The 288,358-nt window shown below is 44.7% G+C and overlaps 2 protein-coding genes and 1 long non-coding RNA gene across 5 annotated transcripts; 1 reads left to right on the forward strand and 2 right to left on the reverse strand.

Annotated features, from left to right (window-relative positions):
- Nucleotides 1-26,807: 26,807 nt before the first annotated feature.
- slc5a9 (solute carrier family 5 member 9) lies at nucleotides 26,808-87,318 on the reverse strand. Of its 2 annotated transcripts, XM_067990252.1 has the most exons (15): nucleotides 87,162-87,318; nucleotides 86,201-86,272; nucleotides 85,346-85,450; nucleotides 77,743-77,907; nucleotides 72,944-73,049; nucleotides 66,770-66,850; nucleotides 45,304-45,509; nucleotides 43,064-43,199; nucleotides 42,520-42,627; nucleotides 42,202-42,297; nucleotides 39,656-39,806; nucleotides 35,245-35,413; nucleotides 33,856-34,071; nucleotides 31,486-31,636; nucleotides 26,808-30,359 (listed from the first exon to the last, which is right to left on the reverse strand). In XM_067990252.1, the coding sequence occupies exons 1-15, from the start codon at nucleotides 87,234-87,236 to the stop codon at nucleotides 30,154-30,156; spliced, it is 2,043 nt and encodes a 680-aa protein (XP_067846353.1). In that variant the 5' UTR covers nucleotides 87,237-87,318; the 3' UTR covers nucleotides 26,808-30,153. The 2 variants fall into 2 exon arrangements, with proteins under 2 accessions (XP_067846353.1, XP_067846354.1); XM_067990253.1 differs by lacking the exon at nucleotides 42,202-42,297 and having other exon boundaries at nucleotides 87,162-87,314.
- A 4,484-nt stretch (nucleotides 87,319-91,802) lies between these two features.
- Nucleotides 91,803-102,230, reverse strand: mrpl55 (mitochondrial ribosomal protein L55). Of its 2 annotated transcripts, none has more exons than XM_067990255.1 (3): nucleotides 102,048-102,230; nucleotides 94,916-95,107; nucleotides 91,803-92,087 (listed from the first exon to the last, which is right to left on the reverse strand). In XM_067990255.1, exons 1-3 carry the CDS (start codon nucleotides 102,213-102,215, stop codon nucleotides 91,941-91,943), a joined length of 507 nt encoding a protein of 168 aa, XP_067846356.1. In that variant the 5' UTR covers nucleotides 102,216-102,230; the 3' UTR covers nucleotides 91,803-91,940. The 2 variants fall into 2 exon arrangements, with proteins under 2 accessions (XP_067846356.1, XP_067846355.1); XM_067990254.1 differs by having other exon boundaries at nucleotides 94,916-95,117; nucleotides 102,048-102,223.
- Nucleotides 102,105-228,260, forward strand: LOC137325313 (uncharacterized). Its single transcript, XR_010963862.1, has 4 exons — nucleotides 102,105-102,227; nucleotides 124,694-124,837; nucleotides 221,604-221,646; nucleotides 227,608-228,260. It is a non-coding gene; the product is annotated as an uncharacterized lncRNA (long non-coding RNA).
- Nucleotides 228,261-288,358: the final 60,098 nt, after the last annotated feature.

Genomic DNA, 288,358 nt, shown 5'->3' on the forward strand with positions numbered 1-288,358 from the left:
ATAACGTCTCCCCACCTCCTTTTCCTTTTTGCCTGTCCTTCCTAAATATTGAATACTCTTGGATATTCAGCTCCCAGCTTGATCACCCTGCAGCCATGTCTCCGTAATCGCAATTATATTGTATCCGTTTACATCTATTTGCGCTGTTAATTCGTCTACCTTATTACGAATGCTTCGTGCATTCGGATACAGTGCCCTTTGATTTGTCTTTTTCACATTTTTAGATATCTTAACATTTTTTTGTACTTTGGCCCTATTTGTCTTATTACCATTTTTTGTTACCCGGACTGTATTTGTTAATGCACTCTTTTGTTTGTACGCTCTGTCCCTTCCTTACACAATCTGGTTATTCTTACCCCAATCACTTTCTTGCACTGCTTCCTTGCCTTTTCTCTTTAGCATTCTAGATTTCTCTCCACCGGTACCCTCCCCCGCCTTTTTTAATTGAAAGCCTAGCTACCTCCCTAGTTATTCGATTCGCTAGAACTCTAGTCCCAGCATGGTTCGGGTGTAGTCTGTCCCAACGGAACACCTCTCTCTTTCCCCAGTACTGGTGCCAGTGCCTCACAAATCGAAACCCATTTCTCCCACACCAATCTTTGAGCCACGCATTCATCTCCCTGATCCTATTGACCCTATGCCCATTTGCTCATGGCTCAGGTAATAATCCAGAGATTATTATCTTTGTAGTTCTGCTTTTTAATTTAGTCCCTAGCTGCTCATACTCTCTCAGCAGAACCTTTTTCTTAGTTCTACCTATGTCGTTGGTACCTATGTGGACCACCACAACTGGATCCTCCCCTTCCCACTCTAACTTCTTCTCCAGCCCGGAGGAGATGTCCTTAACCCTGGCACCGGGTAGGCAACATAGCCTTCAGGACTCATGCTCCTGGCTGCAGAGAACAGTGTCTATCCCGGTGTATTCTAATGAGATTGGCAGGAAATTTGAGCGTAACTTGACATCAGTAGACTGGGCTTGGGAACGGGCACATTTTCGGGTCTAACTTCTGGGTTGCGTTCATGGAGGAAATTCTAGGCCATTATGTTTTATAACATAGGGTCATTGCGCTATGTTTAGTAATGGGATGATTGTGTTATGTTTAAAAACTGGGTGATTGCAGGAATGTTTAATGACATAGGGTGATTGCACTATGTTTTCATAACAGAAGGTGATTTTGCTATTTTAATAAGAGGGATTGCATAATGTTTAATAACATAGGGTAATTGCACTATGTTTAATAATAGGATGATTGCACTATGTTTGATAACAGAGGGAGATTGCATTATGTTTTAATAATGGAGGGTGATTCCTGCTGTGTTTAATTACAGGGTGATTGCACTATGTTTAATAATGGTGATTTCACTATGATTAATAACAGAGCTTGATTGCATTATGTTTAATAACAGGGTGAGCATTCTGTTTAATAACAAAGGGTGATTACACTATATTTAATAACATGGTAATCATTATGTTTAATAATGGATTGAGCACAATGTTTAATAACAGAAGGTGATTGTGACATGTTTTAATAATAGAGAACGACACAGTGATTTAATGCATTTAAGGTGCAGTCTCATCCTAAGATATTGGCCTGCCTAGCCTGAATTCACTGGAATAGTACAGATGATTTCTCACTAATATTTAAATGTTTTAGCAGTTAAAAAGTGCAGCATTCACAGATGGTTAACCTGACAAGTTTTAACAATGTAGTCTCTCTGCAATAATTCCTTACTAAAATCTCATCATTTCCAGTCTTGTGAACATAAAGGGAGAGATTTTTAACTTTTTCCCATAACAGGCAAGAAGTCGGAGGTCTGACCTTGCCACCCACCCAAAGCCAGCTAAAGAAGGCCCAAATCATTTTCATGTAAGGGCTTCATCCGAGTGCTCAATGAGCGCTGGCAGGCAGCTTGCCACACCGAGAGGCCAAAAATTCAGCAGCTCCGTGAGTGAATCAAGCCAGGTTGTCGGTACCAAAAAGGGGCGAGTTGTCCCGGAGGAGCCTACCCAATGGGCTGCAGTATTTTTGTGGGGCCAAGCAGTGGCCTAAACTGCTCTTTAGGCCACTCATCACTTGATACCAAATGGCGGAGTATGCGTGGTGCACGCTCCACCTGTTTGTACCTGAAAATTGCAATGAGGTCCTACAATCAGCCCAGAACTCTGTTGCATTTATAAGCAGCCTCCTGCCTGTTTTGGGAGGGCGTACTGTGCATTCATTTACAAGTTTGCTTAAAATCAGTCAGATGTTAGGTGTCCAAGACGCCACATTTGTGCACCCCCGATTTTCCACTGTCATCCACCAGTTTTTCAGGCAAGCAACAAGTAGTTGAAAATCACCCCCAAGGTTTTTTTTAATAAAATAAAATCTCCAAGGCAAAGTATTTAGGGCATGAAAATAGTTATTTTTACAGTGTATATGAATTGCTGTAAAAATTATATTTTTTATAAAGTTCTATTTATCAAGACACCATGAGTATACAACAGCAGGCAAACTACTGTTGATCATTTGTTTTCTTTATACTCCAAGCAGTTAGTAATAAGATTACTGTTTATCGCAACTAATAAACCAAATTCTAGGTGAAATGCTGTAGATTTCCTAATTAATAAGTTATTTCGGTATGCACATGATTAATTCAAGCTCTGTGGTCTAACAGGCAATCCTGTTCCTTAGCTGAATGACACATGATATAATGGGCTGGATTCTTCTCTGTAATTGGACTGGAGAGCAGCAGAGAATCTAGGAAAATGCTGGCAGTGACGCCGACCACCAACTCACCATCTAACCTGTATTTCACTCCCTGCCAGGACTACCACAGGCTTTTCCTTCCTAGCCCACTGCTTGTAATTGGAAGCAGGGGCAGGGCCCAGGTCTCCCGGTAGAGTTCCCTCCCATCCGCCTGCATTACCGCTGCTTCACTGGGCCACAATGGGGAAGGTGTCAGTAGGCCCTGAGAAGCAACGGTAACAGCCCTGAATTGTTCCTATAGAGGGAAAGAGCTTTTGTAGCAGTCTCCTTTCCTGCCATTCCGCCATAAACACTTAAGGCCCCATTCTCAGCCGAGGCATTAACTGGGACAACTAATCGATACTCAGGGCGCTTCTGCCCCCTTAACGACACACCAACTATTCCGATGCTGCAGTGGCAATCCTGCTGCAGCACTGCTATGATTCTGCAACCTTGCAGCAGCAGTGGGAATTATTTCTAGGGGCCCTGCATCCTCAATGATGTCTGACCTAGGAAATTAGGTTGGGATTCCGGCAGTGTTGGTGACAAGCGGAAGTTCCACCCAGCTGGAGCACACCGATGCTAGAAGCAGAATCCTGGCCAATAAATCTAAAATTGAAGCGCATTCGTTACAAGTGATATGCAATAAAAAAAAACACAATTACATTTTTAGTTCCACTATTTAGTAAACCATATCTAAGTTTGCAGGTATAATGCAGTTTTACATCCGCTCAAAGTGGTTTTCAGGGCACATTGGCACAGATGTGGCAATATAACTCAGGTGTCAGATTCAGATTTGATGCCTGATTGTATTGAAGCCAAGCAGTGTGAGACCTCCACTAGGAAACCATCTCACAACCAGTTTGCAGCAGCTGCAGTATAACTCCAGCCTGGTGCAAAGCTGCACTTAAAAGTGGTTCAATGTACAACCTGTTTTGTTTGTCTAGAATGTCTTAATGTTATGAGAGATTGAATGGTCCTATTTGTTCTCAGTCAATATTAAAAATTCCTGTCCCTCAGAGCTCATTTGTGCCTGATCTGTGACATTGACTGATGTACAATTAGTAGCATAACTCTAGTCTGCTGACTGCTGACATTTCAGAGATACCAATCTAATAACTACAGTATAATTGCAGCTTTGTATCTTCATTAACGTGGTGACAATAATTCACTTTTAAATGTATTTGTACAATTTTTATGCAACTTCAAGCTGATTTTGTTTAATGTAATTAAAGTGATTTGTTGTTGTATTATTTGCTGTCTATTTTGTTTTGTAAGACAACACTTTTATAATTTTTTTAATAAAAGTAAAAATGTGTCAGGAAATGGAGCTTAAATTTACAAGCAGTGAGTATGATATGATTTAATAGAAGTGTGCAGGTGATATCATTTATTATTACTATTAACTTTAGTTATGGACCTAATTTTCTCTGAATTTAATTATTATTTGGTTGTGTGTTCATTAAAATATGTTTTGTATAGCACAGATCCACTATTATGTCATGATGCAATTGTGCACTTAATGGCCTCCGCCTCCTAACTCCCTAACTAACAGCATAGTGGGAGTATCTTCACCACATGGACTGCAGCGGTTCAAGAAGAAAGCCCACCATTATTTTCTCAAAAGCAACTAGAGATGGGCAATAAATGCCGGCCTTACCAGTGACACCTACATATCGAGATTGAATAAAATCAATTCTCCCGTTAGTCTTTTCTGTTCCAGTGAAAATAGTGGCTGTGTCTGAAGACTTTCTTCACATTAGCGGATTTTCCCTTTACTGTCACTACGAAAGGTTTGTTAATCCTTCAACGATAACTATCACGTGATCCAAGCCCGAGTAGTTATAAAATAGCAAGCTTTAATGGATTCACTCACAACAATATTGTAGTTATAATACAACTGTCTTCAGATTACATTAAATGACAAGCAATCAATACAACCTGGTTTCCCGTGAATTCAGAATGATCAGACCTGACCTCCACGGACTGCCTGTGGCAATGGACTTCCGACCGTCCCCTCTCGAGAGCTCTAACTTTTGGGAGGGAGCACGCCCTATCTTTATACTATTCATCTGCGTTGTTCTTCACATAAGCATCTCTGTGCTTATCTCCTTGTTGTAAAACATCCCACTGTGCTTGACTCTGTCAAAAACAACCAAGCATGGCCATACTATGTTAGTATGGCTACCTTATCCCTTATCTCTGCTGCATAAGCAGTTTGTTCCACCTCGGCCTTGCTTGGCACCTGCAATGTCTACTGTTTATGTAGCCTTTCACTGTTATCAAGTCTTGATACGTGGTTTCTTAGCAACCATCTGGTAAGAACTGTTTCTTGACTTTTACTTGTTTTTCACCATTCTAATGCCTCAGCATTCTTTCAATGACCTCTTGGGTTTCTGTAAGTTACCTTTCTCACAGAGATGCTGAACTTCGCCCCCCTTTAACATCTGCCCTCTTGCTAAGCGAGCCAATACTGTCTATGCTTGTTTCAAACCATATTCTTACACTTCATAACTATAGTTTCTCATCCCTGACAACATCTTGTTGAATCTACACTGTATACTCTCTCTAGCCTCCATAATAAAACAAACTCTGACAGTGCGCAGAGCTTTAGTACAATGTGGGAGCCACATTGATCAGCATCACCTGACATTGGTGCATCGAAACATCACGAGGAAGCATTGCCTGTGGTTTCCTAGATCAATGAACCTAGCCTGGCTGATCTCCAGCAGTGCATAGTGAATGCATCATATCAAAGAATGAAGAAGACACCACAAGGTAGATAATCTTTTGTTGAGAAGTTGCATTCCTTTGAAATAAGTAATTGATCTTTGAAAAGAAGTACCAAAAATGAAACTCTTAAGTTTATGCAATATTCTATGACCACTTCTGTTTTTACTAAAATGTTTCTAAAAGGCTCTGTAAACTTACCTTTTGAATGGTGAATGGAATCTTTTTTTGTTTTCTTTGTTTTAAAGATCTGACAACATAAATTAATACCAGCATCAGAATTCTTATTAAGTCCATGGATATAATCTTGAATGTCACTGTAGATAAGCTCACAGAATTACTCAAGAAAGGTTTTGTAAATTTAAATGCTATAAAAGTAACTGCTGGAAAATATCAAATTTTTAATGCCTCCGAAAATGTTAATTCAATCTTTTGTTCTAATCAGATACACTCATTCATTATAATTGGAAAATGAAAGTCATGGAGAAAAAATTATGCAAAGTGTGGATGATCAAGAAAATATGAGCTTAAAAAAAAAACTGGTTAAAATATATTATACTATCAAAGTAAAACAAAGGTTTAAATTGTGCAAATGCACACTAATATATTCCAGATGTGTTGTGAGTTTGACCAGCAATTTTACAGCATGCTAGATGCAGTACTGTATCAAGAGATCAGGGGGTCAAAATTATCACTACGTGTGACTTTATCACTGGGACCAACACAACTTTTTGTTTTACGGTAATCGCAATTCTGTTTGTCCTATGTGGGATTTGAATAAATGTGTTCCTTAGATCTCGTTACACCCCGTTACTACCAACACTGGATTAATGCTGACACAATTAGCCTATTCCAGGTAAAACCCAATTACATGAGTTTCTTCCAGAGCTGTCTTGAATCCTGTTTCCTTGGTGAGTTTTTCTAGTTAGAGATCCACACCTGTTTTTGAATTCCATTGTAGTGCTCTCACAGTTCAATAGTCTCTCAATATTCATTTATTATTCCTCCTTCAAGCATTACCACCAAAAACAGATTAACTGGTCATTCATGTCACAGCTGTTTGTGGGATTCTGTTATGTGCAATATGGCTGCTATATTTCCCTACATGACAGTTACTACATTTTATAGGAATTGATTGCATGTGAAGTTTTTTGAGAGACATGATAAAGTCCTATATAAATGCACATTTTATTTGTTCTCTTGCATTTGGGTTGCAATTGTGAGCTCCAGTGTGTACTGTGTAGCCTTCAATATATAGCTCACCTATGTGATTCCCAGACAAGTATTTCAGCAGTAATAAAAACAGAAAATGCTGGAGAAGCTTCACATGGTGCTTCACAGGAGCGCTATCCAACCAAAATTTGGTGTGTATATATAAATGATTTAGACCTAAATTAAGGGGCGTGATTAAGAAGTTTGCAGATGATACAAAAATTGGCTATGTGATTGCTAATGAGGAGTAAAGCTGTAGACTGCAGGAAGATATTAATGGACTGGTTAGGTGGGCAGAAAAGTGGCAAATGGAATTCAATCCTGAGAAGTGTGAGGTAATGCATTTGGGGAGGGCAAACAAGGCAAGGGAATACACAATAAATGGGAGGATACTGAGAGGTGCAGAGGAACAGAGGGACCTTGAAATGCATGTCCACTGATCCCTGAAGGTAGCAGTTAAGGTGGTTAAAAAGGCATAAGGGATATTTTCCTTTATTAGCCAAGGCATGGAATATAAGAGCAGGGAGGTTATGCTAGAACTGTATAAAACAGTAGTTAGACCACAGCTTGAGTACTGTGTATAGTTCTGGTCAACACATTACAGGAAAGGTGTGATTGCACTAGAGAGTGTACAGAGGAGATTTATGAGGATGAAGCCAGGACTGGAGAATTTTTTTTTATTTGTTCATGGGATGTGGGTGTCCTATCCAGGGACCATAAAGATACTGTGAACCTTGCATGCAAGGCCATAAAGGTTCTGTGATGGTGCAGGCGGTGTTGTTCCCATGTGCCTGCTGCCCTTGTCCTTCTAGGTGGTAGAGGTCACGGGTTTGGAAGGTGCTGTCGAAGAAGTCTTGGCGAGTTGCTGCCGTGCATCCTGTAGATGTTACACACTGCAGCCATGGTGCGCCAGTGGTGAAGGGAGTGAATGTTTAGGGTGGTGGATGGGGTGCCAATCAAGCAGGTTGCTTTGTCCTGGATGGGGTCAAGCTTCTTGAGTGTTGTTGGAGCTGCACTCACCCAGGCAAGTGGAGAGCATTCCATCACACTCCTGATTTGGGCCTTGTAGATGGTGGAAAGGCTTTGGGGAGTCAAGAGGTGAGTCACTCGCTGCAGAATACCCAGCCTCTGACCTGCTCTTATAGCCACAGTATTTATGTGGCTGATCCAGTTGAGTTTCTGGTCAATGATGACCCCCAGGATGTTGATGGTGGGGGAATCGGCGATGGTAATGCTGTTGAATGTCATGGAGAGGTGGTTAGACTCTCTCTTGTTGGAGATGGTCATTGCCTGGCACTTGTCTGGCGTGAATGTTACTTGCCACTTATCAGCCCAAGCCTGGATGTTGTCCAGGTCTTGCTGCATGCGGGCAAGGACTGCTTCATTATCTGAGGGAACAGCTATGAGGGAAGATTGGAATTCTTTGGAACAGAGGGGTGATTTAATCGAGGTGTATAAAATTATGAGGGTGCTTGGGGTCTGGAACTTACTGCCTGAGTGGGTGGTAGAGGCAGAAACCCTCAACTCATTTAAAAAGTACTTGGATGTGTACTTGAAGTGCCGTAACCTACAGGGCTACTGACCAAGTGCTGGAAATTGGGATTAAGATGGAAAGGTCATCTTTGGCTGGCATGGACACAATGGGCCGAATGGCCTCCTTTTATGCCATAACTTTGTATGATTCTACATAAGGAGATATTAGGACAGGTGATCAAAGAGGTAGGTTTTAAGGAGCGTCTTAAAAGGAGGAGACAGAGGTAGTGAGGCGGAGAGGTTTAGGGAGGAAATTGCAGAGCTTAGGGCCTAGGCAGATGAAGGCATGGCCGCCAATGATGGAGCGATTAAAATTGGGGATGCGCAAGAGGCAAGAATCGGAGGAGTGCAGAGATCTCGGAGGGTTGTAGAGCTGGAGGAGGTTACAGAGATAGGGAGGGGTGAGGCCATGGTGTGATTTGAAAACAAGGATAGGAATTTTAAAATCGAGGTGCTCCCAGAGCAGGAGCCAATGTAGATCAGCGAGCACAGGGGCAATGGGAGAATGGGACTTGGTTCGAGTTAGGATACGGGCAGCAGAGTTTTCGATGAGCTCAAATTTTCGAAGGGTGGAAGATGGGAGGCCAGCCAGGAGAGCATTTGAATAGTCAAGTCTAGAGGTAACAAAGCCACGGACGAGGGTTTCAGCAGCAGATGAGCTGAGGCAAGGGTGGAGACGGGCGATGTTACAGAGGTGGAAGTAGGCAGTCTTGGTGATGGAGCAGATACGTGGTCGGAAGCTCATCTCAGGGTCAAATAGGACGTCAAGGTTGCGAATGGTCTGGTTCAGCCTCGGACAGTAGCCAGGGAGAGCGATGGAGTCATAGTCCTGTAACTGATGAGAAAATATCTGAAGGCAGACAAAGATGAGTACTATTAAATGAATGACATAGGTTTCTGAAGTCCTGCAGAGAATGGTGGTTCTTTTCTAGCATGCTGTTTATTACAGGGCCACGCTGTAATAAAAAGTAATGCCAGACCTGCATGCATGGAGGTGAATGATGTCTCACCTGTGGCTCAAACCAGAAATTTGCTGGGCTGTGCGAGGTTGTCAAAATAAGGGAAATGCCTAGTGTTTATAGTGCTGGACCAGCAATCCAGAGGTTGAGAGTTCAAATCTCATCATAGCAAAATGAGAGATTGAATTTAATGAATCTGGTAATCACTAAAAGATAACCATGAAAGCTACTGCTTTGTCATAAAAAGTGTGCTGACATGTGATTTGCCTTTACTATGTTACCTTATCTGAACTGCACTGTTCCTAAACAGAGGAGAAATGCACTGCACTTTGCCAACTGTTTTATTTTTAAAACAGTTGGCAAACTCTCAACCTCTGGATTGCTGGTCCAGCACTATAAACACTAGGCATTTCCCTTATTTTGACAACCTCGCACAGCCCAGCAAATTTCTGGTTTGAGCCACAGGTGAGACATCATTCACCTCCATGCATGCAGGTCTGGCATTATTTTTAAATGCACAGGAATGCTTAAGTTGTTCCTGGGCACTGTAATGTTGTTACATCAATGTGTCGAGTCTATGGAGCAGTAAATGTGACAAGCACAAGGTACCTGAATGCTCATATCGACACACTTCCATAAGTTGGTTAGTGGCCCGGGCGGCATGCATCTCTCGAATTCCTCTTTCCAATATATGTTCCTTTTGTATTTGTTTACAAGAGAAGACTGACATAACAAGAGGCAATGCATGCAGACAAGAATGGGTTCACTAAAGCAGCAAACTTGACTCATTATGAGGAAAGGACCATGGGGATTCCTGGCGTGCAGTCAATAAAGGGAGTGACGAATGGTGTGGTTGGAGACCTCCTTTGAGCTCATGGCTAGCATCCTTTGCCTTTCATTCTTTATACTCTTATTCACTCAGCATCACACACAGGCACACATGCCAGCAATTCAGTATAACACACTGCACCATCTTGCCATGTGAAGCTATGGTCAAGGGTGTCTTACAATAAGCATCATAAAATACATTTTCTTCTGCTCCTCTCTGTGGTCAAGAGGAGGAGGTGGCCAAGCCAATGTACAGCCTCAACTGTGCACCTCATGGAATCCTTCGTCAGCCACATCTACAGTGCTAAGCACCATCACTGATATATACACTGCAGGAGGGATCACTTGGTGAAGAACAAAGCATAAGCAAGAAGGATTAAGAAGAGGCAGAACTGCAGGAGACATAACCTGTTGTCTAGAGGACCAGCTCAAGGGATTCAGACCTGACAGTGTTTGCCAACAAATGTACTTTGTTAGTTCAACATCAGCACCTTGTGGGCTCCTTTGAGAGTGTACCAAGCAGTCTGTAAAGTTTGGGGTGTAAATTGTAGAGTCAGCAACGTGCATCTGTGCAATGCCCATGACCAATTTGCTGAAAACCATGGTAAAAAGAGGCCACTCAACAGCCCTCTGCAGTGAAGCTCCCATTAGCCATGTTCTACAATTACTACAATTGTACAGAGCTTTGGTGAGACCTCACCTGGAGTACTGCATACAGTTTTGGTCTCCTTATCTAAGGAAGGATATATTTGCCTTAGAGGCAGTGCAACAAAAGGTTCACGAGATTGATTCCTGGGATGAGAAGGTTTTCCTATGAGGAGAGATTGAGTTTAGAGTCTCTGGAGTTTAGAAGAATGAGAGGCGATCTCATTGAAACATATAAGATTCTGAGGGGGCTTGACAAGGTAGATGCTGAGAGGTTGTTTCCCCGGCTGGAGAGTCTAGAACTAGAGGGCATAGATGCAGGATAAGCAGCCGGCCATTTAAGACTGAGATGAGGAGGAATTTCTTCACTCAGAGGGAGTGAATCTTTGGAATTCTCTACCCCAGAAGGCCGTGGATGCTGAGTCATTAAGTATATTCAAGGCTGAGATAGATAGATTTTTGACTCTAGGGGAATCAAGGGATATAGGGATCGGGCAGGAAAGTGAAATTGTGGTGGAAGATTAGCCATGATCTGATGGAATAGCGGAGCAGGCTCGAGGGGCCCTGTGGTCTACTCCTGCTCCTATTTCTTATGTTCTTACCTGAGGCTATATAGATCTTGACCTCCAATCAACAGTAGTCTGTCTTGTCTGGATTCACCATGTTGGGTAATCAGATTGAGACCACCATAATGCGCAGCATCAGCAACTTAATTGTTGCACAGCCCTCGGTGCTGAGGGAGTGCCCAGCAGCAGAGTCATGGCAAGAGCTGGCATGGATCAGGGAGCTGTCTCTCAGGCTGAAACCACATCTGTTCCTCCTAGCCACCTCACTCAAATGACTACAGATGTGTTCCCAAGCATACAGGCAGCCATTGATCAATCCCTGTGCACATTGAGTTGCTGGGCGATCCACTGAACCAGCACAAGGAGGGACTGGGCCATCTGCAGCCCGAGTGGCAGCCACAGACACCGAGCAGCCAACCATCTTACTTTCTTCTCCACTAAGGGAACACATAGAAGGAGCAAATGTTTAGGAAGTAGAAGATACATACCACACTTTCACGAAGAAACACTGGGGCAAAAGACAACTGCACCTCAGAATATAAAAGTGAATTAAAATGGGCTTGACTAATGAGTCGTGGCCATAATGTATGACTGGGCCCAATGGAAGTGATGCTTTATTTGACAAGGTTATTGGGCAAATGTAGAGATGTCTATTAAGCACTGGAGGTAGAAGTCACTTAAGTAAACTTTTAGTCTGTTAGAACTTGCCTAATGACTGAGCTGTTCTTTACACAGGTAGGTGTTCTGACGTGTGCCCATTTTCCTCTTCTTCCTCTGCTTTCTGCTTTTCTTCCTCTGCCTGGTTGTTGGCAATACCCTTTTGCAGGGCCAAATTGTACAGGACACAGCAGGATCCAAACCTTGGCTAGGGTGTACTGAAGCACCTCCTCTGTGTACTGCAGGCCTTTCCAGGCACCTGAATTGTTGCTCAAGTAATTGTGTAAAGGGCGGAGAGGGGGAAGAATTTCTGAAGTGAGTTCAGGAGAACTTTCCAGATCATTATGTTTCCAGCCCAGCGAGGAGAGAGTGGTGTGCCACAGGGCTCAGTGTTGGGTCCCCTGCTGTTTGTGGTACATATTAATGATTTGGACTTGAATGTTGGGGGTTATGATTGGCAAATTTGCAGACGATACAAAAATTGGCCGTGTAGTTGATAGTGAAGAGGATAGCTGTAGACTCCAAGAAGATATCAATGGGTTGGTGGAGTGGGCAGAAAAGTGGCAAATGGAGTTCAACCTGAAGAAGTGTGAGGTAATGCACTTAGGGAGGGCAAACAGTAAAAGGGAATATGCAGTAAACGGGAATATATTGAGAGGGGTAGAGGAAGTGAGAGAACTTTGAGTGCATGTGCACAGGTCCCTGAAGGTGGCAGTACAGGTAGATAAGGTTGTGAAGAAGGCATACGGAATGCTCTCCGTTATTCGCCAAGGTATAGAATACAAAAGCAGGGATGTAATGATGGAACTGTGTAAAACGCTGCTAAGGCCACAGCTGGAGTATTGTGCGCAGATCTGGTCACCACATTACAGGAAGGACGTGATTGCTCTGGAGAGAGTGCAGAGAAGATTTACAAGAATGTTTCCAGGGCTTGAAAATTGCAGCTACGAGGAGAGATTGGATAGGCTGGGGTTGTTTTCCTTGGAGCAGAGGAGGCTGAGGGGTGACTTGATTGAGGTGTACAAAATTATGAGGGGCCCAGATAGAATAGACAGGAAGTACCTGTTTCCCCAACGGAGAGTTCAAGAACTAGAGGAAATAGATTTAAGCTGATTGGCGGAAGGATTAGAGGGGACATGAGGAAAAACTTTTTTACCCAGAGGTTGGTGAGTGTATGGAATTCACTGCCCGAATTGGTGGTAGCGGCAGGGACTCTCAACTCTTTTAAAAAGTACCTGGACCTGCACCTAAAGTGCTGTAAGCTGCAGGGCTGCGGACCGGGTGCTGGAAGGTGGGATTAGAATGGGCATCTGGTTGTTCTTCGAGCCGGCGCGGACATGATGGGCCGAATGGCCCCCTTCTGTGCTGTATCTTTTCAATGGTTCTATGGTTGTAGAGGCACAAGGTAATTTACCACAAAGGTAATAATCTCTGGCACCAGTACTGGGGAAAGAGAGAGCTGTTCCGTTGGGATGGACTACACCTGAACCACGTGGGACCAGAATTCTAGTGAATCGAGTAACTAGGGAGGTAGGTAGGGATTTAAACTAAATAAGATGGGGGGAGGGTCCCGGTGGAGAGAAATCTAGAATGCTAAAGAGAAAAGACAGAAGCAGTGCAGGAAAGTGACTGGGGTAAGGATAACCAGATTGTGTCAGGAAGGGACAGAGCGTGCAAACAAAAAGATGCACTAACAAATAGGGTCCGGGTAAGAAAAAATGGTAATAAGACAAATAGGGCCAAAGTACAAAAAAATGTTGAAATGTCTAAAAATGTTAAAAAGACAAATCTAAAGGCACTGTATCTGATGCAGTAATCATGGGTGGCTTAATCTACACATAGACTGGCCAAACCAAATTAGCAATAATACTGTGGAGGATGAATTCCTGGAGTGTGTGTGAGATTGTTTTTTTAGACCAGTACGTTGAGGAGCCAAGTAGGCAACAGGCTATTCTACATTAGTTAATTAATAATCTTGTTGTGCGGGGTCGTTTAGGGAAGAGTGACAGTAGCATGATAGAATTCTTCATTAAGATGGAAAGTGAAGTAGTCCAATCTGAAACTAGGGTCTTAAATCTAAAGAAAAGAAAACTACGAAGGTATGAGGAGTGAGTTGGCTATGATAGATTGGGGAGCTTCATTAAAAGGCATGACAGTGGATAGGCAATGGCTAGCATTTAAAGAACGAATGCATGAATTGCAACAGTTATACATTCCTTTCTGGTACAAAAACACAAAAGGAAAAGCGGCCCAACCATGGCGAACAAAAGAAATTAAAGATAGTATTAGATCCAAAGAGGAGTCATATAAAGTTGCCAGAAAAAGTAGCAAGCCTGAGGATTGGGAGCAGTTTAGAATTCAGCAAAAAAGGACCAAGAGATTGAATAAGAGGAGAAAAACAGAGTATGAGAGTAAACTTGCAAGGAACATAAAAGCGGACTGTAAAAGCTTCTACAATTATGTAAAAAGAAAAAGATTAGTGAAGACAAATGCAGGTCCCTTACAGTCAGAAACGGGAGAATTTATAATGGGGAACAGGGAAATGGCAGAGCAATTAAATACATACTTTGGTTCTGTCTTCATGGAAGAGGACACAAATAACTTCCCAGAAATGCTAGGGAACCAAGGGTCTAGTGAGAAAGAGGAATTAAAGGAAATTAGTATTACTAAAAAATAGTGCTGGAGAAATTAATGGGACTGAAAGCTGATAAATCCCAGGGCCTGATAACCTGCATCCCAGAGTACTAAAAGAGGTAGCCATGGAAATAGTGGATGCATTGGTTCTTCCAAAATTCTATAGATTATGGAACAGTTCCTGCAGATTGGGGGGTGGCAAATGTAACCCCACTATTTAAAAAAGGAGGCAGAGAGAAATCAGGGGACAACAGACCGGTGAGCCTAACATCAGTAGTAGGGAAAATGCTAGTTTATTATAAAGGATGTGATAACAGAACACTTATAAAATATACACAGGATTAGACAAAGTCAGCATGGATTTATGAAAGGAAAATCTTATTTGACAAATCTTCTGGAATTTTTTGAGGCTGTAACTCGTAGAATAGATAAGGGAGAACCAGTGGATATGGTGTATTTGGATTTTCAGAAGGCCTTTGATAAAGTCCCACATAAGAGGTTAGTGTGCAAAATTAAAGCACATAGGATTGGGGGTAATATACTGGCATTGATTGAAAATTGGTTAACAGACAGGTAACAGAGAGTCGGAATAAATGGGTCTTTTTCGGGGTGGTAGGCGGTGACTAGTGGGGTATTACAGGGGTCAGTGCTTGGGCCCCAGCTAGTCACAATATATATCAAATATTTGAATGAGAGAACCAAATGTAATATTTCCAAGTTTGCTGATGACACAAAACTAGGTGGGATTGTGAGTTGTGAGGAGGGTGCAAAGAGGTTTCAAGGTGATTTAGACAAGTTGAGTGAGTGGGCAAATACATGGCAGATGCAGTATAACATGGATAAATGTGAAGTTATCCACTTCAGAAGGAAAAACAGAAAGGCAGAGTATTATTTAAATGGTGATAGATGATGACAAAGGGACCTGGGTGTCCTTGTACACCAGTCACCTGAAAGCAAACATGCAGGTGCAGCAAGCAGTTAGGAAGGCAAATGGTACGTTGGCCTTCATTGCAAGAGGATTTGAGTACAGGAGCAAGAATGTCTTACTGCAGTTATACAGGGCCTTGGTGAGACCACACCTGGAGTATTGTGTGCAGTTTTGGTCTCCTTACCTAAGAAAGGATATACTTGCCATCGAGGAAGTGCAGTGAAGGTTGACCAGGCTGATTCCTGGGATGGCAGGGCTGTCGTACGAGAAGAGATTGGGTCGACTAGGCCTGTATTTACTAGAGTTTAGAAGAATGAGGGGCTCTCATTGAAACGTATAAAATTCTGACAGGGCTAGACAGATTGGATGCAGGGAGGATGTTTCCCCTGGCTGGGGGGTCTAGAACGAGGAGTCACAGTCTCAGGATACAGGGTAGGACATTTAGGACCGAGATGAGGAGAAATGGCTTCACTCAGAGGTGGTCAACCTGTGGAATTCTCTACCACAGAAGGCTGTGGAGGCCAAGTCACTGAATATATTTAAGAAGGAGATAGATAGATTTCTAGACACAAAAGGCATCAAGGGGTATGGGGAGAGAGCAGGAATTTGGTATTGAGATAGAGGATCATCCATGATCATATTGAATGGCGGAGCAGGCTTGAAGGGCCGAATGGCCTACTCCTGCTATTATTTTCAACGTTTCTATGTTTCTATTGCTGGATCTGGTTCTGGGGAATGAGGTGGGTCAAGTGGAGCAAGTGTCAGTGGGGGAACATTTAGAGAACAGTGATCATAGTATCAAAAGGTTTAGATTAGCTATGGAAAAGGACAAGGAGCAATCCAGAGTAAAAATACTTAATTGGAGGAGGGCCAATTTCAGCGGGTTGAGAACAGATCTGGCCTGGGAAAATTGGAATCAAAGATTGGCAGGCAAAACTGTAATCAAACACTGGACTGCCTTTAAAGAGGAGATGGTTCAGTTACAGTCCACGTACATTCCCATGACGGGGAAAGGTAGGGCAACCAACGCCAGAGCTCTCTGGATGACGAAAGAGATAGAAAATAAGATGAAGCAGAAAAAGGGGGCATATGCCAGATGTCAGGTTGATAACACAAGTGAGAACCAGGCTTAATATCGAAAGTTCAGAGGGGAAGTGAAAAAGGAAATAAGAGGGGCAAAGAGAGAGTATGAGAATAGATTGGCAACCAACATAAAAGGAGTCCAAAAGTCTTCTATCGGCATATAAATAGTAAACGGGTAGTAAGAGGAGGGGTGGGGCTGATTAGGGACCAAAATGGAGACCTACTCATGGAGGCAGAGGGCATGGCTGAGGTACTAAATGAGTTTTTTTTATTTGTTCATGGGATGTGGGTGTCGCTGGCAAGGCCAGCATTTATTGCCCATCCCTAATTGCCCTTGAGAAGGTGGCGATGAGTCGCCTTCTTGAATCTATGCAGTCTGTGTGGTGAAGGTTCCCCCACAGTGCTGTTAGGTAGGGAATTCCAGGATTTTGACCCAGCGACGATGAAGGAGCGGCGATATATTTCCAAGTCAGGATGGTATCTGACTTGGAGGGGAACGTGACGGTAGTGTTGTTCCCATGTGCCTGCTGCCCTTGTCCTTCTAGGTGGTAGAGGTCTTGGGTTTGGCAGGTGCTGTTGAAGAAGTCTTGGCGAGTTGCTGCAGTGCATCCTGTAGATGGCACACACTGCAGTCACGGTGCACCAGTGGTGAAGGGAGTGAATGTTTAGGGTGGTGGATGGGGTGCCAAACAAGCAGGCTGCTTTGTCCTGGATGGTGTTGAGCTTCTTGAGTGTTGTTGGAGCTGCACTCATGCAGGCAAGTGGAGAGTATTCCATCGCACTCCTGACTTGTGCCTTGTAGATGGTGGAAAGGCTTTGGGGAGTCAGGAGGTGAGTCACACGCCACAGAATACCCAGCCTCTGACCTGCTCTTGTAGCCACAGTATTTATATGGCTGGTCCATTTGAGTTTCTGGTCAATGGTGACCCCCAGGATGTTGATGTTGGGGTTTCGGCGATGGTAATTCTGTTGAATGTCAAGGGGAGGTGGTTAGACTCTCTTTTGTTGGAGATGGTCATTGCCTGGCACTTGTCTGGCGCGACTGTTACTTGCCACTTATCAGCCCAAGCCTGGATGTTGCCCAGGTCTTGCTGCGGGCATGGACAGCGAATGGAACTGAACACTGTGCAATCATCAGTGAACATTCCCATTTCTGACCTTATGATGGAGGGAAGGTCATTGATGAAGCAGCTGAAGATAGTTGGGCCTAGGACACTGCCCTACGGAACTCCTGCAGCAATGTCCTGGGGCTGAAATGATTGGCCACCAACAACCACAACCATCTTCTTTTGTCCTAGGTATGACTCCAGTCACTGGAGAGTTTTCCCCCTGATTCCCATTGACTTCAGTTTCACTGGGGCTCCTTGGTGCCACACTCGCTCAAATGCTGCCTTGATGTCAAGGGCAGTCACTCTCACCTCACCTCTGGAATTCAGCTCTTTTGTCCATGTTTGGACCAAGGCTGTAATGAGGTCTGGAGCCGAGTGGTCCTGGAGGAACCAAAACTGAGCTTCAGTGAGCAGGTTATTGGTGAGTAAGTGCCGTTTGTTAGCACTGTCGATGACACCTTCCATCACTTTGCTGATGATTGAGAGTAGACTGATGGGGCGGTAATTGGCCGGATTGGATTTGTCCTTTTTGTGGACAGGACATACCTGGGCAATTGTCCATATTGTCAGGTAGATGCCAGTGTTGTAGCTATACTGGAACAGCTTGGCTAGAAGCACAGTTAGTTCAGGAGCACAAGTCTTCAGTACTACAGCCAGGATGTTGTCGGGGCCCATAACCTTTGCTGTATCCAGTGCATTCAGCCGTTTCTTGATATCGTGGAGTGAATCGAATTGGCTGAAGACTGGCTTCTGTGATTGTGGGGATATTGGGTGGAGGCCATGATGGTTCATCCACTCGGCACTTCTTGCTGAAGATGTTTGCAAACGTTTCAGCCTTGTCTTTTGCACTCAAGTGCTGGACTCTGCCATCGTTGAGGATGGGATGTTCTCGGAGCCTCCTCCTTCCGTCTGTCTTTACCCAGGATAAAGATGCTGCCAAAGTCACAGTAAATGAGGAGGTAGTTGTGATACCGGATGAGCTAAAAATTGATGAAGAGGAGGTACTAGAACGTCTGGCTGTACTTAAAGTAGCTCAGTCACTCGGTCTGGACAGGATGCATCCTATTGCTGAGGGAAGTAAGGGTGGAAGTTGTGGGTATGTTGGCCATAATCTTCCAATCCTCCTTATTTATGGAGCTGGTGCCAGAGGACTGGAGAATTGCAAATGTTCCACCCTTGTTCAAAAAATGGTGTTAGGATAAACCCAGCAACTATAGGCCAGTCAGTTTAACCTCGATGATAGGGAAGCTTTTAGAAACAATAATCCGGGACAAAATTAACAATCACTTGGACAAGTGTGGATTAAATAAGGAAAGCCAGCTTGGATTTGTTAAAGGCAAATCGTGTTTAACTAACCTGATTAAATTTTTTGATGAGGTAACAGAGGGTTGATGAGGGCAATGCAATTGATGTGGTGTATATGGACTTTCAAAAGGCGTTTGATAAAGTGCCACATAATAGGCTTGTCAGCAAAGTTGAAGCTCATGGAATAAAAGGGGCAGTGGCAGCATGGATACAAAATTGGCTAAGTGACAGGGAACAGTGAGTAGTGGTGAAAGGTTGTTTTTCGGACTGGAGGAACATATACAGTGGAGTTCCCCAGGGGTTGGTACTAGGACCACTGCTTTTCTTGATATATATTAATGCCTTGGACTTGGGTGTACAGGACATAATTTCAAAATTTGCAGATGACACAAAACTTGCAAGTGTAGTGAACAGTGAGGAGGATAGTGATAGACTTCAAGAGGACATAGACAGGCTGGTGGGATGGATGGACAGGTGTCACATGAAATTTAACGCAGAGAAGTGCGAAGTGATACATTTTGGTCGGAAGAACGAGGTGAGGCAATATTAACTAAAGGGTACAATTCTAAAGGGAGTGCAGGACTAGAGAGACCTGGAGGTAAATGCACATAGTTTGTTGAAGGTGGCAGAGCAGGCTGAGAAAGCACTTTAAAAAAGCGCATGGGATCCTGGGCTTTATAAATAGAGGCATAGAGTGCAAGAGCAAGGAAGATATGATGAACTTTTATAAAACACTGGTTTGGCCACAACTGGAGTATTGTGTCCAATTCTGGGCACTGCACTTTAGGAAGGATGTGAAGGCCTTGGAGAGGGTGCAGAAAAGATTTACTAGAATGGTTCCAGGGATAAGGGACTTCAGTTGTGTGGATAGATTGGAGGAGCTGGGGTTGTTCTCCTTGCAGCAGAGAGGGTTGTGAGGAGATTTGAGAGAGGTGTTCAAAATCATGAGAGGTCTAGTCAGAGTTAAATAGAGAAAAACTGTTCCCAATGATGGAAGGGTTGAGAACCAGAGGAGTCAGATTTAAGGTGATTGGCAAAAGAACCAAAGGCGACATGAGGAAAAACTTTTTGACACAGTGAGTGGTTATAATCTGGAATACACTGCCTGAAAAGGTGGTGGAGGCAGATTCAATCTTGGCTTTCAAAAGGGAATTGAATAAGTACTTGAACGAAAAAAAATTGCTGAGCTACAGGGAAAGGGCGGGGAGTGGGACTAGCTGGATTGCTCTTGAAGAGAGCTGGCACGGTCTCGACGGGCTGAATAGCCTCCTTCTGTGCTGTAACTGTTCTATGATTCTATGATGCCGATGGTGTGCTTGAATAAAATATTAGTAAAGCATGTGCTGCATTGTATCTCTGATCAGAACCTGTCCTTCAGTTACACAGTCGTGTCCTGAACCAGGGCTGCAGTGCATATCCTTGGACTTCCAATAGCCACCCCTGCAATGTTCATGCTCCTTGAGTTAGTGTTGGCACTGTTGTTTTTTTTCATTCGTTCATGGGATGTGGGTGTCACTGGCAAGGCCAGCATTTATTGTCCATCCCTAATTGCCCAGGAGAAGATGGTGGTGAGCCGCCTTCTTGAACCGCTGCAGTACGTGTGGTGAAGGTTCTCCCACAGTGCTGTTAGGCAGGGAGTTCCAGGATTTTGACCCAGCGATGATGAAGAAACGGCGATATATTTCCAAGTCTGGATGGTGTGTGGCTTGGAGGGGAATGTGCAGGTGGTGTTGTTCCCATGTGCCGGATGCCCTTGTCCTTTCAGGTGGTAGAGGCCGTGGGTTTGGGAGATGCTGTCGAAGAAGCCTTGGCGAGTTTCTGCAGTGCATCCTGTGGATGGTACATACTGCAGCCACGGTGCGCCGGTGGTGAAGGGAGTGTATGTTTAGTGTGGTGGATGGGGTGCCAATCAAGCGGGCTGCTTTGTCCTGGTTGGTGTTGAGCTTCTTGAGTGTTGTTGGAGCTGCACTCATGCAGGCAAGTATTCCATCACACTCCTGACTTGTGCCTTGTAGATGGTAGGAAGGCTTTGGGAAGCCAGGAGGTGAGTCACTCGCCGCAGAATACCCAGCCTCTGACCTGCTCTTGTAGCCACAGTAATTACGTGGCTGGTCCAGTTATGTTTCTGGTCAATGGTGACTCCCAGGATGTTGATGGTGGGGGATTCGGCGATGGTAATGCCGTTGAATGTCAAGGGGAGGTGGTTAGACTCTTTCTTGTTGGAGATGGTCATTGCCTGGCACTTGTCTGGTGTGAATATTACTTGCCACTTATCAGCCCAAGCCTGGATATTGTCCAGGTCTTGCTGCATGAGGGCATGGACTGCTTCATTATCTGAGGGGTTGCGAATGGAACTGAACACTGTGCAATCATCAGCGAACATCCCATTTCTGACCTTATGATGGAGGGGAGGTCATTGATGAAGCAGCTGAAGATAGTTGGGCCTAGAGCACTGCCCTGAGGAACTCCTGCAGCAATGTCCTGGGGCTAAGATGATTGGCCTCCAACAACCACGACCATCTTCCTTTGTGCTAGGTATGACTCCAGCCACTGGAGAGATTTCCCCCTGATTCCCATTGACTTCAATTTTACTAGGGCTCCTTGGTGCCACACGGTCAAATGCTGCCTTGATGTCAAGGGCAGTCATTCTCACCTCACCTCTGGAATTCAGCTCTTTTGTCCATGTTTGGACCAAGGCTGTAATGAGGTCTGTAGCCGAGTGGTCCTGGCGGAACCCAAACACTGACCATCGGTGAGCAGGTTATTGGTGAGTGTCACTTGATAGCACTGTCGACGACACCTTCCACCACTTTGCTTATGATTAAGAGTAGACTCATGGGGCAATAATTGGCCGGATTGGATTTGTCCTGCTTTTTGTGGACAGGACATACCTGGGCAATTTTCCACATTGTCGGGTAGATGCCAGTGTTGTAGCTGCACTGGAACAGCTTGGCTAGAGGCGCGGCTAGTTCTGGAGCACAAGTCTTCAGCATTACAGCCGGGATGTTGTCGGAGCCCATAGCCTTTGCTGTATCCAGTGCACTCAGCCGTTTCTTGAGTGAATCGAATTGGCTGAAGACTGGCTTCTGTGATGGTGGGGATATCGGGAGGAGGCCAAGATGGATCATCCACTTGGCACTTCTGGCTGAAGATGGTTGCAAACGCTTCAGCCTTGTCTTTTGTACTCACGTGCTGGACTCCGCCATAATTGAGGATGGGGATGTTTAAAGAGCCTCCTCCTCCTGTTAGTTGTTTAATTGTCCACCTCCATTCACGACTGGATGTGGCAGGACTGCAGAGCTTTGATCTGATCCGTTAGTTGTGAAATCGCTTAGCTCTGTCTATAGCATGTTGCTTCCGCTGTTTAGCATGCATGTCGCCCTGAGTTGTAGCTTCACCAGGTTGTCACCTCATTTTTAGGTACGCTTGGTGCTGCTCCTGGCATGCTCTTCTGCACTCCTCATTGAACCATGGTTGATCCCCTGGCTTGTTGGTAATGGTAGAGTGAGGAATATGCCGGGCCATGAGGTCACAGATTGTGCTGGAATACAATTCTACTGCTGCTGATGGCCCACAGTGCCTCATGGATGCCCAGTTTTGAGCTGCTAGATCTGTTCTGAATCTATCCCATTTAGCACGGTGATAGTGCCACACAACATGTTGGATGGTGTCCTCAGTGCGAAGACGGGACTTCATCTTCATGAGGACAATGCGGTGGTCACTCCTACCAATACTGTTATGGATAGATGCATCTACGACAGGTAGATTGGTGAGGACGAGGTCAAGTAGGTTTTTCCCTCGTGTTGGTTCGCTCACCACCTGCCACAGGCCCAATCTGGCAGCTATGTCCTTCAGGACTCGGCCAGCTCGGTCAGTCATGGTGCTACTGAGCCACTCTTGGCGATGGACATTGAAGTCCCCAACCCAGAGTACATTCTGTGCCCTTGCTGCCCTCAGTGCTTCCTCCAAGTGGTGCTCAACATGGAGGAGGACTGATTCATCAGCTGAGGGAGGGCGGTAGGTGGTAATCAGCAGGAGGTTTCCTTGCCCATGTTTGACCTGATGCCATGAGATTTCATGGGGTCCGGAGTCAATATTGAGGACTCCCAGAGCCACTCCCTTCTGACTGTATATCACTGTACCGCCACCTCTGGTGGGTCTGTCCTGCCGGTGGGACAGGACATACCCAGGGATGGTAATGGAAGAGTTTGGGACGTTGGCTGAAAGGTATGATTCTGTGAATATGGCTATGTCAGTATTCTGTGAGTATGGCTATGTCGTTTGCCATAGGATAAAGGAATTATCGGAAGTTCCAGAATAATGGGCATTTATGCACATAATTCTGTTTCCATGTTCACCGACCTACTGGATGTTCATGGAGTGGCTCCCCTTTCTGTTTATAAATGAGGGTGGAGGTGCGTATTGCCATTTTAGTACCAGCAATTAACTCCCTGCACTCTGGGGAATCCTGCCACAAGTCAAATGGAGTGTTTTTTCCTGCTTTTGGCTCCTTTCCAAAAAGAAACTGATGAATTCACTGGCAAACAATGAATTGGTGAACTGCCTGATACAAATGTACACTTGAAGTTGGGCGATATGACAAAGATCACCTGCAGTTGGAAGGAGCCTGCCACATAACAATTCAAAGCAGCTGTGACCTTCACAACCACTGTCAGAACCATCCCTCTCCTGGAAGTGGTTCCCAAGTCTAGTTGCAGGATGTGCACAATTCTACAGGAATCTTATGCCTGAAATTTCCTCCATTTACACATATAAAGGGGTTTTCTGATGCACATCTGGCAAAGTTACAGGGGCAGAGGGATGTCTTGGCCTGAGTCCACATGTAGGTGTCTTCAGACATGTCCAGGTATAATAGCCTCGCCCTGTACAGTGTGCTCTTTTCAATGGATGGAGTTCTGCTCAAAATTGATTTCCCAGACTCCTGAATCCCTGTACCGCCAGAAAGTTTGCTGCTTTCTGCCTGCTCCTTATTGTTGCTGATATGCCTCTGCTGGTATACTGGATCCGTTGGTGTGCATTGCTAATAACCAAGGCTACTACTCACCTCTGCAGGACCTCTGGATCAACCTAATGCTGGATCATGGTCGATTCTCCACGCCTCCTTGGCTCTCCATTTTCCACCTCTGGCAGTGCGCCCACTGATACTCTACCCCTCAAACAGCTCCTGGCTTCACTCATTCTCCACACCTGTCTCCGAATCTGAACATTAGTTTGTCGGTGCTCCAAGTTGAATCCACCTTATCTACAAGTCAACTTTATCCCACCACGAGACCTCTAACTTTAACTTTGGACTCTCTCCTATTGTTTCCTCTCTATTCTCCGTTTACTATCAGGACATATCTATGATAATCTTTGTCATGCCTATGTAAGCTGAATGTCCTCTGTCCATTCACGTGCGCATTTTAGTTACCACTCCGTACCTGAGCACAATACTTCTATCTCCATTTTTCTTTCTCTTTTCTTTACCGCTCTTGGGTCCTTTTCTCCTGTCTCCTCCCCTTCTGTCACCCAGTCATGCCACCTTTCATTTCTCCCCTCTCAAGTACTTTGCCCCCTCAATGCTTACTCCAACCTATCATTACTCCTTTGCCTTCTTACTCTCCTGCCGGCGTCCCAGACTTGAATCTCTGTGGATAAGCCCAGTGCTACCTACTGTGCCTCTTTTGGCATTTTGCGAAGGACCCACTGAAGCACCCATCACTGCCTCCATACAAGCAGCAAAACAATCGGCCCCATCCTCCTCTCTCGCTGACCTTCACAGCCAGCATGCCCAGTGGGGCAAATCTCACCAACCTCCTTCCTATCTTGCTCATTCTACCTACCACTACCCAATTGGACTCTGCCAGCAGATTAATAATCAACGACCAGAACGTCCGTTCACTCACAATCAAGGCCCTTATTATCCATGGCCTTCATGTGGATGTTTGCATTGACATTATGGGGTAGACTTGTCCCCCGAGCATTGTTTGTGTGCCCAGCTGGCGGAGCATGCCCACCAGTCACCCGATAATCTAGACAGGAGGCCCGGTCCATTTTAAAGGCCGGATCTCATTAGCAAAGGGTCAGCAAACTGTGGGTGAAAAATGGGCGGTCCGGAACAGGTCATCGGTTCCAGGCCACCGCAATGTTGGGCGGCCCAGCTAACCTCCAGGGGGATGAATGTAGGTGCGGGGGAGGTGGCGGGGGAGTCTGTTCTCGGCCGGTGGATGTGGAGGGACCCAGTGTGGTAACGGCGCAGGTTGTTGTTGAGTAGCCTGGAGGAGCATTCCATCGTTACCACCCTCGTCAAAAAACCCATCCATGACCCCTCTCTCCTTGTAAACTATCGCCACATTTCCAACCTTCCTTTCCTTTCCAAAGTCCTTCGTGTTGTCAAATCCATTAACGGAAATATTATTTCCTACTTAGTAACATATAATTTGTATGTTCCTCATAATATTTACCTGCAAATTAGTTGCTTGTTCAATATTAATGTACAAATCCCAATTTTTAAGTTTTCAAGAGTGTGATCTTTAATTATAAATCAGTTACATATGGTGGGTCACTAATAAAATTCAACTGTGTACATGTTTCATGAAGAAAAATTATCCATGCATTCAGTAGTCGGCCCTCTCGGTGGAAAAAATGTGTTACTTATAGTCATCCAACTGGTAGTGAAACTCTGTAGATGCCATATGTAAGGCACTTGAGCAAACGTTTTGCAGACGCAATTTACTCCATAGTTGCTTCCATCTGAAACTTGTCAATGTCAGCATGTCTTTCAGGTCATGCTTCTCACTAAAGCTTAGCAGACAACCTTTTTAAGATACTTACTAAGAAGCATAGTTGAGCAAGTTTCTGTAAGGCCAGCAAATGCTTTTGTTTGCTATCATTCTATGCTCTGTTCTTAGTAGTTGAAGAAATCAGTCTTATTAGCAAACCTGTTTAAGCATAGCCTATGAGTTAATTCAGAGATGCAGCATGTTTGGGTGATGAGGGTTATTGCCTTCTATGCTTCTCCTGCTTAAAAAACAATCAGGAATGATGCATGCCAGAGCCCAGAGGAGGGAAAATGGAAAGCTCTAGGTAACCACACAGCAGATGTTAGTGTGCTGACAAAACTGTTTCCAATTAGTTTTGCAGTGCAGCATGAAAGCTCAATTTACACCATTAAGGCTTTCTTTTTGTTCTGCACTTAAACAAACTTTAAAAAAACAAGGTAACTTCATGTGTAACATTTTGTCCAATTTGCCTTTGATCTGCAATAGTATTAATAATAATAAAAAAATGTTAAATACATGCTTGATTTGTTAAAATTTACAAAATGGCATTTTAATTGTCTTCATTAGTCAATTAGTCCATTCGTCAGAGCTGTGTCATTTTCTTCAGACATAGGATACCTGCACGGTTTCAGTGCAACACTGCTGGTTACCCCACCAGTGATGATGCTTTTTTATGAGGAGGCCATTTGGTCCGTCTTCATTCGTGCAGCATCTAATTGGTTCTTAAATTATTCCAGACTTTCGCCAACACTATCGGGAAGTCCATTTTATATTAGGGAAAGTAGACTCTATCAGTTTTCCACTAAGTTTGTGAAACAGCTATCAATATTCAACTGCTGCTCTTGTAAACCCCAAGCTTGCAGCACTGTTAGAGGAGTGCTGAACCCGCTACAATAACAGGCTATGGATATAAAATATGCATATACCAGCCAGCCTGTGGACTGGTGCTTGCCAAGTAATTGCAATAAATTGTTTTGCAGTTGAAAGTTGTACTATATTCCCATAACAGTTCTGCGCTATTGTAGTTTGTAATCGTAATAGGTAACTAAAGTTTAGATATTACACTAAATGAACTTTTAAAAAATAAAATAGCTTTAAAATGTAATACATATTTAATTGTATTTATTCAGAACTTTTTACATCAGTCTAAATTATCAATTCAACATTTTTAAAAAAGCTGGAAACTATTTTAGCTATAAGGTTTCAGCATTGACTCAGTGATAGTACTCTCACCTCTGAGTCAAAAGGTCTTGGGTTCAAGCCTCACTCCAGGACTCAACCACATAAGCTCAACTGAAGGAGTGCAGCACTTTTGGAGTTGCTATCACTTACACATAGGATACCCATTGGGAATCGAGTGTTACCAACCCAGGCCAAATCTTGATCACAAGTACCCCCAGAAGATACATTGCATTATACATTTACCATAATACACCTACTTTTGGTCATAAGATATGATGTAACGGTGCCAACATGTGTTATCTCGTTGTCCGAAAACTGACTCAAATCAGATTTGTCCAATTCTGCAATATCTTACTTGACTACTTTTGGTGCGAAACTGTTAGCCATGAGACCCCATCTCTTATCTCTTACTGAAAGTTACTGCCTTTGAGCTTCTCCCCGTACTTTTCCATTATACTTAGACTGGTCTGTACCATGCTAAACTTGACAATTTTGATTTGTATAGTGCTAATGTCATGTGATATAAGTTTCATTTAAGATTCTATTATCTAAACCCAAATCTACAGGAATACAGTAATTACATCTACCCCAACTTCATTTGATTCTGCTATTGTACTTTATCTTCCTCAAGCTGTCTGTTTTTCACAGAGCTGTCTCAGACTTGAAGGTCGGCCTCAATCACCCTGTCCGCATACGGCACTTTCTCACTCTCTCTCCCTCACTGTAGCTCCCCATACTAATTCACCCATGATGCTCTTATATAACATGAATCAAAACAAAATCTCTTTCAGGCCATTTAGGTAAAAATTCCAAAATGTCACACTGAAATATAACTGATTTGTAGCCTTTCCAACTATTGTTTACGTAATTCTCATTGCTGATCAATGGTTCTATTTGGCAATTTTCCCTTTCATTTAATCTGTGAAAGTACCATTTTAATCTTTTTTTCAGTCAAATGCCCTTATCCTTGAATGTTTTTTCCTTTAACATTGGAGCTAATCATATTGTTTCCACTGTTTTCTAAATATTCCCCTACTTTTAGGTTGCCTCCTCTGATTTATTATAAACAACCAGGTTAAGCAGTTAATACAATATCTGGCGAAGTAATGGTGGCGGAGTGGCAACAGCTCTGAGGAAATTCCTGCCCTAAATCTATTAGGAATTTTTCATTTATTGATTTTGTTCATGCAATAAAACTGCAAAATATAATGCAAGGATTATACCTGAATTTCGATTAAGACATTTCAGGAACATTAAGGGAAATGCATTTTTGAAACTCAATTTGGCATTTATGAATAGTCCTATAAAACTGCTTATTGTACTATCTCACTTAAGTGATGTACACCCTCTGAAGCTGGTTCCATCCTCTGGATGATGCTGGACTGTTAGATTCATAAGAACCATAGCAGTTTTTACAATGCAAGTACTTTTACTACTGTGGGAATACTATGGAAAGTTAAACACCATAATGTATTAATAGTTGGCAAATATGAATGCGAGTCCCTAATGCAGCTCAGCTCCTGCTAACCACTGACTCAGCAACACTCGAGATGAATTTGTGCTGATGGAAGGGGTGTGCATTGCTGATCCAAGTGATGCATCAGATTCCATTAAAATTTACAGCAAAGCTATTCATGAATTTAGCTTGCTTAGCTTTGTTTTGGCCACAATAAGTTTATCTTATTGATCACATCATGATAGCGATCAATAAAATAATTACTAACCAGACTCCATTACATTTCTATTTGTAATAAGTTTACTTTATTAATCACAACCTGACTCATGAAGATAATAATGAAATAATATTATTGCTGGCCAAACATCCAGTTAGGAAATTCTTTGAAAACCATTAGTTAAAAAAAAGAATGGGCAGTTGCATTTATTACTGTTATACACAACTGGAATAAATCAATTGTGGGGCTAGGGTGAGTACTTAAAAAGATTGCACAAATGAAAGTGTACTAAAGGTGAAAGTATTACTCACAAAACCTTTCAAAGATTTCACATTTAAAGGAAAGTCACTTGGTGAATAAGGTCACTTGGAAGGCATCTGTTTCTTTGCCATTCTTTAAGAATGTGTCGACAAGATGCTGTTTAATCATATTAGAAGATATCTGGTTTGAGATTCCACTTGACATAACTTGCTACCTAAATCAAACTGAAAGCCCGCTAGACCATTTTAGAAGATCTTCCCTGGGTGAGAGTCTTTTAAGTCTGGATTTTCCTTCACAAAACTACTCCAGCATCATAGTGTACACATACTTTGGCTAACAAATATCAATTTTACTAATTGCAAAAAGTCACGTATACTCCTTGTACTTACCTTCTTACTAATGTGTGTTCCTAATCTCTTACTTCTATGTGGTTCTCCCTGAGTGGCAAAAGGTTCAAAAGAGGGTGGGTGAGACATTTCCATTAAATTCTCCGAAGAATCAATGATATTGCTGGCCCTGATGGACCAGCTTCTGGCTGTACCTAACTTGCACTTGTAAACATTGCTGTCACTGGCATAAAGGTCGCTCATATGTTGACATCAGAGGGGGCCAGAAGGATGGTACATCAGTGTCACTATTCTGAGAGACAGTGACATCCACTACCACTCCTTGCAGCCTACTGCTGCTGGGCATGGCTCAGGTGGCATGAGATTAAACTAAATAGTCCCAAATAAGTCCTGAAATCCCTAAGCTGTTAAATGTCTCTTGCTAGGAATCTATCATAGCAGTTGTAACTGCCACTCTGAACCTCAGAATCTCCTGACGCCTTGTTGCTGCAGGCATGTCCTGGACTGCCACACTCTCCAAGGTGTTCTGCAAGGCCTAATGAACTTCTTGCAGGATCATGGACTCCTGCAACGTATCCACATCTCCACCACATGCAACAACCTACATTCTGTTGGTTCTTCTGTTTTCTTTCTTTAGTAAATATTATTTCACAACTCAAACATTTTTTTGAACGAAATGGATGAAACTAAATTTGAAATTTAGCAAAATGAAAATATGTTTCTGCTCCAGAGGGTAAGTATTACTTTAATTGAGCTACTCCTGACATTACAGTAGCTTTATTATTGCAATGTTAGTGTTTATTTCAGCAATGTGTCAGCTGAAAACTTACAAAACTATCTGGAACAGTGAGACGACAGTTAACTGCACCTATCAGTAATACAAGTGTTAACACGTATATAAGTGTTGGTATAACCTATTGTTACAAATATACATACAAACAATGAGATACAAAACAAATCCTGCAATAACTTGGATCCCAAGAGCTCTTCTTATCCAAAGTATCCCCAGCAGAAGACATTAATTGCCAACAGGATTAAAGCATTTATGTTGCACACATTTTGCCACAAAGGGTCCTCTTCAATGCTGGTTAACCTTTTCTGTATGACGTCCTTTTCTTCTTCTGTGAGTTCAGGTTTCTGCTGTACAGACAGGCCACAGAGACAAAAACATGTTTTCTTCCACCAGGAAAGTTCCACTGTTTCAACAGAAGTAAGCACAGCAAAATTAAATGGAATAAACAGCTTCAACTGCGATAAACAAGCAACGCTGGAGTTACATTTCTCAAAAGGAATGCAATGAAGAATGACCACATTTTTGGGGGGGTCAACAATAATCTTGCTGGAAAAATAATGGTGTGTTAACGACACATGCTGTTATTAATGCACAAATCAGCCAGCAAATTCAGGGGATTAAGTGATGCACCGTGAGTTGCGAATCTCCAGAAATTGCTGGTCAATTTACACCACTCCGTCGTTTGCTTCGCACAAATAGCATCTTGCCCTTAGCCTCCCTATTTTTAAGAACTTGCCGGATTTGCACATTAATTGCCCATTAAACTCGCTGCAGAAAGTTAGGACTGGACCTTAAAGCGTAAGTACCTTTTTAACGATGTGATAATTGTCAATGCAATGCCAATCGACCTCTCTGGCCCAGAATGGGAACAATTTAAACTGTTCAATCTCATTCCTGCACGTAGTAAATTGTTGTTAGAGATTTTAAAAATGTCAAATTTTAAATTTAATTTTTTTGGGACTTTTCCTTTCTATCTCTTTTTCTCTATTAATCTCATCTTTCTTTCCCTCTGTTTATTTCCCTTTCTGAACCTGATTTGACTCTAATTCACCTACTCTAATTAACCCTGCTTCTCTGTCGTTCCTCTGTTTCTTTCACAATCCTTAAATCTCACTGGTTAAGGAGATACACTCTTGTCCCACTGTTCACCAAGGTCCCAGATGCCCCATTGCCCTTGCATTATCAACTCATACTTTCAGCGAGTTACCTCGCAATATTTTACGGCGCAGTCTTTTATTCCCTACTTCCTGTAACAGTCGACAATATTCCTTACTGTTTTCCATTTTTCAACCTTTATACTTTTTGATCCAGACCTCCTTCCCTCTTCTCAGTCGCTTCCTTTTGCTATAGCGAATTTCCTGGCTGACAAGCAGATGACTTCAATGGCAGATCACTGACATTTGCAGATCATTTAGCAGAGGATACACGTCCTCTTTGGATTGGAATCACTGGACGAACCACTACTACCATAGCCAATAGCTAGCATGTGACACTACCATCAATATCGGCCCATTTCAGAAACTCATCACCTGTTTCTTGTAGTCCATCACTCTCCGTAATAGATAGCGTTTCACCATTACTCTCGACAGATTTGGCAACTGTCTTTGGCTGGCTCCTGGAATCATCCATGTCACTCTTAGAAGCTTTGCTGTGTCTAGTCCACCATGTTAATCGCATCAGCTTTGGAAATATAAAATAATACAATCATTTACTCTCTGAACTACACAGACTTCAATAAACTATTCATGCACTGTTTCTTTTTTGTTGTCAACATTATACAATAGTAAAAAGACTGATTCACTTGTGTGCTGGAATTTAATTGGCGAAATACTGGCCACATATGATGCTGTAAAATAAAGAAACCGTTTTGTCCCTGGGTTAGATGAGGGGATAAAAGAAAGAGTACAGCTGTTTGCAGCAGCAGAGCCTATGTAAATAAAATCTTAAAAAGTAAATTTCTGCGGCTCTGCCCCACTTACAATTCACTCATAGGTGAAATCTTGTGTTTTGGATTTATGATGGTTACAGCCTGTACACAACTTGAGTGGAGGTAGAATATATGGGTACCCTGCAAACATGTGTAAAGCAAACAGAGTTTTTGCAGCCAAAACAATTAAACTCAACTCCCTGTTTGCCAACATGTAATGATATTTTTATTCATATTTGTCTCAGAACCAGTAACATAAATTGTACCTTGTCTACGTGGAGCCCAGAGAGAGCACAACCTAAATAACTTGAAGCATACCCCACAAATATTCAGAATGTTGCCAGACAACCAACATATATGATTCATGGGAGACTGATGTTTTTGAATAAAAACTGATGTTTCATTGTTTTTGTATTCTATTCCTCTAGAAATAAACCCCAGGACTTTGTTTGCACTTTATATGGCCTTATCAACTTGTGTTGTTACTTGTAGCGATTTGTACATCTATATTCCCAGATCTCTTTGCTCCTCTACCCCATTTAGTTTTTTACCTTCCGAGGAATATATAGCCTCCTTATTCCTCCCATGAAATTGAACTACCTCACACTTCGCCATATTGAATTTCATTTGCCATTTATCCGCCCACTCTGCAAGCCTGTTTATGTCTTCCTGTATTTTGGTGCAGTCTTCCATATTAGTAGCTATTCCCTCAATTTTAGTATTATCTGTAAATTTCGACACCATACCTCCAGTTTCTGAGTCCAAATCATTTATGTATATGGTGAATAACAGTGGTCCAAGCACGGATCACTGCAGACACTCCTTCCCACTTTCTGCCAGTCCGAGAAACTTCCCTTAACTGCCACCCTCTGTTTTCTATTTTGTAGCCAAGTTTCAATCTATTCTCCTACCTGGCCCCTGACTCCACATGTCCTGACCTTTGTCATGAGTCTCTTATGTGGCACCTTATTGAAGCCCTTCTGAAAGTCCATGTATACCACATCCACTCCATTGCCCTTGTCTACTCTTTCTGTTATTTCAAAACATTCAATAAGATTGGTTAAACATGGTGCTCCTTTTAGAAATCCATGCTGACTAAATTTTATTATATTCTCCATCTTGAGATGTTTTGTTAGCTCATCTTTTAGCAAAGACAGTATCTATCGTACTACTGACATTAAGCTAGTTAGTCTATAGTTCCCTGGATTAGTTCTTTACATATGGAGCAATTCCTGCTGTGGAATACAGAAATTGTTCCATATATAAAGAACAAAGAAAAATGGAGCATTACAGTCATGGAGTTAAAGAGCTATTTTAGCTCCATGATTTTAGATATATACATATATTGCTTCTGTTCTGTGCAGCGGCTAAAGTCTGATTTTAAAACATATTTAACATCTTTTGGTTTTGATATCAAATCAAATCCCATCCTCATTTCACAGTGGAATGGATTGACTCAAGTCAGCTCCATGAATCCTTTTCTTCATAGCCGCTGAGATAATTATGCCATAAATCTCTGCTAGTACCATTGAGGCATAGGTAATCCTGATCATCGTGTTATCTATCACATATGTAGAACAAATTTGTTTCCTTCTAATAGAGAAATTTAAGTGTAGGCTCATAATGCTGGACACCAAGGTTAAAAAGTGTAGTAGAGGAGATCAGTCAAAAGTAGTGTTTAGCTGATGCCAGAGTTTGGTTTTAAAAGCGGGCAGACAGGAGGTAGGAAGACTACAAACTAAGAATGAAATTACAAGGTTAGTTCATGTTTTTATTGGCTGCATGTATTGCATAAATAGATTTTATGAACAACAAATCCAGATTCCTTTAAAGAAAAACCTTAAGAGAGTTCTAGGTAAGAGCGATGAATACTTTTCCAGTAGTAGAAAAGCCAATTTTACATACAGACACCAAAAAAATCAGATGCAGTTTCTTCAAAGGGTTGATAAAATGCTGAATGCCTGTTACTTACATTTTCTTCCTGGATTGCTGGAGTTGTTAGGCTGACGACAGTGATAACAATTGCACTTATTCCACATAGGATCAAAGCAAAGTAAAGGTAATGCACGTCCTTGAGGAGGGCAGGCCTTTTATCCTCTTCACCACATGATGGCACTTCATAAACAAACTCCATGATCATTCGAACAGCACCCACAGCCAGCCCTACTATCAGGCCCCAGAAAGCACCCTGTGACATAATAAAAAAAGGTCCCAATGATGTCCCCGTGCTTTTACTACATATCAGTTCCCAACAAAAGACAATTCATAATCCAGGTATAACACTTACAGCCCTTCAGGGGAGTAACTTAGAACACTCTACAGTGCAGAAATGTATTTCTTTATATGAGTTTATATCAGATAACCGTGTCATATTCTTTTATACTAGGAATGCAGCTGTATACAATCTGCCGTTTTTGATGGTACTAATCTTTCACTTTAGTTACAAATAGAAATTTTCCTGTTTTGCAGGCCAGAATGGGCTTTAAGTCAATGACCCTGAAATTTGCTATACTCACGTTTTCCCTTTTCAATGCTATCAGCACTAATATTGTCAATCCACTGTGTCACTGACGATATCAAGATATGCCAGATATTTAATCCTTTGGATAATTCTGTGGGAGAAAGCCTACTGCTGACTTAGGTCTGCATGTGTTAGACTGTGTCATAGGTAAACAATGGTAAAACCTATGCTTCTAACTAGCCACAAGAGTCTTTTAGCTGATCTGTATGTAATCTAGCTGTATTTTAGGTCATATGTTTTTTAGATACCGTTCTGCCTACTTGGAAACTGACAGCACATAAAAGAGAAATTGGATGAAGTATCCATAATCTCAACTGGTGTGATGATGGAGCCACCACACTTAGGCTCAATGTCCCCAGGCTAGAGAGGGAAAAAGCAGCCAGGGTCTTGATCACTTTTCAGTGACACCTATTGGAAAATATGTACTTGTAGAAGTTGATTAAAAACAGGATTGGGCTTGACAATAATACCCCCACATCAAATATCCTTCCAATAATGTCTATACTTGTATATGAAGAATAGCCACTTGGCTGTACTACTGATGGGCTGCCAGAGCCCATGGGATTGTATCCCAGCAAGTGGGGTGGAGAACAATGCTGATTTGAAACTATTCTAAGTACAGTACTTTTCTGCTGAATGAAAAGTGCCCCTTCAGCAGCATGGATTATTTTTGAGTGAATCAAATACACAGAATCTTTTGTAAAACACTTTGCATTTATATATTTTGAAAGACATCATCCAGAAAGATTTGAGGCTATCTTCAGCATATTTTCAACATTAATGGGGTATTAAATGACAGTAATCAGAATTGTAACAGCTCTCACTGGTACTGGTTCTTACCGGCTCATTGACTCTCTTCCAGAATACTGCCATAATGAAAAGCATGGTGATTGGCGGTGCTAGGTAACTGGTAATAGACTGAATGTAGTCAAAGAGCTGGCCACTGTTAGCGGTCTGGATAATAGGGATCCACACTATACTGATGGCAACTAGGAAAATAATAAATATCCTGCCAAAAGAAAAAAATTAATGCACAAGCATGAGAAAAGAAATCATTAAAATGCCCTTATTTCCAACTGCTGGGGAGGATAACTATGATAAATAATGAGAAACAACATTTAAGCTCATTGTCTGCAAAGGTCAGGGGTTGCATAAGATAACTGTAAGCTCTCAGTGTTGATTCTTATCTGTCCACCAACCACCTTCTTTAATTATAGACACTTTCCAGTAATGACAAAAGCATTCAGGAGATCTTTCCATTATTACAAGCAAACAGGCCAGTGGAGTAAATCAGTTAATTAATAAGGGTGCTCCTCATTCCTGCAGTTATGGAGTTTTTGAAAACTACAAGACCTTTATAACTGACTGGACATATGCCTTTCCTTTTGCACAAATAATTCTCCATAAATTCCTAAACAATCGTATTAACCAGAGTGCGAGAGATGTACAACAACAACTTCCATTTATATATACCTTTAAAGTAAAAAAAAATCTCAAGGCACTTCACAGAATAAGTATATGGAAAATGGACTGAATTTAAATTCAGTTAAAATAAATAAATCTGGAATAGAAAGCTGGTATCATTAAAGTGACCATGATGCTGTTGGATTGTCATAAAAACCCAATTGGTTCATTAATGTCCTTTAGGGAAGGAAACCTGCTGTTGGGAGCAGCACCAGGCATACCTGAAAATGAGGTGCCAACCTGGTGAAGCTACAACACAGGACTACAGGCAGAAACAGTGGAAGCCGTATGCTATAGACAGAGGTAAGCATATGTCTGAGCATGCGACTAATAACTGCTATAAATTAGAACAACATCACAAGGTGTGCTTCAGATGTCTCTGAGTGTGTGTCCTCAGAATATTCTATATTTACAGAAGCTACTTGCATGAACTGCATGTGCGTAAACCAGAAGAAGAAAATTAATCTACAAATACATGTGAGTAACTTAGTGTAGAAATGGACAAAAGTTATAAAATAAGTATGAGACGAAGAGTAAACGTAAGGTGCATGTATAAACAATGAAAAATGTACTTTACTTTTCAGGCAGATGCTCACTGGATGTATTCAATTTCCTCCCTGACACTCTCCCCACCACACACACACACACACCTACCTAAGTCTAAGCAACAGAAAGTTTCATTCTATGGCCAAGTTATGCTGAAGTTTGCTTTGTTTCTGCCTGCAATGTGGTATTTGAAACACATCAATATAAAAGCTGCAATATAACCAAGGGGCTGAATTTCATCTCGCTACTGCCCTGTTCACGCTAAAAAATGCGGCGGTAGCGAGGTGCAAATGGGAAAAATAAAACTTATTGCCAACTTCCCACCTTCTTCGCGCCTGTTGCAATTTTGGAGGAGCCTTGAAGTAGACGCCCAGCACTCCCACCTGAAACAGGTGAGCCTCATTAATATATTTAAATCGGAGTTCTTTATAGCATTAAAAGACATCTCAATCCATCAGCAACCTTTACCAAGGCTGAATGGGCAAAGGATTTAGAAGTGGATCTGGATGTCCTCGTACATGAAACACAAAAAGTCAACATACAGGTGCAGCAGGTAATCCGGAAGGCAAACGGAATATTGGCCTTTATTTCTAGGGGGATGGAGTAAAAGCAGGAAGTCATGCTACAACTGTACAGGGTGCTGGTGAGACCACATCTGGAGTACTGCGTACAGTTCTGGTGCCCTTATTTAAGGAAGGACATACTTGCATTGGAGACAGTTCAGAGAAGATTCACTAGATTCCAGGTATGGAAGGGTTGTCTTATGAGGAAAGATTGAACAGGTTGGGTCTATACTCATTAGAGTTTAGAAGAATGAGAGGAGATCTTATTGAAACATTCATGATTCTGAGGGGACTCAATAGGGTAGATGCTGAGAGGATGTTACCCCTCATGAGGGAATCTAAAACTAGGGGCATAGTCTCAGAATAAGGGGTCGCCCGTTTAAGACGGAAATGAGGAGGAATTTCTTCTCTCAGAGGGTCATGAATCTTTGGAATTCTTTACCCCAAAAAGGTGTGGAGGCTGAGTCATTGAATACATTCAAGGCTGAGTTAGACAAATTTTTGATCAGCAAGGGAGTCAAAGGATATGGGGAAAAGGTGGGAAAGTGGAGTTGTGGTAAAAATCTGATCAGCCATTATCTCATTGAATGGCGGAGCAGGCTCGAGGGGCTGAATGGCCTACTCCTGCTCCTATCTCTTATGGTCTTATGGTCTAAGTGGCAGGTCAGGTTGAAGGGTAAGGGATCTGTAAGTGCAGGCATGAGTCTGCAGACAAGTGACGGTACAGCCCAACACTTGGCCTTCTCTTTGATAGCTCTTGCATCAGATGCTTGCAAGGAGTATTTGCACCTGTAGCACTCTATGGCACCATCCCATAGGTCAGCACTGCAGCATGCCTGTGAGAAACTGAAGCCAAGTTTTAGAGCAAGCTCTATGCTGTATGGTCACCGCTGGTGACCTTGCAGCAGATGGTGGAGCTCAGCATTTTCCCCTCTGCTGATCTGGACACTGACAAGACAGGTTATCACAGTCATTTCCAGGTGGCTTTTCCAGAGCCCACATCTTGATAGGTACAGCCAAACAAGCAACGCTAGCTCCTGATCACCCTGACAGGCCTTCTTTCATGCAATACCATGTAAAGCATGTGATTGGGATGCTTCTTAAGAACCTTCCAGCACAAGGATTAGACAGGCATTTACGTCTCATTGTGATGCCTGCTAGCACAGCTGTTATTGGAAAGAGGAGCCTCTACCAAAAAGTTTGCCAAAGTGAGGTTCATTAACCTCTCTGCAGATGTTGGGGCGGAAGTGAAGACAGAAGAGAAGAGAGCAACCCTCTGGCAGCAAGATACAAAATTGGCTAAGGGACAGAAAACAGTGGTGAACGGTTGATTGGAGGGAAGTATACAGTGGTGTTCCCCAGGGGTCAGTATTAGGACCACTGCTCTTTTTGATATATATTAATTACCTGGACTTGGGTATGGATGGTATAAATTCTAAGTTTGCAGATGATACAAAACTCGGAAATGTAGTAAACAATGTGGAGGATAGTAACAAACTTCAGGAGGACATAGACTGGGGAAATGGGCAGACACACGGCAGATGAAATTTAATGCAGAGAAGTATGAAGTGATACATTTTGGTAGGACGAATGAGGAGAGGCAATATAAACTAAATGGTACAATTTTAAAGGGGGTGCAGGAACAGAGAGACCTGGAGGTGCATATACACAAATCTTTGAAGGTGGCAGGACAAGTTGAGAAGGCTGTTAAAAAGCATATGGGATCCTGGGCTTTATTAATAGAGGCATTGAGTTCAAAAGCAAGGAAGTTATGCTAAATCTTTATAAAACACTGGTTAGGCCTCAGCTGGAATATTGTGTTCAAATCTGGGCACCACACTTTAGGAAGAGGGTGCAGAAGAGATTTACGAGAATGGTATCAAGGATGAGGGACTTCAGTAATGTGGAAAGATTGGAGAAGCTGGGGTTGTTCTCCTTAGAACAGGGAAGGTTAAGGGGAGATTTGATAGAGGTGTTCAAAATCATGAATGATTTTGATAGAGTAAATAAGGAGAAACTGTTTCCAGTGGCAGAAGGGTCGGTAAAAAAGAGGACACAGATTTAAGGTGATCAGCAAAAGAACCAGAGGCGACAAGAGGAAACATTTTTTTATGCAATGAGTTGTAATGATCTGGAATGTACTGCCTGAAAGGGTGGTAGAAGCAGATTCAATAATAGTATTCAAAGGGGAATTAGATAAATACTTGAAGGGAAAAATTTTACAGGACTATGGGGAAAGAGCAGAGGAATGGAACTAATTGGATAGCTCTTTCGAAGAGCTGGCACAGGCACGATGGCTGAATGACCTCCTCCTGTGCTGTATTTACTATGATACTATGAAGACCTCCCTGGCATGCTTCTGCTGGAAATGAAAATCAGATGGTTTCTATAATGGGCAACCGATCCGCAATGTCAGTTTTACGCCTGGGTGGCAAGTTCAGTGTCCATCATACCTCTGGGGCCCTTCCACACAAGCCCTTTTGAATATGGTAATGAAGCTCCCACTGGCACACATGATGGATGGGCCTCCGGCGGTGCGGTAAGTTGGTGATTTTTTTTATTTCTTTAATTTCATTCCACCTTCGTCACACTACCAAAAAATGGGGCGGAAGGGAAATGAAAATCGCCCCCTGTAAACTCTGTTTTTTGTTATCAGTCCTGTTGAAATGTGAAAGTACCTGCCAACAATCATCAGCTCCTGTTCGGTGGCGTTTCTGCGGATTCGCTGCCAGATATCCATGGTGAAGAGTGTGCTGCTGCTGTTAAAGATTGAGGTGAGTGAACTCATTAAAGCAGCCATCAGTACTGCTATCATCAGCCCCCTCAGGCCTGGTTCAAAATAAACAAAGAAAATAAAAGCAATCATATTTAAGATAGTCTCTTTGCTGGGGTGGGGTGGTGGTGGTGGTGGTGGGGTGGGGTGCTGGTGGGGTGGGGTGGGGGGGCAGTGAGGTGGGGTGGGGGGGTGGGGTGGGGTGGGGTGGTGGTGGGTTGGGGTGATGGTGATGGTGGTGGTGGGGGGGTGGTGAGGTGGGGTGGGGTGGTGGTGGTGGTGGGGTGGGGTGGTGGGGGGTGATGGTGGAGGGGGGGCGGTGGGGTGGGGTGGTGGTGGTGGAGGGGGGGCGGTGGGGTGGGGTGGTGGTGGTGGAGGGGGGGCAGTGGGGTGGGGTGGTGGTGGTGGGGGGGGCGGTGGGGTGGGGTGGTGGTGGTGGGGGCACGGTGGGGTAGGGTGGTGTTGGTGGAGGGGGGGCGATGGGGTGGGGTTGTGGTGGGGGCGTGGTGGGGTGGGGTGGTGTTGGTGGAGGGGGGGCGGTGGGGTGGGGTGATGGTGGTGGGGGCACGGTGGGGTGGGGTGGTGTTGGTGGGGGGGTGCGGTGGGGTGGGGTGGTGTTGGTGGAGGGGGGGTCAGTGGGGTGGGGTGGTGGTGGTGGAGGGGGGGGTGGTGGGGTGGGGTGGTGGTGGTGGAGGGGGGGGCGGTGGGGTGGTGTGGTGGTGGTGGTGGGTGGGGTGGTGGTGGTGGTGAGGGTGCGGTGGGGTGGTGGTGGTGGGTGGGGTGGTGGTGGTGGGTGGGGTGGTGGTGGTGGGTGGGGTGGTGGGGTGGGGTGGTGGTGGTGGGGGTGGTGGTGGAGGGGGTGGTGGTGGTGGGGGTGGTGGTGGTGGGGGTGGTGGTGGTGGTGGGGGTGGTGGTGGGTGGGGTGGTGGGGTGGGGTGGTGGTGGTGGAGGGGGGGTCAGTGGGGTGGGGTGATGGTGGTGGAGGGGGGGGCGGTGGGGTGGGGTGGTGGTGGTGGAGGGGGGGGCGGTGGGGTGGTGTGGTGGTGGTGGTGGGTGGGGTGGTGGTGGTGGTGAGGGTGCGGTGGGGTGTTGGTGGTGGGTGGGGTGGTGGTGGTGGGGGTGGTGGTGGTGGTGGGGGTGGTGGTGGGTGGGGTGGTGGTGGGTGGGGTGGTGGTGTGGGGTGGTGGTGGAGGGGGTGGTGGTGGTGGGTGGGGTGGTGGTGGTGGGGGTGGTGGTGGGTGGGGTGGTGGTGGAGGGGGTGGTGGTGGTGGGTGGGGTGGTGGTGGGGGTGGTGGTGGGTGGGGTGGTGGTGTGGGGTGGTGGTGGAGGGGGTGGTGGTGGGGTGGTGGTGGAGAGGCAGCCAACATCCAGAAATTCTGGCTCGAAACCCAGAAATCCCTATAATGTAAATTTCTATCCTCGCCCAAATTTGGAGCAGCATTCCCAAATTTTAGAATATCCTCCCAACCTAAAACTTTTGGGTCAAAGGCTGATTTTTGGAGTTACAGGATTTGGGGCATAAAGCAAATGTTTCTCAGTTCTCAGGGAGATTAACATGTCATTGTATTTTGATGGTACATAGTGACAAAACAATCAAACATGTATCAGACTGAAATCTATTTCAAGTGCACAAATAATAATACTAAAAATGGATATATGAGGTTATTTGGATAGGAATGATACTGTGTATAGTAAAATAAAAGGGGAAATTTTAACTCCTAGGCAGAAAGCCAATTGGGCGATTTTAACGGCTGGGCCTGATTGACATCCCGCTGGCCAATTGCCATTCGGAATGGGCAGAAAGAGACAGCTGGCCGGCTGCAGGCAGTTGAAGATCGGACAGCCCACAGGCGGACCGCTGGCCCTCAGGTCAGTCGCAGGGTTTCATGAGTGGGAGGAGGGGAGCCCGGGCAGCGGGGCCTAGACTTTCTTTGTTTTATCTGGAGCAATCCTGCTCCTCCTGGTCCCTCTTCTTCCTGCAAACCAGCTTTCACTGAATGGGGCGTCCTGCTCAGTTGGCAGTTAAAATGCCGTCAGGGGACCCCGATTGGCAGAAATATATGACGCCCCTGTCTGAGTCAGGTGGGCACCTCAGACGCCCAAAAAAACAGCAGTGTTGAAATGGCTGCAGGGTGCAATGGAGGGGAAATGGTCCAGCTCCATTGTAACTCCCGCTCTGCCCCATTTCCACAGGGCGAGGGGAGTTAAAACTACCCCTAATGAATCTCTGATTTTGGTCATTGGTCCCTGATATTTAGAGCCTTGATTTTTAAGATTGTAGGTGGTAGAAAATTAATTAATCCTTTTGAGATTTCCCAAAAATCGAAATAAAAAGGAAAACTTCCCATTGGAATGCAGTGATTTCATAAGTTCTATACCCATGAAAAGGACCTGAATGGCGGCTGGGCAGCTCACTGCACAGAGAAAAAGGAAAGGCAAATCACACTGTACCACCGATCTCACAGTGAGTTACAAAGTCACATTGGCCTGAGAATGGTTTGCCTGATCTCTGCTGGAAAATTGGTACCTCGCTTGCATGGTGAGTAACTAGAAGGTAGAAGAAAATAACCTTTAGAAATGTGATATGAAATAAATTAACTATGAGACTGTTTCGTAATAATATCTGACTGTTTCAACCAGCCTTCTTGTGGATAGGCCCAGCATGAGATAATATACACCAAGCAGTAGATAAGGGAAAAAAGAATAGTCTCATTGCTAATAAATATACATTTCTCAAGCTAATAGATAAGAATAAATGCACAGTCTCACCTATAGGCATAAGTTCCACTATCAATTTGGGGTATGCAATGTTTGAACATCCTACTCTGGATCCACAGACTGACTGACAGACATCAGGATCCACACAGCCCACCTGATCTGGAAATGTTAAATTTAAATTTATACCAAAGAAAATAAAGTCAGTAATTACACAATTCAGGTAAATGCATTCTTTAACTCTTAAAACAAATTACAACATAAATGCAACCCTCAACCCTATTTGTGTTGTGAGTTTGTCACAGATATCCACAGCTGTGCTATTTTCAGAGCGCTTACTGATTATTCCCTGTTATTTCATCTTGAAAGCATACAAGAATTTTCTATCTAATATGGATCAAATTAAAACACTGTTACTCGTCCCTCTATCACTTTGCTAATACAGATTGACAACATAGACATCACGAGAACAACATTTTAATCTTTACTTGATCTTTCTATGCAAACTAAGGGTTATAGGCTGAAATTGTTTGAATGATGGTTTCAAAGCAAAGCCTCATGTTCCTTTTAAACACATTCACACCAATTTTGTACATACCTGGATACAGTGCTCTACTAATCATACCCGGCCAAACAACAAAGAACATGGGCAACATCTTCAGGTAACCTCCCAAAATTGATCCTCCTTTAGCATGAGAAAGATTTTTTGCTGAAAGGGACCTCTGTACTATTACCTATTTAAAAGAGACAACTGCAAATAAATGAAATCATTTCGAAGGCTGTCTTATAATTATCATCTCATTTGAGTCCATTAACAACAACAACAACTTGCATTTATATGGTGGGGGTAATTTTCAACTGCCAGCCACCCGATTCTTGTCTGAAAAATGGGCGGCCAGCAACTGAAGATCGGGGGCACCTTGGCTCCCTCTTGGATGTCCAAGGTCCACATGATGCAACTTTCAGGCGGGCCTGAAATAAAGCTTTTCAACTATCTCAATTCACTAATGTAAAAAAAACGTTAGATATCTAAGTGAGTTAGATTTCATATGTCATTTGACATTTTCTACACAATTGATTGTGCCTCCGTGAACCAACTTGGAACATATATTCTATGTTAAAGATGCCAAGGGCTATTTTCAAAGTTGGTGGAGCAGCCACTTCGCCCGCCTGTTCATACTGGCGTATGGCCTGAGCCATTTTGAGGCCCAGTCCTCATTAGCATGCCATAGCGAGCTGTGGGCACCTAGGTGGCATCCCGCTGCAGCTCACCAATTCTGCGAGGGCAGGAAATCGGTCGGCTCCAATGCTGAGCTGGTTGACAGGTTGGGTCTAGGAAGATCGGTGTGATCCCCGGGAGGCCTTAAACTGGCCAGCATTGGGTTGGAGTTTTTTGGGGGGCCCAGGAGGAGCGTACCTGCTGTTACAGCCCAGGTGAGCAGCCTGTCCTCCTGAAGCAGGTGGGAGGATGCTTAAATATGTAAATCAGGGGCCATCGCTGGTTGTAGGACCCCAATTGCAATTTTCAAGTAAATAAGAGCGAAGTTTGTGCTGTGCACGCTATGTCCATTTGTACCAGCAGGTATGCTGCTCCTGGGCCCCCCAAAAAACTCCAGCCCACTGCTGGCCCGTTCAAGGCCTCCCCAGGGATCACACCCCGCTTCTCAGACCCAAACTGTCGATCAGCACAGCGTGGGAGCCGGACGATTTCCTGCCCTCGCAAAATTGGCAAGCTACAGAGTGGTGCTCGCCATGGCATGTTAATGAGGACTGGGCCTCAAAATGGCTCAGGTCACACACCTGCATGAACAGACAGACGAAGTGGCTGTTCCACCGACTTCGCGCCCAACTTCAAAATAGCCCCCGGCATCTTTAACGTAGAATATATATCCCAAAGCCCTTCACGGAGGCACAATCGATTGTGTAGGGAATGTCAAATGTCATATGAAATCTTTCTCCCTTATAAAAATCCTTATAAATGCAGTTTTTTTTTACATTAGTCAATTGAGATAGTTAAAAAACATTATTTCTATGATAGTTTGCTGTGTCTGCTTTCAGCCCTGCAATTACACTGTGGAATACTAACATACAAACTCTTAATGGATTTGTTTGAAATTTCTCTTTCTGTTGTTGTTGGAGGCATTAAGCCATTTATTTTAAATGGGTCAGCATTTCTACTAAGATAACAGAGAGAAAAATTTCAGATGCATGAAGTAAGCATTTGCAAGTTAGCATCCCGCAGCTTAATTTCAGTGTCAGTAGGCTAGCAATTACTGTTGGTAATAATAGTGGGCAATGCTTAACATGTCTAATGTATGCTTGTTAAAATACCAGAGAAATGTAATACAAATTCATTCAGTGTTCATCTGCTATTCTCACCAACAATAATTTCTAGCCTAATTAGAATATTGTGGGACAAACAGGAAAATCTGAGCTCGCCATCAATGGTGGCTTTGGTTCAGTTGAACAGTTTTATGAAGATCAATGCAATGCCAGAATCCTTTGTTTAGTACGTGCTCCCACTCTACAACTAACACCCGTGTCCGTTCAAACTTAGGGAAGTCCTTATGCTCCCAGAGACATAAGGGAACTCCTTGTCTGGGTGTTATGAATGGGTATGAGTGTCTATAACAAAGGAAAAATAAAAGGTGGTTAGCAAAATGAGAGAAGAAAAGAAAATTGTTTTAAAGAGTCCATTAAGAAAAATCACATAATCAACATTCTACAATAATTGCCAGGTATCCAACTACATGGAGGTCAAATCATTTCAAGTATACAATTGTTATCACAGTCAGATGCTAATTTTCCATTTGATGTCTTCAGGCTGATGTGGTTTACCTGATCAGTGCACCAACACCATGTGGCAAGCACTGTAAGACCAAAAATGAGTCCAGGCCAAGGAATGTCACCACTGATTGGATCTCGAAACATGTGGAAAGCATCAGCACGTGGAATGTGACATGAAGTGTTTGCCACAGTGACGTTGGGAATTGCTTGGAAATACTTCTCCTCCAACCCTGAGTACCAACCAACTTTGTTAAAACCTGAATTCAAAAAGATTCACATTTTACTTCCACATGCCATGAGGACTTTTATAATTCATTCAGAATTTTCACCAGAAAAGTACATTAAAGTTACAGTAAAAGAGAATGATACTTTCAATTCTTAATATTGGTAATATATTTTACATCATGAACTACAGCAGTAACAATTCTGGAAACGTATCAATTCTCTTATAACTTGCTGTGTCAGCCTTCAGGACTATGACATAATAGTCCTGAAATTATGCTTCTTTCCCTTTAGTCATTTCAAAAATTTAAGTTTACAGGGTTTTAAGAAATGGCGTCATCATGTTGTGGAGTTTTCAAGATGGCTAAATTCTTTGAACAGTCAGAAATAACCTGTACTAAAAAAGTCCCCAGTATTGGCAGGTGAGTTAAATTGGCAGTGTAGCAGATACAAACTGCTGCATTAAGTGTAACAAATGTTGGATTAGTCAGCTGGTAGCACTCTCACCTGAGTCAGAAGGTGATGGGTTCAAACTTCTTTCCTGCTCTTGAGCAAATAACCTAGACTGACAATTCAGTGCAGTACTCAGGGCATACTGCATTGTTGAAGGTGCTGTCTTTCAGATGATATATTAAACCAAGGCCTGGGTGTCTGATCTGCGTGTTCAGATGGATGTAACAGATCCCATGGTACCACTTGAAAGGAAAGGAGTTCTGTTGCCTTTAGTTAACATGTCTTTCACATCCAACAAGCTGATTAACTTGTTATTCATGTCAATGGAAGTTTATGGGATTTTACTGTGTATAAATTGGCTGCTTTGTTTGCCCATGTGTGTCAGGAATTAATTTGTTGTGAGGAACGTTGGGATATCTACACAAGATGTGCTTTCTATTATTAAGTTTTGCAAAGTATTTTTCAATTTTAAAAACTTGGATGAGATGCAATCAATGACACCCGATGCATGATTGAACATGTCACTATATAGGTATTTGTTTCTGAAGGTAATGTGTCTTTACGCTTCACCTATTGAAACTTCCCTTTAATTTTCACCTGACCAGACACTATCCGTTGAATAAATCCCTTTAACTTTATTCACTTTATGACAAAAATTGAGTAAACTTCAAGTAAAGTTGAGAAGATAATCAATTTGTATTAAACAAATCTTTAATTTGTTCAGTAATATTGGTGAGCTTTTGTTCACCCTAGATTTTTTTCTTGCCAGTTTTTCCCTTTCTTCTCCTCTTCTGAAAATATTGACAGTTCCAGACAAGAGTTCCCCTCCAGTACCTGATCCACGTAGCCATTATATGTGTGTAAACCGTAACAGTGAGAGTTGGTAGGACAAGTCTGATTGTGTCCCCATCCGAGAACCATATGTGCACATTTCCAGTAAGGATAGCTAGATAGCATTAGGCAGGAACCATGAGTGACTTTCTCTTCCCTAACCTGGGGAACTGAGGCCAACATTCTATGTTGGGTGAGCTGACTGAGAGGCAAGAGAGAGTGAATGTGAAAAGGCGAAATTCTGTGCAGTTAATGCTGTTCTATAATTTTTTGCATGGACCCATATAGGGTAGATTTTTAAAAATTGCGTAACTGGAGGTCAGCGGGTCACATAGGATTTTCCAGTGGGGCCCCTCAGACCTTCACAAACTAATACTCAATGTATAGCCTGCACTTGGATCATGAACTTATAAAATCTACCCTATATAGTTAGGCAGTGCATTAAAAGGAAACTACTGTCTTTAAAAATTGTTTGATGAAACTTGCTTTATTTAGGGAAGGAGGAGAAGAACCGGACGACCTGTGTGTTATTTTCATCCCAGTGACATTGAATGCAAGTAATGCAATTGGACAGGATTAGCGTCATTACAGCATGTGTCAGTAAACAATCAGAAAGGATCTGACAAGCATTTTTAATGAGGATTATGTCCCTTTAATATTGAATTGTTAACGTCATCTTTAAGGATTGATGATACTAAAATGACCGCAAGTTTCAGAGAACACCATTGATTAATTGTTGACACATTCTCTCCTTAATCTAAGTGGTTATTCACCACAGATTTACATATGTTTCCACCTCACTTTATGAATAGTTGGGAGAGGGGGTTGAATTTCCTCAGAGCTTCTCCTGCTCCATCGCTGTTTAACGGTTTACCTGCACAAATGGCAGTAGCGCGAGTAAACCTCCGAGGAAATTCATCCCCAGAATGTGCCAATACTTAAAACAAAAGTACTTCCTTTGCAGCTGAAAGCATTGACTTATTTCTATTGATATTGTCCATCCCATGATACTGCTGGGGATGAAGGACTGTGGGAAACACTGAAGTCTGATGTGTCACAGAATCTAATGAAATCTCCATTCAAAATTGAAATTTCAAAGCAGAGGCAGTACTAGACGTACACAATGACCGGTCAGTATTACAGTACCAAGACTGCAGAGGTATATTAGTGATGCAGCTACACTCCTGTTCTTTGCCAAGCTATTTTCATAGCCGCCTATTTATATTTTCAGTTGGTCCCTGCAGGATGTAGCCCCACATACTACATAAAGAAGCCGTGCAGTATTTTGAAACCGAGAGATGGTGGTGGGGGAGGGGGGAGCATTGCAGCCTTTAAACACCTTGAAAATCACTTTGGATGTCATCTGCTCACTGATTTCTGTAGATTCTGAACAGAAACTCTTTGTAAGACCAGTATGTCTGCCCATGCACATATTATAGGGTTCCCTGGGAGGGAGTCTCCTGGAATGGGCAATTGGTCTCCTGAGCGCTGCTGCAGGGTAGTCGGGAGAAATGGTCCTTGTGTGCGCAGTGCCCTAGTTGTCGTGGTTTGCAACCAAACCGCGTTGTCCCCACTATTTGGAAACACCACTTCATTGCCGGTTGTGAGGATGGCGGCATCCGGGCCAATTATTATTGCTTGGAAACTCCGTAATCCTGAGAGAGCAACACACACTGGGGGAGGGAGAGAGATCACAAATTGAGGGGGGGAGAGAGAGAGAGAGCGAGCGAGCGAGCAACACAAACTGGGGGAGGGAGAGAGATCACAAATTGAGGGGGGGAGAGAGAGAGAGAGCAACACAAACTGGGGGAGGGAGAGAGATCACAAATTGGTGGGGGGAGAGAGAGAGAGAGAGAGAGCGAGCGAGCAACACAAACTGGGGGAGGGAGAGAGAACAACACAAACTGGGGGAGGGAGAGAGAGCAATACAAACTGGGGGAGAGAGCAAGCAACACAAACTGGGAGAGAGAGCAAGCAACACAAACTGGGAGAGGGAGGGAGAGAGAGCAACACAAACTGGGGGAGAGAGCAAGCAACACAAACTGGGAGAGGGAGGGAGAGAGAGCAACACAAACTGGGGGAGAGAGCAAGCAACACAAACTGGGAGAGGGAGGGAGAGAGAGCAACACAAACTGGTGGAGAGAGGGAGAGAGAGCAACACAAACTGGGAGAAGGAGGGAGAGAGAGCAATACAAACTGGGAGAGGGAGGGAGGGAGAGAGAGTGAGCAACACAAATTGGGGGAGGGGAGGAGAAAGAGCGAGCAACACAAATTGGGGGAGGGAAGGAGAGAGAGCGAGCAACATAAACTGGGTAGAGAGAGAGAAAGCAACGCAAACTGGGGGAGGGAGGGAGAGGGAGAACAACACAAACTGAGGGAGAGAGAAACAAACTGGGGGAGGGAGAGTTCATGTCAGTCTGTGATGTGCACTGTTGTATAATCTGTTTTATTACTTGAGTCAGGCAGCTTTGGTACTGCTCCCTGAGGACTGAGTCTTACCTCCCTAAAGCTGGACTTCAGCGGTGGGGTGTGGGAGTCAGTTAATTGAATTAGGTTTGATTTTGGTTTTATTTATTATTTTTATAACTTGCTGTGTTTGTAAAAAGTCATAAAATGGTACAAAAACTTTAGTTAGAAATTACTTATGGCGATCATGTTTTTGTTGAATCAATGATATTTACTTGGTGTTTCTCGTTGCGTTCGATACTGTAGAAACATCACAGAAGTACTTTTTATTTAAACATTACTTATCCTTAAATCTTTCTATTGTTTGGTGTTCTTTGATTTATAAATTATGTTACTCATCTTACTGTAAAACAAAAAGTCAATTATTTTATTCTGGTCTTGGTGATACTTAGATACTCAACTAAGGTAAATGCAATAACATTTGCAAAACAGTGGGCAAATGACACATGATCAAATGTAATGTGAGTAAGCATCACACGAATGGTGTCACGTGATCAAATGTCATGTGAGTATATGCCACATGATAAAATTTCCAGGCTACATCAAACCAGAGTTGGCAACTCTAACATAATGTGACCAACTGATACAGGTCACAGTACCCACCTTGCTTTGGAATTGTATGTTTAAACATACATGACATCTGGTTCATTGAACCCATGGCTCCAGGCCCTCCCCCACACCTCACAGACCCAAAAGACATTCTTGAAACAAGAAAGTTTCTGTTGGGCATGCAAAACAATTCCAGCTGGAAGGGCCCCTATAAGCTGTTGGATACCATTCAATCTTGCAGTAACGTGCAATGGCGATTCCAATTACTGCCATTCATAGCACTGAGAGCTCAACTTCAATATGTAAATTAGTCTGATCCCAAAAACTGCAGCCGAGTCGGTCGATTTCTTGGGCGGGGTCAAATTGTGTTTCCACCATTATTCCACTTGAGATTTTACCCAAGGTGTAAATCTAGGTCACTGGGTACTTTCAGCATTTTCAGTTTTTATTTTGTACGAAAACATGATTGATTAACAATTTAGACATGGTTTCCTTAATGTAAATGATTATTTCACAAATTTACATAAATTTTCCACATCACTCACTTAATCAATGGTTGAATTATTCATACCAATACTTAAAGCAAATAGTGCTGCTGTAAAAATTACAAAATTGACATAATCCCACTGCATGGGATCTTCATGTTCCCCTGAGCCAATGTCCATAATCCCAATAGTGATTAATAATGTATTTAATGCATTGATAACACACAAAAAAGCAAATAATAACGCAGTTTAATCAAAGTTCTGTAAATACAGGACCTGATGAGTACGTTTTGTCAATGGACTAATTTTTTAAAAATTCATATTTTATTGATTTTAATTTCACAGATGGACAAGGGAGAGGGATGGAGTCGATGGCTAGGGAACGGAGTTTGTGGCAGAGACCAAAGACAATGGCTTCAGTCTTCCCGATATTTAGTGGGAGGAAATTTTTGCTCATCCAAATGTCTGGATGTCGGACAAGCAGTGTGACAGATGAGAGGCAGAGGAGGGGCCGATAGGGGTGGTGTGAGGTAGAGCTGGGTGTCGTCGGCATACATGTGGAACTTGACGTTGGAGGTAATTTTAACCCCCAAGAACGGGTGGGTTGGGAGCAGGTGGGCAGTAAAAATAGTTGATTTTTGGAGCGGGACCGTGGCCCGGCTCCAACACGCCAACTTCCGGGTTTAACCCAGGCGTGTTTGGATGCACACGCGCAACAGAAACCCAGAAGTCCCGTCCCCACGTAAAGCTGACGGGCCGATACTTAAAAGGGCAATGTACATCAATGCAATAGTTAAGGCACTTAATTCTTTGTGTATTAGAAATGTCAAACAAATTTAACCTTACCTGTTCGGGTTTCCCATCGCTTCTGATTCATATCAGGTGAAAGCAGGCGAGAAGGGCCGGATCCATGAGATGAGTGCCTTTATTGCACTGCTTGTGGGCCAGCAGGAGCAGCAGTGCTTCATCCAGGCCCAACAAGCTCACCTCGCGTGATCGGCCAACTCCCCCACCCCCAATGTGGGACTCCTCCCCCCATGGTGGTATCCCCTCCCCATGGTGGAAGCCCTCGCCCCTGATGCTGGACCTCTCCTCAATGCTGAACCCTCCCCCAATGGTGACCCTCCCAATCTTCTCCAAGGCCCACCTGATGTTGTGCAGCTCCCCCAACCTCTCTCCACCCCTCGGATTTCTTCCACAGCCCATTATCTCTCTCTCCCTCCCTCCCCCCTCTCCAATTTACGGCTCCTTTCCCGCCCCCCCCCCCCCCCGCCCCGACAAGCAGCCAGCTTGTCAATCTGGCCGCCTGGCGCGTGGGAAACCCGGAAGCTCAAATACTTACCTTCAATTGAATTGTGATTGCAGATTGCGATGCACTCATTTGCCTTCCGCGTTCCCCATGCAGATATTGATGCACAGGCTGGGTTCTCGGCTCCAAGCTAAAATCATGCCCGTTGTGTTTTCGGATGATGTCGGCAAGGGGCAGTATGTAGATGAGAACTAGGAGAATTGCCAAGGATAGATCCTTGGGGGACTCCAGAGGTAATGGTGTGGGAGCAGGAAGAGAAGCCATTGCAGGTGATTCTCTGGCTACGACTGGATAGATAAGAATGAACCAGGCAAGCGCAGTCCCATCCAGCTGGACAACGGAGGAGAGGCTTTGGAGGAGGATGGTGTGGTCAACCATGTCAAAGGCTGCAGACAGGTCGATAAGGATGAGGAGGGATAAAGGCGCTATATAAATGCAAAAATGCAAGTTGTTGCTTTGTTGTTTTATATTCTTCCTTTTCAAAAATTGTCCAGTTCCATTTTAAATGATGTTATAGTCACTGCCTCAGGTATGTTTCATGTTATTTTTGTGGGACCGGAAGGAACAAGAGCTCTACAATACCAGCCTTTGCCACTCTGACTTTCTGTCCCCCCCTGAGATTGAACGCCCCTCCCCCACAGACCTACCTTCTTGTGGCCTGGAGGCCGGCCGATGAGCTGACTCGGGTGTTCAATTCCTGCCTGCAGCCGCTGGCCTAATGCAAATGAGGCCCGGCCCTCATAATGGACTGAGCTTCATGCTGGGACTATTGGGCAGCTGGCACACTCCGCTAGCCAGCCGCCCAAAATCCCTCGGAGTGGAATCTACCTCCATCTGCCTTAATTTTCATAACGTGTCCCTTCGATGGCATCTTATTAAAAGCCTTCTAAAAATCCATATATATATACATATATACATATATATATATGGATTTTTAGAAGGCTATATATATATATATATAGCATCCACCACATTCCGCTTTATCATTAAACTCTGAGACTTCCTCAGAAATTCAATTAAATTAAGCAAATACAATTTGCCCATTACAAATCCTTGATTAGTCTATGCCTTTCTAATTCACTAATTTAATCCCATATTATGGGCGCGATCCACAACTGAGATAAAACTAATTAGCTAGATTCAGGAGCCTAGTGATTATGATACTCAACTAGTAACCTAGTGGTCACAGGTTCAAATCCCAACTTGTAAAATTGAACTCGATAAACCTGGCAATTTGTGGGTACCACCAGGAAATGACTGTGGAATCTGCTAGATTGTTTTTCACTAATGTCATTCAGGGAACAGAACCTACCACCCCTACCCTGTCTGGCCTATATATGACTCCAGTTCTGCACTGCATCATTCACTCTAATGCCCTCAGGACAACTAAGGATGGGCAATAAATACAGCATTGCCCACATCCCAAGAATGAATTAATAAAGCTAATTGGCCATAAATTCCTGCCTTATGCTTTTCCAGCTTCTAATACTTCCCACCCAGTAGTACTTTGACTTTGATATCATTATGATTTTATACCTCTGAAAGGAGAATGCTTAATGTGGAACTGATTTAGGATCAACTGTTAATTCCTGAAAGTCCAATGAGTTTCGATAGCCCCCGTGAGTTATAATGCATTCTGTAAATCCCTAGAATGCTACAAACAATGGGCACCATGTATCAGTATCTCTCCCAATAATGATAGAGATCATAAACATCTCTTTGTATTATGTAACAGCAATATATATGTAAACTCTTTCGACTATGGACTTGAGCCTCTGTTTGTTTGGTGGTATAAGGTCATACTCCATTTAATTAAGAGGGAAACTGCTGTCACTAGGAGTTTTAAATTGAATGTCAATTAAATGAGGTGATAGTAGCAGATGAGATGCTGGAACCTGCTGTCCAGAAGGCTAGCTTGCATCCCACGTGGGGGTTTGGACCTCATGGGATTTGTTTTTAAAAGAAGGAAGCATTCTGAGCATCATGCATTGCTCGAATCATTGGCAGCCATGCCAGGCAATGTGCTCAATTGAAGGAGAGACTAGGCGGGTGACCAAAAACTTGGTCAAAGAGGTAGGTTTTAGGGGAGGGGTCTTAAAGGAGGAGAGGGAAGTGCAGAGAGATTTAGGGAGAGAATTGGGACCTAGGCTGCTGAAAGCGCAGTCACCAATGGCAGGGTGAAGGGAGGACAGGAGACAAAAGAGGCTGGAGTCAGAGGAATGAACAGTATGGTTGGGGAGGCCTTTGTAAGGCTGGAGAAGGTTACATGGATAGGGAAGGGCAAGGCCACAGAAGGATTTAAACACAAGGGTGAGAATTTTAAATTTGAGGTGTTATGAGACTGTGAGCCAATATATGTCAGCGAAGACAGTATTGTTTTGAAGGATGGAGGATTGGAGGCTGGACAGTAGAGCATTGCAGTAAACAAGTTTAGAGGTGACAAAGGCATGAATGAGGTTATCAGCTGGGCTGAGACAGGGATGGAGGCGAACAATGTTTTATAAGAATGGGGAGATGAAGCAGCACCATGCTGGTGTGAATGTAATGACTTTATTGAGGTCTTATTTACATACATCCACTGGCACTTCCTAAGGCACTGAAAAATTTGATCATGAAATGCATGCAGCATTAAATGAGCAGAGATCCAGTGTAACAGACTTCCACCCCTTTTTCTGATTGGTTGCACCCACCTCATGTCCGATTATCAGGCGTCACCAATCAGAAAAGAGTGACTCTTCAATTCCTCTCTCATCTATAAGGACCTCACTTGGAAAACAGAAAGGGTTAACTCTGCAGGGAAATGCAGTGAGCATTTCAATGTGCACAATTAATTGAAGGAGACATTGTTTGGCTTCAAGGAGCCTGTCACATTTGTTTTCATGTGCATTTTAAAATAAAAACCAATAACAATGCCGAAAAACTCTTGAAGAACATGTCCATATTATGGTGAGCTGAGAGAAGACTGTTCTCTGTAACTGTACTACTGAATGAAGAAATCAGTGACTACGCTCTCCCCCTGTGGAATCTCCATAAAACTACAGAAATTTATTCCTGCCAGTCAGACACACAAGACAACCCAATGAAACATCTTGCTGTTAACTTAAAACTGTGATTTAACTGTCTAAACTGGATGGCTAACAAAAAGATTACTCTTTCTTTAAAATATTCATTTTCCACATCATAAATGACATAGGACAAACAAATAACCGTGAGCCCCCCTCTTGAAGTAAAATAAAAAAACAATAGACACAGAATTGGTCCTGTCAATGTAAGTCTAGCACCAAGACTGTAATACAACTGAAAGGCAGCTCATACCACATTTGACATTAGTAAGGTGTCAAGAATCTTTAATTCCAATTGAGGGGATTGCCACTGGCACAAGACCATAATACAGGGAAAGGACAGTCAAAAGAATGGAAAGAGAAAGAAAACATTGTCAAAAAACACAGAGGAAGGAGTGGGGCTGTGACACCTCCCAACTGAGTGGAAGAGAAAATCAGAAAGGACAGTCACACCTGGGTAGTCTCTGGCACTCCCTGGCATTGATGAGGGGGAAACATTGGCAAAGACCTGTGAGCAGATCATGCACCTGCTTCCTTGGCTGCAGACACCATACAGCTGCAGATAAATAAAAATACTAAAATAAAACAGAAATTTACACAGAAACTCTGATAAAAAAATAAAAACGGGGAAATGAAAATTTAAAAATCTAAGCACCCCTCCATCCTGAACACACAAGGTAGCTTCAAAAATTTGCTGCATTAGTGCATTGACCTGGTGAGCTACAAATACTAACTGTAATCCTTATAGGTATGAATTTCTTTCTGCTTTAAAATTCAAAATGAGAAGCTGAGAGTGCATCAGTTCCCGAATGTATTGTTGCACTAAATCGTACAGATTACAAGGTCCCCAGTTCGATTGGCAGTCTGTGCTGAGTTTGGTAACTAGTGACGCCCGCTTGACAGTCGATGTCTGTGCAGACTTAGCTGTGATCCCTTATTCCTACCCCATCACTGAATAACCCACTGACATTTTGGGCCTGATTTTAGCAGGCCTGCGGGTTTCCGGCGGGTTTGGTTTCGGGAGCGTGGTCAACGCGCCCGGTGAAATTAGTGGGTTGCCCGCGCGATCGTGGCAGGCAACACACTAATGGGATTCAATTACCTGCTCCTCCGGGCTCCGCGCTGCTGGTCTGCGCGTCGGGCGGGCTGCGTATGCGCAGTACGATCTGTCAGCTGGAGGCTCTCTAGCTAAAGGGGCAGTCCTCCACTGACAGATGCTGCAACCAATGGAACAAATTACAGCATGGAGCAGCCCAGGGGGAAGGCTGCTCCCAGGAGGACGGCGTGGACTGCGAGGCTGCTGGGGCTGGTCATGCTTTTCGTCCTCCGAGGATGTCAACGCACCACCCATCTGGCAGGTGTTGGTCTGAGGGGTTGTGCAGGGTAGGTAGGTGGTTCCTCGCAATGGGGCTGCGGTTTCACGTCGGTCTGTCCTCTGGCTTGGCGGGGGGTGGTGAAGGGCAGGGGGTGCCCTACGTGACGCGGTGGCCTCCTGCGTGGGTGAGGGCTCTCCCACCCGCTGTGGAGTGCACCTTGGCAGCTGCCACAGGCTGCTGGCTGGAACACGACCGGTTGAAGGGAGACTGTTTCCCCCAGTGTGTGAAACTCACTGCCTTGAAGCTAAAATCCCACACTTCCTGTTTTGACAGCTGCTTCAGCTCATTTAATGACCACAACGAGCAAGGTAAGTACACTCAAGTGGAACCCCGCTGGCTTTAATTGCCTGCGGGATTCCCACCAGCGGGGCTTGCGCACGCAGCCCCGCACGTCAGCGCGGCACCCGGAAGTGGCCGGGATCTCGGCGCGATCCGGTCACGTGACTGGATATCGGGATTTTCGGGGCCCCCCCGCTGGAAACCCACAGGAAACCCGACGCTAAAATCGAGCCCTTTAGGTCCACAATTTTGTCCGCTATCCTACACAAAATCAGGCAGGATAAAGGCAAGGAAATCTGGAGGTGAGGCCTACCGTCAAATTCCTCCCTGACCTCAATTCAACTCCCTCTGCCTCCGTTGGAACAGTTGCTGCCCACCCCTTCTCCGCCTGTCACAAGTAAATACTGGCGAGGAGACAGCACCCAGCAAGCGCCCTATTTTCCTGCTAATTGCCGCTGTCTCTGCTGATCTCGGATTATCAGGTACACGGCGGCAGTAGTCCCTAGGGTAGCGGTGGTAAGTACCCGAAGGCACACCTTGTAGTGGCCTGTCAGAATCATAGAATCTTACAGCATAGAAGGAGGCCATCGTGTATATGCCGGCTTTTTGAAAGAAATATCCAATTAGCCCACACATTTGCTCTTTCCCCATAGCCCTGCAAATTTTAGACTATTTAGGTGTCCAAAGCCTAAAATAAATTTCCTGTCTTTTTCTTCATGGCCGCCTCTTCAAGTCGCTGCAGCACCGCCAGAATTTTCCATCTTGGGGGCGATGGGCTCCTTCTTGGTAGTGGGGATCCTGCCTGCATGACAAATGAGCCTCGACCCAGGAAAATAGATTGGGGTTACAGTAGGGTCACGGCAGCAGGTGGAAATCCCGACCCACCGCTACCCTGCCAGCAAGAGCAGAATCCAGCCCTCACTCCAGGCTGAAACATAAGGAATGGCCGTTCGGAGGATTTATTGGAAAGTGGTTGTTCCAGGTGGAATCGAACACCGACAAGTGGCAACAATTTCAGAAGGAGGGAAGAGAATTGGAGTGGAAAAAAAACTTAAGACCACTTATGCTTCATATTCCATTCATCAACCTTAGATACCACAGCTGCTGTGCTTCTGCCCTCCAGTGGAATCAGCTGCATGCTTCAATATGGTATCCTCAGAGAACCAATTGACTGGTTTGGAATCCTAGTATGTTCTTTTGAGAAGATGCACAAAGGAAACTTACAACACAGTATTTCTGACCTTGACCTATTTTCAAACAAACTGATACAATGGGGCCGATTTTCGGATGGCCGAGCGGGTGCATTGGGGGCGGGGGGGCTCCTAAAATGGTAGAAACCCGGAGCGGGTTCGGAGCCTGGCTCCAACCCGCTGACTTCCGGGTTCCCCAGAGATGCATTCGAGTGGGCGCACAGCTCCCGAATGCGGGACTCCCACCGGCAACTAAAGCCGGCGGGATGCTGCTTCAGATAGTTAGTCAGATAGTTGAGGTACTTGAGAGACCTCATTGAATGGAGATTTTGGCAGGGGTGCAATTTCGAAGGATCCTCAGCATGTTTCCCGTGCTGAGAGAAACACTCCCTGTTGGAGCAGACGTATTTCAGCCAGCAGCCAGTGGGAGATGCAAAGGATTATTTGACAGGTGGGGGGGGGAAACCTCATTTATTGCAGCAGAGCACTCTGTCACTTCAAAGTTTTGGCTGCAACACCTTTGTCTTTCCACTCAAAATTATTAATTTATACCCTAAACTCTGCTGTGTACTTTGCGGACCCCTTCAAACTCACACCGTCAGGATGGGGGGGGCGCCATAGCTGTATTCATCACTTTATCCGAGGACGAGTAACATCACCAGCCTCGCCAGGCACGCCGTCCACCTCCGCCATGTGGAGCTCCACAACACAGTGCTGAGCCACAGGCACCTGCACAAAATAGTCGTGCAACTACACATACACCCACTGTAGGGTGACCCAATGTGTGGCATCAAGTGTGGGTGTTCATGGTGAACCTCATGAAAGGGACTTACTACACAAGCCAGTCAAGAATGGCCAAGACGTGGTAGTAATGGTGACAATAATAATATTTAATGTGCCATTAACAAGAATCAAATATAAATAAAAAACATGACAAACCGTCAAACACCCTTGTGCATCCCCTTTGTGCTCACAAAAACTTCGCCTTACGTTTATGAGTACTCCTACGTGGTGCCTCCCCTGTGGTTGCAGCAAAGGTAATGGCAGTTGCTCTTATTCATGCCCTGACTGATTAGATGCTTTGGGTCTACGCCCTCTGAGTTTCGGTGCCCGTGAGGGCCCCTCCAAAGACTGCTCCCCCTGCACCTGTGCAGGGGCAGACTCGGCCACGTGGAGAGGAGGCAGCATTGCGGGTACTGGTTGAGAGGGGGGCAATGGGTGAGATGTGGGAGCGCTTTGAGTGGTGTCCCCACTTCCATGTCCCCTTTCGCCATCTTCCCTCCCCTGGGCCAGGCCCACACCACTCCAACACTCTGCTGAACGACAGTTTGGAGGACATGTGTGAAGCCTTGTAAGGCCAGTGCCAGAGTATCTGCCTGCCTATTTAAGGCGGCAGAATGTTGCTCACCCTGAGTCCGAAGGGCCGTTGTCAGGATCTCAATGGACTCATTGGTGAGCCGTGCTTGAAGCTCGATGGAGGCTAGCCTTCCCTCCAATGCAAACATTCCCGCACTTACCCGCGACACTATCTCAGAGATGCCCTCACGTCCCTGTGACAGTATCTCAGAGATTCCCTCCTGTACCTGTGCCACCATTCCACTCATGCAGGAGTTGGACTCCTCCACCCTCTGTGCGATTGTGGAGAGTGCGCGTGGCACTTGTTCCAGCACCTCACAAATGTGCTGCTGCCCCTCGATCATTCTCCTTTTAAAGGATGGCCCCCAGGGTTCAGCATCTGTGTCCAACTGAGCAAAGCCTGGAGAAGAGTGCTCCCACCAACGCAGACTCTCCACAGCTGCCCCTGCCACCAGTGTCTGCTCTTGTTTACATGTGTGTGGTGACTCACCATGTGCGATCCCGACTAAGTGAGGACGGGGACCCACCAAGGTGTGTATATCTGCACTGGTGGATGGCTCGCTCAGATGTGACGGTACCCACTCAGAGGCTGGCAGGTCCTCTGAGGAATTGCCCTCCGCCATCACAGCGGCCACTGAAGGCCCTGTAAGAGAACAGAAGGCAATATCAAGCATGATGACAGATGTTGAGGTGCTGAAGATGGCATGGCACGTGAACATCGATTGCTATTGTGAGTGCTGAATGTTAGTTCTGTCACCAGCCATTTGTCGGCTGGCAGTCTCGGCGTCCCCGACGGACAGGCACTCGAGGGTGCAGCTCTGTTCCAGAGCCTCCTGCTCTGCGTCTGTGAGGACGACCAGATGTTGCGGCCCCCCTCCGGTCTTCACCCTCTCCCGTGCATTTTGGGCTCTCCTCTCCTATAAGGGGAGAAAGTAGAGAGGCATGAGTGAGTGATGGTGACGTGGCCAAATGCTAAATGCATTGGTTTGGGTAAGGCTGACCATGAAAGAGATGCATCGGAGGGTGAGTACGAGACAGAGCCATGACATTGTATGAGGATTCGGTTGAGTGGTAGTGGTGGGATGAGTACTGGGGAGGTGAGGAAGTGCAGGTAAGTTGAGGAAGAGGTTTGAGTGGGTGTGAGGAGTGATGTGATAGAGTAGTGTTGGAAGTGCAGAAGGAGATGGGGGGTGGGGTCTGTGATGTGGAAGACGGAGTGTAGGAGAATGAGTAAGTGTACTCACTTTGGCTGACCAAGTTAGGTCATTGAAGCGCTTCCTGCACTGGATCCATGTGTGGGAGACATTGCTGCTGCTGGTGACCTCCTCTGCCACCTCGAGCCAGGCCTTCTTGGTGGCAGAGGCAGGCCGCTTCCTCCCGTCCGCTGGGTAGAAAATACCCCTCCTCCTCCTCACCCCATCCAGTAGGACCTGGAGTGAGGCATCAGTAAATCTGGGAGCAGCCTTTCCCCTGGGCTGCTCCATTCTATAATCTTGGGTGTTTGCTCCAGGAGCAGCCATTGGAAGACTGCCCCTTTAAATAGGGCTCCTCCAGTTGACAGCCTGTGATGCTGGTGCGCAGTCCGCCCGCTCCGCAGGTTGACGACGGGAAACCCGAAATCCGCGTGGGGAACGGATGGATTTTACTGGGTGGGTTACCCATGCGTCCATTCGCCCCCCCCCCACCATCCCGCCTCCCTGGTAATATCAGGGCCAATGTGTGGTATCAGCACTTCTGTGGTACTTCAAATAATTATGGAAAAGAAGTGCAGGTTGCACAGTTTAGATAATTGGCTTTCCTGAAGTCACTATATTTAGTTCATGTTTAGCAGCTGATATCTTCTGCCTAAATTTGTTACTTAAATAAAAGACCTCTCAATTTACAATTTGCAGGGTTTGTAATGAAACCCCTGATGGTTATATGTCCTACATTATTGGTTTACCCAGCCATTACCTCTGTGAGACAGGATCTGAACTGAATATTCTCACACTGCTAAATAAACACAAACTCCATGGGGCTCGATTTTACCAGCGGGTTCCAGGTGCGTTCCCGGCGGGGGGGGCGTCGAAAATCGCGATATCCAGGTGCGTCACCGGATCGCGCCTCGATCCCGGCCACTTCCGGGTTCCACGCTGACGTGCGGGGCTGCGTGCGCAGGCCCCGCTGGTGGGAATCCCGCAGGTAATTAAAGCCAGCGGGATGCCACTTGAGTGTATTTACCTTGCTTGTTGAGGTCATTAAATGACCTGATTCAGCTGTCTTAATAGGAAGTGTGGGATTTTACCTTCAACCGAGACTGTTTCACACACTGGGGGAAACAGTCTCACTCCAACCGGACGTGTTGCAGCCAGCAGCCTGTGGCAGCTGCCAAGGTGCACTCCACAGGGTGGGGGAGACCCTTCATCAACGCAGGAGGCCACTCCATCACATAGGGCAACGCCTGCCCTCCACCACCCCCCTCCAAGCCAGAGGGAACCCCGACGTGGAACCGCAGCCCCAGTGCGAGGAAACACCTACCTACCGTGCACAACCCCTCAGACCAATACCTGCCAGATGGGGGCCGCTTCGACATCCTCGGAGGACGAACAGCATCACCAGCTCCAGCAGCCTCGCAGTCCACGCCGTCCGCCTCATCGACGTGGAGCCCCCCAACACGTTGCTGCGGCACACCCACCTGCACAGCAGGAGGGAGGGCAACCGCAGAGAGAGCGGCGTCGCAGGGGGCACTACCCGCCGCACAGGGTCTACAGACCGAGGCTCAGCTTCATGGACCTCTCCGAGGAGCAGTGCATACGGAGGGTCAGAGTCACTCGCCAGGTAGTCGCCGACATCCGCAGCCTCCTTAATGACGAGCTGCTCCCGGATGGACCAAGCAGCATCTTCTTACCCGTCGCCGTCAAAGTCACCACTGCCCTCAACTTCTTCGCCTCCGGGGTCTCTCAGTCGTCTGCACACAAGTGCATAAGGCAGGTCACCGATGGGCTGTTCCGCAGGGCCTCGACCTACATCAACTTCGCCATGGATGAGCGCAGCCAGATGGAGAGGGCGGTGGGATTCCATGATGTGGCTGGCTTCCCACGGGTGCAGGGTGTAATCGATTGCACCCACATAGCAATACGGGCACCTCCACATGAGCCAGGGCTGTTCATCAACAGGAAAGGGTATCACTCCATGAACGCCCAGCGCATTTGTGACCACCGCCAGAGATTCCTACACGTGTGCGCCAGATACCCTGGCAGCTGCCACGATGCCTTCGTCCTCAGGGAGTCCACCGTCCCGCCCCTCTTCCACGCACCCAACACCGGCAACGGCTGGCTCCTCGGCGACAAGGGATATCCCCTGCACACGTGGCTTATGACACCTCTGAGGAACCCCATTACCGAGCCGCATTGTCGATATAATGACAGCCACATTGCTACCAGGTCTACAATTGAGCAGGCCATAGGGCTGCTCAAGATCCGCTTCAGGTGCCTTGATCGTTCCGGGGGAGCGCACCAATACACGCCACTCCGAGTGGGACGAATTATAGTTGTCTACTGTGCCCTGCACAACATGGCACTACAGAGAGGGGTGCCGCTGGAGGAGGCCCCATGCACACCCGCCACCCACATTGAGGACGACAATGAGGAGGAGGAGGAGGGGGAGGAGGAAGAGGAGAAGTACGAGCGAGAGGAGGAGGAACGACCCATGGCCCGAACACCGGCTCACCTTCGTGCTCGTCAGGCCAGGGAGGCACTCATATGCCAACGGTTCTCCTAACATCACACTGTGTGAGGCGTTCACAAGTCATAACGTGCGCAGACGAGGGTCCATACAGGCTCCCTCCACAGAAGAGTGGTGCCTGTACACCTGCACCCACTGTATTATGCCCAATGGGTGGGACGGGGTGGTCGTCGTGATGATGAGGCACACGGAAGGGACGTATTGCACAAGCTGCAGAATTATGGACAAGAGGTGGCAGCATTGGTGAGAAAAAGTGACTTTATTTCGTGTTGCCATTCAAAGACTGGAAATAAAAAGATAACAAATAGACAAACACCCTGGTGCAATCCCTGTGTGCTCACGAAACTTTGGGTTCTCGTTTCCTGGTACCCCTACGTGGTGCTACCCCTGTGGCTCCAGCAGAGGTGGTGGCAGGTTGCTCCTGTTCATGCCCTGACCTGGTAGATGCTTTGGGCCGACGCCCCCTGTGTTTCGGTGCCCGTGAGGGCACCTCCACAGCCTTCCAGGCTGCAACCGGGGACATCCCCGGTGTCTCTCAGTCGTCTGCGCAGATGAGCCCTGCAAATACATCGACACCCACTCTGCAGTGACACACTGGGTGGCATCAGTGGTGGGTCCTCATAGGGATACCCAGGAGCGGGCATTATTGCACAAACTGGACAGGATTCGCGAAGACATGGCACTAGTGGAGCCAATATAATGTGTGATGTGAGTTGTTATTTAATTCAATAGAAGTACGAACCATGACAGACCCTCAAACACCCTTGTGCATCCCCTTCATGCTCACGACACGTTTGCCTTACGCTGCCTACTGCACATATGTGATGCATGCCCTGTGGCTGCAGCACAGGTGGTGGCAGGTTGAGTGAGGCTGGCCGTGAGAGAGATGCACGAGAGGGTGAGTATGGGATAGAGCCATGAGATTGTATGAGGATTGGGTTGAGTGGTAGTGGCGGGGTGAGTACTCGCGAGGTGAGTAGGTGCAGGTAAGATGAGGATGATGTTTGAGTGGGTATGAAGGGTGATGTGACAGAGTAGTGTTGGCAGTGCCGAAGGAGATGTGGGGTGGGGGCAGTGATGTGGCAGGCGGAGTGTAGAGGAAAGACTACGTGTTCTCACTGTGGCTGACCTACTTAGGTCATTGGTGTGCCTCCTGCACTGTATGCAGGTGGGCGATATGTTGGTGGCGCAGCTCACCCCCTCTGCCACCTCGGGCCAGTCCTTCTTGGTGGCAGAGGCAGGCCGCTTCCTCCCGCCCGCCGGGGGGAAGATCTCTGTCCTCCCCCCTCCTCCTCACCCCATCTAATGATACCTGGGGTGAGGCATCATTAAACTTGGAGCAGTCTTCCCCCTGGCCTGCTCCATGCTGTAATTTTTACTTTTTGTGGCAGCATCTGTCAGTGGAGGACTGCCCCTTTAAATAGAGCACCTCCAGCTGCCAGATCTTACTGCGCATGCGCAGCCCGCCCGACGCGCAGATCAGCAGCGCGGAACCCGGAGGAGCAGGTAAGTGGATCCAATTAGTGGATTGCCTGCTGCGATCGCGCGGGCAACCCACTGATTTCACCGGGCGCGTTTGGAACGTGCCCGCAGGCCTACCCGCCGGGAACCCGCACCCCTGGTAAAATCGGGCCCCATGTCATTACCAGAAGAAATGACATTCATCAGAGAATCATAGAATTATAGAAAGTTGCAGCACAAAAGGAGGCCATTCAGCCTACTGTGTCCATTCCGGCCAAAAAAGAGCAATCCAGCTTAATCCCACTTTTCAACACTTGGTCCATAGTCCTATAGCTTACGGCACTTCAAGTGCACATCCAAGTACTTTTAAATGAGTTGAGGGTTTCTGCCTCTACCACCCTTTCAGGCAGTGAGTTTCAGACCCCTATCACCCTCTGGGTGAAAAATTTCTCCTCAGCTCCCCTCTCATCCTTCTACCAATTACTTTGAATCTGTGCCTCCTGATCACTGACCACTCTGCTAAGGGAAATAGGTCCTTCCTATCCACACTATCTAGGCCCCTCATAATTTTATACACTCAATTAAATCACCCCTCAGCCTCCTCTGTTCCAATAAAAACAGCCCCAGCATATCCAATCTTTCCTCATGGCTAAAATTCTTCAGTCCTGGCAACATCCTTGTAAATCTCCTCTGTACCCTCTCTAGTGCAATCACATCTTTCCTGTAATGTAGTGACCAGAACTGTTTGCAGCACTCAAGCTGTGGCCTAACCAATGTTTTTACAGTTCTAGCATAACCTCCCTGCTCTTATATTCCATGCCTCGGCTAATAAAGGAAAGTATCCCGTATGTCTTTTTAACCACTTTATCTACTTGTCCTGCTACCTTCAGGGATCTGGGGACATGCACTCCAAGGTCCCTCTGTTCCTCTACACCTCTCAGTATCTTCTCATTTATTGTGTATTCCCTTGCCTTGTTTGCCCTCCCCGAATGCATTACCCTACACTTCTCCGGATTGAATTCCATTTGCAACTTTTCTGCCCACCTGACCAGTCCATTGATATCTTCCTGCAGTCTACAGCTTTCCTGCTCACTATCAACCACATGGCCAATTTTTGTATCATCTGCAAACTTCTTAATCACGCCCCTTACATTTAGGTCCAAATCATTAATATATAGCACAAAAAGCAAGGGACCTGGTATTGAGCCCTGCGGAACCCCACTGGAAACAGCCTTCCACTCACAAAAACAACCATCGACCATTACCCTTTGCTTCCTGCCACTGAGCCAATTTTGGATCCAACTTACCACTTTCCCTTGGACCCCATGGGCTTTTACTTTTCTGACCGGTCTGCCATGTGGGACCTTGTCAAAAGCCTTGCTAAAATCCTTTAAATTCTAAAATCCATTACTGGCACTTTAAAGGATTAAGAAGCCAAATAAGGAGTTAAGGTATATCTTCTGAGAATTTATTTCAGGGGGCTGCCAACTGAGCGAAAGAAGTACCTTTAGTTATCAATAATAATTACAGTGATAATGAATTATGTATAGAATCCTTATTGGCTAGAATAAGGCAACATGTATTTACTAGTAAATTAATAATGAAAGAAAAGTATATTAGAGCACACTCTGCATTTGAATATTTACTAGATGATCTCTCATGGTGTTGCTCATAGCAAGTCATATTCTCTTTCTTATCTGTCTTTGTCATCTTCACGTTTTTCTCTCCTCTTCTGCTTCTCTGTCCATTTGCTTTGTCTTTTGATTCTCACTCCTCTTTTCCACTATTCTTTCTATCTTCTTCTGCTTCCCTCCCTCTCATCTATCCTTTCAGGTGAGAGATGGATGGATGGTGATGGGAAAGGTAACAGTTGCTGGTGGTGGCTACGGGGTGCTGAGGAGGAATCTGGCCATTGCTACAGGCTGGCAAGTTACCGGTGCCTTTTGGGCCACAGGTCATTGGGTGGGGGAGGGATCTAGGTGACAGTATGCATTTTTTGGTGGCAAATGACAGGGGCCAGTTGGGGAGGGCTTTATTCAGAGGTGGGAGACGGGAGTCATGATGTCATGGATGGTAAGGGACTTGTTCACGAGTGAGCGGACATTCTGAAGGGAAACGAGTAGAGGGCAGATTGTTGATCTGCCAGGAGAGGACGGGGGCACAATGGTGGATGGGGTGAGTGTGATGAGAAGGAGGTTGGTAAGATTAACCCTCAGTGGACATACTGAGCAGGAAGGTTAGCGAGAGAACAAGATGGAGTAGTTGAGATTATTGCTCTTAAGGAGACTCTGATGGGTGCCATGATGGGCCCATCGCAGAATGCTGAGTGAGGCACAGAGGATAGCTATGGGTTTGTGCAGTAGAGACAGCATCGTGGATTTGGAAGTGTAATAACAATGTTAGGGACATAGGAGTTGAAGATAAATGGCAACATATGACCGAGACACTTGAATACCAGATTAGATTTTCAATGTGATACAGGAAAATATACTGATACAATGCATATAAAAGTATTTCTGTGATTTATTCATTTCAGAAAATGCAGTCTGAAGCTATTGAGACTCTGTTTATATTAAAAGCTTATTAATGTTCAGCTTGAAGCCATCATATTCCAACTAACAGATCAGTGGTAGCTGTGTGGGCTTCAAAGTCAGTACACTGAATCTGCTCTCCATTATGGACTCATCATCTCCATAATACTTTAACTTATGTGTACAATTTTTACATGAAGGTTTGTTCATACTGAAAGACTCACCTATGAACATAAGGATGAGAGCTCCTGCCACCATAATCACAGTCTGAAGGGCATCTGTGTAAATCACTGCGGACAAACCACCTGCCAGTGGGAAGGCAAAAATAGCCATTTACTGATTTTCCAAGCAAATAATCTTAGACTGTACATAATAAATCTGATATAAATGTGGTCATGCTACTCCCTGAAGCTTTTAGATGAATTTAAATGAAGATAAATCTTTCTGAACACTGAGCCTGTGGAGCTGAGTGCCAGAAATTATACTTGTCATACTTTAGTTTTGAACTTGTTTTAATACATTTATGACTGGAAATTTTTTAAGGACCTACCAAGGCTCCACTGCAGTAGAGATATATCTGGACACATTTCCGATTCAAAAGAGAGTAAATGGGTACATGTTTGGGAGCAAGGTTTGAGCCAGTTCTGTACATAGGCCTAAATAAAGGAAGGGGGGTTAAGAACTCAGGATTTTTAAACACTCCTTAACTGTTATGTTCCTTACTAGCAGGGAATTTGAAATATTAATCTATTGGACTTCAGGTCTTATATGTATATATGTCTATTTAAGATAAACTACAGTATTTTTTTTGTTTTATTTTTTCATCTTCTTTAGATCTTCCTGTGCCAAGGACCAACTGGAAGATAATTTACTGCTGGCCTTTGCCAATACTGCTGCTGAACATGACCAGATCTGTATTCAGCCTCTGACGAGTATGCAGGTGGTATGACTAATCAGATCTCTGAAAGGTTAATTGTTATATTGATGAACGTCAGCTGATAATGTAAGTGTAAATTCTGGGGGGTGGGTGGGGAATGAGTACCCTTTGTTTAATGAAACGTGGGTAGCATTTTGCTTTATTTAATTTATTTACCGGCTTTTTTCTGAGTGGTACAGTATGTTGGAGCTCCAGTGTACTGTGACACTGAGTGCCACAACACGGGTTTGATTCTGAAAGTTCTGACATGACAGCATTCTAATCTCTGCTGCAGTATTAGGAAAAGCACTGAGCAAGGCACTTCTTTATGGAGCGGGAGGAAAGACTGGAGGGTAAGTCATCCTGAACTATTGTCAGGTACCATCCAGAGGCAATTTACAGGGCAGCATAGATAAGGGTTTGCGAGCACCCCTTTTGTCTAAGTATAACGTTGACAGAAGAAGGAAGCAAAAAATTATAAATAACCTTAAAAAAAAATCTATTTTTGTTCTCTTCTTTGGCTCTGTGTAATTTCCAAGCTGTGTGGGAGGAAATATACTCCCAGGCCTCTATCTATACCTTTCAATAGTTGGCTGATTGAGAATTGCCTCAGGGTGACTCATCTATTTATTTTTTTCTCATAAATGCACTGGCTTCCCTTGGTTCTTTCTCCTAATGACCTGTTTAATCTGCAAGTCAACATGTGGCTCAAATTCACATCCAACTCCTGTAGTGTTCTGTGTATCAGTGTATCAACCCACTGTACCACATTGATAAAAGGCAGAAAACAGATCACAAAATTCAAGGTAGAACAAGCTGTAATGTTGACGATATAGGAAAAAAATTATACTTGCATCTAGAGTCTTATTATGATACTTAATCTGGCTCTTGAATTCCCATATATAAACCAACTCAAATTGAAAATATCCAGGCATGGTTTAGACATCAGCAGAAATGCAATATAATATTAGTTGAAGTACCATTTAACTCGTAGCTACTTCAAGGATATCAAGAACTGAGCTGAACACAATTTGGCATTTGCCTAACACCTTTATTTATTTTACTACATCTACACAGATAATACAATTGTCTAGGTGAACATCATTAATGGTATAATAATTTGGTGTCAAAGTTCCAACAGCAAATCATTGGGCTCCATTTTAGCACCCGCTATTGGGGCCTCCGAAAATCGGGGAATCCCGGAGCGGGTCGGGAGCCCGGCTCCAACCCGCCCACTTCCAGGTTCCCCACTGATGCGCCAACGTGCGCGTGCAGCCCCCGCATGTGGGACTCCCGCAGGCAATTAAAGCCGGCGGGATGCCACTTGAGAGTATTTACCTTGCTATTTCAGGTCATTAACAGACCTGATTATGGGAATATGTGAGGAGGGGTGGGATTTTAGAAACAACTGGGACTGTTTCCCATACCGGGGGAAACACTCCCAGTTGAAATGGACGTGTTGCAGCTGTCAGCCTGTGGCAGCTGCAAAGGTCCATTTGACAGGGGGGGGACCCTCACTCATTGCAGGAGGCCACTCTGTCACTTGGGACAAAGTTTGGCCTCCACCACCCTCCTCCTGACAATCAAATTCACCAACTTGCACACTTACTCCGGGGTCCAGAGACATGTACCTACTTTGCGGATCCCCTCAGATGTACATCTTCCAGATGGGGGCCGCCGTAGCTGCAGTCATGACCTCCTCGGAGGGCGAACAGCATCACCAGCCTCGCCGGCCACGCCGTCCACCTCTGACACGTGGAGCTCCACAACACAGTGCTGTGACACATCCACCTGCACAGCAGGAGGGAGGGCAACCGCAGAGAGAGATGTGTCGCAGGGGGCACAGACCGAGGCTCGGCTTCCTGGACCTCTCTAAGCAGCAGTGCACACGGAGGCTCAGAGTCACTCGACATGTAGTCGTGGACATCTGCAGCCTCCTTCATGCCGAGCTGCTCCCGGCTGGCCCGAGCACCATCTTCTTACCTGTCGCTGTCAAAGTCACCACTGCTCTCAACAACTTCTCCTCCGCATCCTTCCAGAGTGCCACTGGGGACATCGCCGATGTCTCTCAGTCGTCTGCACAAAAGAGCCCTGCAAATACACCTACACCCACTTTGCAGTGACACAATGGGTGGCGTCAGGTGTGGGTCTTCATAGTGATCCTCAGGAAAGGGCATTATTGCACAACCCAGACAAGATTCGCAAAGACGTGGCAGTAGTGGTGCCAATATAATATGTGATGTGAGTTGGTCAGAAATCAATAGAAGTAAAAACCATGACAAACCCTCAAACACCCTTGTGCATCCCCTTCATGCACACGACACGTTTGCCTTACACTTCCTACTGTACATATGTGATGCATGCCCTGTGGCTGCAGCACAGGTAGTGGCAGGTTGAGTGCGGCTGACCGTGAAAGAGATGCATGAGAGGTTGAGTATGAGATAGAGCCATGAGATTGTATGAGGATTGGGTTGAGTGGTAGTGGCGGGATGAGTACTGGCGAGGTGAGTAAGTGCAGGTAAGATGAAGATGAGGTTTGAGTGGGTGTGAGGGGTGATGTGATAGAGTAGTGTTGGCAGTGCAGAAGGAGATGTGGGGTGGGGGCGGTGATGTGGCAGACGGAGTGTAGGGGAATGAGTAAGTGTACTTACTTTGGCTGACCTACTTAGGTCATTGCAGCACCTCCTGCACTGTATGCAGGTGGGCGATATGTTGGTGGTGCAGGTGACCTCCTCTGCCGCCTCGAGCCAGGCCTTCCTGGTGGCAGAGGCAGGCCGCTTCCTCCCCCTGATCTCTGTCCTCCCCCTCCTCCTCACCCCATCTAATGATACCTGGAGTGAGGCATCATTAAACCTGGGAGCAGCCTTCCCCCTAAGCTGCTCCATGCTGTAATTTTTCCTATTTCTTGCAGCATCAGTCAGTGGAGGACTGCCCCTTTAAATAGAGCTCCTCCAGCTGACAGACCTTACTGTGCATGCGCAGTCCGCCCGATGCGCAGCTCAGCAGTGGGGCACCCGGAAGACCAGGTAAGTGGATCCAATTACGCTGCGATCGCGCGTGGAGCATACTGATTTCGCCGGGTGCGTTACCCACGCGCCCAATAGACCCCCGCCTCGAACCCGCAGCCCTGGCAATATCGAGCCCATTATGTAAGTTCAACTTAATATAATATAACTCAGTTTAGAATTGCAGTATTACATCCTTAACACCTGGCAATAGCTCAAAATGGGCAATAGTGAATCGGCAGCCCGTTTTACACCTCGCCCATTTTCATTTTCTATTCCATTGACTTCCCGAGGAAATTCCTGGCGTTTATTTCTTATGATTCAACTAATTTTATAGTTCTTTTTTTTAAACATTCTTCACACTTTCCCAAACCTTCTAAAAAGTTTCTACAATGTTCTAAAATCATCTTGTCCAAACTTCTCTACAATTTTCCTTCTGCTCTTGTCTTCTTTAACTTTTGTTCAATCGTCCTACTTCTAGGGTGAAAAACTTCTCCTTTAAATATCTTCCCTTATCAAAATTATAGCATTGTATCAGAAGATTGACCAATTAACCACTACAAACATATGCGCACTTAATTAAAAGTTAATAAAATATCTATTATTCTTAAAGTCATCTTATTGGGTATTACCAGTCATTACTGACAATAGGCAACAAAGGATCCTGTGCCTGACTTTATCCTTTGTTACCAGTATCTCTTTAGAGTCAACAGATTAATAGTAAGATTCCAATTAAAATGGCACACCATCTGTTGTCCAACTACCTTATCTCTGCAAGTGCTTTGCATCTGCACTTAATTAAAAGTTAACAGGGTACATTTTATTGTTTCCTTGTTTTGTTACATTAAACAAATGACATAAGTGCAGGTTTTTACTGATAAATTATCCTAAACCCCACTATTGCTGACTATGAGAAGAGAATAAATGCCCCTTTGACTGATTTGTATCACTTTGCCCATCTTTGTGCAAGGTTCAAATAAAGTTCAAGCATCAGCTTCCCTTATGGTACCAAAATCACATAAGAGAACTGAACTGTATAGTCATTAGTCACTTCTCTTGCATTAGTATTTTGAGTCTATTTTGAGTTATTTTCAGGTACAGCTAGAAGGAGACATATTGGATGGGTTCTACCACGTGGAACCTCATACACTGTTAAGATGGAACCTCATACACTGTTAAGATGGAACCTCATACACTGTTAAGATGGAACCTCATACACTGTTAAGATGGAACCTCATACACTGTTAAGATGTGTTTTTTTTCATGGGAAAAGGTCCTTTTGAACTAGTTCTACAAATTGACTGACTTGGCTTTCAGCTGCTGACAGGATCCTTAAATACCTGCCAGCTCCATGAGTGTGCTTCCCGTCAATTGATGAAGAGCAAACACCACAAGCATACAGTAGCAATTTAAAGACCATGACAATGGAGAGAGAACAGGAGACATTTCTATCTCTATTATTTTCAATAGATGCTATTTTTCTAGGAACACGTTATAAGAATTGAAATAAACTACCAATCCTCCATGATTAACTTCTTTAAAGAAAAGTAAATAAAAATTTGACTAGAATACTAGTTCAATGAAGTGACACTTGGAAGATCTTTTCCAACAGATGACTGTTTCAAACTAAAGAAGGATTTATTTACCATTCTTCAAGCAGCCATCCATTATTGGGATCAGTGGTTTGATTTCACAGGCAATAACTGCCTAAATCACTTCCATCGTTGTGTCTCAACAGACTTTTCAGCTTTAATGATTTTTTCTGGATAATGTTATTACTGTTTCCATGGATGAACAAATCAATGATTATCAGACTGTATACATATCACTCAGGCCTTAAAGTGGTGATGCAGAAACTAGTACAGCAGGTCCTCCAACTCTGGGCTCTTGTGCATCCCCCACTTCCTTCGCTCCACTATTGGTGGCTGTGCCTTCAGCTGCCTAGGCCCTGAGCTCTAAAATTCCTTCCCTAAACCTCTCCACCTCTCTACCTCTCTCTCCTTTAAGACACTCCTTAAAACCTACATCTTTGACCAAGCTTTTGGTCACCTAATGTCTCTTTCTTTGGCTCAATATTAATTTTTGTCTGATTACACTCCTGTGAAGCACCTTGGGACGTTTGACTATGTTAAATGTGCTATATAAAACCAAGCTGTTGTTGTTGTAATCACTCTATTGGAAAAGATAGCAGTTTTCCCCATGGAGAGTTCCTGATCTTACTCTGGGCACGTAGGGAATCAGCACAGCAGATCTGAAACAATTCCCCATGAACAGGAGCAGCATTAATATAAGGTGGGGGCAAAGATCTTCTGTATGCTTTCTTGGCTATGGAACAATTCATAGCTCATGGGTACTAGAAAAGGATAAGAGAATAAACTGCCTGTTACTAAAAGTGATATGTGGATTACTTGTGTCTTACCGACAGCAACATTTTTCTTGTACTTTCAAAGGCACATATGTGTGGTATAAATAATTACCAGCTATTGTGTATATGGCAGTCACCACCAGCAGGATTACTGTAGAAATGTAGAGGTTCCAACCCAGTGAGACTTGGATAAAAAGCGCTCCAGAGAAAATGTCAGTCTGAAAGCAGGAATATAATTGTTACTTTTAAATAACAACCTGTAACCTACATTAATAATCTACTTCTTAAAGGTAGACACACAGTAACAAAAACTTTGCGATGCTTTAAGAAGCCACTTAAAAAAAAGAAATTGGTGATAATTTTCCATCAGTACCAAAGTTTTTAAGCTACTGAGTATGGAGTGACTATAACGAGAAAATCTAATCAAAGTTTTTAGATTATGTCATAAAAATTTTAAATAGTTTTTAATTGTTCACTAAACCCTAAGATTAGATTACAATTTTAAAATCATTTGTTATTGTTTACAACATGCACTTTATGTGAGGGTGGTTTATTCTATTTGGACCTGCTTTGTGTTGGCGGGAGCACTCAGTACTTTCCAGGTCTTTGATGCAACAATAACAATAACTTGCATTTATATAACGCCTTTAATATAGTAAAACATCCCAAGGAGCTTCACAGGAGCATTATCAAACAAAATTTGACACCGAGTCACATGAGGAGTTATAAGGACAAGTGACCAAAAGCTTGGTCAAAGAGATAGGTTTTAAGGAGCATCTTAAAGAAGGAGAGAGAGGTGAAGGAGAGAGAGGTAAAGAGGCAGATGGGTTTAGGGAGGGAATTCCAGAGCTCAGGGCCGAGGCAACTGAAGGCACAGCCGCCAATGGTGGAGTGATGAAAACTGGGGATGCGCAAGAGGCAAGAATTGGAGGAGCGCAGAGATCTCGGAAGGTTGTAGGGCTGGAGGAGGTTACAGAGATAGGGAGGGGTGAGGTAACGAACGGATTTTAAAATAAGGATGAGAATTTTAAAATCAAGGCATTGCCGGACCAGCAGCCTATGTAGGTCAGCGAGCACAGGGGTGATGGGTGAATGGAACATGGTGCGAGTTAGGATATGGGCAGCAGAGTTTTGGATGAGCTCAAGTTTATGGAGGGTGGAAGATGGGAGGCCAGCCATAAGAGCATTGGAATAGTTAAGTCTAGAGGTAACAAAGGCATGGATGAGGGTTTCAGCAGCAGATGAGATGAGGCAGGGGCAGAGACGGGCGATGTTACAGATGTGGAAGTAGGCGGTCTTGGTGATGGTGCGAATATGTGGTCAGAAGCTCATCTCAGGGTTAAATAGGATGTCAAGGTCTGGTTCAGCCTCAGACATTGGCCAGGGAAAGGGACGGAGTCAGTGGCGAGGGAACGGAGTTTGTGGCAGGGACCAAAGACAATGACTTCGGACTTCCCAATATTTAGTTGGAGGAAATTTTTGCTCATCCAGTACTGGACAAGCAGTGTGACAAATCAGAGACAGTGGAGGGGACAAAAGAGGTGGTGGTGAGGTAGAGCTGGGTGTCGTCAGCGTACATGTGGAACCTGATGTGTTTTTGGATTTTGTGGCTGAGGAACAGCATGTAGATGAGAAATTGGAGGGGGCCAAGGATAGCTCCTTGGAGGGCCAGAGGTAATGGTGAGGGAGCGGAAAGAGAAGCCATTGCAGGTGATTCTCTGGCTATGTCTGGATAGATAAGAATGGAACCAGGCGAGCACAGTCCCACCCAGCTGGACGACAGAAGAGAGGCTTTGGAGGAGAAGGATGTGGTCAACCATGTTAAAGGCTGCAGACAGGTCGAGAAGGATGAGGATGGATAATTTACTATGGTCACAGTCACATAGGATGTCATTTGTGACTTTGATAAGGGCCGTTTCAGCATTGTGGCAGGAGTGGAAGCCTGATTGGAGGGATTCAAACATGAAGTTGCAGGAAAGATGGGCACGAATTTGGGAGGCGACAACATGTTCAAGACTTTGGAGAGGAAAGGGAAGTTGGAAATGGGGTGCTAGTTTGCAAAGACAGAGGGGTCAAGGGTGGGTTTTTTGAGGAGGGGGTGATGATGGCAGATTTGAAGAGGAGGGGGACAGTACCTGAGGAGAGGGTACCATCAACGATATCAGCTCACATAGGGGCCAGGAAGGAAAGTTGGGTGGTCAGCAGTTTAGTGGGAATAGGGTTGAGGGAGCAGGAGGTGGATCTCATGGTCAAGATGAGCTCAGAGAGGGTATGAGGGGTGATAGGAGAGAAACTAGAGAAAGATGCGAGTTCAGGGCTCGAGCAGGGGGGAGCATTAGAGGAAGTTTGGCTTGGTGGGCTAGGGGAAGGGAGGGAAGCAGCAGAGGCAGCTGAACGGATGGTCTCAATCTCAGTGACAAAGAAGTCCATGAGTTCCTCGCACTTGTTGTTGGAGGTGAGGGTGGAGGAGGCGGGGGGAGGGGTTTAAGAAGACGGCTTGTAGTGGAGAAGAGAAGCTGGGGGTTATTTTTGTAGTTCAGGATGATCCTGGAACAGTGAGCAGTTTTGGCAGAGGATAGCAGGACCTGATAGTGCTTTACGTGGTCCAGTCAGATCTGGCAATGAATGGCTAAACCAGTTGTCTGCCATAAACGTTCAAGTCTGCATCCCTTGGACTTAAGGGAGCGGAGATGGGGGCCATACCAGGGGGAACAAACAGGGTGAGAGAGAGTAATGGTTTTAATGGGGACAAGGATACCAAAGATGGAGGTGAGGGTGTGAATGAGCAGATCGGCAGCTGCAGAAATGTTGTGGTGAATGGAGGGCCAAAGGCTAGACAGTTGGAAATTTGAAAGTGCCATTGTAAAGGACTTGGGCACAGCGATGTAAATGGATTAATGATTGTCAATCCATTACTGAAGGTTTATGGGTAAATAATTTGTAGTTGATTATAAGCGCTAAGATGTGGACCTTTTATCAAATCCCAACACCCGTCCTGATGGAGGCCAGGAAAATCATAGTGACACCATGCCGCCCTGAGGGCAGAACCAAAGCCCAATGATCAAGATAGGTTTTTTCTCCCCTGCAGCTCCCAATGGAGCCAAGAGGGCTTCAAGATAATCGATCCCCTCCAAGATTAATTTAAGAAAATTGTTTTTAAAGCATATTTTTCCCTGTTTTATCATCCCCGGCTAGAACAGCTGCTTCCAGGCCTCTTTAGGTATCTCTTTGAAGGTACTAAAGATTGGCTTAGAGTGACTTTCCCTATTGGTGGGGGAGTGGGAGATGTCAATTGCCCACTTCTCTTCTGCAGAAGAAAGAGACTGGAGAATCAGCAGCTGATCCGTAGTTACCTGAACCAGTCTAGAGCACCTTCTAACTGCTGGTTAAAAATTGTCAAAAGCAGAAGCTTGGGACTAGATCACTTGTCCATGTCCCCACTGTGGGTAAAGATACCTGGAAACAAAATGGTGGGGATGGTTTACATATAAGAGTATATAAATAAAGCACATAGTTCCACTAGAGAGGAACAAATGGTTAAGTTTGTGGTGGCATTGTATTTCCTGCTGGGTGTTCTAGTTTAGTTGCTCTCTGCACTATAATGCCCATTTACAAGATTTATGGATTTGTCATTTCTTTCCATGAATGTGAGTTGTGCTCATGAACAATTGACACAGAGCACTATTTTACTGAAAATAATAACTGCTTCAGGTTTCAAAAAAAATCAATCACATCAAGAGACATGTAAAAGGGCAAACTGACCCTGGTAGTTGGTGAAAGTACAAAAAGACTTGACTGATGTGAACTGGGTTGTCAATGGACAAAACAAAACTTTTCCATTGCTTAATGCACGCTCCAATAACTCTCAGCAAGTAATAACTAACTTTATATTTGAACTGTTTATACAAGAGACAAGAGTTCCATTCAACAGCATCGGTCATCAGCGTCCCAATGTAAACAGTCCTGGGACCAATGTAACTAGTAACTAGCACTGTGGGTTTAATCTAATATAGCAGGGACTGGGATAAAACAAGATGAGAATCAGAAAGGCATGCAAAAAGGGGCAAAGAGTGTGGGAAACATAGAAGATAAAAATAGGAAAGTAATAAAGACCAGATCAGGAGAAGAAATGGATTAAACAAACGACATTTCTGAGATTGGGCGGGAGGGAATGGGTTGATGCTTTGGGTGGGGACCCTCTGTTGGATGATGGTTTGCTCTGCACCCTTGATGTCAATCTGCTATTTTTTTCTCTCAGGCTCCTGAGCTGCTGGACTCTTCTATGCTTTGCCAGTTTTTCCTGCTTCCATTTCTACCTACCCTACTATCTACTGCCTAGCCTATTCACCCATTCTCTGTGCCTTGTACATGTCTTTAATTTCACTCATTATACCTCCTATTGTCTCATGCTAATTTCACTTCTGTCATTTAACTATCTCCTTTGTGTCCACTTCTATTTCTTCTCTCACACGTGTTTGTGTGAGTGTGTGCGCCCACATATTTATGATTTCCCTCCCCGTTCCCTTCTGTTTTATTTTTAATACTAAATCATTAACTCCCCTCCTCTCCCTAGAGATGGTGCCTTACTTGCTGACTGTTTCCAGCATTTTTTGTTTTGTTTCAGATTTTCAACAGCTGCAGCTTTTTGCTTTTTGATTGCAAAACAGAGAAAGGCAAGTTTTGGTTGGGAGAACAGCCAGGAGTAAAGACGGGAGTAGTGTGCAAAGTTTCACAGCTGGTATTCCGTTTGAACTTTTGAGATTGATGTAGAATGTTGGGATATAGCTGCAGCAGTTCTTGTGTTTGTGGCATAAAATGTGGAAATGTGACTTAAACGCTAACGTTTCATGGTGCTGCTCCAGGCATGATCTAGTAAAGGACCGATAGATTGGCAACACCTCTCCTACTTACCGATATCTTAGTGAATATGTACAGGATTAGAGATAGTATGGACATGTAGATTCGGATTCTCTGCCCTCCAAACCTTTTCTTCAAATACTCGGGCATAGTGACAACACCAGCAGCAATGTACACTGGGACAAAGATCCAACCAAGTGCCACCAGAAGCCAAGTAGCCTAAAACAATAAGAAGATGCAATTAGAGAGGCCAGGAGTCAGATCTCTATTTGTGCTCAGAGTAACATTATTTTGATAAATTGTATTAACCCTATGGAGAATGATAGGTCTGGCCCAAAAGTTAAAATTCTAAATTGGAGAAAGGCCAATTTTGATGATATTAGACAGGAACTTTCAGAAGTTGATTGGGAGAGTCTGTTGGCAGGCAAAGGGACGTCTGGTAAGTGGGAGGCTTTCAAAAGTGTGTTAACCAGGGTTCAGGGTAAGCACATTCCTTATAAAGTGAAGGGCAAGGCTGGTAGAAGTAGGGAACCTTGGATGACTCAGGAGATTGAGGCCTGAGTCAAAAAGAAGAAGGAGGCATATGACATGCATAGACAGCTGGGATCAAGTGGATCCCTTGAAGAGTATAGAGATTGCCGGAGTAGAGTTAAGAGAGAAATCAGGAGGGCAAAAAGGGGACATGAGATTGCTTTGGCAGATAAGGCAAAGGAGAATCCAAAGAGCTTCTACAAATACATAAAGGGCAAAAGAGTAACTAGGGAGAGAGTAGGGCCTCTTAAGGATCAACAAGGTCATCTATGTGCGGAACCACAAGAGATGGGTGAGATCCTGAATGAATATTTCACATCGGTATTTACGGTTGAGAAAGGCATGGATGTTAGGGAACTTGGGGAAATAAATAGTGATGTCTTGAGGAGTGTACATATTACAGAGAGGGAGGTGCTGGAAGTCTTAACGCGCATCAAGGTAGATAAATCTCCGGGACCTGATGAAATGTATCCCAGGACGTTATGTGAGGTTAGGGGGGAAATTGCGGGTCCCCTAGCAGAGATATTTGAATCATCGACAGCTACAGGTGAAGTGCCTGAAGATTGGAGGGTAGCAAATGTTGTGCCTTTGTTTAAGAAGGGCGGCAGGGAAAAGCCTGGGAACTACAGACCGGTGAGCCTGACATCTGTAGTGGGTAAGTTGTTAGAGGGTATTCTGAGGGACAGGATCTACAGGCATTTGGAGAGGCAGGGACTGATTAGGAACAGTCAGCAAGGTTTTGTGAGAGGAAAATCATGTCTCACGAATTTGATTGAGTATTTTGAAGGGGTAACCAAGAAGATAGATGAGGGCTGTGCAGTAGACGTGGTCTACATGGATTTTAGCAAAGCCTTTGACAAGGTACCGCATGGTAGGTTGTTACAGACGGTTAAGTCTCACGGGATCCAAGGTGAGGTAGCCAATTGGATACAAAATTGGATTGACGACAGAAGACAGAGGGTGGTTGTAGAGGGTTGTTTTTCAAACTGGAGGCCTGTGACCAGCGGTGTGCCTCAGGGATTGGTGCTGGGTCCGCTGTTATTTGTTATTTATATTAATGATTTGGATGAGAATTTAGGAGGCATGGTTAGTAAGTTTGCAGATGACACCAAGATTGGTGGCATTGTGGACAGTGAAGAAGGTTATCTAGGATTGCAACGGGATATTGATAAATTGGGCCAGTGGGCCGATGAATAGCAGATGGAGTTTAATTTAGATAAATGTGAGGTGATGCATTTTGGTAGATCGAATCGGGCCAGGACCTACTCCGTTAATGGTAGGGCGTTGGGGAGAGTTATAGAACAAAGAGATCTAGGAGTACAGGTTCATAGCTCCTTGAAAGTGGAGTCACAGGTGGATAGGGTGGTGAAGAAGGCATTCGGCATGCTTGGTTTCATTGGTCAGAACATTGAATACAGGAGTTGGGATGTCTTGTTGAAGTTGTACAAGACATTAGTAAGGCCACACTTGGAATACTGTGTACAGTTCTGGTCACCCTATTATAGAAAGGATATTATTAAACTAGAAAGAGTGCAGAAAAGATTTACTAGGATGCTACCGGGACTTGATGGTTTGACTTATAGGGAGAGGTTGGATAGACTGAGACTTTTTTCCCTGGAGCGTAGGAGGTTTAGGGGTGATCTTATAGAAGTCTATAAAATAATGAGGGGCATAGATAAGGTAGATAGTCAAAATCTTTTCCCAAAGGTAGGGGAGTCTATAACGAGGGGGCATAGATTTAAGGTGAGAGGGGAGAGATACAAAAGGGTCCAGAGGGGCAATTTTTTCACTCAAAGGGTGGTGAGTGTCTGGAACGAGCTGCCAGAGGCAGTAGTAGAGGCGGGTACAATTTTGTCTTTTAAAAAGCATTTGGACAGTTACATGGGTAAGATGGGTATAGAGGGATATGGGCCAAGTGCAGGCAATTGGGACTAGCTTAGTGGTATAAACTGGGCGACATGGACATGTTGGACCGAAGGGCCTGTTTCCATGTTGTAAACTTCTATGATTCTATTCTAACCCCTGGCTAATGATTATTAAAAAATATTTATTTAGGCCATAATGAACACAAAGACGTGCACGAATTAGTTTTATGCTTTATTTTAAACCATGTCGCTGTCCACTTCACCTTATGTCAACATGAGACATGGGGGTAATTCAAACAATTAGTATACCCATTGTGACAGAAATTACATTTTTGTTTGTCTCATTTTAACTTGGTGGCTGTCCCTTTAAATTCATTCACAATTCATAAGAAGTTTCAAAAAACTAGCTACAGACAGAAACTTGGCCCAAGCTTGATGCCAAAGCATGAAGTTTAGTTCAGTTGTTTGTAAAGCTGAGGGATCAGCCAAGCCTCTTTCGAACAAAAACAAGCTACGCGATTTAAACAAAAAGCAAAATACTACAGATGCTGTTAATCTGAAAGAAAACCAGAGAATGCTGGAAAAACTCAGCAGATCAGGCAGCATCTGTGGAGAGAGCAGACAAGTTGACACCTTGGGTTTGGACCCTTTGTCAAAACTGGAAAATAATTACTGATGAACAGTATTTAAAAAGGAACATAACAAAGTGAAGGGGGAGGGGAAATCATACATGCACACAGGTGCAGGATGGCAGTGTAATATCACCTGCCATTTAACTATCTCCTCTTCCACTTCAGTACTTTACAGATCATCTATTTCATTTTGCGTGTGTGTGTACAGGTGCTTTTTCCTCCCCCTTCCATTTGTTCCATTCCCTTTTAAATGCTGTTCATCGGTAATTATGTTCAAATTTTGAACAAACAGACGATGATCTCAAGGGTCTTGCCATGAAAAGAAGGATGTAAGCTGAGCATCAGACAAATGTGAAGGCTCGGCATGGTTTCTCCCAAGATGTGTGGCAAACAGATGAGCTAGCAGTGAAGTCCACTGCCCTGCAATGGCCCAACGACCTGGACGGTTCAACACATTGCAGGGCAGTCTGCAAAAAGGTGGCAGCTGCAGGAACTCTGAAAAAGCCTAGCAAGCCACTCAGTTGTATCAATACCAATTATATCAAGAGCAACCAGGGATGGCCAATAATGCTGGCCTCGCCAGCAACACTTACATCCCGATAATGAATTTAAAAAAATTATCCCCCACTTCATGAGTGATCCAGGCAAGTCAGTCAACTCAATGTGAAGGCATTGTATAAAGGACTGCAGATCTTGGGGGACCATCTGAAGAGATCACTGTCAACCAGATTGCAAAGTATACAGGGCAGCGTCTCGGAGGGACTAAACGATATTCGGTTGCTTTTCCCCCATGGATTTAAGGATCTTTTTGATTTTGTGATGTCCTTTCATCCACTAATCGCTAGTAACCAGAATCCTGTTTACCAATGGAGAAGCTGGTCTGTGGGCCTCAGAGGCTACATCCCCTCATGGCAACAGCATAGAGGAGTACTCCATCAACTCTCTGCAGAAGCCTTCAGCTTTGCAGGACCAAGGTTCCAAGGAGCCCACGGGTTTCATGTCCATAGAAGAAGTGTTAGGATTGGACGCAGAAAAACTCACGTGCTCACAAGGGGTATGCACAGTGACAGAGCAAATGATGCTTTTTTAAATAGTTGTAATAAATCTAGTGTAATAAGTCACTGCAATATGTAAGGTAAGGACTGTTTAGTGTTTGGTTGTCTTATATACCAATGGGGAGTGAGTAATATGCTGATCTTGAGGCTCAGGATTAAGAAGTGATGGCTAGCTATGAGGAATAATGATTTTAAATAGACCATAGAGAGTTTGTGAGAAGAGGCAGATCTCTAATAGGCTGAGACTTCCATATAATCGTGCTGTATTCATCGATGAAGGTGTGCCAAATGAATCTGTCCCTCAGCTGTCTAGCAGACATTGCCACTGCACCTGGTTCCCCTTCTACATGGGCCAGGTGTTCAGCATCAGCAGTGTCATCATCAGCCTCCCTGGCATCGTCTGGGTCATTTACCATCAGTCCTTTCCTGATTTCAAAGATGTGAAGCACATAACATGCTACCATAATTCCAGAAATACTGTTGGGCGTATACTGTATGGTACCACTGGAGGTATCCAAACGACCCTTCCTTTCAACATCCTAATGGTTTTCTCAATTCTTAGCCTTGTCTTCAAGTTACTTCATTGTAACAATCCTCTGCAGCACAGGTGGTCCTATGGAGAGACACCAAGAGTCTTTGGAGTAGAGGGTATCTCTTGTCACCCAGCAGCCATCCTGTCCCTTGTTCCTGTTGTTGAATTAGAGCTGGAACACTGGATTAATTAAGTATAAAAGCATTATGGCAGCTTCTAGCATATTGTGAATTCATGTGCAAGAAGCTATTCCTATCATCGAAAATGACCAGCATATTCAGGGAATGGTTCATGTAAATATAAGGGTTTGAATTTGGTGCATGCAATGTCACATGGGTGCAATCAATAGCTTTTCAAGCTTAACACAGAATGTAAGGGAAGACTTCCTGAGTATGAATGAAAAAATGTTTTCAATACCTTCAGCAAGTTCTAAGATATGACCAAACGTCTCCACAAGCAATCTCAGTGAGCAGTACCCCTTTAACCAAACCATGATGAATGGGTCTTGTGAAACTGTGCCATTTAAACTGTGGTGCACATTCACAAGAACTGATGGGAAGGAAGAATTTTTAAACTGTGGTGCACATTCACAAGAACTGCCTCTTCTCACAAACTCTCTATGGTCTATTTAAAATCATTATTCCTCATAGCTAGCCATCACTTCTTAATCCTGAGCCTCAAGATCAGCATATTACTCACTCCCCATTGGTATATAAGACAACCAAACACTAAACAGTCCTTACCTTACATATTGCAGTGACTTATTACACTAGATTTATTACAACTATTTAAAAAAGCATCATTTGCTCTGTCACTGTGCATACCCCTTGTGAGCACGTGAGTTTTTCTGCGTCCAATCCTAACACTTCTTCTATGGACATGAAACCCGTGGGCTCCTTGGAACCTTGGTCCTGCAAAGCTGAAGGCTTCTGCAGAGAGTTGATGGAGTACTCCTCTATGCTGTTCCATTCAGTTTTAGGGTGGGCTAAACAAGCACCACCCTCACAGTGGCAGTCACATGTTGGGCTACTTCTGTTGGGCTACTTCTCCAGATTCAAATTCTCAAGTTGCCATGGTGGGATTTGAACTCATATTCTCTGGATTAATAGCCTAGGCCTCTAGGATTATTAGCCCAGGCCTCTGGATTACCAATCCAGTAACACAACCACTACACCACCTTACCCATCTGTTTGTTGCATACACTTGTCTTTAAACACTTTCAAAATAATCGACAAATTAATTTGGATTTAGATGCGCCATCACATCCACAGGATGTCATAAGCATTCCATTTTCAATTAATTACTTTTAAAGTATGGTTTCTGTTATGTTGGCAAATACAACACACATTTGCACACAGCAAGATTTCTCACACAACAAATTATGTGAATAACCAGTTAATTTTTTTTGCTGGTATTTGTTGATTGAAGAATATTGGCCAGGACACAAGGAGGACTCCCTGCTCTTCTTCAAATAGTGCCAAAGGATCTTTACTCCACTTGAACAGGCAGATGGAGCCTCAGTTTAACTTCTCATCTGAATGATGGCACCTTTTAGCAATGCAGCACTTCCTCAGTGCTACACTAAGTATCAGTCTAAATTATGTGCTTGCACCCACAACCTTCTGACTCATAGGTGCTGTAACCATAACCTCAAAAGAGCACCCAAGGTGTCCAACACAGCCCTAGGATCACATGCCCCTGAGCCCTGGCAATCTGGCCCTTAAAGCCCAGCCAACTAAGCTGTATTTGTGCTTATATTTCTAATTTGTTCATTTGTCTTGTTTTCATTTTACATAGGATTACATAGAATCTACAGCACAGAAACAAGCCATTTGGCTGCACTGGTCTATGTTGGTATTTATACTCTGCATGAGCCTTCTCCCATTCCAATTACTATTCCATTACAACAGTCAGTACACTTCAAAAGTACTTAATTGGTTGTAAAGTACTTTGGGACGTCCTGAGGTCTTGAAAGGTGCTATATAAATGCAAGTTCTTTCTTTTTTTCCCCACCTTGCCCCCATATCCCTCTATTCCTTTCTCCCTCATGTATGCATCAAGCCTCCCCTTAAATGCACCAGGGCGATTTGCCTCAACCACTCCAAATGACAGCGAGTTCCACCTTCTCACCACTCTCTGTGTAATGAAATTCCTCCTAGATTCTTTATTTGATCTGTTAGTGGCTATTTAATATTAATGCCCCCTTGTTCTGGACTTGCCCACATATGGAAACAGGTTCTCCACATGCACCCTATTGAACCTCTTGATGATTTTAACTGACGTTCGCAAAGGGTTGTTTTTAGCACTATTGTCTCATTGGTAGAATAATTCTAAACAGAACACCAAGATCTGTCAGTTATCAGCAAATTAGTGGGAACATGGATATAAACAGTATATGTGGCGTCCAAGGTTCCATCATAGATACCTACGCCACCCACAAAAGCTTGGACACCACTGCCTTATTGTATTAGCAATGGGGCTCTGTGAAATTGCCCTACTGTGTAATGGGTTGAGATCATTAATATCCTTGTTATTTTACTGCTTATTTGGTGGGATTTATTTATTTTATACAATGATCTTCATAACCTCTGCAAGAAAATCATAGTAAAGAGCACTCAAATCCCATTTTCATTTGTCTGTACACTCTTCAATGTGCCTCCCAAATAAGTAACTCAGAACTGGAGTAAAATTGTGTCAGCTCCAATGTAATAACTAATTCACAATCCAATACACATCATGAAATCATGACAAGTGCAGTGAGAAAAAAGCATCCAAGATTTGATGATGTATAATTAGTTAATTTTGTTTCCCAGCTTTTAATATTTAGAAACAGTGATCGACTGCAGCTCAATACAAACTGAACCCTGCAGTACATGAGTAATTTCTGTTTCAGCAAAGGGGAAGATTTTGAGCAAGAATCCAGACTGTGGGTGGAAGAATAGGAGACTATACTGTAGCCTGTCTAGATATAAAAAAAGAACACGCAGTTTATCAATAAGATATTGCATGTGATAATTTAGAAACTGTAACAGCCAAACCTACATTCCATTCAAAACCTCCAACAGCAATGCCTCCTGCAGCTCCTGTGCCTGCCAGACCGATAAACAGGCCACTGCCCACGTTACTGGACATGAGTGATGCCCCAATCTGTTAATATATTGAGAATAACAAGATAAAACAAAGAGGTTCAACTGGTTTCAATGTTAAACATTTTTTTATAATGTACATGCATTTCATTTACCTGAGGCTTGCAACATCTATGAAATTCATAAATGTTCATTCTGTTGTTTGATTATAACTTTAAGCATATCTATTCAGACAATAGAAACTTATTTTTAATAATTATTTTCATTATTCTTTTCTTTAATGTGAAACTAAAGAAACAGATTCCAAATGCAAGTTGGAAATTAGCTTTTTGTCCAACAGGTTTCAGCATTACTCTGGTATGGAAGGTGATGTGATAATTCCTAAATGTAAACATTTGTATTGTGGTCTAGGGGGTAAAGTTCCTTTGCGAACAGCCAGCTAGTCATCCCAAGGAGACAAAAAGGGAAAAGGAAAACTGAATTTGTGAAGGACTTTGAGGTGAAAGAGGGTATCCCTCCCGGTCAGAGGTGAATAATATCTCTCTTCCAATTTGCTTTTATTACGTATTATCTTGCTTGTTTTTTTCCTGGTGGATGGAGGTAATTGAAGTTCAAATCCTTGACCTTAATACCGTACTTAAAAGTTAAAAGGGGAAGTTGTTTTTATCATACTGTTATTGCTGATATAACAAAAGGGAATAACATTTATTAACAAAAAGTGTATATTACATTTGCTATATTATCTGAACGCTGCACTAATCCGCATCAAATATTAACCTACTTCAAAAAATAACTACAATGATAGACTTACAGGCCACCAGGTCATGGATCTTCCAGCAAGAAAATATCCTCCCACTGTGCTCCGGTTAGCTCGCACAGATGACTGTAATGCAGATAGATTTAGATGTCAATTCTCTTAATCAAAGTCCAAATGAAATAGAATATAGCCAGGTTAAAAATAAACCGTATGCACCAAGGTCGTTGGAACGCGGTTAAGAGTACAGGAACCAGGAACTGTTAGAAAACAACCTTGTCATGACAGTATTTCTTTAGCCTGCTAAGTACATACTAAAAATGACCTCTCTCTTTAATTTAAATATATTTCTATAAACTTGCGTTTAAGCAAGCGAGCCCCATGTGTAATTTTCACATAAAAACTTATCTTAAATATACTCGAACAGATCCTCATATTTTGCAGTGATTCCAACACAAAGTGTTTAGTTAATGAAATTCTTTAACAGTTTAATTGTCACTGATTGTAAACATGTAATACGTGTTTAAATTTTGCTTGAAAATTTTGAAATGCAATCCATATATAATCACTAAAAATATAAAAAAGTTTTAAGAACGTAACATAAAGCAGAGTTTGACATTTTTTAATGCACATGCAAGTCTCCAAAACAATTCTACAGATACAAGCCAACAAAAATGAAAGAATGCTAAAAAATATCAGAACTGCATTATTTTCTCCTAAAATGTATTTATATTGGAAAATTTATTAGGTTTTCTAAATTCATAAGGTCACAAAGAGTGATACCTCTGTTGATAGAGACACTTTATTTTGTTTATAACAATCATATTGTACCACGATGGGGAGGGAATGCATTCCCATCAAAAAGTGAAACAGCATAAAGTAAGACGATATACAATCATTAATTTTATTCAAACAGCACAAATCTGCATTAATAAACGTCAGAGTTCAAGACTACACCCTTCACTAATTGTAAACTGAGAAATAAACAGGCTGCTTAACCAGAGTACTCTGAACTCACCCATATTCCAACAGTCATAACAAACACAAAGTAAATGACGATCACTATGATGTCTGGTATCTCCAAAGCAAACATTATTCTCGAAATTTTGGTTGCTGGTTCCAATCTGTGGTCTATCACTATTAATGAATTTTGAGAGCTACAACTCTTTTAAACTGAACTTTGGACGTATTTAATTATTAACATATTGAAGTAAGGTGGTGTAATTATCTGCCAAGAAGTGACAATTGATTTTTTTTTTTAACTAATGAGCTTCCTGCTGAACGGCTACAGCAAAATTCAGGTTTGCCAAAAATATAGCCTGTTGTTGTAAGGCTACCCTGTATTAATTGTACATGACTGTCAAGCGAAACAATTCCTTACTAAGGATGATAAGTGTTACGCTTCACCTTGCATGGAATGGGTTTGCTACAATGCAGCTTCAGTTGCTGACAACTGAAATTATTACTTTTGAATATAATTTATCAATTAAGAAGAGAAAAGATAAGTGGACAAAATAAACATTATTACAGAGCAATTCCATAACGGAAAAGCGGAGCTGAAGTAAATTTCTGAATCACCCAGGAAATGTTGCCTTTCATAGGCTACCAGCAACCTGTGGAGGTTTACCCTCAGCCTCATCACTAGATGGGATATGATAGCTTTGAAGCTCAGCTCCATGAAGGTATATCTTTCTATGCTATGAGCAGTTCAATACATTTTGAATCTTGTGTTCAATATTTAAATTTTTCTGAAAGGCAGGACCAAGAAAACTGGCCTCGCTTCAAAACAAGCGTTTTCTTCTACATAAAGTGCATCATGTATCCAAACCATGGGTGAACAAATTGGCTTCATCCTGAAAGCTAATTTCCTCAGCTAAATCTCAAGACTTCCATTATCTTGATAGCTGCCAACAATGTTTAACTGAATTATTGTAGCTAAAGGAAATCCACCCAGGCAAATGCCAACTTAAAGTTCAAAATTGGAATTACATTTACCATGAAAGCACTTCCCTGAGCCCACCATTAGGGTTATGCACGACTGACAGAATGAACAACTATGTACAACTGTTACTTTTTTCTTTTGCAGGATATTGGGTATTGGAGAAGATTAGTTAAAGCCTTTACTTTTGAACTTGAGAAGCTTAATGTGTTTTGGCTTTTGTAAACTCATTTTAGGTTCCAGAACTATTGAAGATTTCTGGAGTTAAAATTGTCCTCATGGCTTCAGATTCTTGATTGCTTTCCTGCTAGAACACAACCCAAAGAGAATGAACATCAGCTACTTACACACTACTTTTAAAATTTTCCGTAACGCTGAATATATACAATCTACAAATTATATTGCGGTGCTTTATTTATAGATGTAGGAAGTTTTATTGTTTGATGGATTGGGATTTGTAGGGGAAAGGATACTTAGGCAGTTTTGGTTAGTTTAGCTGGTGATGCAAGGTACTTACAGATATCTTACCTCTGGTGTCTTAGTTTTACAGCATGGACCATTCTAAATTTGTAGTTTTAAAACAGTGCTAAAAATCTTAGCAAATTTTTAGTAATAGCATTTTATATAGAGCATAGCCACTCTGAGGACGCCTTTCATTCCTTCCATAAAATTGGAGGCTGTAGAGTTGCACAGAAGATGGCGACACATTCCAATTAACAGAAAAAGTGTGGTAACAAGAAGTGTAGGCATTCACACTAACACCAGCGCTCCGATTTTAGGTGGGAGACCAGTGGTGCGAGTTAGAAATTCACCCACTGCTCCAGAAATGAGGTTCGGGGTATTTTAACTCCCGGGTCTCGTTTACATCGTGCTGGCTGACTTCCCACCTGTTTCACAGGGCTCGGAAGCCATCTGCCGAGACCACGTAAGTGGCAGGATTGGCTGCCGGGCCCATTCATTGTAGGTTTCATGATTGCAATGGGGGGGCAAGTCCGCTTCAGGGGAGGCGTAAACTTTCCTGCTCCTCCTTGCCCAAGTAAAGCAAAACAACATTTTAAAATTTTCCTTTACGGGCCTCTCATGCCCCCGATCCACATCCCTACTATGTTGGCCTGGCGGGAAACTCACTGCAGCATTCTGCTCAGGCTGTCAAGTTACATCATCGGGACCCGACATGCTTATCTAAAAAAGGACCCGTGTGGCTTTTGGGCAGGTGCCCTTGCCCTTTGCTTAAATCACTATCGGTTAGCTCTCTTGGCAGGTAACTAATCCAAGCAATTTAAACTGCCAACTAACGTGGTTTCTGCCATGGGGGTAGGGTTAAAATCAGGCCCCAGTATTTTAAGTGTGGCATGGTTTAGATTAATATGGCTAAACCACTCAAAAGTACTTTGTCCTGGTGATGACTATTTTGCATCAGTCTATACTCCTGTGGATGATGCGTATGTTCCAGATGAGGGGTGCTTAGTATTGAATAGCATCATTAATATTAAAATAGATAGTAATGTCCTCTTGGATAGGTTAGGAAAGCTCAAAATTGATTGGGCTGCAGATCCGGCTAATCCAAGGGTGATTAAAGAGATGGGACAGGTGCTCTGTGAGTCCCTTGCCCATATCTTTAATAGTTCAATAGAGTCAGGGATAGTTCCCTTAGACTGGAAGCTAGCTCATGTAGTTCCTATTTTCAAAAAAGGGGACAAATCAGAGCCGGGGAACTACAGGCCTATCAGCCTGACATCAATTTTTGGGAAGATGCTAGAAGGGATCGTAAGAGATGCCCTCAAGGATCACTGGAAAAGGAAAGGGGCCATTGGAAATACACAACATGGCTTCTGTTAAAATAGGCCGTACCTAAAAAATTTGATGAGTTTTTTGAGGAAGTCACTAGGGTAGTGGATGAGGGTAATCAGGTAGACATTGTCTACCTGGACTTTCAGAAAGCCTTTGATAAGGTACCTCACACTAGGTTACTTCACAAGAAAGAATCTTGTGGTAATAGAAATTTGACAAGCTGGATTAGTAATTGGCTCCAATCCCGCAGCCAAAAAGTTGTAGTTAACAGATGTGGTTCAGCTTGGAAACACGTTACTAGTGGTGGACTCCAGGAATTGGTCCTGGGCCCGCGACTCTTCACGGTCTTTATTAATGACCTGTACAGTGGTGTTGGGAGTATGGTAAGTTTGCTGATGTGCAAGGGTTAAGACGGTAGAGGAATGCAATCAAATCCAAAAAGATTCAGATGTGCTGAGTGAGTGGGTCACACATTGGCAAATGTTGTTTAATTTAGATAAATGTAGTGCTATGCATGTTGGTAGGGCCAACATAGAATACACGTATCATTTGCAGGGAACAATACTGAAAGAGGTTGAGCAACAAAAAGATCTCGGTATTATTGTGCACAGATCAGTAAAGGTTCATGACCAACGTAGAGAAACTAGCTAAAGCTAACAAGGTATTGGGTTATATTAATAGAACCATTCACTATAAATCAAAGACACCACTATACAGGTCAGTACTGTGCCCAGTTTTGGTCCCCCCACATGTTGGATGATATAGTGGCTTTGGAAAAGGTCCAGAGAGCTACAAGAATGATTCCTAGCTTAAAGAACCTCAGCTACTCAGATAGGCTCAAGGACCTTGGTCTATTTACTTTAGAGCAGCGCAGACTTAGAGGTGACCTGATAGAGGTCTATAAAATAATTGAAGGACTGGATAGCGTCCCTATTGATAGATTATTCCAGTTTTAACAGATTGGGGAGGATCTGGGTTTAAACTATGGAAGAGTAGAAATAGAGTGGATGTTAGGCAGTTCTTCTTTTCCCAGAGAATTGTGAGCCTCTGGAATACATTGCCTGCTGGTATGGTAGGTGCTGACTCTCTGCGTGCCTTCAAGAGGGAGCTGGACTGTTTCCTGACTGGGACAGAGATCACATCGTATAGAAGGTAAGTGTCTTTAGAGATAATACTTGGTCCATGTGATCTCCTGGAATGGTTTTGATCACCTGAGAGGGGCCAGAGAGGAATTTTCCATAGCATTTTTTCCCTTATGGGCCCTGTTTTTTTGCCTATCCCAGGAGATTATATGGTTGAGGGGATGGGGGTTGGGGGGAAGGGAGAGAGTTCGGGGGAGGAAAGAATTGTTTAGCCATGATGGTCCGGCCATCATGGCGTGGGGCATGTTTGATGGACCAGCTGGTCTTTTCCTGCTCGTCAATTTTGTATGCTCGTATGTATCAGAGGTTTTCTGATCAAATCTTTCAAACCAAATTAGAAAAGGTAAAGATTTTACTTTTAGTGCCAAACCCACAACTCATTCATTTATTGAGATTGTTGTAAACATCGTTCCACTCCTAGAATATAATTAAGTGAAAGCACTTGTAATCCTCCAGTTAAATGTTCCATAAATAAGATAATATCTAACATAATCCATTTTACTGCAGCCAAGTTTTCATGATACTTGAAGCAATTTAACAAAATATATTATATGCATTTCAAATCCACATAGGTGCAGTCAGGAACAGTTGGCACCTAATAAATGGGTATGGTGATGGTGGGGGGTAGCTTTGTTAACATTCACAATATTTTCCTCTAGCATGTAGTCTTTAAGCCATATAATACTAGAAATAAAAACAAGAATCTGTTGATTCATTCCCTGAGGCTTTCCTGTAGAAACACAAACTTGACTTTAATAATATAGATGGATTAGATCATACAAATAAAAACCATTACTCATTAATTTATTGAGATTTATAGTTATTACAATAGTGCACTGTCCATATGTCAAGGTGCCATCGGCATCAACACCAGGCGAGTAGTTCACTGATACTTTCGTGTTTCTAAAATCCAAAAAACTGAAGACTATTTTTTCTTCCAGAATTTGCTATAATCGTTAACTTTAAATTCATCTTCAAATTCCTCTTCTTTCATTTTGGCTTTCTTGGGGTCACGTTTGCGCATTCTCGCTTTCCGTTCAGCTTCTGGCAGGAGGGAAACATCAACTGGCATCTGTAACAGATCATGTTATTATTATTCTAAAAATTGCCATCAAACAATCTGGGTGCCCTGATTACCCTGTATTAATGCATAGAAATACATAGACGTTACAACAGGAAAACATGCCATCCGGCCCATACGAATGAACAAAAGATGTTTTGGTTTAAAAATATAAGCGGGATATGCAGAATCATTCACAATGGGTGAAATGGCCTCTATAATAAAATTACTGCAAGAACGCTGTGTAGTTTCTTTGCAGCTGCAGCAGTTATTTATATTTGACTTCACCTCTACGTAGAGGCAGGGTTTGAGTACAGAAGATTAAAGGGTGATTTATTTGAGGTGCTTTAAGATAATTTAAGGATTTGATAGGGTAGATAGAGAGAAACTATTTCCTCTGGTTGGGGAAATCCAGAACAAGGGGGCATAACCTTAAAATTAGAGCTAGCCCGTTCAGGGGTGATGTCAGACAGCACTTCTTCACACAAAAGGTAGTAGAAATCTAGAACTCGCTCCCCAAAAAGCTGTTGAGGCGAGGTCAATTGAAAATTTCAAAACTGAGATAGACAGATTTTTGTTAGGTAAGGAAAATAAGATACAGATTAGCCATGATCCAATTGAACGGCAGAACAGGCTCGAGGGGCTGAATGGCCCACTACTGTTCCTATGTTCCCTGAGTGTTAATGCAGTTAAGTATTTACAATGAAGTGAATCTGGGATATCAAGCTTCATAACTAATACATCAACTCTTCAAAACATTTAGTATAGAAAGATTAATGCTTCTTAAATTTGACTTTAAATCTAACTTTTCACTCAATATAGCCTTGTAAAGTTTTTACGAAAGGGGCAGTGGTCCCTCACTCTGCTCTGCAACTCCTTGATGCTCTTGCTGATGTTTATTTACTACTGCAGGAAATCTGCAGCAGCAACTGATTTTTTCATTTTTAGATTTCACCTCTACTAAGTAGAGTTGATGCCCGAGGTTTCAAACAAAAGGGAGTAGAGGTCTGATGCACGTTGGTACTTATGTTTTTGTTAAAGTAGGCCCTTTAACTCATCCAGAGCACCTGCAGTGGTACGTGTGAAACTGCACAGAATAAAAACTACACAGAATATAGGGTATATTTTCCCCATTCGCTAATGTTAGTGAAGAAATCAGCATGACTATAAGATGGGGCTTCCCCTTTTTTTGCTAATGTTAGTCAGTGGGAGAAAAATGTATCCCAGTGTAGATTCAGGAGAATCAAAGTACAGCAAAATAATTACAGAGCATTACAGAATACTTCAATCTGGAAATTGTTTCTGTTGATCTGAGGACACTACTCTTGGAATAAGTAGAAGCCTATTTTCTGTCACATATTCCTTTCCTTGAATAAATGGTAACAGTCTTCCACAAATATGTAATGTAACAAGTGTATCTGGGTTTCCGTATTCCACAAATGCATCTACCACTGCAGAGACTTTTAACACTTCAGTTTCATAGCAGGAAATATAACAACTGTACTGTAAACATGCATCACAGTGGACCAGCCACATAAATACTGTGGCTACAAGAGCAGGTCAGAGGCTGGGTGTTCTGCGGCAAGTGATCGCCTCCTGACTCCCCAAAGCCTTTCCACCATCTACAAGGCACAAGTCAGGAGTGTGATGGAATACTCTCCACTTGCCTGGATGAGTGCAGCTCCAACAACACTCAAGAAGCTCGACACCATTCAGGACAAAGCAGCCCGCTTCATTGGCACCCCATCCACCACCCTAAACATTCACTCCCTTCACCACCGGCGCACAGTGGCTGCAGTGTGTACCATCCACAGGATGCACTGCAGCAACTCGCCAAGGCTTCTTCGACAGCACCTCCCAAACCCGCGACCTCTACCACCTAGAAGGACAAGAGCAGCAGGCACATGGGAACAACACCACCTGCACGTTCCCCTCCAAGTCATACCCCGTTCCAACATGGAAATATATCGCCGTTCCTTCATCGTCACTGGGTCAAAATCCTGGAACTCCCTTCCTAACAGCACTGTGGGAGAACCTTCACCACACGGACTGCAGCGGTTCAAGGCGGTGGCTCACCACCACCTTCTCAAGGGCAATTAGGGATGGGCAATAAATGCTGGCCTCGCCAGCGACGCCCACATCCCATGAATGAATAAAAAAAAAGTATGAACATCATGTACTTTGTACATTCTCCTCATTCTCTACCTTCAACAGCATCTTACTTAAATTTAGCAGGTAGTAATACAGGAAATGTTTTTGTTAAAGTTCACCCCCTCTAAAACAAGCATTACATTGATCAAGTTGCTAAAGGTGTTTATTAAATACTCTGTGATGGCTTAAGTGATCAAGGGCTGCATTACTAATCCAGATACTTATATTCCCCATAATCCTCGAGACTATCTGGATAAAGAGATAAATGTAGGTAGGTAGATAGATAGATAGAGGTGCACATGCACCCCCTCCCGGGCCTCTTATTTTCTAATGCCGAGTTTCAGGATTACATTGGGAGTTGCTTGGAAGTCAGCTACTTAGTCTTCTCAGGATAATGTGTGGTGTGGGAAACCCATGAACATGGAAAAGAATATTTAACTTTAAAAAAAGTCTTATCCTATGAAAATATTCATTTAAAAAATGACTTGTGAAATACTTTTATGAGTTAAAATGTGTGAAAATGCTGCAGTTGTAATGAAAGATTATAAAGAAACAAACTTGCATTTATGTGGTACCTTATCACATCTCTTGGAAATACATTTTAAAGTACTTCACAAACAATGAATTAACGTTGGAGTTTTTCAACAAACTTCCTGCCCCTCCTCAAACAATAATTATTTAATCCTTACAGTAATCATTTTTTTAGGCTCCTTGTATCGGATATTGATAGTGGATCCATCTGGTCGAACCATCAAAACAGGATATAGCCTGCCATAGGCCTGTCTTCCACAGCGAACTATCGAAGTTCTATTAGAATTGTTCCGCCTTGTCATGCTGTGCACGGGATACATAGCAGGAAGCAATCTTTCAGAAGCATTTAGCTGTAAAGAACTGTTAAAAGTAAAGATTCACTCATAAATTTAAAGCAACGATTACTCCAACATTTAAAACACATACAAAATCAACAACAACATAGCAATCCTGTGTGTGAAATTCAGTCATGGTGGAAGAGGCTGGATTTAAATGTATAATCAAATTGGCAAAACTACTTTTACAAAAATAGCTAGTTTCTTATTTAAAATTCAGGGACTTTTGGTTATGATCTGGAATGCACTGCCTGAAAGGGTGGTAGAAGCAGATTCAAACAGCAATTTTCAATAGGGAATTGGATAAATACTTGAAGGGGAAACATTTTACAGGGCTATGGGGAAAGGGCAGGGGTGTGGAACTAACTGGAAAGCTCTTCCAAAGAGCCAGTACAGGCACGATAGGTTGAATGGCCTCCTTTTGTGCCGTATCATTCTATGATTCTATGAATGCATCTAAAAAACCCAATATTTTAAAGTTCAAATTCCTGAAGCTACGCCTTAAATTTTATAATCTATCCTCTTTCTCATATGAACTGCATCTCTGCGTGATCAAACAGATGATGTGGGAATAATGGCCGAGATTTAACCCAATGAAAAATTTAGAAATGGAGAGGGGCAGTAAAAAAAACTTAAATTTGGAGGTGTATATTAAGGAATTGAAACCTTAAAACATTGTTATTTAATAAAGGTTCTAATAATTTAAGATAAGATTTGCTTAAAGGCTCAATGTCTAATTTAATGTTGTTTAGCTCTAAATTTGGACTTTATTATGTACCATTTTGGGCAAATAGGGAGTGGAACTATGCGTTGGCTAATGAATGTTGGAAAAAAGACAATACAACAGCACCATCTGCTGTGACCCCCCTTAAAGAGGAGTGAACCATTGGTTCAAAAATTATGGAAACACAGCTGTAGTAATGGATGTGACATTATGTGTTTAAGGCTGCAACTCACACACATCCATTAGCCCACAGAGAACTCCATAAAGTGGCAAGTGACAGAAGAATGACTGCCAGTAGAACTTGTAATAGCTAATGCCAGTCTCCACCACTTCCCCTCCCCCCCCCCCCCCCCCCCGCAACCATTGTTTCTCACTCAAATCAAAGGGCTATAGACTTTAGGGCATTAAAAAATTGCCAATATTTTAGAAAATTAAAAATATAGTCCAGTCTTTCTTCTGGGAGGCACCTTGTCCTTAGATCCAAAAATCAGTGTCAGCTACCAAAAGTAGAAGTGCCATCATTACAAAAAATAATTTTCATTAACATCCAGCAATATTAATAATCTAACAAAGTTAACAAGTACAGAAATCAGATGCCAGGCACGCAGAAATCTGGTGATCTTGGGTATCCCCAAGGATCTTCTCTATCTCCAAGGATCTTCTCTATCTTCCCCCCCCCCCCCCCCGCAGTCTGGAGATCCCAGTTTGAAAAATTTAGTGTCAAAAGATACAATAATAGTTTCTAAATTCTGGAAAACGGTGAGCGAAAAAGGATGTGTCATATCAGATTAATTCTGAACCCTAAAAGATTGTAAACCGCTTTAAAAATATGAATCCACTTATTTTTCCAAAGGAATAGACATTTTAAAGTAAAATATGAGTACTAACAAAAGGCGCTGGCGGATTGCAGCAGATACTTTTGCACAAATACTGCTTTCCTCTATCAAGCATTTTGTGCAGAATGAGTTGCTTCAACAAAGTAGGCAAATACATGGCAGAGATTGGACGGTAAGTTTATCTCTAGATGTGATCTTATTTGGATAGATGAGCTTTATTTCTCATGTGACACTTTGAAGGTTTGCATGTTACATCAAAGATGATAATCTAACTGGGGGTACAGAGGGTCAGAGTCACTGATGCTCTCTGACTTAGCTAATAATGCATCAAATTTGGGAACACCTGTAACTGATGTGGCGCAATCTTTTAAAACTTTAATTAAACATTTTCTGGAAGTCCCCTGGACTGCCTGCCAATTCAGTAACATGAAAATTTAACTAGCACCCTGACTGGGACACCCTGGTTTCAGCATGGATACAGAAAGCTCCAATTTTGATCTCTGTCTATCTCCCCGTCTCTGTCTCTCCTCTCTCTGTCAATCTGCCCCTCTCATTCTCTTTCTTTCTGTCCGTCTGCCTGCCTGCCCCTCTCTCTGTCTGTCTCACCCTCCCTCCGTCTGTCTGTCTGTCTGTCTGTCTGTCTGCCTCCCCGCTCTCCCTCCCTCCCTCCCTCCCTGTCTCCCTCCCTCCCTGTCTGTCTGTCTGTCTCCCCTCCCTCTCTCTGTCTGTCTGTCTCCCCTCCCTCCCTCTCTGTCTCCCCTCCCTCCCTCCCTCTCTCTGTCTGTCTGTCTGTCTGTCTGTCTGCCCTCCCTCCCTCTGTCTGTCTGTCTGCCCTCCCTCCCTCTGTCTGTCTGTCTGCCCTCCCTCCCTCTGTCTGTCTGTCTGCCCTCCCTCCCTCTGTCTGTCTGTCTGCCCTCCCTCCCTCTGTCTGTCTGTCTGCCCTCCCTCCCTCTGTCTGTCTGTCTGCCCTCCCTCCCTCTGTCTGTCTGTCTGCCCTCCCTCCCTCTGTCTGTCTGTCTGCCCTCCCTCCCTCTGTCTGTCTGTCTGTCTGCCCTCCCTCCCTCTGTCTGTCTGTCTGTCTGCCCTCCCTCCCTCTGTCTGTCTGTCTGTCTGCCCTCCCTCCCTCTGTCTGTCTGTCTGTCTGCCCTCCCTCCCTCTGTCTGTCTGTCTGTCTGCCCTCCCTCCCTCTGTCTGTCTGTCTGTCTGCCCTCCCTCCCTCTGTCTGTCTGTCTGTCTGCCCTCCCTCCCTCTGTCTGTCTGTCTGTCTGCCCTCCCTCCCTCTGTCTGTCTGTCTGTCTGCCCTCCCTCCGTCTGTCTGTCTGTCTGCCCTCCCTCCCTCTGTCTGTCTGTCTGTCTGCCCTCCCTCCCTCCGTCTGTCTGTCTGTCTGCCCTCCCTCCCTCTGTCTGTCTGTCTGTCTGCCCTCCCTCCCTCTGTCTGTCTGTCTGTCTGCCCTCCCTCCCTCTGTCTGTCTGTCTGTCTGCCCTCCCTCCCTCTGTCTGTCTGTCTGTCTGCCCTCCCTCCCTCTGTCTGTCTGTCTGTCTGCCCTCCCTCCCTCTGTCTGTCTGTCTGTCTGCCCTCCCTCCCTCTGTCTGTCTGTCTGTCTGCCCTCCCTCCCTCTGTCTGTCTGTCTGTCTGCCCTCCCTCCCTCTGTCTGTCTGTCTGTCTGCCCTCCCTCCCTCTGTCTGTCTGTCTGTCTGCCCTCCCTCCCTCTGTCTGTCTGTCTGTCTGCCCTCCCTCCCTCTGTCTGTCTGTCTGTCTGCCCTCCCTCCCTCTGTCTGTCTGTCTGTCTGCCCTCCCTCCCTCTGTCTGTCTGTCTGTCTGCCCTCCCTCCCTCTGTCTGTCTGTCTGTCTGCCCTCCCTCCCTCTGTCTGTCTGTCTGTCTGCCCTCCCTCCCTCTGTCTGTCTGTCTGTCTGCCCTCCCTCCCTCTGTCTGTCTGTCTGTCTGCCCTCCCTCCCTCTGTCTGTCTGTCTGTCTGCCCTCCCTCCCTCTGTCTGTCTGTCTGTCTGCCCTCCCTCCCTCTGTCTGTCTGTCTGTCTGCCCTCCCTCCCTCTGTCTGTCTGTCTGTCTGCCCTCCCTCCCTCTGTCTGTCTGTCTGTCTGCCCTCCCTCCCTCTGTCTGTCTGTCTGTCTGCCCTCCCTCCCTCTGTCTGTCTGTCTGTCTGCCCTCCCTCCCTCTGTCTGTCTGTCTGTCTGCCCTCCCTCCCTCTGTCTGTCTGTCTGTCTGCCCTCCCTCCCTCTGTCTGTCTGTCTGTCTGCCCTCCCTCCCTCTGTCTGTCTGTCTGTCTGCCCTCCCTCCCTCTGTCTGTCTGTCTGTCTGCCCTCCCTCCCTCTGTCTGTCTGTCTGTCTGCCCTCCCTCCCTCTGTCTGTCTGTCTGTCTGCCCTCCCTCCCTCTGTCTGTCTGTCTGTCTGCCCTCCCTCCCTCTGTCTGTCTGTCTGTCTGCCCTCCCTCCCTCTGTCTGTCTGTCTGTCTGCCCTCCCTCCCTCTGTCTGTCTGTCTGTCTGCCCTCCCTCCCTCTGTCTGTCTGTCTGTCTGCCCTCCCTCCCTCTGTCTGTCTGTCTGCCCGCCCTCCCTCCGTCTGTCTGTCTGTCTGCCCTCCCTCCCTCCGTCTGTCTGTCTGTCTGCCCTCCCTCCCTCCGTCTGTCTGTCTGTCTGCCCTCCCTCCCTCTGTCTGTCTGTCTGTCTGCCCTCCCTCCCTCTGTCTGTCTGTCTGTCTGCCCTCCCTCCCTCTGTCTGTCTGTCTGTCTGCCCTCCCTCCCTCTGTCTGTCTGTCTGTCTGCCCTCCCTCCCTCTGTCTGTCTGTCTGTCTGCCCTCCCTCCCTCTGTCTGTCTGTCTGTCTGCCCTCCCTCCCTCTGTCTGTCTGTCTGTCTGCCCTCCCTCCCTCTGTCTGTCTGTCTGTCTGCCCTCCCTCCCTCTGTCTGTCTGTCTGTCTGCCCTCCCTCCCTCTGTCTGTCTGTCTGTCTGCCCTCCCTCCCTCTGTCTGTCTGTCTGTCTGCCCTCCCTCCCTCTGTCTGTCTGTCTGTCTGCCCTCCCTCCCTCTGTCTGTCTGTCTGTCTGCCCTCCCTCCCTCTGTCTGTCTGTCTGTCTGCCCTCCCTCCCTCTGTCTGTCTGTCTGTCTGCCCTCCCTCCCTCTGTCTGTCTGTCTGCCCTCCCTCCCTCTGTCTGTCTGTCTGCCCTCCCTCCCTCTGTCTGTCTGTCTGCCCTCCCTCCCTCTGTCTGTCTGTCTGCCCTCCCTCCCTCTGTCTGTCTGTCTGCCCTCCCTCCCTCTGTCTGTCTGTCTGCCCTCCCTCCCTCTGTCTGTCTGTCTGCCCTCCCTCCCTCTGTCTGTCTGTCTGCCCTCCCTCCCTCTGTCTGTCTGTCTGCCCTCCCTCCCTCTGTCTGTCTGTCTGCCCTCCCTCCCTCTGTCTGTCTGTCTGCCCTCCCTCCCTCTGTCTGTCTGTCTGCCCTCCCTCCCTCTGTCTGTCTGTCTGCCCTCCCTCCCTCTGTCTGTCTGTCTGCCCTCCCTCCCTCTGTCTGTCTGTCTGCCCTCCCTCCCTCTGTCTGTCTGTCTGCCCTCCCTCCCTCTGTCTGTCTGTCTGCCCTCCCTCCCTCTGTCTGTCTGTCTGCCCTCCCTCCCTCTGTCTGTCTGTCTGCCCTCCCTCCCTCTGTCTGTCTGTCTGCCCTCCCTCCCTCTGTCTGTCTGTCTGCCCTCCCTCCCTCTGTCTGTCTGTCTGCCCTCCCTCCCTCTGTCTGTCTGTCTGCCCTCCCTCCCTCTGTCTGTCTGTCTGCCCTCCCTCCCTCTGTCTGTCTGTCTGCCCTCCCTCCCTCTGTCTGTCTGTCTGCCCTCCCTCCCTCTGTCTGTCTGTCTGCCCTCCCTCCCTCTGTCTGTCTGTCTGCCCTCCCTCCCTCTGTCTGTCTGTCTGCCCTCCCTCCGTCTGTCTGTCTGCCCTCCCTCCCTCCGTCTGTCTGTCTGCCCTCCCTCCCTCCGTCTGTCTGTCTGCCCTCCCTCCCTCTGTCTGTGTCTGCCCTCCCTCCCTCTGTCTGTGTCTGCCCTCCCTCCCTCTGTCTGTCTGTCTGCCCTCCCTCCCTCTGTCTGTCTGTCTGCCCTCCCTCCCTCTGTCTGTCTGTCTGCCCTCCCTCCCTCTGTCTGTCTGCCCTCCCTCTCTCTGTCTGTCTGCCCTCTCTCTGTCTGTCTGTCTGTCTGCCCTCTCTCTGTCTGTCTGCCCTCCCTCTCTCTGTCTGTCTGCCCTCCCTCTCTCTGTCTGTCTGCCCTCCCTCTCTCTGTCTGTCTGCCCTCCCTCTCTCTGTCTGTCTGCCCTCCCTCTCTCTGTCTGTCTGCCCTCCCTCTCTCTGTCTGTCTGCCCTCCCTCTCTCTGTCTGTCTGCCCTCCCTCTCTCTGTCTGTCTGCCCTCCCTCTCTCTGTCTGTCTGCCCTCCCTCTCTCTGTCTGTCTGCCCTCCCTCTCTCTGTCTGTCTGCCCTCCCTCTCTCTGTCTGTCTGCCCTCCCTCTCTCTGTCTGTCTGCCCTCCCTCTCTCTGTCTGTCTCCCCTCCCTCTCTCTGTCTGTCTCCCCTCCCTCTCTCTGTCTGTCTCCCCTCCCTCTCTCTGTCTGTCTCCCCTCCCTCTCTCTGTCTGTCTCCCCTCCCTCTCTCTGTCTGTCTCCCCTCCCTCTCTCTGTCTGTCTCCCCTCCCTCTCTCTGTCTGTCTCCCCTCCCTCTCTCTGTCTGTCTCCCCTCCCTCTCTCTGTCTGTCTCCCCTCCCTCTCTCTGTCTGTCTCCCCTCCCTCTCTCTGTCTGTCTCCCCTCCCTCTCTCTGTCTGTCTCCCCTCCCTCTCTCTGTCTGTCTCCCCTCCCTCTCTCTGTCTGTCTCCCCTCCCTCTCTCTGTCTGTCTCCCCTCCCTCTCTCTGTCTGTCTCCCCTCCCTCTCTCTGTCTGTCTCCCCTCCCTCTCTCTGTCTGTCTCCCCTCCCTCTCTCTGTCTGTCTCCCCTCCCTCTCTCTGTCTGTCTCCCCTCCCTCTCTCTGTCTGTCTCCCCTCCCTCTCTCTGTCTGTCTCCCCTCCCTCTCTCTGTCTGTCTCCCCTCCCTCTCTCTGTCTGTCTCCCCTCCCTCTCTCTGTCTGTCTCCCCTCCCTCTCTCTGTCTGTCTCCCCTCCCTCTCTCTGTCTGTCTGTCTCCCCTCCCTCTCTCTGTCTGTCTGTCTGTCCTCCCTCTCTCTGTCTGTCTGTCCTCCCTCTCTCTGTCTGTCCTCCCTCTCTCTGTCTGTCTGTCCTCCCTCTCTCTGTCGTATGTCAGTGTCTCTCAGTCCGGCCCCGCTCCTGGAACTCGTCGCCTTTAATCCTCGTCCACGCGCGTGACTGGAACCAATTTTTTTGTTTGAAATGTCAATATTTAACGGCTTTAATCTCGTGGCGATACTTACGTCACAAACCGGCAGAGCAGCGCGCTCCAAAGTGACGCCATTTGCACCTCCCGGAACTGTTGAGCGCGCGGACACGAATCTTTTTCGCAACAGCGACACACAGCTGTAGTGGCTCGGCTGGCCGGCCGGGGGCCGGGAGTTTGAATTTGTTTGTGGTACATGATCCATTTTACGCTAATGGTGAGCAGGCTAACGCTGTGCAGCTTCTAATTTTGTCACATTTATCGGAGTGAGATTTTGTAAACACAGAGAGAGGTGAATTATATAGTTTTGGAAATGGGTGCGCTTCCCAAGAGAATGTAGAGAAACAATCCTGACAACTCGCATTTATTTTCATGATAAATGTTAGCAATTTGTTATACCTCGTTCTCTTTATACATGACACTAGAAGCTCTATCACAATCCGTTTGCATTTTGGATTGTATTAGAGTTGCCAGCCTTGGTTGGAGGTATTCCTGGAGGTCTGATCATGTGACATTCTGACCACATCATCTGATCATGTAGGATCTGCAAATGTTATTACATTTACTGCATAGAAGTTGGGTCCTTGTGGTTAAGAATCTTTGCTCCTGGTTTTGCACCAGCAACTGTTGTGCAAGGAAGTTCCAAGAACCAGGAGGCCACCAGCAGGTGAAGAAGGGAAACTGAGGGCAACAATAACTAAGAGTAATACTACATATTAGAGAATTTACAGCACAGAAACAGGCCATTTGGCCTAACAGATCTATGCCATTGTTTATGCTCCACATGGGCTTCCTCCCACCTTACTTCATCTCACCCTGTCAACATATCCTATTTTTTTCTCCCTCGTACGTACCTAGCTTCCCCTTAAATGCATCTATACTAGTCGTCTCAACCACTCCATATGGCAGCGAGTTCCACGTTCTCACCAGTCTCTAAGTAACGTAGTTCGTCCTAAACTCCTTATTGGTTTCACTAGTGACTATCTTATATTTATGGCCCATAGTTTTGGACTCCCCACAAGTGGAAACATCTCTATGTCTACACTATTGAACCCCTTCATAATTTTAAAAACCTCTATCAGGTCACGTCTCTTTTTTCTAAAGAAAAGTACCTACTCAGTTCTGGTATCATCCTTGTAAATATTTTTCTTTAATACTGGAAACACTCAGATTCCCCTCATAATCAACAGCAACTTGCATTTATACAGCACCTTTAACATAGTAAAACGTCTTAAGGTGCTACACGAGCGTAATCAGACAAAAATTGACACCAAGTCCAAGAAGGAGACATTTAAGAGAGGTGACTAAACGCTTGGTCAAATAGGTAGGTTTTAAGCCTAGTCAAAGGAGGAGAGGCAAAGCGCTTTGGGGATGGAATTCCGGAGCTAAGGGCCTAGATGGCTGAAGGCACGGCTGCCAATGGTGGGATGAAGGAAGTGGGGGATGCAAAAGAGGCCAGAACTGGAGGAACGTGGCGTTCATGGAGGGTTGTAGGGCTGGAGGAGGTAAAAAAGATAGGGAGAGGCGAGGCCATGGAGGGATTTGAACACGAGGATGAGAATTTTAAAATTGAGGCGTTGGTGGACTGGGAGCCGCTGTAGGTCAGCGAGCACTGGGGTGATGGTTGAACAGGCAGCAGAGTTTTTGATGTGCTCAAATTTATGGACTGTGGTAGATAGGAGGCCTGCCACCTGTAACTAGTAGTAATCTTATAACCCGCTGATATTCGCCTGTAACTACAGCCAGAATCCTCCTGCACTGTACAAGGTGTGGTCAGGATCCCCAGTGGACACCATTCTTAATAGGCCCCATCTCCCTCCCTTTCTCCTTGGACTCTGGTTTGGACTCGGATTCCTTGTGAAGGTGACAACCCTGAACTGGGAGCCTCAGTCAGACCCGATCAGGACTTGGACTTCACACCTAAAAACCGGCCGGCACAGCCCGACCTGAACCAAACTGAGAGATTGCACAAAGGGCAGTTTTTGGGGCACGTCTCACAGGACACATCATCCTAACTCAGTTCAGCACCAACATTTCTAATCCACTTCCTAGGCTTGGACTCAAATAGAGGAGTGTTTTCATAGAATGATAGAAATTACAAGTCAGGAGGAGGCTATTTGGCCCTAGGCCCTGATGCTCACTCCTCTAACCCCATTTCCCCCAGATATAGTCTTCCTTTTCAAATACTTATCCCGTTCCTTTTTTAAATTATGTTCTGGTCTCTGTTTCAGTAGCCACTTGTGAAGCATCCCATGGTCTAATAGCCCTCAGTTCAAAAACCTTCTTTCTCCTTTTCCCCTTGGTTCTTTCAGTGAGAATCCTTGGTCTCAGAGCCCTTGTTCCCCATTTGCCCACAAGTGGAAACAATCTTTCCCCTGTTACCCACAGTAAAGTCCCCAGGTTTTACTCATCCTCTTTATTGGCAACTTCCTGTCATGGCATTGATCCCACTTACCACGTTGCTGTTGCTGCTCCCAGCTCTGAGTGAAGTGCTGATTCCCATGCCCACCTCATTCTTCAGTCCCCCCTCCCTCCAGTCAAGGCCAAGTCCCCTGACCTCCAGTCTCCCTCTCTCCACTCGCCTGAGCCCCAATTTCCCCTTCCCTAATGCTCCCTCTATGCCTGACTACTCCCACCCCTGACCACCATTACCCTCACTCCCGACCACCATCCCCAGTCTCCTGCTCTCCCCTTCCCGACTCCTGAGCCCCTGACTCTTCTCCCACTCTTTCTCCTCGCACTTTTTCTCCATGAATCTCCAAGAAGAGAGAATGGCGGGGGAAGGAAGAGAGAATGGCTCCCCCACGATTCCCTATCCACCTCCACCATTCTCTCTTCCTCTCCCCCCCCCCCCCCCCCCCCACCATTCTCTCTCTCTCTCTCCCTCTCCCCCCCCCCCCCCCGCCATTCTCCCTCTTCCCCCCCCGCCCGCCATTCTCCCTCTCCCCCCCCCCCCCCCCCCGCCATTCTCCCTCTTCCCCCCCCCCCCCCCCCCGCCATTCTCCCTCTTCCCCCCCCCCCCCCCCGCCATTCTCCCTCTCCCCCCCCCCCCCCCCCCGGTCATTCTCCCTCTCCCCCCCCCCCCCCCCCCGGTCATTCTCCCTCTCCCCCCCCCCCCCCCCCCGCCATTCTCCCTCTCCCCCCCCCCCCCCCCCCCCCCCCCCGGTCATTCTCCCTCTCCCCCCCCCCCCCCCCCCCCCGGTCATTCTCCCTCTCCCCCCCCCCCCCCCCCCCCCCCACCCGGTCATTCTCCCTCTTCCCCCCCAGTCATTCTCCCTCTCCCCCCCCCCCCCCCCGGTCATTCTCCCTCTCCCCCCCCGTCATTCTCTCTTCCTCTCCCCCGCCCCCCCGCCCCGCCCCCCCGCCCCCGCCCCGCCCCCCCGCCCCGCCCCCCCGCCCCCGCCCCGCCCCCCCGCCCCCGCCCCGCCCCCCCGCCCCCGCCATTCTCTCTTCCTCTCCCCCCCCCGCCATTCTCTCTTCCTCTCACCCCCCGCCATTCTCTCTTACTCTCCCCCCCCCGCCATTCTCTCTTCCTCTCACCCCCCGCCATTCTCTCTTCCTCTCCCCCCCCCCCCCCCGCCATCCTCTCTTCCTCTCCCCCCCCCCCCGCCATCCTCTCTTCCTCTCCCCCCCCCCCGCCATCCTCTCTTCCTCTCCCCCCCCCCCGCCATTCTCTCTTCCTCTCCCCCCCCCCCGCCATTCTCTTTTCCTCTCCCCCCCGCCATTCTCTCTTCCTCTCCCCCCCCGCCATTCTCTCTTCCTCTCCCCCCCCCGCCATTCTCTCTTCCTCTCCCCCCCCCCGCCATTCTCTCTTCCTCTCCCCCCCCCCCGCCATTCTCTCTTCCTCTCCCCCCCCCCCGCCATTCTCTCTTCCTCTCCCCCCCCGCCATTCTCTCTTCCTCTCCCCCCCCGCCATTCTCTCTTCCTCTCCCCCCCCGCCATTCTCTTTTCCTCTCCCCCCCGCCATTCTCTCTTCCTCTCCCCCCCCGCCATTCTCTTTTCCTCTCCCCCCCGCCATTCTCTCTTCCTCTCCCCCCCCCCCGCCATTCTCTTTTCCTCTCCCCCCCCGCTATTCTCTCTTCCTCTCCCCCCCCGCCATTCTCTCTTCCTCTCCCCCCCCCGCCATTCTCTCTTCCTCTCCCCCCCCCCGCCATTCTCTCTTCCTCTCCCCCCCCGCCATTCTCTCTTCCTCTCCCCCCCGCCATTCTCTCTTCCTCTCCCCCCCCCCGCCATTCTCTCTTCCTCTCCCCCCCCGCCATTCTCTCTTCCTCTCCCCCCCCCGCCATTCTCTCTTCCTCTTCCCCCCCCCCCGCCATTCTCTCTTCCTCTCCCCCCCCCCGCCATTCTCTCTTCCTCCCCCCACGCGACTCCCCCCCCCCCCCCCCCCCCCAAATCTCCAGCCTCCTCCTTCCTCCCCGTGACTCCCAAGCCCCCGACTCCCGATTGGTTCCGATGCACCAACTAGTCCCAGCTATCTGCGGCGCGGCAGGTTAACATCACCAAGCCGGAGACTTCTCGGAACGGCAGCCAGTGACATTCCGGAGCAGGGTTGCTGCTGCTGCGGCAAGAAATTTAGAGTGCGACGATCTCCCGGGTGGCTGGCATCAGCGCCCAGGAGATCCATGCCCCTCCAGGGGAGACTCACGGGCAATCCAGGAGGGGTGGCAACGCTAGCTTGCATTAATTTTCTCATGAAATCTCATTATATGACGTTAGCTAGTACCTAGAGCAGAAAGAGTTTACATTTTCCAAATATAAATAATGAGTGAAAAACAGGAAACACTGGACTCATTCAGCAGGTCAGGCAGCATCAAGACAGTTGATATTTCAGCTAAATAACCTTTCCTCAGAATACTGCATTCTGAGGAAGTGTTTAAGACTGAAACGTTAACTGTCTCGTGTTTTCTCGACATATGCTGTAGGTCTAAGAGAATCAATTTGGCAACCCAACTTCCAATCTTACTAACTTGAAAAACCCTTTCATGGATATATTCAGAACTTTCAACATTGGGCAACTCCTAGATGTAGCATTTTTGAATTAGCTATTTTCAAGTCATACTGGCAGCATGCATTTCAGTACAAGCAACTCTGCCCTCTTCAACTTCACAACCACGTCAACAGACCATGATAAATGGCTTCTGTTGATATCACACTTTCTTTTACTTCCCTGTCTTTTTTTCTTACTCTCTAACTTTTTCTAGTAAAGCCTATTTCCACTGTCGTATTGAAAGTCCTTCTACTAGAACTATTGGACCTGTAAGTTAACATAAGGCTGTCATTGTTCTCATGAATGCTGGGACAGTTCCATCTCCGTAGTGATCTTTACATTCATCCACTCTTGAGCAAGAAAAGCACAAAGCCAGGATTAATCGTAACAATGATCCTCAAATGGGAGATTGTGATAGATTGTTAGGTCTGGAAATACTTTCAGGAGTTGTTTCTCCTGCTGACAGTATACAAAATTTACAAACATACATGTTTGGTAAGGTTTTTTTGGTGGCTCAGTAAATGAGCTGTGGAACAGACCATGAAAGTCCCAGGTTTGATCACTTCTCTGCATTGCTTGAGCTTAGTTAGGCTGTCAGTGCAGATGTTAAAGTGGCATCATTGAGAGAAAAACATACATGCCAGCCATCATTGTTTTTATGCTTTGTCTACTTGTCAGCATTTATTTACAAAAATCAGGGTAGAAATTGAACACCACACGCTGCCTGGCCATTCTCCTGAGGTATACAGATCTCCAGAGACTGGTTCGCCAAAATGCTGTGCTCATGTGGGATTGGGGGTAATATATTAGCATGGATAGAGGATTGGTTAATGGACAGAAAAGAGAGTAGGAATAAACGGGTTATTTTCAGGTTGGCAGGTTGTAACTGGTGGGGTGCCGCAAGGATCAGTGCTTGGGCCTCAGCTGTTTACAATATATATCAATGACTTAGATGAGGGGACCGAGTGTAATGTATCCAAGTTTGCTGACAGTACAAAGCTAGATGGGAAAGTTAGCTGTGAGGAGACTGCAAAGTGATATAGACAGGTTAAGTAAGTGGGCGAGAAGGTGGCAGATGGAGTATAATGTGGGGAAATGTTAAATTTTCCACTTTGGTAGGAAGAATAGGAAAGCAGAATATTTGACAGGGTAGATGCTGGCTGAGCAGCTGTTTCCCCTGGCTGGAGAGTCTAGTACTACAGGTCATAGTCTTAATATAAGGGGTCAGCCATTTAGGACTGAGATGAGGAAAAATTTCTTCACTCGGAGGGTTGTGAATCTTTGGAATTCTCTACCCCAAAGTGCTGTGGATGCTCAGTCATTGAGTATATCCAAGACTGAGATCGATAGATTTTTGGACACTAAGGGAATCAAGGGATATGGGGATAAGCGGGAAAGTGGAGTTGAGGTATGATCTTATTGAATGGCGGAGCAGGCTTGAGGGGACGTATGGCCTAATCCTGCTCCTATTTCTTATGTTCTTATGATCACATGACTACCATGTGAGCTCATCAACCAGTTGCTGGCAGATAAGTAAAATCAAAATAACTTATACAACTATTGGTGAAAATAGAAGATGATGCTTGCCGAAGTTGAAGATAATTCTAGAAGAAAAAAGAACTTGCATTTATATAGTGCCTTTCACAATCTCAGAACTTCCCAAAGCATTTTGCAACCTGTACCAATTAGAGACAACATTTTGGCAATAGAAGGGACATAAGTAATATTAAGATAGAAACAGAATCCGTATGGATTGTGACAAAGGATAAGTCGGGATCGATCACGTTAATAGGTATATTCTACAGACCTCCTAATAGTGGAAGGGAAGTGGAGGATGGATTATGTAGGCAAATCTGTGAAATGAGTAAAAAAAAAATCCACTAATAATCATGGAAGATTACAACTACCCCCAAATAAACTGGCAAGAAGAGGTAGGGAAATGGGAATGGAGTTTTTACAGTGTGTGCAGGAATCCTTTCTTATCCTGTATGTGAGAAGCCCAATAAGAGAGGAATTACCTCTGGATCTAGCAATGGGAAATAAACCAGAACAGATATGAGAAGTAAATGCATTACATTGAGTTACATTACATTGAGTTACATTACATCGAGTCTACAGCACAGAAATGGGCCATTTGGCCCAACTGGTCAATGCCGGCGTTTATGCTCCACACGAGCCTCTTCCCTCCCTACCTCATCTAACCAGATCAGCATATCCTTCTATTCCTTTCTCCCTCATGTGCTTATCTATGCTATTTGCCTCAACTACTCCTTGTGGTAGTGTGTTCTACATTCTTACCATGCTTTGGGTAAAGAAGTAGTGATCATAACATAATACGGTTTAAATGATAATTCATTTCTCAATCATAATAATTGAGAAAGACACATGTGAGACAAAGACCAAAGTAATAGATTGGAAAAAAGCTAATTTTGAGGGGATGAGAATGGAATAAGGGATGGTAAACTGGGAAAAATGTTGACAGACAAAGAGATGGAACAGCAGTGAACAAGAAATATTTAAAACGGTGATCAATAGAGTTCAGGAGAAATATATTCCACTAAAAAACATGAACCATCCAGCCAATAATGAAACACCATGAGTGAATAAAGATATAAGGGTAAATTTGAAACTAAAGAAAAAGCATACTCTAAGTACATAGACAATAAAGGAGAGGATGACAAAAGGGAATATGAAGAGGTTAGGAAAGAAGTCAAAAAAACAATTAGGAAAGCAAAGAGGAACTACAAGATTGAATTATCAAGGAATATAAAAAGAAATAGTAAAGTATTCTACAAACACATAAATAACAAAAGAAAAATCAGAATAGCGATAGAACCACTAAGGGGTACAGAAGATAAACTCACAGGTAATGACAGCGAAATGGCAGAAATATTGAATAGTTACTTTGCCTCAGTATTTACCAGGGAGACTAACAAGGTGGGCATGACATTGGAAGAAGAGATCAAAAAAGATATAAAGACATTTAAGATAGAAAGGGGGGAGATAATTGATAAACTAATCAAACTTAGAGAAGATGAAACCTCAGATAGATTGCATCCGCGCATATTAATAGAAGTTAGGGAAGAGATAGCAGAGGCGCTATTACATATAAATAAAAATTCATTAGAAAAGGGAATAGTGCCAGAGGACTGGTGGACAGCTAATGTTATTCCTATATTTATAAAGGGAGATAGATCAAGTCCAGGGAACTATACACCAGTCAGCTTAACGTCAGTGGTAGGAAAGATACTGGAATCTTTATTCAAAGATATAATAGAAAAACATCTAGAAAATGAAAATGTAATAAAGAGTAGTCAGCACTGATTTCAGAAGGGAAAGTCATGCTTGACCAACCTTATTGAATTCTTTGAAGAAATAACAGAAAGAGTAGACAAGGGTAACTTGCAGAATGGGCATGTAATTGGCAAATGAATTTCAATATCGGTAAGTGTAAGGTGGTGCATTTTGGTAGGAAGAATAAGGAGGCCACATACTGCTTGGATAATAAGAGTCTAAATGGGGTAGAGGAGCAAAGGGATCTCGAGATACAGATACACAAATCACTAAAAGTAGCGACCTAGGTTAATAAGGCAATAAAAAAAAGGCAAACCAAGCACCGGGGTTCATTTCTGGAGGGATAGAATTGAAAAGCAAAGAAGTTATGTTAAACTTGTATAGAACCTTGGTTAGACTACACTTGGAGTACTGTGTACAGTTCTGGTCTCCATATTATGAAAAGGATATAGAGGCATTGGAGAAGGTGCAAAAACATTCACAAGGATGATACCAGAACTGAGGGGATATACTTATCAGGCTGAACAGGCTGGGGTTCTTTTCCCTAGAAAAGAGAAGGCTGAGGGGTGATCTTATTAAGATAATGAAAGGGTTTGAGAGGGTACATGTAGAGAAAATGTTTCCACTTGTGGAGGAATCCAAATCATAAATATAAAATAGTCACTAATAAATCCAATAGCAAATTCAGGAGAAACTTCTTTACCCAAAGAGTGGTAAGAACATGGAATGCGCTACCACAAGGAGTGGTTGAGGCAAATAGCATGGATGCGTTTAAGGGGAAGTTAGATAAGCACATGAGGGAGAAAGGAATAGAAGGGTATGCTGATAGGGTTAGTTGAAGTAGGGAGGGAGGAGGCTCGTGTGGAGCATTAACGCTGGCGTGGGCCGAATGGTATGTTTCTGTGCTGTAGACCCGACGTAACTAGATGTAACGACCAATGAAGTACTTGTGAAGTGTAGTCACTATTGTAATGTAGGGAAATGCAGCAACCAATTTGTACGTAGCAAGTCCCACAAACATAAGTGAGCAGATAATCTGTTTTAGTGATGTTGGTTCAGGCATAAATATTGGTCAGGCCACCAGGAGAACTCCCCTGCTCCTCTTCGAATTTTTCTCCCTTTAAAAGGGAGTTTCAAACTGTACATAGATGCCAATATTCAGGGTGTCCAGACCAAAAATACTTAGACGTTTCTGACCGTCCATGCTCCAGAAGGCTGCACTTCCCCACCTTCAGCAGCTTCAGTACATTTTTAATTTACGGATGATGCTACTCTACATCCTGAAGTGAAAGTAAAGAAGAAATGTTAAAGTCTAATCATCTCAACACATCAACTGACTCTATAGGTGTTTTCTCGTGTATTTGAGGATTGGATTTTTTTTGTCCGGAAGCATGCTTCAGGGGAGTGAATGTTAGAAAAAGCTAATTAGAAACTAATTGGATCCAAGGTTATTGTTGTGTTTTGGGATTTGTAACCATGTTACCACAGAAAGAGGGTTTGGTATAATTTACATTGAAATATGTTTCTAAATTAAAGTTTGCTTGCAAGGGTTCAGATCACAGGACAGCCACAACTGGGGACATGGATCAGAAGTCAGACCAATCAACTATCCAGGTGGCCTTAGACAATGTTAAGAACATAAGAAAAGGAGCAGGGGTAGGCCAGATGGCCCCTTGAGCCTGCTCCGCCATTCAATAAGATCATGGCTGATCTGCTATCTCAACTCCACTTTCCCGCCTTATCCCCATATCTCTTGATTCCCTTAGTGTCTAAAAATCTATGGATCTCAGTCTTAAATATACTCAACGACTAAGCATCCACATCACTTAGGGGTAGAGAATTCCAAAGATTCACAACTGTCTGAGTGAAGAATTTTTTCCTCATCTCAGTCCTAAATGGCCGACCCCTTATCTTGAGAATATGACCCCTAGTTCTAGACTCTCCAGCCAGGGGAAACAGCCTCTCAGCATTTACCCTGTCAAACCCTTTAAGAATTTTATACGTTTCAATGAGATCACCTCACATTCTTCAAAACTCCAGAGAATATAGGCCATTTTAATCAATCTCTCCTCATAGGACAACCCTCTCATCCCGGGAATCAATCTAGTGAAGCTTCATTGCAACCCCTCTAAGGCAAGTATATCCTTCCTTAGGTACAGAGACCAAAACTGTACACAGTAGTCCAGATGTGGTCTCACCAGAGCCTATATAATTGCAGAAAGACCTCCTTACTCTTATACTCCAACCCCTTGCAATAAAGGCTAACATACCATTTGCCTTCCTAATTGCTTGCTGTACCTGCAGGTTAACTTTTCGTGATTCGTGTACAGGACACCCAAATCCATCTGACTACCAACATTTCTTAGTCTCTCACCTTTTAAAAAATATTCTGCTTTCCTAATCTTCCTATCAAAGTGGATAATTTCACATGTCCCCTTATTATACTCCATCTGCCATCTTGTCGCCCACTCACTTAACCTGTCTATATCCCTTTGCACCTCTTTGCATCCTCCTCACAGCTTGCTTTCCCACCTAACTTTGTATTGTCAGCAAATGTGGATACATTACACTCGGTCCCCTCATCTAAGTCATTGGGTACTAAATATTCCTAGATACAAGGTGTTTAGGAAAGATAAAGAAGGAAAGAAAGGAGGGAGGTTGGCAGTATTGATTAAGGAGAATATTGCAGTACTGGAGAGAGAGGATGCCCTGCAGTGGTTAAGGACAGAATCTATTTGGTTAGAGTTAAGAAATAAAATAGGTGCCATTACACTACTGGTTGTATTCTAGAGGCCACCAATTAGTGGGCATGATATAGAGAAGCAAATTTGCCAGGAAATTACAGAGAAGTGCAAAAGCTATACAGTAGTGATAACTGGGGACTTCAACTAATATAGACTGGGATAACAATAATAATATAAGGGGCAAAGAGGGGGAGGAATTTTTGAAATGTGTTCAGGATAACTTTCTTAACCTGTACATTTTCAGCTGAACGAGGAAGGAGGCATTGCTGGACGTGGTTCTAGGGAATGAGGCGGGCTAAGTGGAGCAAGTGTCATTGGGGGGAGCATTTAGGGAGCAGCGATCATAGTATCATAAGGTTTCGAATAGCTATGGAAAAGGACATGGACCACTCTAAAGTAAAATACTCAATTGGAGGAGAGCCAATTTCAATGGGATGAGAACAGATCTGGCACGGGTAAATTGGAATCAAAGATTGGCAGGCAAAACTGTAATTGAATAGTGGGCAGCCTTTAAAGAGGAGATGTGTTGGGTACAGTCTAGGCACATTCCCACGAGGCAGAAAGGTAGGGCAACTAAAGCCAGAGCTTCCTGGATGACAAAAGAGATAGTGAGTAAGATGAAACGGAAAAAAGGGGCGTATGACAGATGTCAGGTTGATAACACAAGTGAGAACCAGGCAGAGTACAGAAAGTTCAGAGGGGAAGTGAAAAAGGAAATAAGAGGGGCAAAAAGAGAGTATGAGAATAGACTGGCGGCCAACATAAAAGAGAATCCAAAAGTCTTCCACAGGCATGTAACCAGTAAACGGGTAGTAAGAGGAGGGGTGGGGCCGATTGCGGACCATAAAGGCGATCTACTCATGGAGGCAGAGAGGATGGCCGAGGTACTAAATGAGTACTTTGCATCTGTCTTTACCGAGGAAGAAGATGCTGCCAGAGTCTCAGTAAAGGAATATATAGTTGAGATACTGGATGAGCTAAAAATTTATAAAGAAGAGGTACTAGAAAGGCTAGCTGTACTTAAAGTAGGTAAGTCACCGGTCCAGATGGGATGCATCCTAGGTTGCTGAGGGAAGTAAGGGTGGAAATTGCGGAGTTACTGGCCATAATCTTCCAAACATCCGTAGATACGGGGGTGATGCCAGAAGACTGGAGAATTGCAAATGTTACCCCCTTGTTCAAAAAAGGGCGCAAGGATAAACCCAGCAACTATAGGCCAGTCACTTTAACCTCAGTGGTGGGGAAACGTTTAGAAATGATAATCAGGGATAGAATTAACAGTCACTTGGACGAGTGTGGATTGATTAGGGAATTGTAAACAATTTTACAACACCAAGTTATAGTCCAACAAATTTATTTTAAATTCCACAAGCTTTCGGAGGCTTCCTCCTTCGTCAGGTGAACGGTATGGAAATGTGTTCAGGATAACTTTCTTAACCTGTACATTTTCAGCTGAACGAGGAAGGAGGCATTGCTGGACGTGGTTCTAGGGAATGAGGCGGGCTAAGTGGACCTGACGAAGGAGGAAGCCTTCGAAAGCTTGTGGAATTTAAAATAAATTTGTTGGACTATAACTTGGTGTTGTAAAATTGTTTACAATTGTCAACCCCAGTCCATCACCGGCATCTCCACATCTTGATTAGGGAAAGTCAGCACGGATTTGTTAAAGACAAATCGTGTTTAACTAACTTGATAGAGTTTTTTGATGAGGTGACAGAGAGGGTAGATGAGGGCAATGCAGTTGATGTGGTGTATATGGACTTTCAAAAGGCGTTTGATAAACTGCCGCACGGTAGGCTTATCTTCAAGATTGCGTCCCATGGAATATAGAGGGCAGTAGCAAGATGGATACAGAATTGTCTAAGGGACAGGAAACAGAGAGTAGTGATGAACGGTTGTTTTTTGGACTGGAGGAAGCTATAAAGTGGTGTTCCCTAGGGGTCAGTACTAGGACCACTGCTTTTTTTGATATATATTAATGACTTGGACATGGGTGCTCCAGGCATAATTTCAAAATTTGCAGATGACACAAAACTTGGAAGAGTAGTAAACAGTGAGGAGGATAGTGATAGACTTCAAGAGGATATAGACAGGCTGGTGGCTTGGGCAGACACGTGGCAGATGAAATTTAACGCAGAAAAATGCATGGTGATACATTTCGGTAGGAAGAACGAGGAGAGGCAAGATAAACTGGAGGGCACAATTCTAAAAGGGGTACAGGAACAGAGAGATCTGGAGGTATATATACACAAATCGTTGAAGGTGGTAGAGCAGGTTGAGAAAGCCGTTAAAAAAGCATACGGGATCCTGGACTTTATAAATAGAGGCACAGAGTACAAAAGTATGGAAGTCATGATGAACCTTTATAAAACACTGGTTCGGCCACAACTGGAGTATTGTGTCCAGTTCTGGGCACCGCACTTTCGGAAAGATATGAAGGCCTTAGAGAGGGTGCAGAAGAGATTTACTAGAATGATTCCAGGGATGAGGGACTTTAGTTACGTGGAGAGACTGGAGAAGCTCGAGTTGTTCTCCTTGGAACAGAGATGGTTGCGAGGAGATTTGATAGAGGTATTCAAAATCATGAAGGGTCTGGACCAAGTAGATAGAGAGAAACTGTTCCCATTGGCGGAAGGATCAAGAACCAGAGGACATAGATTTAAGGTGATTGACAAAAGAACCAAAGGTGACATGAGGAAAAACATTTTTACACAGCGAGTGGTTAGGATCTGGAATGCACTGCCTGAGGAGGTGGTGGTGGCAGATTCAATCATGGCTTTCAAAAGGGAACTGGATAAGTTCTTGAAAGGAAAAACTTTACAGGACTACGGGGATAGGGCGGGGGAGTGGGACTAGCTGGATTGCTCTTGCATAGAGCTCGTGCGAACACGATGGACTGAAGGCCTCCTTCCGTGCTGTAACCTTTCTTTGATTCTATTGAGAATCCCTGTGTGGTCAGTGTCCAGTAAAATAGTAAAGTGCCTACATGGCAAAATAGCAGAAGTAGCAATGTGGTTAGGCAAGGGTTAATTAGTTGGTAGCTGAGGTTGGTAGAGGGGGCCCCCCCCTTCTAGGCCATATGTTTGCGTAGTCAGCAGGCCTGCATTGTCTTATCAATGTAAGAGTCTTTGATGTGTTTCAGGGTCTGGTCTGAGTGTCTCCATGCAGCGAGCTAATCAATATTGGTAACAGCTTAGCAAGACCAAAAGGACATTCCAAGTTGGAAGATAAGGAGGTATCCCCTTTGATGTCTAATTGCAGCATGATCAGCACATGGAATATCTGTGATTGGCCGGCAATCATGTAACTTCGCATGGCCAACCTATGCCCAGCTTATGATTGGTGTTGACCCTTGTGTTAAAGATGTTCCAACCCCAATTGATCTGTATAAAGGTATGAATTTCTGTATGTGTCTTGGTCTTCTTACTCTGTTAGAATCGACCGGACTCCCTAAAGAGTCTGAATCGAAGCTACAGGCTAAGTCCTGCTATTAAAGTTGTGTTGAACTTTAAAGGTGTATTCGACTCAGTGTTTGCTGAACCAGACTGAGGGGAAAAAAGAATCCAGTTCATCACTATGATATATATTGTAAACAGCTGAGGCCTAAGCATTGATCCTTGCGGCACCCCACTAGTTATAATCTGCCACCCTGAAAATGACCCGTTTATTCCTACTCTCTGTTTTCTGTTCGTTAACCAATCCTCAATCCATGGTAATATAATATCCACAATCCCGTGAGCCGTAATCTTGTGTAGCAGCCTTTTGTGTGGCACCTCATCAAATGCCTTTTGCAAACCTAAATGTACTACATCCAATGGTTCCCCCTTATCTGCCCTACTAGTCACACCCTCAAAAAACTCTAATAGATTTGTCAAATACGATTTCCCTTTCATAAAACCATGTTGACTCTGCCTAACTATATTTTGACTTTCTAAGTTACTATGTTCTTAATAGAATCTAGCAATTTCCCTATGACTGATGTCAGGCTAACTGGCTTATAGTTCCCTGTTTTCTCTCTCCCTCCTTTCTTGAATAGCGGCGTTACATTTGCTACCTTCAATCCACAGGGACTGTTCTACAATCTAGGATAATCTGGAAGATCAAAACCAATGCATCCACTATTTCTGCAGCCACCTCTTTTAAAACCCTAGGATGTAGGCCATCAGGTCCAGGGGAGTTGTTGGCTTTTAGTCCCATTAACTTCTCCAGTACTTTTACTAATCTTAATTACTTTAAGTTCCTCCCTCTCATTAGACTCTTGGTTCCCCACTATTTCCACTATGTTTTTTGTGTCTTTGACTGTGAAGACAGATATAAAACACTTGTTTAATGCATCTGCCATTTCCTTATTCCAAATAAAATTTCTCCTGTCTCTGCCTCTAAGGGACCCACGTGTACTTTTGCTAATCTCTTCCTTTTTACATACTTGTAGAAGCTTTTACAATCTGCTTTTATATTTCTTGCTAGTTTACTCTCATATTCAATTTTATCCCTCTTTATCAATTTCTTGGTCATCCTTTGCTGATTTCTAACACCCTCCCAATCTTCAGGCTTACTACTCTTCTTGGCAACATTGTAAGCCTCTTCTTTTAATCTAATACTATCCTTAAATTCTCTAGTTAGCCATGGCTGGATCACTTTTCCCTAGCTAACTAGAGAAGTTAAGACTAGCATTTACTAGAATGCTAGTCTTTCTTTAAATACTAACAAATACTAGAATGGTTCCAGGGATGAAGGACTTCAGTTACGTGGATAGACTGGAGAAGCTGGGTTTGTTCTCCTTCGAGACCTTTCGTGCTGTAACCATTCTATGATCCTATAAGTGTTCACTATTGCTTATCTACCATCATGGGCATGATTTCAAATGGGAAAAATTGGTGGGTTGGGGGCAGGGGGGGGCAGTAAAAATTTCAAAAATCTAAAACCTGCCTCTATCCCGCCCACTTCCGGTTTTCACGGAGATGGGACGAGGTGCAGGCAACCAACCCACTCTCAGGAGGCGGGTAGGTCAGTGGAAGCTTTCAAGGAAGCTGCAAGTCTAGAGAAGGTTGAGAGGAGATTTGATAGAGGTATTCAAAATCATGAACGGTCTAGATAGAGTAGATAGCGGGAAACTGTTCCCATTGGCGGAAAGGTCAAGAACCAGAGGACATAGATTTAAGGTGATTGGCAAAAGAACCAAAGGTTACATGAGGAAAATCTTTTTTACACAGCGAGTGGTTATGATCTGGAATGCACTGCCCGAGGGGGTGGTGGAGGTCGATTCAATTGTGGTTTTCAAAAGGGAATTGGATAAATACTTGAAGGGAAAAAATTTGCAGGGCTACAGGGAAAGGGTGGGGGAGTGGGAGTGGGTGTAGCTGGATCGTCTTGCAGAGAGCCGGCACGGACTCGAAGGGCCAATTGGTCTCCTTTCGTGCTGTAACCATTCTATGATTCTATAAGTGTTCACTATTGCTTATCTACCATCATGGACATGATTTCAAATGGGAAAAATGGGTGGGTTGGGGGCAGGGGGGGGCAGTAAAAATTTCAAAAATCTAAAACCTGCCTCTATCCCGCCCAATTCCGGTTTTCACGGAGGTGGGACGAGGTGCAGGCAACCAACCCACTCTCAGGAGGCGGGTAGGTCAGTGGAAGCTTTCAAGGAAGCTGCAGGTCTCCATTTTCACCAGCTTTTTGTTTTTAACCGCTGGGGACTGGGATTCCCAAGCATTCTGAATCACGCCACGTGAGAGGAGGCGAGAAGGCTCGAAACAGCAGGTAAGTGCCTTTATTGCTTGTGGGCTGATGGAGCCAGGAGTGTTTTCCCCTGGCCCAACAAGCCTACCTGCAGTGACCCTACAAACCCGATCGACTACCATCTCCCGCCCTCCACCCCCCCCCGTCCATGATCTCCGACCCCAACCCCCATGATCTATGACCTCCGACCCTTGATGACCCCCGACCCTCATGACGACCCTTGACCCCAATGTTCTCCGACACCCCTCAAGCGACCACTGATCCCCAAGATGACCCCCGACCTCCCCGAGCGATCTCTGACCCTGATGTTCGCCGACCTCCCCATGGTTGCTGACTCCTGCGATGACCGTCAATTCCCGTGATGACCGCCAATGACTGACCCACCTCCCCGTGACTGAGCCTCTTTCTCCCCTCCCGTGACTGAGCCTCCTCCCCCCCATGACTGATTTCCCTTCCGATGACTGACCCCTGACGCCCTCCTGAGACCTCTGACTCCCCCCCAATGACTGACCTCCCCTCCGGTGACTGACTCCTGACCCCCCCCGGATGACTGAGCTTTCCCCCTCTCCGATGACTGTTGACCCACCCCCCCGGTGACTGACCCCCCCCAGTTACCTGCTCACGTTATCTTCCTCCTCCTTCTCCCATCTGATTAGTCGATCAGGACAGCTGTCGGGCTGGAAACTGTTAACAAAAAAACAAAAGACATCCTTACGTCAAAATTGTAAGGAGGTCCGGGAAGCCCATTCTTCCAGGTTTCCCGACAGGAATTCCTCCCCCGCCGCATCCCTGATAAAATCATGCCCCATATCTTTTAATCTAATTTCCCAATCGACCTTAGCCAACTCACCCCTCATATCTACATATTTGGCTTTGTTTTAATTTAAGACCCTAGTTTCGGATTTAACTGCATCACTCAAACTCAATATGAAATGCTATCATATTATGATCACTCTCCCCCAGAGGATCCTTAACTATAAGATTACTAATTAACCCTGTCTCATTACACAATATTAGATCTAAAATAGCCTGTTCCCCATTGGTTCCTCGACATATTATTCTAGAAAACTTGTCCTCTAAACTACTTTTGCCAATTTGGTTTGCCCAGTCTATATGAAGATTAAAGTCCCCCATTATTATTGCATTACCCTTGTTACATGTTCCTCTAATTTCCTGATTCATACTCTGTCCAACACTATAATTACTGTTAGGGGGCCTATAAACTACTCCCTCAAGTGTTTTCTGCCCCTTGTTATTTCTTAGCTCCACCCATACTGATTCTATTTTCTGATTTTCTGAGCTAAGATCCGTTCTCACTACTGTCTTTATCTCATCCTTTATTATCAGGACTAACCCCCCCCCCCCCCCCCAACTCCTTTTCCATTTTGCCTATCTTTTCTATAAGTCAAGTACCCTGGAATATTTAGTTCCCAACCTTGGTCACCCTGAAATCACGTCTCAGTAATGGCTGCTAGATCAAACCCATTTATCTCTATTTGTGCCATTAATTCATCTATCTTGTTATGAATGCTTTGTGCATTCAGATATAGCGCCTTTAATTTGAACTTTTTATTATTTTTCCCTGATGTGACCTTAGTCACTAATGCCCTATTACCTTTGTTAAACACTCTGTCCCTTCCTGACACACTTAGCTTGTTTTTACCCTAATCGCTACTCTGCTCTACAGCTGTGACTTTTCTCTTTAGACTTTTATCCATACCCGAGCCCCTTCCCTCCACCCTCTTATTAGTTCAAAGCCCGATCTACCGCCCTAGTTATTTGATTCACCAGGACACTGGTCCCAGCCTGGTTTAAGTGGAACCCGTCCCAACGGAACAGCTCCCTCTTTCCCCAGTGCTGTTGCCAATGCCCCAAGAATTGAAACCCCTGCTTCCCACTCCACTCTTTCAGCCACGCATTTAACCATCTAAACAGTTTGTCCCTATGCCAATTTGTGTGTGGCTCAGGTAGTAATCCAGAGATTATTATCCTTTTGAGGTTCTGCTTTTTAATTTGACCCTAGCTCCTCAAACTCCCTCAGCAGAACCTAATTCCTAGTTCTACCTATGTCGTTGGTTCCTATGTGGACCGTGACAGCTGGAACCTCCCCCTCATCCTCTAAGTTCTTCTTCAGCTACGAGGAGATGCCCTTGACTCTAGCACCAGGCAGGCAACACAACCTCCAGGACTCCCGGTCGCGGCTGCAGAGAACAGTGTCTATCTCCCTGACTATACTATCCCCAGCACTACCACATTCCTTTTTGCTCCCCCACTTGACTAGCCTCCTGTACCATGATGCCATGGTCAATTTGCGCATCCTCCCTGCAGTCTTTGTTCTCCACCACACAGGTAGCAAGTACCTTGTACCTGTTGGACAAGGGCAAAGGTTGAGGCTCCTCCACCACTGTAAGCAGTCCCCTTACCTGCCTGACTCGCAGTCACATCCTCCAGTCCCTGACTGCTAACCAAATCTAAACCATTACCTAATCTAAGGAGTGTGACTGCCTCCTGGGTTAAAGTGTCCAGGTAACTCTTCCCCTCCCTGATGCATTGCAATGTCTGCACCTCGGACTCCAGATCAACAACCCTGAACCGAAGTTCCTCGAGTTGCAGACACTCACTGCAGATGTGGTTGCCTGGGATTACACTGCTCTCCACAAACTCCTACATGCTGCAGTTACGACACACCACCTGCCCTGCCATCTCTAACTTTGTTTTATTTATTTACTTAATTAAAGTTTTTAGGTAATTAATTCACTTGGTTTATTTTTAGTTTTTTTTTAAACTAATTAATTTATCTAGTTTAAGTTAATATATTACAAGTTATAGGTTCCTAGTTTAAACCACTGCCCCACCTTTGAGAGCAAACAAATGTATTACTTACCAGCCAATCACCAACCTGCTGTCCTCTGATGTCTGCCTGTGTTTGAGTTGGTCTCGGCTTTATGTGCTCTGCTCTCGGTCCTTAGAGGGTGGAACGGGGGGCAACCTAAGAAACAGTCAAAGTGGGGATTGGAATGTCATATCTTTTTCAGCCATGCAGGAGGTAAACTTCAAGGAACCCACATTCAGAGGGAGGTGGTAGCTGATTTAATTGGCAGCTTTACTGGAAAATTTCTGGACAGAGAAAAGACTGTAGGTCAAGTCTTCAATTTTTTGTCCACCTGAGAGGCCACGTATAAAAATAAAAGTTACATGTTCCAGGTCAGTTGGTAAGGTTTGCTGAGAGAGGTAGGTAATGCCTAGGGCAGTCTACCTTAAAGGAGTTGACCAGGCCCAGGATAAGCCTTGGTCCTGGTCAGATTCTGAGAGCTGATTGAAAGAAAGTGTTATTTAGACTGGTAACAGGGCAGTGTTTTCTTATTTATTATTTTTCTTATTTACAAGGAGGAACTGAAGCTAAGTTGTATTACGGTGAGATTTTTTTATAACTGTTACTATGTATGCTCACTTACTGACTGTAAAATAAAACAGCTTAGTGATTTGTATCTGGCCTCATCTCACCAAGGTGGAAATCAGTCTACCTTTTGAAAGGTTGGAGAAGCACTTGATGGCACGTGCGAGGGTCACAATAGTTCATATAACAAGATTCATATAATTCCACCCCCAGGTTATGCTACTTGTCCAGTTAGGGCCATCCAATGCTTAGAACATTGGCTTTCAGGGTTATTTGGAATAGACCAGAAAAAACCCCAGTGACAGATGTACCCCTTCTGGCTCTAATCATTATGAGTGCCCTGGAGCACCGTTGGCCCATCTGGTTTAGGGATTTGATTACCAAACTCATCACAAAAGGATCAGTTCCAATCTCTCATCACCTGGTGTGTCGTCTTAGAGGCAGTCAAAAATCCCTTCTTAGCTTCCCACAAGAAACATAATCACTAATTAGTCACTAGATAACTGAGAACTGTGAGTTGAGCCCTCAATAAGTGGACAACAGATACCAGGAATTCACCAAAATATATGAGTGAATTTCAACCATTCTTCTGACTGTACATATCATGTTTCCACCAGTTGGAAGTGAAGACCTTGCCTCTTTGCAACCCAATCATGGTGAGCACATGTTTTCATACCTGGCCTCCATTTAATGCCTTTCAGCAGCTGCCATTCAAAGACTCAATTTTTTCTTATCATCTATACGACACACATTTGAGCCTTCATTTTAACCTAACCCGATCGGTGGTTACAGGGCGGATACGGGCCAGGCGCCTATTTTACACCACGGCCAATTTTACTCTCCATTAAAGTCAATGAAGAGTAAAATCGGATGGGGTGTAAAATGGGCGTTTGACCCATTCCCACTGGGTGGATTAGGTTGAAGTTGGGGCTTTGCTTTCAGCATGATGTAGGGACCTGTGCAGCATAGCTTACGATATGCTAGACACCTTGATGTTCAGGACAAACAAGTCCATTTTTGTATACCAGATTTACTTATCATCAACTACTTAATGTAGCCTTGTTGTGAGAGGCTTTGGTAAAAAGACTTACTTGCTATGAGGCTGATCACCTCTCTTCCCCCCTCTCTCCCTTACAGAGCTGGATCCTTTCCTGTTTCTGCCACAATCAAACTCACAGCTTAGTCCTGAATCTTCACACATGGGCTAAAGGAAGCCACTGTGGTGCATGCCTGCTACCTTTCAACCATTAAAGTGAACCATTTGGATGCATACCTCATATGCCAAAGCATCTGCTTTGCTGTAATTGTAGAAAGCATCCTTTCTCAGCATAGTCCTGAAAAACAGTCTTCGTGCTGAAGTATCTGTCGGACTGATCTGACAGTTGGACAGATAACCTTGTATTTTTCAAACAATACCTTCAAGATTCTTGAGCTGTGCAAGGCCAAGTAATATTGCACTTGGTAGACCCATGACCATATTCCACTGGCTGACCCATTATTTAAAATGACAAATTGAGCACACTAGATTCCCAGGTAAGTTTGTCAAAACACAATCGTCTGTGAAAAGAAGTGGAACAATTCTTTGAGAAATGCACAGAACAGACAGTTCACGATTGTGCCTTACAAAGCCATCCGGCATATCATTGATGGCGACATGGAATATGATGGGAGATAGTAGACAACCTTGCTTCACTCCTCTTTCAAGAGAAATAGGTTCACTGAGGATCTGAATGCATTAACACAGATATTCGTATGGGTTTACCTACAGAATTCATGTGAACAGGGCATTGGAGTGGTGAATCATTACAGGCCTCACTAATGGAACCATTTGATAAGAAAAAGAAAAATGCGAATGCTTGTAATCTCAAATTGACACAGAAAATGCACAATATCTAGATCAGCATCTGGGAGAGGTTAACATTTCAGGTGTGACCCTTCAGGTCTGATGAAAGGTCACATCCAAAATGTTCACCTATCCGTCCCATCAACAAAATTTGCATACAATAATGGATACCCTAAGAAAACCTGAGTGGCAATAGTTTTGAAATACCGCATACCAAATTAAAAGAAATAACAAAAATAAAGATTCCCTAATACAGCAACACGTTTAAAAAGCTAAAGCTATGAAATGAAACCATGGAAATTACATTTGAAAAGAAGAATTTTTGTTTCATTTACCCATCCTAAGATAACTCATAAGACAATTGAATGTTTTTTTCTGCAGAAATGGATTGACACATTTAATACATACCTGGACTGAGTGGAGAAACTGTTGCCATAGCAACAGTATTGGCTAAGCCATGTATGTACTTTGCAGTGGAATTTCTTCCCTTGGTATTACCTGAAAAAGATTATATACATTTTTTTCAGATAAAAATATAGTATTTTCAATGCTTTGATCATATTTTCCTTTTAAAAAAGTTATATTTTTTAAAATACAGGTCAAACTAGACATGAGTAATACTCTCCTGATATGTAATTAATTTAGTATTGACCGTGTCTATTTTTTGTTTTGGCAGTACAGATTTCCAGGTACATCCAGGAACAAATCAAGCCTTCCAAACTACCCCAAGCCACTATCCTATATGATTTTGCTCAAGATGTCAACAAGATACCAGCAAAGCAGAACAGATGGTGAAGGTCATTATTAATTATCACCCCAGGTATGCTGAGTAACTACTGTTATTCATGAGAGTGAAAGACCCATAATTCACCAGCACTGCAGGTGTGAACAAGTTATGAAGCTCTTTTGCATTAAGTTAACAGCTGGAATTCACTCACACTGATGAGTTTTGTTCTATGGATCTATGGCATTTGGTATAACTTGATGACCTTTATATATTCTGGAACACTCCTGATACTGCTGGCACTTATGCAACTGGAGAAGGGGATAAGGGAATAGTTTTGTATGGGCATGTGTTATACACTTAGCTTTTGAGCTTGACATAGAACATTCTCTCAGGTTTAAACGGAGTGCAGGACCCATTTGTAGTAGGAACACAAACAAATTATTTAAATATAAGAATGCCAGGCAAGAAATCTTTTCCCAGAATATATTATATGTTACTATGCAAATGATACCTATGTCATATCAAGCTGCACATAGCCTAATTGGATATCTATAATTGGATACCCATACATATTCTCAATCAAGATCTAAGATCAAAGCTTCAGGCCTCGCACAAAGCAAAAGGCATTTGATAAAGTGCCGCATGGTAGGCTTATCATCAAGATTGCGGCCCATGGAATAAAGGGGGCAGTAGCAACATGGATACAGAATTGGCTAAGGGACAGGAAACATAGAGTGGTGGTGAACAGTTGTTTCTCGGACTGGAGGAAGGTGTACAGTGGTGTTCCCCAGGGTCGGTGCTGGGACCACTGCTTTTCTTGATATATATTAATGACTTGGACTGGCTGGTGGCATGGGCGGACACATGGCAGAAAAATGCGAAGTGATACATTTTAGTAGGAAGAACGAGGAGAGGCAATATAAACTAGAGGGCACAATTCCAAAAGGGATACAGGAACAGAGAGATCTGGGGGTATATGTGCACAAATAGTTGAAGGTGGCAGGGCAGGTTGAGAAAGTGGTTAAAAAAGCATACGGGATCCTGGGCTTTATAAATAGAGGCACAGAGTACAAAAGTATGGAAGTCATGATGAACCTTTATAAAACACTGGTTTGGCCACAACTGGAATATTGTGTCCAGTTCTGGACTCCGCACTTTAGGAAAGATGTGAAGGCCTTAGGGTGCAGAAAAGATTTACTAGAATGATTCCAGGGACGAGGGACTTTACTTACATGGATAGACTGGAGAAGCTGGGGTTGTTCTCCTTGGAACAGAGACGGTTGTGAGGAGATTTGATAGAGGCATTCAAAATCATGAAAGGTCTGGACAGAGTATATTGAGAGAAACTGTTCCCGTTGGCGGAAGGGTCAAGAACCAGAGGACGTAGATTTAAGGTGATTGGCAAAAAGAACCAAAGGTGACATAAGGAAAAACTTTTTTACACAGCGAGTGGTTAGGATCTGGAATGCACTGCCCGAGGGGGTGGTGGAGGCAGATTCAATCGTGGCCTTCAAAAGGGAACTGGGTAAGTACTTGAAAGGAAAAAAATTGCAGGGCTACGGGGTAGGGCGGGGGAGTGGGACTAGCTGGATTGCTCTTGCATAGAACCGGCGCGGACTCGATATGCCGAATGGCCTCCTCCGTGCTGTAACCTTTCTATGATTTTATGATTCTAAGAGGAAAAAAGAATTCAATCAAAGAATGAGCGAGAGGAGATTGACTCAACTTGTATTGAGTCATGTCGAAGATTGCCTCCCACATCTCTGGCACATTGTCCTTTTCTACAGAGACGAATACTTGCACATTTCTAATCTAAGAAAGTCTTTCAATTGTTGTGGTTTTTTCCCTTATAATGATAACCACTGCTGGAGAGCCATAACTATCGGAACTTTACCATATAGTGACATAAGAAAATCATAGGGCCAGAAATTGTGCAGAGCGGCATGACAACCCTCACCGCAGATCCTGCGAATTAAATTATTGAAAATACTTACTGTGGGCTCTGTGGCGTCGAATTGCTTGATTTCGAACTTAAAAAAATAGTGCGCTATCAACCCAGTCTCTGAGCAGTGTGAGTTGATGCGCATAGAACAGTCTGTGAGAATAGAAGACACGCCCACAAAATCTGTCAGGAAGTGAAGTCAAGTTCACAGATTCAGGCTGCATTGCTTAAGCAGGCAAGCAGACTTCATACATTTAAACTTGGTATTCTGGATGTCATTGTAAGAAAAAAAAATGTATTTTTATAAAAAGCCAAAGAAATAATTGAATCAAATTAAAGAGACAGAAGGGAAACATTTTTTAAAATTTTAATTTATTTAAATTTTTTTTAATGACCAAAAACTATTAAAATAGAACTGGTACTTTTAAGCGTACCTGTTTGGTGGCATTATTAGTTACTTTCCAACTGGGCAGAGGAGCAAGTTTGCGATTTTTTTTCAATGATTTCTCTGATTGCAGCGTGCGATGGCCCTTTAATTCGAAGCTGTCAAATCGCCGGCGAACCAATAGGAGCAAGTTCACGATTTCCTCGATTTAGTGTGCATGTGCAAATGCGGGAATTTGCTCCTTCAATTCGCCATTAAAAACAGAGAGCGCTTTTGACCTGCCCTGCTATTTCGGGAGCAATTTCTGGCCCATAGTAACAAGAATTTTAGGAACTAGAAAATATAATTGGGATAATCTTCTACTTCCGCCTGAAATGGCCGTGCCACTTGCCTGTTATTGCTTAGCCATTTTGAGGTCAAGACCTCATTTAAATGTTGCGGCGAGCTGTGAGTGCCAAGCGGGCGTCTCACTGCAGCTCACCGTTTGTGGGAGGGCGGGAAATCGGCCTGCTGCCTTGCTGAGCCGGCCTGCCGCCTGGTCTGGGATGAGGAGGTGATCCTGTGAGGATCTCGACCTTCCTGCTCCTCCTGCACCCATCAAAAAAAATGTAAAGTTTTCTGGGCTGTTTTGTGAACAGCCTGCAGTGGTCCCTTTCATGCTTGAAAATTGCAATCAGGATCCTACAACCAGCGTAAGACTCTTGTTTGCATATTTAAGCAGTGTCCTGCCTGTTTCAGGTGGGCAGCTGTTCGTCCATTTATAGGCTGAGTGGCCGAGGTGCCCGTCCCTGATGGGAAACGGATGGCCAGCAATTGAAAACTGTCCCCAATTATGTTCAACAAGCCAGTCACTTTTAAAGTATTGTTGTAGATCCTTTCCCGATTTGGGATGAGCTTGCTTTGTGGTGGGATGTTTGGTGTTGAGGGGAGTTGAAGATGAGAAATTGATAGGGATTCACAGCACACCAACTCCATTGAACCTCATGGGTACTGAAAGTGGGAGGCTGATACTCATTTTTAATGGCTTGTTCTTGTCCAATAATAATATCTATTAATTGTACCAACAGGTCCCTTCTGTTTGGGCAGTTATAGTTATCAAAATCTAGGTTTTATAATTGTCATCAATAAACTTGGTGAAAATAGGTTATACACATTGGCAACTTCTGAAAAAGGTTTAGCAATCTAAGTAGGAAACTCATTTTCAGAATAAAAGGAAAATCTTTCAGAATAAAAAAAAAATTCCAAGCAGTGTAATTGAGAAGTCCTTCCTGCAAACCATATCTTTCCTCATGTCTCTTAGAATGTTTCGGCTAGTTTGCTTTGTATCTTTCAAAGGCATGTAACTGAAATAATCCACAGGAAATTAAACCCTACCTCCTGGCTATGAAGAACTCCCTCATACTCAGTGGGTAAGATTATATGACCTAATAAAACTACTGCTAGAACTATGCATAAGAAACCATAACATGGAGGTTACTGTTGAAAGAAAACACAGTGTTTGTGGAAGTCTGGGACAGCACTCGAAAAACTCATTTTTTTCCCCAGGGCTGCTTTGTGGGCTGCAGTATGTGCGTGCCATGGAGCATTAGGGGCCACATACTGAGTTTAAAGCAATTTTCCTGTTACTTTGCATATATTTTGCTGATTCTCACAGATGTTGGTTTTCTGATTTATCAACCAATGAAGCAACAGCACTAAGAGTAGTTCTTTCCAAAACCCATAAAATTCAAATAAAACAAACCAGTAAGAGGTAAAAATGGAAATAGGATCATGTTGCATGGGCTTTGAGGCCTGAATGCCAAGGCTCAGGGGCCAATGTGGTCCATAGATGCATTTTGGACACCCTACCCCAGGGAATCTGCCATAAGAATATGTGCATTTTCTCTAGTTAGACTAATGAGCAGTATCTGATCCCTGGTGGTCTAGTAATGGAGTATCTGACTGTTTTCCCTATCAATTTTTGCATTAATGCTTATTGATGCAGGGATATGTGTGTGTGTGTGTAGATATAGTGGCAGTACTGGAGGTAGAAATGCATTCCAGTTCCATGTCAATCTGGAGAGGCTGTCTGATAAGCAGCTAAATCAGAACTTTATAAATGCCAGAATTTTATGGGTTACTAACCTCCCCCTCCACTCTACCAAAAAAATCCAGCAAATTCTCATCTCTTCTGGTGTACTCAAAAAAAAAACACTGATTGAACCTCTGTACTCAGCAATTACCTGTAATGACACTTGAAACAATCAAAGGCAGAATAATCAGTTTGAACATCATGCACATCAGCAATTCTCTAGAAAAAGCAAACTAGTGTTTATTTAGTTCTGACAAGCTTGCACATTCTAAACCAGAATGCTTATAATAATACCTTTGGGGCAGAAAAAAACAACTTTGAGTAAAAATAAATTGCACTTTCTACTCAACACCAGAGATTTAATGAAGCGTTTTAATATTTGGTACATTCATTCTTTTGTTGGTAGCCTCTATTTGAATCCAATTTATACAATTTTTAAAATGAGGTTTAATGTTTAAATAGTTTCTTTCATCCACGCATCTTTTTATTATAGTATCTAAAAATTAATAAACACTTCAATATTCAAAATGGCATAAATCCAATTTGGTGGAATGCTATTTACGGTGAGACAAATGATGTGTTGGCACAGACAAATGCAAAGCATTGTTGCATCAACACTCCAACATCTACTGGGATTTCTGCACTTATAAGCAAAATATGACAGAATTTGATACAGGAAGGAAAATGGTAAAACAGCTAAAGCAACATGGTATATGGGGCCTGGCTGACCTTTGCCTGATTACAAAATGGAGGCTGAGTCAGTGGCAGGAACAGGCACAGAAGGGAGGAAATGGCCAGGAACCTGGGCACTACTTCCCCCACCAGTATTTGTTTATGGCTGGCAGGGAATTAGTGACAAGTAGCGATCAAGCGAGGGAGGTGGGAAATTCAGGTCAGGGTGGCAAGATGGCAGCAGCTCTCTGTCCAATTTTGCCACCTTTTTTGCTACTATACCACCCGATTTTGGTAGGGATAGTAGATAGAAATCTATCCCTAGCAGTCCTTATTGACTCTCTGACTGAGACTGCCCATTTACTGTAAACATTTGCCAAATTTTGGGTAATTTTATGCTGTGGACCTGCACCTATCAGGAGCTGGGCTGAAGTCGCCCAAGCTTTATCGCTAATGGAGAGAGGAATTTAAAAGAAACGTTATGGTGTTGTGCAAACACCTGGTCCATTTGAGTTTTCCTTCTTTTCTTCACTCATGTCTGTTGTTGACAATGGAGTGAAGACTATACCGAAGAAATTGGCTTGCATCGTACGTGATTTCTGGGCACTGAATGAGTGTTCGGGGGTTAATTTTGGGTGACAGTATCCCACGATCGATCCCTGGGCGCCCTCCTGTAACAGGCATTTGGCCTCTTGACTATCCTAATCAATGGCCTGATGCCTGTTTCAGGACACTGCTCCCAAATTCGGCAGAAAATGGACAGAGCATGCACCATGCATACTCCGCTCAGTTTTGCCCGGTCTACTGGGGCCTAATGGAGGCTGCCAATGCAAAGGTAAGTAAACCTTTCCTTAATGTGAATCCAGGAGAAGCAGAAGTGCTGCAGACTGCCGCCAGCCCAGATTCTGCCACCACCCCCGTTCCTGCCGAGCTGGCTGATTTAGAGATGGCTCCAATCGGCAAGCTGCATCAGAGCACCTGATTGGTGGCATGCTAGTTTTACGAAAATGAAGCCGAAATGAAGCCCAAGTCCAATTTGGAGTGAGCCTCGGGCTGATGCCTTCGGGTGCATGTTCCAGGCTTGCTGCTCACTTTGTGCCAGTTTCTCGGCCTTTATTCCCATTGGTCTATGCTAGATTTAAATCTAGTATCAAATGGCAAAAGAACATCATACAATCCAGTGCATCACTGTGTGCATGAATAGTAACCTTAATGACGGTAATTCTGTGATCGAAATGACTATCCCAGTGAATCTGTGCCCTGCATGTTGTCGTAGAATGACTCTTTAACGCCTAAAGAACAATAATAACCGACACTTCTATTGCACCACTCACTTACAGAGAGATAAGTCAGACCACTTTACAAGGTTGTGCAACAAATGAGTATGAATCAGGAGGAAGAAAGGGAAAAGAGTGGTTGAGGATGTGAAAACACAATTGAAAAGAAATGTGAGTAGGAGACTTTTGAAGCAGGGGGAATAGTGACAGGACGAAAATGCTGAAAGAGGGAGTTCGAGAGGATGGGGTCATAGTGGCTGAAGGAATGGCCGCCAATGCTGAAGTGAATGGGATGGGGAATGAGAAGAAGGTTGGGGTCAAAGGAGATGCTATTTTATTTGGGTGGAATTTTGTGTAATAAAATACTGTGTGCAATACTTATTGTGTACTCAAAATAATGAACAGAAGAATAAATAAAATTGTGTGCATTAAAAGCACCCTGAGAGCATGTCAGTATTTAATTACATTTACAGCACCACCATGTGGATATGTCTGCAAATGACATTGTTTCAGCTGCTGTTTAAAAACTTTTATTGGTGAATAAATAAATTGGCCTGAAATTCCACAAGCGTTCTGCCAATCTCGCCCAGAGAAATGGCGTAAGTGTAAACCAGGAGAACCCCCCTAGAATTTCAGGGCCATACGATAATCCATTGATGTATCATTTAACTAACAAACTAGAACAGGTAATTAAAGGCCAAGAACATAAACATGCTGATATGAGGCACAATATCACCTTCCTCAAAATGCTTGCTAGGCTGAAGGAGTTGGGCTACTAGAAAGATAAACTCTGGTGGCTGGATTGCGTTTTCCTCATCCTTGACTTTCAACTCAAATGGGTCAACTTTCACAATCACTGGTTAGTAAATGGGAGGCGGCTTTCTGATTTAGAGGTGATGATTTTTCTCTCCTTACTGCCCTGTTTGCACTCAAAAAAGACTGATAGTGAGCGGAAAATAAAATGTCTCTTCCTCCAATCCATTACTGCTGCTTTTACAATTGGCCTGATTTTTCAGGGGGCATTAATCCTGGCAGCCAGAGCTCCCATCTGCACCAGGTGGGAGTCTCTTGAATAGATTCAAATTGGGGTCAAGTGATCTTATTGCAATGCCACTGCCATTTCCAACCTTAACGCCTTCCTAACACTACTTCCTACTTCTGCCCACCAACCTGTAAATCTGTATAGAACTTTTGAGGCATTTTTTTGCAGTAGTTGTGTGTTTTTTGACCAGAAGGATTTGAAAGTGCTTGTTGTTGCTATTGTAGGTTCTGAACTGTTATGGGGCTTCAGGTATTGCAGTTGCTTTTTGATGGGGATCCTTCTAGGACTCCCAGTCAGGGAGAAGCAGGAGGAAGGAGCAAATAGAGCTGCAGCTGGAGGGAGAGCAAATAGATGGAGGTGTGAGTTAAGTGGAAAGAGATTGTGTTACTGTGCTTTTCATTTAACAGAAAGATTACCAAGTTTTCTGGTAGTCCAGTGGAACTTTATGAACTTGGGTATGGATCAAGCTGTAGTTATATTGCACCCATTATGCAAATGAAGCAGTGTGAAGCTACCTACTGGAGATGGTCTCATACCTCTTGGCCTCAGTGCATTTGATAATGAAATCATGAAACCTGACTGTACTTCTATAACTGGTTTTGTATGAATGTCCATCTGAAATTGCTTCACATTGTGTAAAAGAGGGTCATGTGACTGATAACAGTAGAAACTATTCAAAAAACACAAGTTAGATTGCATTGGTGGGCAGGTCCAACTTTGTTCGAAATGTGAATGAGACACATTGTGGCCATAGCAGACACAGAAAATAATTTACATAACACCTTTCACGACCGTGGGACATCCTAAGGCCCTTCTCAGCCAATGAAGTACTTTTAAAGTGTAGTCACTGTTATAATGTAGGAAACGCAGCAGCCAATTTGCGCACAGCAAGGTCCCACAAACAGCAATGAGATAATGACCAGATAATCTGTCTTTTAGTGATGTTGGTTGAGGGACAAATATTGGCCAGGACACCGGAGAGCACTCTTCTGCACTTCTTCGAATAGTGTCACGGAATCTTTTGCATTCATCTGAGAGGGCATATGGGGCCTTGGTTTAAGATCTCATCTGAAAGAAGGCACCTCTGACAGTGCAGCACACTCACACTACTGCACTCAGGTGTCAGCTCAAGTCTTTGGAGTGGGACTTGAACCCACAACCATCTGACTCAGAGGCGAGAGTTTTACCACTGAGCCACGGCTGACACCTACCAGCACATCTTTTAAAAATTCATTCGCAGGATATGGGCTTCGCTGGCAAGACTGACATTTATTGCCCATCCCGAGTTACCCTTGAGAAGGTGGTGGTGGGCTTTCTTCTTGAACCGCTGCAGTCCATGTGGTGAAGGTACTCCCACAATGCTGTTAGTTAGGGAGTTCCAGGATTTTGACCGAGAAGGAAAAGTGGTATATGCCCAAGTCAGGATGATGTGTGACTTAGAAGGGAACTTGGAGGTGATGGCGTTCCCATGTACCTGCTGCCCTTGTCCTTCTAGAAACCTTTTATTACAAAGAACTGAAAAATATTTGGTGTAACTACATCAATTTGTAAGCTGATAAGAATTAAAGTGTAAATCTATTCATCTGCATGATTTTCCATGATGCACTTTTGTTTACAAAATTGATAAAATGCCTTGCAAGCAGTTTTCACTGATGACAATTCCCCTTAGGTTGATATGTATGAAGAAATGAGCGGTCGGCAATGTAGAAAAGGAAATATTTCACGTTGTTTTTCCTCATAGTACTGAGGAATTCCTAGCTGAGCAAAATGGATAAAAAAAGGACACCAACACATGTGAGCATTTAAAGACATTGGTAAATGCTGAATCTCTCTAATGGACTCCAACCTGGAACCTTCGATAAGGTACCGCATTGTAGACTCATGACTAAGGTCATAGCATGTGATGTCACGGGACAGGTAGCAGAATGGGTAGCAAGCTGGCTACCAAACAGAAAACATAGAGTAGGGGTTAAGGGTAGCTACTCAGATTGGTGTGAAGTGGTGTTCCACAAGGATCGGTGCTAGGACCACTGTTGTTCACAATTTATATTAACGATTTGGACTTGGAATCGGAAGTACGATTTCAAAATTTGCAGACGACATGAAATTAAGGTGAGGGAGGTGGTGTAGTTAATACAAAAGAAGAATGTGTTAAAATGCAAGAAGACATTAATAAACTTGTGTAATTGACAAATGAATTTCAATATAGATATGTGTGACGTGGTGCTTTTTGGTAGGAAGAATAAGGAGGCCGCATACTGCTTGGGTAATAAGATTCTAAATGGGGTAGAGGAGCAAAGAGATCTTGGGGTACAGATACACAAATCACTCAAAATCACGACACAGGTTAATAAGGCCATAAGAGGCAAACCAGGCACTGGGGTTCATTTCCAGAGGGATAGAATTGAAATGCAGAGAAGTTATGTTAAACTTGTATAGAACCTTGGTTAAATTGCACTTGAAGTACTGTGCACAGTTCTGGTCTCCATATTATAAAAAGTATATAGAGGCATTGGAGAAGGTGCAAAAAAGATTCACAGTGATGATACCAGAACTGAGAGGATATACTTATCAAGAAAGACTAAACAGGCTGGGGCTCTTTTCCCTAGAAAAGAGAAGGCTGAGGGGTGATCTGATAAAGGTCTTTAAGATTATGAAAGGGGTAGACATGGAGAAAATGTTTCCACTTGTTGGGAAGTCCAAAACTAGAGGTCATCAATGTAAGATAGTTACTAATAAATCCAGTAGAGAATTCAGGAGAAACTTCTTCACCCAAAGAGAGGTAAGAATGTAGAATGCGCTATCACAAGGAGTAGTTGAGGCAAATAACATAGATGCATTTAAGGTGGAGCTAGATAAGCACATGAGGGAGAAAGGAATATCAAGGTATGCTGATGGGTAGATGAAGTAGGGAGGGAGGAGGCTCATGTGGAGTGTAAATGCCGGCATTGACCAGTTGGGCTGGATGGCCTGTTTTTGTGCTGTAGACTCAATGTAACCTTTCTTTCCATTGCAACTTGTCCCTTGCTATTTTATCAGTGTTATTATGGTTGTTGCTGTTCTGAATTTTCCTCTTTTGTCCCTCCTAAGCTTCAGTTGCACCATCCCTCATGTTCTTCCTCCTCTCTACTGTGCTGAAGTCAAGACATCACATTGAAGGAGTTTCTCCTCTTTGGGGCAGAATTTTGGTAGGGTGGGACTTCTGCCCTTACTTCTGTAGCCAACTGAGCCCCAACCTATTATCCTGGGTCGGGGCTCATTAAAGATACACTGTGGACTCCTGGTAGGATTGCTGCTGTCAAAAGGGAGCCCACCAGTGTAAAGGCAGAGAATCCTGGCGGCGCTACAGTGGGGACACCACTTAAAGGGGCAGAAGCACTTGAAGATCTGAAATGAAGACTCACTGAAGGCCTTGGCGGAGACCAAGGCCTTCAGCAGGAAAGTTGTTAGGGCTGACGAAGGAGAGGAGGCTGCTACAAGGCCCTCTTTCTCCACATGGTAGCCACAGAAAACAGTGGTAAGTGGGGCAGATAGAAGGAAAATCTGCCAAGGACCCGAGCTTCATTTCCCTCACCACCATTTTCATGTGGCCAGCAGTGGTCTTGGTGGGGCCGGGGGGGCGGTAATCCCTGTCAAGGCAGTGAGGCAGGGATATGCCTTACTTCTCGCATTTTCCGACATTCTTGGCCATGATACCTCTCAACTTTGGGGGGGATTGTGGAGGAGAAACCCCTCATTGTCTCTTACTTTAGCTTAATCCTTCCTTCAAAACTATCAAACTTTTTATCTCCTTCAGTCTTTCTTTCTTCCTACAAGAAATAAGCTTTTAAATCCCAAGCTTGGCTACTTTTTCACAATTTATTTCGCTTTTCAATCTTGGCAGTGTCCTTCACAATGGCCTTAGCTCTTCACCTCAGTGTCTCAATAGTTATAAAGAGGTTTCCTTTTTTGTAATAGGGTTATAACAAATTTATTCAGTCCTGAATGAAAAGTGTGTTGTCAATTTACCTATCCACTTGTTTTGATGTAAGGCACCAACACATGTTCTCATGGATATTACGGCAGCCTTTTCAAATGCTATATTTAACAGGTGAGTAATTGAATATTTACAGTTTACCCAATGAAAATACATACCTACATCAAAAAATACTGCTTTACTGGTATGTACACAGTGCTGTTTGTGTCAATTCTTGTAGTGAGATGTATGAGGTGCGGGAGAGGACTGAGTTGGTTTTCCTTGTTCCTCCCCTGTTTTTCAACCATTACTGCTATCATTTGCAGTATACTGTAAGAGGGAGCAGTCTCCCTTAGGAGACACAAAATCAACATTTACAATAGTTCGGTGACATTGACGAATGCTCTGAAAGGGTGAGAGAGCACAATTTTAATGATTTCAACCCCGCATGAGCCATATCCATGAGGGGGAAAAAAGTGCAAAGTTCAAAAGAAAAAACTTCAATTCAGTCCAGTGCCTTGACTTAATTCTGAATGGTGCAGATATCTGGGCTACTCTGTTAAAACATTTGTACTGAAGTTGCTGAGGACTGCACAGCAGGAAAAAAAAACACAATCAACTCAGTTTCTTTTTTTTATTCGTTCATGGGATGTGGGCGTCGCTGGCAAGGCCAGCATTTATTCCCCATCAATAATTGCCCTTGAGAAGGTGGTGGTGAGCCACCTTCTTGAACCGCTGCAGTCCATGTGGTGAAGGTTCTCTCACAGTTAGGTAGGGAGTTCCAGGATTTTGACCCAGTGACGTTGAAGGAACGGCGATATATTACCAAGTCAGAATGGTGTATGACTTGGAGGGGAACGTGCAGGTGGTGTTGTTCCCATGTGCCCGCTGCTCTTATCCTTCTAGGTGCTGTCGAAGAAGCCTTGGCGAGTTGCTGCATTGCATCCTTTGGATGGTACACACTGCAGCCACGGTGCGCCGGTGGTGAAGGGAGTGAATGTTTATGGTGGCGGACGGGGTGCCAATCAAGCGGGCTGCTTTGTCCTGGATGGTGTCGAGCTTCTTGAGCGTTGTTGGAGCTGCACTCATCCAGGCAAGTGGAGAGTATTCCATCACACTCCTGACTTGTGCTTTGTAGATGGTGGAAAGGCTTTGGGGAGTCAGGAGGTGAGTCACTCGCTGCAGAATACCCAGCCTCTGACCTGCTCTTGTAGCCATAGTATTTATGTGGCTGGTCCATTTAAGTTTCTAGTCAATGGTGACCCCCAGGATGTTGATGGTGGGGGGATTTGGCAATGGTAATGCCGTTGAATGTCAAGGGGAGGTGGTTAGACTCTCTCTTGTTGGAGATGGCCATTGCGTGGCACTTGTCTGGCACGGATGTTACATGCCAGTTATCAGCCCAAGCCTGAATGTTGTCCAGGTCTTGCTGCATGCGGGCACGGACTGCTTCATTATCTGAGGGGTTGTGAATGGAACTGAACACTGTGCAATCATCAGCGAACATCCCCATTTCTGACCTTATGATGGAGGGAAGGTCATTGATGAAGCAGCTGAAGATGGTTGGGCCTAGGACACTGCCCTGAGGAACTCCTGCAGCAATGTCCTGGGGCTGAGATGATTGGCCTCCAACAACCACTACCAACTTTCTGTTGTTTTATTGCCTTTAACATAATCCAGGAAGAATTGTATTTTAATTGAACATCATGCATTAGGTTTCTATCAATAACAACAACAGTATATAGTACCTTTAACATAGAAAATCATTCCAAGACACTTCACCGAGGTGTAATCAGATAAAAATGGACACCGAGCTAAAGGAGATATAGGAGGACAACCATAAGCTTGGTCAAAGAGGTGAGTTTTTAAGGAGGTTGAGGGAGGTGGAGAGGCAGAAGAGTTTAGGGAGGGAATTCCAGAGCAAGGGACCTAGACAAATATAGATATGGCCATCAATGGAGGGGGGAATGTACAAGACACTATTGAGAGGAACGGAGAGTTTCGGGGTGGTTGCAGGGCTGTGGGAGATTACAGAGGTATGGAGGGGCAAGACCATGAAGGAGCTCAGTCAAGGATGACAATTTTAAATTGGACACATTGTCGGAACAGGAGACAAAATAGGTCAGCGAGAACAGGAGTGATGGGAGAGTGGGACTTGTTAGAGTTTTAGATGAGCTGAACTTTATACAGCATGGAGGATGGGAGCATTGGAGTAGTTGAGTCTGGAGGAAACAGAGGCATGGATGAGGGTTTGAGTGACAGATGGGCTGAGGCAGAAGTGGAGGTGGTGATGTTATGGAGATGGAAGTAGGCGATCTTTGTGATGGAGAGGATTATGAGGTCAGAAGCTCAGTTCGTAGTCAAATAGGATACCGAGGTTAGGAATAGTGTGGTTCAATCTGAGAGACAGTGGCTGGGGAGGGGAATGGAATTGTTGGCAAGTGTATGGCGTTTGTAGTCAGGGATGAAGATGATGGCTTTGGTCTTCCCAATCTTTATCTGGAGGAAATTGTGGCTTATCTAGGACTGGATGTTGGACATCTGACAACACAGAGGCAATGGAGGGGTGGAAAGAGGTGGTGGAGAGATAGAGCTGGGTGTCATCAGTGTACATGTGGAAGCTGACCCCATGTAGAATCATAGAATTATACAGAAGGAAACTATTCAGCCCACAGTGCCTGTGCATGATCTTTGAAAGAGCTACCCAATTAGTCCCACTCCCCTGCCCTTTCCATTGGCCTGCACATTTTTCCCCTTAAAGTATTTATCCAATTCCCTTTGAAAGTTATTATTGAATCTGTTTCTATCACTCTTTCAGGTAATGCATTCCAGATCAGATCAACTCACTGCATAAAATAAATTCTTCTCATCTTACCTCTGGTTCTTTTGCCATTTACTGTAAATCTGTAATTGTCTTGAATACTGGCCCCCCGAGTACAGGACCAGAAGCTCAAGAATCACATACAGCAAGGAGGCAATGCTTTGAGGACAGTGGTGGTGGGTGGGGGGGGGGGGGGGGGGGGAGGAGGGGAATTGGTGAAATGAAATGGACTGTTTTATTCTGGAATTCTGCACCACAGACCCTTAAATAGTTGAGACCTAAAATCCCACAGGGGTTCCACTGATCTCCTGCTGTAATTCCGACAAGAGACTGATGAATCCCCAGGAAAATGGCATGGATGCCGCTAGGAGCCCTAGTAAAATTGAAGTCAATGGGAATCGGGGAAAACTCTCCAGTGGCTGGAGTCATACCTGGCACAAAGAAAGATGGTAGTGGTTGTTGGAGGCCAATCATCTCAGCCCCAGGACATTGCTGCAGGAGTTCCTCAGGGCAGTGTCCTAGGCCCAACCACCTTTAGCTGCTTCATCAATGACCTTCCCTCCGTCATAAGGTCAGAAATGGGGATGTTCGCTGATGATTACACAATATTCAGTTCCATTCGTAACCCCTCAGATAATGAAGCAGTCCGTGCCCGCATGCAGCAAGACCTGGACAACATCCAGGCTTGGGCTGATAAGTAGCAAGTAACATTCGCGCCAGACAAGTGCCAGGCAATGACCATCTCCAAGAAGAGAGAGTCTAACCACCTCCCCTTGACATTCAACGGCATTACCATTGCCGAATCCCCCACCATCAACATCCTGAGGGTCACCATTGACCAGAAACTTAACTGGACCAGTCATATAAATACTGTGGCTACAAGAGCAGGTCAGAGGCTGGGTATTCTGTGGCGAGTGACTCACCTCCTGACTCCCCAAAGCTTTTCCACCGTCTACAAGGCACAAGTCAGGAGTGTGATGGAATACTCTCCACTTGCCTGGATGAGTGCAGCTCCAACAACACTCAAGAAGCTCGACACCATCCAGGACAAAGCAGCCCGCTTGATTGGCACCCTAAACATTCACTCCCTTCACCACCGGCGCACTGTGGCTGCAGTGTATTCCATCTACAGGATGCACTGCAGCAACTCGCCAAGGCTTCTTCGACAGCACCTCCCAAACCCGCGACATGGGAACAACACCACCTGCACATTCCCCCCCAAGTCATACACCATCCCGACTTGGAAATATATCGCCGTTCCTTCATCGTCGCTGGGTCAAAATCCTGGAACTCCCTACCTAACAACACTGTGGGAGAACCTTCACCACACGGACTGCAGCGGTTCAAGAAGGCGGCTCACCACCACCTTCTCAAGGGTAATTAGGGGTGGGCAATAAATGCTGGCCTTGCCAGCAACACCCACATCCCATGAACGAATAAATAAATAAATTTTTAAGAGTTTCTTCAATAACTTGTAATGGACAGAACTTCTGTCTGCTTCTTACAAGTCAAATAAAGGGCAGAGTCGAAGCTGGGCGGGGACCCCCTAAGATGGAAATTCCTGCTCCTGAGCTGGAATCTACAGTTGTAGTGGTGGCCAGTACATCGAAAGAGTGGAGCCTACTGGTCCCCACATGGGCATATGTGGGGCCCCACTGGTGGAGTCCAGGCCTCCATATTTCTGTTTAGAAAATTTCTAGAGATCGACCCCCGGTTCAGGGGATCAAGCGATAATGTCCCAGGATAGCCTGGGCAACACTTTCCCACAAGTAGGCGGGCTCCAGAGTTTCTGGCAGGGGTGGGCAGGCAGTCACTGAACACGTGCATAAAGTGGCATTTGTGCCTGCCCCATTCAAATGAGGTGCCCTTCCAGTGAGTCTGCAAACTCCAGTGGGGTCAACGCTGGAGGGTACCATCAAACACGACCCAAGAAATTTTGTGACCTGATCTTTTTTACATTGGTGGTAAATGTTGAATGTGTTATGTATTATAGTAATCAGCAGGTGGCAGCATCACCATGCTTAATAATAAAACTGGAAAATGCCTGCCATACACAGGTAACCTGCAGCTTCTGTAAAGGGAAAAGATGGGTTCATATTTTAGGTAGACTTTTCACCAGAACTCTGAGTTTCTATGAGAGTCGACTCCCAAAAATGTTGGCCTGTTTTTTTTCCCTTTATGGATGCTTTGTCTTTCCAGCATTTTCTGTTTTTATTTCAGTTTTCCAATAATTGCAATTTTTTCATTTTTATTGCCATATTCAGTTATCCCTGGCGCGCACATTCTCCCGTCAAGAAATTGTTCTATATCCAAGCCTTCTACAGCGTGACACACACCTTTAAGTGTAGAGATTATTGGTATATTTTTATAAATTGTAACAGTATTGGGGGAGAATTTCTGTGGGGTTCTCCCGATCAATTGTCATTATCTTTGGCAGAAGATCAGCAGGACCCCCAGAAAAACGATGCAAATGGCTGCTTTTTGCCGTTAACACTATTTCACCAAGCCTTCCACCATTCTTCCACTAAAGTTACGGCAATGGATTGGGAGAACCCACGGAAATTCCAGTTGATTAGTCGTTAATACAAAAAATATGCTATATTGTAATAAAGACAGAAACTTTTGGAAAATCAGTGTCTGAAAGCGAAAGATAGGGAAGTTAGATGCTGCATTTACCTTTTTATTTTGTTGAGAAATCAAGGAATCAGGCTAAGACCCATAGTGCAGGATAGAACCAAGTTTGAAATTAATAAAAAAGACCATCATCCCCCATTTTAAAATAGCTTGTGAACAGCACTCCTGTGAATGGTCAATAAATAATGGCCATTTAGGTGAGGTAGTGGAAGACATGGATTTGTGGAGCTCACCAATTAGGAGGCAAGAATTCAGGTACTTCTGCAGGTTCTTAAGGGTCTGTGGCAGCTTAAAGGGGAGTTTTTTTGTGTCTAAAGCAGGGAATCATAGAATCATAGAAGTTTACAACATGGAAACAGGCCCTTCGGCCCAACATGTCCATGTCGCCCAGTTTATACCACTAAGCTAGTCCCAATTGCCTGCACTTGGCCCATATCCCTCTATACCCATCTTACTCATGTAACTTTCCAAATGCTTTTTAAAAGACAAAATTGTACCCGCCTCTACTACTGCCTCTGGCAGCTCGTTCCAGACACTCACCACCCTTTGAGTGAAAAAATTGCCCCTCTGGACCCTTTTGTATCTCTCCCCTCTCACCTTAAAACTATGCCCCCTCGTTATAGACTCCCCTACCTTTGGGAAAAGATTTTGACTATCCACCTTATCTATGCCCCTCATTATTTTATAGACTTCTATAAGATCACCCCTAAACCTCCTACTCTCCAGGGAAAACTGTCTCAGTCTATCCAACCTCTCCCTATAAGTCAAACCATCAAGTCCCGGTAGCATCCTAGTAAATCTTTTCTGCACTCTTTCTAGTTTAATAATATCCTTTCTATAATAGGGTGACCAGAACACTGTAGGGCTGTAGGAAGATGTCTGGATACAAGAAGAGTTCCAGCAGGGTCCCTGGGTTTTCAGACACAACAGTGGTGGTACAAATCAATGAGAGGAGGGAGGTCCTCTTGTACTCAGGTGGTCGGCGGGTGCCAAGGCGAGTTGGTGCACGGGCATGGTGAGGTGGCACAACATCGGAATGTGCTCAATATTTTCTTCAGGACCTAGCTGCGGTACAGAAAGACATTTAATGATGTCACCAGGAGTGCCAACATAGGACCCTACCTTTGCCTCAGTACAATCAATTCTTCCCTTCTCTGCTTGCCATGGCTGTCCATAATTCAGCAGGGAAGACTTCACTGCTGTACATTTCTCTTTGCAGTCACATCTTCAAAAGCTGCTACTACCCTCACAACTACTTCTCCCTTGACTTCACTTGCTGTTTCTTCCTGTCATCATGCCCACTCTGGTAATCTGGCTCATACATGGTGAGACTTTGCCTTGGGCACATTATAACCCACTTACACTCTACTTGCAGGAGAAGCTGGCACACAACAAGAGGAGATCCCACCACATTGCAAACATTCAACAACAACTTGCATTTATATAGCGTCTTTAACGTAGCAAAAATGTTCCAAGGCGCTTCACATGAGCGTTATTAGACAAGATTTGACACCAAGCCACAGTTAGAGATATTAGGATAGGTGACCAAAACTTGGTCAAAGAGTGACTTAAACATAAAAACATAGAAAATTTACGGCACAGAAGGAGGCCCATTGTGTCTTTGCCGGTCGAGAAAGAGCTTTAGCCTTGTAGGTTATGGCACTTCAAGTGCATATCCAAGTACTTTTTAAATGTGATGAAGGTTTCTGTCTCTACCACCCTTTCAGGTAGTGAGTTCCAGACCCCTACCACCCTTCGGGTGAAAAAATTTCTCCTCTGCTCCCCTCTAATCCTCCAACCAATTACTTTAAATCTATGCCTCCTGGTTATTGACCTCTCTCCTTCCTGTCCACTCTATGTAGGCCCCTCATAATTTTATACACCACAGTTAAATCACCCCTCAGCCTCCTCTGTTCCAAAGAAAACAACCCCAGCCTATCCAATTTTTCCTCATAGCTAAAATTCTCCAGTACTGCCAACATCCTCGTAAATTTGAAAGTGATGTAGTTCAATCTGAAACTAAATCTAAACAAAAGAAACTGCGAAAGTATGAGGCGCAAATTGGCTGTGGTTGATTGGGGAACTACATTAAAAGGTATGTCGGTAGACAGGCAATGGCTAGCATTTAAAGAATTAATACATAATTTGCAACAAATATATATTCCTTCAAGGCACAAAGACCCACAGGTAAAGTGGTCCATCTGTGGCTAACAAGAGAAATTAAAGATAGTATTAAATCAGAGGAAGAGGCATATAAAGTTGCCAGAAAAAGCAGTAAGCCTGAGGATTGGGAGCATTTTAGAATTCAGCAAAGGAGGACCAAGAAATTGATAAAGAAAGGGAAAATAGAATATGAGAGTAAACTAGCGAGAAACATAAAAACAGACTGCAAAAGCTTCTATAGGTATGTAAAAGGGAAGAGACTGGCAAAGGCAAAAGTGGGTCCCTTACAGACAGAGACGGGAGAATTTTTAATGGGGAATAAGGAAATAGCAGAGAAATTAAACAAATACTTTGTGTCTGTCTTCACGGAAGAAGACACAAAAAACCTCCCAGAAATACTAGAGAACCAAGGGTCTGGCGAGAATGAGAAACTGAAAGAAATTAGTAATAGTAAAAAAAAATAGTACTGGAGAAATTAATGGTACTGAAAGTTGATAAATCCCAAGGACCTGATCAACATCCCAGGGTTTTGAAAGAGGTGGCTATAGAGATAGTGGATGCATTGGTTGTCATCTTCCAAAATTCTATAGATTCTGGAATGGTTCCTGCAGATTGGAGGGTAGCAAATGTAACCCCACTATTTAAGAAAGGAGGGAGCGAGAAAACAGGGAACTACAGATCTGTTAGCCTGACATCAGTAGTGGGGAAAATGCCAGAATCTATTATAAAGGATGTGATAACAGGACACTTAGAAAATAATAATAGGATTTGGCAGAGTCAGTATGGATTTATGAAAAGGAAATCATGTTTGACAAACCTATTGGAATTCTTTGAGGATGTAACTCGTAGAACAGATAAGGGGGAACCAGTGGGTGTTGTGTATTTGGATTTTCAGAAGGCTTTCGATAAGGTCCCACACAGCAGGTTGGTGAACAAAGTTAGAGCGTGTGGAATTGGGGGTAATATACAGGCATGGATTGAGAATTGGTTAACAGACAGAAAACAGAGAGTAGGAATAAACAGGTCTTTTTCAGGTTGGCAGACTGTGACTAGTGGGGTAAGACCATAAGAGATAGGAGCAGGAGTAGGCCATTCGGGCCCCTCGAGCCTGCTCCGCCATTCAATGAGATCATGGCTGATCTGATTTTTACCTCAACTCCACTTTCCCGCCTTTCCCCTATATCCTTTGACTCCCCTGCTGATCAAAAATTTGTCGAACTAAGCCTTGAATGTATTCAATGACTCAGCCTCCACAGCTTTTTGGGGTAAAGAATTCCAAAGATTCACGACCCTCTGGGAGAAGAAAGTCCTCCTCGTTTCTATCTTTTTTTCCTATTCGTTCATGGGATGTGGGCGTCACTGGCGAGGCCAGCATTTATTGCCCATCCCAAATTGCCCTTGAGAAGGTGGTAGTGAGCTGCCTCCTTGAATCGTGTGGTAAAGGTTCTCCCACAGCGCTGTTAGGAAGGGAGTTCCAGGATTTTGACCCAGCGACGATGAAGGAACGGCGATATATTTCTAAGTCGGGATGGTGTGTGACTTGGAGGGGAACGTGCAGGTGGTGTTGTTCCCATGTGCCTGCTGCTCTTGTACTTCTAGGGTGGTAGAGGTCGCGGGTTTGGGAGGTGCTGTCGAAGAAGCCTTGGCGCGTTGCTGCAGTGCATCCTGTGGATGGTACACGCTGCAGCCACTGTGCGCCGGTGGTGAAGGGAGTGAATGTTTAGGGTGGTGGATGGAGTGCCAGTCATGCGGGCTGCTTTGTCCTGGATGGCATCGAGCTTCTTGAGTGTTGTTGGAGCTGCACTCATCCAAGCAAGTAGAGAGTATTCCATCACACTCCTGATTTGAGCCTTGTAGATGGTGGAAAGGCTTTGGGGAGTCAGGAGACGATCACTTGCCGCAGAATACCCAGCCTCTGACCTGCTCTTGTAGCCACAGTATTTATATGACTGGTCCAGTTAAGTTTCTGGTCAATGATGACCCCCAGGATGTTGATGGTGGGGGGATTCGGCGATGGTAATGCCGTTGAATGTCAAGGGGAGGTGATTAGACACTCTCTTGTTGGAGATGGTCATTGCCTGGCACTTGTCTGGTGCGAATGTTACTAGCCACTTATGAGCCCAAGCCTGGATGTTGTCCAGGTCTTGCTGCATGCGGGCACGGACTGCTTCATTATCTGAGGAGTTGCGAACTGAACACTGTGCAATCATCAGCGAACATCCCCATTTCTGACCTTATGATGGAGGGAAGGTCATTGATGAAGCAGCTGAAGATGTTTGGGCCAAGGACACTGCTCTGAGGAACCCCTGCAGCAATGTCCTGGGGCTGAGATGATTGTCCTCGAACAACCACCACCATCTTCCTTTGTGCTAGGTATGACTCCAGCCACTGGAGAGTTTTCCCCCTGATTCTGATTGACTTCAATTTTACTAGGGCTCCTTGGTGCTACACTCGGTCAAATGCTGCCTTGATGTCAAGGGCAGTCACTCTCACCTCACCTCTGGAATTCAGCTCTTTTGTCCATGTTAGGACCAGGCGACCCCTTATTCTGAGACTCTGCCCCTAGTTTTAGATTCCCCCATGAGGGGTAACATTCTCTCAGCATCGACCCTATCGAGTCCCCTCAGAATCTTGTATGTTTCAATAAGATCTCCTCCCATTCTTCTAAACTCCAATGAGTATAGACCCAACCTGTTCAATCTTTCCTCATAAGACAACCCTTCCATACCCGGAATCAACCTAGTAAACCTTCTCTGAACTGCCTCCAATGCAAGTATGTCCTTCCTTAAATAAGGGCACCAGAACTGTACGCAGTACTCCAGGTGTGGTCTCACCAGCACCCTGTACAGTTGTAGCATGACTTCCCTGCTTTTATACACCATTCCCCTAGAAATAAAGGCCAATATTCCGTTCGCCTTCCAGATTACTTGCTGCACCTGTATATTGAGTATTTGTGGTTCATGTACGAGGGCACCCAGATCCCTCTGTACCGCAGCATTTTGTGGTATTTCTCCATTCAAATAATATTTTGCGTTTTTATTTTTCCTCCCAAAGTGGATGACTTCACATTTTCCCACATTATATTCCATCTGCCAAATTTTTGCCCATTCACTTAACCTGTCAATGTCCCTTTGCAGATACTATGGGCCCGATATTACCATGGCAGTGGGTTCGCGGCGGGGGGTCGATCGGGCGCGTGGGTAACGCGCCCAGTGAAATCAGTCTGCTCCGCGCGCAATCACAGGCTGATTGGATCCACTTACCTGTGCTTCCGGGTTCCCCGCTGCTAAGCTGCGCGGCGGGCGGACTGCGCATGCGCAGTAAGGTCTGTCAGCTGGAGGAGCTCTATTTCAAGGGGCAGTCCTCCACTGACTGATGCTGCAAGAAATAGGAAAAATTACAGCATGGAGCAGCCCAGGGGGAAGGCTGCTCCCAGGTTTAATGATGCCTCATTCCAGGTATCATTAGATGGGGTGAGGAGGAGGGGGAGGACAGAGATCTTCCCCCCGGCGGGCGGGAGGAAGCGGCCTGCCTCTGCCACCAGGAAGGCCTGGCTCGAGGCGGCAGAGGAGGTCACCTGCACCACCAACATATCGCCCACCTGCATACAGTGCAGGAGGTGCTGCAATGACCTAAGTAGGTCAGCCAAAGTGAGCACACTTACTCATTCCCCTACACTCCGTCTGCCACATCACCGCCCCCACCCCACATCTCCTTCTGCACAGCCAACACTACTCTGTCACATCACTCCTCACACTCACTCAAACCTCATCCTCATCTTACCTGCACTTACTCACCTCACCAGTACTCATCCCGCCACTGCCACTCAACCCAATCTTCATACAATCTCATGGCTCTATCTCATACTCACCCTCTCATGCATCTCTTTCACAGTCAGCCTCACTCAACCTGCCACTACCTGTGCTGCAACCACAGGGCATGCATCACATATGTGCAGTAGGAAGCGTAAGGCAAACGTGTCGTGAGCATGAAGGGGATGCACAAGGGTGTTTGAGGGTTTGTCATGGTTTTTACTTATATTTAATTTCTCAGCAACTCACATTACATATTATATTGTCACCACCACTGCCACGTCTTTGCGAATCTTGTCTGGTTTGTGCAATAATGCCCTTTCCTGAGGATCACAATGAAGACCCACAACTGATGCCACCCATTGTGTCACTGCAGAGTGGGTGTAGGTGTATTTGCAGGGCTCTTTTGTGCAGACGACTGAGAGACATCAGCGATGTCCCCGGTGGCGCCCTGGAAGGATGCAGAGGAGAAGTTGTTGAGGGCAGTAGTGACTTTGACAGCAACAGGTAAGAAGATGGTGCTCGGGCCAGCCGGGAGCAGCTCGGCATGAAGGATGATGCAGATGTCCACGACTACATGTCGAGTGACTCTGAGCCTCCGTGTGCACTGCTGCTCAGAGAGGTCCAGGAAGCTGAGCCTCGGTCTGTGGACCCTGTGGCGAGGGTAGTGCTCTCTGCGAAGCATCCCTCTCTGCGGTTGCCCTCCCTCCTGCTGTGCAGGTGGATGTGTCACAGCACTGTGTTGTGGAGCTCCATGTGTCAGAGGTGGACGGCGTGGCCGGCGAGTCTGGTGATGCTGTTCGCCCTCCGAGGAGGTCATGACTGCAGCTACGGCGGCCTCCATCCGGAAGATGTACATCTGAGGGGGTCCGAAAGGTAGGTACATGTTTTCTGGACACCGGAGTAAGTGTGCAAGTTGGTGAATTTTATTGTTAGGAGGAGGTTGGTGGAGGCCAAACTTTGTCCAAAGTGACAGAGTGGCCTCCTGCAATGCGTGAGGGTCTCCCTCCCCCACCTGTCAAATGGACCTTTGCAGCTGCCACAGGCTGATGGCTGCAACACGTCCATTTGAACTGGGAGTGTTTCCCCCAGTACGGGAAACGGTCCCAGTCAGTTGCAAAATCGCATCCCTGCTAAAATAACAGGTCAATCAGGTCTGTAAACAACCTGAAGTACCTGTTCAATTACCTTAAATGGCACCCCGCCGGCTTTAATTGCCGGTGGGAGTCCCACATGCGGAGGCTGCACGCGCATGTCAGCGCGTCAGTGGGGAACCCGGAAATGGGGCGGGTTGGAGCCGTGCTCCCGACCCGCCCCGGGAATCCCCGATTTTCGCACGAATGCTACGAACGCACCAGATCGCGGGTGCGAAAATCGAGCCCTTTGTGTCCTCATCGCAACTTGCTTTTCCACCTATCTTTGGCCACAAGACACTCTGTTCCTTCATCCAAGTCATTGATATGTATTGTAAATAGTTGAGGCCCCAGCACTGAGCCCTGCGGCACCCCACTAGTTACAGATTGCCATTTTGAAAATGACCCTTTTATCCCGACTCTTTGGTTTCTGTTAGTTAGCCAATCCTCTATCCATGCCAGTATATTACCCCCAACACCATGAGCTCTTATCTTGTGCAGTAATCTTTTATGTGGCACCTTATCGAATGCCTTTTGGAAATCCAAATATACTGCATCCATTGGTTCCCCTTTATCCACCCTGCCCTTTACTTCCTCAAAGAACTCTAATAAATTTGTCAGACACTATTTCCCCTTCCTAAAACCATGTTGACTCTCCTTGATTGTATTATATAGAGAGGTACAGGGATTGGTGCTTGGGCTCCAGTTATTCACAATCCATATCAATGATTTGGATGAGGGGACCAAATGTAATATTTACAAATTTGCTGATGACACAAAACTAGTTGGGAATGTGAGTTGTGAGTAGGATGCAAAGAGACTTCAAGGGGATATCGATAGGCTAAGTGAGTGGGCAAGAATATGGCAGATGGAATATAATGTGGAAAAATGTGAAGTTATCCACTTTGGTAGGAAAAACAGAAATGCAGAATATTTTTTAAATGGTGAGAGATTGGGAAATGTTGATGTTCAAAGGGACCTGGGTGTCCTTGTACATGAGTCACTGAAAGCTAACATGCAGGTACAACAAGCAATTAGGAAGGCAAATGGTATGTTGGCCTTTATTACAAGAGGATTTGAGTACAGGAGTAAAGATGTCTTACTGCAATTATAAAGGGCCTTGGTGAGACTGCACCTGGAGTATTGTGTACAATTTTGGTCTCCTTACCTAAGAAAGGGTATACTTGCCATAGAGGGAGTGCAATGAAGGTTCACCAGATTGATTGCTGGGATGGCGGGATTGTCGTATGAGGAGAGATTGAGTAGACTAGGTCAGTATTCTCTTGAGTTTAGAAGAATGAGAGGTGATCTCATTGAAACATACAAAATTCTTACTGGGCTCGACGGGGTAGATGCAGGGAGGATGTTTCCCTTTGCTGGGGAGTCACAGTCTCAGAATAAGGGGTGGGCCATTTAGGACTGAGATGAGAAATTTCTTCACTCGGAGGGTGGTGAATCTTTGGAATTCTCTACCCCAGAGGGCTGTGGCCACTCAGTCATTGAGTACATTCAAAGCAGTGATCGATAGATTTCTAGATATTAAAGGCATCAAGGGATATGGGGATAGTGCAGGAAAATGGCTTTGAGGTAGAAGGTCAGCCATGATCTTGTTGAATGGCGGAGCAGGCTCGAGGGGCCGGATGGCCTACTTCTGCTCCTATTTCTTATGTAAATCTCCTCTGTATCCTCTCTAGTGCAATCATATCTTTCATGTAATGTGGTGACCAGAACTGTACGCAGTATTCAAGCTGTGGCCTAACTGGTGTTTTATACAGTTCTAGCATAACCTCCCTGCTCTTGTATTCTGTGCCTCAGCTAATAAAGGAAAGTATTCTGTTTGCCTTCTTAACTACCTTATATACCTGTCCTGCTACCTTCAGGGATCTGTGGACATGCACTCCAAGGTCCCTCTGTTCCTATACACCTCTTAGTATCCTCCCATTTATTGTATATTCCCACACTTCCTACATTTAAAGGAGGAGAGAGAGGTATTTCCTACATTTAAAGGAGGAATGAGAGGATAGGGAGGGAATTCCAGAGCTTAGAGCTTTGGGCCTAGGCAGCTGAAGGCATGGCCGCCAATGGTGGAGCGATGAAGATTGGAGATGCACTGGAGGCCAGAATTGGAGGAGCGCAGAGATTTTGGAGGCCTGTAGAGCTGGAGGGGGCTGCAGAGATAGGGAGAGGTGAAGACAAGGGTGAGAATTTTAAAATCAAGGCATTGCCAGAACGGGGGCCAATGTAGGTCACTCGTCCTTTTGAAGAGGTTGCCATTGACATTATAGGAAAAAACGCAGCAGTCAGCATTGGAGATGATGAGGCTGGAGATCTGACACAACAAGGTGTGCTAGCATCTTCTCCTCCTCTACGCTTTCTACATAACTCTTTCAGCCGCACACTCCCACAGTCACACACTGAGCAAGGCAACCTGGTATTACTTTATGCTGACACTGGTTTGCTAGCGCTTACCCTTGTCCCTCATTTTCTAAGTCAGTCAGACTGGTAATGAAAACTCTGGTGACAATGCACTGTCACTCACTCTTAGCTTGCTGAGCACCAGTACAGAAGTCAGCATCCCATGTGACAGATAATGAGTTAATGGTTATTGCGCTGGGGGTTTCACCAAGCACAAATGAGCAGGAGCAGGTGGAGGTCACAAGGAAGACTGAGGCAAGAGCTACCCGAACACCTAGCACATGTCTCGGCTCTGTTTAAGAGGACAGAGATGCAGATGCCTGGGATGCTCATAGTGGGGTCATGTGGACTCAGACCTCAAATATCTCTTCTGCCTTGGACAGCCTGGGAGAGTGAACAGAAAGGGGCTTCATTCAAATCGCTGATCTTCTAGAGTCTGCTCCCCTACACATCAGTAGGAGTGCTGAGCTACAATCTGGTAGTAGTGAGAGTTTTCCAATGGGAATGGAACAGAATGCCATCTGAATGAGCTGCAGCAGCTTCATTATGTAGAAGCACTAAAGTAGGTGAAAGAGTATTTTAGACAAGTACTAGTGGTTCACACCAAGATGAGAAATAATTTGTAGGACTTTCTGTAAGCCAGTAAAACCACAATGCTGAGATCTTTGCTGTGTGTGCGCAGAGAGTTTTCCTGAAATAGCTGGTGATCTTGTAATTTTTTTTTTATTCGTTAACGGGATGTGGGCGTCGCTGGCGAGGCCAGCATTTATTGCCCATCCCTAATTGCTCTCGAGAAGGCAATGTTAGTTGACATGAATATATATTTTGAATATGTATGTATTTTGGTATTTGGGCAAATTCTGTTGATTGTAGGGTGGAAGGACTAGGACAGATGTTGGACATGACTATTAATACACAGGAGCAGGAATTGTTCAGCTGAAGTTCTCTTCAGTGAGCTGCTGCCAAACAGCTCTGGCTGCAGGCAACTTTTGGACCCTTCCCACTACTCAATATCTTCTATGTCATCAGTGTCCTCTCCCTCATCATGCTGACAGTCCTCCTCCAATGGTGACTCCACGTGTTGTCCCCATTTCAGAGCAAATTTATGCAGCATACTGGAAATCACAGTCATACAGGAGAGCCTTGTGTTGCAGAAAGCCACCACACTTGTCCAGGCATCGGAATAATTGTTTATGGGCTCCAATGTCTTTTCAATGAGGGCTGTAGTTGAGCAATGGATTTGATTGTAGCAAAGCTTAGCATCCAAGTGAGGCTACTTAAGAGGAGTCCTAAGCCTACTGAGAATGGGAATTGTTCTTGTCTCCAAGCAGTCAGCCTTTAACTTGCTATGCAGGGGCAAACTGTAAGGAGATGGACAATTGACACAATATAAAAGCAGCATGGTAACTTCGAGCTAAGCAGGCACAGAGCTATGTGATCCACCGCTAGTCATCACACACCAGTTGCACATTAACAGCTTGTGGTTCATAAAGGTGGTTGTTTTGTCTGCAGGATGATGTGGGTGCAGTCAAGGATGCCCTGGATTTGGGGGAACCATGCAATCTGTGTGCACCCCAGAGCCCTATCCTGCTGCTTCTGGATGTCCATGGGGAAAGTGATGAATCTATCTTTTCCAGCAAACAAGGCTCTGTCACTTTATAAAATAAACATAAACTGCAGGTTGGCTGATGTTGCTGATATTCCCTTTGACAGCCTGGAAGGAGCTGGAGGCAAAGAAGTTAATGGCTTCAGTGTTTTTGACTAACAGGCAGTTCTGTGCTAGCTGCAGCAGTTAGCTGCCAATCTTTTTGCAGGATGTGACACATCTCCATCACTGCCTCCCTGGAGAAGCAAAGCCTCCTTATGCACTATTTCTCAGAGAACTGCAAATGTGTTGTTCTGAGCTAATAATTTTGTCTGATAATGCTCCTGTGAAGTGCCTTGGGACATTTTAGTACGTTAAAGGCGCTATATAAATGCAAGTTGTTGTAGTTATAAACTCTGTTGGGAGAGTAAGGATTTCTCCGAACATGTATCCTTTTTATTTGCTCTCTTTCCAGTTGCAACTCTGTAACCTTTCTCCTCCTCCTCAGTGGGAATCCAAGAAGTATCCCATGAAAAACAAATGCAATGCCAAACACCCTTTTACAGTTCAGAACCTATAATAGTGACAAAAAGAACTTTGATTAACTTCAAGGTCAAAATATACACAAGCCACTGGAAGAAAAATGTTTCCAAAAAGCACCATACTTGAAAGCAGATGAGGATTCCTTCAAATAGCATTTGAAATGCTAACAATTTTTACTGTTCATAGTTTGTGGACAGAAGCAGGAAGTGGTATTAGTCAGATGGTAAGATCAGAAAATTGCGTTGGAGTCATAAAGTTGTCACACAACGTCAATTTCTATTTCAGATTGGAGCTCTAGCTGCCAGGAATCATACTCCACCCACCCTGGAAAAATCAGGCTAGTTCTGCAACCAATGCAAACTGGATGGCAGGAACTGACATTCCATCTTCTGACCACTACTGCCCCCTTTTCAAGCGCTTAGGGGACTAAGGGGGCCAAAATCTCCCTAATATCTTCAGGAGATGGAGGAAGGGAGAAAAATCGTTTTGGGAGAAAAATAACAAACAGATGATGAGGTAAATCAGGAGTAATGATGAGGCAACACCAGGTTTGGGATTTAAGAGCATAAAAATTGTCAGAGAAAGGAACAAAGTTCCACAGTTTTGAAGTCCTGGAAAAGAATGAACTAGAATAGCAGACTGTGCAATGAGTCTTGATTGCAACACCGTAAGGATACAGGTAGGGGAAGGATGTGTAGGATGGCATATTTGTAGCTTAGGAGGAACAGAGGAACAAAGTTCAGAGAAACACTACAAATGGAATTGATAAACTGGAGACGGTGAAAAGGTTGCAATATATAGTTAAGAGATGTTACCCTAGAAATCCTACCCCCTGAGGGGTGGGTGATGGAATTCTGATGGAGTTGTGATAAGGGGTTGGAATTTGGGGGAGTGGAACCCTCTCCGTCAGGCTTCTGCCGCATTCAAGAAGCTGAAGAACAATGTTATCCAGTGGCGACAGTTGCTTCCAATGCCCACTCCACTAACATCCTGGCAGCAGTTTGTGTGTATGGCTGAGGTGCTGCTGAGCTATCCTGGCAATCTGTTGATCAGCCCAGCAGGGTTTACGTCTGTTGAGAACAGGCATACGTTCCATTCTGGGCCGAGTGAATGCCCCAGTAGTGAAAAATACAATGGTAATCGATCCAGAGGGATTGATTACCATTGCAGATTGGCTTTACTGGTCCAGTGAAATTTTGAAAAAAATGCATCTGACCTTAATCTTCAGGCCACTCAGTCACTGGTTCCCCCCCCCCCCAACTTTGGAACAGCAAGGTGCTGCTCTGAGATTCTGATGTGACTGCAGAGTGGGTGCCCCTGTTGTGCCCCTTGAAGCTGCATGTGTTCAACCCATTATTTAAATGACACTGTCCTTGGGACTTAGGACTAAGCTGCTACCAGGTGAAAATGGTGCGTGAGTGTTCCACACCGTTACACTTACAGTAGTGCACTGGGTTGCACCCCTGTTGTGAGGAAAATAACTGTTTGGCATGAAAGGGAAAACTGAACTTCTTGGAGGCAGGTTTATCAAAGAAAGTAAGAAGAAAACACTTGGTTTGGTATATTGCCTTTCATGTCCTCAAGATGTCTCAAAGTGCTTTACATGAAATGAAGTACTTTTGAAATGTAGGCACTTTTATAATGTAGGGAAATTGAGGAGATATGGGAATTCTATTAGAGGTTAGGGGAGATAGTGAGGCCTGGAATGCCAATAGATAAAGGACTATGGATGGAGCCATCAAAGATAGAAGACAGCAGCTGTTGGTTAGACTTGTGACAGATAGAAAAAATGCGTCTTTGAAAATTTGAAAGAAACAAGATTTAATCACTTGATTGTATGTTTCTTCTCATTCTTTCATTATTGTCCTGATACCTGCTGCACCTTGCTATCTCTTGTACACTTTATATAAAAAAAACTTCTCAAATCTGCTGTAGCATTGTACATGTTAAGTCAGAGAATATCGTCCCTCTCTTACCTGTCTCTAATGTCTTTGTGCTGCTGATTCTCTCTGACTCTATCTTTCCCTTCTCTGCTGCTTCACTCTCTTTAACTCTTCTTTTTGCTGCTCTCTCTGTCCTCTTCAGGTTTTCTCTGACTTTTTCTTCTTTTCTTTCAGATGGAAGGTGGTGAGTAGTATGATGTGGTGTGGAAAGGAGTAGGCTTTATTTGGGGATGGGAGGGGTTTGCAGGGAAAATGTAGCTCTCAGTGGCTCCCTATCCATCATGCCCCCAATCACTCATGTTTCCTCCCACTCCCTCACTCCCATTACATCCCCTACCCTTTCACCTTCCCATCACCCAATCACCTTTAATGCCCTCATTCCTATCACTACCCCTATCTCTTCCCTTTTGAACTACCCACTCAACCCCTGTATCCTCGCCCCTACCTTGCTATTCTCTGACTCACCTTGCTGTTAACCCTCTGACAACTTTCCATCTTACCCACTCACTGCTCCCTAGAGTGGGTACCGAGAGGCCTCCCTCAAGCAGTTTCCCCCCCGCCTCCCACCTCCATCCTCCATTTCTATCTGCTTCCCTCGAAGAGGCTTGTTTGCTTTCAAAATTCAACAGTTTTTTAAGAAATTAAATGAGGATCAAAACTACCCGACTACCTCGCTGTGTCTTTTTCTGTGTGTGTCTCTCTCTCTGTTCCTCTGTTTCATAGGTGTTATAAATTAGAATCTCACTTTAATACACTTTTTAAAGTTTATAGAGCACAAAACAGAAGCTATATCAGGTGCATCATCAGAACACTGTAATTTTTCTCATTTGTTCACGCACAGGTGCAGATAACCTTTATTTTTAAAAAGACACATTGTAAACTTTACATCAACACAGCTTTTGAAATTTGTTCTCTTGTTTTTCAAAAAAAGAAAGAACTAAGAGCTACAGAAAAATATCCCATCAATACAGCTGACTAAATAGTACTGATGCATCCTGGGAATTTAGGTACACTGCACATGCTCAGACAGCACAATCCAAATTCAGCTCAGAGTCACAGTTGTGAACAAAAATATAAAGTCCAAGCCCATGCTTTTGTGCGAGGCTGAGGCCTTCAAGTAAAAACTTTAATGAAGGAATTAAAAGACACAGAAGATAATTCAATGGAGAAATGTAATCACGTTACTGTGAAAAATATATTTAAATGTTTTTAAAATTTTGTTTAAACCCTTTTTTGGACATCACAATTTCAGTTGCTGAGAAAATAAAATAGTTGAAGAAAAATTTATGGGAACCTTGTGCCCAGCATGCGCAATCACATGGTGAAATACTCTCACTATAAAGTAACAACTATTGTTTGTCACACAGTGTGACACCTCTAACATTGAAAATACCTATCACAGTGCCACCTACAGAATAATAGGTGTTACAGATACTTGATGGCTTTTCAATGAAATGTATACCCTAACTACTAAATTAACATATAATAGATGTTGATGTAGTATTAACTATTATTACTGAATTATACATCTTAATTGCAAGAATGAGTGATAAATTAGACTAAATTGGAAAGGATATCCAAGAAGATCGCGCATTTAGACACAGACATCAAGTTTTTACAGAGCTGCAAGAAAGCAGACAAGATCCCGAAAGGACTCCAGATCACGAACCCACTCAAGTCCACATACAACTCGGATTACGCTGAGAGACTCTGCCGCCGTACCTCTCGCACACTCCGCAACCATCTCATACACCAACTCTACAGCAGACGCCACAACCTCGAAACCAAGATAGAGTCCATACTCTCAACCTGTACTCAGGACACAGCAGACCAGCTACGTTATACCGCCAAACAGACGAGGCAACGGAACTACGCTGCCTACATGAAAACCAAGAGCAGGAAGCTTGAGAAACTCGGCATCACCACCAGCAACGACCAAGCTTCCCCTGGTACCACGGTTGCAACCACAGGGAAGTCTATTGTCAATTTATCCGACCACACCCTTCAACCAGACGAAATCGAAGTTCTCAGCCGAGGGCTCAATTTCTGCCCCACTACCAAAATGGACCCCACTAGTCTCGCGGCGGACACAGAGGAATTCATCAGGAGAATGAGGCTCCGGGAATTCTACCACAAACCCCAAGATTTCAGCAGCGAACCCAATGAGACAATCGACGATCCGGAACAGCAGACAGAGGGATCCGCGGTACAGCAACCGAAGAGGAAAGAGTCAAACTGGACTCCTCCGGAGGGTCGCTGCCCTCAGCTGGACATGTATGCTCAAGCTGTCAGGAAATGCGTCAATGCCAGATTCATCAGCCGCACTCAGAAGACAGTCCAGAATGTCACCCGAGCACAACGCAACGCCATCAACGCTCTCAAGACCAACCGCAACATCGTCATCAAACCAGCGGACAAAGGAGGAGCCATAGTCATACAGAACAGAACAGACTATTGCAAAGAAGCATACCGACAACTGGACAACCAGGAACACTACAGACGGTTACCCGCAGATCCGACCAAAGAACACACCCACCAGCTCAACAAACTGATCAAGACCTTCGATCCAGACCTTCAAAGCATCCTACGCACTCTCATCCCACGTAATCCCCGCGTGGGAGACTTCTACTGCCTCCCAAAGATACACAAAGCCAACACACCCGGACGTCCCATCGTATCAGGCAACGGAACCCTGTGTGAGAACCTCTCTGGATACATCGAGGGCATCCTGAAACCCATCGTACAGGGAACCCCCAGCTTCTGTCGCGACACTACAGACTTCCTACAAAAACTCAGTACCCACGGACCAGTTGAACCAGGAACACTTCTCACCACGATGGACGTCTCGGCACTCTACACCAGTATCCCCCACGATGACGGCATCGCTGCGACAGCATCAATACTCAACACCAACAACAGCCAATCTCCGGAAGCCATCCTACAACTCATCCGCTTCATCCTGGATCACAATGTCTTCACCTTCGATAACCAGTTCTTTACCCAAACACACGGAACAGCCATGGGGACCAAATTCGCACCCCAATACGCCAACATTTTCATGCACAAGTTCGAGCAGGACTTCTTCACTGCACAAGACCTCCAACCAACACTATACACCAGATACATCGACGACATTTTCTTTCTATGGACCCACGGCAAGGAATCACTAAAGAGACTACACGATAACATCAACAAGTTCCATCCCACCATCAAGCTCACCATGGACTACTCCTCAGAATCAGTTTCTTTCTTGGACACACGAATCTCCATCAAAGACGGGCACCTCAGCACCTCACTCTACCGCAAGCCCACGGACAACCTCACGATGCTCCACTTTTCCAGCTTCCACCCTAACCACGTCAAAGAGGCCATCCCCTATGGACAGGCCCTGCGAATACACAGGGTCTGCTCAGACGAGGAGGAACGCGATGGACACCTACAGACGCTGAAAGACGCCCTAGTAAGAACGGGATATGACGCTCGACTCATCGATCGACAGTTCCGACGGGCCACAGCAAAAAATCGCATAGACCTCCTCAGGAGACCAACACGGGACGCAACCAACAGAGTACCCTTTGTCGTCCAGTACTTCCCCGGAGCGGAGAAACTACGCCATGTTCTCCGCAGCCTTCAACATGTCATCAATGAGGACAAACACCTCGCTATGGCCATCCCCACACCTCCACTACTCGCCTTTAAACAGCCACCCAACCTCAAACAGACCATCGTTCGCAGCAAATTACCTAGCTTTCAAGAGAACAGCGTCCACGACGCCACACAACCCTGCCACGGTAACCTCTGCAAGACATGCCAGATCATCGACACAGATACCACCATCACACGAGAGGACACCACCCACCAGGTGCATGGTTCACATTCCTGTGACTCGGCCAACGTTGTCTACCTCATACGTTGCAGGAAAGGATGCCCCAGAGCATGGTACATTGGCGAGACCATGCAGACGCTGCGACAACGGATGAACGGACACCGCGCAACAATCGCCAAACAGGAGGGTTCCCTCCCAGTCGGGGAACACTTCAGCAGTCATGGACATTCATCCACCGACCTTCGGGTAAGCGTACTCCAAGGCGGCCTTCGAGACACACGACAACGCAAAATCGTCGAGCAGAAATTGATAGCCAAGTTCCGCACCCATGAGGACGGCCTCAACCGAGATCTTGGGTTCATGTCACGCTACACGTTACCCCACCAGCGAACAAATGTTATCTGTTTTTAATATAATGGGTCATTTGCTGGCTCTCTCTGCCTTCCGGATGTTTCTGCCTCTCTCTGTTTTTTTTTCTCTGTTTTTTTTCCCTGTTTGTTTTTTTGTTGAATGTGTATTCGGGGGTTCTGCAGGTGACACCTCTCTGTCTGAACACGGTGATTGCCTTGGCAACGGGCAGTTGCAGGGGCAGTCTGTAAACACCATGTATTGTTCTATATGTATAAATGCGTAGGCTTCATGGAGCTCCTGAAACATTTACCTGAGGAAGGAGGAAGTCTCCGAAAGCTTGTGAATTTAAAATAAAATTGCTGGACTATAACTTGGTGTTGTAAAATTGTTTACAAGACTAAAACAGAACAGATGTGTTGGCCTGTCAATTTTGTTGATGTTCAGTTTATGAATTGTGCTTTCTAGAATTCATTAATCAACGAATTGATTGATTTATTCATTTGTTTCCGAGCTAGAAGGATGGTAGATATGATACACAGGATGTTATAGAGCTGAGGGGGTATAGATTGTGTCACTTATCGCCTTAGAATGGTCCACAGTGGAAGGAAGGGATGCTCACTTATCGTGTATCTGATGTCATTAATTGATCGGATATTCCCAGGGTGAAAATTTGTTTTACTCTAAGGTATTGGAGGGATTAAGCAAGTAGCTGTGCAAGTTTCAAGTTCTATGAACAAAAGTATGATTGATGAGGGTGAAATGGGTTATAAAACAAAGACTTCTCACACCTGGTAGCCAGGTTTGAATCAGATGGCATGAAAGTTCTGTCCTTTAATTGGCTTGTAGCATCTCAAGTAAAACAAGTTTGGACAATTTCAGTCCAAACCCTGTTGGTGGTGAATCAATAATATAAACCAATCAAACAGGTAGGCATGGAAAGTGGAAGGTTACTTGATGGATTTTTTTTTATTACTTGAGTGAGGCCAGCCAGATAACCTTATAAAAAGACTATGTTATCCTCTTTCTCATCAAGTCTGCAGTTTATACAAGAGCTGTCAAAAAGTAAAAAGTCAGTTAGTATATTTAAAATCTGTATGTGTGCTGGTTCAACGTGACATCACTGTTGTACACATTGCTTATTTTTGCTTTGTCAGCTGTTTTTCTATTGAGATAGATCTGGGCTCACTGTTCTTACACCGTACAATGAGTTAGTATCACAGTGACACCTGATTACATATTAAAAAAATGAAACACTTTTATTTTATAAGAAGAAATTTCACCTGGGGTTAGTAGGGGTAATTTTTGGAAACAATGGTTAAAATACATTATTGGAGCAGTGCAAAGGGAGCTCCAAACTCTCTATCTACTAAGGCTAAACTTTACCACATACAAAGACAGAAAATGTTCAATTTTAACAACACTACCATCTCTTACATAGATGAACAATGTGAAAAAGAAATCTGTCCAGACTGGGACCGACATTAAAAATGTCATAGTATCTGCAAGGTACATTAGCCTGAAACCTTCACCAGTCCAGACATTCAGATTAGGATACAAACAGAAAATGCTGGAAAACATTCAGCATCTGTGGAGAGAGAAACAGTGTTAACATTTCAGGTTGATAACCTTTCATCAGAAACTCAAATTAGGATGATCATCTGGTTCTAATGAAATTACCTTTTGAATGTAGCATCTTCTCACTTAATGAGTGACAATTATTTTATAATTTAGCTAGACGTCCTGGTCAATTTAATCTGGTTGATGTGTATTTTATACCTGGAATATCACACTGCTAGAAAATTATAATGTTTAAACCAAAAAGCAGAACTTAACAACACAAACAGGAATCGAGGTTAGTGCTCTCTGGAGTGTAGTGTGTTTATGTCAGTTAAAGGAGCACTGATCCCATTACTTTACTTTGCTGCATAACATGAACTTCTAATTCAAAATAATTCACATACAAAACAGTAATAAGTGGAGAGAGCTGCTGTTTGTTTAGATTGTAGGCCAAACTATTTTGTTTGTGAATTCTGAAAGGTTCCTTATTGCTGTAACCGTGAGAGTTTTTGGGCAGGATTTTGACCCCAAGCCGGGAAGGGGCAGGGGGGTCAAATGGCGGATGGGAAACCCGGAAGTACGGGTTTCCCTGACGTCCTTACAATTTTGACGTAAGGACGTCGTTTATTTTTTTTTTGTCGGTTTGCCGTCCAACTGACCGGCCTAATTGACAGGTTGGTCTCAGTTGGACGGGAGAGCAGCCAAGGAGAGCACGTGTTCAGGTAAGTCTTTGATTTTATGGATGGGGGTGGGCATGGGGGTCACGGGGGGAGTCAGTTATGGGGGGAGGGATGGGGGGTCAGACACGTGGGGGGTGTCGGGATCGGGGGTCAACGTGGGAGTCCGCAATCGTTGGGGTGTTCGGAAATTGGGGGGATCTGTAATCATTGGGGGGGATGTTGGAGATCGGGGAGGGGGGGGTTCCGCGATCATTGGGTGGTCGTTACAGGTAGGCTTGATTGGCCTGGGGGAAGTAGTCCTGCCCACAAGCTGTGCCAGAAAGGCACTTAACTGCAGTTTTAGGCCTTCTCTCCTCCATTCAATTGAAGGAGAAGGCTCGGGAATCCTGGCCCCCAGGGATTGAAATTGCAAATTCTGCAAAAATGGAGGCCCGCAGCCTCCTTGAAAGGTTTTAGTCACCAACCCACCTCCTGGGAGTGGGTTAGTCACCCGCCCCTTGTCCGCCCCGATGAAAACTGGAAATGGGTGGGTTGGGGGTGGGTCTGAAATGGTTGCGACTTTGAATGCCCCCCTGCCTCCAACCCACCCGTTTTTCAATGTTAAAATCATGCCCTTTGAATCAGAAAGGACAGTTTTGCATGTGTTGGTTGGTTTCAGGAAAACCCTTTATGGTGGATGGCAGGATCATTGAGACAAGAGCAACATATGAGGTGTGTGAGGGTTGGATGGTCTGTGCTGCTAGCTTTGGTTAAAGGCCAAATATTGTCACCAGTGGCATGAATATAGGAGAAAAAAGTAATCATTTTGCATAATTTAGCACTGGAATTTTAAACATACTTTGAAAATATATGGATTTTTTTCATTTGGTTTAGACTGGAGAGGATTAGAGACTGATTTGGAACTCCTCATTAAATCAGCTATTCTGTAGCCAGGGAGTTTAACCAGGAAACGTATGTTTCTATCAGAAGTTAAAAACTTAATGGGAATAACTTACGTGTTCATGCGAGCGGAGAGTGTGGCTCTCAACAGCTGATTTATGGTACAGTGAAACATGAATGCAATGTCCTGTATAGCTTACTGGTTTCCCTCCAGTTTGAGAGACTCCACCTGTTTTACCGTCACGAGAGTAGTCTAATGGCTAAGACACTAGTTCTAAGCTTGCATATATAAAGGACCAAAGGATCCTTCATACTGGAGTATTTAACAATACCCTCCTTTACATTGACAGCTTACACCAATGACACTGCTGATGTCAACAGCAAACATGTCATGTAAATCCCTGTTTCTCTGGAACTTTGGAATCAGCAAGCACAATCAAAGTTGGTTTTGTCACCCATGCATCTTACAGCAGGGTGCAGATACCTGCAGTATAGAAAGAAAGACTTGCATTTATCTATCAACTTTCACATCTCCAAGACATCCCAAAGCGCTCCACAGCCAATGAATTACATTTTGATGTGTAGCCACTGTTGTTTTGTAGGCAAACGCGGTGGCCAATTTGCACACAGCAAGGTTCCACAAACAGCAGTTAATCTGTTTTGATGGGTGTTTGATTGAGGGATTAAAGTTGGCTAGGTTATCGGGAGACCTCCCTGTTCTTCTTCTTCAAAAAGTGCCATGGCACTTTTTACATTCACTTCAACAAGCAGATGGGCCTTGGTTTAATATCTCACATGAAAGATGGCACTTCCAACAAAGCAACAGAAAACACTGTTATTAGATTGAGCAGCTGAAGAGCTTCTGTTCCCCTCCATGCAGAAAATGAAGGAGTTTTAGCATCATTCTGTCCTTGAAGAGTATTCCCAGTATTTTAACTCCCCCAGTGGCTAGGGAAGCTCTGTACAGGTGGGTGGTGCTGAAATCACTTCAACCCCTGTACAGAAGGGAGCGGTAGTGATTCAGCTGCTCACACTGCCAAAGGTCTTTTGCTACCTATTCAACCCTGACTGCTGCTAAAACCATCCATTAAAGTAAACAGGTCAGTTTTAACAGCAACGGGGCTTGAAATGGGATCAGTGGAGCACTTCCTGCATATAAAGGGGCTATTAGACTACGACCTGGCTCAGCAAATCCCAACTCTATTGAAGTATTCAAAAAATAAATGAACAGTTTGCTAACTCAGGACGGAGTAACGAAATAGCAACTTGATGCAAAGCAAGGAGAGAAATGAAAATGTTCTTTGCAGGATCTCTGATGTGGGCCTAAAGAACAGGCTGAGATGGATGGCCTGGTTTTGTTAGAGCTTTTTTATGCTTTTATCACTGTTCTTAATCAAATAATTTTGGTGACTGAATATTATCACACATTTGTAATCATACAGAAATCAGCTTCAGGAACCTACAGTTTCTGAAGGAACACACCATCTCATTGTACTTGGACAAACATTTGGTAACAGTTACAAAATAGACATGCAGATGTCTGTGTATATGTATAAAAATTCAGTAGCGGGTAAGTGAGATGTCGATCTGCTAGATATCAAACACACTGCCCAACAGATGGGATAGATCACGCTTGCATTCTGGGACTGTGTAAACGTTCATGCTGGGAAAGGGATGATGAAACTAAAACAAGTGCATTTAAAGCAAGAAGATAAATAAAACGCTTCATGTGTCTCTGTTGTGATAATATCCACATGCTCCTGTGCAGTATTATCCCTTTCTGTTTCACATTACACAGCACCTTTGGTGATACAGCAACACAGTACATGACTTTTGCCAGTCTAAATATTTGTATTGGTTCTGCAGCTGGTTTTTTTGTGCAATTGCGCTTTTTCCTTCCAATATTCTATCTTCTCATAAAGACATTGTGCTGTGGTATGCTTCTACAGGTCTTGGCTGCTCCCAGTACCTCACCAAAGTGACAATTCTTCACATGTAAACCAGAACAGTGAGTGTTGATAGATATTCAGCTGTGGGATGCAATGCAGCCAAGCAAACATCCTTCTTAAATTCAGTAGTAACTTAATTAGGGTCAGGAGTTCAAAGCTTCACAGAGTTCTCTCTTCCCTAGCCACGGATGCTGAGGCCAATTCTAGCACCTATTGGGTAGCTCAGCTTGGGGATTGAACCTGGGATTTTGCTTGTCTGTGTTACTCAGCAGTACAGCACATCAGGCAGTGTATTTACTCGGTAAGCCCTTGGGGGTGCTTGCCAGATTTATTAACAAATTAGAAATTACTATTGATAATATTGGTGGACGAATGCCAAATGCATTATTATGACATTCCTCTGTCTGCTATTTTAGTGCAGGTGTTAGCCCATTTAAAACAGGGGATAACACTAACAGAGGGATGTCATACAAGCGCATTAAATGTTCATTGGTTAATATTGAAAACAGTAATTTCTAGGCTTATCACTGTTACATAGAAATATAGAAAATAGGAGCAGGGTAGGTCATTCGGCGCTCCGAGCCTGCTCCGCCATTCAATATGATCATGGCTGATCCTCTATCTCTACCATATTCCCTCTCTCTCCCCATACCCCTTGATGCCTTTTGTGTCTAGAAATCTATCTAGCTCCTTCTTAAATATATTCAGTTAGTTAAAGTTACACAGAGGGTAAAGAAGGTGAAAGTGTTGAGGCATACAACTTGTCCAGCATATAAATGCATTTATTATTACTACTATTCTGCAGCAATTGTAAAAATAAGTGTTTATTCAAGTTATGAGTGTGGAATATGTTGCTGTAACATATTCTCGCCTGGGTTTCAATTTTGCTTTAACCTGCATTGGGCAACAGTACAGCACTAGATCTATGCTTTAATGATTATTCTGTGGATGTACTGGATCAGCTCAGAATTACTAACCTGTCAGAGCAATGCTGAATTTGGAACAGTTTCATTTCCTGACTTTATAGCCTCTAAGAACATATTTTTTTCAGATTCCCAAGCTAAGATTTTGAACATCCATACATTGCAAAGGATAAAGAAAGTGCAGGGACAATTTCTAAATTGTTTATTCGTTCCTATTATTGACACACACGAGAGGAATAGTTATTTGTTTACTTATTTATCAGTGTCAAGTATTTATTAGTGTAAGACAACTATACCCACCATTTGAAAACTGTATTTTTTTTTAGAGTGACAGGCAGCACATTACCAATCTCAACCATGCTGTAGTAATATGATGCCAAGTAGATCCCAAGGAGTGAGGGAAAATTGGAGGAATATGCATCGAGGGTCACAGTCACCCACTTCCCAGTGACGAGTTTCAGGGCACCAATGATGAAAGACTTGAAGCAAGTAGCCAACGTATCAGGGAATGTATGGCAAACCTCAGAAGATTGAGAGGACGTTAGGGCTGGATCTTTCTGACCCTGACCCTATTGGGTTCACCCTCCCTTGACTCTGTCCTAGTTTTCCTTGGTTCGGGGGTCATTATCTATTGATGGTGGGTTCCTAGCGGGATTCCCACTAGCAAGTGGGAGTCCACCAATGGCCCCCAGGAAGATACAGGCGATGCTGCAGCGGGACTGCTGCTACTGCACCAAAAGAGGCTCAAAGAAGACATCAAGGGGAGACTGACCCCTTTATTCCTACTCTCTATCTCCTACCTCTCAATTAATTACCGACCCATGTCACAAGGTTACCTCCAATTCTGTGTGCTGTCATTTTTGCCAATAATCTCTTGTGCGGAACCTTACCAAATGCCTTCTGGAAGTCCATATAGACAGCATCCATACACACTTTCTTATCCACTTTGCTAGTGACCCCCCTCAAAAAATTCAACTAGATTAGTCAGACATGACCTACCCATCACAAATCCATACTGACTCTCTTTGATCAACTGATACTTATCCAAGTGCTCAGTCACACTGTCTCTGATGATAGATTCCAGTAACTTCCCCACCACTGATGTTAAAGTGACAGATCTGCAGTTACGTGGGCCTGGATTTTTGCTCCGAGCCGTGGAGAGAGTCGGGTGGGAGAATTTCCGGACAGGAAATCCGGCAGTATGGGTTTCCCGAATGTCGATTTTGATGTCAGGACATCTTTTAAATTTTTTCACCATGACAGCCAACTAGATTGACAGGCTGGCTGCCTGTCGGACAGTAAAACAGCCGGGGAGCGGATGCCAGGTAAGCCAGACATTGGGGGTGTTGGAGTCGGACATCTGGATGTTAGGTCATCGGGGAGGGGTGGGGGGGGGTGGGGTCGGCTGATCACGTGTGATCAAGTCTTTCCAATCCAAAGGCACAATTCCTCAATCTAGAAAGCTTTGGAAACTTATGACTAATGCTTCTGCAATGTCCTCACCTATTACTGCACAGACTATGTCTAATTCACTCAGAGAAATTATAAACTTCTTTCTGTGATGGTCAGTCTTCAATTAATGGGACTATTTTGTCAGCTGTTATGCAGTAGCCATTGACTGGTTGAGAGGCAAATGCGTGGGTGACGAAATCTTCACCGTTTGCCCTAAGTGGCTCTCCTCCACAAGGGTATGTGATGATGATAATAATAATGCACTGCATAGAAGACTACCGTAAATGTTTATAAAGTGCCTGGCCATGCGTTGTGTGGGTGGTGGCCAAGGCAAACAGCAAACCGTTCAGCCCTCCGCAGCGTGAGGCCTGGGAGATTTTAACTCCCGGGCCTTATCTCCACAAGCCCTTTCAGTCTCCAGCCCGAATCCGGTAGGAAGTACTAGCTGGCCGGCAGGCGGGAGCAGGATTTTGGGCGCTAGGAGGCCGCTGCTGGGAACCCGAAGGAACCATCCTTGGCACTCAGGTTAGTGGTTAGAAGGTGGGCTGGGAGGGCATTGCGGTTGGGGTCGGTGGGGGGGGGTGGGGTGCGAGGAGAGACGGTGTTGGAGCCCTGGGGAGGGGAGGTACAAGGTTTACTTCTGGGGCTCGGAGGTGCACTCTTGTTCCTCCTGGCCCACAAAGAAACAGAAAATAGATATATTAACTTACCTTTCCTGGCCTTTTCTGGCTCCAGCTCAGTTTGCCGACAGGTTGGCCCAGCAGGGTAGCCACGATTACTTCTGTGTGCAGGCCTCGAGTTGAAGTCTCAGTCAGGCCCTGATAACGTCATCGGAGCCCAATCTGCATATTTAAAGAAGGACTCTGCTGCCTTCCAGCGGCAGTCCCGAGCAGGTTAAGATTGCAACCTGCAGGAAGGCAGGGGGATCAGTGTGGGTAAATCGCTGCGACCATTTTATCTACCGCCTGCTCGGTGTCCGCCAGAGAGACAGGGTTAATAGCATCCCTTAAGACCTATAATGTGATGACATTGCTAAAATATTTCGCTCAGACGCAGCACCTGCCAAACCAAACAAGTACGTAATTCAAGTAATGCAGAGTTTTTGAAAGGAATGGGTATTATACAATAGTTAATATGTAGTACTTCCCACAAAGGTGCTGCTTAACAAATACAGACCACTAATTCTGTGGCAGACATTACAACTGTGATAGCTATAACTCCATGGAAACAAAAATAAACGGGTCATTAATGTAAATATAGTAGAAACCAACTACTCAGTGTGGAATCTGAACAATTATAGGCAGCTTTGATCTGCGGTATTAGCAAAAGCCTATAATTAGAGGTTTCTAATAGTAAAAGCTAGTTATTGACACATAATCAGTGAAGTGAGACCTGTAAAATTACAGTGGTTTTCACTTTGAAGAGAATGACACTGATTAAATAATGTATCATATTTTCCTTGCACATGAATTACCATTTGGTGAGGAGCAAGGTGTTAGACTGCTGATTGAGAATCTGCTGGGACGCATACTTTGGGGAATATATATCACGGTTCACTTTATAAATATCCATTGGCAAATAAGAAATGTGGCTGCAAATTTTCTTGAGTGGTTCCACTGAAGTCCCGCTGTAAGTCTAGGTGGAGACTGTGGAATCACTGGAAAATGGCAGGGACCTGGTTGCTGTTCCCAGGATTTTCCAGTCTGCCTTGTGCCTTACAAGGCAAATGTTGCTGGGGTTGGGACTCCCAACCATGAGTGTTCTTTCTTTCTGGTTCATTTGGGACCTGGTGCCGAGTGAGCTGAGGCTTACATTTCACGCTAGGTAGTACGTAAGCTGCTCACTGGGGCACCCCTTGTGTTAGCTCCTAATGTTCAATGGGTCTTTATTCTCTTTTCAAAGAAGAAGGCTGTGCATAACCATAAGCAAAAAATCTGCAGTTGTGGCAGCACAGCCAAACTATGGTGCCTCAAATCACATGAGGAGCAGGCCTTCCAAATGACTGGGGTGGAAGCCATTAAGGGGGTGTGGGGAAGGGAGAACTTGGTGACTTAATTCCAGCCCAACAAGGTAAGTGTTTGCTGCCACTTCTTGCTAGACCCTAATACTCAACCAGTGACTAAAAGGCTTCCCTTCTGTTGTAACACACCATGTGGCCTTGTTATTGTGTGCAAAGCCATTAGTTGCATACCCAAGATGAGAATACTGGTACAAAGGAGGATCATAAAGCAGTTCTCATCGCATTAACACCCGTCAAGCATTCCAAACCTGGCAAGAACCAACCCAGATATATTAATTTCAGGGAGGTGGCAGCAGAAAAGCAGCAACCAGAGGAAGGGAGTGTTAGAGTTGGGGGGCAACTCCTGCAGGTAAAAGCCCATGGGATACAGGGAAATGTGGCAAATTGGATCCAAAATCGGCTGAGTAACAGAAAACAAAGGGTAAAAGTCGATGGATGACTTTGCGAATGGAAATCCGTTTCCAGTGGTGTGCCACAGGGCTAAGTGTTGGGTCCCTTGCTGTTTGTGATATATATTAATGATTTGGACTTGAATGTAGGGGACATGACTGGCAAATTTGCAGACGACACAAAAATTGGCAGTGTTGTTGATAGTGAAGAGGATAGCTGTAGACTCCAAGAAGATATTAATGGGTTGGTGGAGTGGGCAGAAAAGTGGCAAATGGAGTTCAACCCGGAGAAGTGTGAGGTAATGTACTTAGGAGGGCAAACAGTAGAAGAGAATACGCAGTAAACGGGAATATATTGAGAGGGGTAGAGGAAGTGCTTGGAGTGCATGTGCACAGGTCCCTGAAGGTGGCAGTACAGGTAGATAAGGTTGTGAAGAAGGCATATGGAATGCTCTCCGTTATTAGTCGAGGTATAGAATACAAAAGCAGGGATGTAATGATGGAACGCTGGTAAGGCCACAGCTGGAGTATTGTGCGCAGTTCTGGTCACCACATTACAGGAAGGATGTAATTGCTCTGGAGAGAGTGCAGAGAAGATTTACAAGAATGTTTCCAGGGCTTGAAAATTGCAGCTACGAGGAGAGATTGGATAGGCTGGGGTTGTTTTCCTTGGAGCAGAGGAAGCTGAGGGGAGACTTGATTGAGGTGTACAAAATTATGAGGGGCCCAGATAGAGTAAACAGGAAGTACCTGTTTCCCCTAGTGGAGAGTTCAAGAACTAGAGGACATAGATTTAAGCTGATTGGCGGAAGGATTAGAGGGGACACGAGGAAAAACTTTTTTACCCAGAGGGTAGGGTGTAGGGAATTCGCTGCCCGAATTGGTGGTAGCGGCAGGGACTCTCAACTCTTTTAAAAAGTACCTGGACCTGCACCTAAAGTGCTGTAAGCTGCAGGGCTACGGACTGGGTGCTGGAAGCTAGGATTAGAATGGGCATCTGGTTGTTCTTTGAGCTGGCGCGGACACGATGGGCCGAATGGCCCCCTTCTGTGCTGTATCTTTTCTATGGTTCTAATCCACAGATTTGTACTTTTACAGGGACTCATTAATCAACAGAGAATCGGTACGGTGGCCTAGTGGTTATGGTACTGGACTAGTAACTCAAAGGTCATGAGTTCAAATCCCACCATGGAAAGTTGTGAAATTGAATTCAATAAATCTAGTCATCATTATGAAATGATGGGACAGGGTAGATTGTTTCCAGTGGTTGAGGGGTCAAGAACAAGGGGCTGTTGTAACAAGATTAAATGTAAGCGATTTAGAATAGAGGAAGAGAAACTTCTTTACACAGAAAGTTGTGAAGATATGGAATTCACTGCCATGGTTAGCGGTTGAGGCAGAAACTATGTCAACATTCAAGATTAGATTGGATAGATGGATGAAGGAGAAGGGGTTGAAGGGATATGGGAATTGTATTGGTGAATGTTAATAGAAAATTTGCTCATTTGGAGAATAAACATTATCATGGCCTGTTCTGTGTTATAACTTCTATGTATTTCTCTGTAATTTGTGGGCTTGCACCAGAAAATGACCAAGAAAGCTCCTGGATTGTTGTAAAAATCCAACTGGTTCACTCATGTGCTTCAGGGAAGAGAAACTGCCACCCTTGCCTGGTCTAACCTACACATGACTCTTCAGAGCCCTTGCATGGAATATAAGAAAGCATATATATCAGTGCTGCTGTGACACCTGTGCAGGTATGTGAGAAGATTTCAGGAATTTGCAACGTACCATGGAGTCAATGACAACTCCAGGGCACCTTGCAGAAGAACACATGGGAACAGAGTGTCTAAATGCTGCTACAGTTTTCTTCGCCAACACCATGGCTGTCACCCCTAGTCTACAGAAGTTAATAGATTAGCTTGAGATCATCTTCATGGTGTAGAAATACATAGACGTTACAATACGGAAACAGACCATTTGGTTCAACTAGTCTGTGTTGACGCTTACCCTCCACGCAAGCAAATAGTTCTACCCACCCTGTTCCCATATCCCTTCAACCCCTTTTCCTTCATCCAGAGGTTTCAGGGTCTTTAGTGGTAGCCAAGTTTCTGTGCACGCAAGGTGCCATCCATAACGAAGAGCTAACAGCTGGAGTATGGCGGACGAGAGGCGGATAACAACTTGTCCTCTCAGGGTGATGAACCATCTGTCCTTCTCAGCTGGCCCCCCTCAAAGGACTGCAGAAGAGGAAGTTAGGGACAGGAAAAGTGAGCCAGTGTATATGCCAAAGTGCTGGCAGTAGTGGCAGGGCCTTCTGACCCAACAAAAAAGTGTTTTCACCACAGGGGAATCACAAGGTCCTCTTTGAGGATCATCAGCATGCCATCCATACATCTTTCTTCTAATGAGGTGGCACTTAGATGGTGCATGAGATTAGGACGTGGACAACATACACCCTGGAGTATCACCAAGGGCAAACACTAGGGAAGAAAGCATTAATGCATGGACACATATGAGAAGCTAAATAAACTGATTGCAACTTGGTTAGAGTGTTTGGTTTCAATAGTTGACCAAAAGGAACATATAACTGTTGGTCTTGGGGGCAGATATGTAGGCATCGTAGTGAAGGCAGGGAAAATTTGGTCTAGCATGTTGGTATGGGGTGTGTGTAGTACAGAGATGACCATAGAACTGTTCATGTAGGAATTCAAGGCTGCTTTTTTGGTCCAGCATGTTGTTATGGGGTGTGTGTAGTACTGAGATGACCATAGAACTGTTCATGTAGGAATTCAAGGCTGCTTTTAACTCTAATTCCTGTCAATTTCTCCTTGACACACCAGTCTGCCTGGCTAACCATCAACCCTGGCTACTTCTCCCTTCTCTTCTTCCTTCTGTGCAGCCCAGGCTGCAGACTCACATCTAGTCTTTCCGGCTGCAAGGGTTCCCTTCCACAAATGGCAAATTTGTGCCAACATGGCAAATGCGGATGATCTGAGACACTTTCTTAGAGCTGATCTTCCCAGACCAATTGCATGTTCCACCAGAATTCAAGTGGAGGTATGAGCCTCATTGTATTTTCTCTCTGCCTTGGTGTGATGGTTCTCCACTGATGTTATTAGAGTTGTTTTAAGTCATCTTGATGGCTGAATAGGTGCCATCAATGAGCCCCAGCTCTTTTGGGAACACAGCCACCTAATAGAGGTGCTGAACCTACTTGAGTTGTTCCCTCCTTTACATGGCAAAAGTCACCAGTGGTAGCTTCAAATGAGTTAGCAGCAAAAAGGTTCAATGCACTGGTGACTTTGACCACAACGGGCAGATTGTCTCTATGCTAGAAGTAGTCTGAATGTCAGGCTCTAGTACAACATGGTGACTACCTTCCCACTGAATCGTAGATGGCAAAGCAAGTCTTTTCTGACATTCTCAAGTAGTTAGAACATAAGAACATAAGAAATTGGAGCAGGAGTAGGCCAATCGGCCCCTCGAGCCTGCTCCGCCATTCAATAAGATCATGGCTGATCTGATCCCAACCACAAATCTAAAGAACACAAGAAGTCGGAGCAGGACCCGGCCACATAGCCCCTGGGCCCTCTCCGCCACCCACAGGGCATTGACCGATCCGAACTCAGCTTCATGTCCAATTTCCTGCCCGCTCCCCATAACCTGGGCCTTTTCATATATTTCCGGGGCCAGCTGTATGTGGGTAGAAGCTGCCTTTCTCCCCTCTGCAGGAATTTCTCTTCCTCTTTCAATTACAGCACAGCTATTGGCAGGCTCAACCGAATGCTCATGCTGAACACTGTGCTTGCAACTGGTGGCAACAGGAATGCTGCTATTGGAGGTGTGCACCAATGGAATCTTAAATTGCAGAAAATCAGCAGCAAGTGACAGAAGAAAAAGGCTCTTGCTGTAAAGCTTAAAGTTCAATTTGGCAAGTCAAAAACAGCATCCAAATGCAACTCTCATAAATAAGGCAAACTAGCTTTAGGCAGTGGCATTCTTCACCAAATAGCTTGCAGACACCCAGTGCCCGTTTTATTTGGGAATTTATCAAGGGACTAATTATCATACATCATTTCTGAATCACTAATGAGGTATGCTAGTGATGCAGCCTCCAAAAAATTTTGCTCCTGCAAAATTGGGATTTCGGCATCATGTGTGTTGAGGCCTACCCACCCAATTCCAAGGGTCTCACATGCCGGTGGTGAGGGGCCACTCCCGGAGTGCAACACTGGGGAATCAGCACTATTATCTCCAATTTTAATATTGTTCTGTGTGTCACTGATGCATGATGATGTTTATACTGCATGAAAATTGTGATGTTATTAATGCGAGATAATTGGGAAATTCTAAGGACAGAATATGTTACATTAAGATAAGTGAAAACCCTGTTCACCTATAGATAGAGCAAAATTCAAGTTAATAAAGCAAATAAAAGGAATTATTTCAAAGAAAATGGTAAAGTAGACAGGGTCTTAGTTATACCAGCCTACTGCTTACATCCTGATTTTCTTTTGAACTAAGGAAGGTCAAATGTTCTGGACCATCTGCTGAATTGTGTCATAACTTTTTTTGTAATTAGTATACTTTAACAGATTCTGACAGACAAATTGAACATCTAGTTTAAATTAAATGTCAGATTCCTTGGTAACTGTGATAAAACGGAGCTGTGCAGTTTTGTTTGTTTTTACTGGTTTAAAAAATGACTAAAAAATTGTCTCTGATCCCCTGAGCCAACCCTGAGGAATATAACACCACTTTCTAAGTCGCTTCAGGGACGGAGAGACTCCTTTTTCCAATTACTAATTCAGGATCCAGATGGATGAGTTATGTCAGTCCTGTCACAATTAAATACTGTATTTTATAACAAACAAGTCTGCACAGTGTCTATAAGTAATCTGTCAGTAATTTGTGAGTTTACCTTCTAATGTAGCACAAACAAATGTGTCTGTTACCTGGGAGAAAGCCAGCCATTGCTTCCAATAATTTTTTTCCTATTTTTTTTTCTCTCATCTTCTCCGGAGCTGCTATGGTCTGGGTACCAACAGCCCTCTAGCATCTCAACTAACCGGCCAAATTGGGGAATATGGCAAATTGTGAAAGACTATAGGAGGATATAGGTCAGCCAGCAGAATGTGAAGTAATACATTTTGGAAGTAATAATAGGGGAAATGAGATATACCTTAAAAAGTAAGATTTCAAATGGAGTAGAGGAGCAGAAGGACCTTTGTGTGCAGATAGCGATAGATTGTTTCTACTTGTCAACGAGACATTGATGAGAGGGCAACATTGTTAAGATAATCACAAAAAGAATTAAAGAGAGGGCTAGAAATTATTTCTTTACACAGAGGGTGATTAAAATGTGAAATTCTCCACCACAAACCATTGTTGAAGCAGAATCCATAAATTATTTTAAAAGGAAATTAGATAGTTGCTTGAAATAGAGAAATATTAAAATATATTAGGAGCAATCAGGAGAGTGGGATTAGACCAGGTGGCTCAAGTGGAGAAAAACACCAATGCAGACTTGATGGGATGAATCGCCTGTTTCTGTGCTATAGCATTCTAGTGATTGTTGGCCGGGTATTCAACCGTGGGAGGACATCACAGGCAAGCCCAAACCTTCTCATCCAATATTCACCCAATAATACTTTCCTGCAGACATCACTGGATAATGTCAGGAGTAGGAACCCTGGATGATTTCCCCTGCCTAGCTCAAGGGTACAAAGGCCAGTTACAGCAAGCCTAAACGAGCCAGACAAGATTAGTTAACAGTCATAGGCGGGACCTGGAAACTTCCTGGTCCATATGGCTTAGTCAGACATCACTGTAGGATTTCCTCAGGGTAGTGTTCTGTGCCCATCCACCTTCAGCTGCTTCATCAATGACCTTCCCTCCATCATAAGGTCAGAAGTGGGGATGTTTGCTGATGATTGCACAGTGTTCAGTTCCATTCGCAACCCCTCAGATAATGAAGCAATCCGTGCCCACACACAACATGACCTGGAAAACTCCAGGCTTGGGCTGATAAGTGGCAAGTATCATTAGCGCCAAACAAATGCCAGGCAATGACCATCTCCAACAAAAGAGTCTAACCACCTCCCTTTGACGGTCAATGGCATTACCATCGCCAAATCCCCCACCATCAACATCTCGAGGGTCACCATTGACCAGAAAGTTAACTGGACCAGCCACATAAATACTGTGGCTACAAGAGCAGGTCAGAGGCTGGATTTTTTGCAGTGAGTGACTCACCTCCTGACTCCCCAAAAAAGCCTTTCCACCATCTACAAGGCACAAGTCAGGAGTGTGATGGAATACTCTCCACTTGCCTGGATGAGTGCAGCTCTAACAACACTCAAGAAGCTTGACATCATCTAGGACAAAGCAGCCCGCTTGATTGGCACCCCATCCACCACCTTAAACATTCACTCCCTTCACCACCGGTGCACTGTGGCTGCAGTGTGTACCATCCACAGGATGCACTGCAGCAACTCGCCAAGGCTTCTTCAACAGCACCTCCCAAACTCGCGACCTCTACCACTTAGAAGGACAAGGGCAGCAGGCACATTGGAACACCACCACCTGCACATTCCCCTCCAAGTCGCACACCATCGCTGTTCCTTCATCATCGCTGAGTCAAAATCCTGGAACTCCCTACCTAACAGCACTGTTGGAATATCTTCACCACATGGGCTGCAGCGGTTCAAGAAGGTGGCTCACCTCCACCTTCTTAAGGGCAGTTAGGGATGGGCAATAAATGCTGGCCTTGCCAGCGACACCCACATTCCATGAATGAATAAAAAGAAACACTCTGGGCAGTGCATATATCCACTAAGCCATCATGGGAGTGATCCACTGCTTCTTATTGATTTCTTTTACATTATTTCAATTTTCATTTGTGCCACCCTGTGCCCTCCCAGACCTCCTGTCCTGCATCTCTCAGCCTCCACTCAATGCCCCCAGTCTGACAGCTTCATTGATATCTGCAACTCACTGGGTGAAATCTTAATGCATTTGTATGACACTCCTTTATTTATTGATAATGGAGATTAACCCATTTAAAATAAGAGTTAACACCTATGTAAAAATAAAAGACAGAGGAATGTCAAATGAGCACATTAAGCTTTCATTCACTGATTTCATCAAATGTAGTTCATAGAATCATAGCAATTTATGGCACAGAAGGAGGCCATTCAGCCCATCATGTCTGTGCCGGTCGAAAAAGAACTGTCCAGCTTAATCCCACTTACCAGCTCTTGGTCCATAGCCTTGTAGGCTACAACACTTCAAATGCATATCCAAGTACTTTTTAAATGCGATGAGGGTTTCTGCCTCCACCACCCTTTGAGGCAGTGAGATCCAGACCCCCACCACCCTCTGGGTGAAAAGATTTCTCCTCAGCTCCCCTCTAATCTTGTTTTATGGGGGAATGACAGCGGTAATCACTTATCGTTTCATTCTGTAGCATATCAACCTATTGTACCATTTCTTATTTTACTTGTTTTATTGGTTGAGATAAACATTTTAATGATTAAAATCATGATAGAAGTACTCAGCTCACTTTTCAAGCACAAAATTATAATTCTTGAATTCTGAACATAATCTTGTGCTATTAAATTTAAATGCATGCCTGCCATGATATTGAGCCACAAAGACCAAGAAGGCTCCAGGTTTGATCTCTAGTCTGTGCTTGATTAGCTGATCTTTGCCAGCCCACGATGATCCAGGTTAGTGGCTTGTACTATTACATGAGGATCCTGTACACTGATCAATAATCAATGCCGTCTTCAAACTGAAGTTTAGGAAATTAAAATGATTGTGTTTTGAAAAGAAAATTCTTAATAATCTTTATATTGATAATTAAAATACTTTAAATTTTAAAAAAGTTTGACTTTGTTTTTGAAAAGTAACTGGTTCTAATCTCATCTTGGTTAGCTTGACACAAGCACCACAATCTGGCAGTGATGCAAAGTATGGTATATTTAGAATAGCTGGAAATTTTGCTTCCCTTTTCACTTTTCATCATGCATGAAGCAACTTTAGCTAACAAACTTAGCAATAATTAAGATTGATGTACAAGTATCTAATACTAGTTTTAAAGAAAAGCTGTATCCCCAGGTTTTTCAATATTTGTTTTAGATGAATGTATGTTCAAATTTACATTCTCTACAGACTTCAATTAAGTATAAACACTTGTAAATATAAAACACCTCTTAGAAAGTGTTGAAGGAAAACTTCACATACAGTAATTGTACTGGATGGTCTGAGTTGGCTGGGTGGAACTGATATAATCTAAGATTAATTTGAGGGGAGTTTATTAGTTAAATAAACTGTCACATCAAATAGTCAGGAAGATGTTCTTGAAATTATCTGGTTAGCATCATGCCGGTCCTTCTAAGCACAGATGAAAAATAGGGAAAAAGTCCCAAATCCTTTTGATTATCAACGCACCAGTCTTTGTGTATCTTACTGTAATTCCCTGTCTGCAGAAAGATATACCCTTTTGGCAAATGTCTGAATGTGAAAGGATTACAGGAGTCACACACTGTCAATATATCATTAACTGTTCGTCTCTATAATAATTAGGCTTCATACTTCTGAGATACCTCAGCGCTTACACGACTCTGGGCATGTTGATTCTATTTAAGATGAGTCGCTTTAAGTAGATTTGAAAGTGCTTTGAGTCTGAAAACATTTCCTTCATGAAGACAATTTGTCTCACAACTGGCAACAAGTGACAGCATGCTTTCTGCTAAAACTAATACTTTTTTAGAAAAGTTCCTTCAGAAATTTTCTCTATGACCATCATAAGATTGAATAAAAAGATGTAACACTGTATTAATGTTTACAGCATTGTCCATCCAAGCATTTAAAACATTTCCTGTTCCCTATGTGGAAGAACCTTTCTGAGTGCATTACACTGCATTACCCTTTGTAAACACTGTTAGAGATCATAACTATCCAAAAGCTGTATTTCTCCCACTCAGATCTGTTCTTTTCAAAATTCAGAAAAGGATAGCTCCTGGGAATATTTTCTGTTCAGAGCAGCAGATGCTTCCCAATCCAAAGGTCACAGTGTAACTTCTGATTTTAGAACTATTCTTCTCATCTGCTCACTGGATGACCATGAGATAAATAAACTATTCTGTTTCAATATTGGGAGATGCCCTTTTATTCTTAATGTGTGCCCTCTGTTTATGGTTCTAATGCAACATTTGAAGAGCTCAAACTCTGTCACAGAGAGCCTGGTATTACATTACAATCTCTGTCACAGAGAGCCTGGTATTACACTCCAACTCTGCCCCCAGCCACAAAATCCACACCTTGACACTGATTCCATTGCCCCCCCTCCAGCCCAGCCATTATCTCGGGTTAAGCCACGCTGTTCACAGCCTCGTTATCCGATTTGACCATGAGCTGTTCTTCCGACCCCATATCTCCTCCATCGCAGAGACTGCCTACTTCCACCTCTGTAACATGGCCTGCCTCCACCCCATCTCAGCCCATCTGCTGCTGAAGCCCAGAAATCAAATGTAACTTTTGATTTTAGAACTATTCTTCTCATCTGCTCATTGGATGACCACAAGATAAATAAACTATTCTGTTTCAATATTGGGAGATGCCCTGTTGTTCTAAATTTGTGCCCTCTGTTTATGGATCTAACGCAGCATTTGAAGAGCCTGATAAGGGTGCTACATCAGCCATTCTCCTTTCCAATGGAATAAGAACAAAAGAAATAGGAGCAGGAGTAGGCCATATGGCCCCTCGAGCCTGCTGCGCCATTCAATAAGATCATGGCTGATCTTCAACCTCAACTCCACTTTCCCGCCCGATCCCAATATCCCTTGATTCCCCGAGAGTCCAAAAATCTGTCGATCTCAGTCTTTAATATACTCAACGACTGAGCACCCATAGCTCTCTGGGGTAGAGAATTCCAAATATTCACCATCCTCTAAGTGAACAAATTCCTCTTCATCTCAGTCCTAAATGTCCAACCCCTTATCCTGAGACTGTGTCCCCTAGTTCTAGACTCTCCAGCTAGGGGAAATATCCTCTCAGCATCTACCTTGTCAAGCCTTCTTAGAATCTTATATGTTTCAATGAGATCACCTCTCATTCTTCTAAACTCCAGACAGTAAAGACCCATTCTACTCAATCTTTCCTCATAGGACAACCCTTTCATTCCAGGAATCAATCTAGTGAACCTTCGTTGCACCGCCTCTAAGGCAAGTATATCCCTCCTTAGGTAAGGAGAACAAAACTGTGCACAGTACTGCAGGCATGCTCTCACCAAAGCCCTGTACAATTGCAGCAAGAGCAGGTGGAGGTGAACCACCTTCTTGAACCACCGCAGTCCTTGTGGTGAAGGTGCTGGTAGGTAGGAAGTTCCAGGATTTTGACCCAGCGACGATGAAGGAACGGCGATATGTTTCCAAGTCAGGATGGTGTGTGACTTGGAAGGGAATGTGCGGGTGGTGGTGATCCCATGCGCCTGCTGCCCTTGTCCTTCTAGGTGGTAGAGGTCACGGATTTGGGAGGTGCTGTCGAAGAAGCCTTGGTGAGTTGCTGCAGTGCATCCTGTGGATGGTACACACTGCAGCCACAGTGCGCCGGTAGTGAAGGGAGTGAATGTTCAGGGTGGTGGATGAGGTGCCAATCAAGCGGGCTGCTTTGTCCTGGATAGTGTCGAGCTTCTTGACTGTTGTTGGAGCTGCACTCATCCAGGCAAGTGGATTCCATCACACTCCTGACTTGTGCCTTGTAGATGGTGGAAAGTCTTTTTTGGGGAGTCAGGAGGTGAGTCACTCGCCGCAGAATACCCAGCCTCTGACCTGCTCTTGTAGCCACAGTATTTATATGGCTGGTCCAGTTAAGTTTCTGGTCAATGGTGACCCCCAGGATGTTGATGGTGGGGGATTCGGTGATGGTAATGCCGTTGAATGTCAAGGGGAGGTGGTTAGACCCTCTCTTGTTGGAGATGGTCATTGCCTGGCACTTGTCAGGCGCGAATGTTACTTACCACTTATCTGCCCAAGCCTGGATGTTGTCCAGGTCTTGCTGCATGTGGACACAAACTGCATCATTATCTGAGGGGTTGTAAATGGAACTGAACACTGTGCAATCATCAGCGAACATCCCCATTTCTGACCGTATGATGGAGGGAAGATCATTAATGAAGCTGAAGATGGTTGGGCCTAGGACGCTGCCCAGTCATGAAGGGTGGTGGACAATTAAACAACTAACGGGAGGAGGAGACATTGTAAACATCCCCATCCTCAATGATGTCCACAAAATTCACCTGAGGAAGGAGGAAGCCTCCGAAAGCTTGTGAAATTAAAATAAAATTGCTGGACTATAACTTGGTGTTGTGAAATTGTTTACAATTGTCAACCCCAGTCCATCACCGGCATCTCCACATCACACTGAGGAACTCCTGCAGCAATGTTCTGGGGCTGAGATGATTGGCCTTCAACAACCATGATAATCTTCCTTTGTGCTAGGTATGACTCCAGCCACTGGAGAATGTTGCCCCTGATTCCCATTGACTTCAATTTTACTAGGGCTCCTTGATGCCACACTCGGTCAAATGCTGCCTTGATGTCACCTCACCTCTGGAATTTAGCTCTTTTGTCCATGTTTGGACCAAGGCTGTAATGAGGTCTGGAGTCGATTGGTCCTGGCGGAACCCAAACTGAACATCGGTGAGCAGGTTATTGGTGAGTAAGTGCCGCTTGATAGCACTGTCGACGACACCTTCCATCACTTTGCTGATGATTGAGAGTAGACTGATGGGGCGGTAATTGGCCGGATTGGATTTGTCCTGCTTTTTGTGGACAGGACATATCTGAACAATTTTCCACATTGTCGGGTAGATGCCAGTGTTGTAGCTGTGCTGGAACAGCTTGACTAGAGGCGCAGCTAATTCTGGAGCACAAGTCTTCAGCACTACAGCCAGGATGTTGTCGTGGCCCATAGCTGTTTCTTGTTATCACGTGGAGTGAATCGAATTGGCTGAAGACTGGTTTCTGTGATGTTGGGGATATCAGGAGTAGGCCGAAATGGATCATCCACTCAGCAATTCTGGCTGAAGATGGTTGCAAACGCTTCAGCCTTTTGCACTCACGTGCTGGATTCCGCCATCATTGAGGATGGGGATGTTTACAATGTCTCCTCCTCCCGTTAGTTGTTTAATTGTCCACCACCCTTCACGACTGGATGTGGCAGGACTGCAGAGCTTTGATCTGATCAGTTGGTTGTGGAATCGCTTAGCTCTGTCTATAGCATGTTGCTTCTGCTGTTTAGCATGCATGTTGTCCTGAGTTGTAGCTTCACCAGGTTGGCACCTCATTTTTAGGTATGCTTGGTGCTGCTCCTGGTATGCTCTTCTACACTCCTCATTGAACCAGGGCTGATCCCCTGGTTTGTTGGTAATGGTAGAGTGAGGAATATGTCGGGCCATGAGGTTACAGATTGTGCTGAAATACAATTCTGCTGCTGCTGATGGCCCACAATGCCTCATGGATGCCCAGTTTTGAGCTGCTGGATCTGTTCTGAATCTATCCCATTTAGCACGGTGATAGTGCCACACAACACGTTGGATGGTGTCCTCAATGCGAAGACGGAACTTCGTCTCCACGAGGACTGTGCGGTGGTCACTCCTATCAATACTGTCATTGACAGATGCATTTGCGACAGGTAGATTGGAGAGGACGAGGTCAAGTAAGTTTTCCCTCGTGTTGGTTCGCTCACCACCTGCCGCAGGCCCAGTCTGGCAACTATGTCCTTCAGGACTCGGCCAGCTCGGTCAGCCGTGGTGCTACCAAGCCACTCTTGGTAATGGACTTTGAAGTCCCCCACCCAGAGTACATTCTGTGCCCTTGCTACCCTCAGTGCTTCTTCCAAGTGGTGTTCAACATGGAGGAGTACTGATTCATCAGCTGAGGGAGGGTGGTAGGTGGTAATCAGCAGGAGGTTTCCTTGCCCATGTTTGACCTGATGCCATGAGATTTCATGGGGTCCAGAGTCAATGTTGAGGACTTCCAGGGCCACTTCCTCCTGACTGTATATCACTGTACCGCCACCTCTGGTCGGTCTGTCCTGCCGCTGGGACAGGACATACCCAGGGATGGTGATGGAAGAGTCTGGGACGTTGGCTGAAAGGTGTGATTCTGTGAGTATGGCTATGTCAGGCTATTGCTTGACAAGTCTGTGGGCCAGCTCTCCTAATTTTGGCACAAGTCCCCAGATGTTAGTGAGTAGGACTTTGCAGGGTTGACTGGGCTTGGTTTGCCTTTGTCGTGTCCGGTGCCTAGTGGTCTGATGCCGGGTGGTCCATCCGGTTTTATTATTATTATGACTTTTTTTAGCGAGATTTTACAACTGAGTGGCTTGCTAGACCATTTCAGAGGGCAATTAAGAATCAACCACATTGCTGTGGGTCTGGAGTCAGATAAAGGCTAAACTGGGTGAGGACGGCAGGTTTCCTTCCCTAAAGGACATTAGTGAACCAGATGGGTTTTTACGACAATCCAGTAGTTTCATGGCCACCATTACTGATACTAGTATTTTAATTCCAGATTTTATTTAATTAATTGCATTTAAATTCCCCAGCTGCCGTGGTGGGATTTGAACTCATGACTCCGGATTATTAGTTCAGGCCTCTGGATTACTAGTCTAGTAACATAACCACTATGGACACAATACTCCAGTTGTGGCTGAACCAGTGTTTTATAAAGGTTCATCATAAATTCCTTGCTTTTGTACTCTATGTCTGTATTTATAAAGCCCAGGATCCCTTATGCTTTCTTAACCGCTTTCTTAACCTGCCCTGCCACATTCATGGATTTGTGCACATATGCCCCCAGGTCTCTCTGTTCCTGCACCCACTTTAGAATTGTATCATTTAGTTTATAATGCCTCTCCTCATTCTTCCTACCAAAATGTACCACTACGCACTTCTCTGCATTAAATTTTATCTGCTACATGTCTGCCCATTCCATCAGCCTATCTATGTCCTTTTGAAGCGTATCACTATCCTCCTCACTGTTCACTACACTTCCGAGTTTTGTGTCATCTGCAGATATTGAAATTGTGCCCTGTACATCCAAGTCCAAGTCATTAATATATATCAAAAAAAGCAGGGGTCCTAGTACCGACCCCTGGGGAACACCACTTTACAACTTCATCCAGTCCAAAAAAACAACCGTTCACCACTATTCTCTGTTGCCAGCCACTTAGCCAGTTTTGTATCCATACTGCCACTGATCCTTTTATTTCATGGGCTTCAACTTTGCTGACAAGCCTATTATGTGGCACTTTATCAAACGCCTTTTGAAAGTCCATATACACCAATCAACTGCATTGCCCTCATCAACCCTCTCTGTTACCTCTTCAAAAAATTCAATCAAGTTAGTTAAACACGATTTGCCTTTAACAAATCCTTGCTGGCTTTCCTTAATTAATCCACACTTGTCCAAGTGACTGTTAATTTTGTCCCGGATTATAGTTTCTAAAAGTTTCCCCACCACCGAGGTTAAACGGACTGGCCTGCAGTTGCCCGGTTTATCCTTACACCCTTTTTTGAACAATGTGGTTTGCCCAGTCTATATGAAGATTAAAGTCCCCCATTATTATTGCATTACCCTTGTTACGTGCTCCTCTAATCTCCTGATTTATATTCTGTCTAACATTATAACTACTGTTAGGGGGCCTGTGAACTACTCCCACCAGTATTTTTTGTCACTTGTTATTTCTTAGCTCCACCCATACTGATTCTACATTCTTGTTTTCTGAGCTAGGATCCTTTCTCACTACTGTCTTTATCGCATCTTTTATTATCAGGGCTACCCCCATTCCACCTCCTTTTCAATTTTGCCTATCTTTTCTAAAAGTCAAGTACCCTGGAATATTTAATTCCCAACCTTGGTCACCCTGCAACCACTTCTCAGTAATGGCTACTAGATCAAACCCATTTATCTCTATTTCATCTATGAATTCATCTATCTTGTTATGAATGCTTTGTGCATTCAGATGCAGCGCCTTTAATTTTAACTTTTTACTTTTTTTCCCTATTACCTTTGTTAAACTCTTTGTCTCTTCCTGACAAACTCTGCTTAATTTTACCCAAATCGCTATTTTGCTCTACAGCCTTGACTTTTCTTTTTAGACTGATAAAATTACCCTTACCAGAACCCTCCCCCACTCTTACTAGTTTAAAGTCCTATCTACAGCCATAGTTATTCGATTTGTCAGGATACTGGTCCTAGCCCGGTTTAAGTGGACCCCGTCCCAGTGGAACAGCTCCTCCTTCCCCAGTACTGGTGCCAGTGCCCCATGAATTGAAACCCCTGCTTTCCACACCACTCTTTCAACCACGCATTTAACCATCTAATCTGTTTGTCCCAGAGATTATTACTTTTTGAGGTTCTGCTTTTTAATTTGGTCCCTAGCTCCTCAAACTCCCCCAGCAGAACCTCATTCCTAGTTCTACCTATGTTGTAGGTTCCTACGTGGACCACGACCAAGGTTCCATCTAATTTTTTTCACCCATGTGCGGAACGAATTTAGGTTTGTGCATCGATATAAAGGCTGTGTGTGCCACCATAAAAAAAATCACAACTTTAAATAGAACATCTTTTTAGAATACATTATTCAGAGTCAATAACAAACAGAGCAAATGTACAAAATAATGGACAATTGTAACAATTTAATGTTATGTTGGCTGATAAATTTATATAATTTATGAAATGGGTTTCTTAAGTTGCACTAGGATTGAGCAGACCAGTCTCGTAATATTTTATTAAAAATTATCTGATGGGAATATTTGCAATCAGCTTTTTGTTGAATCAGCTTAATGACTCTGATTCAAACAGAAATAAATCATGTGCAATCAGAATTTTTAAATTGAGTCAGAATTACAAAACATCTGTGAAGTCAGTCAGTGTGAATTTGGAGATAAGGAACAGTTTAATTAAAGCTCTCCCCTCTCCCCCTCCATTGACTCCTCAGCAGGGTTTAAAAAATTATTGCATTCCAACTGTACATCATGCAGGTCTCATTAGTTTTGGCAGTCTCTATGTATGGGCCCCTCACCTCTGATTGGGTGGAGACGCCTGGTCTCTGATTGGGTGGAGACGCCTGGTCTCTGATTGGGTGGAGACGCCTGGTCTCTGATTGGGTGGAGACGCCTGGTCTCTGATTGGGTGGAGACGCCTGGTCTCTGATTGGGTGGAGACGCCTGGTCTCTGATTGGGTGGAGACGCCTGGTCTCTGATTGGGTGGAGACGCCTGGTCTCTGATTGGGTGGAGACGCCTGGTCTCTGATTGGGTGGAGACGCCTGGTCTCTGATTGGGTGGAGACGCCTGGTCTCTGATTGGGTGGAGACGCCTGGTCTCTGATTGGGTGGAGACGCCTGGTCTCTGATTGGGTGGAGACGCCTGGTCTCTGATTGGGTGGAGACGCCTGGTCTCTGATTGGGTGGAGACGCCTGGTCTCTGATTGGGTTGATAGGTCCGGTCTCTGATTGGGTTGATAGGTCCGGTCTCTGATTGAGTGGAGACGCCTGGTCTCTGATTGGGTGGATAGGTCATGATTGGTCATTGACAAATGCATCCGTTTCGATTTTACTTCCTGGTCTGGTTTCCGCGCAGTCAATTAGCTGCTCGCAGACTGCATTTCCTAGCAACGCGGTAAACAGTGCAGCGGCTGGAGCCAGAGCCATGGGATCGGACACTCGGCCCTCCGGACACTCCCCAGCACCAGAGGCAGAGCAGCCCGCCTGGGGCTGGAGCACTGGGGACCAGGGAGGCAGAGCTGGAGAAGGGCCTGTGGTCCGGGCACTGGTCAGTGTGGGAGAGGGGCCTGGGGACTGGTCAGTGTGAGAGAGGGGCCAAGAGCACCGGTTTGGTTTGCGGATGGAATGTTTAAGTGCGCGGCCCACAACAGACTGCTGTGCGGTCATGCATGCATGCAGCTTAGAGGGGACAATGACCACGACAGCTGGATCCTCCCTCTCATGCTCCATGTTCTTTTCCAGCTGTGAGGAGATGTTTTTAACCCTGGCACAGTCTTTGGGACTCCCGATCGCAGCTGCAGAGAACAGTATCTATCCCCTGACTATACTATCCCCTAGCACATTCCTTTTTACTCCTCCCACTTGAATGGCCTCCTGTACCATGGTGCCGTGTTCAGTTTGGCCATCCTCCCTGCAGTCTTTGCTCTCGTCCATACAGGTAGCAACCACCTCGTTCCTGTTGGACACGGTCAAAGGCCGAGGCTCCTCTATCACTGCATCCTGGGTCCCCATACCTGCCTGACTCGCAGTCACATCCTCATGTCCCTAACCACCGGCCAATTCTAAACTACAACCTAACCTAAGGGGTATGACTGCCTCCTGGATCAAAGCATCCAGATAACTCTCCCCCTCCCTGATGTATCGCAATGTCTGCAGTTCGGACTCCAGCTCAACAACTCTGAGCTGAAGTTCCTCGAGCTGCAGACACTTACTGCAGATGTGGTTGCTCTAGATCGCACTGGTCTCCACAAACTCCCACATGCTTCAGTTACGACACACCACCTGCCCTGCCATCTCTATCTAGCCCTGTTTTATTTATTTACTTAGAGTTTTCATTCTCTCGATAGTTTTAGTTTCATTAACTGATTAGTTTATTTAGTTTAAGTTATTAATTTAATAAAATAATAGCAAGTTATAGTTTCCCAGCTCTTAGTTTAACCCACTGCCCTAACTTAAAGAACAAAAAAAATGATAGTATTCACCAACCAATCACCTGTGACGTCATTCTTTCAAATTTCTGCTTGTGTGAGTTGGTCTGAACTGTAAGTGAAGGAGGGCCTCCGCTCTCGCCCTGCTCTCGGGCCTTTTATCTCTGCTCTCGGCCTCCGCTCTCGCTCTGCTCTCGGGCCTTTTATCTCTGCTCTCGGCCTCCGCTCTCGCTCTGCTCTCGGGCCTTTTATCTCTGCTCTCGGCCTCCGCTCTCGCTCTGCTCTCGGGCCTTTTATCTCTGGTCTCGGCCTCCGCTCTCGCTCTGCTCTCGGGCCTTTTATCTCTGGTCTCGGCCTCCGCTCTCGCTCTGCTCTCGGGCCTTTTATCTCTGGTCTCGGCCTCCGCTCTCGCTCTGCTCTCGGGCCTTTTATCTCTGGTCTCGGCCTCCGCTCTCGCTCTGCTCTCGGGCCTTTTATCTCTGCTCTCGGCCTCCGCTCTCGCTCTGCTCTCGGGCCTTTTATCTCTGCTCTCGGCCTCCGCTCTCGCTCTGCTCTCGGGCCTTTTATCTCTGCTCTCGGCCTCCGCTCTCGCTCTGCTCTCGGGCCTTTTATCTCTGGTCTCGGCCTCCGCTCTCGCTCTGCTCTCGGGCCTTTTATCTCTGCTCTCGGCCTCCGCTCTCGCTCTGCTCTCGGGCCTTTTATCTCTGCTCTCGGCCTCCGCTCTCACTCTGCTCTCGGGCCTTTTATCTCTGCTCTCGGCCTCCGCTCTCGCTCTGCTCTCAGGCCTTTTATCTCTGCTCTCGGCCTCCGCTCTCGCTCTGCTCTCAGGCCTTTTATCTCTGCTCTCGGCCTCCGCTCTCGCTCTGCTCTCGGGCCTTTTATCTCTGCTCTCGGCCTCCGCTCTCGCTCTGCTCTCGGGCCTTTTATCTCTGCTCTCGGCCTCCGCTCTCGCTCTGCTCTCGGGCCTTTTATCTCTGCTCTCGGCCTCCGCTCTCGCTCTGCTCTCGGGCCTTTTATCTCTGCTCTCGGCCTCCGCTCTCGCTCTGCTCGCGGGCCTTTTATCTCTGCTCTCGGCCTCCGCTCTCGCCCTGCTCTCGGGCCTTTTATCCCTGCTCTCGGCCTCCGCTCTCGCTCTGCTCGCGGGCCTTTTATCTCTGCTCTCGGCCTCCGCTCTCGCTCTGCTCGCGGGCCTTTTATCTCTGCTCTCGGCCTCCGCTCTCGCTCTGCTCTCGGGCCTTTTATCTCTGCTCTCGGCCTCCGCTCTCGCCCTGCTCTCGGGCCTTTTATCTCTGCTCTCGGCCTCCGCTCTCGCCCTGCTCGCGGGCCTTTTATCTCTGGTCTCGGCCTCCGCTCTCGCTCTGCTCGCGGGCCTTTTATCTCTGCTCTCAGCCTCCGCTCTCGCTCTGCTCGTGGGCCTTTTATCTCTGCTTTCGGCCTCCGCTCTCGCCCTGCTCGTGGGCCTTTTATCTCTGCTCTCGGCCTCCACTCTCGCCCTGCTCGTGGGCCTTTTATCTCTGCTTTCGGCCTCCGCTCTCGCTCTGCTCTCAGGCCTTTTATCTCTGCTCTCGGCCTCTGCTCTCGCCCTGCTCGCGGGCCTTTTATCTCTGCTTTCGGCCTCCGCTCTCGCCCTGCTCGTGGGCCTTTTATCTCTGCTCTCGGCCTCCGCTCTCGCTCTGCTCTCGGGCCTTTTATCTCTGCTCTCGGCCTCCACTCTCGCCCTGCTCGTGGGCCTTTTATCTCTGCTTTCGGCCTCCGCTCTCGCCCTGCTCGTGGGCCTTTTATCTCTGCTCTCGGCCTCTGCTCTCGCCCTGCTCGCGGGCCTTTTATCTCTGCTTTCGGCCTCCGCTCTCGCCCTGCTCGTGGGCCTTTTATCTCTGCTCTCGGCCTCCACTCTCGCCCTGCTCGTGGGCCTTTTATCTCTGCTTTCGGCCTCCGCTCTCACTCTGCTCGCGGGCCTTTTATCTCTGCTCTCGGCCTCCGCTCTCGCTCTGCTCGTGGGCCTTTTATCTCTGCTCTCGGCCTCCGCTCTCGCCCTGCTCGCGGGCCTTTTATCTCTGCTTTCGGCCTCCGCTCTCACTCTGCTCGCGGGCCTTTTATCTCTGCTCTCGGCCTCCGCTCTCGCTCTGCTCTCAGGCCTTTTATCTCTGCTCTCGGCCTCCGCTCTCGCTCTGCTCTCAGGCCTTTTATCTCTGCTCTCGGCCTCCGCTCTCGCTCTGCTCGTGGGCCTTTTATCTCTGCTCTCGGCCTCCGCTCTCGCTCTGCTCTCGGGCCTTTTATCTCTGCTCTCGGCCTCCGCTCTCGCTCTGCTCTCAGGCCTTTTATCTCTGCTCTCGGCCTCCGCTCTCGCTCTGCTCGCGGGCCTTTTATCCCTGCTCTTGGGTCTCTGCTCTCACTCTCCTCTCGGGCCTTTTATCTCCGTTCTCGGGCCTCTGCTCTCACTTTTGTAGTATAATAATTGTATATTTAAGGAAAGATTGAAAAATTATGTCCAGAGCCTCTTCTCTCTCATCTCTTATTTCTTTCTACAGCCCAGAGTGCCCGCCATCCGAGGCTACTGACTTTAGTACTGCTGACTTTTTTCAGAAATAATTCCTTTTCTACAGTTACCTCTATTAATCATCCCATATATTCCTCTAGTACACATATGTTCTTACTTCCACTATCATTTGTAAAAACTGATACAAAATAATTAATATCTCTGCCACACCACCACAATTGGTCTCCTTTCTTCATCCCTGAGTGATCCTATTCTCCCTAACTACTCTCTTATTTTTTATTTGCTTTACATAAGAATATAAGAAATAGGAGCAGGAGTAGGCCATACGGCCCCTCTAGCCTGCTCCGCCATTCAATCAGATCATCGCTGATCTTCAACCTCAACTCCACTTTCCTGCCCAATTCCCATGTCCCTTGATTCCCCTAGAGTCCAAAAATGTATCTATCTCAGCCTTGAATATACTCAACAACTCAGCATCCACAGCCTTCTGGGGTAGAGAATTCCAAAGATTCACAACCTTCTGAGTGAAAAAATTCTTCCTCATCTCAGTCTTAAATGGCCGACACCTTATCCTGCGACTGTGCCATCTAGTTCTAGACTCTCCAGCCAAGGGAAACAACCTCTCAGCCTCTATCCTGTCAAGCCCCCTCAGAATCTTATATGTTTCAATGAGATCACCTCTCATTCTTCTAAACTCGAGAGAGTATAGGCCCATTCTACTCAACCTCTCCTCATAGGACAAGCCTCTCATCCCAGGAATCAATCTAGTGAACCTTCATTGCACCCCCTCTAAGGCATGTATTTCCTTCCTTAGATAAGTAGTCCAAAACTGTATGCAGTACTCCAGGTGAAGTATCACCAAATCTCTGTACAATTGTAATAAGACTTACTTACTCTTGTACTCCAACCCCCTTGCAATAAAGGACAACATGCCATTTGCCTTCCTAATTGCTTGCTGTCCCTGCAGGCTAACTTTTTGAGTTTCTTGTACCAGGACACCTAATTCTATCTGGACACCAACATTTAATAGTTTCTCACCATTTAAAAAAATATTCTGTTTTTCTATTCTTCCTACCAAAGTGAATAACCTCATATTTCCCCACATTATACTCCATCTGCCACCTTCTTAACCTGTCTATATCCCTTTGCAGACTCTTTGTGTACTCCTTACAGCTTACATTACACTCGGTCCCTTCATCCAAGTTATTAATATAGATTGTAAATAACTGAGGTCTAAGCACTGATCCTGGCAGTACCCCACTAGTTATAGCCTGCCAACCTGAAAATGACCCATTTATCCCTACTCTCTGTTTTCTATCCATGCTAATATGTTACCCCCAACCCCATGAGCCCTTATCTTGTGGAACAACCTTTTATGTGGCACTATTTCTTTTTACATTATCTGCTAGTGTTTTTTTTCAATTTCCATTTTAGTCCTTCTAGTCTCCTGTTTCACCTCTTTCTATTTTCCTCATGATTTTCTTTAGTGATGTTAGCCCTATTTAGGAGTGAAATCAGGAAACACTTTTTCACAGAAAGGATAGTGGAAATCTGGAACTCTCTCTCCCAAAAGGCTATGGATACTGGGTCAATTGAAATTTTTAAGACTGAGATTGATAGATTTTTGTTAGGTTAAGGGTATCAAGATATATGGGGCAAAGGCAGGTAAATGGAGTTGAGGTACAGATAAAGCATGGTCTAACTGAATGGCGGTATAGGCTCGAGGGGCTGAATGGCCTACTCCTCTTCCTCTGTTCCTATATTTCCTGCTGGCAGCTTGCCAACCACGATAATGAGAGCCCACCACAGGACCCATGCTGAGCGGCTGCAGTACGCACGGCTCACCCATTTATTATTTGCAGATGAAAATCACCCAATTATCTATAGCTATTTTGGGGGAATTGTTTGAGTATAAAATAAGCATGAGCTCTTTGTTAAAATTCATTTTTTATTTAAATCTATGCAGAAGAGGTTGGATACATCTGGATACATTGGGCTAGTGAAGCAGTACTTTACAAGTTACATATGAAGCACAGTGTAGTGCTCTCCAGTATGTGCCATCAGTGCATGAACTGGGCAGTTATAAATCATGAATCTTGTGCACAATATAAACAGCTGCATTTTCTTTTGGTAATTAACTGATTGTGAATAATTTTACTTACAAGCAATGTTATCCTCCAGGACCACAGAACTGCCGATAGTGTTTTAGCGTCTGTGGTGCGTAACTTGTTTATGAACTGTAGTTTGTGTGCACAGAGCAACTACATATCCTGGAGGAGTAACACAGATGAAAACATTTGTTTTTCCACAAGTGTCAACTTTTATAAAATAATATAATACAATTTTATCAATTTAACTTTTATGACTATTCTCTGAAAGCTACACATATTGGAATATGAAATGCTGATGTATTATCCATAGGATGATCTGTGAAAAATAAAAAGTATTTGCCTTTAAAAGATCCCATTGTGTGGAAAATCATATATGCTCTTTCTTAGTAATCTACTTAATTTCGGATTTGCATTTGTCTTCCCAGAAATTAACCACACTGGGCTCTCTTTTGTATTCCAACTAGAATTGTTACTACCAATAGGGCCTGATAGATTGAAAATCTCAATTTTCATTGAGCCATTACACACAATTGTGCACTCCACAATTTACCAAACCTTTCATCATTTATACTGGTTAAGTGGCACACTCATTGTGAAAAAGTTATTACAGGTGCGATGTGATTGGTTTGCCTTTGGTTGTTCTCACTAATAATGTTGCATTTTTAAAAATTGCCATTTTATTTGCAGGTCAGAAATAACTCTCAAAAGGGGGTTATTCACCTTTCTTTAAAAAAAGAAGTATTACCCTATGTCTTTCTCTCCATTAGCTCTCTATTGTACTGTCTTACCTTCAATTAACAGCTACACAGCTTCATATTATGGGTTAGATTTTCATTTTTACCACCTGGGTGTAAAGCATCACCAAAGGTAGAGCACAGAGAGGAACATCTGGTGGGGAGAATTGCACACCGGTAACAGAAGATGTCTGATTTTCCTTTTATTTAAATTAATGGAATGAAAACCCAGCAGGTTCTGCAGTCCTCTCCATCAGGAAATAATTCTTTGTAAGTGTTTTACTTTTTTGGAGTTAAACTACATTGTTGAAATGTATGAATAAAATAATTCACTGCTGACATATTTGGATCTCAAAATTGTGCTGCATTTGAATGAATTTTCAAACATGTACGCCACAAAAACATATTCATCAGTTTAATTGAATGCAAGTAAAGGTCAAGCATTATCAAATAGAAACACAGTAGGCAGCAAATTTTCCTTTTAGATAGGTACTGTCACATTAAAGTACTACAAGTGCTCTTCACAATGCTTGTTCTAGAGATTTCGGATGTCTGATGTTTGCCAGTTTATAATGGCATGAATGGATGCATTGTCTAAAGAGACTGGAGACAGGAAGTCTTCATTGTGTCTGGGATACTCATTTTCCACTTATACCCACGGGACATTGTAGTCTTCTATATCAATTACAGTAAGCACTGGTGTTTAACATAAAGAGTGAAAAGAAAGAGTAATTGGCAAGGGAGTTCACATGACACGCTTGCTATCTCTCAGACGCAATGGCAATATTGTAACAACAGAATGCTACATTTACACTGGTGTCTTCATACTGAATTTGTGTCCTTACAACATTAATAAATATAATAGCACTCTTACTCATTTAGAGTGAGACCCAGTAATTTTTTAAGTGTGACCTCTATGATCGCTCTTAAAACAGTCCTAGGTGTTTGTGTCATGGGTTTGCAATCAATCTCGTTTCTTATATTTAATCTTATTCCCAGCAAATTAATGATCAAGATGGAATGCAGCAAATGTTTGATGTTAATAACGGAGCTTTGATGCTAGAGAATGGATCGTCCTTATTTTCACCTGGTGTTAGCACTAAGTACTCACTTGGTCAGTTGTGATACAGGCGAAGAGCAATACTAAGCAACTCTCTGGCCTCAATAATGTAACTACTATAAGCAATAGAAAAGCATCACCTCTTGAACAACCAGCCCTGAAATTCCTGGATTGAGGGAGGGCGTAAGTCTATATTTTTACCTTTGTAGGACCAGGAATTAGGGCTGGACCAGGCCCAATGTCCACCTATTCTGTGCCTCAGAAGTGCACCACATAAATTTCCTTAAGTTTCAAGTTGTGCTGAGATACATCCACTCTGAGTGACACCTACATGTAAATCATGGAGTTAGGACGGGATAATGTCACCTTATCCTTAGAGAGCATTTATTTAAAGAGAATTAGGGAGCTAGTATCTAAAGGCTGCACAATGGAGCTTCTCAATAGGCATCCCACTTTACATGAAATGTATGTTGGAGGAAGAGGAGGAAAAGAAGCAGCAGGAGGCTAGAAGGGAAGCCAGATTAATTAGGCAGCACCAGAGGAGAAACAGACCACCACGGTTGTACCTATCCAGCAGGAAGTATGGACCCAAATGCATTTTACAAGAATTTTTCCAGGCGCTGTGTCTCAAGAGGCTGTGCTTCAATTCTAAAGCTTCGGAGGAGCTCTGTTTATTGCTGTGGCCAGATCTGCTACCAAGGTCCACAGCACACACAGCTCTGACTATGGCAGAGAAAATGACCACAGCTGTGAACATTTAGATAACAGGTTCATTTCATGGAGCCACAGGAGACAGTCAATTTGCTGTACATTTTGTAGAAGGCAAGTCACCCTCTTTGCCAGGACAGCTCAGTTTATTCAGTTCAACAGTGGCTCCAGACAGATAACTGAGAGCCATAACATTTTTCAGAATTGACAAATTCCCTAAGTTTGTAAGGCTTATTGAATGCACCATGGGACATTGCATGCCCCAAAAATAAACCCCCACATTTGTAAGAACTGCAAAAGCTTCCATTCCCTAAATATGCAGGTCATTTGTAACAATGAGCACAGCCTCTTGCTCATGAATTTACAATATCCTGGGAGTTATCATGATACTTTTATATCAGTGCAGTGTCTCAGCTTTATTTCAACATTAGGGGCAAGGGGAAGGTGATGGGGTGCTATACAATATGTGCTCAACACCATCTCATGAATTGTGGTAGCACATAACTTTTCAGAGAGGCTGACAATGTTGAAGACCAGGCCCATGAAGAACAGGAAGCAGGTGCAGTGACTCGTGCTGCCAGATAGTTGAGAGCCAAACTCATTTGGGACATCTTCACAGATACATAAAGCAGAATGTTTTGGAACTCTCAGCCCATCAAAGATCTGCTTTCTCTCATCAACCTCTCTATGGCCTAAGTAAAATTCTTGCTCCTCACAGCGAGTCTTTACATAATCCTGAACCTCAATATCAACACATTAGCTGTTCCCCTACAAGAGAAGCAAACATTATGCAGTCCTTACACCAAATATTCCAATTGATTTGTTGCAATTATTTATCAAAACATAACTTTTTTTTTTCACTATGCACACCCCTTGTGACCACACAAGCTTTTCCCTTCCCTATTCTTCTGTGTAGCACCTAAGATCTGAGATGTATGCGGGTGCTGCAAAAGATTATGAGCCTCTTGGGATGGAGGTGGCTCTTCTCCCAGGGCCCCACAATTTCTGGGACAGTAGTGGGATAAGCTAACTCCGTGTCGTGGGCTTCTTGGCAGCCTTGTCCTGCAAAGCTGAAGTCAGGGAGGCAAAACACCACCTCCTCCATTGGTTCTGGGAACAGGATTCTGGTTACTAGTGATCTGTGGGTACATAGACCTTATGGAATCAGAACGATCCTTAAATCCCTGAGAAACAGTTAACTGAATATCCTCTAGTTGATCCGAAATCTTGCCCTGTATACTTTGCAATCTTGTTGACCAAATAGTCCCACAAGACCTGCATGTTGAATTGACTGACTTGTTTGGAGATCTCATGAAGTGGGGGGAAGGTTTGCCGATGTTCCTGCAGCTGCCACTATCTCCAGGATGCCTTGCAATGAGGTGAAACTATCTTGAATGTTGGTGCACAACAGGACAGTGATATCCCAGCCATTTGCCACACATATTGGGTGAGATCATGTAGAACCTCCATATGTGTTTAACGCTCTGCTAACATCCTTTGTTTCATAGCAGGAGCCCTGAGATTATCATCTGTGTGCTGACAGGTTTTTGGCCTCCAAAGAACTACATCTGCATCCTTTGGCTTTCTTGAGCACTGTCTCTCACCACATGTCAATTCCTCACCTACACTATCTGGATCCTCTCAATTGGGTGGCACTGGGTTGATTTCAAGGGTGAGGGTGAATGACAGATTGCATGTTGCAGGAGGTAGAGGGGACTGCACTCTTTTGCTCATCCTTATCCTTTTCACCTGTTCCCTGCCTTGCAGCTTCTGAAGGAAAAAAAAACAGCACTGTTAACTTGGGTCTGCTTAAGCAACATGCTATCTTAAACAACTACTTTGTAGATCTCTTATGAGGAAACAGATAGCTGGTGAAGAGATTGAAGAATACATAGAAACATTACATAAGAAAAGATACATGTGCTCATGAAGCCATTGTAGGTGGAATGACTTATCTTCATGCCCAACTGCCAGACTAGAGTTACATCCTATGATTGCCAGTTCTTCCTCTTTATCCTGAGTTAAAGTGCAGATTTGTGTGCCTTCTCTGGCACTTCCCTGGCATTAAGTGTTGTCTTCTCCTGTAGGATGAATGCATTGTGTTAATTGGCTGATGCAATCTCCATCCAGTAAAAATCTGTCCGGATTCATAGAATGAGTGGTAATAATGTTAGGTGGAAGGCAGAAAGAACCTAGGATGTGAGATTTTATGGTCGTAGCATTTATTACACGAGGTGAAACAATGAACAATTGTTGCCCAGTTTATATGAACGCTGTCTGCACGTTGACCAATCCAATGGGGGAATTTGACACGCAGTCACAATTATGTCACTTGCTGACCTTTTAAACATAATTTTAATAGGAATGTCTGTTTCGCATGCTATATCTTGGCCCTCTCATCCAACCCATCTCTGGAAGTGAATGCAAAAATAAAGCAAAGACAAATGGGGCAGAGACCAGGCATAATGAATCTGTGCCTCTTTTTCCTCTGTGTTAAGCCCCAGAGATGTGCACAAGCAAGATGTAATGTAGAGGAAAATCATCCCCTACAACTTTTCGAAGTTGCAAATAATGGGATTTTCACAAGTGCACTTGCACAAATAGGTGAAACCATTCTCTAAGTCTTGTACATTACGAGTAACAACTAGCTGCACTTTGGCCTGTGCTCTTTATGCTTCTGCACATCTTGAGCTGCTTTTAGAGAGGTTTCACCCAAGGTATGTGAAATGAATTAAACTGCTGTTATTATGACTCCGACATTCATGGGGAGGCAGAGAGGATGCAGGGGAGCACGGTAGTGGGGAGGAAACCTGGAAATCCCAGGGACATGGAGGTCCTGCCGAATTTAATGGCAGGACCTCATGATATTTTTTATTCCATTTCCCACCCGGCAGCCGGCCAGATTGACAGGCTGGCTGGCTGCCTGCCGGGCAGGAAAGCCAGCGGTACAAGGCCGCAACCGGGGACCGTTGGGGATGGTTCCCAGCAATTGGTAAAGATTGGGGGGGAGGTCAGAGGCCAGCAATCAGGAGGGAGGGAGGGAAAGGTTGGGGTTTGGTGGGGGTGGTGGGGGTTGGAGCTCGGCAATTGGGAGGGAGGTAAGTAAAGATCAGGGCTTGGAGGTGGTGATGGGGTTGTGGGGCGGGTGGGGTGGGTCGGCCAATTGCAGGGGAAATGGCTCGAGATTGAGAATTTGGGTAGTGTCGGCCGACCGCGGCAGCGAGGGGTGGCCACAATCGGCAGAAGTTTTGCTTGAGAGGCAGGGGCAGCACTCCTGCTCCTCCTGGCTCACAAGGAGTGCTCTAAAAAGCACAACTGCTTGAGCCGGCCTCCCATCTCCATTTTGTTGCTGGGTTCCCTGAGCCCTGGGAAACCCGGCCAGCAACCGTTAAATTTAAATCAGGTTCCCAGCTGCACGGTGGGAGCCAGATTTAAATATTGTAATGAAGTGTCCTGCCTCTCCACAGGCACACCACGCAACCTGCCACTATAAAAATGGCGGTAGACATGTATGCGGCAGGTTGGGGTAGCTTTTCACAATTTTTAATTTTTAACTCCCCACCCCCAACCCTCTCCCGCCCGTTGTGGGGAAGTTACTATCGATCCCTATGTATGAGGTCAAACCATAAAGAAAGTCTAGAATTAGGGTTAGGGTTAGGTGATTCATAGGAGATCTGAAAAAGTTGGGGCATCTGAAGAAGGGTCATCATCTTTGGTTCATCTATCTTTTGCTTTTGTTAAATTGATGTCTGTCTGAAAACGTCCCATCTTCCATTTCAACATGTGATCAGTCTGCCAAGGCTTGGAGGCCAAGAGAAACTGGTACGATGAGACTGTTCACAGATTCGCTGCCAACAACAAAAAGTTAGGGAATCCTTTAAAAAAAAGTTTATTTAATGTTATAGAACAATCTATGCCATGTGCATAATTTCCATGAAATATTCTTTATATTGCATGGAAATTGCATACCATTAATTACTGATCAATGATTTATTTCTCTTTTGAAAATTCATTTTTTAAAAGATTGTTCAAAAGCATAAACATCTTATCTGCACAACAATGGGCCAGAATTTGCTGTCAAAGTAACAGTGAGGCTAATGGCACTCACCTTTATTTATGTGCAAATGGTACAGTAACTTCAGGTGAGGGACAGATGCACAGTTAAACGTGGATATCCAAAAGTTACTGTCCAAGTTGCGCCCACTCCGCCATTAGCTTTGCGAGAACGGCATCTCGCTGTCTGCTTCACCATTGAAATGTAAAGATTGGCGTGAATTTGATGTATTTGCGCAGTAGAAATGAACTAAACTCGCCACAGAAAGTTAAGTCTTGTCCATTCCAGTCTAAGTACCCTTTTAACATCGTGCTAATTACAGCCAATCAACCTCTCTGGCACTGAAAATTAACTATTACAAATGTGGAGTCTCATTCCTTCAGGTTTGTTGGAGATTGTTGGAGATTTTAAAAATGTAAAATTTTAAATTAATTTTTAAAAAAAATTATTCCTTTCTGTCTCTTTTTTCTCTCTCTCTTAATCTAATCTTTCTGCCATGTTTTTATTTCTCTTTCTGCACTTGATTTGACATTTCACCCACTCCAATTTACACTTCCTTCTCAGTCCTTGCACTGTTAATTTCACAATCCTTCAATCTGATTGGTTAAGGAGATACACAGTTGCTTGCCCTGTTCACTCAGGTCCCAGATGCCCTGTTTCACTCGCTGCGACGTTATCAGCTCGCACTTTCAGCAACTTGTCAAGCAAAAAATTTAAAAACCTAAATGTGCAAGGGCATGTCTAACTAATAGCAGATACTGTTAGATGACCTGCTACAGCAAATGATGGCCCATTATTTCCATTACCATCTGCACTGCCTCCAGTTGTACTGAAGCCAAAGCACAATGGAATATAAGGGATAATTTTTCACTTCGGGATGGTCCTGACACCCACTGGAAATGCTTATCAGGAGATTTCATACCCAGCCTATAATTTTCCCTTCATTAATTTTAATGGAAACAAAAACGTGGACTTGAAGTTGCACAACTATCCAATATGGGGGTCTGGAACTCACTGACTGAAAGGATAGTAGAGGCAGAAACTCTCAAACCATTTAAAAACTACTTGGATGTACACTTGAAGTGCCGTAACCTACAGGGCTACGGACCAAGTGCTGGAAAGTGGGATTAAGCTGGATAGCTGTTTTTTGGCCAGCATGGACATGATGGGCCGAATGGCCTCCTTTGTGCTGTAACTTTCTATGATTCAATGATTCTATGTGCCCCGGAATGTACCAGAAACACTGAGGTGGAAAATTCTCTCTATAATGCATCACTAAGGTCATTTTTATAACCTCTCCCCTGATAAACTTCATTGATACTGGATTAATTTTTAATGTGTTGAATGAACACATCACATTGTGAAAAACAGACATTTATATCCCATTTGTTGGTATTGTTAGGTCTGGGTTATAAATCATACAGCACTCGGCTTTAAAATATGTAATAAACAGGTCTTATTCTAAAGGCATTACTGTTGCCTGATTAAGTTTCTATTAACTTGAATATGATAAGATTCATCAGGGAACATAATTAGAAGAGCCAAAAGAGCATGAAAGGCCCACTAGTAAATAGAATCATTCCAGTGAGACAGAAAGGTCCACGTACACTGCAAGCCTCCAGTAAAACATTAAAAGTACTTCAACAGGCCAAGTTGAATGTGAAAGAGCCAAGGAAATTACAGATAATTATTTTAAGTAATACATCATCAAACATGATAAACTTCTAGGAAGTAATTTTCATAAATCCCAAGCCAGTCTGAACTAGTTAGTTGCTTAGCATTGTCACATTTAGTCTGCTTATTGTAGAACCGCATTTGAGTGATTGACTATATTATGCTAAGTTGCTTTGTGTAATGCATTTAGTAATAATATCTAGATTTAGGAGGTATACAACTAAATGTCAGTCCTTATAGCTTGACTATTATCTGCATATCTACTGGAACTTCATTATTATTTACTTTTTTACAGAATCATACAACTTTACAGCACAGAAGGAGGCTATTTGGCCCATCATACCCGTGCCTGCTCTCCGAAAGAGCTATTCATTTTGTCCCGTTTCCCTGCCTTTTCCCCATACCTTTAAATTTTTCTTTTTTCAAATATTTATCCAGTTCCCTTTTAAAAGTTATTATGGGCTCTTCTTCCAACACTTTTTCTTGTAGGGCATTCCATGTCCTAACAACCCACTGCATCAAAAAAATATTTGCACCTCTTCCTTTGTTATTTTGGTGATAATCTTAAACTTATGCCCCCTAGTTATTGACTCATTAAGATAAATCAGAAATTGCTTTCCTGATTTTCCTTATCAAAACCCCATATAATTTTGATGTGGAGATGCCGGTGATGGACTGGGGTTGACAATTGTAAACAATTTTACAACACCAAGTTATAGTCCAGCAATTTTATTTTAAATAAAATTGCTGGACTATAACTTGGTGTTGTAAAATTGTTTACATATAATTTTGAACACCTATCAGACCTCCTTTTAACCTTCTTTGTTGTAACAAAAAGAGCCCCAATTTCTCTGGTCTCTCTTCATAACTAAAGTCTTTCATCCTTCCTATCATGTGAATTTATACACCCTCTCCATGGCCTTGACATCTTTCCTAAAGTAATGTGCCCAAAACAGGACAACATAATCTAACTATGGCCTAACTAATGATTTCAATAGGTTGAGCATTATCTCTTTGCTTTAGTATTCTATGCCCCTAATTATAAAGTCTACAATCGCACATGCATTTTTGTTACAGCTTTATTAACTTGTCTTGCCGCTACTAAAGATTTCTGTATCTAAATACCCTAAGTCTCCCTGCTCTTCTATTCCTTGTAAAGTTTTAATATATAGTGTATTCTTCATCCCAAAATGTATTGCTTCACACTTCTCTGCATTAAATTTCATCTGACGCCGATCTGCCCAATCTACTAACCTATGCTTACCCGAGTTGCTGACAGTCTTCTTCATAGTTAACAACAGTTCTTGTTTTTGTGTACTCTGCAAATTTTGATATTGTGCCCCCACACCCAAATCCAGATCATTTATACATACTGAGAAGAGCAGTGGTTCCAACATTGAGACCTGACCACACTATTTACATTTTTCCAGTCCAAAATACAGCTATTAACCATTGCTTTCTGTCTTTTAGCCAACTTTTAAGAAAGATATTAGCCTAATTGAAAAGGTAAGAAAAGAATAATTTTGTAATTTATTATCTTGTGATACTTGCAACAAGGTGTTGCACATTAGCAACAAGGAAGATTGGAGTTTACAACAAGAGGAATTTGAATGTCTGTGTTGACATTTTAGCATTAAAATTTTGAAGACATGGGGCTCAATTTTCGGATGTCCGGAGCCCGGCTCCAACCCGCCCACTTCTGGGTTCCCCAATGACACACTTAGATGGGTGCGCAGCCCCCGCATGCGGGACTCCCACCAGCAATTAAAGCCGGTGGGATCCTACTTAAATCAATTAATTGGATACTTCAGGTTGTTAGGAGACCTGATTTGTAGGATATTTTAAGAGGGGTGGGATTTTCAGGTCAACTGAGCGTGTTTCCCGTACTGGGGGAAACACTCCCAGTTGAAATGGATGTGTTGCAAAGAGCCTGTTGCAGTTGCAATGGTCCATTTGACAGGTTGGGGGGAGACCCTCACTCATTGCAGGAGGCCACTCTGTCACTTTGGACAAAGTTTGGCTGCACCACCCTCCTCCTAACACTAAAAATCACAAACTTGCAACCTCAATCCCGGTGTGCAGACATATTTACCTACCTTGCTGACCCCCTCAAACGTACATCTTCCGGATGGGGGCCGCCGTAGCTGCAGTCATGACCTCCTCGGAGGAGGAACAGCATCACCAGCTTCGCCGGCCACGCCGTCCACCTCTGACACGTGGAGCTCCACAACCCAGTGCTGTGACACATCCACCTGCACAGCAGGAGGGAGGGCAACCACAGAGAGAGATGCGTCGCAGAAGGCACTACCCTCACCACAGGTTCTACAGACTGAGGCTCAGCTTCCTGGACCTCTCTGAGGAGCAGTGCACACGGAGGCTCAGAGTCACCCGACATTTCGTTGTGGACATCTGCAGCCTCCTTGATGCCAAGCTGCTCCCGGCTGGCCCGAGCACCATCTTCTTACCTGTCGCTGTCAAAGTCACCACTGCCCTCAACAATTTCTCCTCTGCATCCTTCCAGGGTGGCACCGGGGACATCTCCAGCGTCTCTCAGTCGTCTGCACAAAAGAGCCCTGCAAATACACCTACACCCACTCTGCAGTGACACAATGGGTGGCATCAGTTGTGGGTCTTCATGGTGATCCTCAGGAAAGGGCATTATTGCACAAACCAGACAAGATTTGCAAAGACGTGGCATTAGTGGTGGTAACAAATTTTTATGTTTTTTTGCAAAACAAACAAAAGTAAATCAAAAACATGACATTTTGTTTTACACCCTTGTGCATCTCCTTTGTGCTCACAAAACCTTCGCCTTACGTTTACGGGAACCCCTTCGTGGTGCTACCCCTGTGGCTTCAGCAGAGGTAGTGGCAGGTTGCTCTTGTCCATGCCCTGAGGGATGAGATGCTTTGCACGGATGCCCTCTGGGTTTCGGTGCCCGTGAGGGCCCCTCCAAAGACTGCTCCACCTGCACCTGTGCAGGGGCAGACTTGGCCACCTGGAGAGGGGGCAGCATTGCGGGTACTGGTTGAGAGGGGCCAACGGGTGAGACGTGGGAGCGCTTTGAGTGGCGTCCCCACTTCCATGTCCCCTTTCACCATCATCCCTCACCTGGCCCAGGCCCACATTACTCCTTCCACCCTGTTGGACGACAGTTTGGAGGACTTGTGCTAGGCCTAGGAAGGCCAGTTGTAAGGCCAGAATGTTGCTCACTCTGAATCCGAACGGCTGTTGTCAGGGCCTGAATGGATTCATTGTTGAGCTGTGCTTGAAGCTCGATGGAGGCTAGCCTTTGCTCCATCGCAGACATTCCTGCACCTACCTGCGACACTATCTCAGAGATGCCTTCACGTCCCTGTGACACTATCTCGGAGATACTCTCCTGTACCTGTGCCACCATTCCACTCATGCAGGAGTTGGACTCCTCCATCCTCTGCGCGATTGTGGAGAGTGCGTGCGGCAAATGTTCCAGTACCTCGGCAATGTGCTGCTGGCCCTCGATGACTCTCCTTTTCATGGCTGGTCCCTAGGGTTCAGCATCTGGGTCCAGCTGAGCAGAGCCTGGAGAAGAGTGCTCCCACCGACATGGACTCGCCACGGCTGCCCCTGCTCGTGCTCACATGTGCGTGGTGACTCACCATGTGCAAGCCCAACTAAGTGAGGACGGGGACGTACCGAGGTGTGTGTATCTGCGCTGGTGGATGGCTTGCTCAGATGTGATGATGCACCCTCAGAGGCCGGCAGGTCCTCTGAGGAATCACCCTCTGCTGTCACGGCGCTCGCAGATGGCCCTGCATGAGAACAGAAAGCAATATTAAGCATGTGGACAGATGTTGAGGTGCTGCAGATGCCAAGTGATGCTAAGATCATTCGCTATCATGAGTGCTGAGTGTTAGAATTCTGTCACCAGCCGCTTGTGCACTCCCAGTCTCGGCATCCGCCACGGACAGGCACTCCAGCGTGCGGCTTATTTCGAGTGCCTGCTGCTCCACATCTGTTAAGACCACCTGGTGTGGCGGGCCCCCTCCGGTTCTTGCCCTCTCCTATCAAGGCAAAACACAGAGGCGTGATTGAGTGATGGTTGCATGGTGACCCGCTGCATGCATTGGTGTGGGTGGGGGTCAGCATGAGGGAGATGCACGGAAGGGTGTGTGTGAGACATAGCCATGAGATTGTATGAGGATTGGGTTGCGTGGTAGTGTTTGAATGGGAACTGGGGCGGTGAGTCCGTGCAGGAAAGGTGAGGATGATAGTTGAGTGGATGTGAGGAGTGATGCGAGAGCGTTATGGTGGTAGTGCAGAAGGAGTTGTGCGATGGTGGAGGTGATGTGGAAGACGGAGTGTGGGAGAATGCGTAAGTATACTCACTTTGGCTGACCTGGTTAGGTCATTAAAGCGCTTCCTGCACTGGACAGGTTCGGCACACATTGTCTCCTCCCATCCGATGGAAAAAAAATTTCCCTCCTCCTCCTCACCCCATCAAGCAGCACCTGGAGTGAGAAGTCAGAGAACCTTGGAGCAGCCTTGCCTCTGGCCTGCTCCATGATCCAAAATTGGTTCTTTGCTGCAGGAGGAGCATTGGAGGACTGCCCCGTTAAATAGGCTCCTCCTGCTGACAGCCTGTGATGCGGGTGCGCAGTGCGCTTGCTGCACAGGTCTGGAACGGGAAACCCAGAAGCATGCGTAAGTACCTTGAATTAGTCTGCGATCACTTGCGGAGCACCCCGAATTCACTGGGCGCGTTACCCATGCGCCCAGTCGATCACCCGCTGCCAACCCGCCTCCCTCCTAATATCGGGCCCATGTTCATTGTGACAAAGTGGTATTGACTTCTTTTATTCTATAACTGTATATAATGGTTTCAAAATCAGCTTGAGCCACAAAAAAGAAAATGTTTTAGCTTATTCAGATACAATTGCTGCTGAATCAGTTGCTTGTCTGAGTCAGATGTATGGGTTCAAATGCAACATCTTATAGAATTGGTTTGTATCTATATTTGATTGGCAACTTTTTTGGACTTTAATAGTTGTTTTTTGGAAGGTATTTTTCAACCTATTTGTCTCAAATTTGAGAAACTGTGTAGCCCTCAGAAAAAGATAGTCAGGCTGGAATGTTCCTGTGGCTGGTGAGAAAAAAGAACGCTCATGTAAGAATATTGTATACATCATAGCTTAGTGCAGCAGTTATTTTCTACTTATTTGAGGAGTTAGTTAAACTTAATAATTACAGTAACATCAACAGTGTGTCACTGCTACTGTTCACTTATTCTTTTACTGATTAATACAATTATTTGGAAGTTTAAGTCTAAGTCACCATCTGGTGTTTATTCTGCTACCTTCAGAAGTGAAGGAAGATCATGTGAGGGTACATGATAATACCAAAAAAGAAGAAATAAAGTGTTATCTGTTGAATTCCACGGCATGCTAGAAATTTACCTAAATATCTGGGCAAGTGAAAGCACTCCCTTTGACATAGGAAGTGAAGGCCTAGCTGCAGGGGTGGTCGTGATGTGGAACCCAAAATATATCTAAAATTTAAAAAAAGAGGATAAATTAACAACAATGTAACAGTGGTGGGAGCATAGCTGAGGTAGAATATCACTTGGAGACTAACAAACTAAATTTAATATAAGTGGAGCTGTAGCAGCTAATTGTAGTTAAAAATGTCCACTCAGGCTCAGAAAGAAGTAGACAGAGATATTGAATTAGCCCATTTAATTGTTGAAGAAAACGGAAAGGAACGTACTTACCAGCTAGAGGAACGGAAACCAAAGGCTGCGAAGGAACAACACAAGGAGAAGGAATGCTGCAGCTTCAAGGCAAAGCAAAAGGAGAAACAGTGATATATAAGGCGGAGGAACAGGTAAAATAGTGATTACATGAGGCAGAGGAAAAGGACTGACAACACTGATGTGCTGTTGAACCGATGAGGAAACGAGTATCAGCAATGAGTCTGGTAGGTGAGGGTACAGTTAATTTAGCGCATTACATTGTAGGGATTCATTTCACTAGGTTCACTATTTCATATGTGCATCTGTCAAAAATGATTAGGTACTCTATGATATTTAATATGTTTCCGTTCATGCCAAGATTCTAGTTTCACTCTCACTTAGCATGAATTGTGATGTAGAAGTTAAAATGGCACTGGTTGTTACTCATGCTCCTCAGCATAAGTGCAGCTATTCTGTAATGCTGATAAAGTGCTTTCAGTTTTGTTATGTGATGGCAGTGATATTAACCAGTGCTATTTAGGATACACAAAAGCATTTTGGTATAGATTGAGTTCACGTAAGGCTAGAAATTTTGGCCTGTTTTGGGTGGAGAATTGGAGTTTTCTGGGCAGGGAGAGGATATTGGGACAGTCTTGTTTCTGCTGAGTTTCCATCTCTTTCTGACCACTCTGAGAAATTATTACATGGGGAGGGGAACATCTGCCTTTTGATTGTGATTTCAAATTTGGAGGTGGGACTGGTGGGATGATGAACCTCCCTGGATAGCCAACAGAAAATATGCCTGCATGAAACAGCAGTATAAAGGCTGTACTTGGGGCCCACAATACCATATCCCAACAGAAATGAATGAATTAAGAAATTAATCTAAGAGAGAATGATTACTGTTAGAAAAGTGGCAGATAATAGCTGGAACAGGAAGCCAGAAAGATTTTGATATTCAGCCACATTGTTTAGACTGTTTAGCCCCTCCAGCGATTGACCAGCAAGGTACAGTGCCCCACCATGGCAGGTGCCCCAGTAGCACCATAAATGGGCAAATTACCCTGTCCTCAGGATTTAGGATGGGGTCATTGCTGTGGCAAACTGGTAGGCAGAAGTCTTGCTCTCCTGCACATCCATAGTGCCCAACCAGAATTTCAGATTTCCAATGTTTTATTGGAAGCTTACTGTCCGTGTGGATCTCACTTTCTTTCTCATTGGAATGGCTCACATTGCTAATTGATCGTTTATGCTGTTCTGCTAATGTTCCTCTGATACATTTTGCAATATTAGAGAGTGACAAACATAAACACCAAAGGAATGAGAAAGATACATGTTTAGAAGATAGAATGATGACATGGACGGAAGATAGATAAATAGGTTTAATGAAATAAAGAAAGTAGTGATAAAAAAATGAAGAACTATTGCAGGAAATAGCAGAGAGGGCATTATACCTAAACAAGTCACTTAGAGGTTAGGGAACACAGCACAAAATAAGACATGAGCCAGTGATCATTAGAGAAGGGAACTGACAAAGAGGAAGATACTAGTTTGATTCGCCAAAGATCAGCTGCTGTTTTCTAGATACAATCCTACCCCACACAAGGGAAGCATAATTGTATGCTATGCATTATATCGTATCAGTTTTGCCATAAGGCAAATTAGCAATTGACATTTTGGCACAGGAATCTATAACATAAGTAGACATTATGGCATTATGCAGAAACTCAAATAATTAAATGTCTACAAGTAGCCTACAGCAAGTGGGATATACCCCAGAATTCTCATGGACACAAGACAAGAAATAGGTGAAACTTTGGTTAATATTTTTAGGAGCTGCATAAACACTGGAGCTGTCAAATTTTGTTTGATAGCGCTCCTGTGAAGCTCCTTGGAACATTTTACTATGTTAAAGGCACTATATAAATGCAAGTTGTTGTTGTTGTACTTGAAAATTAGAGGATTTCGATAGAATTGTACCAGAAATGGAAAGTTATAGTTATGAAGAAAGGCTGTAAGAATTGGGGTTTTCATTGGAACAGACAAGGTCAAGAAGATCTAATAGAGGTTTTCAAAATTATGAAAGAGTTTGAGGAGGTAAATAGTGAAAGATTGTTTCCACTAGTTGGTGAATTGGCACAGATTGAGGATTATCACTAGGAGATTGAAGGAGGAAGATAGAAGATATGTTTTCACCCAGAGGTTATTAGAACATGGAATGCTTTACCACAAGTAACTATTAAGACAGAGACTATAACATGATTTAAAAGGGAATGGATAGTATTTGAAAATGAAGAATGTAAAAAAAAATGAGGAAAGGTCATGGTACTGGGATTAGAGTAGATAGCTCCAGTGGAGAGTTGGCACTGGCACAATGAGCTAAATATCTTCTTCTGTTGAAAAAAAAGAAATGAAACATCAACCTGAAAGTTTGAAACCAGTTAACCTAATGTCTATAGTGTGAAAAATGTTTGCAAGCTTATCTAAAGAGCACAGAGACCACAAGGAACAGTCAGGATAGGCCGAGAAGCAACAAATGCTTTTCATTCTGTGCGTCAAGTCTAGCCTTTATGTAACCTTTAGGCACTGTGCATGACACACAATGATTGGTAGAAAGCAGTGTTTATTATAGTTTGTGTCTGATTAAAGGGATTTGAAATCTGATTTTGATAACAAAATAAAGTGATAATTTATGCCTTAAAACTGATGATCAGCTTGCAAGTATAGGGCAACTTACATTATTCTGCTTTACGTGTACTCAGAAGGATCACAAAAGACCTTGGGCCGGAAATTGCTTTCAAAGTAACGGTGAGCCCAACAGTGCTCACTATTATTAGTGGCAAAATAGAATAGCAAGTTCTGCCGACCGCATATGCGCAGTCAAATGCAGAAATCCGGAATTTGATCTTCCTGGTTTGCCAGCTATCTGTCGGCTTTGCCTTAAAGGGACATTGCCGGCTGCAATCAATAGAATCAATGGACCAGCGCCAACTTGCTCTTCTGCCCTGATGGAAACTAACTAATATCACCACAAAAAAGATACGCTTAGTTTTAAAAGTCTAAACTAAGTTTTAATATTGTGGTAAGTCTTAATGACTGCCAAACAACCTCTCTGGCACGAAAAATTAACTTTTAAAATATGGAGTCTCATTACTCCTGATTTTAATAGTCTTTGGACATTTAAAAAAAATTTAAATTAAACAATTCAAAAAATGTTTTTACTTTTTCCTTCTGTCCCTTTTATCTCAGTCTTTTAATCTTATCCTCTCTATTTCACTTTCTCTATGTCATTCTATATACCTTATCAGCCACATCAGGTTTTTAATCTGCACTGTTCGTCAATGAATTGTACTTCCTGGTTCTCACAGCGTGGCTTGCTTCAAGCTGATTGGTTTAGCGGCCTTAGAGATACTTTCACCACTCACACAAGCCCGGGAAAGAACGTTGCATTATTTGAAGTCGCAGTTCAAGGAAGTTTCCGCCAAAAAGAACGCGGTAACTTAGTGGGTGAATTTAAATCTAATGAGTGGCTACCACTGCTGGTTCGCTGCTCAGAGCAATTTATGGGCCATCGTACAAAGGGAACACTGGTGCACAGGCTACAGCCTGTAAAATCTGTCACAATGTATACACGTGCGCACATATGCACAACATTAATGGCACTGTGTGCAAGGTTAGGTTCTCACCATAAATATTCTCTTGGGTACATTGGTGCTAATTACTCCTATAAACGGTCTCTGTCTTATATTTAGGAATGTGCCCATACTGCCCAATATCTAACTATACGATAATGTAACCTAGGAGTGTAACAACGGTGCTGCCTTGTGACCTGAACTTGTTATTTATGGCTTTTGCATTTGCTCCCACATGCGCCTCTCCAACTACTTTGAAGGTAGCCTGAGAAAACACTTGGTAATAGAATCATAGAATAGTTACAGCACAGAAGAAGGCCATTCGGCCCATCGAGGAGCCTATGCTGGCTCTTTGTAAGAGCAATCCAGTAAGTCCCACTCCCCCCCTCTTTCCCCGTAGCCCTGCAAATTTTTTCCCTTTAAGTATTTATCCAATTCCTTTTTGGAAGCCACGATTGAATCTGTTTCCACCACCCTTTCAAGCAGCGCATTCCAGCCATAACTACTTACTACGTAAAAATCTTTTTCCTCATGTCACCTTTGGTCCTTTTGCCAATCACCTTAAATCTGTGTCCTCTGGTTCCCGACCCTTCTGCCAATGGGAACAGTTTCTCATTGTTTACTTTATCTAAACCTTTCATGATTTTGAATACTTCTATCAAATCTCCTCTTAACCTTCTCTGCTCTAAGGAAAACAACCCCAGCTTCTCCAGTCTATCCACATAACTGAAGTCCCTCATCCCTGGGACCGTTCTAGTAAATCTTTTCTGCACCCTCTCTAAGACCTTCACATCCTTCCTAAAGTCTGGTGCCCAGAATTGGTCACAATACTCCAGTTGTGGCCGAACCAGTGTTTTATAAAGATTCAACATAATTTCCTTGCTTTTGTACTCTATGCCTCTATTTATAAATTGTAAACAATTTTACAACACCAAGTTATAGTCCAGCAATTTTATTTTAAATTCACAAGCTTTCGGAGGCTACCTCCTTCCTCAGGTGAACGATGTGGAAATTAGCACCAATGTACCCAAGAGAATATTTATGGTGAGAACCTAACCTTGCACACAGTGCCATTAATGTTTCCACATCGTTCACCTGAGGAAGGAGGTAGCCTCCGAAAGCTTGTGAATTTAAAATAAAATTGCTGGACTATAACTTGGTGTTGTAAAATTGTTTACAATTGTCAACCCCAGTCCATCACCGGCATCTCCACATCATGACTACCATCTATTTATAAAGCCCAGGATCCTGTATGCTTTTTTAACTGCTTTCTCAACCTGTCCTGCCACCTTCAATGATTTGTGCACATATACCCCCAGGTCTCTCTGTTCCTGCACCCGCTTTAGAATTGTATTATTTTGTTTATCTTGTCTCTCCTCATTCTTCCTACCAGAATGTATCACTTCACACTTCTTTGCGTTAAATTTCATCTGCCATGTGTCCACCCATTCCACCAGCCTGTCTATGTCCTCTTGAAGTCTATTACTATCCTCCTCACTGTTTACTACACTTCCAAGTTTTGTGTCATCTGCAAATTTTGAAATTGTGCTCTGTACACCCAAGTCCAAGTCATTAATATATACCAAAAATAGCAATGGTCCTAGTACCGACCCTGGGGAACACCACTGTATAACTTCCTCCACTTAGCCAATTTCGTATCCATGCTGCATTTTATGTCATGGGCTTCAATTTGGTGACAAGTCTATTGTGTGGCACTTTATCAAATGCCTTTTGAAAGTCCATATACACAACATTAACTGCATTGCCCTCATCAACCCTGTCTGTTACCTCATCAAAAAACTCAATCAAGTTAGTTAAACATGATTTGCCTTTAACTAATAACGGAACAGGCTCGAGGGGCTAGATGACCTACTCCTGTTCCTATCTGCCTACGTTCCTATAATAAAGTTTCAACACTCTACAAGGAGTGAGCTGGCCAGCTGACAGGCAACAACAAGGGCACTGGCGGAGTGGCAGGGGTGGGACAGGAATGCTGTCATCCTGAGAGAGGACAGCAGGTTCATGTTCCATGGAGCTACTGCCACTTGCTGCCTCCTGTTATGAGCCATCTTCTCCTGCAAGAAAGCGGGACGTATGTCGATAAGTGTCCTGCAAGATGTTTGGGTGATGTGCCTGTCTTGGTTGAATAGCTGCCAGCGTGTGTGACCTGTGAGCTGCAGGTGTGCGGCTTGCAAAAGTGGTAATGTGTGAAGATGAGAGGAAGCATCTGATTGGAAGAGTTGAGTACTGTCTGAAAGGTATGTGGGTGATGGGGGTGTAGTGCGTGGAGCAGTGGATGCAGCTCGTGGTGCAGTTGGTAGGAGACGCCACTTGATAGTTGACCTTACTCACCTTGACCACTCGTGTCAAAGCATTGAACTTTCTCCTGCACTGCATCCATGTTCGTGGTGCTATGCACCTGGCATTGACTTCGTCCCCTACTGCCTCCCATTGCATCGGGAGCATATATCTGGAGGGCCTCTTGTCCCCCTGCGGATATAGGATGCCCCTCCTTCTGTCCACCTCTTGCACCAAGTCCTCTCGTGCATCATCAGTGAACCTTGGTGCAAACTCAGATCAGTAGATTGATGAGGTCTGGCGTGCAGATTGGAGGGTGTGGGATTTAGTAGTGCGCAAGCTTTATTCAATGTTTTAACATCACCCAACAGTTTTTAAACATAGGGACAGGACCTGCATTTGTGTTTTACGTGTGCGATGTCTGTTCTCCGTTCAGACTCCGTGCGGACCCGTATCTTTTATTTTGCAAATAAGAGGTGCAGGCTGCCTTTAAGTGTTGCTAGCCACTCACGATATTGGGCCCTCCCCCCCTTGTTGGTGAGCAGCCACTCAACAGTGCAGCTAGGCCTGGCTGCCCGCAGGAATCAGGTAAATGACCAGGCAGCACGAATCTCAAGTGCTGCCTGCATCACAACGACCGGGCACGGGTTAATTGTGCACCACAACCTGTGGGGGTTATCGAATTTAACCCCCTTCTAATTTTGTCCCGGATTATCGTTTCTAAAAGCTTCCCCACAACTGAGGTTAAACTAATTGGCCTGTAGTTGCCAGGTTTATCCTTACACCCTTTTTTGAACAAGAGTGTAACATTTGCAATTCTCCAGTCCTTTGGCACTACCCCCGATTCTAAGGATGTTTGGAAGATTATGGCCAGCGCCTCTGCAATTTCCACCCTTACTTACCTCAACAACCCAGGATGCATCCCATCCGGACCGGGTAACTTATCTACTTTAAGTACAGCCAGCCTTTCTAGTACCTCATCTTTATCAATTTTTAGCCCATCCAGTATCTCAACTACCTCCTCTTTTATTGTGACTTTGGCAGCATCTTCTTCCTTGGTAAAGACAGATGCAAAGTATTCATTTAGTACTTTAATACAAGACCAGATAAGAATTGCTTTAATACAATACCAGATAAGAATTGTTAAGTTGCTTTATTTCACAGCAAATGAACATACAGAGCAACAGTTATGATCAAACTCACTAAATTCAATGAGTACAACTTGTCTTTGAGGAATCTGAAGTCCACAAGTGCATCAGGGAGGTGCACCAATGCACTATTTGCCAGAGCTAATTGGTACACCGCTTTTCCTATGGCTGAGAACAGTAAAATTAGAGAGCCATGGGGTTTGCAGCAAAAGCTGTTTTACCTCTCGTGCCATCAAAGCACCACAAGATCAGCCAGGAGCTTTCATAAACAGGAAGGGTTTTCACTCCATTAATATGCAGCTGTATGTGATCACAACAGAAGGATCATGCAAGTCTGTGCCAGGTTTTCACGCAGCTGTCACAATGCATTCATCTTACGGCTGTCAAACATCCTTCCACTTTTCCACCCTACCCGGAATGTTCAAGCATGGCTGCTTCGGACAATTGTTACCCCGTTCTCACATGGCTGATGATACTCCTTCGCAACCCCACCACGCCTGAGCAGTTCGGGTATAACCAGAGCCATGGTACTACAAGGAACATCACTGAGCTCACTATAGCGTTCTTGAAGCAAAGTTTCAGGTGCCTGGATAGGTCCAAGGCTCCCTGGAATGTGCTGCGGAGAGAGTCTCCTGCATCACTGTGGCCTGCTGCATCTTGCACAATATTGCGATATGGAGAGGATTGCAGCTGGAGGAGGCAGTTGTACAAAAAGACACATCATTTGATGAGGAACAGTTGCATGAAGGCGAGGGAGAAGCACAGGAATGAGGGACTCCACAATGCCTTGCAGACAGAAATACAAGGGATGAATTAATAGCTCAACACTTCAGGTGAACTGCTCAGTCCACTCCCCTGACAACATAAACAAAGCCCCTCTGCATTAACAGTCTTGATAACTTTATTTACCACTCCCTTAATTCTGCATTGTACAACATTGAAACCATTCAGCCAACTTTTACATCAATGATTTACGGACAAGGCAGACTCATAAACTGCTCTACAAACACTGCAGACCAAAGTGCCAAAAATGATGAAGTTTTAATGTGCACCCAAACACAATCGGTTGCTTCAAATCTTTAATCATCCAAGTGTCAACCCATAGTGCCTTTTATAAAAGGTTTACTCACTTTGCTACGAAGAGCTCCCTCAGTAGCTTCAGCTTATCAGGTTGATAAGACATGATCCTCTTTTCCAGAAGTCGTGGATGAAGGTGAGAGAGAAACAGAGGAAGGAGGGCGAGCAAAACTCATTACAGCCAGAGAGACCGGAGATTAGTTGATAGAACAGCGCTTCCGGTGACCTACTCATTCCCCTCCCTGAAAAGTTATACAAAGTCCCTCTTGTTACCCCCATCACCACTCCCTTAATCTGCCTTAAAGAACACTGAAAGCATTCAGTTAACTTCTACTTAATGACATTCTGACAATGCAGACTTGGAAGCTGCTATGAAAACACACTGCAGACCAAAGTGCAAAATGTGATAAAGGTGATGAATTAATGCCAAACACAATAATTGCCTTGAATTCATCTTTCACCCAAGTGTCAACCCACAGTGCCTTTTGTTAAAAGAAGGTTTCCTAAATCTACTACTCCTACAAGGTGCTCCCCTAGTGGTTTCAGCAAAGCTGGTGGAAGACTGCTGTTGCACATATTGCGACCCTTCAGATGCTTGTGGCTGGCAATTTCTGGGAACTTGAGCCTGTGAGGGCCCGGCTGCAGACTGCAGCACTTCGGCTGCTGTCGGGGCAGTCTGGCTCAGCTGGTTTCTTGTCACCATGGTGGTTATTGGTTGAGGGGGTGGTGAGGAAGCAGACGTGCTGACATCCTACAAGAGGGCAACATGTTGAGGGCTATCATTGCGCCAGTGCCATTCCCATGAGAACTTAAGGCAAGGTTTAGTGAGTGGCTACTAAAAGGAGATTGCAGATGTGTGAGGCTGCTGCTTGTTGAGCAGATGCTGAGAGGAGATAAAGCAAGATGCAAGCAGGATGCAGAGATGTTGAATGGAAAGCAAGTGGCTGGAGTGTGAAGTGAGGAAGCAGACATGAGAGGAGTTCCTTGTTCTGCAGTTGCTACCATGTGAGAACAGAATGTTGTTAGAAGCTGCTATGAAGGCAATAAGCAGGAGGTGAGTTTGTGTTTGGACTGAGAATAAGAGGAGAGATGAAATTTAGAAAAAGAAACTGGCACCAATCACAAAAAGTGAGCAGAGAATTGTAAAATGTTAGAGCAGGGTAAAAACCAGCACATTATAATCGAAACCATTCACTTGTCAAGACTGCACAGCTTAATTTAAAGCTCGTCTCTTTATTCTCTTTAGTGTTCTTGGATTGAATTTCCTGCATGAGACGGTACCTCGTAGAAGTTAAAATTCTTTGCATAAACAATTTTCTGTACGGTTTGGCTAAGGCTCAAAACTAAAATGAGTATGAATTCTGGAGGATTGCTGTCACTATGGCAACACTGACCGTATGTTGTTTATCAGATCATAAACATTGTGGGTTTAATTTTGTCTATTGAAGATCCTGGAGCACTATCATTATTTAACATTACCCTAAAATAATGATTCTATTTCCAAATTCAAAACAAATTGCCTAAATCAGTGATCATCTAAGACTGTGCCACAAGAATCTATCTTGCTAACTATAAGCAATAATAAGTATTACTTTTTCAATATTTTTGTTTGATAAATTTCTTAACATTGTGGCAGATAAGTAATTATTTCCTTTAATTCAAATCACTAAACAAGTCTGGGTACTAATTTTTCAGGATAATGGTAGTTTTTTGGCCTCATTTTAAAATAAATTAGAAATAGTAAAACTTTTTTTCAAGGAATAGTTTGTGTTTTTTAACGTGTGTTTACAATTCTTTCTTGTTTTGATAATCTAAACCATCAAAGCCAGTCTATTATTTTTAATCCATTTAGAAATGTTCTTTTGATATATTTATGCCATGTGTACCACTAAAACAATCATTACTAAGTGATTTGGGAATAACCTGTTCAGGACTTAGTTTTCTCTCAGGATTAGTTGGCATAGGTTAATATTTCCATAAAGGTAAAAGATAAAGTAATGCCATTTAAGTAATGTAATTTAACTGAAATATTTAATTGGTATGCAGTGGAGTAGCTAGTCACCTTCGTGCCATTTTTGAGTACAGTAATTGGATTAGGGTCATTCACTAATTTTGTGGTTGAGGCTGCATTCTAGAGCAGCATCTTCCTTGAGGGCTAGTCTCAAGAATGTTCCACACTGCACCGGAGAGATGGAACATGGGTCTATGCCTGTAATCCTCACATAGTGTGCTTTTCAATTCAAATTTGCCAACCTGGGCATTGAAAGCCAGGAACCTCACTAAATGAAATGAGGAGGAGAAAATGTAGGGCTGACATTTAGGGCAACATTTTTTGATACCTCACACCACTGGTGGAGCCTCACAGAGAGCAGACAATGTATCAGAACATCAATGCAGTCATGATTTTCTGATAAGCCACCGACTGGATTGTGCCTAAGAACATGCAGTGGTGTGGATCTCGGAAAATTTTGCCCATCGTTTTATTAAAACTATAGACCTTATAAGTAGGAAGCAATGCTGAATTGTAGCTCTGACAACATCCCATGTACACACCTACTAAAGAGAGGCGGAGGAGAAGGTAAAATAGGCTATAAATGGTCTCTAGCCAAATCATGTGCAGCACTGGTGCAGATCATGAGCCTTGCCCACTAGAAAAAAGTAAGCCTTCTATTTTAAATTTCCACATATAAGTATTATTTGAAAAATAATCATACACACCAACCTACAAAGCTCAGAAAAACTGATAAACAGCTTGTAATATAAATCATTGTGATCGTCTAAAAGGTCGAGTTTCGATGCCTAAAAGGTCAGAGAAGAATTTTCCAGATGTTTTTCCCTAAATTGGCCTGGGGTTTTATCAATTTTTTCACCTCTCTCAGGAGATTACATGGCTCCAGGTTGGTGGGGAGTGTCTATGTTGTGATGCATAAGGCACCACAACTATAATGGACAGGCTAGATGGACCAGTTGGTCTTTTCCTATCCGTTATTTGCATATATAAGTTTTAAAAAAGATGACAACTCAAAACTGATGTAAAACTGAAAACAAACTCTTGCTGGTCTTAGGTTCCATGAGTGCCATCAGCATTCAAGAGAGCAAATCTCATGTATGAGCCTAGATAGTGAAGCCTAAATTTTCCAATTAGGAGTATCTGTTTTCCCGATGTACATCCATCAGCCTGGATTGGAAATGGGTTGGAGATCCGGTCCACCAGATCTCTGCCCACTTTAGCGACCACCCCATTTTCCGCCGTAAATTCCGGTGGCCAGGGGAAACGCCTGCTCATTTTTGTGCTGATGCGTGCAAAAGCAGTAATGATGTAGTGACGTAAGATGCCATATTTTCTATAATTTCCACTGGTTGTTGTTTTTTCTCGTAGAATGGAGGAATCCAGGGTTGCCAAACGACATAGAAAAGGCAGAAGCAAATTAATAGCTGCTGTTTGTAGGATTTGCAGAAATCTTACTTCTGACAATTTTGGTTCTTTTTATTTTTTGCTGTTGCTAATGACTCGTTCATCTGATTTGTAATTTGATTAGTTTAAATAATAAAAGTAAAAATTTTACTATAGCAGAAACTATGCAGCGATTAGCCTTGGGACAGTAATATGCTTTATCTATTTCACTGCATTTATAATTAAAACTAGTTGATCTCCTCTGGCGTTACACAAGGGAGTGAAGACCAAGTAAAGTCTGCAGCTGAAGTGGTATTAGAGGGTGTGAAATAATTCGACCAGGACACACATAAATAATTCAGTCCCCATTTTAAAGACTACTACTGGGGCCCAATATAATGGCTTCAATCTTGCAGCATTTAGCTGGAGGATGTTAAGGCTTATCCAGAACTAGATAGCAGATAAACAGTCTGACAGGACAGAGACTGTGCAGTGATTGAGAGAGATGATGGAGAGTTAGATGTGGGTGTCATCAGCATATTTGTGGAAGCTGATCTGATGTCTGTGGATGATGTCACTGAGGGGCAGCATATGGACGAATAAGAGAAGGGAGCACAGGATGGATCCTTGTGGCACTTCAGAAACGACAGAGTAGGGGTAGGAAGAGAAGCCATTACTGAAGATGCTCTGGCTATGATCAAGTAAGAAAAAATGGAAACTGAGTTGGATAATGGAGGAAAGGTGTTGGAGGAGGAAAGCGTGGGTAGCTATATTAAAAATTGCAGCGAGCTCAAGGACCACCTGTGACTTTGGTAAGGGCTGTTTTGGTGATGTGGAAGGGGCGGAAAATGGATTGGAGGTACAACATGTTCAGGGACCTTGGATAGGAAAGGAAGTTTGGAGAAGGGCCAGTAGTTAGCAAGAACAGAGGGGTCAAGGTTAAGCTTTTTGGGGAGGGGTATGATAATGGCATTTACAATGTCAGCTAGCATGGGGGCCAGGAGAGAGAATGTGGTGATCAAGACTTTAATGGGAATGGAGTCAAGGGAGCAAGAGGCACATCCCATGGACAAAATGTGCATGGAGTGGGCAGGGGAGGATATGGTGGTGAAACTGGAGAGAGATGGGGATCAGGACTGGGATAGGAGAAAGATTTGAGGGAATGTTGGCTAAGGGATCAAGAGGAAGGAGGGGAGGCAGCAGAGATAGCTGAACAGATAGCTCTGCACCAGAAGTGTCACCTTGCAAAATTTACGCTCATATTATAAGGTTGTAAAATACTTTTGATGACTTTATATAAGTTACGCTTGTGGTTTATGGCACGATCTGAACCCCTGCCTAGAACATTCTAAGCCAGCAATTCCATTGGCATTTACCTACTAAGTAGGTCAGCATGGCTCCTGGGACTGGGTTTGAAAAATACTGCTTCTATATTAATTCAAAAGTTCTGTTATAAAGTTGTTTACCTCAAATTTCCATGGTTTTGAGGTACTTCCTGTTTTGAAAGACCTTAAATAAACAGAATTGCAGTGCATGAACATTTCTCTTAATTTTGAGAAGCTTCCAACTTTCACAGAATTTGACACAATTTGTTAACTGTTACTGCTTCAAGTTATTAAAATATCATGGGGATCCATACAGTGTACTTAATAGAGCTCTCTCTCAAAAATATTTACCATGAATGAACTCAGCTGTAAGTGCTACAAATAATTCTTTTTAAAAAAAAGTGTATTCCTTTGGAAAGGGGAATGTGCAAACATCAATTCTTCAAAATTACTAGTATAACTCTTAAAGGCTTAATGATAAGTGTTTGAATTGATGTTTATAAACCTTTATTATAGAGAAAATAAATACATAAAAACATAATACAGTAAAATATTGTCTGTAATTAGAATAGGTAAGAATTTGGACATATTTGTTAACTAAATTTGGAGTTAAACATTTTTTGTTTTGGTTTAGAACTATGTAAATACTATTTTTAATGCTAATATACACATTGTTCACCTATTCGAATAGAAAAGAACATGTCAGGGTGTGCAGTGTCACCAACCTCATAATTAATGAACACACAAATTCAAATAAATTGTTACAGCTCAACAAGAGTGTATTCTCTTTATACAATACACAGAGTAGGATTTTAGTTTTCTTAATTTTGTATTTACTGATGATTTTTTACATTCACCAAGGCACGTAACATTAGTGCTGAGAAGTATAACTCTTTTCCATTTCAGGCACCCTGGTCAGGCCCAATCATATGCATAAACCATGATCTCAGAAGAGCACCCCCTTAACACTGCACCAATGTGATTTCTTCTGTTTTCCACACCAGCTTTCCTAATGACTACTATGAGTAAGACTGCCAATACAGTATCAATTTGTAGTGAATTGTGGGCAATTTTGTGGACCACCATCCACTAAGCACACAGCTGAGGATAGCCAGGTTCTCAGTGCTTGATCTGAAAGTTGGAATATAACATTTGATGTAAAGGCAGTAAAATGATAGAATCCTATTCATATTCATGCAGCTGTATTCTTTGAACCCAAGCCAGTGTCTAAGGGAAAATGGCTTATTCTTACATTAGTTTTCTAACATTTCATTCTGACAGACTGCTTCCAGTCCAAATAAAAGCCACGTTAACCTACTAAAAAACAAGCCTAAAAGGAAAAATATATTCTTAGGTTTTCTTTAAAGTGGCAAATTATATGCCAACAAGATGAAAGGTGTTTTTCTGGGAAATAAAATACTTTTCCATTTCAGGCATTAATTGTCAGCATCAATCACTCCCAGGTCAGGCAAGGCATGCTTAAGTGTGGAATGGACTAGAATAGAAAGAATAGCCCTTCAATTTGTATTTATTAGATGTTCATTTAAGTAGATGTGATAGACAGTTATGTTCTCTCCAAGCCTTTACAAACCAGAGTGCTTCCCATTTCCAGTACGGTCTGGCTTTCTAGAGAACATTGTACTCAGTTCAGACTCTTACTGAAGCAGTCTGACCTGATTTGTCTCAGACCTCTGTTCCATAGTGCTTTACAGCAAGTCTGTGGGGAACTCTCATGCACTGCAGCTGCCAGCTAATGCCTCCATATTGGTTTACACTATACTTTGCAGGCATGTTAATATTTATGTTAATAGAAAGGATTACAACTCTGGAAGATTAAGACAATAGATTTGACACAGGAAAAATGAACTACCAGCAGCCCCAGAATTCAATTGCGTCTGTTAACATTGATATATATTGACACAATGTAACAATATTATTGCACGTTACATCTTGCTCATATGGTACTCCCCATGCTTTTTAACCATTAGGAGCAAATTTGAAGTTTGTTGACAGTATAACTGCTGTGAATTGTGCAAACCACTTCTGATACAACAATGACAGAACCAATATTCTCCAGAACTCCACTCAATACAAGTATGCAACAAGAAGCTCTATCATGGTTTCAGTCTGGCAATTGAAAATCCTCCTGTCACAATGTATTGTGTAGTTACTGACAAATAACTTTCTGTGTTATGTCCATCCCAGTATTTTGAGTTGCTTTCTGTTTGTTAAATATATAAATAATCTGTATTTTAAATATATGACATGCCATTGAAATTTCAATGTCCACTAAAGGACCAGGATTTGTCAAGTTTAATTATTCTAAGTTTGTGGGAGTGAAATTTGGCTTGAGCAGGGACGCAAAACAGGCAAAATCGAATCAGTTGCCCGTTACACTCCCCGCAGAATGTTCAGTTGCATTGAAGTCAGTGGAACTAAATATGGGGCAGGGTGTATAACGGACATCTGAAGCGATTCAGCCCGTTTTGTGGCCCCGCCCAAGTCAAATTTCATCCCCTTTGTTCCTTATACAACAACAATAACAACTTGAATTTATATAGCGCCTTTAATGTAGTAAAACATCCCAAGGCACTACACAGGAGCAATATTTAAACTAAATTTGACACTGAGCCATATAAGGAGATATTAGGAAAGGTGGCCAAAAGCTTGGTCAAAGAGGTAGGTTTTAAGGAGCTTCTTAAAGGAGGAGAAGAGAGGCTGAGAGGTTTTGGGAGGGAATGCCAGAGCTTAGGGCCTAGGCAGCCGAAAGCACGGCCGCCAATGGTGGAGCGATTAAAATTGGGGACACGGAGATCTCGGAGGGTTGATGGGCTGGAGGAGATTACAGGGTTAGGGAGGGGTGAGGCCATGGAGGGATTTGAAAGCAAGGATGAGAATTTTAAAATCAAGGTGTTGTTGGACCGGGAGCCAATGTAGGCCAGCGAGCACAGGGGTGATGGGTGAACGGGACTTGGTGCGAGTTAGGATACAGGCAGCAGAGTTTTGGATGAGCTCAAGTTTATGGAGGGTGCAAGGTGGGAGGCCAGAGAGGAGAGCATTGGAATAGTCAAATCTAGAGGAAACTAATAACTTGATAGAGTTCATACGCTCATTGAGATTTCCTACAGCCTTTCTACTGAATGTGTCATTGTAACTCCCTCTTACCTATTTAATCAAATGATTCAAATAATATCAGAGTTATACAAAACCACATTCAAATTGAGAACCAGTACTGTAACCAGTACTAAAATCTGTGATGTAGGATTTATCCAATTTCCTTGTTCACGCAGTTACGCATGATGTGGTGCTGGAGACCATCTACAGTTTTTGTTGGTGAGTATCCAGATCAATCCAAGCACAAAACCTACTCTTGGGTGGGTCTATTTTAAACTCATACCATTTGTAGCAGTTAATAGAGGTCGTATATCATTTGACTTTAAGATGGATCCAACTTCTCAGTTCAAGTGTTAACAGGGCTATAATGATGAGGCTTACAGACTTCCCAACTGATATTAGACATTTTAGCTGTAACCCTGAAGACCTGATTTTGTCTCATTGTCAATTTGGAACTGCAAGGACAAGCAATATCTATCATGCATCTGGGTGAAAAGAGCTATACAGCTGAGATTCTTGCAATTGCTGTTCACCCAAGATGAAGGATTAAAGCACATAAGGTGAAATCAAAACAAAAGAGGGGAAATTAAGAGAATCATTTGAAAACACAAAGGAGGTAAATCAGTAAAAGGAAAAAAATACTTATAGAATCATAGAAATTTATGGCACAGAAGGAGGTCATTCAGCCCATCGTGTCTGTGCCAGCTGAAAAAGAGCTATCCAGCCTAATTTCACTTTCCAGCTCTTGGTCTGTGACCTTGTAGGTTATCGCACTTCAAGTGCATATCCAAGTACTTTTTAAATGCGATGAGGGTTTCTGCCTCTACCACCCTTTCAGGCAGTGAGTTCCGGAGATCCAGCACCCTCTGGGTGAAAAAAATTCTCCTCAGCTCCCCTCTAATCCTTCTACCAATTACTTTAAATCTATGCCCCCTGGTTATTGACCTCTCTGCTAAGGGAAATAGCAGTATCCCTTATCCACTTTATCTAGGCCCCTCATAATTTTATACACCTCAATTAAATCTCCCCTCAGCCTCCTTTGTTCCAAGGAAAACAACCACAGCCTATCCAATCTTTCCTCATAGCTAAAATTCTCCAGTCCTGGCAACATCCTTGTAAATTTCCTCTGTACCCTCTCTAGTGCAATCACATCTTTCCTGCAATGTGGTGACCAGAACTGTATGCAGTACTCTAGCTGTGACCTAACTGGTGTTTTATACAGTTCTAGCAAAACCTCCCTGCTCTTATACTCCGTGCCTCGGCTAATGAAGGAAAGTATCCCGTATGCCTTCTTAACCACCTTATCTACTGTCCTGCTATCTTCAGGGATCTGTGGGCATGCACTCCAAGGTCCCTCTGTTCCTCTACACCTCTCAGTATCCTCCCATTTATTGTGTATTCCCTTGCCTTGCTGCCCTCCCCAAATGCATTACCTCACATTTCTCTGGATTGAATTCCATTTGCCACTTTTCTGCCCATCTGATCAGTCCATTACTATCAACCACACGGCCAGTTTTTGTATCATCTGCAAACTTCTTAATCATGCCCCCTACATTTAAGTCTAAATCATTGATATATACCACAAAAAGCAAGAGACCTAGTATTGAGCTCTGTGGAACCCCACTGGAACCAAGGGCTGGAAAGTGGGATTAGGCTGTGTAGCTCTTTTTCGGCTGGCACAGACACAGTGGGCTGAATGGCCTCCTTCTGTGCCTTAAATTTCTATGATTCTATGAACCTGCCTTTAAGAGGTGCATTCTCACTTACAATAGGCCTCTAGAGACCCACCAGAAATCTCGTCCTGAAAGTGGGCAGGCTGCCCGTACTTGATGTAATCAGGTGGGCAGCCCACCAATCAGATGCAAATGCCCGCGAGTTAAAATCGACCGGGTCTCACACAGAGGTAGGGCAGTTTGGCACTCATCCTGCCTCCCCTCACCATGCCCAAAACCTTCTGCCTGTTAAAATTCCCCCTTATATTTCTTCCTTTAAACCGTTAGAAAAACAGAATATTTTTTAAATGGTTAGAAACTATTAAATGTTGGTGTCCAGAGAGACTTGGGTGTCCTGGTACAAGAAACACAAAAAGTTAGCATGCAGGTACAGCAAGCAATTAAGAAGACTAATGGCATGTTGGCCTTTATTGCAAGGGGGTTGGAGTACAAGAGTAAGGAAGTCTTACTACAATTGTACAGGGCTTTGGTGAGACCTCACCTGGAGTACTGCGTACAGTTTTGGTCTCCTTATCAAAGGAAAGATATACTTGCCTTAGAGATGGTGCAACAAAGGTTCACTAGATTCATTCCTGGTATAAGAGGGTTGTTCTATGAGGAGAGGTTGAGTAGAATCGGCCTATACTCTCTGGAGTTTAGAAGAATGAGAGGGGATCTCATTAAAACATATAAGATTTTGAGGGGGCTTGACAGGGTAGAGGCTGAGAGGTTGTTTCCCCTGGCTAGAGAGTCTAGAACTAGAGGGCATAGTCGCAGGATAAGGGGTCGGCCATTTAAGACTGAGATGAGGAGGGCTGTGGATGCTGAGTCGTTGAGTATATTCAAGGCTGAGATAGATAGATTTTTGGACTCTAAGGGAATCAAGGGACATGGGTATCGGGCAGGAAAGTGGAGTTAAGGTAGAAGATCAGCCATGATCTGATTTTTTTTTATTCGTTCATGGGATGTGGACATCATTGGCAAGGCCAGCATTTATTGCCCATCCCTAATTGCCCTTGAGAAGGTGGTGGTGAGCCGCCTTCTTGAACCGCTGCAATCCGTGTGGTGAAGGTTCTCCCACAGTGCTGTTAGGTACGGAGTTTCAGGATTTTGACTCAGCAACGATGAAGGAATGGTGATATATTTCCAAGTCGGGATGGTGTATGACTTGGAGGGGAACGTGCAGGTGGTATAGTTCCCATGTGCCTGATGCCTTTGTCCTTCAAGGTGGTAGAGGTCGTGGGTTTGGGAGGTGCTGCAGTGCATCCTGTGGATGGTACACACTGCAGCCACGGTGCGCCGGTGGTGAAGGGAGTGAATGTTTAGGGTGGTGGATGGGGTGCCAATCAAGTGGGCTGCCTTGTCCTGAATGGTGTCGAGCTTCTTGTTGGAGCTGCACTCATCCAGGCCAGTGGAGAGTATTCCATCACACTCCTGACTTGTGCCTTGTAGATGATAGAAAGGCTTTGGGGAGTCAGGAGGTGAGTCACTTGCCACAGAATACCCAGCCTCTGACCTGCTGTTGTAGCCACAGTATTTATGTGGCTGGTCCAGTTATGTTTCTGGTCAATGGTGACCCCAAGGATGTTGATGGTGGGGGATTCGGCGATGGTAATGCCGTTGAATGTCAAGGGGAGATAGTTAGACTCTCTCTTGTTGGAGATGGTCATTGCCTGGCACTTATCTGGCGCGAATGTTACTTGCCACTTATGAGCCCAAGCCTGGATGTTGTCCAGGTCTTGCTGCATGCGGGCATGGACTGCTTCATTATCTGAGGGGTTGCAAATGGAACTGAACACTGTGCAATCATCAGCGCATATCCCCATTTCTGACCTTACGATGGAGGGAAGGTCATTGATGAAGCAGCTGAAGATGGTTGGGCCTAGGACACTGCCCTGAAGAACTCCTGCAGCAATGTCCTGGTGCATGATTTGCTGGCGGAGCAGGCTTGAGGGGCCGCATGGCCTACTCCTGCTCCTATTTCTTGTGTCGTATCATTTCATATACTAAAGGTTCTCGCATGACATTGTTCATGGTAAGTTGGTGGATGCACTGTTTTATAAGATCAGGAGCTTTGCAGTCTATTCCTGATATTTCAAAGTGATGTTTTATGCTAAAAAAAATTGAATTCGCACATGCTAACCATTTGGTTTAACCGACAGCATTTGCTGACACAAATCCCACACTCACCCTTTCCTGGCTCCACAGTCCTGCACCTATCGAGACCAAATCACTGGACGAGCCCCATCAGCACTACTGGCACCGATTGCTCCTTCTTTATACTATAGTACTCTCGGAGTTCCTGTTTCCAGTGTACAGAGATAGCAATTGCGGACAGTACTACTGGAAGTATGTGAAGAAGAGAGTGTCATTAGCCACCAGACTCATGTGGAAGCAGGGAGTGAAGAGAATGCGAGGGGGTGATAGAATGCAAGAGAAGACAGAATTTAAGCAGAGGCCAAGAATAGAGAGAATGAAAAGGAGAATGAATGCCATAGGAGAACGCAAGGGGAGGGTAGAAATTGGGCTGAATGCAGGGGGAAGAAGGCTTGGCAAGTAGATGGATGGAATGCATTGAAAGGGCAAGCAGCAAGGAAGGGCAGAACGTGAACCTTGTCCTTTTAAAATTTGTGAAGTATGGAAGTGATTAAATTTAACCGGGATGCATAATTTTTAATGTAAAGATTCTGATTTTTCCCAGGGGAGCAGAACCCCTCAAAAGCCGTCACTAATTTTGTGTCATCCTTATTTGGAACGTCCCTTCAGGCATTCAGGTGCTTATGTTTTTTTTGCCTGCCATAGAAGGAATGTTGTACGTACCTACTGTGTAAGTACAAAGCTCATGTAACTGCTTTATTTCACATGGCAGGAACAGTTGTGAGTTATTAGCTTTTTTGGGGGCTGTCAGCTTTTTTGAAGCTAGGTTTCTAGGCTGGCATGTATGTGAATTATCCCATGATTTGAATTAAGCAATATGGAAAATTAGTGCTAAAAAGTGATAAGATAATTTGAATGGGAGTACACTTTCAATGTATTATGGGTGGAGCTGTGTTCCTCTAAGGAGACAAAGTTTAAATATATCCTGATGTCATTAGTGACCAATTCCTCAGAGATATCCTGAGGTGAATTAAAGGGGCCTGACTGTTTCTCGAGATTGGCAGCTGATTCTATTCTGATTCTTATTTAAAAATGTTTCATTAATTTTAGAGTGGAAGGAGGTGGGGAAGAGGGCATAGGAACATAGAGGGAAAGGGATAGAAGGGAGAGAGAGGAGAAAAAAGGTGGGGAGGGGGAACAGAGGTGGAGAAAGGGGCACAAGGGAGAAGATGGTAGATGGGAGAGAGAGGGAGAAGGGGATGGAGGGAAGAGAGGTGGGATGAGACGGGAAAGGGGAGAGGTAGGGGATACTGAGGTTGAGGAGAGGATAGAGTAGTGGGCAGAGGAGGGGAGGTGGGAGAGAGAGGGGGAAGGGGATAGAAGAAGGAAGGGAGAAGAAAGGAGGAGGATTGAGAAGGGGATTGGAAGAGAAGTAGGAGAGAGGGGGGTGAGGGAACAAAGACAGGAAAATTATTTCAGCAGGGAGGGATAGCCCAGATTTTCATCTGAGTATGGGGGCCTAAATCTTCCTCACCCATACCCAGAAATTCCTCAGTGGAGCTGCAGAGGGGTGAATCTCAGCTTGCTTCATGAACGGGCTCTAAAAATGCTGTTTGTAGAGGGGATGTAGTTTGAGGTGGGTTAAACTTTAACTACCCCCCGCCACCCAGAAATTCCTCTCAGTGTGGGGGAGGGAGGTGGAAAATTCCTCGGTGTAGGGGAGGAGAGGGTGGCAAATCCTTTAACACCAGGATACAGAATTTTGATCAGTGGAGTCATGGTGATGTAGGCATTGCTTCCTGCCAAGATCTGAAACTCTGTTCAGCAAAGAGGTACAAACCTTTCCTCCCACTAACAGCTTTCTTGTTAAGGGGGGGCTGTAACTCAGAATCTTGCACTATGGCTACCCAGCTCCCCATAGCAATTATTTACATGCACAAACCTAAAAATCCTTCTTCCACTTTAACACCTTCATATCGTCACATCTCTTAGTTCAGATCTCCAATGCCACATGGCACACACTCCTCAACTGCCAGCCTTCCCATTATTTACTCTATATTCTTGGAAGAAATTTGGCTCACAGTGCCCGTCAGAGGCATGCCACCAGAGGGGGCTTCCCCAACCTTTAATATCTCATTCCCTTTGAGGAAAATGTCATGGAGCTCGTAGGGAGGCACTTTGCTCTTGCCATGGGAGATGGTGAGGTCGACGGCATCTTGCTGGCACCAGGTTGCTGACTGAGCACCTACACTGTCTCCCTGGCATCCCTGTGAAGCACCACACAGCCACAACCTTCCACCACTTCTCTGTCTCCTTAATCCCAAGGGGGTAATGCTTGCTCATTCTTAGCTTTTGTCATTCTTTGCTGCAGATCCATCACGGCAACAGTAAGAAGTAGATGATGATGGTGAAGAGGATGTTGAAGATCAAGCTACCCAGGAGTTTATAGAATCATAGAATGGTTACAGCACAGAAGGAGGCCATTCGGCCCATCGAGCCCGCACCAGCTCACTGTAAGAGCAATCCAGTTAGTCCCATTCCCCTGCTCTTTCCCTGTAGCCCTGCAAATTTTTTCTCTTCAAGTATTTATCCAATTCCTTTTTGAAAGCCACGATTGAATCTGCTTCCACCACCCTTTCAGGCAGCGCATTCCTGATCATAACTACTGGCTGCGTAAAAACATTTTTCCTCATATCACCTTTGGTTCTTTTGCTGATCACCTTAAATCTGTGTCCGCTGGTTCTCGACCCTTCTGCCAATGGGAACAGTTACTCTTTATTTACTTTATCTAAACGCTTCATGATTTTGAACACTTCTATCAAATCTCCTCTTAACTTTCTCTGCTCTAAGGAGAACAACCCGAGCTTCTCCAGTCTATCCACGTAACTGAAGTCCCCCATCACTGCCACCATTATAGTAAATCTTTTCTGCACCCTCTCTAAGCAGCTACATGATACTGCTGTCTTTCATGACAAAAGCAGTCAAAAGCAAGTGCGGGTATTTGTAGTCCAAAATCAAAAATAAAATGCTTTTACAAAGCGTTTCCCGGCTGTAGAATTCAGTGTTTAAAGTCGCCAGGTTCTTGCCTTGATCAGGTGATCCTTGCAGCTGCGGCACCTCATGGAGGTGAAATGCTTCTTGGGCAGAAGTGCAAAATGGGCTATAGCGAATGGAAAAGAAAATCGGGCAGAATGTAAAACAAGCTGTCGATTCACTATCATCCATTTTGCTCTACCACCTCAAACCAACTTCACTGCTCATATCTCACTCTCATTTACCCAGAATGCATTAGCAGTGAAAACCCAGGAAACTTGCAGCTGTTTTGCCACTGGCCCTCACTCTGATATATTAAAATGAGATCAGTGGGGATACGGTCAGCAGATCACAGGAAGGCTCAAAAAGGGCGACGGAAATTGGGGGAAGCGTTTTAATGGTGCAAAACGAGCCAAAACAATTTCCATCCAATTTTCATGCTGAAACAAAATACAGCTAATGCACCAAAAATGGTGAGGAAATTCGCCCCTTTATTTTTAATTTTTTTAATGGTAGCACAGAGCCCGTTGTCCAGCCATTTCTTAGTTAATATTAAAATTTGGATTATTTTTTTTTCCAAAAAATATACTTTATTCATAAAAATTTGCAGCAGTACATACAAAACAGTTGTCATATCACTTTCCAAACGTACACAATACAGATTATACAATTTGCAGGTTACGTTAAGTGCAGTACAATGAACACATTGGACATAATTACAGTTCATGACACTCTAGGGTGTCTCATTGCATCATACTCAACACAGATTATTGCTTACAGATTCATTTCTGGTCCATTTCAGATTCATTACAGGTACATTACAGCAATTTGAATTTTACATTCTGCCCGAGGGGGTTTTTCCCTGATTGCAGCCCCTCGGTTTACAATGGCGGGAAGGCTCTAAACGGTTGCCTTTCCCCACAGGGCCTTTGCGGCGGCCGCACCCATCCTCAGTGCATCCCTCAGCACGTAGTCCTGGACCTTGGAATGTGCCAGTCTGCAACACTCGGTCGAGGACAGCTCCTTGTGCTGGAAGACCAGCAAGTTTCGGGCAGACCAAAGGGCGTCTTTCACCGAGTTGATGGTCTTCCAGCAACAGCCGATGTCCATCTCAGTGTGCGTCCCCGGGAACAGCCCGTAGAGCACAGAAACCTGTGTTACGGAACTGCTCGGGACGAACCTGGACAGATACCACTGCATCTCTCTCCAGACCTTCTTTGCAAAGGCACATTCCATAAGGAGATGGGTGACGGTCTCGTCTCCACCGCAGCCTCCTCTGGGACAGCGCGCGGTGGCGCTGAGAGCCCGGGAGTGCATGAAGGATCTGACGGGAAGGGCCCTTCTCACCACCAGCCAAGCTCTGGTGATGAGGCGTTCTGCCAAATGACATTGACAGTCTGCTCGGGGAACCAACCGACAGGATCCACCATCTCCTTTTCCCGCAGGGTCTCGAGGACGTTACGTGCGGACCACTTGCTGACCGCCTTGTGGTCAAAGGTGTTTTCCTGCACAAACCTTTCCACGAAGGACAGGTGGGGCGGAACGGTCCAACTGGACGGAGCGTTCCGTGGCAGCGTGGCCAGGCCCATCCTTCTCAACACCGGGGACAGGTAGAACCTCAGCACGTAGTGACACTTTGTGTTTGCGTACTGAGGGTCTATGCACAGCTTGATGCAGCCGCACACAAAGGTGGCCATCAGGATGAGGGCCACGTTGGGCACGCCTTTCCCCCCTATCTCTGGAGATTTGTACATCGTGACCCTGCGGACACGGTCCATTTTTGATCTCCAGACAAAGTGGAAGATGGCTCGGGTGACTGTCGCGGCGCAGGAGCGAGGTATGGGCCAGACCTGCGCCACGTACAGCAACACCGAGAGCACCTCGCACCTGATGACCAGGTTCTTGCCCACGATCGAGAGGGATCGTTGATCCCACAGTCCCAGTTTCTGCTTAACCTTGGAGATACGCTCCTCCCAGTTTTTGGTGCACGCCCCGGCCCCCCCGAACCAGATCCCCAGCACCTTCAGGTAATCCGACCTGACGGTGAAGGGGACAAAGGATCGGTCGGTCCAGTTCCCAAAGAACATGGCCTCGCTCTTGCTACGATTTACCCTGGCCCCCGAGGCCAGTTCGAACTGGTCGCAGATGCTCATCAATCTGCGGACCGACAGCTGATCCGAGCAAAAGACGGCGACGTCATCCATGTACAGGGAGGCCTTGACCTGAGTGCCTCCGCTGCCTGGGATCGTCACCCCTCTTATGCCCGCATCCCTCCTGATGGACTCGGCAAAGGGTTCGATGCAACACACGAACAAGACGGAGGAGAGAGGACAGCCCTGCCTGACTCCAGATTTGATCGGAAAGCTTTCTGATTCCCACCCGTTGATTGAAACTGCGCTACTGATGTTTGTGTAGAGCAGTTGGATCCAATTGCGGATTCCCTCCCCAAACCCCATTTTGGAGAGCACGTCCATCATGTACGTGTGGGATATTCTGTCAAAGGCCTTCTCCTGGTCCAGGCTGATCAGGCAGGTGTTCACCCCCCTGTCCTGTACGTAGGCAATCGTATCCCTGAGTAGCGCCAGGCTATCAGAGATCTTCCTGCCGGGTACGGCGCAGGTCTGATCGGGGTGGATCACCACCTCCAGGGCTGACTTGACCCGATTGGCGATGACCTTGGACAGAATTTTGTAGTCCACGTTAAGTAGTGAGATGGGTCGCCAATTTTTGATTTCTTCCCTCTCCCCCTTCTGTTTGTAGATGAGGGTGATGATGCCTTTCCTCATGGAGTCTGACATGCTGCCTGCTAGAAGCATACCCCCGTACACTTCCAGCAGGTCTGGGCCTATCCAGTCCCACAGAGCCGAGTACAACTCCATCGGTAAGCCGTCGCTTCCGGGAGACTTACTCTTCTCGAAGGATCGGACGGCCTTTGTCAGTTCATCCAGAGTTAGCGGTTGATCCAGACTCTCCCGCTTGCTGTCGTCTCGAACCTCCGTGATAGACGACAAGAAGGAGTGGGAGGCCGCGCTGTCTGTGGGCTTCACGTCGTACAGTCCGGCATAAAAGGATTTGCAGATCCTCAGTATGTCGGGCTGCGAGGACGTTACTGAGCCGTTCTCTTCCTTCAGGCTGCTGATCACAGAGCTCTCTCTGTGCACCTTTTGGAAGAAGAAGCGCGAGCAAGTCTCGTCCTGCTCCACGGAGCGGACTCTGGACCGGAAGATGATCTTGGAGGCCTCGGAGGCAAAGAACTAGGCTTGCTGGTCCTTCACCTCTCTGAGTTCCTCCCCGACATCGATCCCCATCGACTGCAGCAGGAGAAGATTTTGCATGCTTTTCTGGAGTCGGGACGTTTCCCTCTGCCTCTCTCTCGCCTTCTGAACACCTTTGAGGATGAAGAACCTCTTGATGTTCGCCTTGATGGCTTCCCACCAGTGCACTGGGGAATCAAAGAGGGGCTTTACGGTTCTCCAACCTTTGTAATCCCTCGTCAGTTCCTCAATGTTTCCCGGGGTCAACAGTTTCACGTTCAGCTTCCATGTCCCCCTGCCCACTCTCTGATCGTCCTGTAGGTGACAGTCGGCCAGGAGGAGGCAGTGGTCAGAGAAGAACACCGGTGTGACCTTGGTGGATCTGACCTTGAGCTTCGGGGACACAAACAGGAAGTCTATCCTGGAACGGACGGACCCGTCTGGTCTGGACCAGGTGTATTGACGTGCCGCTCTGTCTGCAGGGTTGCTGAAGACGTCGCACAGCTTGGCGTCTTTCACCGCTTCCATCAGGAGTTTGGACGTGCCGTCCAGTTTGCTGTCGGCTCTGCCGGATCGTCCAGCCGCATCGATGATGCAGTTGAAGTCACCGCCGAGAATGACCGGCTTGGACGTCGCCAGCAGCAGTGGGAGCTGCTGGAAGACGGCCAGCCGCTCGTCCTTCAGAGCCGGGGCGTACACGTTGATCAGCCGGAGCGGAGCGTTTTTGTACATTACGTCTGCTACGAGGAGACGGCCCCCCACCACCTCCTTTACTTCGGTGATGGTGAAGTTGCCCCCCCGCAGCAGAATCCCCAGGCCGGAGGCACGGTTATCGTTGCCTCCCGACCAGATAGACGGCCCGTGGGCCCAGCGCTGCGACCATTGCCTGTAATTGCTGAGATGCGGCAGGCCGCACTCCTGTAAGAACAGCAGGTCGCTCTTGACCTTGGCCAGGTAGTCCAAGGTCGACACACATCGCGTAGTGCTTTTAACGCTACGCACGTTAATGGATGCGACTTTCAGACCCATTTTAACAACTGTTTAAAGTCTCACCCGTCAGTCCGTTTGCTGTTTCCAGCTCTTGGCCGTGTTTCTGCATATAGGTGATCTGTGTAAAGTGTTCCACGATCCCTGAGCTGAGGTACGAGTTCTGTTCTGCCTCAGAGAGGGGGTCTTCGTTCCGCCGGGGTGACATCGGCGGTCTGGTGTCGGGTGAAGAGTCCGTGCGATCCTCGATCGGTTGGGGCTCCTCGTTGTCGCTTCTCCCGGTTTCCCGGAGCTGGTCTTCGCTCTCTGCGGTGCTGCTCCCGGTGTCTCGGAGCTGGTGTGCGCTGGGCACTACAATGCTGCCGGCTTCCCGGAGCTGGAGGGCACTGGAGGCGTTGTCGCTCCCAGTGTTCTGGAGATGGGGGCTGCCGATCGCATCGGGGTCACCTTGGGTATTTTGCCGCTTTGGGTGGGACGGCTGACCACTTCGCTCCTGTCGTCCCTCCTCGTCAGACTCGGGGTAGTCGTTGCAGTCCGACTGCGACTCGAGTGCTCTTTTGGCCCCTGGTGTAGTGTCGGCAGGGGCTTATTTCCTTTTCTCTGGCTTCTTCTTTTTGGTTTTATTGACCACCAGCTGCCATCCTCCCTCTGCTGCCTCCTCGTCCATGGACTCTGTCGTCTGTTGGGGAGGCTCGGAGCTGGGTGTGGGGGTCTGGCAGTTTTCGGCTTGACCCTTTCCTCGTTCATTGTTTTCCTGGGCTAGGGGCTTCTTGGAGGAGGTCGCGGCCGGGCGCTGACTCTTGGCCTTCTTTGGGGCATCCTTGCTTGTTTCCCCCTCCTCCTCCGCTGTGTTGTTCTTGGCCGCCTGGGCGTAGCTGAGGTTGCGTTCGGGGCAGACCCTGTAGAGATGGCCTTCCAGCCCGCACAGGTTGCAGCGCTTGCTCTCCTTGCAGTCCTTAGTCTGGTGTCCTTCCTGCTTGCAGTTCTTGCAGACGGTTGCAGTGCAGGTGTTCGCCAAATGGCCGGATTTGCCGCAGGTGCGACAGACTCTGGGCTGCCCCACGTACATGATGAATCCTCGACTTCCTCCGATGGTGAAGCTGGAGGGAGGGTGGACGATGTTGCCGTGGGCGTCCAGTCTCAACGTTGCCGTGACTTCCCTCTTGCTGGTCCAGATCCCAAACTGGTCGGTGACGTCGACGCTGTTCTGCGCCCCGTCGACGTATCTGGCGAGGAACATCAGCACATCGGCGACCGGGACGTGTGGGTTGTACATGTGTACAATCAGCTTGCGATTCCTCTGCGTTGGGAGGGTGAAAAGCGGCTCCGCAGCGAGCATGGCCAGCAGTCCGACGCTCCCCTTCTCCTTGAAGACTTGAAGAAGCTTCTGGCATCCAGCGACGGTCTTGAAGGTGACGTCAAAATGTCCGCTTCGAGGGAAATCCTGGAGGCAGAAGATGTCCGTCGCTTTGAAACCACAGCAGTCGAGCAGAACGCGTTTGACGAAAAGCTCCCGATCCACCGGCGAAACACATTCGACTGTCGTTACCGTCACCCTGACGGTGTTTGGCACACCATGGCCGACTGCCCGGGTGCCCTTCCCTGCCATTGCAGTGTTGATGTGGTCCTTATGCAAATTTAGGGGCGGAGCCAGCACACAAACGACCAATCACAGCAAAGTCCGCACTTTGCGAGCGCACGAGGTCGCGGCCAGCGTTCCAGTCCGCTCAGATCCAAATAAGCCCGAAAAGGAACACACTTGATCTGAGCCAAAAGGCCGAGAAGCGATATTAAAATATTAAAATTTGGATGCTAGTGATACATGTGCCAAGTTCCATTTTTACTGGCCAGAGAGCAAAAGGGAAGCCAACAGTATAATTTGCTCTACTACTTCTGCATCACTTTAAACAAATCTAACTGGGACCTGCATTATAGCAATACCCTCAAATGTGGGTTATTCTAACTTGGTGATATAGCAAATAAAATTGAATGACAATTGCTAAGCTCCACAAACAGTGTTTACTGTTTAAAATCTGGGTCTGACCCATAATTCATGGGCCTGGCAACTCTGTAGGACACTTTTCATGATCCAGAGCTGGAGTTAAAAGTAGGAATTATTCACAATGCACTCACAAATCCTTATCACATACGTCTACATCCATTGTGCAACCAACTCAAAGTAAACTGTCTAATTATACCTATTTGGATTAGACTTCCTTTGGGGTGCCTGATTGTCTGCCAGAGAATTGAGGATTAAATGCTGTAAATTAGCTTCTCCAGCAACTACTGGATACAGCATAAATTAAGTGATTACCAAAGGAGATAATTAATGATATGTTGTTACCCAACTTGACACTGCATGAGTAAATACTAGGCAATAAAAGCCTGATAATTACCTCCAAGGCAGCTGCTTAATACACCAAGCATGTATATTTTCAGTCCAATATTTTAGATTTGCTTCAACTGCAAAATATTACCAGATGGAAGTCTCTGTACCTTGCTACTTCTTTGTATTATAGATGCTGCAAATCAGGCATCTTGTTTATGGGTTTATGCTGAAGAGTTAATTTGTTGCAACATTATAGAACCTTTGGTTGGTTGATTAAACTTATCAACAGGATTGTACACAGCAAGAAATGATTATTTAAAGGTGATGTATCAGCCAAATAGTGAGTTTCTGAATTACCCAGAAGTTAATAATTTTTTTCATTATTCACACAACTACACAACTAACTCATTCTAATTTTCACTCATTTCTAAAAATTCATATTTATTTTCTAGCATAGAATGCTGCAATTGCACATTGGGGCAATTCTCCTCATTGGGGTGGAGATCCAGTGGAGTGGGTCTTTCACCCACTCCTTCATAGTCACTTCATCCCTAACCCATTTCCTTGGGTCAGCGCTCATTAAATATGCATAACAGTCTCTTGGCTGGAATTCTGCCATTTGGATTAGGTATGCTTTTGAGTTTTGCAGATCTTCTCTTGCCGGAACAGCAGAAGCAGTTTCAACATCCTCCTCTATTTGGCCAATAGTCTTTCAGGAAAGGATGACTGACATCATTGTTCAGCTGGTTGGAGGAGGATGTCTGATTTGAAACCAGTTCAGTATTTAAGTCAACCACTGAGCTTAATATCCTTAGTAGTTTGTCAAAAACCAATTTATACAGTTGTGTGCAACTGTTGCTGGCTAGACCGTTGGGTAAGAGCAGAGGGGATTGCACCTGTATTTCAGATATATCCTGAATATCTGTCTTGCATGGCTCTTTAAAAGCCTATATTGGTACTCTGTATGTCCTGCTATGCCAAGCTGCAAAACATCATGCTTGTTTACCATACCAACCTGTACAGCTATTTGCAGATTGACTATGCTACTCTACATGGTGTCTTGCAGCTACATTTTCTGCCTCCTGTGCTTCAAGATTTTGTGAGGGAGTGCCAGATGAACATGTTTTCCTCTATTGGCTGTTTCTCAGAGAATTTTCCTAAGATTCATTCCTCCATTTGCTGTGTTGCAGCAACTTGAAGCTGGAAGGCAGCTGTGCCAGTGTTATATTCAGATGCGGTGGTGAGTTTGGGACTGACTGGGTGGTGGTGTCTATATTGTTTCCTGTAGACTGTGGGATTTATGACTCTTTGTGGTCCCAACAAGTCTGTGAGGATTGGAAAAAGGAATAGTGAGGAAAATCATGTTGGCAGATAAAAAGGAAATACTGCAATTGTGACATAATTATATGATCATGAGGACAAATTTTCTATCGGAAACCATTTCGCATATATTATAATGTGCTTTTCAGTGAATGGATTAGTAAATAATGCATTTGAGATATACATACCATTAAGCAGTAAGATTGACGAGAATCAGAGATTCAATGATGTATAGTTATGCCACTATCTCCTCAGTGGAGTTCAAAATATGTTAATTGCATTCTGGATCTCTGAAGATAGGTATGGATGAAGAAGGCCTTTTAACCTGTTTGATCTTATCATTCCACAATATCAGCCCTATTACCTTCCCGTAATGATTCTAGTGGTGGAGGTGGTTACAAGGATGTAAATTGCCCCCGTTGACTTTGCCTAATGTAATTTTTTTGTTATTTTTCACTTAGATCCTTTTTAAAAAAAAAATTCACTTCATTCACAAAATGCTGCATGGCAGTGAATATTATTCATTAAAAAAATAAGATAGTAATGGAAAGAGAAATATAATTCTTTGGCATTCAGAATGCAGTTTATTGAAACATAATCAAGATGGAACAGGGGAAGAGGTAAAACAGTGAGAACTTTGACTTTATTTCTCTCCTCTAGTAATCTTTTCTATATCGAAGAGCTGAGAATTGTACTTTAGACACTTCATGATTTACACATGCATAGGATGGTGAGATTATATCAACATGTCAAGAAATTTGCTCACCCAGTGTCTTGGGGCCCGATAATAATGCAGAGGTGGGTTCTGAGTGGGGTGGGTGGGAAGGAGAGTGAGGTGATAACGGGCGCGAAAGCCGGAAGAAGTTTTGGTGTGTCGGAATGTCCAATTTCAACATGGCTACCAAATTATAATTTCGCTTCCGGGTTTCACGTCTCCAATGTGTGACACCGGGTGTGATGCGAACCCGCATGATGTGATCTCAACTTGACTATTTAAAGTGCCAATTCACAGGTGGGATTTGGAGAAGTTAGGAGGTTGTGTAAAGAGACGGCGAAGTTTAAAGATGGACTCAGGATGGTCAAGGGCTGTGCCCCGGTTTAATGACACATCACTTAAGGTACTGGGTCACTTGATGGGTGCAGGAAGGAGATAATCTTACCCAGCAACAGGAAGAAGAAACCTGCTGCTGTCACCAAGAAGGCATGGTTGGAGCTAACTGAGGAGGTCAGCAGCAGGAGCATTGTGCCCTGTACCTGGATCCTGTGCAGGAGGCACTTTAATGACCTAATCAGGTTAGGAAAGGTGAGTACAGTTGCAGATTCACCTACATTCTGTAGTGCACACCCCCCCCCCCCCGCAACTCTATCTTATCAAGTGTACCTCATGACATCACTCCTCAGAGCTACTTAAGTTTCAAGAGCACCCATCGTTCACTTTCTATGCACTTCCTCATCTCTCCATTTTTCCATCAACCACTGCCACTTTCACCCCAATCCTTGTACAGTGTGATGCATCTGCCTGATAGTCACCCTCACTGAATGTGCTGCATCCATCGGGTGAAATCCTGCCTTACAGTCACTCACAGGTTTTTTGTAACCCCCTCCCCCCGTTGCAGGAGAAACAAGCACAAAACAAAAGGGAGAGGGAGAGGACTGGAGGTGACTCGTCACAGATAGTGCAGCTGACACCAGCAGAGGAAGAGGCCATGGAGAGGCTCTTCACCTGACACCACGCCGCCGATGTCACCCCGGCGGAACGACGACTTCCTCTCTGAGGCAGAACAAGACTCATACCTCAGCTCAGGGAGCCTGGAACACTTTGCACAGATCACCTGGATGCAGGGGCATGGCCATGAGCTGGAAACAGCAAACGGACTGTCTGGTGAGACTTTAAACTGTTGTTAAAATGGGTCTGAAAGTCGCATCCATTAATGTGCGTAGCGTTAAATGCACTACGCGATGTGTGTCGACCTTGCACTACCTGGCCAAGGTCAAGAGCGACTTGCTGTTCTTGCAGGAGTACCTCAGCAATTACCGGCAATGGTCTCAGCGGTGGGCCCACGGGCAGTCGATTTGGTTGGGAGGCAATGATTGCCGTGTCTCCGGCCTGGGGATTCTGCTGCGGGGAGGCAACTTCACCATCACCGAAGTAAAGGAGGTGGTGGGGGGTCGCCTCCTCGTAGCAGACGTAATGTACAAAAACGCTCCGCTCAGACTGATCAACGTGTATGCCCCGGCTCTAAAGAATGAGCGGCTGGCTGTCTTCCAGCAGCTCCCACTGCTGCTGGCGACATCCAGGCTGGTCATTCTTGGTGGTGACTTCAACTGCATCATCGATGCGGCTGGACGATCCGGCAGAGCCGACAGCAAACTGGACGCCACATCCAAACTCCTGATGGAAGCGGTGAAAGACGCCAAGCTGTGTGATGTCTTCAGCAACCCTGCAGACGGAGCGGCGCGTCAATACACCTGGTCCAGACCAGACGGGTCCGTTCGTTCCAGGATAGACTTCCTGTTTGCGTCCCCGACGCTCAAGGTCAGATCCACCAAGGTCACACCGGTGTTCTTCTCTGACCACTGCCTCCTCCTGGCCGACTGTCACCTACAGGACGATCAGAGAGGGCAGGGGCATATGGAAGCTGAACGTGAAACTGTTGACCCCGGGAAACATTGAGGAACTGAAGAGGGATTACAAAGGTTGGAGAACTGTAAAGCCCCTCTTTGATTCCCCGGTGCACTGGTGGGAAGCCATAAAGGCAAACATCAAGAGGTACTTCATCCTCAAAGGTGTTCAGAAGACGAGAGAGAGGCAGAGGGAAATGTTGCGACTCCAGAAAAGCATGCAGAATCTTCTCCTGCTGCAGTCGATGGGGATCGATGTTGGGGAGGAACTCAGAGAGGTGAAGGACCAGCAAGCCTCGCTCTTTGCCTCCGAGGCCTCCAAGATCATCTTCTGGTCCAGAGTCCGCTCCGTGGAGTGGGACGAGACTTGCTCGCGTTTCTTCTTCCAAAAGGTGCAAAGAGAGAGCTCTGTGATCAGCAGCCTGAAGGAGGAGGACGGCTTGGTCATGTCCTCGTAGCCCGACATACTGAGGATCTGCAAATCCTTTTATGCCGGACTGTACTACGCGAAGCCCACAGACAGCGCGGCCTCCCAGTCCTTCTTGTCATCTATCACGGAGGTTCTAGACGACAGCAAGTGGGAGAGTCTGGATCACCCGCTAACTCTGGACGAAATGAGAAAGGCCGTCCGTTCCTTCGAGAAGAGTAAGACTCCCGGAAGCGACGGCTTACTGGTGGAGTTGTACTCTGCTCTGTGGGACAGGATAGGCCCAGACCTGCTGGAAGTGTACGGGGGTATGCTTCTGGCAGGCAGCATGTCAGACTCCACGAGGAAAGGCATCATCACCCTCATCTACAAGCAGAAGGGGGAGAGGGAAGAAATCAAAAATTGGCGACCCATATCACTACTTAACGTGGACTACAAAATTCTGTCCAAGGTCATCGCCAATCGGGTCAAGTCAGCCCTGGAGGTGGTGATCCACCCCGATCAGACCTGCGCCATACCCAGCAGGAAGATCTCTGATAGCCTGGCGTTACTCAGGGATACGATCGCCTACGTACAGGACAGGGGGGTGAACACCTGCCTGATCAGCCTGGACCAGGAGAAGGCCTTTGACAGAATATCCCACATGTACATGATGGACGTGCTCTCCAAAATGGGGTTTGGGGAAGGAATCCGCAATTGGATCCAACTGCTCTGCACAGACATCAGTAGCGCAGTTTCAATCAACGGGTGGGAATCAGAAAGCTTTCCAATCAAATCTGGAGTCAGGCAGGGCTGTCCTCTCTCCTCCGTCTTGTTCATGTGTTGCATCGAACCCTTTGCCGAGTCCATCAGGAGGGATGCGGGCATAAGAGGGGTGACGATCCCAGGCAGCGGAGGCACTCAGGTCAAGGCCTCCCTGTACATGGACGACGTCGCCGTCTTTTGCTCGGATCAGCTGTCGGTCCGCAGATTGGTGAGCATCTGCGACCAGTTCAAACTAGTCTTGGGGGCCAGGGTAAATCGTAGCAAGAGCGAGGCCATGTTCTTTGGGAACTGGACCGACTGATCCTTTGTCCCTTTCACCATCAGGTCGGATTACCTGAAGGTGCTGGGGATCTGGTTCAAGGGGGGCCGGGGCGTGCACCAAAAACTGGAAGGAGCAGATTGCCACGGTGAAGCAGAAACTGGGACTGTGGGATCGACGATCCCTCTCGATCGTGGGCAAGAACCTGGTCATCAGGTGCGAGGTGCTCTCGGTGTTGCTGTACGTGGTGCAGGTCTGGCCCATACCTTGCTCCTGCGTCGCAACAGTCACCCGAGCCATCTTCCACTTTATCTGGAGATCAAAAATGGACCGTGTCCGCAGGGACACGATGTACAAATCTCCGGAGAAAGGGGGGGAAGGCGTGCCCAACGTGGCACTCTTCCTGATGGCCACCTTTTTGTGCGGCTGCATCAAGCTGTGTGTAGACCCTCGGTACGCAAACACAAAGTGTCACTACGTGCTGAGGTTCTATCTGTCCCCGGTGTTGAGAAGGACGGGCCTGGCTATGCTGCCATGGAACCCTCCGTCCAGTTGGACCGTTGCGCCCCACCTGTCCTTCGTGGAAAAGTTTGTGCAGAAAAACACCTTTGACCACAAGGTGATCAGCAAGTGGTCCGCACGTAACATCCTCAAGACCCTGCGGGAAAAGGAGATGGTGGATCCTGTCGGTTGGTTCCCCGAGCAGACTGTCAATGTCATTTGGCAGAACGCCTCATTGCCAGAGCTTTCAAACACGCACCAAGACCTAGCTTGGCAGGTGGGGAGAAGGGCCCTTCCCGTCAGATCCTTCATGCACTCCCGGAGTCTCAGCGCCACCGCGCGCTGTCCCCGAGGAGGCTGCGGTGGAGATGAGACTGTCACCCATCTCCTTCTGGAATGTGCCTTTGCAAAGAAGGTCTGGAGAGAGATGCAGTGGTATCTGTCCAGGTTCATCCAGAGCAGTTCCGTAGCACAGGATTCTGTGCTCTACGGGCTGTTCCCGGGGACGCACACCAAGACAGACATCAACTGCTGCTGGAAGACCACCAACTCGGTGAAATACGCCCTTTGGTCTGCCCGAAACTTGCTGGTCTTCCAGCACAAGGAGCTGACCTCAACCGAGTTTTGCAGACTGGCACATTCCAAGGTCCAGGACTACGTGCTCAGGGACGCACTGAGGCTGGGTGCGGCCGCCGCAAAGGCTCGGTGGGGAAAGGCAACCGTTTAGAGCCTTCCCGCCATTGTAAACCGAGGGGCTGAAATCATGGAAAAACCTCGGGCAGAATGTAAAATTCAAATTGATGTAATGTACTTGTAATGAATCTGTAATCAATAATCTATATTGAGTGTAATGCAGTGAGGCATCCTAGAGTGTGATGAACTGTAATTATGTACAATGTGTTCATTGAACTGTACTTGATGTAACCTGCAAATTTTATAATATGTATTGTTTATGTTTGGAATGTGATATGACAACTGTATTGTAAGTATTGCTGCAAATTTTATGAATAAAGTATATTTTTCGAAAAAAAATCTCTGCGTCCCTGACTTTTGAGTATGAAGAGACCGGGCGGGGGGTGATGATTTTAAACCCCAAGAACGAGTGGGTTGGGGGCAGGTGGGAGTTGAAAATAGTTGTTTTTTGGGTTGCGATTGCAACCCGTCTTTATTTCCGGGTTTAACATTGGCGTGGAAATGTACAGGCTTCCCACTGGGAATGCAAAGTCCAAAAATGTTGTGGTTGCGACCCAAAAAAACAACTATTTTCAACTCCCACCCGGTGCCAACTCACCTGTTCTTGGGGTTTAAAATCACCCCCTGGGACTTCGCAGCTGCCTAGTGACCGAATTAAATATCTTTGACCCATATCTCATACAAGACTCAGTCATGTTGACTTGATTTCAGCAACGAGTGAAATATGACAAGCGAATTATGCCGAGTGGCAACATTTATGCATAGTCAGTACTAATTCATATCCGTTTTTTCTCTCCTTCAGGGCCTTCATGTGTAGAACAGCAGTCCGTCAACTTTCCTGAGGACGATTCCTCAGAGGACCTGATTCCTTCTGAAGGTGCACTGCACCAGGTCAAATTACCAGGCACCAGCGCAAATACTCGCACTGTCTCTATTATTTATTTTGATATTTCTTACCCTCTTTTTCTCGCTGTCTGTAACTGTTTATAAATATGATTTTATAGTTGTAACTTTCATTTCCTGGTGTTTACGTTGCAGCTTGTACTTCAACGTTTTGACTCTTTGCGGCTTTTCAAGGATGCTGCAATCTGATTGGTTGAGGGGAGAGATCGATCCTGAGAGATCGGGGAGACATCACTCGGATGTGATAGTAACTTTGGTCCAGTGTGATTGACTAACTGAACCTTTGAAATATTAGGGCATCCCTGGCATCACGAGCAGCAATGAGTGGCTAGTCTGGCGTTGGGTGCCCCATCTTCATTCTCCTCCTCGTCCGCCTCTTCATTGGAATCGTCATCAGATGATGAGTGATGAGCGCCTTCTTCCTTCTGAACCTCTAATCCTTGCTGCTGCACTATTTTGTGCAGATCGCAGCACACCATGATTGTTCTAGAGACCCTCACTGACGAGTACTGAGGGGCGCCTCCAGATCTGTCCAGGCACCTGAAGCTCATCGTGGACATGCCGATGGCTTGCTTGATGACACATCTGGTGGTGATATGGCTGTCGTTGTACCACTCTTGGGATTCATTGGTGGGGTTCCTCAGAGGTGTCATCAGCCAGGTTTGAAGGGGATATCCTTTGCCTCCTAATAGCCACGCCTTCAGTCTGCTTTCAGGCACAAAGAGGTCGGGGATGTTGGACTGCCGCAGGATGAAAGCACCATGGCAGCTCCCAGGGAATTTGGCGCACACCAGCATGAACTTTTTCTTGTGATTGCACATCAGCTGCACATTGATGGAATGAAATCCTTTACAGTTGGTAAAGGTTGGTTGATCTGGTGGTGCTGGAATTGCCATGTGTGTGCATTCGATGGCACCCTGTACCTGTGGGAAGGCAGCCAGAGATCCGAATCCGAGTGCTCGCTCATTCTGATTGTGGACACCCTGGCAAACAACCCACCCGTCACCTGCCGTATGCATTCATGTGCAGCCGACTGGGAATCTCTCGATATGTCTCCGGAAGGAGCCAGAGGCAAAACAATTGAGGGCAGTGATGACTTTCACAGTGACTGGTAATGCATGGCCAGCAAGTCCAGCTGGGCGCAGCTCTTCTTCTAGGAGGCTGCAGATGTCTGTGACCACCTGACATGTCAGTCTGAGTCTCTGGAAGCACTGCTCTTCAGAGAGATCAAGGAAGCTGCGCCTCTGTCTGTACATCCTGTTAGGTGGGTAGTGCCTCCTGCGAACTCGGCCCCTCTGTTGCGCCCCTCTCTGTTGCGCCCCTCTCTGTTGCGCCCCTCTCTGTTGCGCCCCTCTCTGTTGCGCCCCTCTCTGTTGCGCCCCTCTCTGTTGCGCCCCTCTCTGTTGCGCCCCTTTCTGTTGTCCACCTCTTTGTTGTCCACCTCTCTGTTGCTCACCTCTCTGTTGCTCACCTCTCTGTTGCTCACCTCTCTGTTGCTCACCTCTCTGTTGCTCAACTGTCTGTTGGTCTCCTTTCTGTTGCTCACCTCTCTGTTGCTTACCTCTCTGTTGCTCAACTGTCTGTTGGTCTCCTTTCTGTTGTCCAACTCGCTGTTGGTCTCCTTTCTGTTGCTCAGCTCTCTGTTGCTCAGCTCTCTGTTGCTCATCTCTCTGTTTGTCCATCTCTCTGTTTGTCCATCTCTCTGTTTGTCCATCTCTCTGTTGGCCCCCTCTCTGTTGCCTACCTGCAACTGCCATTTGCTGCTGTAGATGGTGATTGTCTTCCTCGACCGAGGTCCAATCTAAGGCAGCCATGGCGCTCCCCATTCTGATGTTCTTTGTGTGAACACCTCCAAACTTTACCAATATGTCTGTCACCACAAGAACTCTCAGCAAACTGTTTACCAGAGAGAACTGAGAAAGCAGCTGTGAGCACTGAGGCTTTATTCATATCAGGACATCTGACCTTTAATCAACCCCTGAAGTGCCGCTCAATCTCACCTTCATTTTTCTGCCGAGTTTCCTGAGTCCCAGGAAACCTGTGTTGGAGGTGTTAATTTCACATTGCTGCCATAATCTCATGAAAGCACCCTCGTTAACATATGATGATGACAGACCCGCCTCTTGAGAGCGGGTTACTTGGCCACGCCTAAACCCGCTTCCGTTAAAACCGGAAGTGGGCACGTTGGAGACGTGTTGGGGTTGGTTTTCCCATTTTTGAAATTTTAACCTGCCCAACCACCACTAAGCTGTCCATCATGGGGAGTTAAAATTCCCCCCTTGGATTTTAAGACACACTGTGTGCGATTTTCATTTCACCTCCGGTTTATCTTAGAAACCAAATTGGGGTAGTAGCAAGACACGGGAAAGGTTACAGGTTCGGTGTCCCGACATGAATAATGGCTCAGTTCTCACTGCTGCGTTCTCAGTTCCCTCTGGTAAATGGTTTGCTGAGAGTTCTTGTAACGTTAGACTATTGGTAAAGTTTGGAGGTGTTCACACAGAGAGCATCAGGATGGGTCATGTCATGGCTGCCTTAGATTGGACCTCGGACGAGGAAGACAGTCACCATTACTGTTTGGAAATCTGGCGGATACCACTTCTGTTGGATTTATGCTTGTTTAATTGTCCGCTTGATTTGGGGTTGGGCCTGGGGTGGACGTCTCAGGCTTCCCTCCTTGAAGCAGATGGATGTGGAGATGCCGGTGATGGACTGGGGTTGACAATTGTAAACAATTTTACAACACCAAGTTATAGTCCAGCAATTTTATTTTAAATTCACAAGCTTTCGGAGGCTTCCTCCTTCCTCAGGTGAACGTTGTTGGAAATGAAATCCTCGAAATGAAATCGCATTTATAAATCACAGAACAATGCTTGGTGATTACAGACAGTTTTTTCAACTGCCCGTTGCCAAGGCAATCAGTGTGCAGACAGACAGATGTTACCTGCAAGGTCTCCGAATATACAAATCACCAAAAAAAAACAAAAAAAAAAACAGAGATAGAGAGGTAGAAACATAGAAAAGACAGCAACTGACCCGTTATATTAAAAACAGATAACTTTTGTTCGCTGGTGGGGTTACGTGTAGCATCACATGAACCCAAGATCCCGGTTGAGGCCGTCCTCATGGGTGCGGAACTTGGCTATCAATTTCTGCTCGACGATTTTGCGTTGTCGTGTGTCTCGAAGGCCGCCTTGGAGTACGCTTACCCGAAGGTCGGTGGCTGAATGTCCTTGACTGCTGAAGTGTTCCCCGACTGGGAGGGAACCCTCCTGTTTGGTGATTGTTGCGCGGTGTCCGTTCATCCGTTGTCTCAGCGTCTGCATGGTCTCGCCAATGTACCATGCTCTGGGGCATCCTTTCCTGCAACGTATGAGGTAGACAACGTTGGCCGAGTCACTTTTCCAGCTTCCACCCTAACCACGTCAAAGAGGCCATCGCCTATGGACAGGCCCTGCGAATACACAGGGTCTGCTCAGACGAGGAGGAACGCGATGGACACCTACAGACGCTGAAAGACGCCCTAGTAAGAACGAGATATGACGCTCGACTCATCGATCGACAGTTCCGACGGGCCACAGCGAAAAATCGCATAGACCTCCTCAGGAGACTAACACGGGACGCAACCAACAGAGTACCCTTCGTCGTCTAGTACTTCCCCGGAGCGGAGAAACTACGCCATGTTCTCCGCAGCCTTCAACATGTCATCAATGACGACGAACACCTCGCTATGGCCATCCCCACACCTCCACTACTCGCCTTTAAACAGCCACCCAACCTCAAACAGACCATCGTTCGCAGCAAATTACCTAGCTTTCAAGAGAACAGCGTCCACGACACCACACAACCCTGCCACGGTAACCTCTGCAAGACATGCCAGATCATCGACACAGATACCACCATCACACGAGAGGACACCACCCACCAGGTGCATGGTTCATATTCCTGTGACTCGGCCAACGTTGTCTACCTCATACGTTGCAGGAAAGGATGCCCCAGAGCATGGTACATTGGCGAGACCATGCAGACGCTGAGACAACGGATGAACGGACACCGCGCAACAATCACCAAACAGGAGGGTTCCCTCCCAGTCGGGGAACACTTCAGCAGTCAAGGACATTCAGCCACCGACCTTCGGGTAAGCGTACTCCAAGGCGGCCTTCGAGACACACGACAACGCAAAATCGTCGAGCAGAAATTGATAGCCAAGTTCCGCACCCATGAGGACGGCCTCAACTGGGATCTTGGGTTCATGTCACGCTACATGTTACCCCACCAGCGAACAAAAGTTATCTGTTTTTAATATAACGGGTCAGTTGCTGTCTTTTCTATGTTTCTACCTCTCTATCTCTGTTTTTTTTTTTGTTTTTTGTTTGGTGATTTGTATATTCGGAGACCTTGCAGGTAACACCTGTCTGTCTGCACACTGATTGCCTTGGCAACGGGCAGTTGAAAAAACTGTTTGTAATCACTAAGCATTGTTCTGTGATTTATAAATGCGATTTCATTTTGAGGATTTCATTTCCAACAACGTTCACCTGAGGAAGGAGGAAGCCTCCGAAAGCTTGTGAATTTAAAATAAAATTGCTGGACTATAACTTGGTGTTGTAAAATTGTTTACAAGAAGCAGATGGAAGCATCTTTTGCATATGTAAAAGGGGGCAGGGAAGGACACCATGCCATTTTCGGGCCCATGTGTGTGCTGGTCGTTGAGCTTCTTATTTATTTATTTTGTCCTGAGCTCCCTTTATTGGCATCAGAGGGTTTGCCACCAGGAATTCTTTGAGTAACGTGTTGGGAAGAAAAGTGGACCAGTGGAAGGAGAACAGACAGGTCATGTTGCCCGACATGTGATCTGAGCCTTCCCACCAGGACCCACACCCCAACATCTATGGAGAGAGAGGGAGCAAACCACCCTTTGGCAGACCTTGCTGCTGGAGGCTCCTCTTCCCAATGATGGCTGCACCAGCAGACCCCCAGTGGCATCACAGTGAGATGTGAATGTCTTTCTAAACCTTTTATCCTGGCCTGCTAATTCTTAATCCCCTGCCCGTCAGCCTTCAGAAAAGGTTGCTGATGGCTTGAGATTACTATTAATGCTCTCTGGAAGCTTTCTACATTTTTGTCCTTCATGTAACACTTCCCTTTAATTGTTCCCAACCCTTTAGATTTAACTTAAACATAATGTTCATCTACCATTGGTGTCACCACTAGACCGACTGAGGTTTTCCCTGGTGTTGTGAGTCATTGTGCAAATATGGTTAGACACAAAACATGAGTACTATACTTGGTATTTAGGTAGGTTTTAAAGCAGTGCAAACTAGAATGGAACTGTTTTACACCTGAGGACAAAAATTACCCTCATTAACCCTATCAGATGTGGATGGTCTCTCTCTGGAGTGAGACCTGGTGAGCACTAAAAGTGGGAAAGATTGCAAACCCATTTAGAGCTTTGTCTACTTATAATTTATTTTTGTATTTGAGTGGATCTTTGAATCAACATAAAAATGGCCTTTTGTTGGTGGAATGGAATATTTATCCACTTTTGCCATCCAGCATCAACACTTGGTGCTCCAATATGGCATGTATCAAAGTCAGAACAAAGCTTTGGTCAAACAATGTGCCTTGGTCTGTCTCAGAACAGAACCCTTTACTGCATCAATGTGACAGTTCCATTCCAAACACCATCCATCCATATGGCCTTTCTGAATGTGATTGCCAATTCAGTGATGAATAAATGGCAGTTTTAACCTGAGAATTCTGTTGGAACTGTGTTGAAACTGCCTGAACTCATTTTGCTTTTGCTCTTACTACAAGCAGATAGAGCAGATAATTACTACATCAATCTAGTTGGAATTAGAAGTCATGAATGGATAGTTTTCTCATTTATTGCTCCATCAAATATTCTACTGTGTTTAGTTTCAAAGTGAAAGAGACAATCAGGGACCTAAAATTTTGTTGTGGAATACTAGAGTGCGTACACTTAACTCATCCATCTGAAGTTCCTCTCCCCATTATTTTAGCGAGGGTTTTAACCTGTTTAATATAAATGGGTTAATGCCTCTGCTAAAATAGCTGAAAAGTGTATTTGGTATATATACACTGGTATCTCATGGGCAATTTCAGGGTCCTGGTTATTTAAAAATTATATTAATGAATTTCACTCTTAACTCATCGGCTCCAGATCTGTCATAGTTCACCAAAATCAATAAATATAATTTCTTTGAGTACATCATAGCTACTGTAGAGAAGATTAACCTGACTTTTTTTTAAAGCCTAGATAATAGCTGTGTGTGAATGAAGGTGATACTGAATCGACTTTTAATAGAGTCAGTACGGTAGTTTGTACAGTGGAGAAATATAAAATCAAATCAAATTACGTATTTTAGTATATTGGGCTGGAACTTGCTCAGACCGGCGTGGCAAGGCAGTCCACACATCCTGCAGACAAACAGCACGAAAATACTTACCTCCTGATCTCCGACATCTACTTGCTCCCTCTTCAATTTTTTTTTTAGAAGTTCAGCGCTGTGAAATCAGTGCAGGTTCTTTCGTATTGGTAGAGACCGTGGGAATGGAAGCCAGGCCCACAGAGCCTGTCAAAAAGAGAAGTCACGGCCACAAGCAGGCAAATAGAGATCATTCCTTTACAGTTAACTTCTGTATGTTAGTTTAAATAAAAATGTAACATAGTTTATTATAAAAAACCAAGCAGAAGTTAAAAGTAAAACAAAAAGTTTTAAATTTAAAAAAAATTTTAATGATCAAAAAAATTAAAATAAGTGTAATTTGACATTCCACATTTTTAAAGTTTAATTTTTTGTTGTTTCGCAATCATTAACAGTCATCTCGCTTTTAAAAAATAGTGTAGAGCTGGTATTTTCCAGCGTACCTTTTGGTGATGTAAGTATCTTTGTTCCAGCTGGGCAGATGGGTAAGTTTACAAAAGTTGAATGATTTTATTGATTATAGTGTGGTGTGGCCTTTTAATTCAGACCTGTCAAACCGCCAGCGAACCAATGGGAGCAAGTTTGCGATTTCCAGGTTTTGGTGCGCAGGTGAACATTCGTGAACTAGCTTCATTGATTCGCCAGCGGAGAGAGAGGACGCTATCGATGAACGACGTCCTCGGGTGAGTAATTTCTGGGCCATTATTTTTTTTTACATGCTAATCGATTTTAAAGGGAATTTCCTTTAATCCATAGAAGCGTACAATAATCCAAACCAGCTTTTAAACAGAGGCACTGTGCTGCATTAATTATTGATTAATTTAAACATGTAACATACACCAATGTTTTATATTGCTGTAAAGTTTTCTGGTGTGTTTAAGAAGTACTGTTTGTGTCACAGTTATTATTTTGGCCAACTGGATATCCAACCATAAGCGGAAATCCGTCATCATTTAGAACTTAAGATTCTCAAACCAAACCACTGAGAAATCCACACAAGTAGTTTTCATTGCCTGATATGAAGTGCACATGATCTCCCTATAGGGTCCCATCTCACTTACCTAAGTCGGCAAGAGCCAAAGGACCCTGAAAAGAATGTGTCGGTGTATTGCTGGAGTTTACCCTGCTAAAAACTGTGAAGCCTACCAGCGCAAAGCACTTTTAAACTTCATGCTGCTGGATAAAGCAGGACTACTTGTTAGGGCACTGGTTTCCTGGGTTATGTACATTAAAGTTTGTTTTCTGTTCTCTGCCATATAAAGTATATAAATAAATCTTATTAAATAGTGACAGTATGATTAAAATATTGGAAATGTGATGTACCAGCTTAAATCAATCCATATTGTGTATCTCTACTGCTCTGGCTTGTATGCTGCTCAAATGATCAATTCAGACTAGGCCAATCTCCATTCAGTAGCTCTGAAGATTAATAGTGACCATTTTAAGACTTACTTCCCAGGACATGATAACCTTTGACCTTGAATTTGTAATAACGTCTGTAGTGTCAACCATGCTGCGTGGGAGACAAAAAAAGATTTACATTTGTGATAATGCTTCTGTAAGTGTAATATTACTATATTTTTGAGCTTTAAATCATGGTTGGCAACAAGTTTCTAATCTGATAAATAACAGAAGACCTTGGCTTCATGACATTTATCACATTTGTTTCTGACTCCTTAGAGTCTGCAAATTCTTAACACTGTCTGCCAACAATTAATATCCTGTCATCTAGAGAAAAATGGGATTGACAAATTTTTTAAAAAACACATGTGGGTAGTATTTTTTTTAGACAAAATCTGTTCAGTATCATTCTGAAAGCTATTACCTATTTGGTTTGCTTGTCTGGGGAAATATGTGAAAGGAAGCATCAGACACAGTGGAACCATCAACCAAACTCATTTTATGGAGGAACTACCCTTGATCTGTTGACTGATACAGTACCAGAAGAGCCTAGCCACTGGGAATATTAGACATTCTGCAGGTTAACCTGATAAGAATAGAGAGTATAAAGAAAATCTAAATTCAATTTGATGTAACACTGATAGAGATTGAATAGAGAGATTGTTCTATTATGTACAGAAGAGCGTGCTTATATATAAAACCGTGCTCTTAGTCCATATTCTTATTCTTTCATGACATCCTATTTATAAATGTGTCTGTCTTTCATTTTGCTATGAGGTGGTCTAACCCCATCATTGCTGAAAATGAATTACATTTTTACTTTATTATGATTGTCTACATATTGCCACACATGTTAAAATGTGATACCATACAAAAAAATATGGGGGTGAAATTCAACTTTGACGGGTGCACAAAACAGGCTGGAGTGAATTGGCCGCCTCTTCTACACCTGCCTGATTTTCATTTCCATTGTGGAAACTAAAATCGAGTGGGATGTAAAATGGCCCACCGATTTGCTTCAGCCCGTTTTGCGCCCCTGCTAAAGTGGAGATGTCCAATATGGAAATATTAATATTAAGTGCAAAGCAAATCTGTATAATCATACCATGGTAACTATCTGAAGTTAATCTGCATGAATTTGAAATTGAATGTGAGCAAGAACACAGTAATTGAGGGAGTGCTGCATTGTCAAAGGTAACGTCTTTTGGATGATACATTAAAACGGAGACCCCATCTTCTTGTTCAGGTGACAGTAAAAGAGCACTTGAAGAAGAGCAGGGAATTCACCTGATATCCTAGCCAACACTTATCCCTCATCCAACACTACCAAAAGAGATTAACTGGTCATTTAACTCATTTGCTGTTTGTGGGATCTTACTGTGTGTAAAATTGACTGCTTTGTTTACCTACATAACAGTTACTGTATATTAAAAGTACTTAATTGGCACTTTAGGACATTTTTAGGATGCACAAGGCGCTACATAAATACAAGTTTTTCTTTCAAGTTCTTATTTTGTTGAAGAGTGTAATTCAGTATATTTTGAGAGAAACTCACCGTCAAGGGGGTCCACTTTCAAAATTATGATTAAACTTAATATGCATTTTCCTGTCTATATTTTCAGATTATTTTGAATATTTTTATTTACACAATGATGCTGATATTATTAGGGGAGCTGGTTTGTTGAAGTTACTGATGATGTGAGAGATCTGAGTTACTATTACATTTTGTTGGGTTCTAAGTCTGGATGTTGGGAGAGTGATCCATATACACCATTCACTCGCATTTATACGCTTCAATGGAACCTGCTCAATTACTCATGCATAGTCATGCTGTGCCATTTTGTAGACTGCGCGTGTAACATCTGACATCAGCCCACAGAAATGCTAAATCTGGCTGAACATTCTTACTGGCCAGGCTCCAGTGTTCCTGGAACCAGCAGCAGATCAGGAGATCTGGCAAAAACTGGGTTTCCACTGTCACTGTCACTGTCATTTGATTCAACAAACCAAGTATGCTCAGTAGTGTTGCTAATGCACCAGGAGTCAACGGCCTTGCCACATTGTGAACCATTGCTAAATTTATCTCAGTAGAGATTAAACATGAAATCAGACTAATGTGACTATTCAGGGCATTTGGCATTAAATGGGATTTTAACCACATTGATTTCCTATGTATTTATGTGATTTCTACATTACAAGTGACTACACTTCAAAAGTACTTCATTGGCTGTAAAGCGCTTTGGGATGTCCTGAGGTCGTAAAAGGCACTATATAAATGCAAGTCTTTCTTTTTTCTCTTTCTTTTATTTACCTCCATTTTAGCACCTTGATTTGCAGCTGACAGTGAGTTAATCCATCCAAGCAAGACTTTGATATAATTTTTTTATTTGTTCTTGGGATATGGGCAATGTTCTGCCCATAGTGTATTGCTTTCGTGTTTAGTATATAGGTAAACCTATGTTGTAGCTTCGCTCGGTTGATTCCTCATTCTAATGTATGTCTGCTGCTGACACACCCTTCTACACTTATCATTGAACCAGGGTTGGTCCCCTTGCTTGATATTGATGGAGGAGTGAGGAACGTATCAGACCATGAGATTGCGATGGGGGGGTTATCTTATGAGGAAAGTTAGGACAAGTTGGGCATGTATACACTGGAGTTTAGAAGAATGAGAGGTGATCTTATTGAAACATGTAAGATCCTGAGAGGAATGGAAGGGGTAGATGCTGAGGGGATGTTTCCCCTTGTAGGAGAGACTAGAACTAGGGGCCACAGTTTAAAAATAAGGGGTCTCCCATTTAAGACTGAGATGAGGAGAAATTTTTTCTCTGAGGGTCATGACTCTGTGGAACTCCCTTCCCCAGAGAGCGGTGGAGGCAGGGTTATTGAATATTTTTAAGGCTGAGTTAGATAGATCCCTGATTAACAAGGGAGTCAAAGGTTTTAGTTGGTCGAAGGGAAAGAAGGGTTGAGGTCACAATCAGATCAGCCATGATCTTATCAAATGGCAGAGCAGGCTCGAGGGGCCGAATGGCCTACTCCTGCTCTTAATTCGTATGTTCGTATTACAGATTGTGATGTAACACAAATCTATTGCTGCTGAGGGCTCACAGTCCATGTGATCATGGTTTCCCACAATGGTGTTAGGTAGGGAATTCCAGGATATTGATCCAGTGAAGATGAAGGAACGTCGATATATGTCAAAGTCAGGGCGGTGTGTGAGGATCTTGAAGCTAATAATGTTCCATGATCTTGCTGCTCTTGTCCTTCTTGATGGTACAGGTTATGAAGCTGAGAGGTGCTACTGAAGCAAGCTCTCAGGGTGCACCTTTTTATTGTACATACTGCAGTGAAAGTATGCCAGTGGTGGAGAAGGTAGATACCGAATCCTACCTAAAAAATAAGAGCAGGAGTAGGCCATATGGCCCCTCGAGCCTGCTCCGTCATTCAATGGATCTTGGCTGATCTTCGACCTCAACTCCACTTTCCTGCCCGATCCCCATATCCTTTGATTCCCTTAGAGTCCAAAAATCTATCGATCTCAGCCTTGAATATACTCAACGACTGAGCATCCACGGCCATCTGGGGGAAAAATTTCATAGATTCACAACCCTCTGAATGAAGAAATTCCTCCTCATCTCAGTCCTAAATGGCTGACCCCTTATCCCAAGACCATGCCCCCTAGTTCTAGACAGTTCAGCCAGGGAAAACAGCCTCTCAGTATCTACCCTGTCAAGCCCTCTAAAAATTATATACGTCACAATGAGATCACCTCTCATTCTTCTAAACTCCAGAGAATATGGCTCATTTTACTCAGTCTGTCCTCATTGGATAATCCTCTCATCCCAGGAATCAATCTAGTGAACCTTCATTGCACTGCCTCTAAGGCAAGTATATCCTTCCTTAGGTTAAGAGACCAAAACTGTACACAGTACTCCAGATGTGGTCTCACCAAAGTTCTGTAAAATTGTAACAAGACTTCCTTATTCTTGTACTCCAACCCCCTTGCAATAAAGGCCAACATATCATTTGCCTTCCTAATTGCTTGCATGTTAACTTTCTGTGTTTCGTGTACAAGAAATGTATCTCTCTGAACACCAACATTTAATAGTTTCTCACCATTTAAAAAATATTCTGTTTTTCTATTCTTCCTCCCAAAGTGAATAACCTCACATTTCCCCACATTACACTCTATCTGCCACCATCTCGTCCACTCACTTAACCTGTCCATATCCCTTTGCAGACACTTTGTGTCCTCCTTACAGCTTACTTTCCCACCTAGTTTTGTATCATCAGCAAACTTGGATACATCGCATATGGTCCCTTCATCTAAGTCATTAATATTAATTGTAAATAGCTGAGGCCCAGCACCGATCCTTGCGGCAGCCCACTAGTTATAACCTGCCAACCTGAAAATGACCCATTTATTCCTACTCTCTGTTTTCTGATCGTTAACCAATCCTCTATCCATGCTAATATATACCCACAACCCCATGAGCCTTTAACTTGTGTAACAACCTTTTGTGCGGCACCTTATCAAATGCCTTCCTGTGGCAGGGTTGTCAATCAAATGAACTGCTTTGTCTTGGATGGTGTTGAGCTTCTTGAGTGTTGTTGCGGCTGCACCCAGCCAGGAAAGTGATGAGTATTCCATCAACAGGGCACACACAACCCACTCTTCTTGCAGGATAAGCTGGCACACAACAGAAGGGAGATGACAAGGTTATGAAGAGGGCTGGCATCAATACAAGTGCTAATACCAATGGAGGAGGCCATTGGCAGAGGGAGGACACACCGCGTTGGAGATGGCAAAGTTGGAGGGCATACATAGCAGGGTTTTTCATCATCTTGCCTTCCTTTTCTTTTTATACTGAATTCTCTCGGTTACATTCAGCATGACAACCTGGTGCTGCATAGAACTGCCACTTATCTGCTACTGCTTATTTATTACACTATTTTCCTATTCACACACTCTGCACCTTCTATTCTCAGCACTGTTGGAACCCTCACTTCCCCACACTACATGTTGAAAACATCATCAGCATTATTCGACCCTTCCATCTGGTACGACATCAAAAGCCATGCTCAAGTATCAATAAACTATGTCCACATAGTACCTTTTATCTGATATCGCCTCAAATAATTCTGATCGGTTTGTCAAGCATAATCTTCCCCTCCCTTAATTGCCCTGATAATTTCGTATTTTTCTAAGTGTTTCACAATACCCTTCTTCAGGAAAGCCTCTTAACATTTTTCTCATAACACTTTTCCCCTCTCTCCATTCCTTCGGCACAAATTGTGATTCTACTGCACTCTGCTCCTCCCAGCCCCGCAAAGGAAAGAAAAAAATGTATCTTTTCTGGGGCTGATCCTCTGATTCCGGCCTGAGTTAAAATTGCAGTTGGATACTGATGACGTCATTGGGACCCTGCAATCATATGTCAGCTTTAGACGGGTGTCCTTGCCGCCTGCTCGGGAGAGTAGTTTAAAATCCTGGATGGTGGTGTCATCGTGGATTTCCAGTGGGTAAATAACTTGGGCAATTTTAACTGCCCACCCACCTGACTTCCCATAGGCAGGTAGGGTTAAAATCACTTCCTTTGTAATACCTCTCTTGTTACCCACATAGTTTTCCTCTTATTCCTATTGTGTTTCTTAATCATTGGAATATGTTCTTATAACATAACAGCAACAAATACGACTTGCATTTATATAGCACCTTTAATGCAGATAAACATCCCAAAGTGTTTCACAGAGGTGTAATCAAAAGCAAAATAAAATGTATTATATATTAGATTATAATGTACTTTACTCCAAAATGCTAGAAAATGTATCAAATGAAGTGTCAAAAATTACATTTTCTGGCCCACACCCTATTTGCATAGTATACTCAAATTCTAAAAATGTTGCTACATCTCTGCCAATGGGGATGTTACATGGCATACCTGGGTGAGAGAGGGAAGATCACCCAGAGGCCCTCCTCCTCATCACTATCCACTGAGTCCAAGCATTCGTGCATGGATATTGTGAGGGTGGGATCAATATTGCCTGTGATGCCCTCCAAGGTCACACAGAACAGCAATACTCGTTGTCAGGGTCCACACATGATAAATTATGAATTGGGCAAAAGGTTCCTGGCATCAATAAACTGTACTCCAACTTGACTAACTGCCTTGAGAGCCGAGGGGAGCACTGGAAATTTTATTTTTTAGATCAGTTACAAAAATTATGATTATCTTCAACATCTTTTTGTTTCATTTTACCCATTTCTTTGAATATTGCTGTTTGAATAGTAAGTGTCGATGGCATCATTGTAGGGCCCGCCTTGGATATATTACTAAGCTGGGCTGGGGCTGGGGCTGTCTGTACTATTAGCACTCTGTAGCAATTTGTGTGTGGAGCTTTAAATCTACTTTTGGCATTATTACCATTAAATTCAGATTTAGCACTGAGAGTCACCAGTGTTAAGTATTGCCACCAAAGTAGATAATAAGACAAATAATTAAGGAGCAAAAGAGCTTCTAATTTGCACTTATATTGTAGAACTGCTTGAAATACTGGCTCTGGGTGCTGCTGAGGTAGAAATTGTCCCACTTATATTACAGGATTCTTTCTACAGCAACCGGTTGCACTATAAAACAACTGCATGTGCTTGCATATGTTCATTTTAACCACCAAACCCTTCCCTCTCCCAGTTTGAGCTTGTACTGTTCACTTCTATCCCCGCTTTAACAATACTTGGAAATCTTCCCATTGTTTAAACTGACTAACGTCGGGTCTGCCCATGAATAAAACAATTACTTTTTGATACACCGTATGGCTACAGAATGCTGCACAAATTCCTTATTAATCACTTCAACAAGGTCTTATCGAGCACAAAGCAACTTTTTTTCTATTTTTGAACAGATGGGACTATGCAGAGCAATGCTAAGTACAGATGAATAGTCTTTTAGCGCTTTCTAACAATGCAGCACCATTCTTTATTCGTATCTATTTTTTGTTACAATTAACAAGCAGAGGAAAACATGGCCGTAGAAATTCAAAGTGTGGGGCTCGGCACATTACAGCACAACCTCTATTTTTTATTTGGACTTTTATTGAGCATTCAATTAAAAATGAAAATAAATACTATTAATATTAATTTTTTTTTATAGATTGAGAAAAAGCTATTAGTTAACTTCAGCACAACTTACATTTAGAGATGGCTTGAAATAGATCTTCTCTGAGGAAACATTGACAGCAGGATCTGCTATAGGATCAGCTTCTGAGAAGACTGGCACATTGCGTACAGTGGAATTCCAGGCTGCCCCAACAATCCCACACTAAAATTGATCATCAGAAGGGTCAAAAGGCATCTGGCTGGAGTGATTTCTGAGCTTTATGGAGGAGGGTGAATGCTGTAGACTACAGCTAACCTGCTTGTCAAACTGTGCCATCCCAACTTGCATATTGTAATGAACACAAAAATTTTTAGGAGCAAGAAAGAACTTTGGGCCCAATTAGCATGTCCTCTTTTGATTTTCTACTCCGCCTATCCACGTTCTTGCCATATCCCTCAATCTCTTCTCACCCAGACACACCCCTGTCTGCCACTTAAACCTATTTATACTGTCCACTTCAATGAAAGATGTAAACATCTATGTCCCCCTCCAACTGGCTGGAGCTTCAAAATTCCCTCAATGTGCTGCCGGTTTGCTGCTGTTTCAAAGTGTTAGATTGGGAAGCATTGGATTTAAAGCAATTCCTGACCCTGTGACCAATCCATCCCCCTTTGCTATTTTTTTTAGGTGCAGCCAGGGATGACATTTTCCTTTAGCAAAGTGGATCTCTGCAGGCTCGTGTAAGTGAACTGTCATTTTTCTTTTCTATTGCCTGTTTTGCCCCTCAAATGTTGGATGGCATTCCACAATGTTAGTGGTATTCATTTCCCTTCTTTCATAATTTCTTTATTCCACTCCTCAGATTTGGCAGTGGTGGTTTCTTGAGAGGCGTAGACATGGTTTATGATGTGGTTATTTGAAATGTGTAGACATGAAACATGATTTATGAACATATAACTTAGGAGTAAGGAGGTAACATCAACATCATACTTTTGCTTGCAGAAATTTGTGGAATGCAGATAAAAGTGGATGATGAACATTATATATGTGTCTTGATATGCTCTGTAATGTATCATATTCTTATAGTTTCCTTACAGTTAATATTTTAAATTAGTAAATACCATGATAATATAGTGTTAGTCATGAATTTACCAGATTCAGTGGGTTGGTTGGATGTGCTCTCCCTTCGCTTAAACATGTGAAATAATAAGGCCACTTTCCTTTCAGCAGATAAAATTAACTCGTGCTTTTTTTTCAATTTTCATTTTGAGCTTCCACCTCCATTGTTACCTGTTATGAGACATAATAGGCCAGTTATAGTTTGTGTTGATCTAAAGCAGTTTTAGCTTTGCCAATGGAAAATGTGTTTCAAATTGGATGCTAAGTCAACCAAATCAAATTTCAAAACTTCAATTTTAATGTTTTAATGTTAACAAAAAAACCAAATGTAACATCAGTTCTCTGCTGATATTGTTTGGATGCCAGTGAACAAAGTTCTATACATATGTTTTCCCTGGCCAAAGCACAGTGCAAAGTCACAGTATATCTTCAGTCTGGTTGCTCGACATCATTCTAAACAGTCTCAAACCAGTACCTGTAGCATAACGATGCACTAAGATAGTTTCTATTATCCTTTGGATCTCTGTTGGTATGCATGCCATTCTGGTACTTTTGACCAGCATGAACTCTCCTATTAAGTTTCCCATGTTTTTCCTTGGCTTTATTAAGGCTGTTAACTTAATTTTTTTTAAATGACAGCTTCAAGTAGGCGTACCTGTGGTGAGTTGGACTGTAAACTACATCCACAGTGCTGTGGCTCCCCTTGTGTGGCAACACTGATGCATATCAAAACGTGTGCATATAGCATGTGCTACTCAAATGGGAGAGATAATGGGGCTGATTTTCAGATGGGGTAGCAGGTGCGTTGGGGGCTCCTAAAATCGTAGAAATCCGGAACAGGTTCAGAGCCGGGCTCCAATCCACTGACTTCCAGTTTCCCCAGTGATGCGTTCGGGTGTGCGTGCGCCTCCCGAATGCGGGAGTCCCACCGGCAATTAAAGCCGGTGAAATGATAATTTCCATAGTTTGACAGATAGTTAAAGTGCTTGAAGTACTTGATTGAGTAGACATTTTGGCAGGGGTGCAATTTTGAAGGATCCTCAGCGCGTTTCCCGTGCTGTGGGAAATACTTCCTGTTGCAACAGACGTATTTCAGCCAGCAGCCAGTGGGCGATGCAAATGATTATTTGACAGGTGGGGAGAAAACCTCATTTATTGCACCAGATCACTCTGTCACTTCAGACAAAGTTTTGGCTGCAAGACCTTTGCGTTTTCACACAACATTCTTACTTTCCACCCAAAACGCTGCAGTGCAACCATATTTACCTACTTTGCGGACCCCCTCAAACTCACACCGCCAGGATGGGGGGTGCCATGGCTGCATTCATCACTTCATCTGAGGATGAGCAACATCACCAGCCTCGCCAGGCACGGCATCCACTTCCGCCACGTGGAGCTTCACAACACAGTGCCGTGCCACAGGCACCTGCACAAGAGCACGGAGGGCAATAACAGAGAGAGCGATGTCGCAGGAGGCACTACCTTTGCAACAGGGTCTACAGACCGAGGCTTAGCTTCCTGGACCCCTCTGAGGAGCAGTGCATACGGAGGCTCAGAGTCAGTTGCCAGGTAGTCGCAGACATCTGCAGCCTCCTTCATGCCAAACTGCTCCCGGCTGGGCCGAGCAGCATCTCCTTACCTGTCGCTGTCAAAGTCACCTCGATCATTCTTCTTTTAAAGGATGGCCCCCAGGGTTCAGCATCTGTGTTCAGCTGAGCAGAGCCTGGAGAGGAGTGCTCCCACCGACACGGACTCTCCACAGCTGCCCCTGCCACCAGTGTCTGCTCGTGCTCACATGCATGTGGTAACTCACCATGTGCGACCCCAACTAACTGCGGACTGGGACCCACCGAGGTGTGTGTATCTGCGCTGGTGGAAGGCTTGATCAGATGTGACGGTGTCCCCTCAGAGGCTGGCAGGTCCTCTGAGGAATCGCCCTCTGCTGTCACAGCGGTTGCTGAAGGCTCTGTAAGAGAACAGAAGGCAATATTAAGCATGATGACAGATGTTGAGGTGCTGAAGATGGCAAGGCATGTTAACATCAATTCATATTGTGTGTGCTGAATGTTAAAGTTCTGTCACCAGATGTTTGTTGGGTGCCAGTCTCGGTGTTCCCGATGGACAGGCACTCAAGGGTGCGGTTCAGCTCCAGCGCCTCCTGTTCCGCATCTGTGAGGACGACTATCTGTTGCGGACCCGCTCTAGTCCTCGCCCTCTCCCGTGCATTCTGGGCTCTCCTCCTATAAGGGGAGAAAGTAGAGACGCGTGAGTGAGTGATGTTGACGTGGCCAACCGCTGAATGCGTTGGTTTGGGTGCAGCTGACTGTGAAAGAGATGCATCAGAGGGTTAATATGAGACGCAGCCATGACGTTGTATGAGGATTGGGTTGAGTGGCAGTGGTGGGGTGAGTAATGGGGAGGTGAAGAAGTGCTGAGGAAGTGTAGGTAAGTTGAGGATGAGCTTTGAGTGGGTGTGAGGAGTGATGTGATAGAGTAGTGTTGGCAGTGCAGATTGAGTTGGGGGGTGGGGGCGTGATGTGGAAGACGGAATGTAGGAGAATCAGTAAGTGTACTCACTTTGGCTGACCTAGTTAGGTCACTGAAGCGCTTCCTGCACTGAATCCAGGTGCGGGAGATGCTGCTGCTGTTGGTGACCTCCTCTGCCGCCTCGAGCCAGGCCTTCTTGGTGGCAGAGGCAGGCCACTTCCTCCTGTCCGCCGGGTAGAACACATCCCTTCTCCTCCTCACCCTATCCAGTAGCACCTGGAGTGATGCAACACTAAATCTAGGAGCAGCCTTTCCCCTGTGCTGCTCCATTGTGCTTTTGGGTTTTTGCTCCAGGACCAGCCATTAGAGGACTGTCCCTTTAAATAGAGCTCCTCCAGCTGACAGCCTGTGCTGCGGGTGTGCAGTCTGCCCGCTGCGCAGCTTTCCAACGACAAACTTGGAAGCCACGTTAAGTGGCTCCAATTTACCTGCGATCGCGTGGGGAATGGACAGTTTTTATTGGGCGGGTTACCCACGCGCTCAATCACTCCCACACACCCCCTCCCCCGCTGCCATCCAGCCTTCACGCTAATATCGGGGCCAAAATGGCAGTGCAGTAAAGAAAGCAGTAAACTTTGTTTTGTGTCATTGTTAAGAAAAATGTTACTGATAGTGACAATGCAGCTGTGGAACGTAATGCCAATTTGCCAAATTTATGGAGTGTTAATATATTGGAAATCAAAGAGAATTCTCTATCCTTAGATAAACTGTTGTGACAAGATGATAGGAACTCAAAGAGCATCAGTATAATGTGAGTGGTGGCAATTTTGTATAACCTACAATGGGAAGAGCAGAGATGCTAAATTACAATCTTTGAGAAAAAAGATAGTGAAACGTAAAAGCTCATTGGCCCACAAAACAGCAGTCAAAATTCGGAGGAAAGTAAAAAAAAATTATGGGAAAGCATGCAAATGAACTAGATTTAAACACACAGGTTTCCACACAGCTTATCAACTGCCAGGAATGATCTCCAATATTAGACCATCCAGGACTAGCCGAACTACAGAAAATAAATGGATTAAATCTTGAAATTGAAGTATACCAAGGAGATAAGAAAGAAAATCTGCCACCAGATTAAAGTAGTTCAAGATAAGATATAAATATTAAATTGATGAATCTACATCCCTGAGCAACAAAATTTCTCCAGTTGTATATCTTAGATATGATACTGACAAAACAAATGATCCTCATTACATGTTCTTGGACCTAGTACAACAGTGACTACACTTCAAAAGTACTTCATTGGTTGTAAAGTGCTTTGGGGCGTCCTGAGGTTGTGAAATGCGCAAGTGCAAGTTTGTTCTTTCTTTATTGGAAATCCCCAGGGCTATCACATAGAGCCTGCTTAAGTGCCTTGATAGTTATGGATTTGATCATGTATATTTGCAGAATAACTCAGTTGTATTTGTCAGTCACGAGACTGGATTAGCAGCTGGAGATGCTATTGATGAAATGAATGCCTTAAACCATTTACAGGCATTTATGGATAAACTGTGCACTCTGCACAGCTATTAACAATGCATACAAAAGGAATTGTGTTAATGTGCTGAAAAACTGGATTTACAACCAAATAAAATTGGATGCATATTAGGAACCAGGTGTGTCGCAATTTCTCTTGGTTATCTGCTGCATGGAATAACTTTGAGGATTTCATGCTCATGCCCTTGTTGCTTCAGAAGACAAGAAAAGACAAATCAGAGATAGAGCTACATACGATGAACTATTGAGAAGACTGTACTCTCCTGAATTTGTCCCGGGATTCTTCTGCGGAAGCGTAAACGGCCATTTATACTGTTTCTCCAGGGTTTCTGCTGATCTTCCATGTTACAGCAAGAGATCAGGAGAACCGCCACGGAAATTCCAGGCAAATGTGTGATGTCCTTTATCAGCTGCCTCTGCTTTCAGAATTATTGGAGAAGCGAGATGCTACGCTTATGTATGATGACAAGTTACTGAAACATAGATCCTGAATTTCCTCTGCCTTTTTGTTGCTGTGCTGCCGTAACATCTTTGGAAGTGTGGCAATAGCACCGTTTACATGCATAATGGGGTTTCTGCTGCACTTCTAATGAAGTTACAGCAGTGCACCATTAAAAGGCAAAGGAAATTCAGGGCCATATAATATAAATCATGGACAATGAAGGTAAAACCAGGTGCAAAGACACTGTAAGCGAAAGTTACAGCTCAAGAAAGACAGCTGAAAGGTGTTGCTTTAGACTCTGATATAAATATTGGGAAAACCAAAGCCATTGCTTCGGTCCCCGCCACAAACTCCGTTCCCCAGCTACCAACTCCATCCCTCTCCCTGGCTACTGTCTGAGGCTGCACCAGACCGTTCGCAACCTTGGTATCCTATTTGACCCTGAGTTGAGCTCCGGACCACATATCTGCTCCATCACCAAGACCACCTACTTCCACCTCCGTAACGCCACCCGTCTCTACCCCCGCCTCAGCTCATCTGCTGCTGAAATCCTCATCCATGCCTTTGTTACTTCTAGTCTTGACTATTCCAATGCTGGCCTTCCACCCTCCACAAACTTGAGCTCATCCAAAAGTCTGTTGCCCGTATCCTAACTCGCACCATATCCCATTCACCTGTGCTCGCTGACCTCCATTGATTCCCAGTCTGGCAACAGCTTAATTTTAAAATTCCCATCCTTGTTTTCAAATCCCTCCATGGCCTTGTCCTCCCTATCTCTGCAACCTTTCCTAGCCCTACAACCCTCCGAGATCTCTGCGGTCCTCTAATTCTGACCTCTTGTGCATCCCCGATTTTAATCGCTCCACCATTGGCAGCCGTGCCTTCAGCTGCCTAGGCTCTCAGCTCTGATATTCCCTCTTTAAACCTCTCCGCCTCTCTACCTCTCTCTCCTCCTTTAAAACGCTCCTTAAAACCTACCTCTTTGACCAAGCTTTTGGTCACTGTCCTAATACCTCCTTATGTGGCTCGGTGCCAAATTTTGTTTGATAACGCTTCTGTGAAGCGCCTTGGGACGTTTTACTACATTAAAGGCGCTATATAAATTAAAGTTGTTTTTGATAGAAATAATGTTAGCTTCAACCAGCAGTAGTGTCTTTCCAACTTGATAAACCATATAACAGCTTAGTTATTTGCCACTGTTGCAGACATGACAAGAAAAGCAGAAGATTCAGTGAACATCAAATAAGGCACAATTCTCTTATTCCTCAGATGACTGCATCATACCTAGATTATTGGCCAGCAGATATGTCTACTGATTATGGTAACAAGCAAGTGGAATCCCTGTGAACAAGGTTTAAACTTGTTCCTCAAATGATGAAAGAAAAATGCCTATCATGGCTTCAAAGATGATGCTGAGTGTAATTGCCCCAGGGAATTTTTGCCATTAGTTAATTATGCAAAGGTGATACCTCATTTTACAACTTAGTGCGAACATGCCTTTGGCCACTTGAACTTAATTATCAACTTACATGTTCTTTGCTATTAATCAGGCATGTGTCTTCCCTGACGTTGATCAAACTTCGTGGGCCTCCAGTCCACACACAAAATACAGAGCCACATGTGACTACTTGGCTTTGATCTCACATATCTCACCAGAATCCATAAGGTACATCCACAACCAGTTGTCACATACTCCTTGGGAAGTTCCTTTGAATTCAGTCTGGTGACTGCAGAGGGTTGATTTTCATCTCGCTACCGCCCCATTTTTCGGTGGAACAGTTGCAGGACGAAAATAAAAGTTTGTGCCGATTTCCTGCCTGAGGCCTGCCTGATGTATTTTACGAGCAGGCCTCGATTTTGACAGCAGCCTTGGAAACATATGCAAATGAGGGTCCTAAGCTGGTTTTAGGACCTGGTTTTGGTTGCCACTCACTTTGCCATCAACAGTTCCTCAGTCCACCCACAAGCTATGAGTGTTACAAGTCCTGGAGAAGTAGCATCTCTATTCTAATATGTGGTACATTTTCAGCTTTACAGCGCACGAGCTGGGGGGATAAACAGATGGAATTTCTTGAGCTGCTGGAAATCTAAGAGTTAAAAAATGAGTTTCAAGAAGAAGTGATTCCTGGGATGAGAGGGTTGCCCTATGGTGAGAGATTGAGTAGAATGGATCTATAGTCTCTGGAGTTTAGACGAATGAGAGGTGATCTCACTGAAGCATATAAGATTCTGAGGGGGCTTGATAGGGTAGATGCTGAGAGGCTGTTTTCCCTGGCTGAAGAGTCTAGAACTAGGGAGCATAGTCGCAGGATATGGGGTCAGCCATTTAAGACTGAGATGAGGAGGAATTTCTTCACTCAGAGGGTTGTGAATCTTTGGAATTCTCAACCCCAAAGGGGTGTGGATGCTGAGTCGTTGAGTATATTCAAGGCTGAGATAGATAGATTTTTGGACTCGGGGGGAATCAAGGGATATGGGGATCAGATGGGAAAGTGGAGTTAAGATCGAAGATCAGCCATGATCTTATTGAATGGAGGAGCAGACTCGAGGGGCCATATGGCCTACTCCTGCTCCTATTTCTTATGTCCTAATGTAAGAAAGAACAAATAAAAAATGTATTCAAATTATAGAGTTATTGAGCTTCAGCAATCAAGTTTGTTGATTAAACAAACATAAAACAAAGTAGGATTAAATAGTGTCTACTCTGTGCAGAAGACAATGGGGGTACTTTTTGTTTCACTACTGCCTCTTTTTACAGCGTGAAAAGTGTTAATTGTATCCATGTGATTTTCTATCAATTGTACTCAGGTGGTGTGTATATTGGGGCTCTCTTGTATCCATGTATAAGGGAGCTTGTGTAAGGTGCGGTATGTATAATGTGGTGCTCTGTGAATGAAGACTTGGAAGCAACTGAAGACCAGGCTCTAGTATTCTATCCTTCACCACGGGGCTATCCTGCTTATAACATAAAATATGTCTTTTACAGCAGTGAGACGACCATTGTCTTCGCACCTGAGGCCAGGCCGATGCAATTTTTGATTGGGCCTCTAAATAGGTGACCAGCAGTCCCACCCGAAATACGTTAGGTTGAACTGTGCACTGAGCAGCTGAACCAGCAGCCCTGAAAGGGACTGCCACAGGTCACTCCAAAAATATTTAAAACCCGCTTTGACAATGATTTTTCTGAGGCCAGCAGGAGCATGAGTACAGAGCGCCCCACCCCAACTCCCCTGGATTGCCTGTCCCACCTCATGGCCCCACTTTCAGGTCAGCTCTGCGGAGGAGCCGCCGGATTTCCGGCCACTTCCCCTTCCCAATCGATGAGCTGCCTGTCAGCACTTGTTCAGCATTGGCAGCCTGCCAATATTATCATAATGAGACCTGACCATGAAAATAGTGCGGGTCACTTGCCAACAATATCCACCCACCTGATGTGTGCTGAAGATGGACATCAGCCCTATAGTTTTAAATTCAGACCCAGAGAAGAATGAAAGCTTAAATGTCAATGATTTCTGTAATAGGTTACTGACTCATTTAAGTATTTCTGAGTTGGGGTATGTTGTGGTTTTCCATCATACCCAAGTCAAGGAGGAGATCCTTTGTACACGAAAACATATTTATGATGTGCCCTGCGTATTCTATATTTCATGAGGCCTGATAGGACTCATTACAACAATGCGTGTGTGTGTGTATGTGCACATATGTATATATTTGTATATAGGTAATGGAGATTTTTTTAACAAAGTATGAAAACATCCTAAAAAGTAGGTCCTTTTTAATTCCAACCAGCTCTGATTTGGGTAGAATGTTGTTGAAAAACACCAGTCCATGATTGTGGTTGGACCTTAAGCACATGGCAGTGTGTGCTTAGTCCGTGCCAACAGTGAAGAATTGTAAACAATTTTACAACACCAAGTTATAGTCCAGCAATTTTATTTTAAATTCACAAGCTTTCGGAGATTTTCTCCTTCCTCAGGCAAATGTTTCAAGATCTCCTTGAAGCCTACGCATTTATACATATTGAACAATAATACATGGTGTTTACAGACTGCCCCTGCAACTGCCCGTTGCCAAGGCAATCACCGTGTTCAGACAGAGAGGTGTTACCTGCAGAACCTCCGAATACACATTCAACAAAAAAACAAACAGGGAAAAAAAACAGAGAAAAAAAAAACACAGAGAGAGGCAGAAACATCCGGAAGGCAGAGAGAGCCAGCAAATGACCCATTATATTAAAAACAGATAACATTTGTTCGCTGGTGGGGTAACGTGTAGCGTGACATGAACCCAAGATCCCGGTTGAGGCCGTCCTCATGGGTGCGGAACTTGGCTATCAATTTCTGCTCGACGATTTTGCGTTGTCGTGTGTCTCGAAGGCCGCCTTGGAGTACGCTTACCCGAAGGTCGGTGGATGAATGTCCATGACTGCTGAAGTGTTCCCCGACTGGGAGGGAACCCTCCTGTTTGGCGATTGTTGCGCGGTGTCCGTTCATCCGTTGTCGCAGCGTCTGCATGGTCTCGCCAATGTACCATGCTCTGGGGCATCCTTTCCTGCAACGTATGAGGTAGACAACGTTGGCTGAGTCACAGGAGTATGAACCATGCACCTGGTGGGTGGTGTCATCTCGTGTGATGGTGGTATCTGTGTCGATGATCTGGCATGTCTTGCAGAGGTTACCGTGGCAGGGTTGTGTGGCGTCGTGGACGCTGTTCTCTTGAAAGCTAGGTAGTTTGCTGCGAACGATGGTCTGTTTGAGGTTGGGTGGCTGTTTAAAGGCGAGTAGTGGAGGTGTGGGGATGGCCATAGCGAGGTGTTTGTCCTCATTGATGACATGTTGAAGGCTGCGGAGAACATGGCGTAGTTTCTCCGCTCCGGGGAAGTACTGGACGACAAAGGGTACTCTGTTGGTTGCGTCCCGTGTTAGTCTCCTGAGGAGGTCTATGCGATTTTTTGCTGTGGCCCGTCGGAACTGTCGATCGATGAGTCGAGCGTCATATCCCGTTCTTACTAGGGCGTCTTTCAGCGTCTGTAGGTGTCCATCGCGTTCCTCCTCGTCTGAGCAGACCCTGTGTATTCGCAGGGCCTGTCCATAGGGGATGGCCTCTTTGACGTGGTTAGGGTGGAAGCTGGAAAAGTGGAGCATCGTGAGGTTGTCCGTGGGCTTGCGGTAGAGTGAGGTGCTGAGGTGCCCGTCTTTGATGGAGATTCATGTGTCCAAGAAAGAAACTGATTCTGAGGAGTAGTCCATGGTGAGCTTGATGGTGGGATGGAACTTGTTGATGTTATCTTGTAGTCTCTTTAGTGATTCCTTGCCGTGGGTCCATAGAAAGAAAATGTCGTCGATGTATCTGGTGTATAGTGTTGGTTGGAGGTCTTGTGCAGTGAAGAAGTCCTGCTCGAACTTGTGCATGAAAATGTTGGCGTATTGGGGTGCGAATTTGGTCCCCATGGCTGTTCCGTGTGTTTGGGTAAAGAACTGGTTATCGAAGGTGAAGACATTGTGATCCAGGATGAAGCGGATGAGTTGTAGGATGGCTTCCGGAGATTGGCTGTTGTTGGTGTTGAGTATTGATGCTATCGCAGCGATGCCGTCATCGTGGGGGATACTGGTGTATAGTGCCGAGACGTCCATCGTGGTGAGAAGTGTTCCTGGTTCAACTGGTCCGTGGGTACTGAGTTTTTGTAGGAAGTCTGTAGTGTCACGACAGAAGCTGGGGGTTCCCTGTACGATGGGTTTCAGGATGCCCTCGATGTATCCAGAGAGGTTCTCACACAGGGTTCCGTTGCCTGATACGATGGGACGTCCAGGAAAGGATGCCCCAGAGCATGGTACATTGGCGAGACCATGCAGACGCTGCGACAACGGATGAACGGACACCGCGCAACAATCGCCAAACAGGAGGGTTCCCTCCCAGTCGGGGAACACTTCAGCAGTCATGGACATTCATCCACCGACCTTCGGGTAAGCGTACTCCAAGGCGGCCTTCGAGACACACGACAACGCAAAATCGTCGAGCAGAAATTGATAGCCAAGTTCCGCACCCATGAGGACGGCCTCAACCGGGATCTTGGGTTCATGTCACGCTACACGTTACCCCACCAGCGAACAAATGTTATCTGTTTTTAATATAATGGGTCATTTGCTGGCTCTCTCTGCCTTCCGGATGTTTCTGCCTCTCTCTGTGTTTTTTTTTTCTCTGTTTTTTTTCCCTGTTTGTTTTTTTGTTGAATGTGTATTCGGAGGTTCTGCAGGTAACACCTCTCTGTCTGAACACGGTGATTGCCTTGGCAACGGGCAGTTGCAGGGGCAGTCTGTAAACACCATGTATTATTGTTCAATATGTATAAATGCGTAGGCTTCAAGGAGATCTTGAAACATTTGCCTGAGGAAGGAGAAAATCTCCGAAAGCTTGTGAATTTAAAATAAAATTGCTGGACTATAACTTGGTGTTGTAAAATTGTTTACAATTGTCAACCCCAGTCCATCACCGGCATCTCCACATCATGACTAACAGTGAAGAAAGCCTAGGCAACATCATATAAGTCTCACTATTGTCTGGCACTCATCCAGTTTGTTGGTTTTTGTAAATTTGGGTTTTTAAAAATAGCATTTTCCCTTGCAAGCTGAAGCAGAATAAATTCTTTATTTTAGTTTTAATTTCACTTTTAAATTTTACACTATCCAACCACCCAGAAATGTAAGAAGACTAAAAATTTCTAAATTTTTTTCTATTTCAATTGTTTTGTTAAGAAGCATTCACTCTCAACCTATTAACAAAACAGATCAGAGTAAACTCAGGAAACAATTTAAAAAATCTTTTGCTTTTATGGAATTTGTTTTGGGACAGCAAGATTTTTCTTAAAGGAGGCACTAACTTTCTTTGTAAAAGCAGGGATCGCTATGTATTACCTCATGCATTGCTTGTGAGGTGCTTTTTACAATTAGACGTGTTATATATAACATGTACTATTTTTTTAAATGACCAGGCAGTAATGGACCTTTAGCAAATGTGCTGGACATAAGTTGGAGACGGTGTGATGTATGTGAGAAAATAATAAAGCTGAGACTACCGTCCAAAAAGTATCTGGCATTTCATAGCAGGTTTTTAAATTGAGAAACCTTAGAGGTATAGACATGTGGATAAGAATTCTCAAGAAAACTAGTAATAACATTAATTTCCCAATCAAAGGGTAGGTCATCGTTGGAGATGGAATGAGAATCCTGTTGAATTGTCCCCAGTATGTAACTGTGAATACTGCTGCCCTTTATGGAGTAGGTGTCATCACACAGGGGATCGGGTGGGAAAGTGAAGTTTAGGTTGAAGATCAGCTATGATCTGATTGAATGGCAGAGCAAGCTCGAGGGGCCGTATGGCCTACTCCTGCTTCTATTTCTTATGTTCTTATACAAGGGGGTAGATCTTGACTTTGTGCAATAGTGTAAAACGGGTGATAGCGAATCGGCAGCCCATTTTACATCTTTCCCGATTTTTATTTCCATTGACGCCTATTCCTCCTGACCTACCAAGGGAAGTAAAAATCTTACCTTTCGGGGCCTCTTCACGTCACGATCCTCTTCTGATTTGCTTCAACCTGGCGAGAAAGCAGCAGTGGCTTTCCTGTTCAGGGCTGGATTAAAATGCTGTCAGGATCCAATTGACATCATCGGACCTCGATCTGCATATTTAAAGAGGACACTGCTGACTTTGGCTGGGCAGCTTAGCCGCCCATTCAGAAGCTTACATAAAAATCGTGGTCAGTGTGATCCAGGCAGCATTTTGGTGGGTAAGTAACCTGTGCGATTTTAACTGCCTACCTGCCAGATGGGTAGGATTAAAATTGTTTGCCCAAATTTTTAAGCCTTTCTTCGTATTTGTATTTCCTCATACCAAGCAGCATCCTAATGAATCCTTCTTGGGTAAGGAGACCAAAACTGCACACAGTACTCCAGGTGTGGTCTCACCAAGGCCCTGTATAACTGCAGTAAGACATCCTTGCTCCTGTACTCAAATCCTCTTGCATTGAAGGCCAACATTTGCCTTCCTAACTCCTTCCTCTGAGCTGCTCTTGTAGCCACAGTATTTACGTGGCTGGTCCAGTTAAGTTTCTGGTCAATGGTGACCCCAAGGATGTTGATGGTGGGAGATTCGGCGATGGTAATGCTGTTGAAAGTGAAGGGGGGGCGGTTCAATGCTGTCTTGTTGGAGATGGTCATTGCCTGGCACATGTCTGGCGCAAATGGTATTTGCCATTTATCAGCCCAAGCCTGGATGTTGTCCAGGTCTTGCAACATGCGGGCACGGACTGTTTCATTATCTGAGGGGTTGCGAATGGAACTGAACACTGTGCAATCATCAGCAACATCCCCACTTCTGACCTTATGATGGAGGGAAGGTCATTGATGAAGCAACTGAAGATGGTTGGGCCTAGGACACTGCCCTAAGGAAGTCCTGCAGCAATGTCCTGGGGCTGAGATGATTGGCTTCCTATCGTCTTCCTTCCCTCCCCATTGTCTCTCTCTTTCCTCCCCTTCTTTCCTCTTCCCACTACCCCTTCCCTCCCCTCATCCCATCCACTTATCCCCCTTACTTTCCTTCCATCCTCCTCTCCTCATTACTCCTTTCTTCTGCTTCCTACCCCCTCTCTGCTTCTCCAATTATCCCTTCTAAACCTGCTTGGCCTAAAATCTGCCCTATGGGTACTAACTTCTTCTTGTGCAATGCCATGGTAGATTGACTAGTATATTTATAAAATCAGTGTGTCCTGCTACCTGTATATTGTACCCTCTCTAAAGCCTCACTATCCTTCCAATAGTATGGATCCCAAAGCTGCACACAATACTTTAAGTGAGCTCTTATTTGAGAGACCGAAATCTCTCTTGCTCGAGGGGTTGAGTTTCTGGTCAGGAAATGTATGTTGGAAGTAAATTGATCACATTAATAACAATATTGAACTTTTAACTTGTTAACATTTTCCAAAGGATAAAGGATCTGCTACTTACCTCTAGTAAGCTATCTGACAAAGAGAGTTTGAGTATCCAGATTGGTACAGAGTCAGCCAGTGAGTTGGAATTGTAGGCACACTCAAACTAAGCTTTTTATCAGGGAATTGAACCGAGTCACAGCCTTTTCTGATTGAAAGGGGTAAGAAAAGGCGGAGTGGTCTAAATGGAAAAACTCTAGTAGAGGGTAACCTACAGATAACATAAGCTAATATAAACGTAACGTGGCCTTGACACAATTTACATCCAGGACAAAGCAGCCCGCTCGATTGGCAGCCCATCCACCACCCTAAACATTCACCCCCTTCACCACCGGCGCACCGTGGCTGCAGTGTGTACCATCTACAAGATGCACTGCAGCAACTCGCCAAGGCTTCTTCGACAACACCTGCCAAACCCGCGACCTCTACCACCTAGAAGGACAAGGGCAGCAGGCGCATGGGAACAACACCACCTGCGCGTTCACCTCAAAGTCACACACCATCCGGACATGGAAATATATCACCGTTCTTTCATCGTCGCTGGGTCAAAATCCTGGAACTCTCTACCTAACAGCACTGTGGGAGAACCTTCACCACACGGACTGCAGTGGTTCAAGAAGGTGGCTCACCACCACCTTCTCAAGGGCAATTAGGGATGGGCAATAAATGCTGGCCTTGCCAGCGATGCCCACATCCCATGAATGAATAAAAAATAGAGAGGGAGGAGATGCAGAGGAGGAGGAGGAAAGGCGCAGGGCACAAGGACAGAGGAGGAGAGGAGAGGGAGAAGAGGGAGGAGGAGAGCAAAGTAGGGGCAAGAAGAGGTGAAAAGGGAGGGGGTGGGGAGAGAAAGGATGCAAGATGGGAAGGAAGAGAGGCATGAAGATGAGGGGATGGAGGAGGAGAGGAGGAGCTGAGTGGGTAGTTCAAAGGAAAACAGGTAGAGGATGGGGTCTCCTTCTCCACTCCTTTTTGTCCCCCACTCCTCTTTCCTTTCCCTCCTCCTTCCATTCCTCCCCCTTCCCCTCCTCCACTCTATTCCTCCATTTCTACTTCCTCCCCTTGTCTCCTCCACATTCCCTTCCCATCCTCTCCACCTTCCCTCTCCTCTTCTCCCTCTCCCCATCCCTTTTCCTCTTTCTTCCTTGCCCTCCCTTCTCCGTCTCCCCTTGCACTCCCCCTTTTGCTCTATCCCCCTTCCTCCTATCATAGCGGAGGTTGTCCCACATGCTGGAAAATTGTTCAGTGAGATGGGGGATGGATCTGCCCACAGGTGGGAGTAATGTGCAAGTAGAATATCAGGAAGAGGGAATGCTTAAAACTTATAAGTATGGAGAAGGGGCTTGAGTAAACTGACAGCATGCAGAATGGGATATGTAAATGAATGCTTTTGGGCCATTGATATTTTGCTGCCAATAGTGTAAGTGAGATGCAACTGCACTGCTCACTAATACATATACATAAGAAGAACAAAAAGTGAATTATCATTTATATTTTTAAAAATCTGTCTTTTTCATTCTTTCTTTGCAGCCCAAGTATGTCTTCCTTAAAATGAGGGAGAACTTACATAGAATTTACAGCACAGAAACATACCATTCGGTTCAACAGGTCTATGCCGGTGTTTATGCTCCACACGAGCCTTCTCCCACCTGACTTCATCTCACCCAATCAACACGTCCTTCTATCCCTTTCTCCCTCGTACTTATCTAGCTTCCCCTTAAATGCTAGTCACCTCAACTATTCCTTGTGATTGCAAGTTCCACATTCTAACCACTCCCTGGGTAAAGAAGTTTTTCCTAAATTCCTTATTGGATTTATTAGTAATTATCTTATATTTATGGGCCCCTAGTTTTGGACTCCCCCACCAGTGGAAACATCTTCTCCATGTCTACCTTGTCGAATCCTTTCATAATTTTAAAGACCTCTATCAGGTCACCTGTCAATCTTTTCTTTTCTAGAGAAAAGAGCCACAGCCTGTCTATCAAGGGAAGGTTTTCCTTACATCAGACCACTTTGGGGTGTCTCAGCCAGTGGAGGGGGGTTGACCAAGAGGCCGGCAGGATGGGCGTACCAAGGGCTGGTGTCATCGGAAGGCCGAGTGAGCATCAAGGACAAATTTTTAAAAAATTGAACACAAATTTATTTTAAAATAAATGTAAGGAGTCGCACAACACCAGGTTATAGTCCAACAGCTTTATTTGAAATCACAAGCTTTCGGAGCTTTGCTCCTTCGTCAGGTGAGGAGGAGGAAAGCTCCGAAAGCTTGTGATTTCAAATAAAACTGTTGGACTATAACCTGGTGTTATGCGACTCCTTACATTTGTCCACCCCAGTCCATCACCGGCATCTCCACATCATATTTTAAAATAGGCATACAGTTGAAATACTAGTTGATTTTACAGTCACCTACTGGGATAGGGAGTATGATTGGACACTATATGAAAGGAGAAAGAAGAGGGAAAGGCAAAGGACCAGGTGCAAGAGGAAAAAAAAATCACAATTTAAGTTTTATTTTTGCAAGGGGGACAGCAGGCAGGAAGGTAAAAATACTCTATAAAGCCAAAATAATAACATTTAAAATTACAGTTCAAAAGAACTGTGAAGAAAAAGGTTAAACTTAGATTGAAAACTTACCTGAAGAGAAAACAAGATAGCAGCCAGAGCTCTGAACTTTTGCTGAGAGGGATTCTGAAGATGTTGAGTGGACTGGGTGCAAAGCCACCTAGTGGCCGGACTGTGTAATTACAGTGTGACAAGTTTACAAAAGCAAAGCCCATAGTAAATATGGATGTGGAAATTTATAATGGGGAAAAAAATTGCCACAAAAAGTGTGACAAAATCATGAGGACAGGAAATCAAATGTTGCATACAGGAAGTGTGCACAGATGTAATATTTTTAATATATTATAGATAGTCACTTTCCTGTGGCGTTACGGATGGGGAGACTAGACCAGATAAAGTGAAGCATGGTTAGAGGGCAACAATAATTGAAACAGGACAGGCAGACATAGTTTCATCCCCATTGTAAGGTCAAATATTCTGTGCTTATTTTACCTAATTGTAAACAATTTTACAACAACAAGTTATAGTCCAGCAATTTTATTTTAAATTCACAAGCTTTCGGAGGCTTCCTCCTTCGTCAGGTGAACGATGTGAAAAAAAAAATTTTACCTAACACTTTGATTCTTATATTATTTTGATTCTTATATTATTTACCTAACACTTTGATTCTTTATTATTGTCTATAGTTAAATAGCAAAGCTAATGACAATTTGGGAAGCAGAGAAGTAGAATTAGGAGGCTATCTGCAGTGCAGGCTGAGGAGCCAGAAGATGCAAAATCGATTCACTGCAGCGCCACCACTAACGAGAAGGTATAATACAGTATAACAAATTTACATAAGCAGTTTCCATTATAAATGTGGGCATAAGAAAAGTTGACAGAAAAGTGTGACAACAATATGACAATTGGAAGTGAGGGTCTGTAGGTTTTGAGAGGAAGTACATGTTGACATGGATTAAACTATCCTTATATAGACTGGGATAACAAAAATAATATAAGGGGCAAAGAAGGGGAAGAATTTTTGAAATGTGTTCAGGATAACTTTCTTGACCAGTTCGTTTCCGGCCCAATGAGGAAGGAGGCATTGCTGGACTTCCAGGGAATGAGGCACGCCAAGTGGAGCAAGTGTCAATGGGGGAGTATTTAGGCAGCAGCGATCATAGTATCAAAAAGTTTAGAATAGCTGTGGAAAAGGACACGGACCACTCTAAAGTAAAAATACTCAATTGGAGGAGGGCCAATTTCAATGGGATTAGAACAGATCTTGCCCAGTTAAATTGGAATTAAAGATTGGCAGGCAAAACTGTAATTGAACAGTGGGTGGCCTTTAAAGAGGAGATTGTTCGGGTACAGTCTAGGCACATTCCCATGAGGCAGAAAGGTAGGGCAACTAATGCCAGAGCTCCCAGGATGACAAAAGAGATAGTGAGTAAGATGAAACGGAAGAAGGGGCTGATGACAGATGTCAGGTTGATAACACAAGTGAGAACCAGGCAGAATATAGAAAGTTCAGATGGGAAGTGAAAAAGGAAATAAGATGGGGAAATAGAGAGTATGGGAATAGACTCAATAGACACTTATGTGGCTAACATAAAAGGGAATCCAAAAGTCTTCTACAGGCATGTAAACAGTAAACAGGTAGTAAGAGGAGGGGTGGGGCCAATTAGGGACCATAAAGGAGATCTACTCATGGAGGCAGAGGGGATGGCCGAGGTACTAAATGAGTACTTTGCATCTGTCTTTACCAAGGAAGAAGATGCTGCCAGAGTCTCAGTAAAGGAATATATAGTTGAGATACTGGATGGGCTAAAAATTGATCAAGATGAGGTACTTGAAAGGCTAGCTGTACTTAAAGTAGATAAGTCACCCGGTTGCATCCTAGGTTGCTGAGGGAAGTAAGGGTGAAATTGCAGAGGTACTGGCCATAATCTTCCAAACATCGGTAGATACGGGGGTGGTGCCAGAGGACTGGAGAATTGCAAATGTTACACCCTTGTTCAAAAAAGGGTGTAAGGATAAAACCAGCAACTATAGGCCAGTCAGTTTAACCTCAGTGTTGGGGAAACTTTTAGAAATGATAATCAGGGATAGAATTAACAGTCACTTGGACGAGTGTGGATTGATTAGGGAAAGTCAGCATGGATTTGTTAAATGCAAATCGTGTTTAACTAACTTGATAGAGTTTTTTGATGAGGTAACAGAGAGGGTAGATGAGGGCAATGTAGTTGATGTGGTGTATATGGACTTTTAAAAGGCGTTTGATAAAGTGCTGCATGGTAAGCGTATCATCAAAACTGCGGCCCATGGAATAAAGGGGGCAGTAGCAACATGGATACAAAATTGGCTAAGTGACAGGAAACAGAGAGTAGTGGTGAATGGTAGCTTTTTGGACTGGAGGGAGGTGTACAGTGGTGTTCCCCAGGGATCGGTGCTGGGACCACTGCTTTTCTTGATATATATTAATGACTTGGACTTGGGTGTACAGGGCACAATTTCAAAATTTGCAGATGACACAAATCTTGGAAGGGTAGTAAACAGTGAGGAGGATAGTGATAGACTTCAAGAGGATATAGTCAGGCTAGTGGCATGGGCGGACGCATGGCAGATGAAATTTAACGCAGAAAAATGCGAAGTGATACATTTCGGAATTAAGAACGAGGAGAAGCAATACTCTAAAAGGGGTACAGGAACATAGAGATCTGGGGGTATATATACACAAATCGTTGAGGGTGGCAGGGCAGATTGAGAAAGCCGTTAAAAAAGCATACAGGATCCTGGGCTTTATAAATAGAGGCACAGAGTACAAAAGTATGGAAGTCATGATGAATCTTTATAAAACACTGGTTCGGCCACAACTAGAATATTGTGTCCAGTTCTGGGCATCGCACTTTAGGAAAGATGTGAAGGCTTTAGAGAGGATGCAGAAGATATTTACTAGAATGATTTCAGGGATGAGGGACTTCAGTTACTTGGATAGACTGGAGAAGCTGGGGTTGTTTTCCTTGGAACAGAGTCAGTTGCGAGGAGATTTGATAGAGGTATTCAAAATCATGAAGGGTCTGGACAGAGTAGATAGAGAGAAACTGTTCCCATTGGCGGAAGAGTCAAGAAACAGAGGACATAGATTTAAGGTGATTGGCAAAAGAACCAAAGGTGACATGAGGAAAAACTTTTTTGCACATTGAGTGGTTAGGATCTGGAATGCACTGCCTGAGGGGGTGGTGGAGGCAGATTCAATCGTGGCCTTCAAAAGGAAACTGGATATGTACTTGAAAGGAAAAGATTTGCAGGACTACGGGGATAGGGCGTGGGAGTGGGACTAGCTGGATTTCTCTTGCATAGAGCCAACGTGCACTCGATGGGCCGAATGGCCTCCTTCCATGCTGTAACTTTTCTATGATTCTATGATTTCTAGTATATCATAGTTAGGTGGATGGATAGATATACAAAATTGCAACTAGAAATTAGTGTGCGGGCAATGTAGACATACCTGTGGTAAGGAGGCATCAGCTCAACAAGGAATGGAATGTTTTTGGTTATCAGAGTTTCAAAGAGTACAGGGCATAGTAGATTGCACCAATGTACGGTGCAGACATTTAAGCCAGGCTGCCATTTCCTGACAGGCAAGATGAATTGCTGACCACTGGGCAGCATCCCCTGAGATGCCAGTCATGACTACTGCCCTTGCACCAAACACATTGAACAGCACATCCACTTTTCCAGCCAACAAATGGGAGATTGGGTGCTGCATTTCTCCATCACTTGCCTACATTCTCTGTTTTGTGCCTTCACATTGGCTTTCCTTTAACTTAATTTTTGCCTTGCACTTCTTCCCCACCCTCTCTGCCCCCACCCCACCCTGGGCAAAGCTGAAAAATATTTAAAACTTTATAAAGGTTGTAACTATGTTTGCCCCCATATCCAGCCACTCACCTTTAATTTTGCACTTGCCTTTAAGTGTGCACATTCCTTGAAGCTTGAGGTGCTGGCCAAATTTTGTGTAACCCCCATCCGGATAACTACCAGCACAATGCTATAGCTCTGCTGGGAACTTATGCTAATTATTCAAATAAGCTTAGCTGCAAAATTGTACAATCACTTTAGTGCTCTGTTGGATGACCTGAACCAGCAGCCATTTCCCATCACATATTTTACCAGTCTTGTTAAATTGGGACTACGATGTAAGGTTATTAAGGTCACATGACAGTACAATTGCTCATGTGATGTAAGGTTTTTGATGATCTGCTAAGGGACAACAGCGTAGGTATGTGATGGAAGCTGGATAAGTTTCACTGTACATTGTATATAGCCCAGAGTATTCAGCATAACATTGGTGCTATCCTTTAACCAACTTCTTACCCAGACCCATGTCCTACCTTGGATTCCTGTGGCTTTTAATTTAGTTAGGAGGTCTTTTATTTGGAACATTGTCAAAATGTTTCTGAAAGTCCAAATAAACTACATTATAGGGAAGTCCACTACCTACTTTATTTATAATGACCTCAAAGAAGGCAAATAGCCGCTGTGGCTCTGAAGTAAAGGTTCTTTCAAGCTCTGTGATAAAGTCTTAGTTCTTCTTTGTGAGACTCCTCCTTTGAATCTGCAATGTTACAGGATGCAGTATTTTCATAGAAAGTTACAGCACAGAAGGAGGCCATTTGGCCAACAAAGAACTATCCAGCTTAATCCCACTTTCCAGCATTTGATCCACAGCCCTGTAGGTTATGGCACTTCAAATGCATATCTAAGTACTTTTAAATGAGTTGAGGGTTTCTGCCTCTACCACCCTTTCAGGCAGTGAGTTCCACCACCCTCTGGGTGAAAAAAGTTCTCCTTAGCTCCCCTCTAATCCTTCTACCAATTAATTTAAATCTGTGCCCCCTGGTCACTGACCCCTCTGCTAAGGGAAATAGGTCTTCCCTATCCACTATCTAGTCCCATCATAATTTTATATACCTCAATTAAATCTCCCCTCAGCCTCCTTTGTTCCAAAGAAAAATTTTCTGCTGGTAACATACAATACTTATCCCAGCAATGGCCTAATCAACATTTAACTATCCGTGGATTACATTTAATGATACAAATCTTAGATGGGCAATTTTGAAATTAGTGTGGTTTGGCAGTTAGTGGGCCCACATGTTTATTGCACAAAGGATTCAATTGTAAAACAAGGCTTTTTCTTATCAATCACTGACATCATGTGAAAGAGTTGAAAAACATCTTCTTATATACTTCTCAGTAATGCTGATAGCTAACTTTTATTTTATTAATTTTACTTCCCTGGATTATTTCCAGGTTATCCAGTGAATAGAGATTATCTCTGCCTTGCCAGATGTCACTCTGTGCTTTCACTGTGTTCACTGTTTACACAGTGGATGCTAATAGATCACGTATGAGTCTGGTTCTCACTCTTTAATTCAAATGAACACTAAGGGCTGGATTTTCCACTGCTATGCTTTGTGAAACAATATATTAGTGAAAAAATCAAGGGATATTGGGCAGGGAGGCCTAATGCTGCATCTTCGCTCCTATCAGCAGTACTGTTGATTTTCCTCTTCCCCCCGCTAGCAGGGTAAGCAGTTGGCTGCCCCTTCAACCTGCCTGATTTCCCTGCCTTCTGAAATTGCTGCTGCTGACCCCGGGGACTGCTAGGACAGAGATGGTGGTAGACCCTGGGCTAGCAGAGGAAGGTCCACTGAATCCCGACTTGGAGGGAGAAGGCCCGGTAGTGGGTACCTTGCCCTCTCCTCAGCCCCCCAAAACTTTACCCTTTTTAGACCGCAGTCCAGTCTGAGACCTAAGATCATATTACATTGCAGATCTTTGGGGCTCATCTGCCCTTTTAAACTTGACTAGAGCTCTTCGAATCCCGCAGATGTCCAGATGCAGCACTGCCATATCTTCATCCCATGGCCATGGTGTGGTACGTGTTGCTGGTGGGAATGCCTTAGGTAAACAGCCCTGACCCAGGAAAATGGGTTGGTGTCCTGAGTGGGTAGAAGTCCTGACCTGGTCCTCCTCCGGCAGGCGAACTCGCCCTGGAGGAAAATGCAGGCCCTAGAATGCATTCACAGTGCAATTGTGAAGCGGGTTCTACTTTGTGGTAATGCTAATGTTTCAATATTAACGTTGACTCTGGAAAGAAAGTGTGAGATCTTCTGCAGGAAATAGTCTCTCACCATTTGGGTTTGGCACCTTGTGAAAGATAATACCAATGCAGAGTTGAAAAACCACATTTGTATTGCGTGAGGTCCATGCTGGTGACACTGGCTTCCGATACGCAGGCTCACGCACCCAAAAGTAAATGGACTAGGATTTGTTAAGTTGTCGGTTGGGAAGATGAATATTATTAATGTTGGTCTTGTGCAATATAAAAGCAGTTACACTGGGTTTAAGGTGCTCAGGAGGTTCTTTGAATGTCTTGGTCAGTTTTTAAGCCTGTTTGCAGTTAATTTCTTTAAAAAATCAAAGCAAAGTACTGCGGATGCTGGAAATCTGAAATAAAAAACAGAAAATGCTGGAGAAGCTCAGCAAGTCAGACAGCATCTGTGGAGAAAGAAAAAGAGTTAATGTTTCAGGTTGAGGACCTTTCGTCAGAACTGGAAGATGTTAAAAAAGTTAAAGTTTTTAAAAAGTACAGAGCCAGGGAAAGGGGGGGAGGGAGGGGAAGGGATGAAAGAACAAAAGGGAAGGTTTGTGATAGGGTAGAGGGCATGAGTGATTAAATGACAAAAGGGATGATGGTGCAAGGCAAGGAAGGTGGTAATGGGACAAGTTAAGAAACAAAAAATTGATCAGGACTAGCTGTAAATGGCAGCAGCAGAACCATTACCAGCACTAACTGACCGAAAAAATGGGAGCAATGACTATGATCTGAAGTTACTGAAATCAATGTTGAGTCTGGAAGGTTGTAAAGTGCCTAAGCGAAAGATGAGGTGCTGGTCCTCGAGCTTACGTCGAGCTTCTTTGGAACAGTGTAAGAGGCCGAGGACAGAGAGGTCAAAGTAGAAGTGGGAAGGGGAATTAAAATGGCAAGCGTCCGGCATGTCAGGGTCACGCTTGCGGACTGAGCGGAGGTGTTCACCAAAGCGATCACCCAATTTGCGTTTGGTGTCTCCAATGTAGAGGAGACCGCATTGTGTGCAGCGGATACAGTATACTGATTTGGAAGAAGTACAAGTAAACTGCTGTTTCACCTGGAAAGAGTGTTTGGTACCCTGGACGGTGGGAAGGGAGGAGGTGAAGGGGCAGGTGTTGCATCTCCTGCACTTGCACGGGAAGATGCCATGGGGAGGAGAGTGGGTGTTGGGTGTGATGGGAGAGTGGACCAGAGTGTCGCGGAGGGAGCGGTCCCTTCGGAATGCTGAAAGGGGAGGGGAGGGGAAGATATGTTTGATGGTGGGATCGCGCTGGAGGTGGCGGTTTAAATGTTTAAACAGTGTGGACACTGCCAGCAGTGCTTTCTGAGCATTTAAATTTTAACTGCTGGAGGAGGAGCTTTGGAACCATGTAAGCACTGAGGTCTCTCCTGGGCAGCAGAATTGCAGTTCCAGGCAGGCAGTATAAACAGAGTACAGGGGTGGGGTGGTGGGGTCCACTGATCTTAGACTGGTAGCTGTAGTACAATATGCTACTATGATTTTTAGATCAGCAAATCTTATTTGCAAATCCCATTTTTTTTTTTATTCGTTCATGGAATGTGGGTGTCGCTGGCAAGGCCAGCATTTATTGTCCATCCCTAATTGCCCTTGAGAAGGTGGTGGTGAGCCGCCTTCTTGAATCTATGCAGTCTGTGTGGTGAAGGTTCTCCCACAGTGCTGTTAGGGAGGGAGTTCCAGGAATTTGACCCAGCGACGATGAGGGAACGGCGATATATTTCCAAGTCGGGATGGTGTGTGACTTGGAGGGGAGCGTGCAGGTGGTGTTGTTCCCATGTGCCTGCTGCCCTTGTCCTTCTAGGTGGTAGAGGTCGCAGGTATGGGAGGTGCTGTCGAAGAAGCCTTGGCGAGTTGCTGCAGTGCATCCTGTGGATGGTACACACTGCAACCACAGTGCGCCGGTGGTGAAGGGAGTGAATGTTTAGGGTGATGGATGGGGTGCCAATCAAGCGGACTGCTTTGTCCTGGATGGTGTTGAGCATCTTGAGTGTGAGGCAAGTGGAGTGTATTCCGTCACACTCTTGACTTGTGCCTTGTGGATGGTGGAAAGGCTTTGGGGAGTCAGTAGGTGAGTCACTCACCGCAGAATACCCAGCCTCTGACCTGCTCTTGTAGCCACAGTATGGTTGGTCTAGTTAAGTTTCTGGTCAATGGTGACCCCCAAGATGATCTTGGTGGGAGATTTGGCGATGGTAATGCCATTGAATGTCAAGGGGAGGTGGTTAGACTCTCTCTTGTTGGCGATGGTCATTGCCTGGCACTTGTCTGGCGTGAATGTTACCTGCCACTTATCAGCCCAAGCCTGGATGTTGTCCAGGTCTTGATGCATGCGGGCACGGACTGCTTCATTATCTGAGGGGTTGCGAATGCAACTGAACACTGTGCAATCATCAGCGAACATCCCCATTTCTGACCTTATAAGAACATAAGAAATAGGAGCAGGAGTAGGCCAATCGGCCCCTCGAGCCTGCTCCGCCATTCAATAAGATCATGGCTGATCTGATCCTTATGATGGAGGAAAGGTTATGCAAGATTTAATTCTAATACAAAATACATTTTCACTCTAACCATGAAAATTCAAATTTTTTGCAGAACCTTTTTTTTCTACCAACAGATGAGTGAGAGGGTAGGAGGGTATGGACATGGACCTCTCCACAGCTGCCTACAGTGCTACTGCATTATAAACTGACAAAGCACATATGACTAGTATTGCTTGTTTTTCCGTTTCACTTTCCCTGATTTGGAATGTTCTACTCTGGTGCTCCATCTACCATCCAACCCCTAACTGGGTCAGGTGACATTAATGAAACACTGACACTATTTTAGCTTTATGTTGCGAAGTCAGAGACTGGTGCCGGCCTCACCAGGAAGACCCGGCACCAAGGAGCAGCAGGCCCAGACAAGGGCTGAGATGGTTGGTTATTTTTATTTCTTCAAAGTTTCCTTATGGGCCAGGGGGAATAAGAGTGCTCCTCCGGGCACAAGGAAACGTAGTATCCCCTCCAGAATCCTTCCCCCATCCCTTCCACAAGGGAATTTAAAGGGGCATTCACCTGCAGGTGCTTAGGTCATTGGGATCTATGTGCTATTGTTTAGTGCGTTTCCAAGGCAGTTCTGAGTTTCTACTTTGCTTCCTTCTGATTTTTTTGCCCTTACCTACCCTCATGAAGCACTCACCATGTATCATAGGTGCTATTTTTGCTTATCTCCTTTGGATGGACGAACAGTTGGAGGAAGAGGGGCAACAGCAGCCTGAAGAACCAGGACAGTAGGTTAGCAGACAACAGGTGAGTGGGGGCTGCTCATACGACTTACCCAGCCCACAAGGTCTATAGACCAAGAGTTACTTTCTTAGATATTTCTGAGTAGGAGGGTGGCCTATGGAACCATGTTGCAGCAGGACCTACTGTCTGCTGAACTAGGGGCCATGCTTTGTCAGTGGCTGTCAAAGTCATCACCACCCTTAACTTTTTTTGCCACAGGCTCCTTCCAAGCTGGGAACATCACCTGCATTTCCCAGTCTGCAGTACACAGTTGCATCAAACAGGTCACCAGTGCCCTCCTTGCCTGTGCAAACCAGTACATTAGCTTTGCAATGGACATCAACATCCAGAATGAGAGAGCTCTGGAATTTGCAGGAGTGGCCGGCTTCCCTCATGTCCAGGACATAATAGACTGTAACTATCAGGGTATCAGTAGGTGAGCTATCAGCTTCTATAAACAGGAAGGGCTTCCACTCCATCATTGGTGTGTGATCACTGCAGAAGGATAATGTAAGTCTGCGCCAGTTTCGCGGGCAGCTGCCACGATGCCTTCATTGTATGACACGCAAAAGTGGGAAAATCCCACTTTTCCACCTATCCAGAAACATGAGGATTGCTGCTCGGGGACAAGGGAAACGCCCTCTATACGTGGCTGATGACACCCCTTTGCAATCCTACCATGCTTGAGCAGCACAGGTACAATGAAAGCTATGGGACCACCAAGAACATCATAGAGTATCATCTGCATTTTGAAGCAACGATTTAGGTGTCCTGATCGCTCTGGGGGCTCCCAACAATATGGCCCAGTCAAATGAGGCCACATCATTGTAGTTTGCTGGAGGGAATGCTGATCCTCTTCTCTGTTCAACATAATTTATCCAGGAGCCAGAACTTCACTTTAAGAGGTGCATTGTCGCTTTAAATAAGCCTCTAGCTGACCCGCCGGAAATTGCGCTCCTGAAGTGGGTGGGTTTCCTGGTGTGTCAGGAATTCGGATGGGATTAGATTCTAATGAGGCCTGAAAGTTAAATAGTTGGGCCTGTTTTCTGGGGCAGGTGAGTTTCGAACTGATCCCACTACTGTCCCGCCCAAAAGCTGCCCGGAGTTAAAATCAGGGCCTCCATTCCACATTTTCACGTTCCCACAACCTTGTGGAAAAAATACTTTTGTTTTCAGCTCTTTCTTAAAGCTTGCTGATTTCATGTACTCTAGTTTTGCTTTCGTAGTCCACGTTAGATCATTTGCTATCATCTACATTTGCCATTTCTCTCAGCATTTTTCAGCATTTTATAAACATGATTGACATATCCTTTCATTTTCCCTTTGTGTAATGAAAAAATTCAATTTTGTGTGTCTTCCTTCATAGCTTAGTGCCCTAAATCACAGTCATCCCAATCACATTTCCCTGAATCCTTCGCAACATATCAATATTCTTTTGTCCAAAACTATACACAATACTTCAAATGTACCCTCACTAAATATCCATATAAGATTAGAATAACTTGTTTGAGTTTATTAAGCATCATGGTAAATTATTAGCCTTGTTGACAACAGCTTCATATTAACTGGATACTTTCTGTGAATAATGTGCAAAACTCCAAAACCTTCTTTTGCTAGTGAACAGTTCTTCATCATGTACATATGTTTCACATTGCATTTTTCCTCCTTAAAATCTGTCTCCATTCGCCCAAGCATGTAATTGCTCCAACTCCCTTGAAATGCCATTAATCTCTCTTATACTTGTCACTTAGTCACATAGCTTGGTGTCATCAACAAATGTCAAATTACAAGAAATACCCTTGCCACATGATTTATGAACAATATGGACAGCAATGGATCCGACTCTAAACCCTGAATCAAATTCAGTTCTGTTTATCATCATTTACTGTTTTACATTGCTAAGCCAGTTTTGAATCCAATTTGCTAGTTTTCTGTTAATTCCATGAGCCTTATTTTTTCATATAAGCCATGCAAAGACAATGGGCTCGATTTTCGGACCCCCGAGCCAGCGGGTTCGAGGCGGGGGGCTCCGAAAATCGGCAATTAAAGCTGGCGGGATCCCACTTAAACTAATTAAGTAGGTACTTCAGGTCGTTAGCAGACCTGATTGACGTGATATTTTAGGAGGGGTGGGATTTTCATCTCAACTGAGACTGTTTCCTGTACTGGGAGAAACACTCCCAGTTGAAATGGACGTGTTGCAGCCATCAGCCTGTGGCAGCTGCAAAGATCCATTTGACAGGTGGGGGGGGTGGGGGGGAAGACCCTCACTCATTGCAGGAGGCCACTCTGTCACTTTGGACAAAGTTTGGCCTCCACCACCCTCCTCCTAACAATAAAATTCACAAACTTGCACACTTACCCCGGTGTGCAGACACATTTACCTACCTTGCGGACCCCCTCAGATATACATCTTCCAGATGGGGGCCGCCATAGCTGCAGTCATGACCTCCTTGGAGGAGGAACAGCATCACCAGCCTCGCCGGCCACGCCATCCACCTCTGACACGTGGAGCTCCACAACACAATGCTATGACACATCCACCTGCACAACAGGAGGGAGGGCAACTGCAGAGAGAGATGCGTCGCAGAAGGCACTACCCTCGCCACAGGGTCCACAGACCGAAGCTCAGATTCCTGGACCTCTCTGAGCAGCAGTGCATACGGAGGCTCAGAGTCACTCGACATGTAGCCGTGGACATCTGCAGCCTCCTTCATGCCGAGCTGCTCCCGGCTGGCCCGAGCAACATCTTCTTACCTGTCGCTGTCAAAGTCATCACAGCCCTCAACAACTTCTCCTTCGCATCCTCCCAGGGTGCCACCAGGGACATCGCCGACGTCTCTCAGTCGTCTGCACAAAAGAGCCCTGCAAATACACCTACACCCACTCTGCAGTGATACAATGGGTGGCATCAGTTGTGGGTCTTCATAGTGATCCTCAGGAAAGGGCATTATTGCACAAACCAGACAAGATTCGCAAAGACGTGGCAGTAGTGGTGACAATATAATATGTAATGTGAGTTGATCAGAAATTAAATATAAGTAAAAACCAAGACAAACCCTCAAACACCCTTGTGCATCCCCTTCATGCTCACGACACGTTTGCCTTACGCTTCCTACTGCACATATGTGATACATGCCCTGTGGCTGCAGCACAGGTAGTGGCAGGTTGAGTGAGGCTGACCGTGAAAGAGATGCATGAGAGGGTGAGTATGAGTTAGAGCCATGAGATTGTATGAGGATTGGGTTGAGTGGTAATGGCGGGATGAGTACTGGCCAGGTGAGTAAGTGCAGGTAAGATGAGGATGAGCTTTGAGTGGGTGTGAGGAGTGATGTGATAGAGTAGTGTTGGCAGTGCAGAAGGAGATGTGGGGAGGGGGCGGTGATATGGCAGACGGAGTGTAGGGGAATGAGTAAGTGTACTCACTTTGGCTGACTTACTTAGGTCATTGAAGCGCCTCCTGCACTGTATGCAGGTGCGTGATATGTTGGTGGTGCAGGTGACCTCCTCTGCCACCTCGAGCCAGGTCTTCTTGGTGGCAAAGGCAGGCCACTTCCTCCTGCCCGCTGCGGAGAAGATCTCTGTCCTCCCCCTCCTCCTCACCCCATTCAATAAGACCTGGAGTGAGGCATCATTAAACCTGGGAGCAGCCTTCCCCATGGGCTGCTCCATGCTGTAATTTTGCCTATCTTCTGCAGCATCAGTCAGTGGAGGACTGCCCCTTTAAATAGGGCTCCTCCAGCTGACAGCCTATGATGCGCCTGCGCAGTCTGCCTGTTGCGCAGCTTTCCAGCGCGAAACCCGGAAGCAAAGGTAAGTGCCTTCAATCAAGCTGCGATTGCGTGCGGAGCACCCCGATTTCACTGGGCGCGTTACCCACGCGCCCAGTCGACCCCACGCTGCCAACCCGCCTCCCTCCTAATATCGGGCCCTTTGGGTGAGTCTGAATGACAGCCAGGTTGTAAGTTTAACTCATGACCATCTGGGTTAGTTGTCCAACAGATCCATCAACTATAAGAGCTACTGAGCTGGTTGGACATTATAGGGGATTAACTTTTTCTGGGAGTTAGAGGTTCACAGGTGCTGAATAGAGTAACAAGTAGTGCACAGATCCAGTATTAGCACTGTTTTTCAAGTTAGTTTCTTGCTAAATAGCAATTAAACAAAAATATGCAAATTTCATACCGATTGAATTAATTATTCGCATTTCAACATGAAGGTTGAGGGAGCAGGCAGAGTTCAGGTGTTTGGCAGAATTACACGTAGCTTATAACCATTAGCAACAGTTGACTTTTAAGTGTCACAGGTGCATGATGAAATTTATTGCTGGGCATCATGTTGGAGGAAGACGAGCAGCTGGAACAAGTGACCATGGCCAGGGAGATCCAAAGGCATAGGAGATGGACCTTCAGGAAATCAATGCTATTCAAGGAACTGAGATTACCAGATGTGTGACACCAGCAAAAACTAATGTGGGAAGAGGCTATGCCTCAGGAAGACGCAGCGATAGAAATTCCTTTGTCTTT

Source organism: Heptranchias perlo, chromosome 9 (genome assembly GCF_035084215.1).
Source record: "Heptranchias perlo isolate sHepPer1 chromosome 9, sHepPer1.hap1, whole genome shotgun sequence".
NCBI lineage: Eukaryota > Metazoa > Chordata > Chondrichthyes > Hexanchiformes > Hexanchidae > Heptranchias > Heptranchias perlo.

Excerpts from the sequence above, each read along its gene's own strand:
- mrpl55 (XM_067990254.1), bottom strand. The coding sequence starts at position 102,208 with ATGTACCACAAACAAATTCAAACTCCCGGCCCCCGGCCGGCCAGCCGA. Across the intron at positions 95,118-102,047 it reads CTGCTCTGCCGGTTTGTGAC|TTCTTTACAGCTAAATGCTT; the intron begins GTAAGTATCGCC and ends TACTTTTAACAG. Across the intron at positions 92,088-94,915 it reads AGCCTAAAAAAATGATTACT|ATGCCAGTTGATGTTTCCCT; the intron begins GTAAGGATTAAA and ends GATCTGTTACAG.
- slc5a9 (XM_067990252.1), bottom strand. The coding sequence starts at position 87,236 with ATGTTTGCTTTGGAGATACCAGACATCATAGTGATCGTCATTTACTTT. Across the intron at positions 43,200-45,303 it reads GGTGTTGGTGCACTGATCAG|GTAATAGTACAGAGGTCCCT; the intron begins GTAAACCACATC and ends TCTTTTAAATAG. Across the intron at positions 42,298-42,519 it reads AGTGGAACTTATGCCTATAG|TTACTCACCATGCAAGCGAG; the intron begins GTGAGACTGTGC and ends TCTACCTTCTAG.